The 254,739-nt window shown below is 46.8% G+C and overlaps 13 protein-coding genes and 1 long non-coding RNA gene across 22 annotated transcripts in view; 8 read left to right on the forward strand and 6 right to left on the reverse strand.

Annotated features, from left to right (window-relative positions):
* Positions 1–1,596: 1,596 nt before the first annotated feature.
* wnt10b (wingless-type MMTV integration site family, member 10b) lies at positions 1,597–8,845 on the reverse strand. Its single transcript, XM_035381107.1, has 4 exons — positions 8,496–8,845; positions 4,878–5,140; positions 3,169–3,650; positions 1,597–2,116 (listed from the first exon to the last, which is right to left on the reverse strand). The coding sequence occupies exons 1-4, from the start codon at positions 8,567–8,569 to the stop codon at positions 1,598–1,600; spliced, it is 1,338 nt and encodes a 445-aa protein (XP_035236998.1). The 5' UTR covers positions 8,570–8,845; the 3' UTR covers position 1,597.
* A 3,197-nt stretch (positions 8,846–12,042) lies between these two features.
* On the forward strand, positions 12,043–21,261 carry wnt1 (wingless-type MMTV integration site family, member 1). The gene is made up of 4 exons (XM_035381108.1): positions 12,043–13,394; positions 15,853–16,106; positions 16,326–16,591; positions 17,933–21,261. The coding sequence occupies exons 1-4, from the start codon at positions 13,294–13,296 to the stop codon at positions 18,422–18,424; spliced, it is 1,113 nt and encodes a 370-aa protein (XP_035236999.1). The 5' UTR covers positions 12,043–13,293; the 3' UTR covers positions 18,425–21,261.
* Positions 21,262–32,909: 11,648 nt separating this feature from the next.
* On the forward strand, positions 32,910–39,675 carry fkbp11 (FKBP prolyl isomerase 11). The gene is made up of 6 exons (XM_035380521.1): positions 32,910–33,247; positions 33,530–33,592; positions 35,801–35,888; positions 37,465–37,498; positions 38,667–38,737; positions 39,442–39,675. The coding sequence occupies exons 1-6, from the start codon at positions 33,059–33,061 to the stop codon at positions 39,651–39,653; spliced, it is 657 nt and encodes a 218-aa protein (XP_035236412.1). The 5' UTR covers positions 32,910–33,058; the 3' UTR covers positions 39,654–39,675.
* A 1,702-nt stretch (positions 39,676–41,377) lies between these two features.
* On the forward strand, positions 41,378–44,330 carry rps26 (ribosomal protein S26). The gene is made up of 4 exons (XM_035380522.1): positions 41,378–41,457; positions 42,111–42,288; positions 43,758–43,888; positions 44,227–44,330. The coding sequence occupies exons 1-4, from the start codon at positions 41,455–41,457 to the stop codon at positions 44,260–44,262; spliced, it is 348 nt and encodes a 115-aa protein (XP_035236413.1). The 5' UTR covers positions 41,378–41,454; the 3' UTR covers positions 44,263–44,330.
* Positions 44,331–47,727: 3,397 nt separating this feature from the next.
* Positions 47,728–59,854, reverse strand: LOC118208246 (zinc finger protein Eos-like). Of its 3 annotated transcripts, none has more exons than XM_035382733.1 (9): positions 59,559–59,854; positions 56,323–58,592; positions 56,033–56,087; positions 55,584–55,688; positions 54,976–55,260; positions 53,278–53,445; positions 51,348–51,488; positions 50,174–50,281; positions 47,728–49,695 (listed from the first exon to the last, which is right to left on the reverse strand). In XM_035382733.1, the coding sequence occupies exons 2-9, from the start codon at positions 56,344–56,346 to the stop codon at positions 48,815–48,817; spliced, it is 1,767 nt and encodes a 588-aa protein (XP_035238624.1). In that variant the 5' UTR covers positions 56,347–58,592; positions 59,559–59,854; the 3' UTR covers positions 47,728–48,814. The 3 variants fall into 3 exon arrangements, with proteins under 3 accessions (XP_035238624.1, XP_035238625.1, XP_035238626.1); XM_035382734.1 differs by lacking the exon at positions 59,559–59,854 and adding an exon at positions 58,977–59,458; XM_035382735.1 differs by lacking the exon at positions 56,323–58,592.
* Positions 59,855–60,902: 1,048 nt separating this feature from the next.
* dnajc22 (DnaJ (Hsp40) homolog, subfamily C, member 22) lies at positions 60,903–67,424 on the reverse strand. 2 transcript variants are annotated; one of them, XM_035382737.1, is made up of 4 exons: positions 67,112–67,424; positions 65,171–65,819; positions 62,831–63,123; positions 60,903–61,840 (listed from the first exon to the last, which is right to left on the reverse strand). In XM_035382737.1, the coding sequence occupies exons 2-4, from the start codon at positions 65,721–65,723 to the stop codon at positions 61,658–61,660; spliced, it is 1,029 nt and encodes a 342-aa protein (XP_035238628.1). In that variant the 5' UTR covers positions 65,724–65,819; positions 67,112–67,424; the 3' UTR covers positions 60,903–61,657. The 2 variants fall into 2 exon arrangements, with proteins under 2 accessions (XP_035238628.1, XP_035238627.1); XM_035382736.1 differs by lacking the exon at positions 67,112–67,424 and adding an exon at positions 66,618–66,808.
* Positions 67,425–67,698: 274 nt separating this feature from the next.
* Positions 67,699–89,195, forward strand: lmbr1l (limb development membrane protein 1-like). Its single transcript, XM_035382047.1, has 17 exons — positions 67,699–68,013; positions 76,167–76,251; positions 78,640–78,673; positions 79,164–79,303; positions 79,888–79,991; positions 80,292–80,415; positions 80,817–80,885; positions 81,002–81,066; positions 81,285–81,357; positions 81,584–81,667; positions 81,793–81,869; positions 82,091–82,168; positions 82,386–82,459; positions 82,597–82,687; positions 82,793–82,859; positions 83,953–84,114; positions 86,641–89,195. Exons 1-17 carry the CDS (start codon positions 67,951–67,953, stop codon positions 86,724–86,726), a joined length of 1,476 nt encoding a protein of 491 aa, XP_035237938.1. The 5' UTR covers positions 67,699–67,950; the 3' UTR covers positions 86,727–89,195.
* A 6,059-nt stretch (positions 89,196–95,254) lies between these two features.
* On the forward strand, positions 95,255–105,254 carry dhh (desert hedgehog signaling molecule). Its single transcript, XM_035382048.1, has 3 exons — positions 95,255–96,451; positions 103,070–103,331; positions 103,659–105,254. The coding sequence occupies exons 1-3, from the start codon at positions 96,140–96,142 to the stop codon at positions 104,456–104,458; spliced, it is 1,374 nt and encodes a 457-aa protein (XP_035237939.1). The 5' UTR covers positions 95,255–96,139; the 3' UTR covers positions 104,459–105,254.
* A 2,400-nt stretch (positions 105,255–107,654) lies between these two features.
* On the forward strand, positions 107,655–108,948 carry LOC118208374. Its single transcript, XR_004761554.1, has 2 exons — positions 107,655–107,910; positions 108,518–108,948. It is a non-coding gene; the product is annotated as an uncharacterized LOC118208374 (long non-coding RNA).
* A 6,191-nt stretch (positions 108,949–115,139) lies between these two features.
* Positions 115,140–162,108, forward strand: kmt2d (lysine (K)-specific methyltransferase 2D). 2 transcript variants are annotated; one of them, XM_035380631.1, is made up of 55 exons: positions 115,140–116,175; positions 120,437–120,521; positions 121,292–121,385; positions 122,169–122,371; positions 122,826–122,935; positions 123,159–123,321; positions 123,413–123,584; positions 123,902–124,016; positions 124,303–124,481; positions 125,309–125,481; positions 125,636–126,220; positions 126,801–127,603; positions 127,869–127,979; positions 128,333–128,446; positions 128,872–128,976; positions 129,340–129,521; positions 130,022–130,186; positions 130,477–130,586; positions 130,905–130,946; positions 131,485–131,655; positions 132,634–132,798; positions 133,066–133,185; positions 133,395–133,525; positions 134,483–134,636; positions 135,695–135,799; positions 135,946–136,032; positions 136,143–136,316; positions 136,725–136,794; positions 137,491–137,729; positions 138,597–138,670; positions 139,101–139,151; positions 139,447–141,030; positions 141,130–141,297; positions 141,926–142,062; positions 142,573–144,395; positions 144,815–144,938; positions 145,452–145,539; positions 146,230–146,296; positions 147,026–147,258; positions 147,458–150,154; positions 150,621–150,767; positions 151,149–151,313; positions 152,150–152,303; positions 152,681–152,762; positions 152,974–153,149; positions 153,743–153,885; positions 154,220–154,358; positions 154,628–154,761; positions 154,906–156,193; positions 156,424–156,560; positions 156,864–156,994; positions 157,339–157,624; positions 157,961–158,034; positions 158,125–158,233; positions 158,822–162,108. In XM_035380631.1, exons 2-55 carry the CDS (start codon positions 120,473–120,475, stop codon positions 158,912–158,914), a joined length of 15,195 nt encoding a protein of 5,064 aa, XP_035236522.1. In that variant the 5' UTR covers positions 115,140–116,175; positions 120,437–120,472; the 3' UTR covers positions 158,915–162,108. The 2 variants fall into 2 exon arrangements, with proteins under 2 accessions (XP_035236522.1, XP_035236524.1); XM_035380633.1 differs by lacking the exon at positions 115,140–116,175 and adding an exon at positions 119,300–119,968.
* Positions 162,109–163,758: 1,650 nt separating this feature from the next.
* acvr1ba (activin A receptor type 1Ba) lies at positions 163,759–193,185 on the reverse strand. Its single transcript, XM_035382395.1, has 9 exons — positions 192,990–193,185; positions 172,030–172,272; positions 171,287–171,556; positions 170,656–170,886; positions 170,198–170,365; positions 169,791–169,947; positions 168,990–169,114; positions 168,668–168,798; positions 163,759–168,343 (listed from the first exon to the last, which is right to left on the reverse strand). Exons 1-9 carry the CDS (start codon positions 193,078–193,080, stop codon positions 168,218–168,220), a joined length of 1,542 nt encoding a protein of 513 aa, XP_035238286.1. The 5' UTR covers positions 193,081–193,185; the 3' UTR covers positions 163,759–168,217.
* A 4,664-nt stretch (positions 193,186–197,849) lies between these two features.
* On the reverse strand, positions 197,850–217,896 carry acvrl1 (activin A receptor like type 1). Of its 4 annotated transcripts, none has more exons than XM_035382177.1 (11): positions 217,082–217,896; positions 207,340–207,411; positions 206,519–206,548; positions 206,092–206,328; positions 205,002–205,201; positions 204,259–204,358; positions 203,609–203,755; positions 202,787–203,062; positions 202,292–202,489; positions 200,215–200,345; positions 197,850–199,205 (listed from the first exon to the last, which is right to left on the reverse strand). In XM_035382177.1, exons 2-11 carry the CDS (start codon positions 207,407–207,409, stop codon positions 199,059–199,061), a joined length of 1,536 nt encoding a protein of 511 aa, XP_035238068.1. In that variant the 5' UTR covers positions 207,410–207,411; positions 217,082–217,896; the 3' UTR covers positions 197,850–199,058. The 4 variants fall into 4 exon arrangements, with proteins under 4 accessions (XP_035238068.1, XP_035238067.1, XP_035238070.1 ...); XM_035382176.1 differs by having other exon boundaries at positions 206,092–206,331; positions 217,082–217,895; XM_035382179.1 differs by lacking the exon at positions 206,519–206,548 and having other exon boundaries at positions 217,082–217,895.
* Positions 217,897–220,163: 2,267 nt separating this feature from the next.
* On the reverse strand, positions 220,164–235,342 carry ankrd33aa (ankyrin repeat domain 33Aa). 2 transcript variants are annotated; one of them, XM_035380533.1, is made up of 5 exons: positions 234,968–235,342; positions 227,342–227,689; positions 226,432–226,561; positions 225,852–225,992; positions 220,164–223,460 (listed from the first exon to the last, which is right to left on the reverse strand). In XM_035380533.1, the coding sequence occupies exons 2-5, from the start codon at positions 227,603–227,605 to the stop codon at positions 222,622–222,624; spliced, it is 1,374 nt and encodes a 457-aa protein (XP_035236424.1). In that variant the 5' UTR covers positions 227,606–227,689; positions 234,968–235,342; the 3' UTR covers positions 220,164–222,621. The 2 variants fall into 2 exon arrangements, with proteins under 2 accessions (XP_035236424.1, XP_035236425.1); XM_035380534.1 differs by having other exon boundaries at positions 234,898–235,342.
* Positions 235,343–245,302: 9,960 nt separating this feature from the next.
* arhgef25a (Rho guanine nucleotide exchange factor (GEF) 25a) overlaps positions 245,303–254,739 on the forward strand; it is a 65,974-nt gene continuing 56,537 nt past the window's right edge. The window contains exons 1-2 of the mRNA XM_035382306.1: positions 245,303–245,675; positions 249,016–249,154. Coding sequence (XP_035238197.1) covers positions 245,571–245,675; positions 249,016–249,154 — 244 coding nt within the window. The 5' untranslated portion in view covers positions 245,303–245,570. The remainder of the gene's footprint in view (positions 245,676–249,015; positions 249,155–254,739) is intronic.

Below are 254,739 nucleotides of genomic sequence, written 5' to 3' on the forward strand. Positions count from 1 at the left end.
AACATCTCAATAAGCACATGATAACTCATTTTTCTTCACTGGGTAAAATAAGCCAGGCATTTTTTAAAAAGCATTTATTATACCAATCCATTGTATGGCATATTATTAAATTGCGCAAAAGAAGAACTTGAAGCACACAAAAAATACAACTTTGTGTAACTCGATGATGATCAGTGCTATACTGCAGAAATTTAAAATACAAAGTTCTGCCCCCTCCCAGAATCAAATGTTGCCTTTCCGTAGCTGCAGTAGAGTCTGTGGAGCACTGAGAAGCTGTGAGGCGCACACAAGTCCCCTCAGTGCCTCTTACAGGCTGACCCATGGGTGAATATTCTTCCCTGAGGGGCTAATCCAATGGTGGCAGAGACAGTTCTCCAAAGAGACCAAAGAGACTGTAATCCAGCACAGAAGCTTTAATCCAAGTTTACACAAGTGCCGCAGGTGAGCCTTTCACTCTTGTCCACTGAGATGCTTCTAGAATGAGGTCGGACAGAGACAGCCAGCGATCGACTGGGGGGGAGGGGCAGGGGAGAGATCTCGCTGTACCTTCAAATTGACCATGGTCTCAAATGTGTTCCCCTCAGTGATTAACAAACTTGCTTTAGTAGAGACAACAAGGCGCTTTATAATGTTCATATGAATGTTCTTCGATAGCACTGTTCTTCTGTCCTACATGTCAAATGTTTTCAGATCATGAGAGAAGAGATTGGACTACATTCAATAACTTCAGTTTAGGAATAAAGACTGATGGACATTTTTTACTCAAACTAACATGCGGGGTATCTGTCACTTCATCTACGATTGACTTGGGAGCTCACCAATCAGCCCACAGATCGCACGTCCCGCCTCACCTATCCTGAGCTCCAGAGGATGGTAAAGAGAGTTGTATCAGTTCACAGTGGGTAGCTAAAGCAGTGGCACTGTTTATTCTTCTCTTGAAAAAAAATTAAAATGTCCACACTAAAATGAAAAAGGAGAGGAGTGACAAAAAATTGGTCTGGAAATGTGCGCAAAAAACGACTCAACAGGTTCTAAGCTATCTGTCCCTGGTGTTCTTTCAGTTTAGTGTTTTTGGGGGAAATGTAGAAAACGGAGGAGGCTGTGGGCAGCATCTTCATGGCTGAAGAGACCAGATCCAGACAAAGAAAGGGGGGAACACGAAACCAAAAAAGAGAGGAATGACATGAGTCACCTCATTCCCCGTCTCTCTCCTCGCTGGGCATTTATGGAAATAACAACGGCAACAGAGGGAAAATGGGTCCCAGATGAGTGGGACGAGATGAAAAGGAAGCAGGGATAAACAGATAATATGGGGGGGGGGTAAGGAAGGGGTGGAGTGTGCGTTCTTGATTGTACCCGCTCTGTGAGTAAAATAAGAGGGGTGGGGGCGTGCAGCACGAACATTCCGTGGGTGACATTCCGTACGCTGTCCGAGACGGATCCAGGCCGGGCGGCCGGGAAAGCAGCCAAGCCGAGACGAGACTGCCCCCCCCCCCCCCCCGCCTTACCCCCCCCCCCCCCCCCCCCATCCCCTCACCCTCCCTCGCCCCACCCCGCCCCCTCGCCCCACCCCGCCCCCTCGCCCTCCCCGCCCCTCTCACTTGCAGACGTTGACCCACTCTGTGACGCGGCACTCCTCGCACAGCACGTAGCAGCACCAGTGGAAGCGGCAGTGGCAGCGCTCGCTGCGGGTCTGCCGCAGCACGTTGTGGCCGCGGCCGCAGCACAGCGAGCCGCAGCCGTCCATGCGCGTGCTGGTCTTGTTGCAGACGCGGCCCCGCGTGCCGGGCGAGTCCACCTCCGGCTCCCGCTCGCAGAAGTCCGGCGACTTCTCGAAGTAGACCAGCTCCCGCGACACGCTGCGGCGGCGGCCCCTGGCGCCCGCCACCGCCGCCGGGGACGCCTGCTGCCCCGCCCCCGCCCCGCCCCTGGCGCGGGAGTTGAAGACACCGCTGTTCTTGTTCTGCGAGTTGATGAAGATGGCCGAGAGGAACTTCTCGCGCAGCAGGGACCCCACCAGCCGGAACTCGGGGGACACGTACCAGCAGGTCTTGAACTGGCAGCTCCCCGACGTGCCGTGACACTTGCACTTCCTCTTCATGTTGTCCGTCACCACCTGCACAAAGAAAAGCAAAGGCTCAGCTCCAGTTGGGCAAGTACGGGATATAGATAAATACCATCATCCAAATAGCTTGTGTCCTGGTCCATTTGGCCATTTCATTTTCTTTACACACATTCACATAATACGCCATGTACTACAGCATAAATGTAATTCACCTACCAAAAAGAAACCAAAGCAAAATGCCTTTTATTTCTTCATTTTGTTTCTTTACCCTGCAGTTTACCCCAAAAGCAGCTGTATTCCCATCCAATCACTGCAACAGCCAGCATCAGTTCAAGAGAGTGAGGTCACAGCGTGTGTCTTCTGAGTCGTGCGCAGCCAGCTGCAGCTTCCTGCCAACCTGCTGTCCCCCAGCTGCCCCCCCAGCTGCAGTCACTGCGCAGCCGGAGCAGGCAGACGCCGGTCACCTGCCCCAGTAACCCGCGACCTGCGCACACCATTCACACCTGCACCTCTCACAGCTGCTGGAAAGTGCATCTCAGGGGAAGGCTAATTACCCCATCCTGAGCCGGCAGTTTATCAGCAGTGGAAAACGTGCAAAAAGGTGATGAGGTTTAAATAATTGAGGCAAATTAAGAGCAGAGATTGGAGATAATTCCCCCGCCTGCACAGCAGGACGTCTGCGAAATGAGATTTACAGCCGTGGACTGAAGAGCTGCTCAGAGATAAAGAGAGGTCGTATTCTCACGCCTTTAACCACCTTTAAAACCCCCTATCCCACCTGTTGAAGTCAAGGGCGGATCTAACAAATTTTACTTGGTAGACAACTGCTTACATCTTTGAAAATACTGACTGATTGTGTATGCTCGTATAGAGCATCATATCATTAACTGTAAGGCTTTAGAAATCATGACTGAATTCATGAATTTGTTGAACAGGGAATTCCTTGTCCGATTTCGTTCTGCTTTCCTGCCATTGGAGGTGCCAGACTGAGGCTAAACCACATTAATCCCTGTAACCCGGAACTACAGAACTGATCGGGGCGTTCGTTGCTTAGGGAACACAGACACGACCTGCAGAAGGAGAGCATTCTGGGAGCCGCTCACCTGCCGGCCCACGCGGTTGTTGTGGATCCTCATGCGGGCGTGGATGTCGCGCGGGGGGGACTCGCGGGAGTCCAGCCAATCGCGGGAGAAGCGCTCGCCGAAGCGGGCGTCGTGGCTGCACCCCCCCCACTCCCAGGTGTCCTGCGGCGTCGGGGGCGGGTCGTCCTCCGGGAGCGCGCTCAGCGGGGCGGAGGGGTGGTGGGCGAGGTGCGCGTCGGAGGAGAGCTCCGCGGGGTGGGGGGCCAGCTTGACGGCGGGCCCGGGGGCGGGGGCGGGGGCGCCGTGGACCCCCCGGACCCCGGCCCCCCGCTGCAGGGTCTGCAGCTGCAGCTGCGACAGCTTGAGGCGGATCTTGTCCTCGTCCAGGCGGCGCTTGGCCTCGCACCCGCAGCCGCGCAGCTTCCCCAGGCTGCAGGCCGACGCCACCGAGTGCGCCACGCCCGCCGCCAGCAGCGACAGGGAGAAGGCGCTCTCACGGAACCCTGAGGGAGGGGCGGGGGGACGTGATGTTCCCAATCAATCTATCATAATTCTGGCTAGGGCAAGGCTTTTAAAGTGACTGCAATGCTAACAAACTTACTCAGACAGAAGAGACTCACTTAACTGAAGTTTAAATATACAGGATTGCATTTTCACTCCTCTCCCATCCCTACACCCAGGCACCCAAGCTTTATGCAAATAATTCCATTTCAGTCAGGATCACTGTCATCAAAGTAAGATCTTTATTGACAACAAAGGCAATATAGTTATGTTTGGCGGTATGGCTCTGTTCTGGAAGCCCTCCCGCCAACCGCACAGCAAGCGTGGATAGGGCTGGGAGGCCAGCAGCCAAACCCCCCTAGAGGGGTACACACAGAACAGATCCAACAGCAATGCAAATTTTTAACACATAGGGATGGAGCTGGGGTGGTGGAGGGGATTTACAAAGCAACGTGTAGCAAGCTTGCATGCAGGAGGAGCAGCCGAATGAGTAGAGGGGGGCTGTTTAAGTAGACCGCCCTGTTATGTGAATGTACTGTGATAGGTGAACATCACTCAGCTGAGCCATCAGCTGATTCAGCCGGAGCAGCTTGACTCTCGTGGCCTGCCAGAACTACGCAATGCTCCATTTGTGACATTTTTTATTGTTTCATCTCTTTATGTCAGGCTACATATAATTATCTGTCTGTATTCATGAGTTGTATTTTGGCTCTAGGTAAGTTTATTTTACCTAAGTACAGTTTAAGTGCTTTAGCAATGTTGCATATAGACTTCTGGCATGAGCGTGTTCATTCAGGTGTTCTCTTGCATTGTACGTCACCCTGGATAAAAGTGTCTCATAAATTAATGCAATGTAATTTTATGTAACGTGATGTAAGAGTTTTTGCTGTGTGGACAGGTTATAGTATGCACAAACACATACACCCCATGCACATATAAAACACACAGTCACACACACACACAAAACACATAATTGTGCCAACCATTCAGCACAAATTTAATTTTTAATCATGACTGTATTATGGACACCCAAAGAAGGCCTTCAGATCTAACCCCAAGCAAGGCTGGCCACTGCCAGACTGCTGCCATGGCGACTGCCAGTCCCACACCACCCTCCCCCAAACCCAATCCCAACTGTCACCCCGCCCCCGGCCCCGCCCCACGGGCCCAGCCCCCATCCCCATCCCCGCCCCACGGGCCCCGCCCCCATCCCCGCCCCTGGTGCTCACCGCGGTTGAGGATGGCGCTGTGCAGGGGCAGCTTGCCGTGGCTCTCCAGGGAGGAGCAGTTCCAGCGCTGGTCCCACAGCTGGTGCTGGCACTCGTGCAGCGCCACCTGGATGCCCTGCAGGGCGGAGGCCGTCACGTCGGGGCTGCGCACGCACAGACGCATCTGCCGCTTGCTCAGGCCCGCCAGCCGCAGGCACACCGTGTGCGGCGTCAGCACCGGGTCGCCCGCCACCTTCAGGCCCAGGATGTCGTTGCACAGCACTCTGGGAAAGAGGAGGTCAGAGGCTCATTTTCAAAGACGACGGATCAGCCCACGCTCAAACCTCATGTGATCCCCCCCCCCCCTTGCGAGGGTGGGGGTTTGATGTCCTGCCATGGTACTTTCTCAGCTGTGAACCCTTCTTTGTCACCCTCTCCATGTTCTACCAGTATAAAGTAAAAAGAATCGAAGGAGGGAGTCCTGTCCTGCTCTCCTTTTTAAAAAGTGTTCTATTTTTTAATACTACACTTTCAGCGGCCAGCTGCCTTCATCGCCACTTGTTCCACACTGCAGCGCTCCCTCCATAAGCTGAGCAGAGTGTCCTCCAGATATCAGCCGGCCGCCGCTCATCACCACACTGTGGTCCGGCTGAGCTGCGCAGTCGCTCTGTCAGCGGGGAGGACGTCACGCACAGCTGCCGCCGGCGGACCGGCCTCCTCCAGCTCTCAGGTGATGGACCAAAGGTTTACTTGCCCAAGTAAGAAAGGGGGAATTTGTGGGTCAATGTCAGCCAGCATTGGCTAACTTCGGCCTTGTTGAGCAAGCTCCAGGTCTCATTTGTGAACCCCCAGGGGCCCCTGGACCCCCAGTTCCCCTGCACTAAAGGGATCAGCCCTCCAGTGCACACAGCATACTCCTCTTTTGCTATTCTGATATTTAAACAGTTGTCCTGTATGCCATATTGAACTTCACATCCATCAAGATCAGTTTATTAGGGGGTATGTGGCAGCCAAGTCAGGTGCTTGCAAAGCACTATCTATTATTTTTAATGCTAACTTAAATTTGGTTAATGATTACGAGAAAAAACCCAAAAAAATACTAAGAACATATTGAACTGAATTGAATGAGTCAGCAAATCATCCCTGCTGATCTCTGTTGATGATAACTTTGCAACTGTAGTGTTTTTTAAGATGACCTGATTGCAAGATATTCCTCTTGAAAGTGCCACCTTCCTGCCTGTGATTGATTATATTGGCATGGACATATGTGCATGCCTCCAGCACTACTATGCAGGTCATTGACACGGTGTATCACAATGCTTTGCATGTTATCATATGTTAAAAGTCTCTCACTCACCATCCTCACCTGTACAAGATGGCAGACTTCCCCTCTTCAGGTCACCAGATGGACCAATGGGAACATTCTTAAACAATTACAAGAAAACTTCCCTGGCAGTCTTGCCTGGAATTCACACAACTACAACCTCTGCTTTAATGATCTGTTGATTTTTTATAGTGGCTCACCCTTCCCCTGAATTTGGGAAGATGGGTTGTGGTTGCTATGCTCTCATGTGTTGGAATTTGCTCCAGGGACAAGCTCAGCTTCAGGGTTTCCTCTATTCGGTTGTTTTTAAGAGTTTGTTACAGACCATAAACGCTAACGTGGGTTTTTGCTGTAACATACAAGGTGCTTTAAGGTGCTGATCATTAAGGCTCCCTCGGTTTTATGGCTGTTGGTTTGTTTTGTGCTGTATGCTGTTTTACGCTGTGTGTGGAAACCACTTGGCTAAGACTCCTCTGACTCTCTTTCTATCTCTCAGGGACCCACCTGTGTAAATCAATGACAAATGTAATTATCTTATTTTTAATTAAAGTCTTTATTTCATGTATTGTAGAGCTTATTATTTAATGCATCATGGTATGTGCAGACAAACTAAAATATTTTCTAAAATGTTGATTTGATTCAGATTTCATAAGAACTGATAATTCAGCATGGGCCAAGGTGGCAGTGGACAACAGTCAAAGAACTGGCTCACCTGCGTAGTCTACATGTGGATAGTAATTTTTGGCTGGACCGCAACAGCGGGGCCAGCCCTATGAACGCGAATGTCTGTGACTGAGTGATGAAGTTACACCATTGGTCGGACGGTTCGGTCCAGCCATATACTAGGTTTTGACCTGGTATTTTTTCATGGAGAATGCCATCGAGACGTAGTGCCAAAAATCCATACTAGCATGTGTATAAAGAGTTAACGATCTGACTGAATTAGCCTTTATCAAAATAATAATGGGAACATATCCGAGTAATTATAAAAGTACAATGTGACGCTCTCTCATTTTTTAACAAAAATTTGGCTCCTGAAATTCAAGCACACGCATGAAGGTTTCCCACTTGCTGGTCTTTAAGTAGCCAAATAGAATAGCAACTCCACGCTCAGCGCGCGGCCGTCCGACAGATTAGCTCAGTCACACACGCCCACACATCGATCCGGTTCTGCAGCGTATTTCTACATAACACGGACAATACGCTTATGGAAATTTTGTGCATGAGTCCAAGTCTTAATTGCTTGCATGTTTCTCGTGTATTGTTCTTTTCTGCTACGGATTTTGCTGGTCTCCATCACTTCATCATCGACTCTAGCATTCTCTCGGGGCACTCTTAGCAGTTTAAGCTACTGTTTCCTGTCCTGGACGTGAAGTCTTACATTTCTAGAAGGTTTCGTACGAGATTGTTATTTGTATAGATGGATTTGGCTTCTTAAATCATCATTTTAAATATTTGACTCTGTACTATAGCCTATATAACGTATTTTGTGGGGTTTCGCAGGGTGATGCCAAATGTATAAACCCTCCCTAAAAGATAAGAAGTGTCCATTTAATATTTTTTTATCAATCAACAGAATCGTTAACCATCCTATGGCCGTCAGTCCTCATATTTTGCGGAAGTCTATATCGAGTGGATTAAAGTTTTCTCTTTGAATTTGGTGATTTACATTAGTTGAGTCCATAAAACTGGACTTCATCAATATTGGGGATACTGGTTAAGTCCACTTTTCAAACAGTTTTACAGTTTGATAGAAAAAAACCACTGCGGTTTAAAGAACAGTAATCACACATTCTTCATTCCGTGAACGGTTTCAATGCAATTGAACTAGTCTGCGTCTTTAGTCATGCTGTCTCGCGACAGATCCAAAGCCGGTGGTTTTCATTAGCGCCTTGTGTGTGAGTAGAGTGTGCGTGTGTGCGTGGGATCTTCTTAGACACTGACTTCAGAATAACCATTGTTGTTAGTATTGTTACTAGCAGCCGTCGTAATAATAATAATAATAATAATAATAATGGTGAACATGACCATACTATCCTCGTTCTTCCTTTATAAAACAGTACTGCACCTCTTATTATTTAACAGAAATATCCTCGTTCATACGTCAGTGCACACAAAACATGTAGACTATTATGCCACTGAAATGCAGGACAGACAATTTTTGGGAATCACCTCAGTATCTTCTCAGGATGACTGACTGCATCTCTACCCCTATTCTTTCCGCGTATCCACCTTTATCTCGTTCCGTAAAACGCAAAGACACCCAACATGGTCTTGTGCTCTCTCTCTCGCTCTCTCTCTCTCACTTTACTTACGTGAACGCAGGTGACATCAACGCTGTGGCCAAAATCAAGAAGTGATCCCAACGGCGCTTGTGTGATATTTCCATTTCGGTAAGCGTATGTCCTGTGGTGACATGAAAACGCTTGAGTAATATTTTTTATTCTGACCAGAAATCAGTACTGCAGACGAGTCAGGTTTTTTTTTTTCTTCTTAAAAGTTGCGATTGTCGAGGTTTCAGGGCAGCGGTAGGGGAGAGAAATAAAAGCAAAACTGCGTGGGATGGGACGGAGTAGGAGAGACTGTCAGGGGAGGGGGAGCAGACTATGGGAGGGGAGAGACCACTACGGGCGGTTGTTTCTGAAGTTGTAAAGAAAAACCAAAAATATATTTGGCCATATCAGATAACGGATTCTGATGATTAAACAGTCAGATAAATTGCCACTCCAACATTATCATGTCCTTCGGCGATTCGATAATATAGCGAGTGCATGACCAGCAGGGCCAGTGCAGCATGGCTCATTATCATCATCGTTATCATCATAATCATCAACACCATACTGCTGTATTTTACGAGATTTTGGCATACAAGTAACTTTTAGAGAGCGAAACTTCATTTCAGAATCAAAAGCTTTAAAAAAATGTAATAGGCCTATTGATGAAAAATGAACAGGCATCATCAATTTAAGCTGCAAAATAAATACTCTTGACGACAAAAAGGTGAAATTAAATGGACGGAGAGTGGAACGTAAGACGATCTATAAAATTATGTTTTATAAGAGAGGGGTTGAACATCGGAATAAAAGAAGAAAAGAAAAAAGCATGAAAGTTCCAGTCGACGACAGGGAGGCAGCAGCAGGCAGGCGCGCGGTTGTCCTCGCGGCGCTGGAACAATACCCAGTCTGGGCTCGCGGTCATCTGTTCCTACTCCCCCCTCCTCCTTGCCCAATCAGCGCGTTTGCTTATCATTACTATAATATTTTGCAAATTTTGGTCTAGATAATTTTACATTCAACGGCTTAAAACGTAAAAGAGTTGGAATAAATATTAACTATTTTTATTTCAATTTACAATAAAAAAATAATAATTTACGCAGTAAAATGTGCCGTGTTAATTCCCTTCTAACACTGTTAATTCAAGTCCAACAGACTACATTTGGTCCCCATTAGGAATGAATGTTATCTGTTAAAAGTCGAATTAACACACTCGCACACAAAATAAAATAAAATGAGCGAGGAAGAGAATAAGCCGCGCTGGTACAGGGACGTGATCATTGGTTATTGAGGTTGAAGGATGTTAGAGTGCTGGTCTGGAATACTGAGATTGCTAATCATATTTTTTCCCCACAATTTCTTATGGATTTACCGAACAACGTCAAACCGTAGCCTACCAAGTACCTATTAGCCAACATCAGCCGGCGCCGTTTCAGTTGAGCCACAGTTAAAACACGACTGACGTTATAGCCTAGATTTTCTTCTCTATTCTTTGACTACCCGCGCCAGCACAACATTTTCACGTATTGTTTTAGCATCCTGTTTAGGGCGGAAATAACGAACCCCACTCTCTGAGCAATACATTTTCCAGAAGGACTGCGCGCTGCCAAGAAAGCCACTGTCCCCGTCAAGTGTCCGAAAGTGGTTCCCGTCGGGTCAAGATGGGCCTTAACTCTTAACCCATGGTGAAACATGGCGGACCAGTTTTCGAGTGGACTAATCGAGGATATGCCTACACGACTCGCTACGAAGGTAGCTACCCCGCATCAAGAAAAATATTTGAGTTCAAGTACCTTGTTTAATAGATGAATGTGCTACATACATTCTAACTTTTAAAATCCTTCGTTATTCCCCTGTCTGATCTCTAGGTCAGAGCAGTTTGTGCCTGTTTCCACTCCTCAGCAGATCAGCTAGAGTCTGCTAAACTGTCAGCAGTCCATATCTTCTTACCAGAAATGTAAAAGATACAGATGAAGAGAAATAGGCACACCAACCTGAACAGTAATGATGCAGTTTAATAAAATTAAGTTAAAACCCCTCATAACCGCCGCTCACACACTGACAAGTAATTCCTCCTCTAATCTCCATCTAATTCTTTCAGAGCTCTGGAAATGAAAAGTGCATTAGCATTCTGCTTTGGCGTATATATATAAGTGGCTTAAAAAGTGATTTGAAGTTGATTTGTATATAAAAGGCGGCATTTTAACCGGATTGCCATTCTAATCTGCTTCGTGCCGCGTGATTGACCCAGGACGCCCATTTGCGCGCTTTCAGGAGACGAGGAATAAGCAATGGACAGCAGTCATTAAAGATCACGGACAAAGGTGCACTTCCTTCTCTCGGCAACGAATGTTAAGCTTCATAGGGCACATACAGTGGGTGCGTATAGGGAACTTGTAACTCCACAGAAAAGTCATGTAGTATGTCTTTTCTTTGTTTTATTTTATAATCCGTCAAAAGCTGTATGATGAATTTGTACGTTGGCTAAAACAAAGGGGATTCGCGATTAATGAAAGTCGAAAATGTCCTGTGAATCTTAAACGCATACAGATATGAATGAATGGATAAATTGAGAGAGAGAGAGAGAGAGAGAGAGAGTACTTCCGGGGAGGCCGATAGTCCAGATGTGAAATGTGTTTATTCTGATTAATTTGCTCTTTTCTGTAAGAGTAACACATCTCCAACAGTTACATCCCTGTACAAAAAAAACAAAAAAAAAAAAAAAACACGAAAAAGGGTGGTGTGCATGTATCTGATTGCCCCCAGTGAACATTTTTGTGTTGAACAGTCGGTGAAACGCAGGCTTGGCTTTCAGTTGAAAACCCGACTTGAAAAAGTTGAAAAGGTAAAGTTTTCTAGCCGATTAGGACCGGATTAGGACATAGCCAGGCTATATCCGGGTAAAAACTGAGTTATATTGGGATTGACCGAGCTCATTTATGTCAAAATGTCTCTCAACCTGGATTTCCACCCCTCTAGACATCTAGATTCTGGTGTTTGCACACTTGGTAGTATCTTTATCTAACTGTAGCATCGGTACCGGTAGCACACATTAAAATGAAATCGTTCTAATTTGTGTCCCGGGTATTCTGTGCAAATAGTAATGTGAAATTAAAAATACTCGGAGATAGCTTCTCTGTACTGCTCTGTGCATGTTTATATGCGGTTTACACACACTGTAGGCTACCACAATAGTCGCATCTGGTAGTAGAACCTGGTTGTGCATATCACATTTCAGCATCTAAACACATCTGTGAGAGGCGGAGAACATTTGATGAATAAGTATACATAGGACGGTGCCCATTACTTAACGGCGTTACAAATACCAACAATGTTTTTCTTTTTTTTCTTTTTTTGGTTCTTTCAACTTTGCAGCTGTGCTAAGTTATATGAAAGGCGTTGGAGCAAAGTGCTTACATTGTGCTTATGATTTGTCCTCAGCCTGCCGGGACATAAGTATTTCACGCACATCTGTGTGCGCACGTGTGGATATGCGCGCGCGCGGATTTGTGGTTGCCCGCATGCGTGCGTAAGGTAGAGAAAAAGAAACAGCAAGAAAGAAAGAAGGAAAATCTGACAGAGAGAAAAGGGGAATGAAGGAAATAAGTAGGCAGAGGCGGTTGTGGGAGTTAACTCAACCACTTTGGGGTGAAAAAGGGGCAGATTAGATGGTTCAGATTCCCAGCGCCTGCTACTGTACTGTGTCCATACTCCGGGCGGTGCTGAAGGACCGAGTCCAGGAACAGGGTATGAGTGTGCAAGACGGATAGAAGGGAATACGGTTTTTCATACAGTGAAATAATACAAAGAGGGGCAAAAGGAATCGATCCGTATAGCTTCGCCCTCTATGTATTGAATGATGCGCTCATCTCGCAGAGAAGATTCCTGTGCTCTTTCTTTTTTCCCCTCTTCTTTCTCTCCTGATATTGTCCCTTTCCTTGCGCTCTATGAGGGGAATTAATTTATCCTTCCATCCAATCCCATTCAAAAGGGGGACAGAAGAAAAAGCAGAGGGAGATGAGAGCTGCAAATCCCTTTTTTATTCCTCTTGTTGCGCTCAATAAGTGAAGAATGTGTCGCCTATCAGTCATCGAGGGGATCAAGTCTGCGGGACTGTCCCACGCGCTCAATGGGCTCCGCAGAGCATCACTTGTACAGACAGGAGTGAGGAGGACAGCAGTAGCAACTTCCCTGTGAGGACACCGCAGCATCCGCACGAGACTCAAGATTGCTTTATCTTTCTTCAGCGGCTTTTAAAAAAACATTTTTTATATGCAATTCGAAATTTTCGTCCGTGCTTTTGATGATTCGTTTCATTCTGTTTTTAATTGGGAATTTGGCGTTGAGGCTGCGCGGGGGGCTACCTGTTCGAGAATTATGTGTTTATAGGACGCGGAGGAAACTGTTTATGGATGTGTATTTATTATTTCATACATTCTGCCAGACAAGAGATGTTGGCACACTGAAGTGAGAGGGAAGTTAAAAAAAAAACGAAACAGGAGCTGGACGAAGCACTTGCTTGCTTGTTAGACCCGGACTGCTATAGAAAAAATGTGTCCGCAAATATATTAATACAAACAAGAATATAAAAAGAACCCGAATCGAAGGGGAAACATCACTTGAGAAGAAAACAATATAAAATACATTACAAACTTGCTCATCTACGGGTATTAAGCTACCGCATGCATCCGTTTTGTTAGTTTGTTTATTTGTTTTTTTGTTTTTGTTTTGTGTATTAGACCTCGAAAGAACAGTAATTTAATTCACATTTTTGTTATCCAAAAGAATATTTAAAAGGCGGAGCTCAATTTTATTTTTCTGATTCAACCCCGGACACACAATGCGGATCCTTGTACTGCTTGTGTGGGTGAAAGCCGCGTGCGTCCTGCTGGTATCCTCGCTCTCCGGCACTGGGGCAGTGAACAATAGCGGCCGATGGTGGTGAGTTCAGTTCACGTGATAAATATTCGTTCCAAAATAATACCGTAGTACATTCTAGATAGTGACAGAAGCCTGTTGGATTCTAACTACTGTTATGGTAGGCCTATTGGTGGAGCACGCTGACAGTTATTGGTCAAGATCACGTCTACATCACTGTCACTTTACTTCAAAGTTAGCTACTGTAACGCATTTAAACAGAAATATTAGTCTGACTGTCGTGAATTATCCTCCGAAATTAGTGGCTATCATATTGGCGATGTTGACAATGCGATTCATATATCAACCCAGCAGCATATTTATCGATATTGACACTGGCAACATCAATGAAATTTGTCTGTGCAACTATCGCAAGTATGTCTGGAGTGCCTGACACTTTTGACGGTGTTAAGATGCCGTTAATTGGTCAAGAAATGACCGCTCATGTCGTTTAAACCGTTCTAGTTAGTTGACAGAAATGTTAATTAATAGGCTGTCTAAATTCAGCGTAATCGTTTTATGTTGTCGATGACGATAGGAATCGTATAAAACATCTGCCAGAAAACTTGATGGATATCCACAAGGCGGCTGTAAGCGCTCTGAAATGCACGCGATTTTGAAGACAAAAAATGAAGTGTGGTCACAATTCCTGTACAGGTGATACTGTCGCCAGTGAACGTATTTTTCGCTTTATTATAGACTACCCCTTTAACCAAAAAGCACATCTCCATCGAACATCCTACTCATATTACCAGACCAGAACCAAAAAGTAATACTTCCAAGTCGTATCTTAGCAATTTAAACTTTATTTTACATGTGCTCGTTTATTTAATGACAGATGTGCAATTCTTCCTTAAATATTCCACCCTCTCTCTCTCTCTCTCTCTCTCTCTCTCTGTCTCTCTCTCTCTCTCTTTTCATTTTTGCATTTTTGACAGTGTGGCTTGAACACGGGACAAGATTTTTCAGCCCAATATGGGACAAATTAAAAGTGGATTTATTTTATGGCTGAAAGCAATTCCATTCTAGGTCGCATTCAGGGTTATTCGCGTAATACACAGAACACTCCAAAGAAGATTAAGTTATATTGCATGCAAGGAAACTGATTTTATTTATGAATTGAATTCAATAAATTGGCGATCTATACATCGCAACCCAATCACACTCCAGATTAATAAAAATAACTTCGTAGATGAGTCCCACGACCGTAAGGTTTAACATGGTTATAAATAACATTGGCTGGATTCCACGACCCTTCCTGTTCGTGATATAAATAGTATTGTAAACAGATATATAAAATGTAATTTTACACAAACCGGAATTTTAACGCAAAAGTCGAACACCTGGATGTTCCGCGGTAGGTCAGCAGTTCAGCATCCCTTGAGAGGTTTCCAAAGTGACGTGGTCCACCGCCGTTTTTGGCAGCACCCACTTTGATTCACTGCTCCACTTGATTCTCGGTCTGGACATACCATACTCATTTACAGCACTGATACATGCCAAGAAAATAAACAGAAAAATACAGAGAAAGAATAAAACTGGATTGGATTAAGTATCCGAAGAGCAGATAGTTATTAATGTTCCAGCTGCGTCAACCACGGTAGCCGATGGGGTCAGTCTGCAAAATAAGCAATTTTTGGAATTCGGATAGCCGAGAGGGCCCACCGAAACATGAGACAAAAAAACTAAACATAAGCATTTTTATAAGATTAATAGCATACATCAGATTAATAAGTGCACAGATGCAGGCAGCTCGTCTACGCTGGAGAATGGAACGACGTTACAGCCTAACTGCCGCGGGGTATGGCACCACCGATCTGACACAATTGGCACTCAAAATTTATTACGGTCACGTTCCAAACTGCTCCTTTATTTTAAGATTATGCCACTAAAATCTCTTTTCCGCCCTGTTATGTGTCGAGATTTTTATTCGCTTCAAATCCGCAGATATTTCCTTCTTGTGGAATGTTGTTATTGTTTTTCTCATATTTAAAACGTGCTGAGTTAGTATATCAGGTAGCCTATACAATATTTAATCCAAACTGTAGACATATGTGCGTTGTCCTATTTTTCAGGATACATCCCTCGTCCTTGCCAGCTTGTCTTGCAATTATGTAATTATGATAGTTTAACAGCTCTGAGGTCAAAGTTAATAGGAAGATTTTTCCGTTTTTATGTGATTTTGTGGTCAGCCAAGAAACACAGCTAACGCAATTTTGATTATTTTGTTTCACTCAAACATTTTCTAAAAGTAATCATTTTGTTTGGAATATTTGCTTACAGCTGTTCCATGCAGAAATATTCCGTAATTCACTCAGTGATCTAAGGGACACTAATGGGAATTCTTCACATTTTTCAAGGCTAAATAAAAAGCGCATAGACAAATAATGTAAACAATGTACTTTTACGTTAATTCGATTACATAATCACAGTATGGAAGATGCTTCAAGCTCTCCAACACTGATTTATCCGTTCCTTACAGGGGGATCGTGAATGTAGCTTCCTCTGCCAACCTCCTCACCAACTCAAAGAGCGTGCAGTTGGTCCTGGATCCAAGCCTGGCGTTACTGAGCCGCCGCCAGCGGCGCCTGATCCGCCAGAACCCCGGGATTCTGCACGCTATCGCTGCCGGCTTGCACGCTGCCATCAAGGAGTGCAAGTGGCAGTTCCGCAACCGGCGGTGGAACTGTCCAACCACGCACAGTCCGGCAGTCTTCGGCAAAATCGTCAACCGCGGTGAGTCTTTCCCTCGAGTCATAATGGAGCCATTTCCATTACGTGTTAATTTGGGCGACGTGTTACCTTGGAAATTCCTTATTAGACTTAGAGGAAATTGGTGTAAAAATGAGACATATCCTGCCGTGGAAACAATGGCCGCATATACGTGGATCGCTCGGGGGCAAGCTCAAACTCTATCCTTCCGTCCGTGACCTGTCGCCGCTATTTGATGCGCAGGTTGCAGAGAAACCGCATTTGTGTTCGCAATCACAAGCGCGGGGGTCACCCACGCCGTGGCCCGGTCCTGTTCTGAAGGAGCGATCGAGTCCTGCACCTGTGACTACCGGCGCAGGGGGCCTGGGGGTCCGGACTGGCACTGGGGAGGCTGCAGCGACAACGTGGACTTCGGCAGGGTGTTCGGCCGGGAGTTCGTGGACTCCAGTGAGAGGGGACGAGATCTCCGCTACCTCACCAATCTGCACAACAACGAGGCGGGGAGAATGGTGAGCATGAGCACTAACGCACAGGAAAGCTTCCGCCCAGGGCTCGTTCTAGGCATAGATGACAAGGATGGTCACCCAGGGGGGGCGCCAGAGAAAGGGTGGTCTGCAATCATTCCCACCCCGGCCACTTCAATCTCCTGGTAGAAAGGCTACAGCCGCACCTGTTTCTGTCACACTTTATGACCAAGTGGCCATACATTTATCTGTATAATTACACAGGTTGCGGTTAGTACATTAGTACAGGACTACTACTGCAATGTGGAGAAAGGCCACTGGTCTGATCACAGCATTCACGCAGAATCTCAGAGCAGAAATGTGTGTGTGTGTGTGTGTCAGGCAGTCAGTCAGGCACTGAGTGTGTGAGTGAATGAGTCAGTACGTGAATCAGTCCGTGAGAGTTAGCTCAGAAGTTGGCCGGTCAGTCAAGGTGTGGGTTTTGGAAATGTAAGGACTTTCTTCTTTTTTTACTGTTTCCTGGAGTCAGTTGCTCATTTCCCATAAAGCATTCCTGTTCTTTAAGCCTGTGTTTAAGGGTTTTGTGTCCTCCCCAATAATTTATTATTACTTCATCTTATCCCACAGTGACATGTCTTCCACTGCCCTCATTGACAGCACACTCCCAACGTGTCAACATTTTAATGTTGGGGAGCATTATAGATCAACTCCCATTTGGTTGTGAGTTAATGCTATAATGGGAACATTCACCAAAACAGTATTATAACATATTTATTGTTCAAACAAGTTATGGCAAGGTAGCATACATATGTCACATACAATTTTCATTTTCAATTTTAATATTTCAAAAATGGTAGTAACATCTTGAAAAGGAACATTCAATGAACACATACAACATTCTAATTGTTTTTTTTATTTTTAAAAACTGGAATAAAAAAACCAAATAGCATTTTTAGCAGTTCCTCCAATGTTCCTTGTGACTTCAGTAATAGAGTGCAACCGACATTCAAAAAACCAGACAAATTCTCTTGGAACCCTTTTCCGTAACTTTCTTGGGAATGTTCTGGCACAGATTCTATAGACCATTAGATACACAGCTCAGTACTCTTAACAGTGAAAGCTTCGTCTACCTACTGCTGAAGCCAAAACATTCCAACTTATTGCATTCCGAAAACACATTAAGGGGGCTGACCAAGAGTGGTACTGTGGCAACGTATGTTCTTTACTACAATATCGCCAAGGAAACTGTTACCGGGCAGAATCTCCAGTAGCTAAGAGAGGACAGACGGAATGCAGGAGCTGAATATCTGGTGAGTCTAAAGAATCTGTGCCCCCGGGCTAGCCTGGCTGACGTCTCCCCGCGTGTCCCCCCCCCCCCCCCCCCAGACGGTGTCGTCGGAGATGCGCCAGGAGTGCAAGTGCCACGGCATGTCGGGGTCCTGCACGGTCCGCACCTGCTGGATGCGGCTGCCCAGCCTGCGGGCGGTGGGCGACTTCCTGAAGGACCGCTTCGACGGGGCCTCCAGGGTGGTGTACGCCAACAAGGGCAGCAACCGGGCCTCGCACCGCGCCGACCCGCGCCACCTGGAGCCCGAGAACCCGGCGCACAAGCCGCCCTCGCCGCGCGACCTGGTCTACTTCGAGAAGTCGCCCAACTTCTGCTCCTACAGCGGCAAGATGGGCACGCAGGGCACGTCCGGGCGCAGCTGCAACAGCTCGTCGCCGGGGCTGGACGGGTGCGAGCTGCTCTGCTGCGGCCGCGGGCACCGCACCCGCACCGAGAGGGTGACCGAGCGCTGCCACTGCACCTTCCACTGGTGCTGCCACGTCAGCTGCCTCAACTGCACCAGCACCCAGATACTGCACCAGTGCCTCTAAGCACCAGCACCCAGATACTGCACCAGTGCCTCTGAGCACCAGTGTCTCTGAGCACCAGCACCCAGATACTGCACCAGTGTCTCTGAGCACCAGCACCCAGATACTGCACCAGTGCCTCTGAGCACCAGCACCCAGATACTGCACCAGTGCCTCTGAGCACCAGTGCCTCTGAGCACCAGCACCCAGATACTGCACTAGTGCCTCTGAGCACCAGCACCCAGATACTGCACCAGTGCCCCTGAGCACCAGTACCCAGATACTGCACCAGTGCCTCTGAGCACCAGCACCCAGATACTGCACCAGTGCCTCTGAGCACCAGTGCCTCTGAGCACCAGCACCCAGATACTGCACCAGTGCCTCTGAGCACCAGCACCCAGATACTGCACCAGTGCCCCTGAGCACCAGCACCCAGATACTGCACCAGTGCCCCTGAGCACCAGTACCCAGATACTGCACCAGTGCCCCTGAGCACTGCGATGTAGTCTCTGAGTAGAAGAGCTGGACGATTCTGAGCGGAGTGAGGGAGAGAAACCACTACAGGGAAGCAGAAAAGAGAAGATGAATCTATGAAGAGGGTAGAGAGGCTTTTTACTTTTTTATTATTCAGTCAGTTCAGAGCTGTGATCAATAATTTCTCTATATCATCTTGAAGCAGTCATATCTGGCTTACAGAGAGAGAACGAGAGATGGGAGGCTGAGAGGAATAGGGGGAATGAGAGAGGGAAGTACTGCAGGAATGAGAGAAGGGGAAAGAGGGCATTGTGGGAATGAGGGAGAGAGAAAGGGAGAGAGGAGAGTGTACGTGTGAAGAAAGGGTGACGGGTGGCTTTGGGCACTGGGACCAAGTGCTTGGCTTCACATCACTGGTCAGAGGAGAGGGGGTGTAGGAAAGAGAGGGGGGGAGAGAGAGGGAGGGGGCGTTTACAGTTACACAGGCGATTGTGGCGGGAAACAGGACGGAGGAAGAGGGAGAGAGCGGTTTAAATAAAGGAGAACTAGGCCAAGGAATGGTGTCTGGGCCACAGAGCAACAGTAAAGAGGTGGAAAATGAGAGCGTGAGCGTGAGCGTGAGACGGAGAGAGAGAGATGAGGACCAAGGTCTCCTTATTCCAAGAACCTGTTCCCACTCAATTAGAAAACAATTAGAAGGCTACTACGTATTAATTACACATGACTTCCACTTACCTGCATATCATTTTGTAGGGAAGCTACAGCACTAAATTTTAACTGCCAATTTTAAGATCCTGAATTTAACTGCCAATAACAAATCTCAACACTCAAGAGGTTAAAAAAAAAAAAAAAAAAGGTAAAGATATTGTGGGACACACACCAAAGCTTTTACTTTCTTTCTTTCTCTCTGACTCTCATTATTTCTGTCTCTTTTTCTATCCCTCACTTGTAGATTACATCCATTCATTTTTCTGTATTTCCACCCTCTTCTCTCCAAAAGCCTGACAGTTTGGGAAGGAAAGAAACTGAGTACGTTGTCCTGACAGATGGTTGCGTGGCCACGGAACCACAAGCATGCTCTCTCATAAAAAAAGGAAAAAATAGAGGTCCAAAACCCCCTTACGACAGAGTGGTTATTTCAAATGTCTGTGTTTTGTTTCTGTCGCAGTTTTGTATTTTTTCTCACACAAGACATGCGAAAGTGGGGCATCACCGGGGATTTACGACACCCCACCCCCCCCCACCAACTGCCCCCTTAAACCTCTGGATCTCACCCCAGCCTCTTCAGACTTCCTCTTATAATTCCCCACACTTCCTGCCCTGATTTGAGTTTCGCTGTAATCTCCTGCACCTCCACCATGATTTACCACCACACGCCTTACCGCATTATGGCAGCGCTATAAAATGACTGGTTTTGACTGCAAACCATTCCGCTTCAAAAAAAGCACATAAAGTTTTGGCATGTACAAAAGTAGTACAAAAAAGTAGTGAGTAAACACTGAAGTTAAAAAAAAAATTGGGTTTATTTTTGCTCTCTTTACTTGTGTAGGGGCTGCAACGTGATTGAATATGGAGGTAATGTCTGCTGAAGATGGGCACCCTCCAAATCGAAATGCGTACATGCATTTGGGACACCATAACCACTAAATGAGCCTGCTGCTCACTAATGACTCTGGGGACCGAGCGAGCGGGCCTCCATTTTGGCTCTACTTCCAGCAGTCGGTAGAAGCAGCACATTTGTGTTGCATTAGGACACAGACAGTAGCGCATTCTGGCAAACCTCGGCTCCAGCACTCTGAGGGCAAACATAAGCTAATCCCAAGTTTTCTGCGGGTGAAAGGTTCTGAAAGGAGGACGTTCGCTCCCAATACAGACAGACCGCTGCTCTTCCATAGCAACAGGAAAGCTAATTACACTGTATTTCAGCAGGCAGAACCAAAATGTTGTAAATATATAATTTATGCTGACGTTGTATACAGCTAAAATGAGTAACACCCTTGCCCCTCCCCCCCTCCCAAAAGAAGAGCGTCCAATGGCAGGCTGAGGGCATGGCAAACCCTGAGGAGCTTGTCAATCACTGGACCGGGTTTGGGGGATGTTATCTCTCAGCTGAGCTTTTATGCATTGGGTTGGGTGGGTCATGGGGAGAGGAACTGGTGATGTAATGTGTTTTGTGCGGGACTTTCGGGAAAAGGAACCGGAATGGCGTCACCGTGGGCCTGGTCAGGGCCCCTCTGTCCTGCCAGCGTCTCACCAGCACTGAAAATGACTGCCCCATTTTCTGTAAATACATAAAAAATATTTATTAAGAAGGTTTATACTGTACTAGAGAAGAGCAGTGAAACTAAAGTATTTTAGGAGATGTTTATTCTTTTCCTGTTTAAAGTTTTAGTGCAAAGTGTTTTTTTTATATTTCTTTTAGTCTTATAGATTAATAAAAATATATTTTCAATTAAGATGTCTTTCCTTGTCGTCATTTGGTTAATTTACTGCAATGTTTTTTCTCTCTCTGAATTTCTTCCTCATAATGGCTTATCCTTCTTTCCCTTGACTCTTTCGTTTTCCTTACTTTTTCCTTTCGCCTTTGTTTCAAGTCTTTAAATTTAAACGTCAACCTCTGTTTTTATCTTTACCAGATTATTTTATCACTTATTCTGCTGGTTTGTTGTTTCCAGTTTCCTCCAACTCTTCATTTTCTCTTCAGTCTCTTGTGTTCTCCTTTTCTCCTCATTCAGCAAATGATTCACACATATTCCCCACAGCTGCTCACTGTAACTGCTGGGGTAATGAAGCAGGCATTACTGTTTGAGATACTGTTCCCATAAGACACTGTGAGTACAGTGTCTCAGCAGTCACAGTAGTTAAAGAAAAATCTGAATTGAATAATCAAACAATAATTGCTGGCTATGAGTTCCTAATTTAATATGATTTAATATCAAGGCCAAATGGGCGAATGGAGATTAGACTGAATGTCCTCAGCCAATACCAAGGACACTCCAGTAGTCTGTCTGTGCCGCCCCCTCACCCCCACTGACTGGTTCCAGGCATAGGCCACAAAGGTGGGTTCCTAGGGCTCCAACCAAGTGGGGGGCACCACATGAAGGGGGGGAAAAGCCACCCCAAATACCCCCCCCCCCCCCCACACTCCAACCTCGGTCTGCAATCATTTCCACCCCCGCCAACTCAACCTCTCTGTAGAAAGGCTACAGTCGTACCGGTCCAAAATTGTTATTTTAATCCCAAGTCCACGATCACTTACTGTACCCACGCCCACCCCAATTCACAATCACTATCATCACCCCCTGTTCTCTATTCTCTAGGTGTGCCCCCCCACCCCCCACCACACCACAAAAGCCAGGGACCCTGCCTGCCAGGACCCAAAACCAACAGTGGAACCCTGGGCTCCAATATGCAAAGCATCCATTATGCAGATTGCTACAGCGCTGAGCGCTTCGCTTCATTTACTTAATGTCGGAAAAAATTAAAGAAATAATAAATGAAATAATAAGAGCCAGCACCCCCCCCCTCCACCCCACACACACACACCCCTCCCTGGCAGACAGCTCAGACCGCAGCAGTTTGGACACAGCTGCACTGGGCTGCAGTGCAACACAGAGGCACGGGGGTCAGCCAATCAGAGCACAGCACACCCACAACTCCACACTACTGCAGAGAGGGAAAGAGAGAGAGACGGAGGGAGAGAGAGAGAGAAAGCACAGCCTGGCCACTGAAAAAGGCCGACATTGGCAAACGTGGCTTCCCAAGGAGAAAAGGCTGTGCAAGAACTGCCATCTCAACGAAGACAGAGCTGCATTTTATAACAAAATATGAAAAGTACATTGAAAATAGAAATAAATATAACAAAATAAATCAGAGATGCCCTCAATTAAAAAACCTACCAGACATCCAAACAGTCCCCATCCCCGCAGGAGAGGAGAGGAAGTGCCATGAGCTGGTGGCACAATACACAGCTGCCTGCCACCATCTTAGAGACAGAGACAGACATGGATCCCATGCTCACTCATAATACACGCATAACTCATATGTAAGCTGTATTTATTTATTTAATGTACTTTATTATGCACTGTTGTATGATTACATTTGTCAGTATCGGCAACATCATAATCATTATCAGCATTACTAATTAATTTTGTATTATGTACCTTATCTATTTTTCCCATTCTTATTTCTCAATCCCCGATCAGAGAAAAGTTCTTGTTTTCAGGTGTGGTTACTGTTTATTTGTTTCTGGTCTTTGATGTATATGTGTTAGTCATAGTTCGATAGTATGTTTTCTTTAATATTGTATGCTTCGGCAATACAAAATGTAGTGTTTTTTTATTCCAATAAAGCAAATTGAATTTAACTGAGCTGAGAGAGACAGAGAGAGAGAGCGAGCAAGCGAGAGGGGGTGAGAGAGAGAGAGAGAGAAGAGGAGAGAGCAAGAGAGAGCATGGAGGAGAGCGAGATAGAAAGCGAAAGAGGATTGGGGAGAGAGAGAGAGGGCAGGGGGAGAGAAGAGGTGGATACAGAGAGATGGAGGGAGAGGAAGAAATAGCGAGAAGGAAAAAAGGGATGAGAGGACAGGGTGGATGATGAGGACAGAGGGAGGGAGAGGTCGAGAAGAGAAACGTTCCACCAGAAGAGAAGAGAAAAGAACCACAAGAAAAGAAAACAATCTAAACGAAACGAAGGCGTGCCGAGTATGAAGGGAGTGGAAAAACCATGAGAGATGGAGAGATTCAAAAGAAAGAGTCACGAGAGTAATGACAGATTTCTCTCACCCTCTCAAATTAAATCTGTGCGCCAAGCTAACGGTATATCTGCTGGCTCTGGGAGACGTGTCATTACGCTAATTGCTCTGTTGACAGAAAGAAAGGCGGGGCAGGGAGGGGCAGCAGCACTGACCGGGCGAGTTAGTGAGAGAGCACTCAAACAGGACATCACAGGACACGGCCAAAAACGCACAACATATAGATGGATACGAGGGGAGACGGAGGGAGGGGGGGGGGGGGCGTGCCATATAGAGGAGAGGAAAGAAAGAATGCATACTGGGGAGGGAGAGAGAGAATGAGGAAAGGTGGAGAGAGGGAATGAGCGAGAGTAAGGAAACGGGGAGAGGGAAGGAGGGAGAAAAAATGGGGAGAAAGGGAAAGAAAGAAGGGGCAAGGGCGTGAGGGAAAGATGAAGAGAAGGACAGAGAGAAGAGGTAGAGAGGAGGGTGAGGAGGTGGAGAGAAGGGACGAGAGAGTAAAAAGATGTGAGGAGGAAAGAGAGACACAGTGAGAAAGCAGGGAGATCTAGAGAGAGAGAGAGAGAGAGAGAGAGAGAGAGAGAGAGAGAGAGACAGTGCCAAGGTTCAGTTCCCAGGCAAGACTAGGGCCAAGGAGAAGGTGGAGGGGGTGGAGGGGGTGGTGCAGCGGGAGGAGGAGGAGGAGGAGGAGGAGGAGGAGGGGGTGGGCGTAGATCTGTCAGTGTGGGAGTGCTAAGGAGTCAGTGATAATTAGCTCAATTAGTGACAAAGGCTGTGTAATAAATACCGACTTAGTGTCTGGGCCCCCGCTGGCCGACCCCTGGACGAGCGGCGGAGCGCCCCGGGCCTGACGGACAATTCATTAAAGCGACAAAATGCCCCACCGCCCGGGCGTGACGCCGCGAGTTAGCCCCCCGCCGGCCCGCCCCATTGTTCTAATTGTCTGAGCTGGAGTCAGTTTCAGCCCTCCTCTGCTTTACTCCCCCCCTCCTCCCTCTTTTCCCTCTCCCATTCTCTCCTTTCAAAAAAAGAAAAAAAAAACTTAAAGAGGCTAATGGCGCTACCTAACTCTGTAAGTAGGTGATCGGCAGGTTGGAAAAGAATGCAGAGGGTTTTTTCCTTTTTTTGTTGTGGGGGGTGGGGGGGTATGGGTGTGTGAGGAGGGAGGCGGGAGAGTTTTGGGGGGCAGGGGGGGATGGGGGGGGGGGTAGTGGGATTAGGGAACAGGGGTTGCCTGGGAGTGCTCGCACCAACCTGGATCGGAATGTAGTGGGAGATGGATCTAGGAGCCAGGATGCGAGACAAAGCAGGAGTTAATTAGGAATGAGTGAAGGGGACGGCGACAATAGGCCGCCACCCCGGTCGAGATGAAATTGCTTCCGCGGATTATTGGGGAGAGGGGTGTGTGAGTCGGGGGGCCGGGGCCGGTTTTGGGGGACCGCTGCGGCGTTGGGGTGGGGTGGGGGGCGCTGGATTGATGGCAGGCCCTCTGGTCGAGGCGCAGGGGAGCCGGAGGGAGGCTGACCGGCTGTTCCCACAGTCTGTCCCCCAGCGGCCACCTCTGACACGCAGGGCTGCCAGGCGGCCAGCCCACAGCCAGGGTGGGAAAGGGAAAACAACAACAAAACCACTAAATATATATTCATCATCTCTCCCAAAACCAGAACCCAGAGAGAGGGGGGGAGGGGGGGAGGGACAGGGAGAGAGAGAGGGAGAGAGGGAGAGAGAGAGAGAGAGGGAGGGAGAGTGAGAAGGGAGAGAGAGAGAGAGAGAGAGAGAGAGAGGGAGACAGAGAAAGGGAGAGTGAGGGACAGAGGGAGGGAGGGAGAGAGAGAAAGAGTGAGGGACAGAGGGAGGGAGGGAGGGAGGGAGGGAGAGAGAAAGAGAGAGTTAGGGACAGAGGGAGAGAGAGAAAGAGAAAAGAGAAAAGGGTGGGGTAAAAGAGAGAGAAGTGTCAGGAAAAGAAACAGAAACAGAGGAAAGAATCAACTTTTGCTCCCTGTTCCCAAAATTGGAGAGTGAAATCAGAGGCGTGATGCTGAGCTAATCCTCTGAGCAGAGGAGCAGCGGGCAAGAGGACAGCAGAGAGCTCATCTTTACCTGCTCATCCTCCTCACCCCTCCCCTAACTGCCCTGCACAGCCAGCCAGCCAGCGTGAATATGCATAATCCCTCTCTCTATCCAGAGTGAGTCATACAACCTCCAGGCTTTGCTTAAAAATGTATTACAGGTACGCCAAAAAAGAAAAAATGTGAAGTGAATACAAAAAGCTTTTCTCTGATTTCTTCATAATAACCAAAATCGGTTTTCTGTTGTTATGATTCAATGTGATATGCACAAAGGTCTCCAGTGAAGAAAAACCAGCCAATTTCTGATTGGTCCGGGAAACTAGCTAACTTAAATAAAAAGAGGTTTAGGCCAGTTAAAAAGTTTCACTAATTTAGGAACAATAATGGAGGAACAATCGATGGAAAAGCCATGAAGAGACGGTCTTCTCATCCCTCGTTCGATTTCCTCATCCCTCCTCAGTGGGTCAGGCACCTGAATGAGCACCTGCAGGCTGCAGAGTCAACTTAACACTCCAAGCCTAACGTACTCCGAGTCTGCCAACCTACATAAACACTAGGTAGAAACATGGCTTATGGAAAATATGGAAATATGGAAGTATTTGCCTATTAGAAACTGAATGTTTTTAGATCATTGCTGGATGCTGTCTGGCCAATACCGATCTTCGCTGCCAATGTGTGAAGGAATGTCAAATTCAGTCACTTTATTTATTGTGCAATCCTTGACAGTTACGCCAAGATGTAAATTTGAGATTGCCTTACTCTTATTGTCGAATAAACTAAACAAAAAACCCTGCTGCGCTGTCATGACTGATTCCATCTGTGCTTTATCAACAATTTAAACTCCGCCCCCATCACCTGTCCAGGTAGCCGTAGTGGAGCCAGGTGCCCCAAACAGCTTCATTAAACACGTTTCAGTGAATGTCATTTCAGATTTTTCGTGACCAGACTGAATCAGTTTCTGAAAGCCTTATTCGTAGACTTCGTTAATGAAACATTCAGGGAAGTAAAGAAGTGATGACACCGAACAAACTCAACACCTGCAGACCCGGTGTTAACAGCGTAATTAACACAATCGCACACTCTATCGGTTCCATTCTTAAATATCATTTTACTGCGCTTTTCATCATGTAGCTCAATAAGTATGTGTAGCCAATCACGCGTTTTAGGGTTAGGGTAAGCGTGCAGCTAATTAATAAGCCTAATATCAATTAGGTCCCTTCAGTGACTGTTCGGAAGGAAGCCATCTTGGTTTACAGACAGTCATCCACAGACTGTCACACTGTTACCAGTGACACTTCCCCCCTCAGCAAAAAAAAAAAAAAGGTTCCCAAACAGGGCAGACTCACGAGATGTGCGAGGGCAAGCCCTTCCCAGCAGCCCGAGGGGCAGGGTAAACAACCGCCGTGGCCGCCGGTACTGCCGCTCTTCCTCGCGAGGAAGATAATATACAGCGCAAGAAACGAACCGCAGCGAGGGGTCAGGGCTTTAAAAATCCGGCAAAATTGCATAAGATTGTTTTCCTTACAGAGGGTGTGGGGCCTGTGGAGGGCCAGATCTTTTTTAGGGGGGAGGGGGGTGGGGGGTTGGGTTTGGGGTGGGGTGGGGTTGCAGTGGGGGGAGAATGTATATGTATTTTGGGTCACCGCACTGAGGAAAATGCTGACCGACCCTAGCTGCAGAGAGGCAGAGAGGCAGAGAGGGAGAGTGCTGGGATACTCAGATATATCAGTATGAGAGGAGCACATTCCGGAAGGACCAGAGAGATGAGCGGGTGAGAGGGGTTTCTGTTGCCCAGCACAATCTGGCATCCGCACATGATCTGGAATAGTCTGAGTGTGTTTACAAGTGTATGGACAATAGTGTGTGTGTGTGTGTGTGTGTGTGTGAGTGTGAGGGGTGTGTGTGTGTGTGTGTGTGTGTGTGCGTGTGAGTGTGAGGGGTGTGTGTGTGTGTGTGTGTGTGTGCGTATGAGTGTGAGGGGTGTGTGTGTGTGTGTGTGTGTGTGTGTGTGTGTGATTGTGAGGGGTGTGTGTGTGTGTGTGCAGGACAGTGTGTAGAGGCAGCAGCTGCTAAGCAGGCAGTCAGGGCAGAGCTAACCTCCATCAGCAGAGCCCTTTCAGCAGAGGCCTGCACCCCCAGAATAAGAATTTATCTCCACACTGACATCTTCATCTTCATCTCCATCCTCATCTTCATCTCCACCTCATCAACAGTGCTGCAACACCACAGAGAAAATGACCTCACTCTCTGCTATCTGGCTTTAAGTAAAAAAATCATAAATTCAAAACTCACATCCTATTTTCCAGCCAAAACCTATTTTCACGTCGCAGTGCGACAGTTATGCTTTTTACAGCATTCTAGAATGAGACAGTTCACGAACAATCCAACCTCACTCTCTCTCTCTCTATCACTCTTTCTCTCCTTCAGCTCCTGCCATCTGAATGATGAGAAAACATGTGGCCATGTCTCACAGGGGGAGGGTGAAGGGGGGGGAGGCATTCAATCTAACTGTGATTTGGCTTCGTCCTTTACTTTGAGTCATGATCTTCTGCTGCCATTAAATTTTTTTTTGCCCCCCCATACTTCACGAATGTCATCGCAAGTTCAGCGATCTCTGAAGTTAACAGAAAATGATTGCTCTCGAAATCAGAGAAATTCCTGGTTCCTGCTTACATTTGTCACACACGTGTATGTGTGGCCTGCCAACGAAGTGCACTGCGAAATTACAAATATCAGCACAATAGAGGGAGGGAAGGAGGGATGGGGCACAGTAAAGGTGGGGGAAGTGACAAAGAGAGCGAGGAAAGAGAAAGATTTAATGAGCGGTGAATCTAACAGAGAAAGACTGAGAGTCTAATGAGGGTGAGAAAGGGATACAGATGGAAGGAATGATGAAGGGGAAGACTCGCAGAGAGAGAGAGAGAGAGAGAGAGAAGGTGAAGGAGAGGGGGGTTTACTCTCATCCTTGCCCACAGAACTCCAGACACCGCCCGGCGTTCCTGAGGATCTGAATTCTGAGGGGGGTGACTCAAGATCCGGAATGCGGACAGCCCGGTGGGTCGCTGTGAGCAATGGGCAGGATGCCTGTGGGGTGTGTGTCTGCGTGGGGTGACACACTAGGGGTAGGTGGGAGGGCGGAGAATAATTTACGCCCCACTATTCGACCCCCCATGAGTTGTGAGCATCTTCCCGATTACCTCTGATTGCTGGGGAGGGACGGTGCTCTCAGAAGGGCAGTATTTCATGCAGAGAAGATGGGGGGGGGGGGGTTAGAAATCATCTTCAACAGTGTTATGGTGCAAACAAAGCGCTCAATGGCTAGTGATCGGCCAGCGGTCACATCCGTGCACTTCTGGTGTCTGTGGAGAGAAGCCGGCAGAGAATTAGGGGTCAGTTCGTTTAGTTCAAGAACAAAACAAAGACTGGTTACACGCTTAAAGCTGGCTGCAGTGCAGGCCTCTGCTTCAGGTTCTGGAATCCACACACGGAGATGAGGACGGTTCTGTTCCTGCGCTCTTTGGGGAAAATAAGAATGACCGCGTGAGAACTCCAGCTTTGGCTCCGGGCTCCTGCGCACTGACAGCCCCAGTGATTTAGACCTCCTTTCCCACCTCATCCCATATCTCAAACGGCCTGGCTTTAATTGTAGCTAAGTGCTTGCGTATGGCTGAAATAAATGATTCATGCATATCGCATTTTGTCTGTCATTGTACGATACGCGCCTGTTTCTGATTGCGTCCCCCCTCTGTCTCGGCCTGTCTCCCCGGCCCCACGCCACCATGTCTGTGTGTCTGTCCACAGGGGAGTGCACCTACCTGCCTGCGCCTACAGGCTCCTGATCCGTCCGTGTGTCTGTCCGCCCATCTTTGAGACTCAGTTCATTTAAAAAATGCATTTTTGTTCTTGTTTTTGTAGATGGGAGTGGAGGGTGGGACTGGCCACAATGTCCCCAATGTTAATGGCGCACCATCTCAACGGTCTCCCTGTGAAATATGGGGGAGGGAGGGGGGGAGGGGGGGGAAGAGGCAGCGGGGTTTTTGGTTTTAATTACTGCCTGTTTTTACAGCGACGGCAGGCTGGGGCTCAGCGCTGACACACGGGGAGAGGAATGTTTATGCGCCGCAGTTTGGGAGCCGAGCGGCTAACAGGAAGACCAGCGCATTCCTCCGTCCCGCGTACGCACGGACGCGCGCTCGGGCACGCGTGCGGCCTCTCGTACGCTCGCTCGCGTGTGCGTGCTCTCCTGCTCTCCTATTCGCCCACGCACTCTCGTACATGTGCGCGCGCGACCGCGTTCTCATACTCACACTCACATACGCGTGCTCTCGTATGTTCGTACACACACGTGTGCTCTGGTGTGCACTCACATAATCGCACGCTCACGCAATCGCGCTCTCACAAGCTTGCTCACATGCGCACACTCACACGCATTCTCACACGTGTGCTCTCACTCTCTCGTACACGCGGCCTAATACTCTCATTCACACATGAGCTCTCGTGTGCGCTCACACTGACGGGCCTGGGTCCACGCACACAAACCCCACAGCCAATGACAGCACCCTATTTATTTATTCAGAATTTACATCATGTCATTCACCTGCCACGCAGGGCTTTGATTGGTTAAAGTAGGCCCTGACAGTACGGCCATGTCGTGGTGAAAGCGCAGTGCGTGTAGACTGCAGAGGCTCCAGGACAGCACTGACTCAGTTAAATCCCCATAATATGGCTGCACAGGGCAAAGGGGGAGGGGGGGGGCGTGCCTTAACCGCAGCTATGCGTAACTGTGCGTATGTATATTCATGCGCGGGTGGGAGTCTGATTGCCAGCACCTTTTCGTCAGCTTTGTCCCGAAACCGGGCCCATCTGGCGCTCGGCGGCATCTGCCTGCCGTGAAGACCGGGGCGCGGGGAAGACATTCCGCGCTGGCTGTTACTTCCCCCTCTGCGGCGACACTGAGGACAGCACACCACAAGAGCCGCACGTCCCCCGCCCACCCCCACCCCACCCCCGCCACCACCAGCCTGCCTGCATGCTGTGAGGAAGGCTTGCATAACAGGACCACCCCCCACCCCCCACATCCACCCACCCAGCACACCCAACGCCTTAATTGTTTCCAGAACAGAAGTGCAGTCTCCCAACTGAAGAATGTGTCGTTAGGCCTCCGAACCTCCCTCCTCCCTCTCTCTCTTTTCTCTGGCTCGCTCCGTCACGCAGCCCCCCCCCCATAACCACCGTGGGGTTAGAAAAGGTGACGAGACGCTACGTTACCCAGAGAGGAGCGCGCTTCTGTTGGTCACTGACCGCTGCTGACGGCACACCTACAGGCAGTCTGTACGGACTGGCCGCACGCCACGGTGCCCAAACACGGCAGCTCCTCATGGTGAGGTTTAAGACCGTGCCTGCCTCACACATACTCATGGCACACGTGCACAAGGGTGCCTTATATGTTCGATACACAAGAGAAACACACACACCTTTTCTGCAATCTGGGCCATCAAGTCGTGGTTTAAATTAAGCTGGTTTGACCTCTGTCCAGTACTGTTGTCCAACAGGATGTGTTTATATGTGACCTCGAGAAACTAGAACGCTCAGACGGTGATTGGCATATGGTTATTCTCTGATGTAGATGTATTGTTTGGAAAGAAAACAAGAAATGAAGCTGAATTATTGGGTCTCAAAAATGTTCATAGTAATGGGATGTAAGTAACTGTCCATGTGATAATGAGCAGAGGACTTTAATGTAAATAGTAAAGAAAGAGACACTTAAGAATACTAGGGGGGAAATAGCAGTATTTGGTTGCAGGCGCCAGAGATGCACAAATGTAAATAAAAAATTAACTCTGCAACACTGCTTACCTTGCAAACTGTGCACTTCATGAATTGTAGCTATTAATAAAGCCACCAACTAGCAAGATGTGCAGTGTTCCAGCATTTCATTTTCTTATAAAGGAAAGAAACACTGAAATCTAGACTTACACACTTAATTTTAAGGGTTATTGGGGGATTCTTTAAAGTAGGCTGAAACTCATTACATTACATTACAGGCATGTGGCAGATGCTCTTATCCAGAGCGACATACAACTAAGTGTATAACCATAACCAGGATAGCACTCGAAGTGCTATCTAGCCTGACTGTCAAGTGGCTTTCCCAGCTCAAGCAGGAGGCTCAGTGAAGTGATGGCTCTATGGTCTCACACTGAATCTGGACTGTGCCAGGTCCAGCTGTGGCCAGAAGCACTGTAAGGCAATGAATAATTACGCGTGTGGTTGTCCACGGAGGAAAGGATTCGGAACTGTCTGTGCTTCATTGCATAAGAGCGACGACTCCGGTCAGTCAGTGCCTGCAGTCAGGCTGCGTCTGCTGCACACGGAGAGCGATTCTGCAATGCAGGCGACTGAGAGTGCTTCTGAAATGCAGCGAAAGCGCTGCACGTGGTGGGCTGTGAACTGAAAGGTGGCGGCTGCTAAAAACACGCGCTTTGGAAGAGAACTTGTGCTTGACTGTGCTCTCACAAACTGAAGACAACACTGACATTTAGCGGATTGTTGACCTACATATACAATTGGGAGAAAACAGAGAATAAAAAATTGGGTGAGCAGGGACTGATTTAGCGGGGCTCAGGTGTGATCACACGAATTCAATCCACCATGTGGGCTTTCTATTAAAGTGCATGCATCAGACCACTGTGATGACGATAAGAATTGCCATTAAACGAGTATGATGCATAGACTGTAGGTATGATAACGTTTTGCTGACATCTAGTGGGTGAAGGGAGAACTTCAACACAAGTAAAAGTGTACGAAGGATAAACGTGTCACTCTTCGAGCAGCAACAACTTTCCTGCATCGTAATCCGTTCAACAGATCTCCGCCATAATGCTTTTGCGGAGTCATGTACTCGCAATATGTGCCCCGATATAGTTTTTTCTTCTTTCTATTAAACGGACATAAATTAAAACAAAGGAATTGGAGTAACTGCAAATACTACACAGGCTACATAGAATTCGGTGTAAAACGGTTTCCACGGAATCCACCATGTAGGTAGGACAATGTATAGCTTACCAAAACTAGCACTCAGGAGCCGGTAAATCGTGAGTGACTATATTTAAAAAAAAGAAATTTTTAGTAGCAGAAGTAGAAACATATGGTCCTTTCCCTCGAATGTCACAGAGAGGGGAATCGAGGTAAAAACCAAAAATGTCATGACCGGGAGGGGCTTATGGGATGCTGGCGGTCTTTCGAGGCGGGGATTCTAGATATCCAGGTGTTGGGACAGAAGTTCGTGTGGTGGCTGCTCCGTTATCTCCGCGTTGAACACATCAGCATAAACCAGCGTGTGGCTGTCTGGGTTGGCTTGCATTTATGAGCGCTTGTAAAAAAATCCTTGTATATTTATCTGGAACTAATTTATTGGAGTGTTACAGTATAAGAAAAATGAAAGTTCAGGCTGGGGTCATCCTGGTCGTTTTGTTCGCCGTTTTCGGGTCTGGAGCCGTAGAAGAGACTGACCAAGAGCAAAATGCGCTGGAAGAATTGTTGGTAGAAACCTTGGTAAGTTTCCCTAAGTTTTTAAAAGCAGAAAATTAAGCTGGTAGGCTAGTGGCTGTCGCGTAGGCTATTGCAGTCGTGCAGACACGTAGCAAGCAAGTTCTGAAAACACCGGAAAGCAAGATCGTTTTGATGGCAGTTTCAATCATGCAGTTCTTAAGATGTGCTGAAAAATGGTTATTTTTCGATCGTATTCATTTTGATTTGACTGGTATTCGGTTGGGGTTTTTTGTTTTAAACTTATTTTTCCTTGCATTTTGCACTTCTTTCACTCCCCCGTACAAGATGAAACCTGAATCCTGCATTGAAACGTCAGAAATTGGAGACACCCTACAAATCCACTATACGGTAAGTAGCTACAGCGACACGAGATAGAATAATGCAAAAACGCTCGTGTATTTTTATTTTAAATGTAACGCCCTGGCACCGCCCAGTGGAAATACATAGCATATGAGCAGCCGAGAAGAGCTGAGTGAGTTTCACTTTATACACGTTGTCTCACCAGTGAGCTGTGTCGGGGCTTACCCCGCTAAACGTGCCAAGCTGTCACTTTGAAACACAATGGCTTGTGACAAAAGGTGCGATTACGGACAGTTTAAGAGGGTCTGCCTCCACAGTTACACTCTCTGACTTCAGCTCGCCCCGTTAGCTATACTCTGCAGGCGTCCAGTCGGCTGTTATTTCAAAGGTGGAGCAACACGTCAGCACTCTCCATGCGAAGGCGAAAGGTTGTGTTCTTGAGGACCTGTGGACGTTTTGCTTGTAGAATATCTACCATTGTACTACTAGTCAGTAGCAAAAAATATATAATTGGTTCATGAACACTGAACATGTTATTATTCATTGCTTTTAATAATAAAAAACGTGCGCTGTAGCTGTAGTTTTCAAAGTTGGACTTTCACCTTTGCAATACTGGAGATTAGAAAGATGTTTACCATAAGTTACACTTTATTGGTGCCTTCGTACTTGACTGGGAAACCAATGTAACTCAGCTGAACGAAATTAAACCAGATTTCAAATGCAATGAAGTTATAAAAAAAGTAAACTGTAGAGATAGACTTAACTTTTTTTAAAATAAACTGATCTGCTGTCTTCTCTGCTTTTGCCCTGTATGCTGACACAGTGAAAACAGAGGAGATAACAGATAGAGGAAAGACCACAGTGCAGAAAGACCTATGGCAGGGCATCGAACCCTCAACCACATGGGGGTTCCAGCATGGCTTGAGTGTCAACCACACTGCAGACTGCACCACATGTCAAGCCTATTATTAATAACTCTGTGTGCATTACTGCTTGGTTGATAGCAAGTTTGGAATAGACTAATAAAGGAATCCATGTACATCACTGATTACAGCAAACAAGCAAGGAGAACTGAGCTATTACATTGGTCAAGGCAGCAAATTCATAGGCTAAACATTACTATACAGGCCATACACATACACTATACAAACCAATTTCGAGTTCACTGACTTGACAAGTTTATTAAGTTTTGTTATCGGCAGTCATTGGAATGTAATTAAATCATTTGCAACGGAGCATCAATATTAACAAGGATCACAGTTAAAATGTGGGCAGCATGTGTCGTGCCTAGAGTGCTGTATGCCATGTTGGGAAGGTCATGAATTCAGATCTCAGGGAGACACTGCCATTATGCCCTTGAAAAGGGCAGTTTGCTTTAATTCACCCAGCATACATTCTGGCTGAATAAACAGTTTGGGGACTTCATTCACAATTCAGATAAGGATATCTGTATCACAGGTGTTTACCCCACAAATAAACCAGCAATAGCCATGTTTTAATCACAGGCTGCTAGTCAGCTTTTGAAATTCACAGGACAGGTTGAGTGAAGTGCTGAACGTTAGACTGACAGATACGATGACGGACAGTTGTGTTGGGTGGGTGAGATTTCAGAATGGGTCAAGCTACAATGATCTGTTAATGGCTGACTTGTTTGAACCAATCAATCAATCAATCAATCAAGACACTTTGCTCTCCACGGTAAAAGGCAATGATTGGTTGTTATCAGTGTGAGCATATCGTAGCTCCACCCAATCTGGGTCTCATGAAGCCCAGCTCCCACACTGCCTCTGAAACATGACCTGGGAATGAAGACACCACCCCTGCACTTAGAACTGGAATGCGATTAGAATGTCGTGTAGCACAATTAGAATGCTCCCAATGCTGTTTAATGATTGGTTCAGATCAGGGAGGCGCTGATTGGGGCTAATAGTGCAACCCATTTTTGGCTTCTTGAAGCCTTGTTCTCATGTGCCTAGCACTGGACAGGGCAGTTAATTTAATCTGCTGTAAAAGAGGCAGTCCGACCCTAAGGAACTGCTGGCAGGAGACTGATCACCTCTGTATGCTTCACTCAGACGTTGCCAAGAGTAATTGTTGGCAGCAGCAATACTAGCGATTTTGTCACATCTTGACTATGACAATAGTAGCAGTAATACTAAGTGGTTTTAGTGCAGGTGTGGTTTATTACACAGTTTCTATCATCATCACACCTAACTGGACCACAATAAAATGTAATAATATCGCTCTCCTTTCCAGGGAAAGCTGCTGGATGGCAAAGTCATAGACTCCTCTCTTTCTCGGGATCCTCTGGTTGTAGAGTTGGGGAAGAGGACCGTTATTCCAGGTGATATCACAGAGGCCCCACCCACTTAACTGTCTGATGGTAGAATGGGACTTTATGAACATCATTATGAGTGGAGATGCAGTAAGCTGTCAATCCAAGCCAATGCTTGTTAGAACCAATCGAAATAATTTGGTCTTCACACCAAACAAAATGATTGGTGTGACAAAGCTAGCCATTGACTTTAAAATATCTGAGATAGGGAGTATGGCAAAATGGCAAAATGGTATTTATTTTTAAATATGCAAGGGGAAAACAACATTTTTCACAAAACAGACCTCAGCCCTTCTTACCGAACAGCCTCCTTTCTGTTGGTTACACACCTGCTTTTAAGACCTGGAGGTCGTCCTACTCGCTTATTTTATCCATCCTTGTCTCCTCAGTCCTTGCTGACCCAGAAATCGACCGAGGTCAGCCATATTTAAGGACATTCCAACCTGTTAAATGCTCCTGAAGGAGCTAGGAGGCTCCCGAAGGATGCTTGAGTAAGGAAACACCAGTGCATCCTTTGCGGAACTTTTTTTAGAATGTGAGACGTATAAATGATCCACCTGTGGATCCACCTCTCCCATCTGCCATGTATGTAATTGACGTGGCTTCTAACTGATGCTTGACTAAACAAGGACATTCCGTTTGCCTAGTACACGTTTTCTTGATTCAGCTGTCCTTGCATCCTTTCCTAAAGACCTTTCTTTGTGTCCTTTGTTGGGCTGAGCTAAGGAAGCAAGGAAAGGATGCAGGGAAAGGATGCAAGAAGGTAAAATAAGAGATTGGAAAGAGCCCATGTTCATTGCAGACACCAACAGAGGTGCGTTCAAGTTCAGTGAACAGAGGCGAATGTTCGTGGCGAACATGTTTTCTTTGAACACTTCAATTTGAACGGCTTTTTACGAACATTCCAAATTGTTTGCATTAAACATAAACAGACATGGCGACGAGAGTGTTTGTACTCACAGCCGCTTCTGTGATCATCGATGATTAAAAAAAAATAGCTAGCTAGCAAACAATAATAACATTGGCTAGCGTTAGCAATAACATTATTGAGAAAACGGATCACACTGCGGCATCTTCAATTGAAATACCCAACTGGGAACATTTCCCTCAGTCCAGCGTCCATTTTTGTTCGCCAAAACTACCTTCTCAGACCGTTCGCTTATGTTTGCAAACGTTCACGGCGAACACAAAGCTAACGGAAAAAAGTTTGAAATAGTTTGCAAACGTTCGCCTTGTTCGCTGAACTTGAACGCACCTCTGGTGTGCAGCTGGCCTTAATCAGTCACAGATTCTGTGACTCTTGTTAGCAGTTTAAGGTAGACTGAATTTATAGCAGTGTCAAACAGAAGACATGTTTTAAAAACATTCCAATCATTAAATAAATCCAGTCTTCAGCTTGACAATTGGTTCATCTCTTTCAAACAGATAGTCCACTGATTTGCATGAATCATTGAGTCAGACAGTCTATGTAGAATTTTTCCTTTAGTTTTGCAGTAGAAAATGTTTGGTAATATGGTTACTTAGTAACCTCTACTATTCTTCCTTCCTGCCTATTGATGGGATGATTCTGTCTTCTCTTTAACAGGGCTGGAGCAAAGCTTGCTGGGAGTATGTCTAGGGTAAGTGGTCAAAGGAGGATAACACAAGTCACACGACAGATTTGCCACAGAAAATGATGATACTGAAAATGAACTAGTTGCATGCGCCTCAGTGTGATGCCTTCTTTAGCAGCTGTGATATAGCATATAGATAAACCTTCTTGGATGGTGAATGATGTGACCGTTAGTCTATGGATACAGAATGTTCACGTCAGATTACGTGGAGAGTGCACATGAAGATCGGGCCTTTCATTCGCTGCTTTAGAACTACAAAGTGTACTGCCTGTGCATTCTTTGGGAAACATGGGAATAAATGCTTCATGTATGTTTCTTAAAGGAGTACCATGGTGGTTGAACATGACACTTCCCAGTTGTCTTTAGGCAACAACAAAACAAATGTGTATAATTTTTTTATTCTTCAGTCATTTCAATGTACTTTAAAACGTATTTTTCTAAGCCTAAATTTCCCACTATAAAAATTCACCCGAACCGTCTGGGCGTGGTAATGAGAACTGTCAGTTAGCTATGACTGACAGACCGTGCCCGTTACCATAGCTACCCCCATGATACGCTCTCTTTGGGAGACTGAATTTTCACAAGCTAGCTAGCTTAGTAGTATATCAAGTATCGATAGATAGCTAAGGTAAGGACGTTGACTTATATCCAATTATAATTTTTGCTATCTAGCTAGCCAAGTTAAGATAAAAGCACAACTATAACGTTCTCATAAAAGCAAACCAGCAAGCTAACGTTATCGATAACATTGCCTTATGAAAGCAAACCTCCTAGCTAGCTAACCTTAGCTAGATAGCGAAATGAATAGAACCAGAAATAATCTAAAGGCACTCTAATTTAAGTGAACCTAACGTTAGTCAAATATTTGCATTGTCTGAACAGCAGGACGGTGTGTCGTCAGATTTCTTTACGGGGCGTGGAAATGGGAGTGGTTACTGTATTCGTGACGCAGCAAAATTACAACTTTCTCAACCGGTTGAAAATAGGACGATGAATTTAAAACGCATATTTCTCCAAAAATACAGAACGGACATATTTAATACTTTGCTCATTGTGTTTCTTCAATGCCTCTTGTGCAAATAGCACATAAAACCGAGAAAGTGTGAAAATCACCATGGTACTCCTTTAAAGTATTTGGCCGTAACTTTTTTTCTCCCCCTGATCGGTCTCCCAGGCAAAAAATCAAGGCCACCATCCCGTCTCACCTGGCTTACGGAAAGCGCGGCTACCCTCCGACCATCCCAGGTAACCTGGGGTCACGCTGGGGCTCCGAGCGGGCTGACCGTTCAGGAACGCCGGGCCGTGGAATTCGCCACCTCTGCCACGGGCCATGACTGACCGCAACGGCACGGGGGGGAAGGGGGGGTCGGTCAGGCGCACGCGACCCAGGCTGGCGAACCACGAAGCGGCTGCTTTTAAATAATGCATAGCTAAATGGGGTCGCTGAAAGAGGCGGCAGGCATTGTGACAGGCGCCCAGTTTGTATGCGGTGCACACAATAGGTGTGAATAGGGCCCAGCGGAGGCTGCCCGTGGGCTAAGCCTGGCACGTTTGTGGAACTGAGCTGAGGTACAGAAAGGGGCGGGGGCCAAATACAATGCAGTGTTTATGTACTTCCACCCTACAAACTGTCGGCTGTGTGCACTCTTTCACAGCACTTTTTTCCCCATGTAGATTTGAATCATGAGAAAAGATTTGCTCATTAGAAGTTTTACAGATACGTTGGTAATGGTAACTTATCTAATAAAATGCATTGTCAGCTTGAGGACTGCATAGAGCCAACACACCTGGGTGTGCAAGCTTAGCCAGATCTGACCATTCACATGCACACACAGCACATTTTATCATGTGGCTGATACAGGACAGATGCTGTCATTCTAAATGCCTGGGCTTGATGTGTAGATTCACTTGAGCAAATGAGCACGCTCCTGCCCCCCACTCATCCCCAGGTGACTCCGCGCTGGAGTTCGAGGTGGAGGTGGTGTCCCTCACCAAGCAGACGCCCTGGCAGAAGCTGGTGAACGACGTCTTGCCCCTGGTTTGCCTGGCCCTGGTGCCCACCCTGTTGGGTCTGGTGGGGCTCTACCTCTACAACAAGGCCAGCGCCCAGCGGTCCAACAAACGAGCAAAGGACAAGAAGAGCAAGTTAAAGAAGAAATAAAATATAGATTTTTAAAAAACAAGGTGCCTGTCCCGTGTAGGTAATTGTGTGTGCACGTGTGTGGGTGTGTATGCGTTTGCTCTCTAGTAAATAATGTGAAAAAAGAAAATATCAAAGTGACTCTCAGAAGTGCGGCATGGCAGTCCAGCTTCAAGAGGGTTGCCATGACGACAGGGCATGGCGCGGGGGGAGGCGTGGGGGTCATGGGGTATCAGAGCAGGGTAAGGACGGCTATGCGGGGGAAGCACAATGAACCAACAAGTTTCGTCTCCAGTGCAGATGGCATCCAATGGCACCTGTGTGACTGCGTTGTTTTTAAAAAATTAAAATTAAAATTAAAAAAAAAAAAAAACTTAGACGATAAGGAACACAATGGAGTGGCAGAACCAGCTCTCTTTCATTGTTATTTTTTAATGGACTTATCTGCAATGACTTCTAAGACCAGCCGAGTTTGGGTGGCTGGCAGAAACAGGTGAGTAACAACTGGGTTGGAAATTGTTTTTTTTATTTTTTATTTTTATTTATTTATTTATTTTTATTTTTTAAGCAGAAAACAGTGGAAATAAGCATCTTGACATCAAAAAGATAGCCTACCTTCAAACAGGCTGCAAAATACAGAAAGATCTGCTACGAGCGCAATTTATTTTAAACCTCTAAAGTAAAGGTGTGTACTAGATTCTTCAGCATATAATCTATGCCATATGAAATGCTTTGAGCTCCTGACATGCATTAGATTCTTCTTGGATACAATGATTACATCTTGGAAACAGGTCCCAGTAAAACCTTTTAATGGAACCAAAAAGAAAAAGTTGAATAGCTGCAAATTGCCTGAGACTTGTTTATGATTAAATTATTTCTGAAGAGTCACCAGTAGGCCTGTTGCTTGCATGACCTAATGCCCATCCCTGAAAAATATGAGCCTACAACTATCATATCTCCTTCCTGCTGGTTTGAGGTTCACAGCTGCACTGGTGATTCTCCACAGTGTCTACTTGGGGCAGCAGCCTGCTGCAACACCAGTGTGTCAAGCATGCTCAGTGTTACGGAGTCATCACTTCCTTGTGTGGAATTTGTGGTGGTCCTGTTTTAAGCAAGTGCCTCTATTTAGGAACCACCACTTAATTTCCTTTGCTGTTCTAATAGTATTCAGGTACAAATGCACACAGAAACTAGAAAACCCACCCACAGACACACACAATTGTCCCTGTGCCTCATTTGGGAATGTGAATAGCACTAAAAAAAAAAAAAAAGCACAGATTATGTTTAGGTTTAACTGTCTTCCGAAGTAGAATTCTATGGCGATCTGAGAAGTCAAAGGCGCACAGCGCCACCTACTGTTTTGGGATGGGCGGCGTTCAATTCTACATTATGCACAATGTAAGCAGTACTGATTTGTCCCTGCCCCGTGTCGTTCCGAGATGGACTAGTTCCACAACTTGACTTTCGAAGGAAAGTCCATTTGAATGTACTACATGCGTTTACTTCCACAGTAGTCTGGCATGCAAATGAGCCAGTAGTGAACTGACAGTAATGCATGCCCAGGACAATAAAACACCCGCAACAATGGCTGGGAACGTGATTTCATAGAAATGAATGCATAATCTTATAAATATGAGTATATTATGTGCAATTATATCCAACTGTATTAGTTACAAGAGGAAAAACCACAAAATCACACTTAAGAAATAATTTCATTTACCAAGCTTTTATTTTGAAATCCTCATACCAGCTTCACGAAGCTAGTGCTAGCGATTTTGGAGCGCGACAATTTCCGTTCTTTCTTGCAGCCGGAGTAGCCAAAATGGTGAGTGCGAGTTTGATTCGCACGTGGGTCTCATGTACATTTCCCACATTCATGAACATACTGTTAAACCACTCGTTATACAGACACGCGTGCCCACATTTCCACTTTCCACAAATTGAATGTGTAATAGAAGAATAACGCGGTAATTGGTAAAGTATGAATTCCGCGAATACATGAGCCTGGAGTGGTATCGATGCATACCAGACCCGTACCATATCTTTTAGCTAGGTTGCCAAATAAGTGGCGTATACGCAAGTAGCATGTCTGGTGATCTTAAAGTGATAATCGTTATTAAATTGGTCCTATCCTGATGGCAAATCTCATGTTTTCTTATCGTAGCCATCAACGTTAGTTCACATTCTTGTAATAACCATCATATCTATCGTAGATGCCCCGGAATGGTAACATTGCCTCGTAAAAAGTGTTGGTAGTTCGTGTAATTTAGCCAATTTCGGTAATTGACATGAAGTTATATGTAAAGTTGTATAATGGTTTTGGTTGATATTTTAAAATTGTTTATGGATGCGTCGGTAGTTCGCGGCAATCAAGTTTACCTTCTATGTTTACCTTCTCCAAGTGGTTACTGACTCCACAGTTTGTTGGCCAGCCATCTCGTCGTGTTCATTGTTAGTAATGTTCGCCTGTCTCCGCAGACAATGAAGAGGAGGAACCACGGGCGTGCCAAGAAGGGACGAGGACGCGTCCAGGCCATTCGCTGTACAAACTGCGCCCGCTGTGTTCCCAAGGACAAGGCGATCAAGAAATTCGTCATCCGGAACATCGTGGAGGCGGCTGCAGTCAGGGATATCTCCGAAGCCAGCGTCTTTGATTGTGAGTAGCAGCAGCAAAGATGCCTTCCTGTCTTCTCTTGTGTATTGTGACTAACCATGAAATGCATCACAACTTGTTTATTTTTATGATTGGCTTTAATTATGCCCAGGGTGTGAAATTGTTTTTATGTGCGACCAACCTTGGTGCTAGTCTTTCCAGTCTGTGTTCTATATTTTAGAGTGCCTCCGTCCCTTATTCAGGCCCGAACATAGGCACAAAATTGACCCAAAGGTGCACATTGTCAAGCAATAAAGCCCCAATAAGCTCCACCTGCAGGATTAAGACATGCACGCAGACTCCACAAAGCAAGGGAATGTAACATTACTTTAACACAGATCTGGAGCAGAGGAGCAGCAGCCTCTAGATTAGTGGTCTCCAACCCTGGTCCTGGAGAGCTACAGGGTCTGCTGGTTTTTGTTTTCATTTTAAAATCAGGACCCAGTTGAGACCCAAGACACCAGGTGAGTTGAGTTAACTGTGTAATCAACTACTCTTATTGATTCATGATGTGTAGAGTCACTATGAAAACCAGCAGACCCTGCAGCTCTCCAGGACCAGGGTTGGAGACCACTGCTCTAGGCAAACTGCATAGGCTTTGCTGAATTTTGCTAAGAAAGGCCTTTCCCATACTGTGCACTTGACCTCTGTTTATATACCAAACATTAATTGGTGCCTTGTTCCTACAGCTAACTGTTTTCACTTAGCTGTCAAGTCAACTTGAAACTTCACATATGGGTGACCAGTAAAATATTTATTGTATTTGTTTTAAACTTGAACACAAGCCAATTTTATATTGTAAAGTGATTTCTATTTGGTCACAGGCATTAAATACATTTAAGCACTTCCTGATTCCTTCAATAGCTTGTGAGCTCATCTGTCTCTTTGAGATAGATGCTTGCGTTAAGCTTTTATTATAATTAGATAAACTACCTGGCCAAAAGTATGTGGACACCTGACATCCAACATCTCATCAAAAATTATGGGCATTAATATGGAGTTGGTCCACCCTTTGCTGCTATAACAACCTGCACTCTTCTGAGAATGCTTTATACTCAATGTTGGAGCATTGCTGCAGGTATTTTCTTCCATTCAGCCAGAAGAGCATTAGTGAGGTTGGGCACTGATTGGGTGATTAGGCCTGGCTCGCTGTTGGCTTTCCAGTCGATCCCAAAGGTGTTGGATGGGGTTGTGGTCAGGGCTTTGTGCAGGCCAGTCAAGTTCTTGCCCACCGTTCTCAACAAAACCATTTCTATATGGACATTGCTGAGTGCCCGGGGGCATTGTCATGCTGAAACAGGAAAGGGCCTTCCCAAACTGTTGGGGAAGCACAGAATCGTCTAGAATGTGATTGTATGCCATAGCATAAAGATTTTTCTTCACTGAAACCAAGGGGCCTAGCCCCAGACCAAGGGGTGTGCGGATACTTTTAGTCATATAGTGTGTCTCTTTCCCTCCCTCTCTGTGCGCAGCGTACGTTCTGCCCAAGCTCTACGTGAAGCTGCATTACTGCGTCAGCTGTGCCATCCACAGCAAGGTGGTGAGGAACCGCTCCCGGGAGGCGCGCAAGGACCGCGCCCCGCCCCCCCGCTTCAGGCCCAGCGTGAGTCCCCCCCACCGCGCGTGTGGTAGTGAGCAGATGCTGAGTGTCTTCTCAGGCAGCCGTGAGGACAGTGTGGGACTCCTGAGCCTCGCCTTGTATTGCCAAGGGGGGACAAGAGATTTTGGCGAGGGGGATAAAATACCCACTCAATTCAACTAGAATGCAGTTGAATTGAGTTCTTGAAATGACTTATTTTATTTAATTATAAACGGATGTGTGAGCTAATGAAGCTAGAACCAGGTTGGGTGTTTGTGAATAAACTATGCTTTATCACAATGATGCGTTGCCCAAAAAAAATGTTTATTTTCTTTTTCTTCCTTTTTTTTGTTTTGTAACAGGGTGCTGCCCCGAGAGCTCCCCCAAAACCCATGTGATGTGGACCACCCAGGAGGATGTGTACATTTGTTATGCTATACGAAAAATAAAAACGATTTTGGATATATCTTGCTGTGCTGTGTCGTTTGTGGCTGCAAGCAGACCAGTTATCCATGTGGTCGGTTGTCAGATTTACTGCTAAACACTAGGGGGAGAAAAGGGGGAGACTTGTGGGTTATGAGATAAATGAACCCCTAGAGCTATGTAAAAATGTAAACAGCCCAATAAGAATGGCCACCATGTCACTTCCACCTTAAAGTAAAATGGCTAGCTGTTATCTTTGTCCAACACTCAGGAGAGGCAGCCATGTTATGGCTGTCCGACATACTTGTACATGGAAGCATGTCTGAAATATGACTGTAAACCAAGCATTTACTGGAAGTTTTTATGTGGAAGGCCAATACATGTCATTTTTAAAAACATAAATAAAATAAAAATCTCTTGCTTGGGAGACCTTAGGACCCTGCAGGTGCTATTTCGGTAACCCCAGGCCTATCGTATAATTAAGTTATGAAAGGCCAGAGTTTACTAACATTAAAGGAAATTACATTATGAAAGTTAAGGTGCTATACATTTGTTGATTCATGAATTATCCTTCTACAAGCCTGACTTTTAACTGTTGAAATAAAACTATAAATTGACAGTGTATAAATTGTATAAATATTCAGTGTATTCCTACAAAAGAAACAAGGTGTTTGTGCATGAACACAATTGAGTTCCTGGCAATTACTCAGATTATAGGTGTAAATGGGATTAATGTGTTTACAGTATGCTAGAAAAGACACCGTAACAATGAGGGAAAATATGAATATGCAAAAATGCGTATGTATAATGCTGTGACTGAATTATTGTCTTGTGTAAAGTCTGTTAGCTTAAAATACAGCACTTTTTTCATACTGTTTTTAATACGGTTTGACCATTTTCTGCATCAGCACATCACTCTGGGATATCTTTTAACATTTAGGTCTGATCAGACAACTGAGAGTTACCATATAATTATGAGTGAAAAAACCTTTACCATACTCCTGCCAACTCAAAAAAAAATTGTCTGTTTTTTACAACAAATATTACTTTATTCAATTTTTTATAAGACATGAAAAACTATGTGAACGGACAACTGGGATATGCTTCTCCTTAAGAACAAAAGGAAATGACACCTTCCAGGAACCACGCCTCTTTTCCAAAAAACTTGAGGCAGTTGTAGACGTATTACAAATCTGAGGTAAAAGACTTCTTTCTCCGTCATATAATTTGTGTTTTCACGCAGAATAATAAAAGGTGTGGAGCTTGTGATAAATCCCGGCAACGCCAGTGACGTTCGACTCCCCGCCTTCCCGTTCGTGAGCAGCGTCTGGGACTCGGCTCACAGTTCATATAAAACTCTTTTTATACATCTGTGCGATTTGAATACATTCCAAATCCAATATACAACAACGAAAAAAGCACACAAACAAACCAAAGGAAAAGAGAAAGAAGCACAGAACACAGGCTGGGGTTAACGGGTTATCTGCTGCCAGAACGAAGCCAACCCCGCCCCCCCGCCCCCACTGTCCACCGGCGCGAACCAGGTCAGTCTCCTCAAGTCTTCCACACGCGTGTACACGTGCACATGCACACGTGCACATGCACACGCACGCGCACATACGGCTGGGTTAATCTCCTACTCATTCTTTGTTATATCAGCCATCTAAGTGCATTTGTATTTAATATAACTATACTCATCATTAACTTACACACACACACACACATTGCATACATATTGCAGATGTGTGTATGTATTTGTGTATATATATTTATACCCACCCTTCGACTCTGCTGATTCGACAGCAGATGTGCCCAGCATATTTGGTCACTCGACCATTCCTAATCAAACAAATATATTGTACATTTTCTAAAAACATTTTTAAAAGGACCTTCGAAGTTCAAAATGCATCTTTTGTTTAAAAAAGGAACAACAGCTTGTTTAGTATATAAATTACTGCACTGGTATCGCAAGGAAAAGGTGTTTTACATTCACCAAGGCAGACTGAGACAGATAAACAGATGCGCGCGCACACACACACACTCACACACACACTCACACACACACTCACACACACACACACACTCACACACACATTCTCTCATTACCATCATTTTGCTTCACAGCTGGTAGCACACTAGCCTAGTAGCCTTAAAAATCTTTGTGATATTCTTTTAGTGCTTATGAATTCCTTCCTCTACGTGATTATTATTTTACATTTGAAAGGATATCCTTTTGCAATTAAAGTGCTACTGCAGCGTTTTCCATCAAACATTATATGTGCCAAAAATGCCCTCCACTACACAAAATATGCCATTTCCCCTTTTGATAAAATCACATTTTAAAGCCATAAGAACATACATTAAAAAAGAGGGGCTTATGTAGGCACAGACTGTAACAGTAGAACTTCAAAAATTACATTACCCACAAGTCCTCAGCAAATAATTGTTTCTGCATCATGTGTGAAACAACTCTGTTGTAACTGTGGGCTAAGAACTCTTGCAAAGGAGAAGAGGAGGAGGTTAAAATGGCCAGTAACACAGTCGCACATCCAAGGCTCGGCTCTTGCGCCAGGACTCAGAAGTGCAGTACTTGAGTGCAGAAGGTAAACAAACCCATTTTAACAGCAAAACAAGCGCACAGGTACCCAAACAGCCATCCGCCCACTTCTCTGCTCTGTTGCTGTAGCAACCATGCAGTGCTTTGCAGCGGAAAGCAGCCGAGGGTTTTTCTATTTTTTTGACCTTTCAAAACCCACCTGCTGCTCCTCGCCTCTGTACTCTCTGCTTGTTTTAAATTGAGTTTATTTTGTATTTCATCTCAATAGCAACTTGTCATAAATCAGTGCAAAAGGGATAAAATGGGTTCTGCCTATGCCCCTTCCAAAAAAAGCCCTCTAACCCTAAAGCGTTTCAATATTAAGATACACCACCCCCGCCCCACCCCCCCAAATAATAATTAAAAAAAACAAATAAAAAAACAATGAGGAACATTAGAAAGTGCAATCCTCCACAGAGGTCATCCCTCTACCCCCACCCCCCAAAAATGCCCCAGTCTGTTGAGATGAGTCTGTGATCTGATCTGCACCAGTGCTTTAAAGCTACCCATTGACCTGCATTGTCACGCAATGGACCATGTTACTGTCTACAGGAAAATCACAGCCCAGGCCCCCCAACGAGGCCAACCCCAACATGGCCGACCCCAACGAGGCCGACCCCAACGAGGCCAACCCCAACATGGCCGACGCCAACGAGGCCGACCCCAACATGGCCGACCCCAACATGGCCGACCCCAACGAGGCCGACCCCAACGAGGCCGACCCCAACATGGCCGACCGCAACAAAGCCGACCGCTGGTTTCAATGTCCACCATGACCACGCGGGACCACAGGCTGCAAGTGATCATTAAAGTGACGCACACACACGTCACAAAATCAACCCTGCCAAACTCACCCAGTGGAAAACAACGGAAAGCCTAAAATATTGTCAAAATGACACGATTGGATGTAAGAAACAGCAGAAACAACATATTCTAAATATTACTACTATTAGGGCCCAAAGAGTAGAAACTGCATTTATATTTTGGTATTTGCGTAATGTGAGCTCAATCAATATTCTGCAACTCCTTTTAAGGCAATGGGTGTCTGCTCCTCTCCAACAAGAGATTCTTGCTAGTATCAAAATGATTAGCTCCTACTACCTTTATACTTCATAAATATGAAGGCACTGGTCCTTGACCACACCCCCTACATAAATATTCATAAACGTATCAAATTGGAATGTTTCAGATTCAAAGATAGAGAAACAGAGCTTTCGCTGCGAAGAGCACAGAAATAACTAGATTAGACTAGAATCTGTGCTTCCACCCGGCCAGTGCATAGTTCATGTAGTTCATAACCCCGCAACCCTGACCCCCCAGGCCTAAAAAAACCCAGCCCTCAGACCGAAGCCCCTTAAACCTCCCAGCCAATCCCCTGACAATGATTCTCCATCAGCAGCACTATTTATACAATCTTTCCACAACTTTAAAGGCCAAAGGTCAACCACACAGGAGAAAGGCACTTCTGAGGCGAAATAGTTGTGCTTTACCAAAACAAAATAGTTTGGGGGGAGGGGGGTTGTGATGGGGTGTGCCTCCATCAGCAAAAAGCTGGAGGTGAGGTTTGACAGCCCCACCTGTATGTGCATTGGTACCCCTCCCTCAGTTAGCCTCTGCAAAAGTCAACAGTCAACACTTAAAAGTCAACAGCACAACTCCTAACGCCCATCTACCTCACTCACTCTGGTGCAGATCAAACCCACTCGTCTCTAGGTTCTTAAAGCAGGGTTACGACAGACTGAGACATATATATGTATATAACTAAGCGGCTCCATTTTACTCACAAGCCATTTACTTCCCCGTTTGGACCCATTAGTACGCGGATATACAGTCGCGGTCTGTCTTAACCCTATTTTAGTAACCTAGGACTCATCCTTATCTCAAACAAACACAGGCTTCTCTACGTGCGTAGCCCCGCCCTCGCCCCGCCCTCAGCCCAGCGTGTGCTCGCCGCGCACGATGTGGGAGGAGAACTCGTAGCGGTCGGCGCTGCGGTGGCCGCAGATGTTGCACTCGAAGGGCTGGCGGAAGCCGTGGCAGCCCATGTGGATGGTGAACATGACGTGGTCCAGGAAGAGGATGCGGCAGTGCTCGCAGCGGTAGCACCGCACCGGCTGGCCCTCGCCATCCAGGAGCCGCAACGGCCCCCAAGAGCCCGGCGAGCCCGGGGGGGCCGCCGCAGGGTGGGCCTCGTCCCGCTCCGGCTCCCCCCAGTCCCTCTCTTTGGCGAGGGCGGGGCTGCGCCTGTCCCGACCGCGTGGCTGCTGCTGCGGGGGTGGGGGAGGAGGGGGAGGAGGAGGAGGGGCGGGCGGGTAGTGTGGGTGGTGGTGGTGGTTGGAGTTGCCAACGGCGATGCCACACTGGTCCCCTGCCATGCTCTCACTGTCCGTGGAGCCCTGGCAACTGTTGCCAGGAGACTGGGCATGGCTATGGCCCAGGTGGGGCAGGTCCTCGTGGCCCTCTCCCACCTCCCGCCCACCTAACCCCGAGACCACGCCTCCCAAGCCGGCCCCGCCCCCGGCGCAGTCTCCCCGCGGTCCCAGGGACCCCAGCTGGCCGTAGATGGAGCTGATGACGGGGGTGAGTTCGGACAGGCAGGTGACCACGTGGGGGTGGGGTAACCGCAGCGACCGACGGGGTTCTGGGCCCCCACTGCCACCGCTTTGTCCACTGAGGTACTCCCCTCCGACCCCTGCAAAGTGGGCGGAGTCCACCCCCTGGTGCTGGGGGCCAAGTGCGTCTCCCACCTTGTCGAGGGTGGGATTCAGCTCATAAGGGGTGTCGGCCATGTTGAGATGCATGTGCTTTTCTCCTTTGCAAAGAACACAAACACACACTACTGATTACTGACCAACTCAACACATGGAAAAGGGCATGTCTGCCTTTTAAACACAGTATACAGTATACAGGGGTCTTAATCTCATTTCCTCGCTGTGTCTCTTGGACACTGCATCCCTCTAGGAACTGAATCTGAGATCTCTGTAGTAGAACCTTAAAACATTCCTAATGGAGGTCATACAGAACATTTTTGAAACAAGTAAACACCAATATTTAGAGTCTTAATCCTTCAATGATCAGAACGTTATTTTGTAACTGTATCCTAATTCTGAAAATAGGCATATCTCATTCTGAAACTGTGCGTATACATGTAGTTTCATACCCATTCAGCAGACCAGTCAGTCTCTGAGGTTTGTATCTGAGGTTCTGCTCTACCCACAGTGTTCAGATTCGGCTGGTGCTGCACAACGCATTTTCCTCCGAAGCAGAGCCATGCACACGCGCACACTCACCCACAAACTTCTGGGGTGTGGTCCTCTTGCGTTTGGTGATGCTGTTGGCCAGCCTGTCGATGAAGGGTGACTGTATCAGAGGGTCTTGCATCAGCTCCAAGTCCTCGCCTGTACAGGACAGAGCCAGCCTTCATTACTGTTCAAGTATTACCCTGGGCGTGTGACTGTATGTACAAACTGCCAAAAAATTAAACATGTGAGGTATACAAGTATACTGATAAAGCAGGTGCTTCCACTCCGATGTGGTGCCTGAGTGCAATTAACATCCCAGTATGCTTATGGTTGTGTATGAAAACGTTGGGCAGGCTCAGCTTCCCATTTTCTTTGCTAGAAGGGAAGATCTCAGTGACTCTGAAAGAGGAGCGGTTGTTCAGGCATGTCTGGCAGGAGCTTCAGCAGCTAAGACTGTTGAGCATGCTGACATTTCATATGGAGCAGTGGCTAAGGTGATGTTGGCATGGACGTTTGAGGAAAAGACATCCACAAAAGCACACAGTCGAAAGTGCACAGTCCTCAACCGTGATGTCCGTTTCTAAGTTCAAGATACAAGGCCAAAAGGATGAGCAACTCGGAATCAGGTGACTGGAAATATCAAACTAGGCCACGAGCAAGCAGTTCCATCAACAGTCTGTCGAGAACAAAGAGAGATACCATGGTTGTCTCCTTTATTTTGGCAGTTACTGTACCTGTAGGTGTGCGTTACCCTTTACGTATGTGTGTTTGTGCCTGTGAGTGTGTATGTGTGTTGCCTTGCGCGTGTGTGTCTTACCCTGTGCGTGTGTGTGTGCGCACACATATATTACCCTGTGTATCCTGTGTGTCTGTGTATGTGTGTGTGTGTATTATCCTGCGTGTGTGAGTGCGTGTGTGTGTATTACCCTGTGTGTGTGTGAGTGCATTACTCTGTGTGTGAGTGTGTGTGTGTATTACTCTGTGTGAGAGTGTGTGTGTGTGTGAGAGTGTGTGTGTGTGAGTGAGTGCGTGTGTGTGCATTACTCTGTGTGAGTGTGTGTGTGTGTATTACCCTGTATGTGTGTGAGTGAGTGCGTGTGTGTGCATTACTCTGTGTGAGTGTGTGTGTGTGTGTGTATTACTCTGTGTGAGAGTGTGTGTGTGTGTGTGTATTACTCTGTGTGAGAGTGTGTGTGTGTGTGTGTGTGTGTGTGTGTGTTACCCTGCGTATGGCTGCTCTGGGACTCCAGGCTCTGTTGGTAGCTGTGGCAGCGCTCTCTGTGCTCCTCCAGTGAGCTCTGCTGCTTGTAGTTGCGGCCGCAGTAACTGCACTTATACGGCTTTCCCACGATGGGGGACGCCACTGAGGGAAAGAGGGGGAGAGGGAGCAGGCGACAGGGAGACGGAGAGAGAGAGAGAGGGGGTGTAACAAACACATATCATACAGCAGTACATACACATACACACATATATATGTAAATGCACCACCAAAGATGCAATACAAAGTATACCTTTACTTTTACTGCACACAGAGTGTTCATTTTACATTATGTTCCCATTATAAAACCCATTATGTTTCAATAAAAAACAAGATAAATTGACATCTGTCAATAAAATAAATAAATAAGTCGAGAGCCAAACACACAGGGTGAAGTTAAAAAACCCTATGATTCCGGGATTTCCGGAGGAGATCTAGTTCGGAAGACACTCCGTCATCTTTTCTTCTCTCTCCGTTTTCCATCGAAAAGCTAGGTTTCGCCTCTCGTCACGATTCCCCGAAACGGCCGCTCGGAACTCGCCTGTGACGTTCACCGGCGCCCTTCCTGCGTAACTCTAACCCGCTGCCAGGAAGGCGCCCCCCCGGAGAGACAGCCCCGCCCCTCCGTCATTCCGCCCAAAAATCCGCACCTCTCTTTCTGAGAACTGGTGCATTTCTGGTTTACACCGGTGGCGCGGGGCCCAATCCGGGCCCCGTGCAGCAGGCAGGCCGCAGTCACGCCCGGCGCCTGTGAAATCTTCATTAATTTTCAAAACATCAACAGGATTTCCTGTTTTGAACATATTTAAATGTCATTCATATGTGGTGCAGCACTGTGGCCTGTGAACCTGCACTCTGCTACCTGTGAGAGACCCAGCCGGGCCGATCCACTTCTCCATCCGCCACGCTGTCGAGCCCTCGGACAAACATGGCCACTATATTCCGACCCAACTCGACCAACACCCCCAATTCCTGCCTAGTCCCCCCTTTCAGTCAGTCAAATCTGATATTTACTGCACAGTTTATCCAGGGGAGCACCGAGAGCAGCTGAAAACAAGAAGATTCACTGAAACAAGGCATACATTCGGCCTGCGGGCCAGAATCTGCAATTGTCAGCCACCTGGAATGTATGCAACCACCTCGTGTGTCTGATTGAATGGTTCTCTAACCCAGAGTCCTGGTGATCCACCGCCTAGTTTGTTTTCTATGTCACTGTAATTCACTTGTGTCTGAAGGGGCTCAGCACCTGTTCGCCATCAAAGATTAAAACAGTGGCCTGTTTATGAGAGCTAAAGCAGCCAGGTGTTCATGAGGCCATTTTCTGAATGAGGGTATGCTGCTCGCCCATTTGCACACAGCATATATACCTGTCAACATTATTTCAGTTTGGAGCTGAACAGGAGGAAACAAGGGGTATAATGAGCCAGCCTGGTCCAGCTCTATACCGTCAGACTGATGGGGTCTCACTACAAAGCTGGGTGCTAATTAGCTGTGGCCTCAGATGTTTGGTTCTTAGGTGGGCAGCACATATTTTGCACTGAGCAGTTTTTTCATTGAGCTTTTCAGAATCATTCGACATAGCACGCTGGCCATCTTTTCAACTGACAGTAAAGTGAATGAGAACAAGCCCCGCCTCTCCCTCTATCACCCTTTTAGAGCAGTAGCCTCGGTAACACTTGCTGATCTTTCGTTCTGTCTTTACTAACGGTTTTAAGATTTTAAAAAGAAAAAAAGATTTTCGATTATTTAAATAGTGGACATGCATGCTTGCGAGTGACAAATGACGACTCGGCAAATTATTCACATCCCTAACAATGAGCTAGGTGTATACTGGTGCCTGCACCTCTCCATCGCTCCCCGCCCCCCCAGCGCCCCACGGCGGTCGCGCTCTCACTGGAGTGGGTGCGGAGGTGTCCGGTCAGGGCGTCCCGGCGGCGGCAGGCGTAGGAGCAGTACGGGCACTTGAAGGGCTTCTCCCCAGAGTGCAGCTTAATGTGCCGCAGCAGGTTCCCCTTCTGAGTGAAGGAGGCTCCACACTGGTTACACTTGAAGGGCCGTTCACCTGCCAGCACAGGCACACACAGACACACACACACGCGTGCACACACACGCACACACATGCACACACATGCACACACATGCACACACACCAGCATACACACACGCACGCACACGCAATTAGGAAAAACAATCACAGCTCCCCTACAGGAACAGAGTTTGATGCTTCTGATGTACATTGACACAAGCTTTGGAAGCCACCCCAGACTTTTGAAAACTTTCCAGGGAAAGTTTCATGACTATCATGGGTCAGACGTTCAGTGAAATCTGGGAATTTTCCACGTTGTAGCCAGATATAAACTGAAAATTTGTTTTCCCATAAAATACCGTCTTGCTGTAAACTTCTACTGAACTTGGGTTCAGGTGGAATGGGCACTGTTCGTACAGAACTAAATCAAAGTGAAAATATCTCTCTCTCTACACTGAATAAGACAAAGGCAGACAGTGAAATCTGATACAGAAAATATTATTTTAAACAATCTCAAGTCATCTTTCTTCAAAATGATTATGTTTAAGTAAGCTGATGATACTAAAAATGTAATTACTCTTGGATTTAGGTTTGTGGTACACATGCCAATATTGGAGCCATTCTTATATCTCAGGTAATGATTGACAGCAGTGGTAGTGAGGGAACTGTATCAAAAAAGTTGCAGACTCAAACACCCGTTTGGACACGTCAACTGTGCTTTTCTGCACTCCTTCAGCGAAAATCTGGCACTGTGAACTGGCACTGTGAAAGACGTGGCACAATGAAAGATCTGTGCAAAAGCTTGTGGAGGTTTGTATGCCGGGGGGCTACCTGTATGCCTGACTAATTAATTGCAATCTAGTTAGTGAAGGGTTACTTCTGCGTCAGAACAAGCGCTTTTGCCCGTCTTTCCTAACATAACATTACACAGTATTTTGGCGGCACCACAATTCGGCCCCAGAAGAGCTCAAAGCCCCACGTTTCCTCAGTGCATAAGCTATGACAAGTAAAACCCCCATGGGTAACTGCGTGTACCGTAAGCTAACCAACAATGATTCATATCGCATGATCCAGGCTCAGGGCACTGCTACAGTCCAGGCAGGGGTGACAGGTTCTGACAAAGGGGCATTTTCAACCACCGTGTATCCCAGAATTCTCCTTTAAAACTTTAGAGAACGTAACATTTACATACACCTTATTTTAACAAAGAGATTCAAATTCAAGTCAAAATATCCGCTAACCCAGAAAATGATCTTAAATTACATTCATTTACCAGAAGACACTCTTATCCAGACTGGCTTGCAAATGCAAGAGAAGCGACTTCCAAATAAAAAAGAACCCTCTTTATACTGCCATTTATAACGCTCCATATAACATTTTTATTCACTTTTACTGGAATGACAAATCAATTTCAGCTCTCCAGATTACGTTGTTACTTACAATGGCTTGATTTGTTTCTGTTAAGATTAAGAAAATGTATTCCTTAATGAATGGATAGTTAAGTCCAAGTCTCTCCAAACCAGCTCCCCTTCCCCACACCCAAATCCCCGTTCCCCGTGCCCCCACCTGTGTGGCTGCGCTTGTGCACCATCAGCACGTTGGGTCCGATGCAGATCATCCCGCACACGTCGCATTTGAGCTTCCCGTTCGGCAGGCGGATCGGCCCCGGGGAGGACGTCTTGGGGCTGGCCCCCTCTCCTCCTGCCTCCTCCTGGCCCTCCTCCTCCTCTCCCTCCATCTTCTCCTCTCTCTCCTCCTTCCATCCCTCCTCCCTCTCCCCCCCTCTCCCCTGCGGTCGCAACGCGGAGCCTGGGTCATCATCGCTGTACAGCTCCACCTTGATGGAGTTTGCTGGACAGACAGAGACAGAGAGAAAAGTAAAGAGAAAGAGGGAGACAGACAGACAGCCAGTGCATTACTTTATACTGTTCATTTTCTCATTAGATGCTCAGCAGAGAATGCCTTTTATAGTTTATGTTTCACCTCAGTGATTATATTACATGGATTATGACCGAATCAGCATGCTTAATTCTAAATACCATGACACAGTTCCGAGTAAACGGATTAATCGGTACGTCTTAAAGCAACAGTAAATATAAATATACAATAATTAACAGTCTGCGTGTGTGTGTTTGTGTATCTGTGTGTGTGTGTGTGTTCGCGTGTGTACTGACCACTGAGGGAGCGGCTTGGGGAGGAATGCTGGCTGTTCAGAGTGCTCATTGTCGGCCCCCCCAGTCCCCCTGAGAACTCCCTCTCCATCGACGAGTCTCCACTGCCTGCAAACACACACACACACGCACACACACACACACACACACACACACACGCACACACACGCACACACACACACGCACACACGCACACACACACACACACATGCGCGCACACGCACACAGTTACTGAACCATAATGTGAAATTACGCGCATACATAGCAAACACTCACAGTTAACACACGCTGTGCGTCTCATAACACATCGGCAACAAGTATTTTACCTAGTTACCTTCTTGTGATCAGTTACGTATCACATGCACTCACGAACACACACAGAATAAATGGACCGTAGTATCTGGAATTAGACACACGCAGATACACACACTTCAGTTGATTGTTGTTCTTACCTGACACATAAGAACGGCCATTGCAGTTGTCAGCATTCATTCTCACACCAGCTGACTAAGGGACAGACAAACAGAGATGGACAGAGGGATCAGAGAGGTCATGTAGAATCAGAGGTCATGTGACCACTTTCTCTATTGTCTAAAAGCTTCTTTTTTTTTTTTTGCTCCACCAGAGTTACCTATATCCTCACCTTCGGAATCTTCCTATGCTGTACTGCAAGGCCATTAACACAGTGAAAGCCACTACCAGCCAAAAACCCCACTATCAAAGCCAGCCTGATGATACTCACGTCGCCAAAATGACTGCGGTTCATGGCTGATGGTACTGGTTCTTCTTAAACCTAAACCCTTTTGCCTCTGCTCTCTCAGTGAGTCAGCGAACCTTTGGCTCTCTTTTTAGTTGTTCTGTCGCGATCTTTTGTTCAAATTGTTCTTCGATTTTGCCTTTGTGTCCGTTTGTCTGCCTCAGGTTTTTGTCTCTTTTTTTTGCTGTTTATTTTATTTTTTGTAACTGACTATGTCTTCGTCTCTGTGAAATCACTGCCTGGTGAGCTGGCGCACAGGTGAACGCGCCACGCGCCACTTATAGGGGCAAGAGGAGGCACACGCACACCCCTGCGGCCCTCTCTCCTCCTCCCTCTCTCAAACCCACAACCAGGAAATACTGAGAACAAGGGGGCGCGAAGACAGAGAAACCGCCTCGTTCTGATATGAGCATAGACGTTCGTCAAAAACTGGGGGGAAAAGTGCGAAAAGCAAGAAATGAGGGGAATTGGGTTTGCGAGAACAGCAGAACAAACAGAAAAGAGAAAGATGAATGAAAGGTAGGGAGGTAAAGAGCATTGAAGCAATACAAAAACAAAATAAAACATTTTTTTATTGTATAGTTATACAGCCATGTTTTGTTATTATTCACATTTTTACTTGTTATTTGTTTTTTCAGCATAAGCTTTGGAAATACAGATGTATTGGCAAATCAACAAAGCCAAATGAAGTGAACTTAAATTAACTGAATGGAACTGAACTGAAACACAGAGAGAGAGAGAGAATGTGAGTGAGAGTGAGGGTGAAACAAACAGCAAATAAATAAAACAGAAAGACTTAGCGGAAAGGCAGACCTATCACCCTAATGCCTACCAAGCTGATTTAAGGTTTATGACAGCGCTCTCTCCTAGACAAATTGGCACCCGGCGAGTTAGCCAAGTGGGCTGCTGTCTGCTGGAAACGTTGTGGAAACTTAACCTTTGAAACCCCCAGACAGTAACAGACAAGGCATTTTCCAGAAGAACCTCGCCCGCCCTCGTGGAAATCTCACAAAGTCACACACACTTCCAAATTCACGCATGCCCAAACACACGTACACACACACAAAAACTCCACTCATCTCTCCTCTCGTGGTCATTATCAGGACGTGCATTTCCGGGTTCTTAAAACTATGGATGTGAACCCAAAAAGGGTTCTCATCCATCGTTTTAGGTAACACTGCACAGGGGAAATGAGGAGATTACAGTACATAAAGTAGACATTGATTGCCTGAGTGGTTACTATTACCAGCATGCCCTGGCACCAACAAAATATAGACTACTGGCCCAAATAATACCAGAATAAGAAAATAATATTAATAATTTACCAGACTGCAAAAATGTAATGTAATAACCACTAAACTGAATTACAATAACTTAATTTAGAGATGACTCTTATCCAGAGCAACGAAGTACATGAAGTACATAAGCGCAGCAGTAGCAGTAACAGAAAAGGGTACTTCTCAGAATCAGTAACTGTGTAGCCAGAAGTGTGAGTATAAGAACAGTTAGTCAGGAGCAAAATAAGTTCCTGTATTTGCAAACAGATTCCTTAGCTCACTAAAACTTTTACTAACCAATACACCAAATGTACAGTACTGAGCAAAATTCTGAGACCACCCTTTCAATTATTCTATTTCCAGTTCAATCAGCCATTTAGTGCAAAATATTTTTTCAATGTCAGACAATAATGCAGGAAACGTCTATATAACAGGAAATTACAGGAAAGCCTCCACCGCTACATATATTTTCAAATCTATCATTATTTGAACACAGTATATTATTTTGTGTACCCTACTACCACTTTAAGCCTTTCACCCTTCCAATAAACAAATGAGTTACAACCATGTCCCCCCACCTGATGTTGTCAATAAAAGTGTCCAATGATGCTATGTTAGAAGCTTTTGCCTTTAAAAGTAACTATAACATTTAAACAAACAACTACCAAAACACACTGTAGCTGCCTTGCAGATTTCTTTGTCATGTACATCTAAATGGCTAAATGTGATATGTCTGATGAGATTACATATATGAAAATTCAACTGAATAAGCAACGTGAAAGTCAAAGGAAAATAAGCGAAAAAAACAAAAGTTTCAAAAACTGAAGTTCAAACAATTTTACAGATGAATGGAACTCCTAACAACAGTGCAAGAACTGGTAGACCGGGGGGGGGTAAAAAAAAATCAAGCTGCACTCTTGCTTCAGATCTGAAGAAATCCACAGGTGTTTCTGTCAATCCTTCCTCAATGCTATGGGTCTGAAAAGATGTGAAGCTGTCAAAAAAACTGAAACATATGATATTGTACATAGTTGTAGAGGCTTCCTGTAAGTTTGTTAAATATACATTTACTGTATTATTTTCTGACATTGTGAAAAATACATCACTTGAAAGGGTGGTCTCTGTCTTTTGCAATGTACTTTAGTTCCAATCGTGCAACCTGAAAGACCACTTAAATTAAAAAGAGGGACGTAACTTCACTGGCAGAAGGAACGCTATATGAAAAATGTCCTCACCCAGTTGCATAACCGTTAACCTGGTCAGCTAGAACGTGAGCCATGAATTAATAAACCAACAAGATGTCTAACTAGCTAATATTATGTAACCCAGTCAAGTCAACATGTGAAAATCTGTCAAATCTACCTGACATAGCCATCTGACTGGCTACTGCAACTTCCAACTTCAACAGGAAACTTGACTAAGCCAGACAGTTGGTAATTATAGTCAATGAACACGACGAAACATATTTTTGAATAGAATTGACCATGAAAGTAACATCAGCTATTATCTCATTGTCTATTTAGCGATTTAATTGGCGAGGTGGTAGCAAGCTCTCAAGAAATTACGACAGGCTGCCTAATTCGTCTCGAGCTGCCGAACCACCGAACCTGTCACGCGAGCTACAGTAACGATAGCCAGCAAACAACCTGGCAGTTTTTACGCATGGAGTTAATCACAAGTAGCGATTAAAGTCATATTGAATTTCGATTGACAGGTTTTGTCACTCCCTTGCCGCAGTAGCAAACGAGCTATAGCTATAATTAATTGCATTGTCTGCGAAAAGCTGTGGATAATGTTTCTTTTGCGCCGTTGCTATGGCACCCACCGCTAGACCGATGCAAGTTAGCTCAGCAGCTAGCCTTATTATTGTTAGCTAGTACCGATTTACAGCACTCTCGTTCCTCTTAAACATATAAGCTTCATTCTGCGTTCCCTTTGCCTTACCTGGCGATGGACTCCGATTGACGGATTTATGTGTCTGGGTCTCAGTTTGTTTTCTCTGGAGAGGGCAGCATCTCCGGGAGCTTTTACCTGGAACACCAAACAACTTCCGGTCCCACACCGGGATACAGCCCCTAACAATCCATAATTCCACTGTAGTATCCCCGATCGCCAATGATTGTCGAATACATCGATGTTGGACAGAAGTGGAGAACGACTGCAGTTGCGTCGTGCTTCAAGTAGAACTGCGAACAGTATGAAAGTTGACGAGCGACAATCGGGGTGATACTTTTGTGACCCTCTTGAGCTCTATGTTATGCAACAAGTTTTTTTTTTAAAACCTTCATTTTAAATGTAGATACATGTGCTGTGTCGCAGTATCCGCTGCATAGCTTCAATAAAAAAGTCATTCAATTAGGAAGCGACATGTACGAGTTAGATAGTTTTTCCGTTAATAAAACAGCGCTCATTACAAAATATTTGACATTCTGTTTAGTGAGGTGTTGAGGTGAAAAACGTCAGTATATATTAAAATGCATTTTAAATGAAAATATGAAAGCCTCTTATTTTTTAGACTAAGACAAAACCAAGGACAAGAAAGAAGGGAGATTCTGTTGCTGTTAGCTTTCTTCAGTTAATCGTTAAACACTTTAACTGAACGAGGTAGCAAGCTTGCCACGTTAGTGGGCTACCGCATCAAAGCGAGCGAGCGTTGATCATTAGCTGACGGCTGGCTGTCGTTACTGTGTCCATTTATATTACTCTGTATGCACGCCTACCGTAGGGCCCATGTCAAGTGCAATTAAAGTAAGGATTTTGAACACATTTCAAGTAAAAACAACATAGTGCCAAGCAGAAATAATTTGAGTGTAATTTGCAAGACACCATTTGGCCATGGCGCAAACTCTTTTTCTAGGTGTCCGCCGTGGTCCAGGTTTCAGTTCAAATGGGTAATTACGTAGGCGGCCAGTGAATGGCAACTGTCTAGCTACTTGTGAAACTTAAATTCTTCACGTGGTATTGGCATATCGAGGGATTGGCAATTCCATTCAGGTGGTTGTTTGGCAACCCCTCTAGCCTTTCATTTTTAAGCCAGGGATCCAATGTGTTTTCATTGTGTTAATAGTGCTTGTTAATCAGTATGTTGTGAGTTTTGTTCAGTCCTCGCCTTGTGCTGAAGTCATTCTTGGTAAAAAATCATGTGAGTCTTCAGAAGAATTTGTAGTAATACAGGAACCTGCCATCACATCTGGTCTGGTTTAATATCTTCTTACAATTGTGACTAACCTACCCACTCCTAAATATTTTCCATCTGGCCAATCAATGTGGCAAAAAAACAACTTTAAATTATTTATAAATTTACATTTTTATTTATTACAACTTGATGCAATCTTGAGAAGACATTCAACAGCAACATGACTTTCCCCCCCTACAGATATCTATGCTGTTGCATATTCACAGTGAAAGGCTTTGATTCTGCACTGGATTTCTCATTTCTATTATCTTTATGTGGTTTGTTTTAAAATAGTCATTTGACCTCTGATCAAACAGCACACTATTGAAATGCTCTCTCTGAATTGAAGTCAATACATCTTTTAGTAATACCTTTTCAATGCAAGGCCAATCAGGTGCCTGCGGTCTGCCTATGGCAGCTGCAAAAGTGGTGCAGTCCTCCAGGTTGACCGTGTAGCTCTGCTGATAGATTTTAGACAATAAAAACAAGCAATGGTTGGCTGGCTGCATATAGTATTCTAGTTAGGTCACACCATCCCATTCTATTGGAGGGTGTCGGAGTGATGGGACGAGTGCAGTCAATGACCCTCAGGGGTGTTCAAGTCCAGGTGAAATTCAGTGCTGGATACTCTCTAGTTTATGCGTAAACAGCAGCCGTAAATGGGCTGAATAGCTTGTGTTATTATGCGTTCCTGTGTGTTCTAACACCTACGACTGGCCATTCCAAATTGGAAACTAAAGGAAAAACAGGTATAAAAAGTAGTCTAAAAATGTAAATGATTATAATTATACAATATATGCTTAAAACAGCCAGAAGCCCACATACTACATTTAAGAGTCCAATCAGGTCTGTTTGTGGGGAAATTGGGCTACTTCCGGTGGAAGGCCCTGTGGCGTCGCAGCAGGGTCTCGTAAGCCTCCTGGATCTGGATGAACATCTGCTGGGCCTCCTCGGCCCGGTCGTGGTTGCGGTCCGGGTGCCACACTTTAACCAGCTCCCTGTAGCTGTGTGTTATTTCCTCCAGAGAGGCCTCCTCGCTGACCAAAAGCACCTGAAGCACAACATGACGCACAACCTCTCATGCAAGACAAAAGGACTGACGGACACAGAACAAACTAAGAGCATTGCCCCGCCACAGGTAAGAGTCTTTAGAAATTCATAAAATCACTTCACCCACATCCATCTCGCAGCTACAAAATCTAAACTCTGGTAGCACTTGATTTGGAGACCACCTAAAATTGTAAGAAAACAACTGAAGAAGTGCTGATTGTCCTGTAGAGGGCGTTCTTTCCCTATACTCAAAGTCAATGCCCAGGGTTGCAGGGAAAGTTTTTGGAGTTGCCCTCTTAAGGAAGAAGAGTTAATAATTCCAGTTTAATTGTCTGTACAATATAATGCTTTCCCCACCACTGCAGCTGATTTTAGATCATACCTGCAGATATTGGGCTTTCCCATTCTATAGATAGTGCTTTGTGATCATAATAATACAATTTTATCATGACGTGTTATTTTACATATATTGTCACAAATCACTTCATATAACCGTATATTGCAAAATGCATATTATTACATATCACATATCATTTCATATCATATATATGATTATATCATGTGTAACATTACATGTCACACACAGACACGGGAATAAACATGTGAATACACAACAGGCAGTGAGGTACAATACAGACAAGCCTCTCTCGACACACACACGGATAAAAACAATCCGCAGATGCACACACACAAACACAATCCACAGACGTATGCATAGACACATGTAAGACCACATACATACAAACAATAACAATCCACAGAAGCACAGACGCACACAAAAACAGTCCACAGACAAGTTCACACACGCAAACAAAAACAATCCCAAATACACACACAAATAAAAATAATCTGCAGACGCGCATTCACACGGATGTACACACAAACAAAACATGCTTGCACACACACAAAACCAACAAAAATCCACACACACACACAGCTGACACACACACACACATTCACATACACACACACATGCACACTCCCTGCTCACCTTCAGCGCCTCCTTCTCTTTCTGGCTGTACTCCCGGAGCAGGATCTCCAGCACCATCCTCCAGGACTCCTCCGCTATGCCCCCCCCGGTGAAAGCACACAGGATCCTGTACGGCAGCAGGAGGAGGTACTCCAGAGCTCCGCCCAGCCAGGGGAAGAACCACAGCGCGTCCAGGACAGCCGCCACGCAGTCCGACAGGTAGTACAGGGTGGCGGTGGTGTTGTGGAAAACGCAGTACCCCAGAGGGGCGGAGAAGGCCAGCCAGGCCAGGCCCAGGCGGTACAGACGGGAGCCTGAGGAAAACGGGGGGGGGGGGGGGGGGACAACGACAGACAAAGAATTTGAGGAAGGATGTGCAGACCTCAGAAATCAACTGTAGAAAATAGGATGAGCAGGAAGGATGGGGAGGGGTACTAAGTGAAACAATTTCCTTTCAGTATGGCATAGGTTTGCAGCAGAACCGTTTCTTTTTCCATGTTAATGAAATTCAGATACATACAAACAACTCAATGTATGTAATATGTTGCAAGTCATTTGGAATTAGAGTTTGCTACTAAGTGGCACATTTATACAATTACTAAATGTCATTTTTTACTTTAAAAATCATCATGGTGACTACATACATTCTCAAGTGTAGTCATCAAGAAACTATAATGGGAAAAATAAACACTGTAAGGCATATGCATATTCACACACCACTCCTTTCCAGAATTCTGCCAGATCTCCTAACCTTGGGAACCTCCTCTGCATGGCTTAACCCATAGAGGCTTTGGTGAAATGAAGAGGATTTTAACACAGTCATTTCTCCCCATAATGCACACGATTTACAGGATTGCCATTTCAGTCATGCTATACAAGTTGTTAAGAAAAAGTCAACCAATAAAGCTAAAAAAATCTACCATATACTGTTTTATCATATATACTGCATCTATCTAAGAGAACTGATTTATGTTTGCATTTCTTCTTAACAAGTGGACTTTTTAGTTTTTGTGTGAAATCTGAATGTATTCCCCAACTGAACAGTCTTAACATGGATGTTTTACAGGGAATTTGTGTTTTCTGACCTGCATAGAGAAATAAGACGGCAGACAAAATTCACTTGGATAACGCTAAAACATTTCCAGATGGGCATATTTGCAGAGGACTTCAGTAAACAAAGTGAGTACAAAGAAAATACATAATTTGCCACCTCTGGAAATGTAATGTAGTGTGAAGGCACTTCCACAGAGATAGAGGAAGGGGCAGAGAGGGTCACTGTTAGAGAGAAACTCTCAACTGAGACAAATGAGGAACTGAGACAGCTAAAAACAAAGGCACTTCAAGAGATTCAGACAAGTAAAGATGAATTATAGCACATATATGATGGTGCTCTAATTCATCTAATTCAAAAAAAGAAGCTGTTTCTGGTGTAACAGAATATTGTTGTGTAGAAGACTTCACTTCTTAAGGCCAGTTTACAGTTAGGTAATGTATGATCGTTACCACCAGAGATTGTCACATGGTCTTCCCCATGATGGTCAGTCACGATCACTTTTAGTTTATACGAGAGCAATGGACAATTTGCCGTCGTCACTATCATTACATTATATTACATTTATTTGGTAGACGCTTTTATCCAAAGTGACGTACAATAAGTGCACGCGCACGCTTTTATCCAAAGTGACATACAATCATCGTTGTACCCATCACTGAGACTTAAATTGTGTTGAACTTTGACCCCAACACTGACTAAGTTGTCATGACAATATTATAATAGAACTTTATCATCTCCTGTAATTATCTTTAGGGAAGTATAAAGTCATCAACTAGCCTACGTGTTTATACGTTTCATGAACGACAGCATTCTATATCAAAGTTGAGCGATGATGGAATGTTGGACACTAGCGGTAGCGACCTCCATTAGCCAATCATTGGTCACCTAATTGTAAATTGGCCTTTACACTGTTGGCTCAAACAGTTCACAGGCGCCCAATTGACCAGAAGAGTCTATTGTGTAATGATGCATCTGATACCTTACAGACAGAAACCCTCCCTCCTTCAACTTCTGTGGCTAATAATGCACTACCCTCTGGTATTAGTAGATTGTTTCCAGCCCATGGGGAAGTGCATAGATACGCCTACTAAGAGGCCCTGACAATTTGGGCTGGTTTCCCAGACATGGATTAAGTCTAGTTGTAGACAAAAAACTTTTTTCAGTGGAGATCTTCATTTACTTGTATTGTAGTCTAGGATTAGGCTTAGTCCGTGTCTAGGAAACTAGCCACTTAAGTTTAAACCGCTGCTAGAGTTCTTGCTAACCGGCCCCCAGAGTCTCGCAGACTCAGTCCCAGACAGTCTCACCCAGTGGTTTGGGCGGGGCACCGGCGGGCCGGGGCTGTTTGTACTGCCGGTGCTGGGCGGCGGTGACGCTGGCCGCCAGGCTGATGGGCAGGGGTGACAGAGCGCTGCCGTAGAAGATGGGGGAGGTGATGAGGCAGGCGGTCAGTGTCTTCTGCAGGTTGGAGGTTTCGTGGCCGGCGACGCTGACCAGGTGGACACCCGCGCCCACGCACAGCGGCAGCACCATCAGGTAGAAGAAGCTGAGCGAGTTCAGGCCGATCAGCGCCACCGTGCCGAAGTAGATCCCCACGCAGATCTGCCCGGCGAAGCGGGCCAGGCTCATGGGCGGGGGCCTGGCCTGGGGGTGCTGCGGGGTCCCTCTGGACGCCTCCCGGTTGGCCTCGCCAACATATGACGGGATGCGGAAGAACTCCCGGGCCCAGCCCACCCCAAACCCCCCCAGGGTGAGGAGCCACAGCAGGGCGTGGCTGTCCCTCCCCAGGTACAGGTGGTGCAGGCCCAGTGGACCTCCAAGCGCCCAAAGGGCATATGCCGTCACCACTCTCTTAGCCATGGAGGAATGCCTGGGTCATTGGCTTTACAGGACACCTTTCATTCTGCCCTGTGATCCAACTTTATTCTCAGCCTTTGGAACCCAACCACAAACCCCCTACAGGAATAAAGCACAGGCAGGAAATGCTCAGTGATTCATGTCCTTACTTCACAGTAAAATGCTCAGTATTGTCTTGAACAGTTTATGAGTCACAGAAGGATCAAATTTACAGTTGATTTAACATTGAACATTCTACTGTGCCTCATGGTAGCAGATGCCATAATGTTTCTTAATGGAAGTTAACTTAAAAATGCATCTGAAAAATCTTAAAGATAATCAGTTTATTTGGAGTGCAATATAACTCAATAACAATGACCAGCCTAACTTAAGAGCTGTTTCCTTTGAGTCTATTACAAATAAAAAATACCTTTATTCATGATAAGATCTATATTAACCTATTGTCAGTATACTTATTAGGTCGGTATTGCATTTCCTAAATGTTTACAGTAGTTGGGAAATGATGACATTTAGCGTCATTAAAATCGACAACATAAAATTGGAAACGATTAATGTTAAGTCTAGAAATCAATGCCTGCCGTTTGGAAATTCCGTAAATCGTCTAAACTCCCTTAACGAAAAGGCGTTCTGCAGCAATCAACTGGCTCTCTTGAGATTTCATTAAGCTATTCTCCCCTTCTGATGATTAAATCACACCGCAGTATTCAAGTTAAAAGATATTCGATCAGTTAGACAAACTATCTCTCGCGGGGGTTAGAAATGAACCACAACAATATCAACTTCTCGCTACCAGAGAAATATTCAATTAAGTCTGGAGACCGAATTATTTAAGTTACAGTTGTTTAAATATGACTACAAAGGAGTAAAGGATACATCCGTTAATAATTTCGTACTCACGTGACACGTCCCCTTTCAAACGGAAAGACGGAGGAGTGGGGAAGCTTGACTATGTATAGATCTGAGATTTATAACTCAAGATAAATTATTTTTAAGCTTACTAACTGTATAATTTTCTCGTTTAGGCCTACGCCATTTCTGTCTGTGTCAGCTCCACGTGGACTTTGGATTATAACTATCAAATGGGCACCGAGCATACCTCACCTGATCAAATGATACAGACAGAAGAAACAGCGGCTGGCCAAACGAAATCTATGAATTCATTACGTCAAAAGACTGCATAATCGGTTTGCCTATTTATATTTCAGCATGGTGAAATATTTTACAATTTAAAACTCTCCTAATTGTATTGTACTTCACATAGTCTAGGGCTAGGCCTATATACACCATTAAACCCGCAAATAGTCTAAATAGCCGGATTGCTGAAAACTGAAATGCAATGATGGCACAATTTCAAGGCATAGACAAGGCTACATCCTACAAGGTATTCTTACTTCAAACGGACAAAACTCGCTTTCACGCAGAAGTTGCAGAACCCTTAGTTTCTTCCAACCAGCCATTTATTTTGCAGTGGAAATTTATATATGGGTTTTATTTATGTGTTCATAATTAACGTTATTTCAGTCTACCCGGAGGACTGGGTCTTTACTGACGGTCCATAGATCTTAATCATTTTTAAACTTGTATAATCTAGTATCCAGAAAGAAAAATTCAGCACATTTAGAAACATTACTGCGCTCACTGCCGTATTATAATAGTATCAGGTAGGTTACCGTTGAACTCTCATAAGCAAGAGTAACTTATATTTAAATACATTATATTAGCTTAACTATACAGACAGAATAAAGGAATCTGCACAGGACGCGCGCAAGCCCTGCGGCTGAGCTGAATTGGTTCCCGTGAAAAAAGTCTTCCTCAACCAATCAGCTTTAAGAATAGAGTATTTAAATTGTAATCTTTTAATGGTGGGCGTTCCTATTGTTCTTATTATCCTCCCATTCGCATTTGACGGTACAGCTTCACTTCGGTGAATCAATCAATCAGTCAGGCTTAGTTACACCCCCAAGTCGCTAGCTCCACCCCAGCCTTGTCCTGTACAAACCGAGTGAAGTTTGCACGCTGCTGGTAGTCTTTCACCGGTGTATCCAGCGCATATGCTGCAACCACAGAAACAAGGAACGGTTGCCGACTGGATGAAAATAGCACTGTCCACCGGGACTATCCAAAGAGAGCAGTGGCAGCATTATGTCTCTGGAGAAAATTAGTTTATAAGCTATTTGTTTTAACATTTAGGTGGCAACGAGCGCGTAGTTCACGATATGGTTAGCGGAGAATGGAAGCGGACGACGTGTCGGTTAGAGAGCAGATATTCCACGACCGAGTTCGGGAGATCATAGTAAGTGCCTGGTCTTCTCTAAATAATAATTATCAAGCAGTCTGTCCTTTAATGTGGTGCAGATAGTTAGCAAGTTGTTTAAATGGCAACACAATAGAAGTTATTGTCGTCTTTCAAACCAAGCACCTGCCCAAATTCTAAATGTACGACGGTGCAGCGGAAGTGAGTTTTTGTGTAACGTTAGCTGGCTAGCTAACAAAGACTAAATTACTCTTGTCACACTATTTGCTAGATAACTAACGTTACTGAATTTTGGTGAATTGACAATCTCATCACGTATTATCTGTGCTAGCTATGATGACTTGCACAGTGTCTTAGCCTATAGCTTGAACACAGCATGTTTTCTGCAGTTTCGGCTGAACCTTAAGCTTTCTGCTGGTTCGTCCTCATGCAGATGTCAGGTCTTATAGTCCTTACATTTACAGTAGCTGGAGACAGATATGTTAGTTTTTGCGGGTTTTCTCGGAGGGCAACCAAGGACCCTTGAAGAACAGCTGTCCATAGCAATATGGCTCCACTAGACACACAAGGCTAACCCTGAAGAAGGGGGGGCGGGGGTTGGGTGGAGGGTGATCCACACCTGGGGTCTGGACATTAATTGACCAGCTGGTCCTTTTAACATGGGGGTTGTGGGGTGTGCTGTGTATGACATTTTAACAATGAAAGCAATGAAGATCTTCTGTGTAAGCACAGTAGTTCTTGTCATTGCTATAAGCTCAGGGGAGAAAACTCAGGATTACATTACATTTTACAAGTGCTTAAAGGTATTTATTTTCTTTGAAAACTCATTTTTCTCTATACTTACATTTCTCATACAATACAAATGCAAACTGGTTACATGAACATTCTGTTTTATAAAGAAGACCCATCTCCCCATTCTCCGCCTTATTTCGGTCTGAGAACAGTTTTCAATCTTAACATAATTCCTGAACAACTTACAATGCTTGGAGAAACATGAGCGCAATAACCAGATTGATATGTGCATATACGTATATGTGCATGTGCAATATTAATAGGGTTAGACTTGGCTGAAAACGTCCCCAGGCCAGTGATGATAGATGCAACATCACCAAAGCACCAGTGCAAGTTTACTGTGCCAACCAGGAACCGAAATACAAATTCTGAATACAGATTATGTCCATGACAAGAGACATGTAAGACCATAAAAATCACATTCAGCTCTCTTTGGCTGCATTTTGCTGCACTTGCTGTGCTGCACTTGGCTTTGTGCTGTGCGTCGTGTGTGTGTGTGTGTGAGTGAGAGTGTGTGAGAGTGTGTGTGTGTGTGTGCCACGACCAGTGACGTGGCAGGCACTGTGCATCTCTTACTGAACTTCAGCCCTGCGAAAGTTACAACACAGCACTGTGGCAGTCACCTATGACCTCGCAAAGCACAGCACTTCTCGCACACACGTCCACAGCCTCTTACACTGATGTATGTCCACCATCATACCGGGCTGCCTGTGTCCTTTGGTTACATAACAAACAAAAAAGAAAAAGAGAAGAGAATGTCAGAATATAAGAATGTGTGGGGTTCTGAAGCACTTCAGTGTTCTGTATTGATGTCATGTCAGAGCAAACATATGACACTGTTCATTTTGTTCTTGTAATTCATTGATTAAATCATATGATTGTGCTCTGTTATTGCAGTTTGTTGGTTTCTCTAGGGATTCAGGACAGATTAATAACTAACTGGCATGTGACATGCACCATTTGGATATCAGTTTTTGACAGTTCTTGGATTTGATGTAGGCTAGGTTTTAATCCAGGGCTTATGTTTCTAGCTTGAATATTTAGGCCTGTATAAGAAAATTAATTGGTTATATTGTTATTCCGTGCATTGGGATTTTGGCTACTTAAATTGTTTTGTATTGGCTGTCTTTGGTTCTCAAACTTTTCCCCTCATAGACAGAGTAATAGGTTGACTATTACAAGATGAAGTCCTGTGTATTGCAAGAACATGTTTTCTCTTTCTGAAAGAGTGTTAAGGTGTCTTGTGCAACCCTCTCCGAAAGGCAATAATATTTCACGCTTTGTATGTTGAATGTTTAGCGTTTACTAGTTTCTCTTCCACCTTTAAATGTAAAACGCACCGCTACAATGTGCTGTTTGTGCTTTTTTCATGTGAATAATCATGATTAGTGACACAGGGGTGGGAAATTGAGTGGGATTCCATTTAAGAGTGCTGGATAACCTACTCAGAGCAGTTATGTAAGGAGCAATCACTGAAAGGCACAAACAGATAAAGACCAGATAGGCTATACAAAGTACTAAGACTTGGGCATGCTCATTTTCTGCATCCAGAGGTCGGGGATGGGTACAAACAGAACAAAGAGTTAGGATAGTTTGGGCGCACAGTCTGTTGATGAGCTCTGCCCATGACCTGTTTATATCCAGGCTGGGGCAAAATAGATTATGGGACTCTCGTTTTTTGTGCTAGCGTCCTCCTGGTTGGACTGTGCATACATAGATAAGTAAATGGGTAAACGTGGAGAAAGCGCTTGGAGCCATTAACGGATGGGAGGCCCTACGCTGGCAGTGAGAGTGCAAAGGTGCCATTAGACACTAGGTTCAGTCCGCGTTCGTCCTTAACCTCTCTTGTTGAGAGTCCGATGAAAGACCCCCCAGTGAAATTCTTGCGTAAATGGCGTTGCTTTTTCATAGCAAGCTCACTTTTTTCATACATTTCAGTGATTCCTGGAACTGGCAAAGTTGTGTTAATGAAGACACACTATTGGCCCATAAGGGGATATTGCTCATTTCACCTTAGGCAAGGGTTTTTGATCCTCTTGAACAAGTGTTTTAATCAAGTTATTTTTTAAATTCCCAGTCGAAACAATACAAAACCACATACACATTTGGCCTGAGGCAAACCTCTTAACCTTAATGCTGCCTCCCAACCAATCTGACGATTTATAGAATGGCTAATTGCCATTAGCCTAATTATTTTATTTAAATAGCGCATGGCTACTGGCTTTCATGGTGATGAAGTTCAGTTACCCCAACTCCTCACCATGCAGTAAACGGTGTGTAATGAAACCCAGCACCCGGAGAGCGAGTTCTTTTGCTTGCGTCAGGAGAGCGGTGGAACGAGAGAAGGATGGGATAAGCAGACGGATTAGTCGGGCGCTTGCTGCTGGTTGTGTCAGCGTCGCAGCCAGATAGCTGTGTCACCCGGGTTTGTGTCGGTCAGCACTACGCGTGCGGCTGTTCATGAACCCTATCTGTCTCCCACGTGTGTTGGGCACGGCTGCCCATGTTGTGCTGTCCCCACAAACCCAAGGCCAGAAAGGCTTGTGACACTTGCATTAGTGTGTATTCATTTCACATACAACTGTCTAAAGTGACTTGGAAGGCCATTATAGGCTATGCTTATTAATAGAGCAATACAAATGACCTGTGCCAACAAATGAACATAGAGGACTGTAAACACTGAAGTGCAAAGGCAGTACAATTCAGCTGCTGTCTAAGTGAATGACATATTTGAAGTTTCTTTATTAAGTGCTCAAGGTCTTGAATTGACACAGTGGGCATATTGCTAATTAATGTTGCAATAAAACAGTAGGCGCTTAAATAGAATGGATTAAGTTCTATGGTTGTATCTGTAATTGTAAATGATTTCCAAGGCTGCTATGGATGGGTCTGAATTGGGACCTTCCAGGTTAGGAACGAGGCTGTAGAAGTGGGTTTTTGGCCTATGCCCAAAGTTAGATTATGCCTCTGCCAAACAGTTCTGGTGACAGCTCAGTGTAGCTCTGTTGCCTCCTGACAACTTTTGCATGGCTTTTCACTCACACCAGTCCCACACACATCGGACAGCCTAAAACACTGTTCTGTAGAGTTGAGGGAGCTGTGTGCGCCGTTTATTTTTCCTCTGAATTGTACAGTGATGTCTCTGGTGTTGCGTAACATTTGGGCCCCTTTGTCAGCAGTGCTGATGCGCTGTTATTTCTGTGCATTCCTGGCTCATGCCGGACTTCGCTGTTCTGCGCTCTCTGTTTCTCCCCTGAGTGCTGCATTCTGCCTGCAGGCAGACACACTCACACACATACTCACTCACAGACACACTATCATACACACACTCTGACACTCACTCACTCTCTCTTTCTCACATACATACGCACACACGGACATGCAGGCAGACACACTCACACACACACTCACTCACAGACACACTATCATACACACTCTGACACTCACTCACTCTCTCTTTCTCCCATACATACACACACACACACACACACACACACACACTGTCATACGCACACACGCACATGCAGGCAGACACACTCACACACACACACTATCATACACACTCTGACACTCACTCACTCTCTCTCTCACATACATACACACACACACTCTCTCTCTCTCACACGCACACACACACACATTTGTGAAACCTCATTTACATATTAGTGAAACTGTTTAGATATTTGTGGCTTTTGCTACAAAAATACCTCCATAACACTATCATTCACACTCACACACACACACTCACACAAGCACCCTCACACACTCACACACCAGTGGTTTTTCTATCTCAGGGTCATATTGCCGGTGGTTGGTTCGCATTGTGTCGCCGGCAGCAGAAAATTGGGGCTTCACGTTTGGCATGTAAGCTGGTTGGGCTTCTGCACCCCCCAGCAGGCATAAGAACCCCCTCTAACCCCCAGTCATTGCATTATGTGTCTCTCGCCAGCCCTTTGTTTGGGGCCAGTCTCTGTGCTTTGGCCACTATCAACCTAGACCCACCCCCTTGCCCTTTGACCTCTTGTTTTTTTATGCCTCAGACATGTTTCACAACTGCTTTGGCTGAAAGCATAACTAAATTTAAAAATTAAGCATAAACACCCATTTGGGTGTTGGTTGTGCACAGTAATTGAGCTGTGCTTTACAATTGGTGACCCTAGATGGGCTGAATGGCTCCTGTCAATCAATCACGCTCACGTGATTATTTTTGTGTTCATTCGGGCGCGCTGAATGACTTTTTTTCAGCAGTGAGCAGCTCTGGTTTGTCAGTGCAGCAGACCGGGCCAGCTGGGCACTGCAGATGTGAGCATGGCGCTTCTCAGCTGGGCGGCAGTATCAGTTTACATAAACAGGACTGATATAGAAACAGAGCTGAGCGCTACAGCCGCGGCTGCAAGTCGCCTCCCTCAGCAATAATGGTAACGTCTAGCAGGTTTGCATCATCAGCAGTGACCCCCAGCCTGAATTTCAATGACTGAGTCGTGAGTCTAGGAAAAGAATCCATTTTTTTCATGTCTGGTTTGTTTCCAGGCGATTTGGCCCCATCGAGGTTAGCTGGCTAAGAAAGTAAACCTGAGACCTGCAGGTGGGTGGGGGGGTGGGTAGGTGGGGGGGTGGGGGGGTGGGGGGGTGGGGGGTGGGGGGGGCAAACTGGCTGACGGCTGTTAAAGATCCAGTTAAGTGTCCGTGTCCTCCTGTGAACGCCATTCTAAATGGGTTCGGCAGACCCTTGCCACGCGCTTGTTTACCACCCCTATCACGCACGTGCTGCTGTATATTTCATTAGAGCTAGAGCTGGGCCTTCATCCTGTCAAAACAGACCTGAACATGAAAACAACAAGCCAAAGCTGGCATGGGGTGGGGTGGAGTGGAGTTGGGGTGGCTCCATTTCAACCCTGCTTTCTGCCCAGAGACGGCCAGGCAACCAGGGTGTGCTGTTCAGTGTCCTGACAGGGCGGGGGCAGCTCTCTCTCCCTCTTCTTGGTGCCATCCACTAGGTCTTATTTCGGCAGTTATTCAGATAATATTTCTAGTAATTCTGTAAGAAAGCCGGAATTGTGTACAGCAATAGTGCACAAGATCAACGCATGGTTGAAGCGGCATGAGTGAAATGCTTGTCATCAAAATGGCAGGCACTAAAAGAAGCTTTCTGCATTCAGAAGCTGCATTCAGCTCAAACACTCCCATGTGTGACTTCAACGTGAGACTTGTTTTTGGTTCACTGACAGGGCTGTGTTTACTTGGGTTTGGAGGAAGCAGGAATCCGTTCAGGACGGCCTTCCCTGTGCCTCTCAGATCTATTGTTCCCTGAAGTTATTTTAACGGCAGGAGGTGAATTCCCCAGCCCCCCTTGACTGAGAGGATGCATACTGTTCTCTACACTGTTTTTGTATCAGGGACCTTTGAAATGTGCCGCTTGGCCAGGATATACCACTCTTTACAGGGCGAGCCCTTTGGTGCAGCTCGCTCTTTAAATGTTTCACAATTTCAGTGAAATGTTCAGCTCTGAACATGCTACATTAGCATTAAATGAAAATGACCGGTCACAGCTGGTCATTTACAGACATCGCCTTATGAACTGTGGGAACCCCATACTCCTGTTGGCACCTCCCCTGATTGAGCTCTGCCTGGTTTCACCAGCGGCCCATGAGCTGGGGTTTTTCTTAGAAAGCTGGTCTCAGTTTGGCTTCTCTCGTGGAACCTGGGTGTTCACGGTTATTGGCGCCGTCCTTCCTCCCTCGTTTGTGCCCTTGCTGTGAATTTGGGCGCAGACGGCTGCGGACGTTGGCCGGTCTTGCGGCTCGCAGGCGTACCCGTGGCCTGCGCGTATGTCGGCCGTCGGCAGTAACGCCGTTGAGTTCGGCGGATTGGGGTCAGCACCACCCAAAAAAAAAAAGGGGTCGCGCTGGACTGGTTTGTGGGTCGAGTCCTGTGTTGCGTCACCACGGCGATAGCGCACAGGCAGCAGTTGGGCTCCGCGCTCTCCGCGGTGTGATAACGGGCGACGGACTGATTGTGCGGAGCGACTTTGGACCCCCCCCCCCCCGCTGATATGAGCGCTGATTCGGCTCCTCTGGGGAGGAAGAGTGAGGGGGGGGGGATGCAAACGCAAAGTGGTTTTACAGGAACACACAATCTGATTCCCTTATCGCTGTTCTTGGGCCAATCTACAGACCCAGATGTATTCAGATGTTCTAACAGTACAGAAACTCCTGTACCTGCTATCATACTATAGGACCTACTGTTACTGTCTATTTTGTCTCTTGCTGACAATGTATTCTCCAATCTAGTCTTCTTATTCTTATTTGTATAATTTATTTTATGAATTATTTAAATTATTTATTTATATTATTATTATTATTATTATTATTATTATTAATACTCATTTACTTTGCAGACGTCCTGATCCGGAGTCACTATCACTTTTTAACCCATAATCTAAAGATACAAATCGGGCGCACTGCCTCTCGAGGCGAGTGCCCCACATTGGATGTGAACCCAGAACCCCCCTGCCCCTGACCTCTGCCCGGTTGTGCGGTTGCTCCCGCCCGTCTTTGTCCTGCGATGCTCTGAGCTGCGCTGGGTTTCACAGCTGCAGTCAGAAGAGATAAAGATAAAGGCAGCCAGAGCGGCGGTAACCTGCTCTGGTTTTTCTGCCGTCTGACAGCGAGTCAAATATGCAGCCCAAGGGTGTGGAGTATTTGTGCAGTGTTTGAAGGGACATACTTCATGATTACTTGTATCTGAAAACATAGAAAATATGTTCCTGTCCTTTGCACCTTGAACCCCACTGTCTAAAGGTGTCAGATTTGTTTTTTAGGTGGGGGTTCCTCAGCCATATAGGATGGTTTTTTTGGGAATTGGTGACATATACATTGCTGACTTGAGTCTGGGCTAAAGCTGTGCTAAGCCAATAAATTCACTGGACAGAAAACATTACTGTTTTGGCATCTTCCTGAATTATGCAACATTTCCCAATCAGGAAATGTATTGCATGCCTTCACAAAGTGTCCATAGTTGGTAGTACAAGTGCACAAGTCCTCCACATTAACATGTTGAATGTTATTGCACTGGTCAATTCCATTTAGAAAATTAGTTTCATTCCTGTTTTTATATTTTCCTTTTTATACACTTATTAATAACCGGTATGTGAAATGTTCCTGTTTTGTTGTGTCCCCCTGTATGGGTTTCATAGTCACTTTGTAAGTTTTTTTATTTATTTCTGAGACTCATTAACAGCCCTGCCATGGAGTGGTTTTATGGACTAGTCTGGGCAGATGTTATCTGCTACTTAGATTTAGAAAATATTTTACTACAGTTGGGTAGTTTTCCTTTGATAAATTGGTGCAACAGAAATTATGTTTGGTAAAAATGTGTGTTTGTCTTTTTCCTTTCTACAGATTTGCGTCCTGCTCTTCATCTGTCTTTACATCCTCTCCTACTTCATCATCACTCACTTCAAAAAAAATGCAGAGTTTATGTCAGGTAAGTGGAAAAAGACATTTATCAACTGTCACACAACTGGTTTTGTCAGATCACATTGGGAGTACTGTGTTCAGTCCAATCCCCACCCCACTGTATGAATATTACAAAAGCCAAAATAGTGCAGAGAAGGGCAACAAGACTGGTCCCTGCAGTCAAACATACAAGCTCTAATGAGAGGCATGATGCAAGCATGCCCACAGTGAGTCAGAACCTGAGCATAACACCTTGCATTAAAGCTGGGACCTCTTGCAGCACGATGTCCCCGCCCCTTTGGATTATTTTTGTCAAAAAAGTCAGACTGACCCCCTCGGGCAGACCCAGGAGGTCTCCCATCCAAGCTTCAGTTGTTCAACACAAGGAGATGACAGAGTTGAAAGGCTGCTTGTTGAAATTGTTGAGAGTTTCAAATGTCAAAGTAATTGTCACTGTACCAGTCCAACTGCACCCAAAGACACGAGATGTGCCGAAGAAATGCTGCCTCACAACCAGAATCCTTTATTGCTTTACTCACCATCAGTCCCCCTGGGCCTTATGTCTGTGAAAAGCTTGTGTGACGGGTTTTGCAATAGTGCAAAACATCTGTCATCTTAAACAATTTGACACAATATTGATTTTTGTCAGTTTTCTTTAGTGTGTGAGTTTGTGACTCTCACCTGATAGATTGGGAACCTCACTTTGTCCAGAATTCTTATCCTTGGCCCCGAAATGACCTGCCCTAAACCTGTTGTGCTCAGAAGACATTTTAGAAACGCAAACATTGGCTGTCAGATTGGCGGGGGTAGGGGACTGAGTGAGCACTGCTCCTGGGAGATATTTATGTTCCCTCAGTCACGGAGGTTGCTGCTTGGAAACCCTTCTGTATTTTGGAAACCACAGACATGCCTAGCACTGTACATACTGTACACAAAATCTAGGATTGGGTATTTATATATAATAGCTTTGAATAGCCAGAACCCCTTTTAAGATGCTCAATTCCAATGTGTCTGTTGTCTTTGTTCTAATTCATGCCTCAGTACATAAGCTGTGTTCTGAACACGAAGGCTGTGTGAAATTAGAAGTCATTTCCTAGCTTTTCTCGCTTCCTCATTTTCATTTTTGCTTTGCCTTTTCCGCGAAATTTTTTACGAAACTCGGAAGAGCCTTTGGCCTACAGATGACAACACGCGTGACGCGAATCCTGCGGTGTTGCCTCACACCTGCAAATGTGCGCTTTACTCGTGCAAAGCCGTTGCCAACATGTTTAAAAACTTTTAAAAAGTGCAACGGTACACATAAGCAGGACGTGCACACAAACAGTCTGTTGTGTAACCGTGGGAATAAATAGCCGTGAATTAGAAGCAGCTGCGGCAGCTCCAGGCAACGCTGTTCCTGGAGGTATTGCGTGATGGGGACAGCGAGAGTTCTGGTGACGCTATCGCCAGTGTTGTGGTTTGGCTTAAGTTTATCCGGCTGATTTTGTTCTCTTTTGTTCAACAGTTATTTTAATGATCTGCGATACGTTAGTGCGGCATGTGCTTACTGTCTGTGACTAATGTTTTTTGCTACCCAGAGGAGCTTTTCTGCTTTGGAGATTAATTGAATTGTCCAACAGCATCATTCCCGTTCTAAAAGATTTTCATTGTACAAGATGTACATGGAAATTTCTAGAAAAGTAGATTCATGTAATTGTACCTGTCATTGTAAAGCAGGCAGGTTACTAGAAACTTCTGTAAATGTCTAACATATCCTTCTTTCCATGCAAAAAATGTCCAGGTCAATCAAATACATACAACATTTACATACCAGTTGAAAAGGGAAATAATATTTTTTTTAAACCCCCAGAAAGTGCGCTTAAAGGTAAAGTCACACAGGATCACACAAATAATGAAGTTTTGGCTGCAATAATTACAAATATATTAAACTGCAATATGGAGTCACATGGTGCATTTGGATATCATGAATAAATATTACACCAACTAAGATTAGTACACGATTTGCTCTTCAGCAAGTGTCGCCCGCCATCACCCAACCTAAGCAACTTCCGACTTCGTGCTTACCCTCAAAATGAACACTCCCCTAACTCTTTTTCTTTCCCTTAAAAAACAACTTTCTGAAATTTGTGTGGACAGTACTTATTTGTCTTGAGTGTTTTGCCTGCAAAATCCATTGATGCAAAGCTGTCCTGTACTGTAATTCAATGTACTTTTGTAAATGGGCATCTGCTAAGTGATGTAACTGTAAAACATTTTGGGTCTTTAGTGTCATTTGTGTGAAATTTTTAGCTTTTGTCCACTTCACTTGTGTGTATTCATTGAAGCCGTTGTTTTAATGTTCGGGCTCCTGCCCTGGCTAACTAAGGCAGTGATTGGCTGGGCAGGACTAACATGTCAATGTTTCCTCTTATTTTAGACGACGACGAGGAAGCTACTGTCAACAGAATTGCGTAAGTAATGCAGAGTATTGTGTTACCTGTATTACCCATAACTGTGCTGTGATTTATCTCTGCTTTCTGGCATGTGAATGTCATTTTGACCTTCTGTGTGTGTGTGTGTGTGTGTGTGTCTGGGTCTCTCTGCTCTTTGTACCTCCACGCTGGTGCTGTTCTTCCCTAGTTGGAATGGTGTCACTTGGCATCTCTGCCAACAGGTCTGGGAACACACCCTGGGACAAACCTTGCTCTAAAGTGAGATAATGTGCAAAGTCAAGAAGGTCGATGTGCCCGCTCATTTACACAGTAGATGGTATTATTAACACCTACAAAGCAAAGAAAGCCAATGCGTTTTTATCTCCTTCAGCTGGGCAGCTGACACCAGGGGCTGGCTGAATAAGTAACTAGGCCAGGCATGCGGATTTGTGAGGCAAGCCATCAGTAACACCTCTCCCCCTCTCTCTCTCCCCTCGTTCCCCTATCCCTCTCTGGTTTCCTCCCTCAGGTTATGGCTCTGCACCTTCACTCTGTCTGTGTCTGTGGGGGCGGTCCTACTCCTCCCCCTCTCCATCCTGTCCAATGAGGTGCTGCTCTCCTTCCCACACAGCTACTACATGCAGTGGCTCAATGGCTCCCTCATCCACGGTATGACCCCGCCCTGCCCCACCTCATAACCGTACGCGCACACACCCACCCCATCACTATCACAAACATGTACGCACTCCCGTTCATACAGTGCCAGGTCACACTCTCCTTTTAAAGATGTGTTTGGAGAATATCTTGTTCTGGTCAGTTATCAGGTTTGGCATGCAAACAGGACTCATTGGCTGGGCATACTGGTGTCAATAGCCTCAAGTGTCTGCTTGTTGTGTGAAGCAGTTCTAGTCCTGTGTTTTGTGTTGAACTCAGACCACACTTTTCAATAGGCTCACCCACATTCTCACAGCCTTTCCCAAGGAGAAGAACCTGAATTATGGAGCCCAGCAGCTAGATTTGGAGAAACTGTATAGTGTAAATGCGCTAAACTAATTCACCTGGAGAGAGCTGGAATGCTGGCAACCCCTGGTGGTTGACAGAGGAACTGCGGTGTGTAAACACTGAGTTCAGCCTGAGGGCAACATTGATTGAATCGACTGGCTGTCAGGGGCTTGGAGGTCTTGACCTCCCTCGCAGAAACCCTGTCGGACTGGTCTGTTATATTTATTTTTGCATCTCCTCTTTCTCCTCAGGCCTTTGGAACCTGGTCTTCCTTTTCTCCAACCTCTCCCTCTTCTTCCTCATGCCGTTCGCATACTTCTTCACCGAGTCTGAGGGATTTGTCGGCTCCAAAAAGGTACCAGCTCGTTCGTGACACTTCCCATATGCTCCTTGCAATATTTTTCTTAGTTGCTCATGGGCTAAAAGTTCTGCTGGATGTGTGGACCGCTCACTTTACTCGCTGTACTGTAATGGAATAGTGATAACATTCTCTTAATGAAGTTTAAACTGGGCACCCTCTCTTGTAATCAAGTCTGACTGAAGCAGGATCCATTATGTGCCTTCCCTGTGCTTCTCGCTGCGGTTGTTGTGATGCTCAGTGCGTGCAGTGTGTACCGTGTTCCTCGCGTGTAACAGTGTCCCGTGTCGTGCTCAGGGCCTGATGGGCCGCCTGTACGAGACGACGGTGGTGCTGCTTCTCCTCACCCTGCTGGTGCTCGGCATCGTGTGGGTGGCCTCCGCCCTCCTCCACCACGACTCCGCCCAGGAGAGCCTCTACGGTGAGCTCGGGCCTGCGTCAGACAAGATTCTCAGATCAGTTTAGCCAGAGTCTGTCTCCGACGAGTTTAGTCAGATTTAACTGTCTCACATGAGTTTAGCCAGATTTTGTCAGTCTCAGATGAGATTAGCCAGATTCTCTGTGTCTCAGATGACTTTAGTCAGAATCTGTCCATGTCATATGAGTTTAGCCAGATTTTGTCTGTCTCAGACATGTTTGGTCAGTTCTGTCCATCTCTGTAAGAAGAGCCCATTCTAATCCTGTCTTTCTCTCTGAGGAGTTAAGTCTGCTCTTGTGGTCAGTGCCCTTCTGGTGTAAAGCAGAGGACCTCCGAATTAGGCTAGCCAGTAATGTGCCTGTTTAAATTTTTTCTATATGCTGATGAATCTCTCTCTCTCTCAGATATGTGGGAGTATTACCTGCCCTACCTGTACTCCTGCATCTCACTGTTTGGGGTCCTGCTGCTCCTGTGTGAGTATCACTCGTCCCTCCCTCCGTGATTGGTGGTTTCTGTGGGTGTGGTGTGTTTGGGGGCGTGGCCTGCAGCGTGCGCTCTGTGACGCGTGTCTCCCGTGTCCGTCCCGCAGTGTGCACGCCCTTCGGACTGTCCCGCATGTTCAGCATCACGGGGAGCCTGCTGGTCAAGCCTCGGGTGAGCCCCCCGCCGGGGAAGAGGGGCGTCGGGGTCGTTTTGCATTCGCCGCTGCCGCCTAGAGGTCGTTCTCTGTCTAATCTCTCTTTCTGTCTCCCCTTCCTCTCTCCCTCCTCTGCTCTTTCTGAATTACCCCCCCCCCTTATTTCCCTGCCAACCCCCCCCTCTCCCTTGCTCTCTGTCTGTTTCTCTGCGCTCTTTTTTCCTCCCCCTCTCAGCTGTTGGAGGATGTAGAGGAGACCGTCAGCTGTGCGTTGTTTGAAGAGGCCTCTCTCTCCAGAAAACTGACCGGTGAGTGTGAAGGGTGTGTGTTTCTGTGAGTATGTGCGTGCGTGTTTATGTGCCTGAGTGTGTTTATACGAATGTGTACAGCATGGACACTGGTGTGCAGACTGGTTTCTGATTCTGTCTATCTCTCTGTCACTCACACACACTCTTTCTCTCGCTCTCTCTCTCTCTCTCTCCTTCCCTCTCTCTCTCTCTCTCTCCCCTTCTCTCTCTCTCTCTCTCTCTGTAGATGGGACTTCCTGCTGGCTCAGCTTAAACCTGGAGGTGGTGAAGAGGCAGCTCCTCAGCGTTCAGGCCCGACGGATCACCCTGGGTAAGACTGAGCCGCGAGAGCCGCCTTTACAGGCACCGCCCACCAGAGGGGGCTCCAGCACTGAGTGTGTGAACAGGCCTGCCTTCTCAGAGGTGTAATCCCGTTTCCCTTCTGCTTTCCCTTAGAGATGAGGAGGAGGGCGTCGCCGTGGCAGCGCAACCTTGGTTACCCACTGGCCATGCTCCTGCTGTTGGCCCTAACGGTAAGGAGGGACTTCCTCAGACACACTCTCACACACGGGGGTGCAGCACAAAATTCTGGGTCCTGTGCAAATGTGGCTTCTGTGGGCCCCCCTCCCCTACAAGCGCACGCACATAATAAAACAAGGACACACACACACAAGACTCAAAGACACACTTTTCCCCTCACAGTGTGGGTAGAATTAGGGGTCTGATCTGTGGGCTTGGGTCTCCCCCTGGTCAGGTGGTGTCGGTGCTGATGGTGTGTTTCCACGTGCTGGAGCTGCTCATCGATGACAGGGCCATGCCCAGAGGAATGGAGGTGAGGGCGCTATATCAGCATCCGGTCTGATCCAATACAGAGCGCCGCCCTCTGCGGTCTTTCTGCAGTCTGTCTGAAGCTGAGGTTTCCTCTGAGCCACTCGCTGGGGTACACATCTCTGTGAATGCGCTGTACTGGGGAACTGAGCCTGAGACCTGGTTCTGAGCGCCGCTCTGCTGGGGCCCCTCTCTGACGCTGCTCCTCTGCCCCCCTGTAGGACGCCCGTCTGGGCGCCGCCTCCTTCTCCATGTTTGGCTCTCTGGGAGCGGCGGTGCAGGTCGTGATCATCCTGTATCCTTTCACACGCTCTGAGGGGTGTGTGTGTGTGTGTGTGTGTGCGTGCGCCCACGTGTGCGTGCGCGTCTGTTGTTTTGGCCTGTGTGTTCAGTCCTGAGTGCAGTGTTGGGGCCTTAACTCTCAGTGTTCAGGTACCTGATGGTGTCCTCTGTGGTTGGGTTCTACAGCTCTCGCTTTTTCACAGGCTTGCTGCCTCGTTCCCAGGACACCACCCTGACGCAGGTATGTCCTCTGGTCTCCTGGTCTCCCGCTGCATCTGTGTGTCTGTCTGCACAGAGACCCAGCCGTCCGCTCCAATCCTAACGCTGAGCTCCCCCTCCTCCACAGATCATTGGAAACTGCGTCTCTCTGCTGGTTTTGAGCTCGGCCCTGCCCGTCTTCTCCCGGACTCTGGGTAGGTTCTGGTCCTGGTTTCGGTTCAGGGTTCTATGCTGCAACGTCTCTGTGTCGGTCTGGCTGCTTTTGAACAAAAAGGACAGAAAACGAACCGTGTGAAGCAGTGATGGTGGAGCGAGGCTTCATGAACCCCGAAGTTGATGGAGCCGGTGTGTGCTGTCACTGACTTGCTGATTTGGACCAATCATGGTGTCTCACTGTGCAGACCAAAGCTTCTTCATTGGTTCACAGAAGTCAGAGATCGACAGTACCCATGGTTGTACCCTGCTGTTGGTCTAATGAAACCTCAGTGTCCACAGCTGGATGGGTATCTGCAAGGCTGTAATACCATTTTTGGCCATAGGAGGGGAATACTGAGATATGGTACAGCTTGACCTAATATCAGGGCTGTGCCATTGTTCAAGGGAGTGTTGCCATTGTTACAAAACAAGCCAAATGCCTATGAGAACTAGCAAAATTCGTTATTGAATCCACCCCAAATGTAGGTGTTGTCAAAGGGGAGTGTATATGTTATCAGAACGGTTTCCCTGTGCATAAAAGCCGTACAATGATTTAGAAGTTACCCAAAACTTGCCAACTCGCATTATTTTTTCCATGACTTCATTTTTAAAGCGATAGGTCACATCATGGTGCTTTTTTGAAGCTTCTGTTTTAGTGTGTGTGCCAGCTTTACAATGGCAGGTTGGAAATATGTTTCAAGTAACTCCAGAAAGCAGTTTGTACATCAGTGTTATGTTTCATGAGGGGTCAGAGGATGTACATATGAACAGATTAATTTGACAGCATTCATTCACAATAGTAAACGTGCATACATGTTCTTATCTGTTCAGTAGTTTGGTTGCTTGCACCATAAGCATAAGAACCAACAGAAATTATGATTAAGCGCTATTTTTGAAGAATAATCAAATAATCCAGCAAGTGAAGTGTCACTTTAAAACCAGTGCAGCTTGGCATTTCTACAGCAGACCTGGGAGCAATGGGTCTCTAATCCAAGTGGGTAACAATTTAGGGGAGAAATCTTGTTTTAATTACTTTTATTTTTTTATTCCCCCCCCCATGTATATTATTTATATATTTTATCTCTCCCTTAGGGATCACAAGGTTTGACTTGCTGGGAGACTTTGGGAGGTACAACTGGCTAGGGAACTTCTACATCGTGTTCCTGTACAACCTTGTGTTCGCTGGGCTGACGTCTGCCTGCCTCATCAACACCGTCACCTGGGCCCTGCAGAGAGAGCTGATACGAGCCTTCGGTCAGTCCCCGCCCTGCGCGAGTGTGTGAGTGTGTGTGAGTGTGAGTGTGAGAGAGTGTGTGTGAGAGTGTGTGTGTGTGTGATTGTGTGAGAGAAAGTGTGTGTGTGTGTGTGTGATTGTGTGTGTGTGAGAGAAAGTGTGTGTGTGTGTGTGTGTGATTGTGTGTGTGTGCGTGTGAGAGAGAGTGTGTGTGTGTGTGAGAGTGTGTGTGCGTGTGTGAGTGTGTGTGTGTGTGTGAGAGTGAGTGTGTGTGATAGTGTATTTTGCGAGTGTGCCTCTGACAGTGTCTATGAATGTATGTGTTTGTGTGAAGGTGTGCGTGGCTTGTGTGTGTGTTGTATGTGTTCTAACCCACACAGGAGGGTTAGATGAGGGCGCACGTATATGCATACGCTTCATTTGGAGGCGGGGTGTGTGTCAGTGAGGCCCTTCATTTTCATATCAAAAGAATCACGTGACTGGCATCACACACGGCCTTTGAGCGCATTTCATTTTCCATATTCAGCGTTGGCACATCCGCGAACATTCGCGCTCAAATGTTTACTGACCGGCCCTAAAAGAACAGATGCATTGCGCTGGCATGCCAATAAGAACAAACACCTTCATTGTAGTGCCTGCAGGGTTTGTGTGTGTCCCGCCTGAACCAGCCTTCGGGCCCCGGGCAGTCCACCGAGGTCACAGGGCCCATGGAAGTACGAAATGTCAAACAGAGACATAAAATGTGAGCTGGGGAAAAAAATTCAACCGGAATTTGGCAGTCAGGATATTGAACACAAGCCTGGCCTCTCTCTCCACTTGACTGTGTTGCTGTACCTTATTGGCTTTCGCTGAAAGCCAGTGAGATTTCTTGTTGTTGCTGTTTGGTATTCCAGCTTGGGTGAGAAGGCAAAAGTGTTAAATTTAAAGACGTAGGGGAAAAAAAAAAAAAAAAACCCCGAGTACAGTAAGAAACATGTAGGTTTGGGTGGCTGAATTGTATTATGAGGCTCATTTTTGTGTCAGTTTAAGAACTGTGTAAAATAAAATTTTATTTCCAGGTCATATTCTCCCCACTTCTATCTATAAGTTACAAAAAGTGCCTTTTATAACATTCCGTTTTTCTCAGCCAAACCAGTGTCCCATTGGCATACAGTTCCCATCAGGCATTTCATGAGCAGCTCATTACAGACTTTCCAATGAACTATGGGAGCCTGAGGCGAGGGAAACATGGAAGTAGCTGTGTGCACCTTCGAGATAAAGTTTAAAAGATAAAAATGTTGTATTTGACATACCACATTGCTTGCTTGTCAGAGAGCAGGTCCAGCACATGTATAGATGATTGATTTTGAAGTGGCTAAGAGCATGGCTGGTGGTGATGCATACATTTTGTACTAAACAACAGGAGAGTCCTTCTCACCCATATCCTCAGGATCAGTTAAATATCTTGTCAAATAGAGTATTATACGTATCATGGCCTGAATTGTATTATCATCTGCAGGAGGTACAAATTCCTTTATATTTGGTTGACGGTTCTGAGAATTACCAATGGATGTTTGCATTCTGCCCTTGGGGATTACAGACTGTTTTGTGTGCTGGAGAGCATAGCCCAGATAAAGGCTTAAAGGCTAGTGTCTGAAGTGCATGAGCCTGTCAGTTTAGTCTTTAGCTCCTGGCTCCCAAATATTCAACCAACAGATGAATATTATCTGTCAGGCCAGTTTGAATGAATAGGGATCAGGAGAATGGGTGTATGTTGTGTGTATACTCCTATCTGTGTGGATGTGTGCGTATGTACGTATGAGTGACGTGGGCAAGTGTGTGTGTGTGTGTGTGTATATGTTTGTGCATTTGCATGTGTATGCATGTGTTTGAGTACAGTGTGTGTTTGTTTGCAACTGTATGTAATAGTGTGTATGTGTGTGTTGGGCTCTGTGTCTTGTGCATGTAATAGTGTGTGTGTGTGTGTGTGTGTGTATGTAATAGAGTGTGTGTGTATGTGTGTGTTCTGGCGATAGGTGTTCCCAGCTCTGTCCCGGTTTCCCTGTGGGCTGGTCTTTCCTCAGATAGAAAGAGCACAATCCTCTCAGGAAGGTGCCGTGGGACAGCGGGGGAGTCGGGGGGGGGGTGGCCAGGGGCCCCCTGGGGGACTGCAGGCCCAGCTATTGAGCCCCTCCAAAACACACACCCTCTGCCCTCCACCCAATACAAACATCACAGCCCAACACGACAGCTAAACCCAGAGCCCTGGGCATGCCAGTGCAACCACACAGACCTCACTGGGTGTGTGAGATAGCATCGTATACACACCCACACACACACGCACACGCACACAGTGGCTTTCTTACATGACCTTCGCCCCATGCACCTCCCCTCCCTACCCAAGAATGTTCCTTCACTTTATTTTTCTTGAACAAACTTGGATGAATCCACTTCTCTCCTTCCATGTGTACCACTACATTTTGTAATGTTTGAGCCTGTTTTTCTTTTTGTTAGCCATCTTCTTCCTCCTCCTCCTCCTCAATGAGCCTCTTTTCCCCTCTGTTTAGGTCTTCACAAACTCCCTCTGAAGATGTCCCGCTCCACAATCCCACTCAAGCTCCTCCTGGCCAGTGGACTCTCCAAGATTCAGTGATGTCTCGCCAACCTCTGGTTCCTTGCTCCTCCAACCTCCAAAGGTGCAGAACCTTCCGGAATAATGAATGCAAGACTCCCTGTTGGACCTCAGGACACTACTGCACCTTGTCTGCTGAGCCAATTGGAGCACAGAAGCCTGTCGGCCAATCGATTGGAGGAGGTGTGCTGTCAAAGCACGCTGAAAGAGACATTGGCTGTAGGAACTGGAAGAGAAATTTAGTCTGGTCAATGACTTACCTTTGGGACCAAATGTGTTTGTTTTTTTGTTTACCGAGGCCACCGCCTGAATTGTACTGCAGGGGGAAAATGTGATTCTTTGCCAAAAGGGCATTAAGTGCTTAGTTAAGCACAGAATAGGAAGTGCTGGGCTGTGTGACCTTTCACCCTGTTCCCTACACCAGTGCCTTGTGGGACATTAACAATGGCAATATTTAGTAGATGGGATTTGACACCTGTCCAAACCTAGGTCTGCAGACCTTTTTTCGAACATGACGTCATGGCTGTGACATCATTTCCTCTTCCTGCCCAGTCTATGGAGTGTATTGCTTTGGCAGGAAGTTTAACACGGGGCATTTCCTATCTGTGCAGACCTCCCCCCCGCAATTACCCCCCACGCCTTCCCCCTTTTACCGAACTATTTCTGTTGCCTCAGTCACTCCTCTTTACCTTACTCTTCTAGTCAAATGCCATTTCCTTTTTTTGTTGTGTCTTTTTCTCCGTGATGTAGCTGAGACCTAATCAGCAGTGTGAAGAACGTGAGGAGAAAGGGAGATGGTGTTCGGTTTGACAGTGGTGCAGACAGGAGGCCTTCTCTGAAAGCCCTCGCTGTCTTAACGCTTCGGCATGAAGGGACGAGGAGGCGGGGCCTGAGCGGAAGGGAAGAGAGTGGGGTTAAGGATGGAAAACTTAGCGCTCGTCCCGAGACCTTTTATATCATAAACAACGGTGCCTGTGGTGTTAGAGGGTTTGGTTATTATTTCTTTTAAGAATAATTGTCAACTTTTTAGGAATTGTGAAAGTGGTTGCCTATCCTCATTGCTCGGGCCAGATTGGATATTTACTTGTGGACCGCAACCTAAAACTATAATGTTTACACTGCTAGTGCGTGTGTGTGTTGTGTGCATGTTGTGTGTGTGTGTGTGTGTGTGGTGTGCATGTTGTGTGTGTGTGTGTGTGCGTGTGTGTATAAACTAAAGTGCAATACAAAACATGGGATGGTCAGGCTTGGTTTTGAAGGATAGTGTGTGTGCATGTGTGTCTTGTTTCTGTTTCTTGTAACCACGTGCTTATTGTGACACACGGTAGTTGAGATGTATGCTTCTCTGCCAGTGTTTATGTAGCTCTGTTGCCTTGTTTGTCTGTGTGTGCCTTTGATTTTGCAACATCATCTCATTGTAATGAAATCTGTGGGCTGCTGCTGTGGAATCGAACGGGCAGTGGGGTAGCCAGGAATTCCCGGGGTGAAATTCCGAACCGAACTGTCATACTTCAGCCATTTGGGGGGTCCGGTGCTGTAGGCACATTGACTGAAGGGGAGAGGGGGCTCTAGCTCAAAACCTACAACTCCCTCAGCTATACCTATGCAAACTGGAGTCTCTAGACTAGACTCTGCTTCAGGGGACACTGGTCATTGAGAAGCCTTGTCTAGCTGGTAAATGCATGGGGGAAAACTCAGAACCACTACGTTCTTTGTGTTTAGTATTTTAAGTTCTGTTAAAGAGAAAAGAAATGATCAAGCAGAAAGACACTTCTGCTGGAGCTGGGCTGTAGTGCTGTACAACTTTTAAATTCACTGAGCAGTTATTTTAATGCTAGTGAATTCTGTTATCTCTTAATAGGTTTGAAAAAATTCGTTGTTATCCAAATATGTGTATCCTTTTTTTAAAAGTGTAATTTGCCCCTCCCACCAATTGTTTTACCCCCCAAATTCCCCATCCTCAAATCTACAGTCGCCTCAGACAGAGTTGTTGCCTGAGTCAGCGAGCCTGCTATGTGGACTGACAGGGTGAGGGGGAGCCAGCGAGCGGGATGAGCGGGAACAGCAGTGCAGTCCCTGTGTGTGCTGCAGCTTCATGCCCGTGTGCTTCTCTGCGCTGATCACCCTTACCTGCGGCCAGGCGTACGACGGCCCTTACATTTAACACACACGTGTCATCACTGTCCTGCGGCAGTTTCTTTTGAGAAGTGCAGTAACTGTAGTTTGACAGGGGTGGACAGGTGCAGATCATGTGACTCAGATTTACATTTAAGGAGAGGAGAAAAGAATATCTGTGAAATTTCATTGGCTTTCAAGCCATAAAAAAATTCTACTGAATGTTTTATTTTTAATTACTTTTTTATTTCCAAAACTCCGAGGTTATCAAAAGTAGGTATGTGGGATTATTTTAACATGGCATGGATTTGCTACAATTTACTATTGTTTTCATTGATTAAAAAGACAATAAATGTATTTATCAGTTTTCTATAAGTTGTGTTTGTGCTTATTTTGTTCATGGATGTGTGTATCTGTATATTTAATCATGGAATGTCTCAGATCTTTTTGAACTGGGCCTTGTGCATTTGCCTACTCGTACTATCACCAGTCATTTTGGATACTGTATGTTCGCGGGAATCTGCATATGCGAATACTTCGGATCCTTTCTCTGTTTGAGGAGCAAACGGGAGCGCGCGCCAGCATACATATCGGCGTATGTCAATCAGCGTGTGAGTGTTCCAGTGCATTCCCATACGAGCGTGTCACTATCTCTGTTTAGCTTTAGCTTTGTGCGTGTGTGTCTGTCGGTGCATCTCTCACCGGTGTCCCCTCCGCCCTTTGTCGCTCTGCTTTAATCAAGGAGGGGGGACGGTTTATTTTACCTCGTCTGTCAGCGGGCTGCAGCAGGGACGCCGCTCCCGCTCGAACCCATGTTTCCCGCCCGCTCTCGGATGTCCTTGTCAGATTAACCGAAAATCAGACCGTTTCTCCTGTTCCGCTCTGTTCCCTCTCCCGCATATTATTCATTTCCTGTAGCGTTTTGAAGTCTGGGGGAGAAAACTGTGTCTTGATTAATTTCAGCCTCTTGATTGTGTTTTTGTTTTTCTTTTTTTGTTCTTGCTTTGTTTAACTGGGTGTTTTAATTGAATGAATTTTATTTCTTCTTCTCCAGTCTTGTTTTGTTTTCCTGTGGCGGCTTGTTTCGTGTCGGTCTTTCCTCTGCCGGCAGGGAGTTTTCCCGAAAAGCTGAGTATCACAGACTGTTTTTTTCCCCTCGCAGACCGATACATATCAACATTCGCTCAGAGCGAACTGTGGAAGAAAAACATCTTTCGCTTACTAAAAATTAGCAAAGCATCCATATTTACTATAATAAACGCAAGTTACTTATAAGTACGATATAGTACATTGATATTTCAAAAATTATCATTTTGTCCACAGCAGAGAGAGAGGGGACAGAATTAGTGTTGCACACCAATATTTTATTTTTTGCATTCTTGGTAAAACATTATTACCATCGAAATGCCAGTAAATTACAAAATAATGTAGGAAATAAATGTATTTTTTTGGCATTTCTCAAATATGGAAAACATAATTGGTATTTATAATTAGTTCAGGTGATGGCTCAGCCACCAAGGTTAACCAGTTTGTTTCATTTCTAATCTCAAGGCACTATAAAATCACCCTGTGAGTGAGGAACCTCACATAAAATAAAAGGTCACTTTTTTACACCAACTATATGTGGTTTTGGTAAAATATAAATATGCAACAACTTACAATGATTGTAATATAACTAAGAATGTGCAAACTTAGCTCATTTGTTGTAAAAGTCAGACATGTATGATCCATTTTCTTGTGGCCCCTGTAAACTCTTTCCTTGGCCCCAGAGTTGCCCAATCTGGGATCCCCTAGGCTAATCTATTTGAAATACCTTGTTGATTTCTGTATATTGGGCTCTAAACATGGAATGTACTGATTGTGATTCTAAGTGAATGGTATCCTCCCAGTAGATTAACTTCATGTACCCACATTAGTAACTGGAAATTATGTCTGGAAGATATAAATATGAGAGATTAAACAGCCTGTCCTTTAACATCATAGAAGCACAAATGTCCCTGCAATCAAAAGGCTGTAAAAATAAATAGAAAATCCTGTTGGGGCGACGCTGACCATTTAACCAGTGATAGAATTCTTTCTGCAAGTTCTGAGACAAAGCTGGAGACGGGCAGCGTGTAGCTGGATGAGATAGGCTATCTTTATTGTCAAAACACAAGAATGAAGGGGGGAAAAAGACACAGATTAGCCTTCCTGACAGTCGGGTGTTTGAAGCGTGTGCCAAAGTGCATTAGGCTGTTATTCCCGCCGCTAAGTGCTGGCAAATAGAAATCCCTGTGCACAGGAAAAGGCGAGACTTTTCTTTTTAATCAGCTGATAATGGGCCGCACTGTTCGTTTGCCCCCGTGCGCCCCTCCCTGCTCGCACGTTCACGGCACACTCGCCCAACGCACTCCACCCGGATGTGCACACGCACACACAAGTTTACCCGCGCGTTTAATGATGCCCATTGTGGCACTCTGTGCACAGACTGAATCACACAGACACGTCATTTAATGGACAGGAAGGGACATAGACATCCAGGGAGGATTTTAAAATAAAAAGATTATGAAACACACATATCCCTGCTTGACACAGAGCCACCAGCACAAACACACAATCATTTTCATGTTCGAGACACACTTACACTGCCGTACTCTTATTCAATACTCTTGCACACACTCGCACATGGTTACCGTTTAGAATCACTCTCACACTCACTTAAAAACACAATGCAGTCATTCACACACTCCTGCTGAACACACTCCACACACAAACGCGCACACGCACACACACACACACACACACACACACACACACACTACCAAAACCCCCACAGCTGCAGATTTTGGCCCGTTGGAAGCAGGGCCAGCACCTTATCTGATGCTTTCACCTTTGACCTCTGATCTGGCCATTTCAGGACAGGAAGTCCCACCCTGGCCCGCCATTGTCTCGTCTTCTGCAGCATCAGTACAGACAGGTCAAGAACAAATGAAAAGAGACCCTCCATACAAATGTACATATGTGGAGTTTCCTGTGAATGCGGGACGTTTATCTGTACATTAGAGAAGGATCACGGTCATATTTCATTGGCTCCCTCCCACTATATTGTTTTAGGCACAGACTGGAGTATTTTGGGAAAAGGGTAACTCTGTGTAACATTATGTCAAGCCTCAAATAAGGTCTCAAGCCACATAATAGAATATGCTCACACACACACACACACACACACACACACACGCACACACACACACACACACATACACACACACACACACACACACACACGCACACAGCTACCACCACCCTTCTTCTTCCTGGATTGATAACAGGGTGAGAGACAGTAGAAAGGAGGGTGGGGGGCTGGGGGGGCGGTAGTCAGCTTTCCCTTTCTTCCTTTGCTACACCGCCCCCAACACCCCCCCCCCCCCCACCCCCATCCCCACTACAGGAAGCAGGTTTTTCTCAGCTGCTGGAGATGAAGTCTGTGGAAGTCAACAGACACTTTCTCAAAAGCCCAGTCTGGCTTTGCGTGAAACCATTTCTATGTCACATCAAACCAGAAAGAAATAAAAATAAGACCTAAAACCAATTAAATGAAGTCAATACTTTATTTTACAAGTTATAAAAGACATTTCTACAAGGTAAAAGCCCCACGGGAGAAAGCTTTGAATTAGACCTTTACGTCTCAATACCTGTTTGCTTCTGACAAAAGGATGAGGAAGGCATTTACTCTGGCCAGACGTACTGATTTTGGCGAAATTTCCACAGGGAGCAGCCGGGGGCTGAACTCAGGTGAATGGGGAACTGGGCTGAGGGGGGCACACTAACCCGGACAGGAAAGATCTCGTTTTCTGCGGTGTGGCTCAGCAGGAAACGCTGCTATTCACAGCACTGTACTCCCATCCTGAAGAGAGAAAGAGGGTGGGGAGGGGTGGAAGGGGGCAGGGAGGGGTGGTGGATGTGGTGGTTGGGGAGGGTGGTGGGGGGGGGGTACATAAATGAAAACTAATAATGATTACATCAAATCAATTTCAAACACACAGAAGTTTTTTCCCCTTCCCTTGTTTTTTTTTTTTTTTAATTTTTAAATTTATTTTAAAAGGCCTAATTAAATATTTTGAATTTGTGCTCTCAGGAAAAGCCCATCAGTGGCACCCTGACTGTACCAGTGAAAGCATTCTTCTCTGATCTCTGTTGGTTGTGTTTTTCCTCTCAATGAGCTATCCTTGATCTCTGCCACTGGTAGGGTTGAGCCCAGCTCTCACCCTCCTCTGTGTCTTCCCTGCAGACAGGACTACGCAGCTCGCTGACTCCTGCCTCAAACACTCATTTTACACAGCCCATTTTGGGATGTGTAACATGTCTTCCCCCCCAGGATCTGAACACGGGTGTCCATGACTGATGCTTGATGCTCTCGTAAATACAGCACCGACTGAAAGAGGGTATATTGAGGACTATGAGAAGAAAAAGTCGCTACCACCCCATTCAGGACCGGCCTGTGGCATAAACACTCTATGCGGTTGATTAGGGCCAGAACCGCTAGGGGGGGCCACATGACCACGAGGGGGGGCCACACGATCCAATGTTTATCTAAGGTTAATAACGTTATTTTCATATTTCGTTATTCACCGGAACTATACCCCCCCACAGCACGCACCCCGCTCATCAGAATCTAACAGCACCACCCCCACCCCGCTTGACAGAATCCAGCAACACCACCCCACCACCCCACTCCCACTGCACCCCTGGTCGACAGACTTGTTTAGGGCCACCAAAATCCTAGGGCCAGCCCTGACCCCATTAACATCTTGTTTAAAGGGGATCTCAAGTGCTATGTGCTTCTTTGCTCAGCTAGGATCCATCCATATAAATATAATGATATTGCGTTTGGGTGTGTTTATATGCCTCTGTCTACATGGATAGTTCATGTGCTTGGGAATACGCTAATGAGATTAAATAAAATTTTGTCACTGTTTGAGGGGTGGGATGTGTGCACATGGGCGCATTATGTATCAGTGTGTACATAGTACGGGACACATAAAAACCCTAATGAGGAGAATGGGCCCTTCGGTCCAACTTGACGGGTTGTCATTTTCCCAACTGTCTAGTCTGCATTAAACACTGTGTCAGGGAGTGGTAATGAACACCCAAGTGGTCTTTGCTTATACTACATGACCTGGTAAGCTATTCCACTCAGTAAAAACATGGTGGCTCCTTGAATGGACAGGCGCACGGAGAAGGTGCACAATGCATGACCAGGCTCAAAAACAGACTTACTTCAGAGCATAATTCCTGGTCTGGGATGCTGGTCACATTCATCCTGGGGACAAGATGCTTGGAGACTGAGTAAACCAGGTCCCATGTAAGGTAGAAACCTTGATCTCTTGCTCTACCTATATGATAGGATAAACAGATGGACACCTATTGATACTACTGTAGTTTAATGTGTAAGTACTGATCTGTGTGTGTGTGTGTTTGGGGTGTGGGTCTTTCCGGGAAATTACAGAAGTTAATGGCCTCAGCATAACATCTTGTCCTTTGCCCTCTCATTGCTGATTTATGGTGATGTAAATGTCTGAGTTGTCAGAAACCTGGAAATACGATTTTATTTGGAGGAAATCATTCTGATATTATTCTGTTCTTTTTTATTTCCCCCTTCACTCTCACATTGAGCCCTGAATCGTGTCGTTATCTCTCTAGGCATTCTCTGACTTAAAAAAAATCCACACCATTGTTCTTTGGGGAGGTTTAAAAATAATACGCTGATAGAGCTCGTGCAGGGTGTTTCCAGCTTTAAGAGTTCTTCAGTGCACGGAGGTCAGGGGCTTAGTGTCCTCTGGTCCAGCGGCGAACAAAGGGAGGGGAGCTTACGAATGTCAGCGTGAGTCTGTGCCAGGGCTGTGGTGTCTCTTCTGCAGGAAGCCGCGGCAGAGAACGTGGGCTCAGTGTCAGGGGCCCTCACCTTTAATCTGAGCTAATTATAGACGGCAAATGTAACTGCAACACAAAAAAGAAAAAAGAAAACGAATGTGCCGTGGCGCTATGAACATGCAAGTGCAGGGAGGCTTGGAAAAGCGAAAAACCCCTAAAGAACGTTTACTTTCATCTGTCGGTTCTTTATTGCGCACTTTCTGGGTAGCCTATACATGATTTCATAAAAACTTAAAGTAACATTATATAGCCTAAATGTTTGTCAAACGACTACTTCTATAATTATGATCGTTCACCTTGGCGGTGAATACCGTTACATAAATTAAGGGCTAATTATATACTTTTGAATGATCCATGGATTTGAAAAAACTTGATTATTAGCCATGCAAGTCATCTTTTTTGTCGCGGGCGCGCGCGATACATAGTACTGGTGGACAGAAAAGGAGGCGTGTGCGCCGCTGTCGGTTTTTTGCGCGCGCGCAGGAAGGGAGGGCAATCTCGTCCGGACACTAATAAGACCAATGGCTGGAGTGAAACGGTCAGGTTCGCACGGAGCCTCGACAGGAGACAGCAAGCAGGCGAAACTTCAGTGCTGCAGTGAACACTATGAGCTGGATAAACGAACTAATGGGATGACATTATTATTAGATGGAACGCGTAGAGGGATTTCCTCAGAGGAGTACAATAGCATAAGGTGGTCTGGAGGACTGCGCAGTGAACTAGTTCAAACCGTAAGAGAGCATGACCTGGTCGATTGCTGGATGTCTGTGACACACCTGCTAATCCCTATAGAATCGTGCGGCGCACAATTTTGCCGGTATCAGAAGTTCAGTTTTGACATTATTGGTAGATTAAAGTGTGTTTCATTTGTGAGATTTCATCTGAAATGTAATCATGTGTGCCTTCAATTGTTTGTTGTTTGATTCATTTTATGCGATAAGTTAAACGTTTAAGTTAAACTAAAATTATAGTTGAATGGTTTTATCATTCTTGCCTGTGTTTTGATATAAATTAGCCTAGTACTGTAAATTGGCCTAATTTAAGACAGATTAAGACGTAGGCTACTTACAAATTCACGTGCTACATGGGTGCAAAGTAACATTTAAATTTATTCATTAACCATTAATACGCCTATCTGATGTACTGAATTAACAATTACACAAAACAGCACTTGCCTTGCTGTTTAGAAATATAAGTATTCTGCGCAGCATTTACAACTTAATCCTAAAAATACTACTGCTGTTACAATACAGAAATACACTTATTTGTTGCTTTGATACGAGCGACGTGAGCTGGACGTGGAAAGCCTTTGTGGCTCTACTTATTCAGATGGCCACAGGTGCCCCAGACGGAGCTCGCGCTGCGGGCTAACCAGGTGGCTTGTCCCTTGGCACACAAAGCTAGCGCCAATGCCGCTGCCGAATTGGCTCAGCCTGGCACGGCTCGGTCTATTATCAATGTGCACATGGACATGGTTGTTGGCTGGTGCATGCGGGCCGGGCCCTGGCACTGGCATTCGACCAAAGATGCGAAAGCTGACCCCGATGCCTTACAAGCACTTCGTCCCTAATTTTTCGGAGAACAATCTTGGCGCCAGTGGCAGAGCAGAAGGCAAAATCACACGAAACTCGGAACGATTCAACGAACTAGTTTGCAACTACAACCCGGACATCATATTCAAAGACGAGGAGAACACTAAGGCCGATAGATTCATGACAAAGGTAAGACAGAAGCAGTAGAATCTCATATAAATAATGTTTTCTTCCCTCCGTCGTAATTAATATCTCAATTTCTCATTGTAACGATATTAGAAATTGCAGTCAATGATTCACAGCTGTACGGTATATTACAAAGATTAACGCGTTCCTTTTGACCCGTTAACAAAATAATTTTATGTAAGTGATTGTTGTAGACATTGTCCATTAATTTGTATTAAACGAATCAGTTATAAAGTTTCCTACTAATGCAAACATTCTGCAATGGGTCTCTGTTTTTGGAGTAGGCCTAAACGTTTCTTGGTGTTCACAATTTTTTCATCGTTGGGGTTGAGGTCCGAAACAACGAGTTATTCATTTGCCAAAATGTCTTGATTTTTTTTGTTTGTTTTGTATCAAATATTAAAAGTTATAGACCCACGTTTTGCCTTCTTCAACGTTTGTTTTTCTTATCAGTGTCTCAAGACATTCCGTTAACTGTACAAGGACGTAGGCTTCCTGTGAAAGCATCACCTCTTCGGTTACCCACTCCCTCTTGTTGGAAGTTCCCATGATATCTCACTGGGTTCAGCCAAGTTTAATTCCACTGTAATGTTATTAATTAACGATGGAAGTGGGTCGCACGTGCTAAATTTGCTATTTTTGTAGGTAACACATTAGCACCAAAATACAATTATCTCGACTTTTTTTCCAATGCAGAGATAAACCCACACTCTCCTGAGTTGTTATTTTAATTCACAGGCTTTCCGACTATGATTCTCAGTTTGATGGAAATAGCATAATTTCATCCAATGCACACTCTCTTGGATATTGTAGGCTATTAAAAAAAAAAAATTATCGCCTGGAGCGTTGTATCCTCGCCACACAGTTTAACGCTATTTTTCAGGAGAAATTCCCCCTTGATCGCTCCCTTTTAATCGTTAACCGAAGTCTTTGTAGTAGGGCAATAAAACGATTCCGGCACTGTAGTTCCACTTTCATGGTCTGTGTAGTTAATGGGTGGAACTTGGTAGGCGAGTCAAACAGACTCCAACGTCCATAGGTAAAGCCGTGCATACCTGGACCTTATCTGTCTTGAGCAACGCGGAGACCTCTTATGATGAAGTTGTAAAAGGAGCAATTTACATTGACAAAGCATGCACTTGTTATTCTTAGTGTTTGTATTTTTTACTGGTCTCTTCATCAGAATAGAATTGTGAAACTCAAACAGACCTCATGGAACGTTTCTCGCGATAGGACCTCTGTCAAGATAGAAATATATGCATCCCAATAGGGTGGGCATAACCAGGTTCCTAACTATCGTCTCCTATGAGATATTAAGCACATTAACTCACATACATGTCATTTTAATAGCTCCTTGTGCAACCATGCTTAATAGTGTATTTTGACAAATTAGCTCTGTAATTAGTATTTTGATAGAAACAGAATGACACTGTGGCACTGACTCAGGTACAGTTACATATAATTGCAGGTGCTTTATTGTATGTCAGTTGTAGGTTCATTCAAAGGACATTAATTTCATAAAAATATAAATTCACACTACATTTACCCAGCCCTGAGGAAATCCTTAGTGTTTTACTTTTTGAAGTTGCGAAAACCCATTCTCAGAATGTTCACAATCAGCTGAAATGTGTACTCTGTTGGACTGTTAGATTTAATTTAATACAAATAATTGTGTTGTGTACAAAGCAACAAATGTTCTGTTTGTTCTCGGACAGCTGAAGAGGGTGCTGGACATTTACATTAATTCATTTAGAACCTGTACCATGAGCGTATACAATAAGATCAGATGAACGCCAGCAGCATAACTCGCCAAAATGGACTGTAACACAATAAAATACTAGTAAAAACATGTTATAAGGTTAATGAATATTAATACAAATAATAATAATATAATTATAATTATTATTATTATTATTAATAATAATAATAATAATAATAATAATAATAATAATAATAATAATAATAATAATAATGAATTGTGAATTGATGTTTATAGACCCACAGCAGATTGCTTAATGAACAGGGCTTCATCACAAAACTGGGTCAGTCGAGCTGCTGCAGTGCACCTGAATGGAAAGGGGCTTCTGGTGAAGTGAGCAGTGAAGCTGCTCTCTGCAGTCTGCTCACCTGGGTTTCAGCCTGTCTGTGTGCCGGGGGGACGGGGGCCAGGGTCACATAAGGTGACGTCTGATGCGCCCGGGATTAGAGGGAGGCGTGTTTTCTGTTGGAAATAACTCGGTTATTATTAGTTATTCTCTTAGCGTCTGCCCTTGTCCGGGGGCGAATGGCGTATGACATAGCTGATGGCCCACGTTATCCGTGCGCTTTTCGGCCGAGGCCATTCGAGCCGGTCTCGGGGGCACAGCTGCTTCGGCTCTACCTGAGATACGAACCGGCAACCCCACCTCCCCACCGGCAGCGAGTCCAGCCTGCTCGGTGTTGCCGTAGGGACCAGTGCGAGGTGTGAGAGCGGTTTGAGACTAAGCCCCGTGATTGGCGTTATTTACGAGCAGGGAGCCCGGGCTCACGGTGGCAACACGAGCTATTCCCAGAAGATCGGGCAAGCAGCCGAGTGGACCTGTCACGTGACGTTGTGCAACTTTCCGGGACGTCCTTTCCGTGCCGATAATGCTGGCTTGCGATACATATGTATCGCATCTGTACGGGTGCGAGCGGGGTTTTTTTTAACGCGCCCGGTCCGAGGTGGGGTGTGTGTGTGCGTGCTGGTTTGAAAGGGGTCCTTTGTGGATCTGTCGTAGGCTCCTGCGGGGTCGCCTGTCCGAAATTCCCGCTTGCTGAAGTAATGGCACCGTCGGAAAAGCCCCCTATTGTAGTTGTGACAATGAAACGCCTCTGCGCCCTTCGGCGCGAGAGAAAAAGTCGCGGGGTTTGTTTTCGCTCCCTCCTTCTCTCTTTCTCGCTCCTGCTGTCACATTCCCCTCTGCCTGCCCGGACATTCCTTCCCTCTGCCCTCTCACTTCGCCCGGGGATGGCCTTTCCCCCAGCCTTTTCTCTCTCTCCCTCTTTCTCACCACTCTCTCTCCTCGCTGTCCCTCTCCCTCTCTCTCACATCCCTGTCTTTCCCTCTCTCTCTCCTCCCTCTGTTTCCCTCCCTCTCTCCCTCTGTCCCTCCTCCCAGTATTTGTCTTTATTGCTGAACGTTCTGTCCTATCAGCAGTCAAATAGAGCAAAGCTGTTGATGTGTGTGCTTATGACATACCTGAGCCCTCGGACTCTGGTTGCCACATTTAGGGTCTGAAAAATCAGTTTCAGAATTAATCAGGAATAGCAGGAGAAATCATTCCCTGATATCTCCCTGGGTCTCTCCAGTTTTCCGTCTGCCACCCCCCCCCCCCCCCCCCGCCCAGGGTCCATTTGCACCTCCTCCAAACCTTACAGCTGATATGGAAAAATACGGGAGGGTATTTAATGGTATAGTTCTGTTTTGGGGGGGCAGACTTGGGCGTGATGCCGATGAAGAGAGGATGCATGGAGCATCGTGAGAACAGCGGCACAGCGTCAGGAATTTCATCACAGCGAGTTTAGCGAAACATGCAAACCAGCAACCCGCTGCTGGAAAGCGGTCCTGATGCGGGGTGAAGCAGGATGTGGCTGCTAAAGCTGCCAACCAATCAGAACCCCCCCCTCCCCCCCCTCGGTTACAGTGTGGGGGTGAGGCAGAAACATCTGAACGCGCCGTACAGAAAACCCACAAGCCACGTGAAAGACAAGAAAAAAAAAGGGCAGTTAACCAAGCAGAGTTTATGTGAGTTTATGTGAGAGAGCATAATTGACTCTATCAGCAGCTCATTGTGGCTTGATGAACTGTCAGAAATTGTCCTGCCGAACAGCGCCGCTAACCGGCTATAGAGGCTCTGGGCTTAAGCTGCGATTGTTTTTTATGGGCTCTGAATGAACGGGGAAAGAACGCTCAGTGATGTCACAGTGGAGGAAGCGGCAGGAGTCAGAAATACGTCGGGTGCAGAGGTCAGATTCCATTTTGCACACGCCTCTGCCATTCGCCAGAGGTGGGGCGGCATTCGCGGAACCTGGCTTGACTGAGAGCGTAGTGACAGGTCTGAGGGCGTGGGGTAAGCTGACTGGAGAGGACAGGCGGGGTCCGCGTCTCTGCTCCCTCAGACCATGGCCTGCACACACCGCGTATGTTCACCGGCTCCTTTGTGTTCGTCGAGCCTGCTGGGTCATCCCCGTCCACATACAGTGAAGATCAGAGGATCTGGATGGAGTCTTTGCTACTCTTGCTCCAGAAGACCTCACTTCCTGTCATCTCAGCTCTGTCCAGCAGTTCTCCACTTTCAGGTAGCGACTGGTTACGGTTGTGGTAGAAGCAGGGCTGTTCAGGTGACTCTCTCAGGGCAGTGATGTGGCCCGTGGTTCGGTATGGAATGCTGACCGTGCCAGTGACCCTGTGGCTGGCCGCCTTGCAGAGTGGCGCACGCTTGCCCATAGTGTCACCCATAGAGGGAGGGGTTCAGTTCCCCCTGCTGCAGAAGTGACTCCTCTGGTTGTTCAGGCTTCTGCAGGTCTACCTGTGGTAGCTGCGTTAGCAGCGTAGTCCTCCACTGCTCAGTCTGCAGAGTGAAGAGGCACAGTGTTCAGCACACTAGTCTACTCCTTCAGCACACTGATCTCCTCGTACAGCACATTAGTGTACTCATTCAGCACACTGATCTACTCCTTCAGCATACTAGCCTACTCATTCAGCACACTAGTCTACTTATTCAGCACACTAGTCTACTCATTCAGCACAATAATATACTCATTCAGCACACTAATCTCCTCATACAGCACACAAATCTACTTATTCAGCACACCTAGTGTACTCATTCAGCACACTGATCTACTCCGTCAGCATACTAGTCTACTCATTCAGCACACTAGTCTACTTATTCAGCACACTAGTCTACTCATTCAGCACACTAGTGTACTCATTCAGCACACTAATTTGGATACTATGAATAATGGAATTGGGATTCCATTTTAATAACCACAACCCTTTGCTGGAGAATACAGTGGATTCTTTTTTAACAAGAATCCAGCACATTCTCCCGTCTACTGTTGCAGATGGGGGATAGTCTTATTGTTATGTTCTTCTGTTGATGTATTCTAGTTCATTTCTTTATTAATTACTTTATTACTTTATCCTAATTCTGTTTGATGTTATATCGATCGATCGCCACTTAGGTTCACAACAATGCAAATAAAAAAGGAAGAAACGACTGCTGAAAGAATTATTGGACTCATATTGTTAATGCTATTTATATGCATTACGCTACTGTAGTACATGTGTAAAACATACATGTTCCTTTTCCCTCATCAGTGACAAGCCCACCAACTTTTACATCCTCTTACAAATCATAATCAGCACGAAAAACCGGCCGTGTGCCATAGATTAATGTTTAAGGTGATTGCTGCATATCAGGCGTCTGCACAGTGTGTCACAGTGATGAAGGAACTGGGAAGTCTGTAACTGAGAGGTCATGGAGTTCAGTCTGGGGCCAGCAGTGCAGTGCCTTTCAGCAGAAAGCTTAACCTGAATTGCTTTAGTAGCACCATTTGTGTTAAATATCCAGCGTTTAAAACATGACCTGTGGACAGTTACCCTGGAAAAAGGTTGTAATCATAATGCAATAGTAACAAAAGTTTCTACCTTGATCATGTGATTATTGGCTCAAGTCACGTGACCGCGCTCACTCATGTGACTGTAAAATAAAATACTGTAGTCCTTTTGTGGAGCACATGTTGGAATACCCACATGCGGTTGATTTCCTCTTTACTAAGTCCTGTCCATTGATTAGGTGTCACACCACAAAATACATTTCATATGAAATCATTTTAATAATGGCACCAACATGCCTTATATGAAATCACTGCCATTATCTCAAAGAGATTGGTTGTAATTTTAAACGATAACAAAACTGGTTTAGTGTGGAAGACAGAGTGAGTTGTAGGCTGTACGCTGCCTGACAAGTGGCATAAAGGTACAAAGCAGACGGAGAGGAAACAGGTGAAACAAAGATTACTCTGTACAAATGGCACTGGGCACGATGGAACGCACAAGCACGCACTCCAACCAATGCTGTCATTTATGCTCAGCGTTGTTCAGTAAGTAGGAGATGCCATCGATTGCTTGTTTGTAGTCTGGCCGTTTGGAGCGAAAGAGGAGTCTGCCTGTTGGCGGTGGGTCATCAGTGTTTGGGTGATCACTGGGCACGATGTTAAGTGCAGGCTTAAGTGTGCAGAACATGTGAATGGCCTTCTTGTGGCTGAAAGTGACATCTGTGCCTCCCCAGGTTTCGGAGCTTGTCGCCTCCCCTCCTGCAGGTGCACCTGCTCTAATGTGGGTGTGGCTCTGATGTGGGTGTGGCTCTGGTGTGGGTGTGGCTTTGGGGGCTGCTGGCCGCCTCCTCCTGCTAAACCGCAGCTCTAGTATGCGGCTGCACCCTGCGGTCCTGTAGGGGATCCGTGGGATGGGCTTACGGACACAGCCTCCGTATTGGACTGAAATGAGAATGTTTTGGGTTCTGAATCTGTAAAAAAAAGAAATGAAATGGGTGAAATGGGTATGACGTCATACAGTGTTCCCCTCCCCTGCCTCAGCGTTGTAAGGACTGCCTGAACAGACTGGCCATCGCGGTGATGAACCAGTGGCCGGGGGTTCGACTGCGGGTGACCGAGGCGTGGGACGAGGACGGCCACCACCCCCCGAACTCCCTGCACTACGAGGGCCGCGCCGTCGACATCACCACCTCCGACCGCGACGCCAACAAGTACGGGCTCCTGGCCCAGATGGCGGTGGAGGCCGGGTTCGACTGGGTGCACTACGAGTCAAAATCCCACGTGCACTGCTCCGTCAAGGCTGGTGAGTGTCATGCTGTCCCGTCCCGTCTCAGGCTGAGAACGTATGTGTACCACCTGTGTGTGTGTGTGTGTGTGCGTGTGTGCGTGTGTGTGTGTTTGAATGTGTGTGTGTTTGAGTGTGTGTGTGTGTGTGCGTGTGTGTTTGAGTGTGCATGTGTGTCTGTGCGTGCGTGCATGTTTTATTTTGACACATTTAGATGGCAGTTTTGTTATTTAATGCAATAAAAAAATTTTCTAATTGTAAAATTTGAATTTGATGTAAATTTGATCAAATTTTAATTCCTATCTCTCCTTCCTGCCCTCTCTCTCCACCCCCCCACCCCCCCAGATCACTCGGTTACCGTGGAGAAGGGGGGCTGTTTCCCGGGGTGGGTGCGGGTGAGCACGGTGGACGGGGAGCAGAGGACCATGTCCTCCCTGCGGCCCGGCGAGGAGGTCCTGGCGCTGTCCGAATCCGGGCAGGTGGTGCCCAGTCGCGTGCTGCTCTTCCTGCACCGGGACCCTGGCCTCCGCGCCCGCTTCCTCACCGTGGAAACCGAGGGCGGCGGGCGGCTCTCGCTCACGCCTTCCCACCTGCTCTTCCTGGCGCCGAACCGCACGCTGGACCGCGCCCGGTACCAGGCCCAGTTCGCCAGCCGGGCGCGGCCGGGCCACTACGTGCTGGTGCGGGGGAAGGGCGGCGGGGTGCGGCCGTCCCGGATCGTCTCGGTGGCCCGGACGGAAGGGAGGGGCGTGTACGCCCCGTTGACGGTGCACGGCACCCTCTTTGTGGGCGGAGTTCTGGCCTCCAGCTACGCCTTAGTGGAGGACCATTGGCTGGCGCACTGGGCCTTTTCCCCGCTCAGGCTGCTGATGCCCCTCCCACAGCCGGGAGGGAGGGGCAAAAGCCACGCCCCCTATCCGACTGACCGCACCGTATGGGGCGACTGGGCGAACCAGACCCCCGCTGGCCCAGGGTCACACGGGGGTTCCTACAGCCCGGGAAGTTGGGCGGTTCCTCTGCGGCAGGGTGGGGGCGGGGCTAGCGGTGACCGTGTGCCAGACACCAGCCGGGCGGTGCACTGGTACGCCAGCCTGCTCCACGCCCTGGGGCGCCTCCTTCTGGACCCCGAGAGCTTCCACTCTTAAAGCCCCCGCCAAGCCCCCTGCACCGGTGACTCGCTGAAGCTCATGAAACATGACCAGAACTTTCCCAGAGCTCTGAGATTTAGCCCCACCCAGCGGTTGACAATGTTCACTCTCTCCTTCACCGTGCTAACCCCCCCCCATTAAATACAGGATACAGGAAGTTCATACTCAAAATTCTGTTCCTTTTCTTTGCTGTATCTTTTCTGTACCCACGTGCACATTGTATTTGCATAGCCTTGCAAAGATACACAGAGTTGGCACATCTGAGCTTGAATCAAAGTCTCAAACAGCGCCTGGGGAAGAAACATTATCATACTGATGGTTAAACTGTACAGACACTGCATAAAACTAGTCACTCAAGCTCCAGTTTTCAGCCTGTGGCCCTGGAAGGCAATAGTGATCACACTAATCACACTGACATTAATTAGTTTCATATTTCAAAAACAGGTCTTCCATTTCTCACTTTATCTATTGACCAAATAATATTGTGCCTTATTATTAACATAAAACAGTAAGTGCCTTATACATGTATTTATTTGACACTATAAACTAAAACAATGAAATGGTATGACATTTAAAATCTGCTTTTTAAAAAGAAATGTTCTAAAGAGATGAGGAAAATGAATTATGGGCTAGTACCACAAATGCTTTATTTTTGTACCTTTGGAATCATAATATATAAATATTAAATGTATCAATTTATATTAATTATTCTGTTTAATGATGGCCTTACATGTTATGTGTCATATCAGTGCTCTTTAAGGTGTCATTAAAACAAACAATAATAATAATTTAATTGTTTTTGTAAAGAAACTCCTGTTGTGTTCATCTGTGATTGGTCAATTTTTGTTTTGATTGGGTTGATTTGAGGAGTTTGCGCTGTTTCAGGTACTGCTTGGTAGTGCGTGGTATCATTGCAAGGATATTGTTAAAAAATATTGTAAAGGTCACCTTGCTAGAACAGGGTGGTGCAGTGGGTAGCGCTGTTTCCTCAGTGCTACCTCACAGCAGGTAAGTCCTTGGTTCCAGTTCAGGCCGGGGCCTGAGTTTGGAGTTTGCATGTTCTCCCCGTGTCCGCGTGGGTTTCGTCCATTACTCCGGTTACCTCCCGCAGTCCAAAGACATGCAGGTTAGAGTTGAGAGTTGAGTCTAAATTGCCACTAGGTATGAGTGTGTGAGTGAATGGTGTGTGTGTTCTGCAATGGACTGGCGAACTGTCCAGGGTATATTCCTGCCTCTCGCCCAATGCATTCTGGGATAGAAAAAGTATGTGTGTTGCCTCCTTTCCCATCAATATATTTGGGGGGAGGGGCTTCAGCCAATAACTGCTCGGTATCCAATATTCATATAATGTCAGCCCCAAATTATGTTCGATGCCTTGTGGAACAGTCTGTAAGAATGCACTGAAGTCAGGGAATCACAGTATCATAGAATAACTAGAGTTATGTGGCATGAGATACGCTTGGTTACTGTCTCCGATTACGGTGATCACATCCATTCAGCTCGAATGCACTCTGCAAAACTGTAGCAATGTAGGCTCCTGGCTCTGTAGCAATGTGGAACTTATGAATTCTTCTCTCAAAATTTGCTTCACATTCAAGGTCTCCTCAAGGACATTGTGGATGTCCAAAGAGGCTCCACGGTGTTTGGGAGAGTGTACTAGTGCATGTGTTGTGTGTGTTTGTGTGTGTGTGTGTGTGTGAGAGAGAGAATTTGAATATCAGTGTACATGATCCTGTCCCTGAGAGAAATTTAATTTCATTTATCTTTTTTCTTTGTGCAGCAGGCTCCCACACACATCTGTTTTTTTAAGGGGGGGGGGTCATGGTCTCTGATATACATTTTTACATCCGGCCCATTAGCACAACTGGATATTTAACAAAGATATGCCTTTCTTTACTTTGCTCAAGGCTACCATGGAGAATAGAAAAGAATAGAACCGTACCGCCCCTATTCTACACTATTACTTTCATTGCTGTGCCTTGGAATTATGGTGAAGTCTTCAGGTACTGGAGCTCTAAGTAGAAGGTTCAGGGTTTGAATCCTGTGCAGAGCAGGGCCTTGGTATCCTTGAACAGCAACAGAACACAAAATATCATTTTCAACATGGTTTTACTGCACACCAGTCCTGCTGCTTTTGTAACGTCTCAAGATGCATTTTCTCTGTTGTGGATTGTAGATCATCTGTGATGGGGCAGGTGGAAAGTGTGTGTGTGTGCATGTGCGTGTGTGTGTTGTTGGGGGGGGGGGGGGGGGGGTTAAGTATCACAGGAACTAACTGGACCAAACTTCAGCTGTCCCATAAATATTTTGGCACAGGAGGGCATACTTTGTGCTATGTCACATGCTTATGCCAAGAGTCAAAATAAAATATATAACCAATCATTTCCTGTTTAACTAAATAGCTGCAATAAGGGGGAATTTCAATCCACAGGTTCCTGAAGTTTTGTTGAATGAGCAGTCACAGGTTTGGGCCAGTTTCAGTGTTTCTGTGTGAAGCCACTGGCTGTGCAGGCAGACGGCATGGCGAGGGTTAATCTGCTCGGGGAAATGCAGCTGAAAAAGTGGTTAATGAGAAACCAGGATCAGCCATTACCGTTTCATTCACTGCCTCATCCCGCCCCCTCCTCCTCCCTCTTTAGCTTAAATGTGGCTTTAGCCTAGTCTTGAAATGTATGGCCAGTACACCTGAACTTCATTTTTTAAATATTTTTAAAAAATCTTGACATTAACACTAATTTAGCTAATCTACTTCCAGTAATTTGCATGCATTGTTCACAGTGCTGCTTTCTAGTTTTGGTTTCTGAACCAAACCAAGCCTGGCACAGTGGTGCAGTGGGTAGCACTGTCGCCTCACAGTGCTGGGCTGGGTTTGAATCCCGGCCTGGGCTGTGTGGAGTTCGCATGTACTCCCTGTGTCTGTGTGGGTTTGCAGGTAGGCCAATTGGAGACTCTAAATTGCCCATAGGTTTTGAGTGTGTGAGTGAATGGTAAGTGTGTGTCCTGTGATAGATTGGTGACCTGTCCAGGGTGTATTCCTGCCTCTTTCCCAATGCACGCAGGGATAGGCTCCCCCCCTGACCCTCACCAGGGTAAGTGGATATATAATATATGGATGGGTAAATGACAGGATATGTCTAGATATCGACTGGCTATCTTCTACTTCCCCCTAGTGGAAGGCCCACGTATGGTCACAACAGACGTTCTGACGCACAGAACTGCTTTAACCATCTGCTCGCACTCTGATAAGCATTGACACGAAAGTTAATTTCGCATCGTTTCCAACTTACAGCGTATGAAGCGCTCGATTGCATCTGATGCGTCCGGGAAACTGAGCAACAGCAATTTTGAAAACTCGAGAGACATGATTTGGCGAAAACGTTTGTTTTTGTCACGTCACGTGAGACAGATGGCTGGTGCCACAGGAACATTTCTGTGAGCCTCACGGTTAGGTGAGTTTCTTATCTAGCTATAGCCTATATCCTAGCTACTCTCCGATAGCCCGCGCATTGACTATAGAATCGCGAATAGCACATGAATGTTTGTTGTAAATGCTGATTACTTAAGCAGTTTATCAGTAGCCTTGTAGACAATCCCGTGGGACGCCCTCTAGTCGCCGGCATTACCACTCCCAACGTAGTAGTTTACGCTAAGTAGCCTACGGTATCCATAAATCGCGTGCACTAGCCTATTCCTACTTTTAAATCCTGAAATGGAAAGGAAATATGACAGCCGCTGCCATCATAAGTAATGGTCGCTGGCAAACTTTGATTTTGGAGACCCGTTAAGTAGAAGTAGTGGAGGGAAGGTCGCGTGTTTTATCTTCCTAGTCAGGTGTACGAGTTAAAAAACACGTAATGGTGTCATTACCAAAAGAAAGTGATCCATTTGTATGATTATCTCGTTGGCTTCCACAGTTCGGTTGAAACCAAACGGGCAGTTGGGGATTTCAAAGCCATTTGCGGAACACAGCCCTGAGTCTTCGCATTAGTCTCCCTTTGTCAGTGTAAATAATGAACAAGACTGTGTCCTCTCTCTCTCCCCCTTTTCAAACCTGAGGAAGGGAAGAACCTGGTCAAATCCAATGGGGTCAGTTTCACAGATTTCTCCAGGGAGGACCAGCAGGTAACAAACTCTTTCCAGGATGGAAGATGGGCTGTGGCGACAGAAAACAGAGCCACCTATCTGTGATGAATGCAAATGCAAAGGGAGAACCAATGGCCATTTGTTTTTGTAATAATAATCACCTCATCATAATGGAAGACGGTCTTATACAGATTGGTGTACAAGGCTTCTATGATAAGGCTAATATAATGTATGACATATCATAAGCGTTGCTAGAACAAGTTCATGTGCACAGAGAAGCAAGTAATATATCTGTCTGAAAAACAGTCGTAAGATACATGCAGCCAAAGTTGTCATAATGATACAGGTAAGATTGCGTATCGTTATCCATAAAATCTGTGAAAAAATAAAATAAACATTACTTTCTAATAGGATAAATTTCCTACAGCTAAGTAACTTCATGTTTGAATTAAAACAAATTACAGACTTCGCCATTCAGGATTGGAATTTAACCAGCATGACTAAGTATAGAAAATTCGATTCCCTCCAATTCCATTTCCTTTGATTGAATTACGCTGCTACATACGTCTGAGCATCTTTTTTACCTAACGCTGTAACCGAGTCTTATCTCTGACCCGAACGTGTCTTCATCTTCTAAGCAGCTTCGTTACTATGAATAAATCATTTATAAGCCTGTTCTCGACTTTTTAAAAATGTTTTAACACTTTGTTGCACTTTCTCATTACATTACATTACAGGCATTTGGCAGACGCTTTTATCCAGAGCGACGTACAACAAAGTGTATAATCATAACCAGGAACAAGTATGTCGAAAACCCTAGAGAGAAGTACCGTTCCTAGTGCAGGGAACAACCGCTTAGTTCAACTTGGACTGATTAACATTAACACAAACGAGAACAGTAACAACGCAGTCTATGCAAAAATACAAGCAGTAGTTAAGACAAGTACGTTAACTAAGTCACCTACGAAACAGCTACCTAGTTACAACCCTAAGCTTAGTCAATTAAGAGATTACAGGGAGGTAGGGAGGGATGGGGAGAGGTGCAGCCTGAAGAGGTGAGTCTTCAGTCGTCGCTTGAAGTGGGTCAGTGTCTCAGCTGTTCTGACCTCCACGGGGAGGTCATTCCATCATCGTGGGGCCAGAACAGACAGGAGATGTGTTCGGGAAGCGCAGGTGCGAAGAGGGGGAGGTGCCAGGCGTCCTGAGGTAACAGAACGGAGGGGTCTGGCTGGCATGTAGGGTTTGAAGATCTTGTGGAGGTATGCTGGGGCTGATCCCTTGACTGCCTGGTATGCTAGGACCAATGTTTTAAATTTGATGCGAGCTATAACAGGCAGCCAGTGGAGGGTAGTGAGCAGGGGAGTGACGTGGGAGTGTCTGGGGAGGTTGAAGACCAGACGAGCTGTAGCATTCTGAATGAGTTGCAGGGGTCTGATGGCAGATGCCGGTAGTCCAGCCAGAAGAGAGTTGCAGTAGTCCAGGCGGGATAGTACCATTGCTTGGACCAGGAGCTGGGTTGAGTAGGTGGTGAGAAAGGGGCGGATTCTCCGGATGTTATACAGGAAAAATCTGCACGCCCGGGTTACTGCTGCTGATGTTCAGCAACATTTTAGCTGTATTTTGCGTCATTTATGAGACAACCTGACACATAGCAGTTTTTTGTACTCTAAATGACATTATACTATAATTCTATATTACTGGAGTTTATTTTGGTCAATCTAATGTATAGCCTACAATGCATTATAAACACAGCAGTGTTTAATCAAACGTGACATCGTCTATTAACTATCATAAAGTGCCTCCTTCGCCCACGTCCCCAAAATTATGCTGTGACCCCATTTCCTCCGAATATGTGAGCGGGACAGAGTCTGATAGTTATGTGTAATGTGTAAAGGAAGAGTTAAAATACGCGGAGTGATACATCATCGGGTTTACGCTGGACAGTGTACTAACGACAGATCCAACTTAGTCCTAAGGAATGGACATTGAACCACTTAAAGTTGCAGTTTTAATTGGTCCTCGCAATGAAATCGCTGGCTTTTAATTGGTCACTATTATCATAAGGCGGAAGTTGGGAATTATTTCAGTTTTTCTTGTGCTCCTTCCTGATAGAGATAATGACGGTAGTGTACCTTAATGTAAGTTGTTTTATTATGTAGCAACAAGCAAAGCATGTTCAGTGTTCTATTTCATATTTATTTTGGATTTGACGACTTCGTAAACGAAACGCACGTCCAATATTACCATTTGTTTTATCCCAGTGCCTATTCTATCAGTATCTTATGCTCGTGTACGCAAAGAAATGCCTCGACTACAGGCACCATAGAATAAGCGTGGCAATTGGGACACGTTATGATGTTTGGTATGTGTAAATGTGACAGCAATATTATTTTTTCGGTTACTTGGCAATGTAATGAGTTGGTATTGTTGGTATGAATTGATACAAGAGAGAAATATATATTAATATTAACATGCATGAATTATTCCTACAATTTATCTGCGTCATTACGCCAGACACAGAGTTCAGCTATGTATATTGCCTACTGCCTATGTCCATGACTGAGCTTTTGAATTATTCATACACATTTATGAATATTCATTAGTGCTTGGTCGCTCAGATCACAGGTCACAGTCCTCTTCTGGTGCGGGGAGAATACCGAATGTTTTGGCCTAATTGAATATTAACTTATTCTCTAGGTGCCCAAGAGAGTAACTGGAGGCATATTGCATCCTTTTCCGTTCGTTCTGTCGTCATTTAATTTCGACGATTTTTCTGAACTTCAGACATTGTTATATTACAGGTAATTTGTGATACCCCACTTAATGGCTTCGAAATAAATTTGATTCTGGTTGATTATGTGTTTGTTTTAATGTGTTTTTTTTTTTTTTGTGACGTGTCTAGTTCGACCAAAACAATACAGCAAGAAATGCAGTGTCAACGTTTTCTAACAAAGATTTAAATATTTCAGAATGCCTACAATATGATAACAAGGTAATACACACACTGTAAACACAGAGATGAAAAATAAATATGAAAATAATCTTTTTCTTCATTATAAACTTATGTATCATTAAAAATACATTAAAAGTAATAAAGACAAATTTAGGATATGAAAGGGTGTTGTAGAAATGTGGAACTTAATACCAACCCCTTCCATCATTTGTAATAGTTGCTGGAAATTGCCCAGCCCTATGCTACACCTTACTAGCAGTGTTTAATTTGTCATCTTTTGGATGAGAGGTGAAACCAAGGTCCTAACTTGCTGTGGTGATTAAAGATACAGATAAAGGCATTTATCGAAGGGGTAGCTTTTCCCGGTGCCAAAACCAAATTCGCTGTCTGGCCACTAAATCATCCTTAAGTTTAATTGTTGTATTAATACCTCCTGGGGGATCCTGCCCTTCACCTTGACTTTAGTGGGGTGAGCGTTCTGGTGTAAAATGGCTGCTGTACATCACCCAGGTAGGTTCAACATAATGCTGTTCATTGAGGTGGGGGTCCTGCCCTTCACTGTAAAGTGTTCATGAGATCATGAGATGAAGTGTGCTATATAAATCCAATCCATATATTATATAATCCAGCATACATTCAAAGGGTAATTGGCTGCAACACCAAGAATGTGATATACATGTTTTAATGTGCATGCAGTCCATCCCATGTGGGTACAACTGTGAGACAATTAGAAAATGAGACTTAGTGAGCCCTGTGGTAATAATAGAACCAATGCCATTAGAATGGTTGCCATTAGAAGCCCAGCCACAGTCCATTTTATGAAGACCAATCATAGTGTCTCTCTGATCTGCAACTTCCCCAGACTCGTTACTCCCTTTATCATCTCCCTCCACTGGCTACCCATATTGGATCACATTTAAGCAGCGAAATGGACAGCTCTGTAATATCTTTAAAATATTATAAGTATGTACACACCAACCAGACCTATCCATTCAGCTCCCTCTGCACCTCTAGGAGCCCCCAACAACACCCCCCCCCCCCCCACTTGTACTTCCAGGTCACGTCTCCTATCTCTTTTTGGTACACAGCAGAATTCATAGTTCCTTCAATAATGGCAAGTTGTCCAGGTCCTGAGGCAGCAAAGCATCCCCTCATCATTACACTACCACCATGTTTGACTGTTGGTATGATGTTCTTACTGTGAAATGCTGTATTTGTTCTATGCTAGACATAATGGGAACTGTGTTTTTTTTTTAAATGTTCCACTTTTGCCTCATCTGTCCATAGAACATTCAATGTAAAGGGTTATTGTTCTATGGACATCCAGGTGCTTTTTTGCAAATGTGAGACGAACATTGATGGTTAGCAGTGGTTTCTGCCTTGCTACTCTCCCATGAATCCCATTTGTGCCCAGTCTTTTTCTTATTGTGGAGTCATGAACACTGACCTTAGCCGAGGATACAAAGGCCTTCAGTTCTTTGGATTTTCTTCTGGGATCTTTTGTGACTTACTGGATGAGTTATTGCTGTGTCTTTAGAGAAAATTAGGCAGGCTGGCCACTGCTGGGAAGATTCACCACTGTTCCAAGTGTTCTCCATTTGGAGATAATGCTCTAACTGTGGTTCGGTGGAGTCTCAGAGCCTTAAAAATGGCTTTATAACCCTTTCCAGACTGATAAATTTCACCAACTTTTTTTCTCATCTCCTCTGAAATTTACTTTGATCGTGGCATAGTGTGCTTGTAGAAACTTTGTGGTGACTACTTTGATGGTGAGGTATTACTTGTACACATAGGTGATATGGGTGTTTAATTACGGGGTGTAGCACAGTGGGTAAGGAACTGGGCTTGTAACCAAAAGGTCGCAGGTTCGATTCCCGGGTAAGGACACTGCCGTTGTACCCTTGAGCAAGGTACTTAACCGGAATTGCTTCAGTGTATATCCAGCTGTATAAATGGATACAATGTAAAATGCTGTGTAAAAGTTGTGTAAGTCGCTCTGGATAAGAGCGTCTGCTAAATGCCTGTAATGTAATTACTTTTCCATTGAATAAATTAAATTTAAAAAAAAATGTTTTGTGTTTACTGTTTTCCTTTCTCTAATATTACATCTTGTCTAAGATCTGAAACCATTCAGGGTAACAATTATTTAATCATAGATGAAAGGAAGGACAGTGGCAAATAATTTTTCAAGGCACTGTAGGTTATCTGTCTAGTGGTACTTTCTTTAGTTACAATAAAACAAAAGTGTGATTTGTTGGTTTAACATAACACATATTGATTATGAATACCCTCTGTGCCTTCTTGGTGGTACCACATTTTTGTAGTCCTGACAGTTACACTGATGTTCTCCACTTAGGTATGCCACTCTGGATAAGAGCATTTGCTAAGTGATTGCAATGTACTGTTTTGATGTCTAGCCAAGGGCAAGGGCACTATGGTATTGAAAAAGTCAGTGCACCTTGTATGGGAGGAAACATTGGTGCTTTGCTCCTTAGTAGTGAGACCTTTTAGATATATTTGTGCAAACCATGGGTCTCAATAAACGCAAGCCATATCTGTGACATTTGGAGATTTGGTCTAATGTCTGTATAAGAAAATTCCATATGTAATTGATAGGAGACTCAACTATCATGCATATCCAGTCTCATATTACTCTCATTTTTCAGACTGTGTTTGCCAGGGTATCTATGATATCTCATGAAAGCTATTTTAGGATTTATTCCAACATGAGAAATCAGGAAACCAATTTCATCACAAATTGCTTCAATTCTTAATTACCTTGCTCAGAATGTTAAACAGCACTTATGTATGCATGGACTAAAATTGGTTTGTTTGCATGTGTGTGGGTGCACGCGCGCACACACACCCACACATACACATACACACACACAAATGGTGTAATTAACAAATACATAGTAAATTCGCTTGACTAAAGCCGTGGGTGCGAATGAAATGTTTTTCACGTTTACCTATTGTATAAAAAAATGGCAGTATCCACTGACAAAAAATTAATTCGAAATCATATTTTGTTCTGTGGTTTGACAAAGATATTTTATAAAATAATTTCAAACAATAAAAACTGTTAATGTGTCATTTTGTTGTTAAGGCTGTGGTGTGGGGGTGCCTATAGGGGGTCTTTTAATTTTTTTTTTATTAACCATTGCAGCACATTTGTTTTATGGTTTCATCTAGATATCTAATTACCTTCAAAACCACAATCTGAAATAATAAAATCCTCCTCTGAAGAAAATCTCTGAAAATCTGTTAGTGTTTTTCAGTGGTGGTGGGACTTCTTGGTTTTCAACCTCTATGGAGTGCAGTTATGGTGGCTTTTCTTTTTATATTATTAGATTATTATACGGTCCTCATTGACAGCATTTCAGCCACGATTATACGGGCAAATTTATGCACATCAACTCGCTATACCATCGACAGGTCACTCAAAATTGCTACGAGAAAAGCTCCTTTAAAGCTTCAACAGGGCGAGCGAACATAGACAAATCAAAGTATACGCCCAGAGTCCCGCCTCAATCTTGGCGGGAGCAATGAAATCACAGATCTGCGTTATGCGACCAATGATATCGCGAGTTTTTGGTAGTTCCTGTGTTCCCATTCTGGGACCAGAACATGGATCATAAGCTCAACATCTTGGTGTATGTATTCTTCCTCGAGTTTCACAACATTCAGTACGGTTTCCCGAACGAAAAAAGAACTAACGGAATTAGTAAATTGACATGAAATATTTGTGAACTTGAGAAGTGGATTCGTATGACTTAGATACGGTTTGCATTCTTTGTTTGCTGTTCAGATTAGAGAATTATTTTTTGTTGTGATGAGAGCGTGTGTTCGAATAAAAAAGTGGCGCCCATGGGAGTTAATTTCTCCGTGGTTGAAAATGGCTTCCCTTACCTACCTTCTCTCCCTCTTCATTGCTCCAATCCCCACACTTCTGTTCAAATTACATTTGTAGGAAACTACACAGACAGTGTTGGTTAGACAACTTTATACTTTTTGCAGTATAGACCAGTAAGACCATTTTCCTGCAACAATATCTGGAAAGCTAACATTTGCTAACTAACGTTAGCTCACACCACAGTTTTCGTTGCCAACGCGTTAGCAAGCTTGCTAACTAGAAGGAGCAAGTCTCACTCGTGGATGAGTTCAGAATGGAAGTCATCTAGTGTGTGACCAGAGCATAAATAAAGTTGGTAACATCAAGACCCGGAATATTGTTTAATACAATCTGTCGCCTGTGATCTCATTGGAATCTACCGCGGATGAGTACTTTACTCTGGACTAACAAAAAAAAAGTATCGGACGCAACGTTTGTGTAACGTTAGCGTAAACCACAACTGCTCTTGAAAACCTGCCGGACATAGCTGCAGCTAGGAACCTATCTGGGACATCGAGATCAGAGATTGCGGCGCTCTAAGCCCTGTTCGGATTGTAACGTTACCATGTAAAGGATTTACGTCTGGGACATTATACTTATTAATGAGTTGTTGGCTAAATGCTTAGCTAGCTAGCCACCCACTGAGCACTTACCTGCTCATCATACATATTTTAGCTGGCTCGGTAGCAAGCTGTAGCTACACAAATGAAAGTCGTAACGTTACAAGAAATTTGTTTCAGGAGGATTGCTCTGATGTACGAAAACATTTGGATCGCACTCTGAGAGGTGAGTTAAACAAAAAAAATTGTATCTGCGACAGTTTATCTTGGTGCGTCGTTGCTGTTCGTACTGGATAACCCAAATGAGCAATGCACTTGAGTTTAAAATATGAGCTTGCTAGAATTTAAAGTGCGTGTATATTCCGACTAGCTTGAAGCTAACGTTAGCTAACCTGATTCAAAAGAGCTGTGTAAACAAAAATGTGTTGTAAAGGTGGGTGAAAAGTGTTACAAAGTGTAGTTTTCAAAGTAGCTAACTTACTACATTGCCATGAATTGGTTTATTTATGGGCACGGTTCTGTTTGTCATGGCCGGGAAGGTGGCTTACCTAGCTAGCCAACATTAGTAGCTAGCTAAATTGGCTTAACGTTAGCTACAATTTAGCTTGCCTTGTAGCTAGCTTCCACAAGCTAGCTGTGACAGCTGTGACCAACTTTTAAACATCATCGGTGTTTGTATTATGCGGCAAGTTCGGTTGCAAACTTCAGATGTCCGACAAGATACTGTTTTAGCTCGGCTTGTTATTTGGGCTAGCTGGCGTTTAAACCTAAACCCCGTCTGATGCGTTTTAATAATTCGCAACTAGTCGTTGATTCATAAGCTACGCTAGCGAGCATTATAGCTTGGCTAAGTTGTGTTGTTAATATGAACTCACTGACCATAACCTTGACCACAAAGATCCCCTCCCACGCTTTGGTTATTTAGCTAGCCAGCCAAGTCGATAAACTAGTTAACCGATTTGCAATTACTTTGTTTTCTAGCTAGTCTACGTGACAAGTTTAAGTTATGCTGAAATGAAAACAACATTTGGTTCAGAGAATTGGCGTTCATCTAAGTTTATTAGTTGAGTAGCTACACAGCTTTGGTTAACTTAACATGAATTGCTCTCACCTTGATGGACTGCAGGTAACATTAGAGTAATGTTGGGTTGCTACTGTTAAAACATCACCTTTCCATTTTAAGCTATCTCGTTGAACTAGCTAAATCTTTTGGTCTCACCTTAAGCTTGTTAATCAACATCTAAACTAGCTAGTCGGCAATTTTTAGTTGATTGGAAACAATATTGTAGCTTCCTGGAAAGATAGTTTGTATCGTCCTAACAGATTCAGATTGCAGCCTTTGGCTACAGGAGTATTACCAACTAGTCTAACGCTAGCTTGATGGCCAAGTAAGTAAGCTGGTTAACTGACGTAAGCTAAATGTGGAGTAGTAGAATGTGGTGTTCTAGCTGTTAGATAAGCTAGAATCTAACGTTAGACTAGATATGTTGCCATTAATAATTGTAACTTGGCTAACGTCATTTGTACTCGACATTTTATTCATGGTTAATGCTAGTGGCAGGCCGGTGTGAACATTCATTATGTTAGTATTTCGCCAACTTGGCTAGGTAACTGTCAGTTTGGGAACATATCAGTCATTTGCCCACAATGCTTCTATTTTCTAGTTATGTTTACATGGTTCGTAATAAAACAATCGTTAAGAATTCAAATAAAACATTAAACGGAGTGAATATTAAATGTGTGTTAACGATAGTATTAATCGACGTGGACCCGATCAAAGAAGGCCAGGAGCTTTTTTGGCAAGCATGGCCGCATTTCAGGCGACGCCACTGTCGTGGCTGCCGTCATTTCGCATCAAAGTTTATTCACTCCACTGTGAGTGCGGCGGATCCGTCGTTTTTATACAAAAATACAATGTGAACTGCTTGCTTATTTTAGTTGTGAAGGCCAGGACAACTCTACCAGAATATGTCAAAATAAAACCTGCTCCTATTAGAAGCTGCGCCTTATATCGCAGTAGACTATCAATGTGAACAAACCATGCAATATTGTATGACTAGATAACTTCCTAGCTAATCGCATCCGACAACTTGAATGCTTGTGTGAATATTTGGACTGTTGTTGGTGTAAGGGATAAATCGCAATCAGCATCAAATAAGCAATGGAACACAACTAATACTAATACCGGTACTAATCTAGGGCATACGAGGACATCACCTTCGCATAAACATTATGTGTCAGCCTATTAGTGAAGGTTAACATAAGGTAGCGGTGACGAAAGTTAGGCAAAATTAAGTTTTCAAGTGTCAGCTTCAAATGACTGTGTCCCTTTAAGCTTTTATAGAAAACCTGAAAAAGGGAGGTAATCAAAGAACTGCAGTACACAGTAGTTCTGTACGGGGTACATTGTTTTAGTCTGAACGTGCCACTTGTTAGCAATGCGCATTGGTGTAATGCTGTATGTGTGGCGAGTTTGGTAACCAAATTTGTTCACAAGGTCATTACTACGGTGCGTAACCCACTAAAAGGCCACTTAAACGTACAGAGATCAGCTATTGGTAAACCTTGTTGCATTTTAAGTTACACAGGGTATAGGCTGTGACTCTACCCGAAAACTAGAGCGGTGGTATAAATGCATACGTCTTCAGACTGTTCGACGCGTGTGCGTGTGTGAGGAATGTAATGCCAACCGCCCAGCTAAACGTCTCGTTAAGGTTCAGTTGATTTAGCGCCACAGTGGCTTCAAATTCACTTCCCCTGGTAAAACGGCCTCTTGCAACTGGAGGAAGTGTGGCACTAAAGCGAGGACATGGAGGCAGTTAAGGCTGTGGGATGTGTATGTGTGCGGTGGGCATTTGCTGATTAATTTCCAACCGCGTTTCCTTGATCAGGACTGAAAGTCCCGATAAGACTTGTGGCAAAACCCGAGAGTGTCGTGGGAGCGCTGTTGCCTTATGTTTTTGACGTTGATCTGTAACCACAATGCTTTAATGTCACTACAGTCAACCAGCCATTTGGAAAGTGATTTTTCCCCCAATGTAACATGCTTTAAAATGGTTACAAAAATCCAAAGGTAACTAGACCCACCACTGTTATATCGCCTTATTACTGTTTCGGTTTCATGAACAGTGTCAGCACTTTGTGGCATCGTAAAATATAGGCGTAGTGTGTGATAGCCTTTATTTCACTCATTTTGTTTGTAATTATTGATTCCGTTTACGTTTCGTTTAATTTCCACCTGTTTGTTCTTCAGGGGAAAAATAATTACTTTTACTGTAAATATTTGTCATGTTTGCTTTCTATTGTGATTTCATCGTTTGATATTTCCCTTAGTATGTATCAATGTAAGGCTATTCATTAGATGTACGCACCGATGATGTAAGCAACCCTGTCGCATTAGGTTGAGAATTTTATATTTGAATGTTTACAGTATTTTTGGTTTTGGATCACCTGCATCGGAACTATTGCCTGAGATCTCTGGGTTGCAGCACGACGTACAGGAAGTGAAGCACACGGAAGCTGTAATTTCTTTGTGTATCTGGCTTGGGGGTAGTTTTATTTACAGAAAACAATATTTATAGTCGATGTTATGTGCACCTTCTTAGAAATTTGTCCTCCTGCTTGAAATTATGTTTTGATTTCTAGGTAATATTTAATCGGAATATCCATACAATGCTCAGTGACTATTTGGCAATTATTTGCAAAGAGTTGGCAAGCATTAACAGGCTAGCTAGGTGGCAAGCTAGCCATATATTCCATCTCTCTACGAGTTTTAGAAATGAGCTATGCAGCCATATTTAGTTGTATTTTATCATAGATCTGTGAAGACGGGTCTGGTTATTAACTGAAAGTGCGACTATACGATGTATTCTTGACTTCAGTTGGTTGAGGTTTGTGCTTAAAATGGTTATCAGTGGTTACATTTGCGTATTCAGCTAGGAGGCTATGAAGGTGAAAATAATCGGGGAATAGTGAAACCGTTGTCTTGCTCACATGCCCAGATGACTACATGACTACAGGTAATTACATTTTGTCTGCTGCGATGGAGCCAACTAAAACGATATGTAGCTAGATGTCTGTCTAGTTAGCTTGATGTAAGCTGGTGCAGTATACAAACGCAGAAAGTCTGTTCAGTCACGGTATATTTAGCAAAATGAGGGAAATTGTTAAACGACACTTTTCGTTTAAAAAACGGGACGCTTGTAACATTGTTCTTTGTCCAAAAAATAGGCGTTGTGCTGATGAATGGAACCCACTAGCCTTACCTGTATATGAATTAGTCGCGCACGAGATATGGGAACTTGACATTTCGGCCGTAGAACTACTTGCGTGTCCTGCAGTGTTTTGCGCCAAATCCTGCCATTGAGTGGTCAATGCAATAAGAAGGGACACTAAACAGTGCACAGGCATTATGTGACCACCTCATAAATGACGAAATTGCACTTGTTTGGAATCTCGCATGTGACTGTCCCTGTGCTGCGTTGCAGGTCTCTCTTTGAGGGAGATCACAAGCGGAGGAAGGGATGGATGAGCAGAAATCAAACTGCGAGGAGAATGACTCTGAAACGGCAGGTAAGCGTCCATGGAGAGACCGGAAAGCTTTAGAAGAACAGCTTGCATTCTGGGTTGATTATGTGTGAACAGGTCATCCTCAGGGCAGTGTCGGGGCGTTTCTTATAACAGGCTATTTGGCGCATATTTAAAGCATTATTCAGGAGGTTTTGTCTGTACTGGATATCTCACAGCTCATGTCGTGTTGTGCAAGAGCCATTTACTAAATTGAGTTATAGAACATCTGCAAAATATCAGTGATAATCGTAGTAACTAATTTTGTCCCTATTTAAATAATAACGTTAATGTTGCTGTTGTTGTCATTGTTGTTGTTATTATTAATAAGCCAAAAGTGAGCTTGTGATGGGGGTACTGTTGCTGTATAGGATGCCAGATCTAGTTCTGTTAGCAGTTTACTGATGGTGCATGTTAAACATATTTCAGGAATTGGTAGAAAGGAAAGGAGGCACGAAACTGGAGGGTGCATGGCATGTGGAGGGGTGGAGGGAGGGAGGGTGGGGTGTAGGGAGAGAGATGTGTGAAATGTGCAGAATCAGGTGGGATGGTAGAGACTTGCTCAACTGTAGCCTATGCAGAGATGAAAATGGCACTCCCGGTGCGTAGCACTTTGAGCCGTGCCGGGTCTTACTGGAAGCAGATTACCAGCTGCCGGCCACACTAACCTGCTTTTCTAAAACATGGAATTGCTCAAACCGCTGTGCATTCAGCCTGCTCTGAACGCGAAGGGCGTGTTTTCCGCTTCGCTCACGCACGCGCCTGTTTCCCTGCAGCTGATGACGGCGCCTCCTCGACGCAGCCGGACCCGCCCCATGCTGCGGAGGCACTCCCGGTGACCACGCCCGTGCACACGCCCAGCGTGCCCGCGTAAGTCTCCGCCCTGTCCAGAGACCGGGCGACCGCTCTTTCCCCCGGCTCCAGGGGATAACATTGTTGATATTTCACTGACTGTCATGAAAACCTTTGTGCTCAGGTTTAAAAAAATATTTTATGTCCAAAATAGTTAGGGGTTTGGAGTTGTATTGAGAGACCTGGTCCTGGAACAGCCTTCATTTTCTGGGTTATTGAGGCCATTCTTATATTGCTTTATTATTTCTCTGCTACACTTGTGATGTAGCTTACTGCACAGTTTTTATGAACTCCTTGAATTTGAGAGAATGTGACTTTCAAAAGGACTTTGAAAGTTCTTCAGTTTCTGGAATAGGTCAGCAGGGGAACCCCTTTTAACTGTTCCGCTAGCATAAAACTTGTTTTAAGAATGACTGCAACAGAATTTATTTTCCTTGTAAGAGTTCACTATCTTGTTTTTGTAGATAATCTTTGTTCTGGGTGTGACCTATACTGTGTGAGCTTTGCAAGTTAATGATCTTGATTCTTTTTTTTTTTTATTGTGCTGTGATATTTTTTATGCCTTATGATAAGAATGAACATATTGGGCTGCAATGTTAATTGTGTAATATTGACATAAATATTATCTACAAAGCTAGAATGTTTCTAATTGCAGTTGACCTAGATTTGTCAAAGCTATGAGCTTGCCTTTTTGTGATGGGAGGTTTCGTGGATCTGAACTCCTCTGTTATGCATGTAACGTCTGGCTCTGCCTGAAGATGGCGCTGTGGTTAATCTCGTGCCTGCGCTCTGTCTGCGCAGGGAGAGCGGTCGGGTTTGTGCACTCTGCAACTGTGCCGAGCCCAGCCTGCATGGCCAGCGGGAGCTCCGGCGATTTGGCCCGTCCCCCAGCCGCCCCGCCCCGGACCCCCCCTCCGCCCCGCCTCCGCCCCCCGGGAGCGACGACCTGTCCTCCATCGGCTTCCCCGACTCCACCTCCGCTGCCTCGCTCTTCGACGACACAGGTGTGCTTGGAGGGGCGGAGGGAGACCACTTTGGAGTACATTTTGGGTCATTTTAGAACGCCGTTAGTGTTTCGAGCATTTCAGCCATCTTTGTCCCAATAGTTGTTTTGTGCATTATGCAATCATCAGAATTATTAATGTTAAAAAATTGTCAACAGTCAGTTAAATTTGGGTGAACTGATTTGATTCTCACACAAACAATGTCTGGAGAAAAATGTTGAATATCCTTATTTTTGTGTAGTGCACATGTTGCACATATCACACATCGCGCGGACCAGTGCATGCGTTTGCACATGTGCACCTCCCTGCGTGTGCACGCGTGACTGCGTAGCGGCGCTGACCCCGCTGCGAGGTTGAGTCACGGCGCTAATGGACACCGGGAATAGTTTAGCCGCGCCTGCGCGGTGGCGCTAACGCTGTTGTGTGAAATCGTTTTCACTCCGCTGTCGCGCAGGGCACTGTTGGGTCCACCACTGGTGTGCTGTCTGGTCCGAGGGCGTTGAACATGGCGACGACCAGGAGCCGCAAGGCGTGGATAACGCCGTCATCTCAGGGATACAACAGGTCAGCCCCAAGCCCCCAGCCAGCCTCACGTTATCTCAGCACTGTTGGTTAATGCTAATCAACTTCACTGAGTGTCTGTGGTCCCTTTGGAATAGATGTGAGACAGCAATGCTAACTTAATTTAGAGCTTAATCTTTGACTGCCTCGTTGCATAGACAATCTCTATGAGCTATGAGTTTGATTGACGTGTTTGTGTCCCCCCCCCCCCCCCCCCCCCCCACAGCGGTGCGAATACTGTAAAAGGCTGGGAGCAACCATTCGGTGCCAGGCAGAGGGGTGCTCACGGACCTACCACTTCCCCTGTTCGGCTGCCAGTGGTTCCTTCCAGTCCATGAAGCAGCTGGCCCTCCTGTGTCCGGAGCACATAGAGAAGGCCATGGAGCTCGGTACTGTGACATCACAATGGAGTAGTCTGTAAAGGTTCCCGATTGGCTGTGGAGCCGAAGCCTGACTGCCCCGTCTCCCCCTTGTGTTTAGCGAACGAGGAGGCGCGGTGTTCCGTGTGCGATTCGGCGGGCGAGCTGGCGGACCTGGTGTTCTGCACGGGGTGCGGGCAGCACTACCACGCGGCGTGTCTGGAGATCAGCGCCACGCCCCTGCAGAGGTCCGGCTGGCAGTGCCCTGAGTGCAAGGTCTGCTTGACCTGCAGGTGAGGAGGCGCGATGTTTGCTGCTGGCTCCTGTGAGAATTTGCCTGGGCGTGTCTGCGTGCACGTCAGGGTTTTTACAGTCCAGTCCAGTCCTGAAGGGCCCTGGCTTTTTGCTGCTTTTTAGCGCTTAAGCTTTTCATTTAAAGGCATACTATGCAGGATTGTTAGCCTTGTTGTGACCCTCTGCGATTCTCTTTAATCCTGACCGCTCACCTCTGTTGTTATATTTTGCGTTTGTGTGCTTTTTGCGTGTGTGAGTATTTGTGTTGCATTGTGGGAGCTCAGGGTTAACCGTGCGGTGTTGCGTTGGTTCACAGGCAGCCTGGCGAGGACTCCATGATGCTGGTGTGTGACGCCTGTGATAAGGGCTGCCACACCTTCTGCCTGCAGCCTGCCATGCACTCCCTGCCCTCTGAGCCCTGGAAGTGCAGGGTGAGAGACGGCCTCCGTATACCTGACACGCATACTCACACACACACGCGCACACACACACACACGCACACGCACACGCACACGCACACGCACACGCACACACACAAACACACGCACACCCCCCTCACTACAGCAGCAAGTGCATCAAAGGCATCAACAATGACCAAAAAACTCCCATTCTCCCTTTCTTAATCTCACCCTTCCCTTTTAACTCTATCTCCCCCTCCCTTTCTCCCTCTCTCTCCCCCCCTCCCTCCCTCTCTCTCCCTCCCCCTCTCTTTTGCAGAGGTGTCGCGTGTGCAGCGAGTGCGGGGCGTGTGGCTCCGCCCTCCAGGACTCTGCTCATTGGTTTGAGAACTACACTGTCTGCGAGAGCTGCCAACAGCAGCGCGCCTCCATCTGCGCAGTCTGCAGCAAGGGCCCCGCCCCCGAGGCCTCCCTGTGCCCCTGCCACACCTGCCACAGGTGGGTCATTCGGCTGCAGGACCCTTTACCCAGGGCTCAGTCTTACCTGCCACAGGTGGGTCATTCGGCTGCAGGACCCTTTACCCAGGGCTCAGTCTTACCTGCCACAGGTGGGTCATTCGCCTGCAGGACCCTTTAACCAGGGCTCAGTCTTACCTGCCACAGGTGGGTCATTCGCCTGCAGGACCCATTAACCAGGGCTCAGTCTTACCTGCCACAGGTGGGTCATTCGGCTGCAGGACCCTTTAACCAGGGCTTGGTCTTAGCTGCGGTTCGTAGCAGGATCTCAGCCTTCAGCGTGACTGACCCTGTCTTCCTGTGTAAAAGCGGTGAATATTGGTGACTAGGGCGCCTGCAGTCTGCCTGCGCCAGCAAGTGCCAGCCGCAGCGGCTGGGGACAAGAATTTTGGGAGAACGTGTGCTAGTCCACGCTCCCTTTAAACTTTGTCCTCCATCGTACCGTTGACAGACCCTTGAATACAGTTGGAGAATGGATGCGGCTGACTACGGATTTGAACCTGCAAAATGTGGGTCCCATGTCAGAAAAAATTCTGAATAATTCAGAATTATTTTATTGGGTGTCGGTTTTTGCAGAGTGATTTGTGGAGTTGTTTTTGGCTTCACCGTGAGGCGTCTCGGGGTACTGCAGTTTTATACATGGTTGGCATGTTTGCAGCAAGTCTGTCAAAAGATTTCTTGACACTGGAATATAATGAAGAGTACATTGATTGGCGGGGGTGACCCTTGTGTTGATGGGTATTGTAGTCCTTCGTATGCCCGCTCTGCTCTGCCCTGACTTCCACTCCTTTTGGTTCTGCCCCTTCCAGGCTGGTTCACAGTGAATGTGCCTCTCTGCTGGACTCCGAAGAGGGCAAGTACACCTGCTCCCTCTGCCAAACACCACCACAGGCAGAGGGCGCCGTGGAGCCTGGCGAGACCGTGACCCAGATGGAGCAAGAGGAAGAAGTTGAGCCCGAGAGGGAAACACCCATGGAGTTGGGTAAGACGGGTGTGGCCACAGACCCAGTGAGGTTGGGGGAAGGGGGTGTCATAACTTAGAAGTATTTTATCCATTTAAAAAAATGTCTTAGTTCTATCTGAAGGGTGAGACCATTTGTAGTCAGGTTTGTTGTCAATGTGTGTGTTTGGCGCAGATGGGGAGGCGGAGGCAGTGGACATGGTGAAGGTCCCGGACAACACCGTAGAAGAGGTCCCGCCCCCACACACCACTGAAGCTCCGCCCTCACACAACACAGAGGCTCCGCCCCCAGAGTCATCTGACACCACACCTCTGGAGACGATGGATGCCCCACCTCCGGAGATGGTGGAAGCCGTCCCGCCGGAGACGATAGAGGCCCCGCCTCCAGAGACGATAGAGGCCCCGCCTCCAGAGACAATAGAGGCCCCGCCTCCGGAGACGATAGAGGCCCCGCCTCCAGAGACAATAGAGGCCCCGCCTCCGGAGACGACGGACACCTTGACTCTGGAGACGATTGATGCTCCGGCCCAGGAGACGACGGACGCCCCGCCCCAGGAGATGATGGACGTCTCGTCTCTGGATACGACCGATGCTCCGCCCCCAGACACGATTGACACGACGCCCCCGGGGACGACGCCCGCCCCGCCCGCAGAGATGACGGACGCCCTGCCCTTAGAGACCAAAGGGGCTCCACCCCAGGAGTTGACGGACATCACACCTCCGGAAACGACTGACCTTCCCCAAGAACCGCCCCCCTCAGGTGAAAGGGGGGTCTTGCCCATGATTCTCATTGCTCGGTTTATCATGCAGCTAATCGTTATGATCAGTTCATATTGAACTGCCCCGACCCTTTTATATGCTCAAGGAGCAGAATATCACATTCACTTCCCTGTGCCTTTATTTATGGAGCCTTCTGTTAACCCTTTGAGGTGTCTGAGTGGTGTGATTAGAATGCTTGTATTGTTTAATTACTCACAATGTAGGGGATATATAGAATTGTTCTTTGCTTGAGCGCCTCCTGCTGGCTGTCCGGGCGCTTGTGACCAGCTCTCGCTGCACACTGCTCTGCACGTGTGCGGCTTGCGGTGTGAAATGAAGCAGCTGGCTGGCTAGCGTGTGTTTGGGGCTAGCGTGGGTTGCCTTCACTCTCCTGAGCCGGCAGCAGGGGCCGTGTATCAGCTGCTTGTGTATGGGTTGCGTTTTGGACGTATTGCTCTTTGTTATTGTTATAATTGTTATTCTCAGTTCAGGTGGGATTGGAGATGCCAAATTAAAAAAATGAATTAATAAAAAGAACCCTATGAAATTTAATAGATTTTTTTGTGTCTTTGCTTGAGCAGAAGTAGGCGGAGCCTCAGGACCCAGCCAATCGGAAACCTGCCCGGCCCCTGCTGTTGGTGATGAGGGAGAGGCTGTGGGTGGGACCGATCTGCAGACCCAGCACAGCCCCTCCCCTGAAGTGAAGGAAGAGCCCCAGACTGACGTACAGGAAATGGAAACGGAGGGAGCCGCCGCACGGGGAGGGGCCAGCAGCCCCACGCCAGAGGAGAGGGAGGAGTCTAGCACCGATACTCCGACTCCGCCTCCATGCAGCCCCTTAACCCCGCCCACCATTCCCCTGGAACAGGAGCATGTTTCCATGGAGGGGGAGGTGTCCGAACCTCAGGAGCCAACGGAGGCGGAGCCGAGGACTAGCCCTGCCCCTTCGGCGCCGGCTCTGCCCGCCGTCGACATGGAGACGGGAACCGGCCAATCCGAAGAGGAGGAGGATGAGGAGGAAGAGGAGGAGCCTGCAGCGGAGGCGGCCGGTGGAGACGGCACACTGGCCGTGCGCGTGAAGGTGGAGCCTGGGACCCAGGAGGAGGAGGAGGAGGAGGAGGGGCCTAAAGCGGAGCTCCTCCTGGACGACGCCTCCAACATGAGCCACGGCGACGGCGACGGCAGCAGCAGCGGCTTCCTGGGCTCTCCCGCCGAGCCCGACGGCCAGTCCGTCTCCATGGAGCTCAGCCTGGTCCCCGCCGGGCGGTCCCGGTCCGACTCGCTGCTCACCGAGACCGACGACTCGCTGCCCTTTGACCCCCTGAAGCCCGACGGGGACAAGGTCAAGCGCAGGGGCTCCCCCGGCCGCTCGCGCATGAAACAGGTGCCCCAGAATCTGCGACTCAGTCATACGAGTAACACTGCTCTTTCTGTGTTGATCTAGTGCGAGCCCACCCTGTAGCACTGCTGCTCCTTGCCCTAATTGAGCGCACGCTCTTATCCGGCTTGAGTGGGTTGTTTTGCTGTACGATGAAAGAGCTTAGCTTGCTGAAGTGGTAGTTAAACCAGAAGAGGGTTTGAAATGTGTGTGCATTGCCGTGCTTCACTCCGCTTCTTCAGCGTGCTTTTCCCTCCTCCTGGATTTTTAGGGACGGAGCAGCGGTTTCCCAGGGAAACGGCGGCCCCGCGGCGGTGGCAGCGGGAGGGGGCGTGGCCGATCGCGCCTCAAAGCCATGGCGTCCTGCATCGATGCGTTTTTGGTGAGTAAGAGCAAAATGCACACGTCTTTCACTTGCGCGTGCACACACACACACTCAAACACGCACAAACTCACACAGACACACATGCACTTACACACAGACACTCACACACAGACACTCACACAGACACAGACTGAACGTACTGAACTGATCTGTTAGCCAGTTCCTGTTGTGTTTATCGTTATGTGTGGACAGCATCATTCTGTGATCATTACAGATACGGTTTCTGTAGTGGATGGGCTTATCCAGCTGCGTCAGCACACGGGCAGTGTGACCGTCACGGTGCAGACAGCCTCGTGACCGCTCTTATGAAACGGCACATTCGTTGAGCATGTTGTTCCCTCCCCCTGCAGCTCAGCATGACGGCGGACACCGGACTGACCAAAGAGGAGGAAGAGGAGGAGGACGACACCATGCAGAACACCGTGGTGCTCTTCTCCAACACCGATAAATTTGTCCTGCTGCAGGTGCGGCCGTCGCCTCGAACCCGATTCCCACACTGCCGAAAATCCTCCTCAGATTTTACAGAAGTAGAAAGTTGAAGGCCCTTGAAAATGAGCTCATTCCGGAGTCGCTTTCGAGCGCTCACCGTTTTTTGAGAAATTTTGGTTGTGTTGGAAAGTCTGTATTCTATATAACCCACTCAGCTTGAAAGATCTGATCTTGTGCTTTAATTCTCAGGGATATAGACAGTTTCTATATTGATTTCTTGCCAGTCTGTAACACTGGTGGTACAACCTTACTTGGCATCCTTTAATGAAGGGATCTTCAGAGTTGGTGATAAACCAGGGAGGGCGTGGTCCTCAGCCCCGCCCCGCCCTGCTCCATGGGGCGGTGCTGTGACTGTGAAGGCCCTGACCCTGCTGCTCTCTCTCTCTCTCTCTCCCTGCAGGACATGTGCGTGGTGTGCGGCAGTTTTGGGCAGGGTGTGGAGGGGCAGCTGCTGGCCTGCGCGCAGTGTGCTCAGTGCTACCACCCGTACTGCGTCAACAGCAAGGTGAGCCCTTTCCACTGTCTGCCCCCCCCCCCCCATCCCGCTAACTTCCTCTTCCTGCTCTTACGGGTCACATGCGCTGTTGGCTTTCTTGTTGCTCCGCTCTTAATTGGACAGTCGAAGCGGATGATGATGCTTTGAGAGCAGGCTGCTGCTCTCTCCAGGTCCAGGGCTGGGACTCCTGCTCTTGTCGAACAACCCTACTTCATATTTAATTTAATAATCACATTTAATAGGAGCTTTATTTGGGTATATTTTTGTCATGTTATGACACTTGATGTCACTTCTCTCAAATCGAAGCCAAATGCGGCTCAGATTCGGTGAGTGATTGAGAGCCCCTGACGGTCTCTCTGCTGCCCCCTGCAGATCACTAAGATGATGCTGCGGAAGGGCTGGCGGTGTTTGGAGTGCATCGTGTGCGAGGTGTGCGGCAAGGCCTCGGACCCCGCCCGCCTGCTGCTCTGTGACGACTGCGACGTCAGCTACCACACCTACTGCCTGGACCCGCCCCTCCACACCGTGCCCAAGGGCGGCTGGAAGTGCAAGTGGTGCGTGCCCGCCCCCTCCACCGGAGTGGGAGGAGCCTACAGGATCTCCCCTAGTGATTGGAAAAGCAGTACAGTCACACCAAAAATGGGCAGAGCTATAGTTAGCAGTAAATCACTCACTCAAGAACATTTTGGTCTTCACAACTAAATCAGAGTTCAGATCAGTGTATTACAGGGAGTATATTGGAGCGCCACCCTAATGTGGACTTTGAAGCTCAGTGTTGAGGGGTCCTGATGAGCTCCGTCAGTCTGGCCTGGCTGGTGCTCTTATGTTTGATTAGCATGAGGTGTGAGGATTAGGCTGTTTGCACTGTTATATTTCACCACTTTGTTGAAAATGCCTTGTGTTTCTGGGTTAATTGTTCTTGATTAAAAACACGATGAATACAGTAGATAGAAGAGGAGAGAAACCAGTACCAACCAGTTACTTTACAGATGAAATCAAAAACAGACAACTATTTTATTTATTCAGTTTTCTCTCTCTCTCTCTGTCTGTGCAGGTGTGTGTGCTGCATGCAGTGTGGCTCCAGCTCGCCTGGTTTCCACTGCGAGTGGCAGAATAACTACACGCACTGCGGGCCCTGTGCCAGCCTGGTCACCTGTCCCGTCTGCCGCCAGAGCTTCATGGAGGAGGAGCTGCTGCTGCAGTGCCAGCACTGCGACCGGTGGGTACCGCCCCCTGCCGGGCGGGGACTCAGTGAGGGCGGAGTCTGATTTAAAGCGTTTGGACTCTAGCTCTGCTGCTCTGCTGGAAACCTTTAAATATTCACCACACCAGTTTTTTATGCTTTTCTCCCTGGCGCCATTGTGGCGAATATCGGCTAAGCAACTAAAGATGCGCGTTGCGTGTAAAAACATGTGGTCGCAAAGGACCACGGGCGCGCCCTCGTGTGATTGGTGCGTGAGCGGAGGGGAGGGGCGTGGCCGGGTGAACATGTGGGCGTGTCTCCGGCAGGTGGGTGCACGCGGTCTGCGAGAGCCTGTACACGGAGGACGAGGTGGAGGAGGCGTCTGACGAGGGCTTCGCCTGCTCCGCCTGTACACCCTACGTCCCCAAACGCATCGGTACGCCGCCCGCCGCCCGCCGTGGCCCCCAGGGCCCCTGCCAAACATTTCACTTCCTGTCTAGAGAAACCTCCGCAGTATATCCTTTTATTGTCCAGAAAAAAATGCTAGGAACAATGCGTTGTTAAGATGTCCGTTTTCCTACTGCATTTCCAGCATTACCTCGCGGCGGTGCGTTTCTGTGCTGAAATAAGGAACCTGTCCGGTCTGCTGTTTGTGCTGTAGGGAGATTTGGCCCCACTGTGTGTGTGTCTGTGATGGCAGAGCGTTTAGTCTCCCTGTGCGCTGCTAATCCTGTCTGTGTTTCTGTGCTCGTAGTGGAGCCCCCTGTATCTGCGGTGGTGAAAGTGAAGGAACCAGGTATGTGTGCCTTTATATGGGGGGGTCTGCACACGAGCACATCCTCCCATCCCTCTGTCTCTCACTCTCCGTCTCACTGACACTCTCAGTTCCATTCAATAATGATTTATTGACATGAATTCATATAAACAATATTGCCAAAATAATTTACAATGAAACAATTAATAATGACACATTAAACGTGTAATTAATACACATAAGTAAAATATAAATAAAAAAACTTATTTATAAATAAATAATTTACAGCCAAGCCAAACCCACAGACAACCTTTCCATCCATTCCTCCCTCTCCCCCTCTCTTATGTTGGCTGAATCCCTCTCTCCCTCTCTCTCCCTCTCTCCCCCTCTCTCTCTCCCTCCCTCTCTCTTGCTCTCTCTCTCCCTCTCTCTCCCTCTCTCCCCCACTCTCCTCTCTCCTCTCTCCCTCTCTCTCCCTCTCTCTCCCTCTCTCTCCCTCTCTCTCCCTCTCTCTCTCTCTGTCTCTCTCCCTGTCTCTCTCCCCCCTCCCTCTCTCTCTCTCTCTCCCTCTCTCTCTCAGAGCCGCAGTTTTACCGGCTGGAGGGGGTGTGGCTGACGGAGACGGGCATGTCTCTCCTGCGCAGCATCTCCATCTCGCCGCTGCAGAAGCGCCGCCCCCGCCGCTCCCGCCTCAGCACCATCGACGGCCTGGAGCTGAAGGAGGGCGAGCTGGAGGGGGAGGAGGGCAAAGGTGAGGGGGAGGGGTCAGCTCTCGCAGGGGAGGGGTCAGCTCTCACAGGGGAGGGGTCAGCTCTCACAGGGGAGGGGTCCGCTCTCGCGGAGGGGAGGGGTCAGCTCTGGCAGGGGAGGAGTCAGCTCTGGCAGGGGAGGGGTCAGCTCTCGGGAGGGGAGGGGTCTGCTCTCGCAGGGGAGGGGTCAGCTCTCACAGGGGAGGGGTCAGCTCTCGTAGGGGAGGGGTCAGCTCTCGGGAGGGGAGGGGTCAGCTCTGGCAGGGGAGGGGTCAGCTCTGGCAGGGGAGGGGTCAGCTCTGGCAGGGGAGGGGTCAGCTATCGCAGGGGAGGGGTCAGCTCTCGCAGGGGAGGGGTCAGCTCTCGCAGGGGAGGGGTCTGCTCTCGTAGGGGAGGGGTCAGCTCTCGTAGGGGAGGGGTCAGCTCTCGTAGGGGAGGGGTCAGCTCTCGTAGGGGAGGGGTCAGCTCTCGTAGGGGAGGGGTCAGCTCTCACAGGGGAGGGGTCCGCTCTCGCAGGGGAGGGGTCAGCTCTCGTAGGGGAGGGGTCAGCTCTCGGGAGGGGAGGGGTCCGCTCTCACAGGGGGAGGGGTCAGCTCTCGGGAGGGTCCAGTGTTGACAGGAGCTAGTTGTTTAGGTTCCATGTGAGACCGGAGTGTTCCTTTTTTGGTCCTGCCCTGGCTGCACATTTAAGTTCAGAACCGGCTTGCGTGTGCCGTATCCTCTGTGCTGTTTAGACATGACATCATTACATTACATCACAGGCATTTAGCAGACGCTCTTATCCAGAGCAACTTACACAACTTTTATATACATTTGTACATTTATGCAGCTGGATATATACTGAGGCAATGCAGGTTAAGTACCGTGCTCAAGGGTACAACAGGAGTGTCCTACTTGGTAATAGAGCCCGTGACTTTTAGTTCACAAGACCAGTTCCATCATAAAATTCTTTCATTCACTGGCTCATTCTCTCTTTGCAGTAGAATCTATGGAGTGTGAGACCAAACTGGAGGCCCCCGGGAGCCCTGAGAGGGACGCGGGGCCCGACGGGGCCGCGGAGGGGGGCGTCGACGGCGACGGGATGAAAGCGGGGGCGGAGGAGACGGAGGATGGGAAGAAGAGGAAGAGGAAGCCGTACAGGCCAGGTCAGAACGGAACGTGGAAAACGCACTTTACGCCTCATTCGCATGCAGCCGAACGCCCCTCATAGCGCGTCTGCATGCGCGTGTGCTCACGCGTTTCTGAATCGTGTATGTAAAAGCGTCTTTATGGCAGTTCTCTGTAAAAAGCGCTATAAAGATAAAATCGATTTGCTGTGTGTGAGCATGCCTGTTTGCGTGCGTCTGAGAGAGAGTGAGAGTGTGTGTGCAAGTGTAGCTCTGCCCATACTGACTTCTGTTCCTGTGCCTTAGGGATTGGTGGATTCATGGTGCGACAGAGGAAATGCCACACCCGGACGAAAAAGGGGCGGAGCCTTTCAGTGTCTGCAGAGGGCGTGGCTGAGGGGCCTGTTCCAGAGAAGACCGAGGAAGGCAAGTTAAACTGCCACCAGCAGCTCGGCTAGCGCCTTAAAGCTCGAAGCTTCATTACATGCAGTGATTTTCATGACCTCAGGGCTATTTGGTTCTCTTCAGAAGAGTGTGCATGTTTTAAAACGAGTTCTAGGAAAGTTTAAGTTCACCCAAGGCAGTCCAACCAGCAAGTCTCAAAAAAAACGCTTCCATGTTGTGTTTTTGTTCAGGCGCGACCCCGGACACCCCTCTGGAAGGCCCCCCGGAGCTGAAGGCCCCCGAGGCGGAGGGGGAGCAGGCCAAGAAGCGGCGCGGCCGGAAGAAGAGCAAGCTGGAGGACATGTTTCCGGCCTACCTGCAGGTTAGGACCTCACCTGAGCCGTGCGGGGCCGCCGTTTACCTCTCCAAACCAGCCGGCCTGACTGCGCGGGGCCGCCGTTTACCTGTCCAAACCAGCCGGCCTGACCGCGCGGGGCCCGGACGCCCCCCCCCCCCCCCCCCCCCCCCCCCCCCGCAGAACCGGCGGAAACGAAGCGCGGCCGCGGCGGTGTTCGCTCAGCCGCAGCCCTTACCTGGAGCGGCTTCCCGCTGTCCTCGCGCCGCCGTCTGTTTGCACAGCTGGACGGTCGTGGTGGAGAGTGGAGATGTGTTTGCGTTTGGGTTGAACAGCGGTGTCTGAGATTTGAGCCTGATTTTGAGGGCTGAAAGGAGCGGTACAGACTAAATCTGTTCGTGCAAACAAGCGTGTGTATTTTTAGCGCCGTCCTGGCACGAGCTTGAAATGCTTTTGACAAAGGCAGTATGTCGAAACGCGCCATTTTGTAACAAAGTGAGCACATTGGAAGGTGGAATGTTGCAGTCCATTCTTGGGAGTTGTTCTCTTTACTAAGCAGGTGCAGCGTGTTCTGTACTGACCTGGGTCAAATGCATATTTGTTTTTTTTTATTCAAATACTTTTCTACGCTTTACTGAGCTTGACTGGCGTATTGGAAACAATTAAATAGTCTCAAAAGGTGATAGCCCCACCTTCTGGAAGGCTCGCTTGCACCAGGCAAAATCAGTAGAGCACAGAAAATATTTGAATCCAAAACAAATTTGTATTTGACGCAGGTCTGTTTATATGAAGTATATGGTTATGTGTGTGTGTGTGTTTATCAGAGATGGTTTGTCCGTGCTCACGAGTCTAGAAAAACAACTAAACTAACTAATACTGCTGAATGACTGTGAGGCAGAGAGAGTGGAAGCTGCTGTTCCTCCAGTGTAGCCCTCTGAAAGCAGGTTTTTGGGACTGTGCTGACCCCCTCCTCTCCCTGTGCAGGAGGCTTTTTTTGGGAAGACCCTTTTGGACCTCAGCAAAAAGGCGCTCCTGGCGCCCCCGGTCCAGCGCCACGCCCAGGGTGTCCCGCGACCCCAGCACCCGCCGGTGCCCGCCGCACAGGGCCCGGGACCTCGCCCCACCGCACCGGAACCGGGTGAGGCAGCCCGTTAGAGCTCACAGCACAAGCTGAAATTCGGGCTTTGGGGATGGAACCAATACCCGTCGCTCCTGTGATTCATGGTTGTGTGTGTGTCTGTGTGTGTGTGTTCGTGTGTGTCTGTGTGTGTGTGTTCGTGTGTGTGTCTGCGTGTGTGTGTGTGTCTGCGTGTGTGTGTTCGTGTGTGTGTCTGCGTGTGTGTTCGTGTGTGTGTGACTGTGTGTGTCTGCGTGTGTATGTTCGTGTGTGTGTCTGCGTGTGTGTGTTCGTGTGTGTGTCTGCGTGTGTGTGTTCGTGTGTGTGTGTCTGCGCGTGTGTGTTTGTGTGTGTGTCTGCGTGTGTGTGTTCGTGTGTGTTTGTGTGTGTCTGCGTGTGTGTGTTCGTGTGTGTGTGTCTGCGTGTGTGTGTTCGTGTGTGTGTCTGCGTGTGTGTGTTCGTGTGTGTGTGTCTGCGCGTGTGTGTGTCTGCGTGTGTGTGTTCGTGTGTGTGTGTCTGCGTGTGTGTGTGTGTCTGCGTGTGTGTGTTCGTGTGTGTGTCTGCGTGTGTGTTCGTGTGTGTGTGACTGTGTGTGTCTGCGTGTGTATGTTCGTGTGTGTGTCTGCGTGTGTGTGTTCGTGTGTGTGTCTGCGTGTGTGTGTTCGTGTGTGTGTCTGCGTGTGTGTGTTCGTGTGTGTGTGTCTGCGCGTGTGTGTTTGTGTGTGTGTCTGCGTGTGTGTGTTCGTGTGTGTTCGTGTGTGTCTGCGTGTGTGTGTTCGTGTGTGTGTGTCTGCGTGTGTGTGTTCGTGTGTGTGTCTGCGTGTGTGTGTTCGTGTGTGTGTGTCTGCGCGTGTGTGTGTCTGCGTGTGTGCTTGTGTATGTGTCTGCGTGTGTGTGTTCGTGTGTGTGTGTGTTCGTGTGTGTGTCTGCGTGTGTGTGTCTGCGTGTGTGTGTTCGTGTGTGTGCTTGTGTATGTGTCTGCGTGTGTGTGTTCGTGTGTGTCTGCGGGTGTGTGTCTGTGTGTGTGTGTCTGCGTGTGTGTCTGCTTGTGCGCGTGTTTGCGTTTCTGTGTGTCTAAGGTCCCACTGCTGAGGCCAAGGAGGGAGAGCCGGTAGGCGGCCTGCAGCTGAAGCAGGAGGGTAGCGAATCGGGCATTCGATCGGACCCTGTTGGGGCAGTGACAGGTGGGTCCCACCGCTGGGATGGTCCGTTTCCCTTTGGGGGCGGGTGGGGGGCTGATAGATGCGTGTTTCCTTTGGAGAGAAACTGCGGCGGTTATGGTGTAATATTTCCACGGCGAAGGTTAAAATCTCTGTCTGACTCTCCACAGACGATGCGGGAGCAGCGAGTCAGCCGGCTGGCTCCAGTGAGCAGGCTCCGTCCGCCTCACAGGGCCCAAACGCGCACCAGGCTGAAGGTGCGGCCCCCTCAGTGCCCTCTCCAGCCAGTGGTGGAAGTGCATTTACGTTTGTTCACACGGGGCCTGTCTTTACTGATTTGTGTGTCGTTCCCCTGCTGTGCGCCCAGGGCTTCCTCAGGGTGTGGAGAGCCAGGACTCGGCAGAGTTCTTCCGGAAGGTTCTGGGAGTGGCGGAGGGCGCGTCTCTGGGCGGGACCCTGCAGTCCAGCATGAAGCCGCTCCTGGAGCCGGGGAAGGGGGAGCAGAGCCGCGGTGGCCTGCCCCAGAGGAGCTTCCTCCCAGGTGGGCGGAGTCAGGGGCGCAGAAGGGGGCGGGGTCAGGGGCGGAGAAGGGGGTGGGGTCAGGGGGCAGGGTCAGGGGTGGAGAAGGGGGTGGGGTCAGGGGCGGATAAGGGGGCGGGGCTGCTAGGGTCTGGAAAGATGGGCATGGTGTGGTGATAAAGGATGGGCTGGTGATGGGAATATGTTTATAATAATTCATAATTTATTATTAATTAACCGTAAGAATACTTTTTTTAAAAAGTGAAAAAGTACCCAGGGTGCTGTATATGGTATAGAGGAGAGGGTGTACAACCATTTGTTAAATGGAGCTGTACTTTCTTCTCTGTATGTGTGTGTGTGTGTGTGTGTGTGTGTGTGTGTGTGTGTGTGTGCTCTTGCTTGTGCGTGTGTGTGTGCGTGTGCGTCACAGGTGGCTCCCTCTCAGCGGGTGTGATGGACTCCTTCCCTGGCCTGTCCCAGTCTCCTTTCTTTGACATGCGGTGAGGTTCCCTGCTCTGCAGCACAGTTCACTCAGCACCGTCCTCATTTGCATCTTTATTTGCGTAGCAGAAGCCCTCACCTGTGACCATTTGCATAGCTCACCTTTTTACATGCAGCCTGTCTATCCAGATGGGTTTTTACTGAAGTAATTGGAACTCAGTACCTCTGAAGAATACAATGGCAGTGGCCCACCCAGTGACCCACCCAGTGGCCCACCCAGTGACCCACCCAGTGGCCCACCCAGTGGCCCACCCAGTGACCCACCCAGTGACCCACCCAGTGGCCCACCCAGTGGCCCACCCAGTGGCCCACCCAGTGACCCACCCAGTGACCCAGCCAGTGTTCTGCACTGCCACCACTGGCTTGCATATGCAGGGTCCTTTTGTGTTGTTTTCTCTCTTTATACGGTTCAGTGACCTGGTCACAGTGGAAATGTTGGTTATTGATTTGCCCAGAGTATCCCGCTGATGATATCAGCAAAAACTTTACAGGCGACTGAAATTTACACTCACGCGGGACTGAAGTGAGGCTCAAGTTCAGCGTGTGTTTCCTGGGGAAAAAGAAGTCCTTATCTTCACATGTGAACACTCCACAGATATGGGTCTGTTTTAATAAGGCCAGAGATGTTTGACAGTTTTCTGTATTTAGTGCTTCCATTGATTATTACTCTTTTTCTTTTTCTCTATTTCCTGCAGCGAGCGGGCGGGGCTGTTCAGCCCAGACCAGAGTGAGGACAGTCCGTGGGCGACGCCCTCCACCCCGGCCACGCCCTCCACACCCCCCACGCCCACGGAGCCGGAGGGGGACGGCCTGTCCTACAACCAGCGCAGCCTGCAGCGGTGGGAGAAGGACGAGGAGCTGGGGGAGCTGTCCACCATCTCTCCCGTCCTCTACGCCAACATCAACTTCCCCAGCCTCAGGCAGGACTACCCAGGTCAGTGTGCGTCTAACCTGGGTCAGTGTGTCTCTATCCTGGGTCAGTGTGCGTCTATCCTGGGTCAGTGTGCGTCTAACCTGGGTCAGTGTGTCTCTATCCTGGGTCAGTGTGCGTCTAACCTGGGTCTGTGTGTGTTTAACCCAGGTCAGTGTGCGTCTAACCTGGGTCAGTGTGCGTCTGACCTGGGTCTGTGTGTCTCTATCCTGTGTCAGTGTGTCTCTGACCTGGGTCAGTGTGTGTTTAACCCGGGTCAGTGTGCGTCTAACCTGGGTCAGTGTGCGTCTAACCTGGGTCTGTGTGTCTCTATCCTGTGTCAGTGTGTCTCTGACCTGGGTCAGTGTGTGTTTAACCCGGGTCAGTGTGCGTCTAACCTGGGTCTGTGTGTGTTTAACCCAGGTCAGTGTGCGTCTAACCTGGGTCAGTGTGTCTCTAACCTGGGTCAGTGTGCGTCTAACCTGGGTCAGTGTGTGTTTTGCCCAGGTCAGTGTGTGTTTAACCCGGGTCAGTGTGTGTTTAACCCGGGTCAGTGTGTGTTTAACCCGGGTCAGTGTGTGTTTAACCTGGGTCAGTGTGCGTCTAACCTGGGTCAGTGTGTCTCTAACCTGGGTCAGTGTGCGTCTAACCTGGGTCAGTGTGTCTCTATCCTGGGTCAGTGTGCGTCTAACCTGGGTCAGTGTGTCTCTAACCTGGGTCAGTGTGTGTTTAACCCGGGTCAGTGTGTGTTTAACCCGGGTCAGTGTGTGTTTAACCCGGGTCAGTGTGTGTTTAACCCGGGTCAGTGTGTGTTTAACCCGGGTCAGTGTGTGTTTAACCCGGGTCAGTGTGTGTTTAACCTAACTCAGTGTGTTTTATTCCTCCTGACAGACTGGTCCAGCCGTTGCAAACAGATCATGAAGATCTGGAGGAAGGTCTCTGCAGCCGACAAGGTTCCCTTTCTGGTGAGAACTCGCTGCATGCCTCTGTTACTGGTGTGTGTAATGCATACCTGTTACACATGTACAAAATTAACCCTGTTACTGGTGTGTGTAATGCATACCTGTTACACATGTACAAAATTAACCCTGTTACTGGTGTGTGTAATGTATACCTGTTACACATGTACAAAATTAACCCTGTTACTGGTGTGTGTAATGTATACCTGTTACACATGTACAAAATTAACCCTGTTACTGGTGTGTGTAATGTATACCTGTTACACATGTACAAAGTTAACCCTGTGTAACATTATGTACATTATTACGTAGGGTTAATTTAGTACCTGTGTAACAGGTGTGCGCAATATTACTAAATTAACCCTGTGTAACAGGTGCATGTTAATATTACACAGAGTTCATTTTTAATTAATATTTTTAATCTGTTATTTATTAGCAAAAGGCCAAAGACAACAGAGCTGCTCAGCGTATCACCAAGGCACAGAAGGTAAATGTGCGTGTGTGTCCGATTGCGTATCCGTCTGTTTGTGCTTGTGTCCGCCTGTGTGCTTGTTTGGGTGTGTGTGTATATGTGTCTGTGCAGTGCAGTGTGTGTGTGTGTGTGTGTGTATATGTGTCTGTGCAGTGCAGTGCAGTGTGTGTGTGTGTGTGTGTGTGTGTGTGTGTGTGTGTGTGTGTGTGTGTGTGTGTGTGTGTGTGTGTGTGTGTGTGTGTGTGTGTGTGTGTGTGTGTGTGTGTGTGTGTGTGTGTGGTGGAACTCACAGTTCTGTCCCCCCCCACAGCAGGCGGAGAGCCAGATGTGTCGCCCCATTAAGACGGAAGGGTCGCCCCGCGCGAAGGGGGAGCGCCCCAGCCTGCACCTCCAGATCCCTCCTCCCTCCTGCGCCTCCCTCTCCACCCCGTCCCAGCCCAGCTCTGCCGAGAGCCCCTTCCCGCTGCCCCCCGACTCCGCCTCCTCGTCCTCGGCCGCCGCCTTCTTCCCCGACGGGCCCCTCCGGACCCCGGGCTCGGCGGACGCGCGGCAGGACCCCTTCTCCAGGCTGCCCCCGCAGTCCCCGCACCCCTGTCCCGGGCCCTCCTCCAGCCCCCTGCAGGCGTCCGGCTCGGGCTGCCCCCCCTCCGGGCACCCGGGGGCCCCTCAGGGCCGCTCGCCCAGCATGGGCTCCATGGACCTGCAGCCAGGGGCCCCTGGGACGCCCCGTCGGGCCCCGCAGGGGGACCCCTTCATCAGGCCACAGCAGCACCTCCAGGAGCCCCCGGGTCCCCCTTTTGAGGCCCGCGGAGGGGGGCTGGTGGAGTCCCCTCTGCTCCCCCCGCCCCACGGCTCTCATTTCGGCGACCTCGTCCGTGCCCAGCAGCCCATGGGCTCCGCCCCCTCGCCCTCCGCGGCCTCGTCCTCCCCGCTGGGTGCGGGGCAGCACCGGGGGGATTTCGTGGGCCTGCCCTCGCCCCGCTCCTCAGCGGGCCGGCAGGACCCGGGCTCGGGGTCCCCCGCGGGCGGGCTGGATTTGGGGGACGGGCTGTTCAAGGCGCCCATGACGCCCCGCGTCCACCAGGGCGACTCCGGGAACGGGACGGGGTACCACCACCCCGGCGCCTCCCCCAACCACCCCTCGGACAGCTACAGGCAGTCCCCCTCCGCCCCCTTCTCGGACCCGTACGCCCAGCCCCCTCTGACCCCCCGCCCCCTGTCCCGGGACGGCTGCTCCCCCCTCCCCCAGCAGCGGCCCCCCCAGCAGGACCCCTACTCGCGCGTGCCCTCCAGCCCTCAGTCCCAGGGCAGCTGCCAGTCCCCCCTCACGCCCGGCGGCCTCTCCAACGACGGCTACTCCGTGCAGTCGCCGGCCACGCCTCGTTTCCAGTCCCCGGACCCCTACTCCCGCCCGCCGTCCCGCCCCCAATCCCGGGACCCCTTCGCCACCCTGCACAAGCCCCCCCGCCCGGCCTCTGCCGCCCCCGATGGCAGCCCCACCTTCAGGGGCCCCGGTCCCCTGGGCCAGCCGGCCCCTGCGTCCGGCCCCTCCCCGGCCCTGGGGGACCCCCTCTCGGGGAAGCCTCCGGGATCTCCCGCGTTCAGCCGCAGCCCCGGGGCGGGCGTTGGTATGTTCCCCATGGCACAGTCCCCGCAGCATCCCCAAACCCAGACCCAGCCCGCCCCGCAGGCTCCGCCCCTGGGCCTGAACATCGATGGCTTCCCCACCCGCGTACAGTTGCCCCAGGGTCCCCAGGGGTCCGATCCCCTGAGGCCACAGGAGGCGTCCCACACTCCCATGGTGCCCGGCGCGCAAGAGCTCCCCGAACTCCCGGCGGCCCAGGACCCAGCACTCATGGGCCTCAGCCAATCAGAGCTGGAGAAGCACAAACAAGTATGTTCTGTTTTAGGTTTTATGCTTTTCTGGTAAATGAGGGCGAGTTTCTGGCATAAAGGTGTTCTGCATGTTCCTAATGTCCCGCCCTTTTTGTAGAGACTGAGATTGAGGGAACTGCTAATCCGGCAACAAATGCAGAGGAACTCGCTACGGCAGGAGAAAGAGGCTGCTGCTGCAAACAGTGCTGCCACCAACTGGCCTGGAGGAGACATGGCACCTTACCAACAAGATAAAAGCCAGCGTGCACCCCCTCCTTATCCACAGGTATAGCACAGGCATGCGCTGTCATAGGAGTGAATAATGAATGGCAAAGTGAATGAAATATTGGAAAAAGGAAGTGGTGTCTGCACGCTGCAGGCACTGCTTCCTAAATCAGAGATGTTAAAAAACGTTTTGACCCGAATGGGGTGTCTTTGTCAGTGGTCTGGTGATCTCGTTGGAATGATTTTTTGTATGTCCTATAACATCTTTAGTGTATTTCCACATTGCTTTTTGGTCCTTCACCTGCATAATTGGATATTTGTGTCTTCGATTACCGTCTTTCGTTAATTATGAATGACATATTAAAATGATTATCAGAACTGTGGTTGTGCCACAGGATTTGTATTAGGAGGGCTCAACAGCTCAAGTGTTTTTTGATTTCATAAGTGTGTCAAAACAACATGTGAAAATCTCTCTGTTGAATGCCAATTGAATGCTCAAATTTTTAAAATAATCTCTAGTTACACAATTTTTTTTTACAGTTGGACATATTATTTCTATCATCTTGATCAGTTGCACCCATAAATATCGTGGACCAGACTCCATATTCTCCTGTAAAATGGGGTGGGATTGCACTCGTGGGAAGTTGGGAACCCTGTTCTCAGTCCTGCTTTCCCCTCCCTCTGTTCAGGACAGGGGGGCTGCTGCTGCTGGGGGTGCCGCCGCCTTGGCAGGCAAGCTGGTTCCCCCCATGGGCATGGGGGACGACAAGATGGCCCGCCCACCCCCGCCAGGGACGCCCGGCATGATCGACCCCAATATGCTCAGGTACTCCTGTTTAAAATCTGTTGGGATGCTTGACTGTATCAGGCCATTCAGCCCAACTGCGCCGGTCCGTTAGCCTACAGGCTAGGCAGCGTCCAGCGCTGTGCCACGCCCACAGTACCCACATCCGCTCTCGGTTTCTTCCGCTCGTCTTGTGAGGGAAGGTATTTCTGTGTGAAAGAAAGGTGTTCGCCAGAAAGGGTTGTATCCAGGGACACACAAATATATGCCAGAGGGTTATAAAATCCTGACTGCGGTTTTTGTACCCACAAAGAACCATTATTGAATTATTTTGAGCTGGAAATATGTGGGAAGGTAGACTGCTGTTATTATGGAGATGAAATGAAATGGCATTGCTTAGATATAAATGTGAAATATGGTGAAGGCTGATATTTTGGCAGCAGGTATGTTGGCAGGTCCGTTTCCCCTGTTCCTCATGGAGCACCCTGACCGTGTTTGTTCTGGATGGAGCGCTGTTCATATTAGTTTTCTTTCTCTCTTTTTTGTGCAAAGGCATGTGGCCCCCAGTGCGCCCCAGGGGATGCCCCAGCGCCCCCCGTTCCCGGTGCAGTGGGCTGGTCAGGCCGCTGGCCTCCGCCGATTCCCCCAGCCCGGCGCCATGGACACGGGGGCCCCCAGGCAGCACCTGGGTGGCCCCCCCATGCCCAACCCGCTCAGCATCCAGGGGATGGCCGGGATGCCCAACCCCCGCGCGGGGGGGCTCGGAGAGGCCGTACCCCCGCCCCAGTTCATCGAGCTGCGGCACAACGCCCAGAGGATGCCCCTGGGGCCCCAGTTCCTGCCGCGCGGCCCCCACCCCCCTCGGACACGCCTCTACATGCCACAGCAGGACATGAGCGCCGCCTTCTCCCAGCACCCCTTGCCCCCTCCACCGGCCCCACCCCTCCCCCCCACCCTGGCTTCTCAGGGAGAGGGGGTGCGGGACCCCAGAATGAGGGTGCCGCAGGGGCCCCTAGGGCTACTGCCCCAACAGCCCCAGCTGGGCGTCGCCCCTTCACCCCAACACCAGCTGCACCCCCAGGCGTCCGTCCCGCAGCCCAGCGGCCCCGGTGCTCTCCCACACCCCGGCTCCCAGCACCAGCTCCCGCAGGCGGGCTCGGAGACGCAGCCCCCCGCCATGGACGCCCTGGCCCCCCGACCCTGCCGCCTCGACCTGCCCGAGCCCGACCTGGAGGACCCCTTCGTCCCCAAAGGGCTGGGCGCGGCGGGCGGGGACGTGGGGGAGGAGGAGGAGGACGACCTGGCCACCCTGGACCTGGACCCTGACAAGGGGGACGATGACCTGGGGAACCTGGACAGCCTGGAGACCACGGACAAGCACCTGGTGGACCTGCTGGAGTGCGAGGAGTTCGACCTGCTGGCGTACGCCGACCCCGAGCTGGACCAAGGGGAGCCCAAGGGCGCCTTCCCCGACCAGCTGCGGCTGGTGGAGGCCGAGAGCGAGGCGCCTGGCCCCGCCCACTCCTCCGCCGCCGCCCCTGGCGTTCCTGACATCAAGGTTGAGGACAAATCCAATCAAAGCGCTGGTCCCCCCCAGCAGGGCTCCGAGCTGCCCGCTGTGAAGCTTGAGGCCGAAGCCCCGGCCTCCCACCTCCAGGGGGCGCTAGAGTCTAGGCCCCAGCAAACCGTGGTGAAGGACGAGATGGGCGAGGCCGTCTCCATGCTGACCGCTGGCCTCCCCACCCAGCAGACCAATCCCTCTGCCTCTCTGAGCTCGGTCCGTTTAGGGGGGCTCTCCTACTCCCTCCCCGGGCAGGCCGACCCCCTGTCTTTTCCCCTGGCCGCCTCGCACTCTGACCTAGACGAGGACCCCCTGGGGCTGCCGGACGGCGGGGGCCAGCACTCCCCCGCGGTGGACCTGGACAAGGTGGAGAGCTCTCTGGAGGCCAGCGAGCTTCCGCTGCTCATCCAGGATCTTCTGGAGCACGAGAAGAAGGAGCTGCAGAAACAGCAGCAGCAGCAGCAGCTGAGTTCTCTCCACCAGGGGGCGATGAACGCACACCACCACAGCCTCCCTCCCCAGCCCCAGCCCCAAACCCAGGGCGCCAACCCCATGTTGCTTCCCCAGCACCACCGCCCGCCTCCCCAGGGCATCATGGGACAGCCCGGGATGATGCCCAGGCCACCGCCCATGATGAACCCTCAGCAGCAACAGCAGCAAAAGCTTATGGGAGCTGGCATGACCCCTCCCCCTATGATGGGCATGGGTCAGCAGCAGGGGATGATACGGGCGGGGCAGCCAGTCCTGAACCCTCAGCAGCAGCAGCAAGCGGTGAAACCACAGCCGCTGCCAAACAACTTCTGCCCAGACAAAGGTAAAGGAGCCTTTGTAAGATCCCTCCTGTCAGTCCGTCAGTGACGTCTTCTCACAGGTTTTCCCAAAGACCGTTGACACATGCCTCGAGTCTCCTTGATTTCTGAATTTATTTGTTGTAAATAAGTGTGCTGCAGTGGAAGAGTGCATAGTATGAGCCGGTCCTTGTCATTTGTGGGGGCCTTACTTTCCATTTTAGTATAAAGCAGTGTAAGCCTGTTTTAGGTTATTTTTTATATTCAGTGCCATAATGTCCATAATTCATTTACACACAAAGCCTATGAAACCCGTGAAAGTTTTCCTTGAAATGTGAATTTGGAATATTGGGGGGAAACCCCAGTTTTTTTGCAGGGTTTTTCCCTCCTTGAAATTTCTCTTGGTCTCTGTGCCTATTTTAAATAATTCTTGTTTTGTATACAGAGGTGGACAAGTTTGAAGCAGATGACATCATGGACCCCATCGCCAAGGCGAAGATGCAGGCGCTGAAGGGCATCAAGCGGGTGATGGCGCAGGGCCCCATCGGCGTGCCGCCCAGCATGAACAGGTGCGTGCCGCGCACACGTCAGCCTAGCAAGGTTGTGTGAGGCGCGCGCGGTCTGCGGGAGTACGGGGGCGTTGGGCCCAATCAGACCGGTCCTTTGACCTGCAGTATCAGGGCATCCAGTCCCTGATCAGACCCAGAACCGCTGCGTCTGGCCTCTGTTTCTGAGACGTGCGGTCTCAACAGTACACTGTGTAATACATCATTGCGTACTTATGTAAAACTATCCAAATATCCAGAGACTTCTTTGGAATTCAGGAAAAATTGATGTGCTGACTGACCACACAGGCGTCATACTTTTTTTTTAGAACTATTTTTTTTGTAGAACTGATTCTCAGTACTCCTAGTTTTATGGTCAGAATCGCGTAGGCGAGCTCCATTTACGTGACGTGGTAACTGAATCTTTTTATTTAATAGAATAGAGAAGGGGTGAGGATTGACGCAGGTGGGTGAGGATTGACGCGGGTGGCGGAGAGTGTAGCAGCCGCTGATTTCTCTTCCTCTGGACTCTCACAGGCAGCAGGTGTCCCTCCTGGCTCAGAGGCTTGCCCCAGGCCCAGGGACCAGCGACCCTCAGGCCAGGGTCCTCACAGCTCCTGGCAAGGTGAGCGTCATTCGGGGTTAGCCATCTTTAGCAGGTGTCACATCAGTGGTGTCTTCTGCACCGTTAGCATCACTAGCATTAATAGTATCTTTAGATTTGGAAATCCATTTGCCATCGTGATTACTGCTAGCTTTGTAGCACATTTACCATCATTATTACCGATAGCTTTTTAGCAGCTGTACCTAATTACTACTGTTAGCATTTTAGTGTCTTGACCATCACTGCACTATTAGTAAACCAACCCAAAGTCCCCTGCCAACTGTTCATTAACTTTTTTTTCCCCTTAAAACTGTTCCTAATATTAGAAATGCTGCATTAATTTTGCATAAATAACAAACCTGTTGGTGTGTACGTGAAGGCAGGTCATTACCCAGCAGTGGAGTATTAGGCCCAGCAGACCTCGCTTTCTGCAGCTAGCCAGCTGCTAGTTGTCCCCTGTGCTATTCCTAGCTATTGCCTCTACTTTAAACAGCATGATTGTGAACTAGGGAATTACAGGCCTTGAGATATGAGCCAGATGCTGCTTCTGCACCAATGACCCAGGCAGGTTCTCCATGATAGATTTGATTGCTAGCTGTATAAGTAGGCCATGTTATTTAACGTGTGTAAAGTGTGATGGCGGTAGGTAGACAGTGGACCCATGTCATGTGTCAAGCTTCACAGTGCGGTTTCTCTCCGTTTCGTTCTCAGGAAGGGGAGAACAGCGACCCCACGCAGAACAGACCCAACCCGCCCCAGTTTGTGCAGGGCATCATCAGTAAGTGTCCTCCAGGCAGTGGTTTTAGGATGTCTGACGCCAGCGAAGACTTCGGCCCTGAAAGCCGGCGTTCACCAGAACGGCTGGTGTGGATGTGATGACCTCCTCATTAGTCAAGCGGGTTTAAGGAGTTCACTTTTTAAAAACATTTTAATATGAAGAATAGCATTTTACATGTACCCATACAGTCTCAACAAATGGAACCGAAGCTGAACTTCTTAACCTCTGTACAGCTAATATTATGAAGTTTAAACAGATTATTTGAACGGTTCAGTCAAGATGGTTAGTCAGCTAGATAAGTGTAATTGTACAGGAACAGTGTGTCATGCTAAATGGATGGTAAATGGACTGCATTTATATAGCGCTTTTATCCAAAGCTCTTTACAACTGATGCCTCTCATTCACCCATTCACACACACACTCACACCAACGGTGAAAGCCTGCCATGCAAGGTACCAATCAGCTCGTTGGGAGCATTTAGGGGTTAGGTGTCTTGCCCTGGGACACTTCGACACGCCCAGGGCGGGGGATCGAACCGGCAACCCTCCGACTGCCAGACAACCGCTTTTACCTCCTGAGCTATGTCGTGCTCTTGTGAGGTGCAGAATTGTAAATTAGCGGTTTATTATTGGAGGCAAATGAGTACTGTTAATTGCTTTGTCTCCTGCCCCCTCCTCCTTTTTCCTTCTCCACCCATCTCTCTCTCCCCCCCCCTCCCCCCCGCTGCAGACGACGCGGAGCAGAAGCAGTACGAGGAGTGGCTCCTGCACACGCAGCAGCTGCTGCAGATGCAGCTCAAGTTCCTGGAGGAGCAGATCGGCGTGCACCGCAAGTCGCGCAAGGCGCTGTGCGCCAAGCAGCGCACCGCCAAGAAGGCCGGCCGCGAGTTCGCCGAGGCCGACGTGGAGAAGCTCAAGCTGGTCACCGAGCAGCAGAGCAAGATCCAGAAGCAGCTGGACCAGGTACGCCGCGGGGCTCGGGCGGCGGCACGGCGGGGGGGGCGGGCGCTGCCTTGTGGGCGGGCGCCTCGAAGGGGCCACGAATGAGGGAAGAGTTTAAAGGCTGATGTTGAGGTTAATGTGAGGTAGATGAGGGTGTGTCAGGGTGTTTTCTGTGATGATGTAAGGCGATGGAGGGCTTATGGGGTTTTGTGTGTCTCAGGTACGCAAACAGCAGAAGGAGCACACCAACCTGATGGCGGAGTATCGCAGCAAACAGCAGCAGCACCAGCAGGGCTCTGGTATCCTGGCCCCCGGCCCCTCGGCCCAGGGGCCCCGCCTGCTCTCCAAGCTCCCCGGGCAGGTGATGATGGGCCAGCAGGGGGCGCCCATGATGGGGCAGCAGTGCATGCCGCAGGGGGCGATGCCGGTCAGAATGCCCCAGGGCCAGCCTTTCATGGGCGGGGCCCAGCCTGGGCACCCCGGGGCGGTGGGAGGCGTGGCCCCGGGGCCCTCTGGCGGGTACTTTCCCCCGGGCGCGGGGCCCCAGGGGCCGGATGCCAGACTCCTGCAGGAACGGCAGATGCAGCTGCAGCACAGGATGCAGATGGTCCAGAAGATGCAGCAGCAAGGCATGATGGGTAACCAGCAACCCATGCCGCACCAGGCGCCGCAGCCAGGTATGATGGGACAGCAGCCTGGTGCCATGGTCGGGCAGCCGCCACAGGGCATGATGGGTAACCCACTCTTAGCCCAGCAGCAGCAGCAGCAGGCAGCGATGCATCAAGGCATGATGGGAAACCAGCAGGCTCAGCAGGGCATGATGGGAGACCAGGGCGTGGCCCAGCCGCAGCAGAGCCTCGTGGCAGGGCAGCCGATGGCCCAGGCCCAGGGCATGATGGGAAGCCAGCAAGGGATGATGGGAAACCAGCAGATGTTGCAGCAGCAGCAGCGCCAGCAGGCCCTGATGGGGGTCCACCAGGGTGCAGCAGGGGCCCAGCAGCAGGCCCTCAGGGGCCCGCAAGCCCAGCTCACGCCGCAGCAGCAGAACGTCCTGGCCCAGCGCATGCTGCTCTCCCAGCAGCAGCTTCAGCAGCCGCCCGGCTTCCTGCCCGGCCCGCAGCCAGGGGACCCTCCGATGGCCCCCGAGGCCCCTGCCCGGGACGGGGCGCAGATGCCGGGGGTCCCCGAGGGCTTGCAGCAGCAGACGGGGGTGTCCGGCTTCCCGCAGGACGTCCCGAACGCGGGACTCAAAGAGGGCAGGGTGCTCAGCCCGACGACCCCGCCTCAGCAGCCGGGCCCCGTCGGCGACCAGCAGGGGGCGCAGACTTTCATGAATCAGCAGCAGCAGCAGCAGCAGCAGCTATCGGAGCTTCAGCCGCAGCACGGTTACCTGGGCAACCAGACGCTGCCCTTGCAGAACTCCATGGGCGGGGAGAAGGTCATGGTCAAGCAGGAAGGACAGCAGATGTGCTATATAGCACAGCAGCAACAACGACAACAACAACAACTGCAGCAACAGGGAGCGATGGCGGGCCAACAGCAAGACAGCATGGCGCAGCTGCAAAGCATGATGGGACAGGCCGGCCCCGCTCCAGCTCAGCTGAGCGCGATGGTCCACCCGAACCAGCAGCAGCAACAGCAGGCCCTCTTGGCTCAGCAGCAGAAGCAAGGCATGCTGGGACAGATGGGCGGAGTCATGAGGGCACAGCAGCAGGGCATGATGGGCCAGAGGCCCGGCACTCCTGTGGGGCCCTTCCGGGGCCCGGTCAACCTGCAGGCCATCATCGCCCAGAACCCCCAGCTCCGGCACCTTCCGCCCAACCAGCAGATCCAGCACATCCAGGCCATGCTGGCCCAGAGGCAGCTGCAGCAGGGGCAGATGCTCCGGATGTCCACGGGACAGGGGCAGGTCCGGCCCCAGGGGCCCCGGATGCAGGGCCCCGAGGGGCAGCAGCTCCACCATGGGGCCCCGGGCCCCCCGCAGCAGCAGGGCATGATGGGGCAGCCCTCAGGCATGGGTCCTCAGTCGCAGCAGGGCATGATGGTCCAGGCGCCAGGTCAGCCGCGTCAGGTGGGCCAGCAGGGGGTGTTCCCCCAGTATGACCTTGCCGTCGCCCAGCAACAGCAGATGGCCCGGGCCCAGCCGGGTTTGGCACCAGGACAGGTGCGTGTTACGCCCCAGGGCCGCATGATCAGGCCCATGTCACCCCGTCAGGCGTTTGGACAGACCTCCCCCGGCGACCCCGCCTTTGCCCAGCAGCCTTTGCAGCAGCGGCACGGCCTGGCGCACCCCGGCGGCGCCCACCAGCCCTCTCCAACGCAGTCGCAGCCGCACACGCCGGCGGGCTCCAGCCCGTTCCAGGCCTCCCACACCCCCGTGGGGTCCCCCGCTGGACTGGCCCGGCCGGGCTCCTCCGACTCCTCCGGGCTCTTCCCTCCCGCCATCCAGAAGAGGGAGCAGGGCGCCAGCCCCTGCTCGAGGGCCGGCCCGGGGACGCCCACTCTGTCCACTGCGTCCCCCTCCAAAAGCGTGAGCGGGAGCCCGGGGGGCCTCAAGGCCGAACTCCAGGCCCTCGGCCAGGCCAACGGGGCGCCGGCGCAGCAGCAGCAGGAGGGGGAGGGGCCGTGCAGGATCACCCTGCAGAACATCAAGCAGGAGCCGCGGGAGGAGCAGTGCGGCGGCGGGGGCGGGGACGAGGCGCGGCCGGGCGCCGTCAAGCGCGAGGGCGAGGGAGCGCCCCACGGGCCCCGCCCCGAGACGGGCCAGCAGCTGCTGCAGAAGCTCCTCCGCACCAAAAACCTGCAGCTGGCCGCCCAGAGGCCCTCGGACGGCGTCCACAGCGAGATCAACGGCCACATCAACAGCAAGCTGGCCCTGCTGGAGCAGAAGCTGCAGGGCACCCCGCGCAACATGGAGGTGAGACGCGGCCACAGCAGATACCCTCAGCCACCTGTAGGGGGACACCGTGCTTAAGCGCAACGCTGTATTCACTCCCCAGTGAAACATAGAATGTCAAGTTCCCACTGAGATGCATTAAAATATACAGTAGATGAATTATACAAAGGATGAATTAAGTAATGATATCAATGTGCAGTGGACTAATATACCGCTTCTTGGCACCTTGTGTTGAAATAAACTCTGGGCTTTCTGGGAGATGCCCCCTTTGGGGAAGGTGAAACCTGCTGCACTCTCTTTTCACTACTTCCTGTATTGTCTGTTCCTGTCTTCCTGGTTGGATAAATGTGAGAAGCAGTATTGGGAGTTTATTACTCTTCCTCTTTTGGTTTCAGGGTCTGTCAAAGTGGCATATTACATTTAATCTATTTTCAGCCTTTTTATGAAAATGATTTGAATGTGGTCTCACACACACAACCTACCACAGGACCTGCAGTCCATCACCAAGAAGCCTCCGGTGGTGAAGGCCAAGCGCGCCCCCAAAGTGGGGGGCGGGGTGTCCAACTCCCGAAAGAAGGGCAAGAAGGAGGAGCCGGGGAAGAGCACGGAGGCCCTGATGAAGCAGCTGAAACAGGTGAGCAGACGCCCAGTGGACGGAGCGCACCGCCACCTCCAAAAAAACACATTTCGCCCCACCCATTACAGGGTGTAGTGCTGCATGTTAGCCTCTGACAGCGGCTGGGTATGCAGTTAGAAACCCATTCATAAACCTCCTCTGCCCACACCCTAAGAAAGTCGGCGTAAACAGAAAAATATATTTTAGCGTGTATATATTTGAAAGTGTATGCGCAATCCGATAACTCCTTCCCCAACGGGCGGGTGCCTTGAGTTGTAGATGAATGGCGTGTTTGTCCTGCAATTTTGTTCGCTGAGTTAGCGTCGGTTTGTGACGCTTCGTGGCACGGGTCTTTGTTTCCGTGGTAACGCTGGTATTTGGGGCCGGTTTCCCTCGCAGGAGCTGGCGCTCCTCCCCCTCATGGAGCCCTCCATCACGGCCAGCCTGGACCTCTTCACCCCGTTCGGCAGCAGCCCCGCCGACAGCGAGGCCCAGCTGAAGGGCTCCTTCGGGAACGCCGTGCTCGACAACATCCCCGACTACTACTCCCAGCTGCTCACCAAGGTAACCCACGCCGGGGCTGCCCCTCTGGAGGAGTTTAGCATGGGGGTGCGTATGTGGGGACCGAGGGTACGGAACACCGTCACATTAGCCGTGTGCTTCTGCCTTCTGACAAGACGGGATTCCTTGCTACCTTACTAGGATTGGTGTCTGCTGTTGGTCCAGAATCGACTGTGATGCATCACTGCTTTTTATTTTTAAGAAGTAGTGCAGACTACAGTAGAAACAAAGAAGTGTTGGAAATTCCAGACAAAAACTACAAATCTAAGCTAAATTACCAGCGAACCTAGGTTAATTTGTGTACTGAACATTTTTTTTTTTGATCAAACAGATTTCATTGGCTATTTTATCATAATAATCTGTATTTTAGGTTCACAGATACAGGTTACCAGTGTGTTAATTGTACACGATTGAATGCATTTCTCCATCCACATCACCATTCACTAGCCCTATTTGTGTGTCCTATTCGATTTCCCTCACTTCTATATAAATTAAGTCATGCACAGTAGCATTTTGAAAACCCTTGTGTGTTTCAAAGGACTGTCATGGCATAGGTCAGGCAAGAGCAGCCTGCTGTTCTTTTTCCCCCTTTTTCCACTGCTTTATTGGCAGCTCCAGCTCTTCCACGTAATGTAAATCTGCCGTTGCCTAAAATGGATGCCGTGAGTGCCATTGTGTGTTCAGTGACTCACTGTTAGCATTTTGCTGTGGAGCAAAACATTTTATTTTGGTTAAAGTCAAACCAGTTGGTGATTGGCAGTGCCACTGTGGGCTTCAGGACGCCTGGCTGTCTAAGCGAATCAGCTGACACACCCCATCATGCCTTGTGTGGTTTCCAGAGCAACCTGAGCAACCCGCCGACCCCGCCCTCCTCTCTGCCGCCCACCCCGCCCCCCTCGGTGCAGCACAAGCTTCTGAACGGGCTGACGGCCGTGGAGGAGCTTCCGGAAGGGCAGAAGGAGAGAGAGAGGGAGTCTGCCGAGGAGCCCATGGGTAAGAGTGTGTGTGTGTGTCTGCCTGTCTGCCTGTCTGCCTGTCTGTCTGTCTGTCTGTCTGCTTGTCTGCCCGTCTGTCTGTCTGTCTGCCTGTCTCTGCCTGCCTGTCTGTGCCTGTCTGCCTGTCTGTGCCTGTCTGTCTGTCTGCCTGTCTGCCTGTCTGTCTGTGCCTGTCTGCCTGTCTGTGCCTGTCTGTCTGTCTGCCTGTCTGCCTGTCTGTCTGTGTCTGTCTGCCTGTCTGTGCCTGTCTGCCTGTCTGCCTGTCTGCCTGCCTGTCTGCCTGTTTGTCTGTCTGTGCGTGTGCTTGTGTATTTCTCCTGGCCGTGTGAGTTGTGACGCGTGTTTTGCGGTCCTCCTTGTGTCTCGTGCTAACAGAAACCTCGGCTGAAGAGGTGAAGAGCGTGGACCTGCTGGCAGCCCTCCCCACCCCGCCACACAACCAGAACGAGGACATCAGGTGCGCTGCCGCGACGAGGCCTGGCCTCACTCACACACCTGGTGTGGGGAAACTCTGCCTGCTATTGGCTGAGAGCGTAGGAACTGAGAACACAGTGACTGGTTGTGGCTGCCCTGTGGTTGTAGGTCTAGCTGACCCGGGCAATGATGGAGTTGGGCGTGAGGTGGGCGATGGGGTGGGCGTGGTTAAAGCCGGGTGTGGTTTTTTTCAGGATGGAGAGCGACGAGGACAGCGACGCCCCGGACAGCATCGTTCCCGCCTCCTCCCCCGAGAGCGTTCTGGGGGACGAGGCGCCCCGCTTCCCCCTCCTGGGGGTGGTGAAGCAGGAGCAGGCCGAGAGAGCCATCTCCCCCGTCATTCCCATCATCCCCTGCTCCTCCATCCCCGGTACGTCTGCAGCGGCGTTCGCTTCTCTAACCCTCATGACGCAACGGCAGAACAGTCAACGCCTGATAATGTTAAACTGCTCAGTGAAATAATAGCATCACTGTCTCTTAACTGTGCTCTACTTTGTTCATTTGGAAGTCTGACATTTCACCAAATTGCCAAAGGGCACAAAAAGGTATTAAGATATGTGAGCTATAATAAAAATAAAATGGAAAATATCCCTCAGTACTGGGTGTGTAATCCGAAACTCTGGTTGCAAGCCAAGTGTCGGATTTGGATTACACATCCTGTACTCTGGGTTTGGTTTCAAAATCGTTGCCTCCTTAGTCACTGTAGTAAACCACGCCTTGTACAAAAATTTCCCGAAATATCTATTAACAACCACATGTATTTATAGCTGAAAGTCTTCTGTCCTTTGTGGTATCTCTTGCCCTGGCAGTGGCTTGTTTTGATGTTCCCCGAGTCTCTTCCTCGAGTGCTCAATAGAATCTAAATTTAGAGCACTCTTATCTGGAGGACGGCTTAATTTAGGGCATGGTTTGACTCCATTTTATTTAACCGTTTGTTTTCAAATTCCTTTTTTTACACACCAGTTTTTCCAGAGAGCAAGCCGTTTGAAGGACTGAGTTCATTCCCAGAGCATTCTGGGAAAATGGCGTCCAGGTCCAGCCCCTGGGACAAAGCCAAGAGCAGCGAGGTGTCCGTCACCTTCACCTTATCGGCCGCTGCAGCCAAGGTACCGAGTCTGACAGTGCAGCGGAGTTAACCGCCCCCCTCCGCCTGCCATGCCCGCTCCCCTTTACTGTTCCCCAATAACTCCTCCCCTTACTGTGACCCCTCACTCTTACTGCGCCCTATAGCCGAAATTAACATTTGAAATTATAAACACCTCTTATTTAAATGAACAGTGCCATATGAGTAAACCTGGAGTAAACCAATAAACAGTCAGAGAAGAACCCGGAAGTTTCATTGCAGGTCTTATGACCACTCCCTCACTAGCCCCTCCCTCTACTGTGACTCTTCCTGGCTGTGCCCGGCTAACCCTTCCCCGTCTCTCTCCCTCTGAGCAGAATCTGAACACCGTAATGGTGGCGGTGGCCCAGCTGCTGCAGGTTCGGATGCCCGGGTCCTACGAGGTGACGTTCCCTCCGAGCCCTGGGAGAGGAGGGGGAGCGGAGCCCGGAAAAGCCCCTGACACAGCGGCCCCAGGTAACTCCCCCGTCTCTGCTGTTACCCCAGGCAACTCCCCGGTCTCTGCTGTTACCCCTGGTAACTCCCCCGTCTCTGCTGTTACCCCTGGTAACTCCCCCGTCTCTGCTGTTACCCCTGGCAACTCTCATTAGGCCAGCATATCGTGTCAGGTATTCTCTCAGAACAGGAGCGTTTCATCGTGAGCAGGTACCGTTATCACAATGCAGGCAGAACGCAGATGGATGCTTTAGGAGAGCATGACTAAACCCCTCCCTCCACCTCGTTAGGCACCCTGTGTTTGAAGGCGGGCCCAGCAGAGGGCTCGGACCAGGACTCTGCTGATTGGCTGAAGAAGTTTGACGTGTCCCTGCCGGGCTGCACCCTGAAGAAGCAGGTGGACATCCTGTCCCTTATCAAGCAGGTGGGTAGCACCTAACATTAAGTTCGCTGCATTCACCTAACTTCTCAAAACTGTGCCTTTTATCTGTGGCCTGTGTTGGAAGCAGCACAGTAACCAGGGATAAAGGGATATGAAAAGATGTTTTTTTTTAACGTTTTGTGTCAGGAGTGTCCAGAGCCGGAGGACAGGGCGGTCCAGCACTGTTACATCACCAACGTGTCGGACCTGGACGTGCGGCAGCTTCCCATCTACCCCGTGGAGGCGTCGCCTCCCCAGTCTCCCTCCCCGCCCCCTCCGCCCCCACCCCCTCCGCCGCCTCCTCAGCCCGCTCTGCCTCCAGCTCAGCCCCAAACTCAGGCCGCCTCCCCCACCCCCGCCCCCTCCAGCCCTGCGACCATCCAAATCAAAACCGAACCGGAGCCAGAATTTGGGCTCCCCGCTCCTCCTCCCTCTCTGCCCGCCCCTTCCTCCCCTCCTCCCCCCGCCGTGGACTCTGCCCCCCCGGCCCCAGCCCCCCCAGTCCCGCCCCCGGAGGCCCCGCCCAAGCCCTGCAAGCAGCGCAGCCGGCCCCCGTCGGAGGACGAGGAGGAGGCGCGGCCCAAGCCCAAGCGGTGGAAGGGGCTGCGCTGGAAGCGGCTGCAGCTGGTGCTGAGCCTCCGGCGGGGCGGCTCGCGGCGGGAGAGCGGGCGCGAGGTGTCCGAGCTGATGGAGCGCCTGCGCATCACGCTGCGGCCCGACCGGCTGCCGCGCGACCGCCGCAAGTGCTGCTTCTGCCACGAGGAGGGCGACGGCGCCACCGACGGCCCCGCCCGCCTGCTCAACATCGACGTGGACCTGTGGGTGCACCTCAACTGCGCCCTGTGGTCCACCGAGGTGTACGAGACGCAGGGCGGCGCGCTCATCAACGTGGAGGTGGCGCTGCGGCGGGGCCTGCGCACGCGCTGCGCCTGCTGCCAGCGCACGGGCGCCACCAACAGCTGCAACCGCCTGCGCTGCCCCAACGTGTACCACTTCGCCTGCGCCGTGCGCGCCCGCTGCATGTTCTTCAAGGACAAGACCATGCTGTGCACGCAGCACAAGCTCAAGGGCCCCAGCGAGGACGAGCTCAGCAGCTTCGCCGTGTTCCGCCGCGTCTACATCGAGCGCGACGAGGTCAAGCAGATCGCCAGCATCCTGCAGCGCGGCGACCGCGTGCACCTGTTCCGCGTGGGCGGCCTCATCTTCCACGCCGTGGGCCAGCTGCTGCCCTCGCAGATGGCCGCCTTCCACTCGGCCACCGCCATCTTCCCCGTGGGCTACGAGGCCACGCGCATCTACTGGAGCGCCCGCGTGCCCAACCGCCGCTGCCGCTACCGCTGCCGCGTCAGCGAGGCCGAGGGCCGGCCGCTCTTCGAGGTGCGCGTGCTGGAGCCGGGCCAGGAGGACCTGCAGTACCGGGACGCCACGCCCGACGGTACGCCCCGCACCCCCCACCGCCCGCCTTTTCTCCCCAATCAGTGCCTGCCTCTAAGGGCCTCTCTCTCTCTTTCTCTCTCTGTCTCTCGCTCTGTCTCTCTCTCTCTCTCTCTGTCTCTCTTTCTGTCTCTCTCTCTCTTTTTGGCTAAGTAGGGGCCATTGCTCATGTTTTAATGTTCTTTTACTGCTCTCGTTTATTTTCTCTCTCTGTCTGTCTGGGCCGTGCAGGGATCTGGAGCCGGGTGGTGGAGCAGGTGGCCAAGCTGCGCGAGGAGGCGGCCATGTTGAAGCTGTTCACCGATCACGTGAAGGGGGAGGAGATGTACGGGCTCACCCTCCACGCCGTCCTGCGCATCACGGAGTCGGTACGTCCCTTAACCCCACCCCCGCCCCTGCCTGAACACCACAGACCGTGCTATCAATTCCTGTAGGCATCCCTTCACTCGTGGTCTGACTTGGGTGTCTGTGGCTGAGGTGCCGGTGCTGTCTGCCATTAGGATTGCACTACTCAACATCAGCAAGATTTGAGAGTTCCTACATTTATCCCTTGCAGTCGTGCCATTTCGTTTTTGGGTTCGGCCCAAACAGAGAAATTTAAAATGCAAATTTTGATGTGCGATGGTCGTTTTGCAAACGCGTTTGACGATGGTCTCTGTCCTCTCTGTTAGCTGCCCGGGGTGGAAAACTGCCAGAACTACACCTTCCGCTACGGCCGCCACCCCCTGATGGAGCTCCCGCTCATGATCAACCCCACGGGCTGCGCCCGCTCCGAGCCCAAGGTCCTCACACACTGCAAGAGGTGCGGGAAGTGTGTGGTCTCCTGGAGTCTGTGTCTAGAAAAGCCCTCCATATAAAAAGCATCATAATGACTCTCCCTGTCCTCTTTCACTTCATTCATTCTCTCTTGCTCTTTCTCCCTGCACACACCTTTTCTTTCTCTGCCTCTTCCCATCTTCCCTTCTTTATCCTTCAACCCCATTTGCCCCCCTTCCTCCCTCTCTCCTTTCCCTCCTCCACTCCCTTGCTCCTTACTTCTCCCTCCTCTACTCCCTCGCTCCTTGCTTCTCCCTCCTCCACTCCCTCGCTCCATGCCTCTCTCCCTCTCGCTCACTCACTCTCTCTCTCTCTCTCTCTCTCCGTCAGGCCCCACACGTTGAACAGCACCAGCATGTCCAAGGCCTACCAGAGCACGTTCACGGGCGAGACCAACACCCCGTACAGCAAGCAGTTTGTGCACTCCAAGTCCTCGCAGTACCGGCGGCTGAAGACGGAGTGGAAGAACAACGTGTACCTGGCGCGCTCGCGCATCCAGGGCCTGGGCCTGTACGCCGCCAAGGACCTGGAGAAGCACACCATGGTCATCGAGTACATCGGCACCATCATCCGCAACGAGGTGGCCAACCGGCGCGAGAAGGGCTACGAGGAGCAGGTGGGTTCCCCCCTCGGAGGAAAACGGAAGCAAAGAATGTCTCCTGTAAAAAAAATAAATAAATAGAACATTTTAAAAAGCCATTGTTTCAGTTAAGTCTACAGCTAAACTAGGAACCTTCTAGATGCCAACCCAGTTCGTTAAGTGCTTTGTCACTCTACCACTGACTGTTTTAACAATTGACCACCATGGTTTTGTCGGTTTGTTTAAAAATATGTATGTATTTTTGGTATTCCTGCATCCCAAGTCTATATTTTGAGCAGTAGATCTGATAGAAAACCTGCTTTGTACATAAAAGGGTGTTTTTTAAGCTGCTGTCCTTTGTTGGGGTTTCAGAACCGCGGAATCTACATGTTCAGGATCAACAACGAGCATGTGATCGACGCCACTCTGACCGGCGGCCCGGCCCGGTGAGTGCCCCCCCTCCCCCACCCCCCCGAGCCTGTCTGGGTCCTCTCGGCGACCCCCCTCTGATTGCGTCCCTTCACATCCCCCTGCAGCTACGTCAACCACTCGTGTGCACCCAACTGTGTGGCGGAGGTGGTGACTTTCGACAAGGAGGACAAGATCATCATCATCTCCAGCCGCAGGATCCCCAAAGGAGAGGAGGTGAGGGTTAGGAGAGGGAGGAGTTGGACATTTGTTCCCACCCCTCCCCCCCCAACTAAAATAAATTTAATGGTCAGAAATAATGAAAAGCAGACTCTGGTAAACTTTTCAATGACCCTACAATTTCACATTATGCTACTTTTGTCCCTTCACTGGAAAATGGAAGAAAGGAGTAAATTAAAGAGTGAAAAACTATTCCATACACCTCTACAGAATGATTTGCTGACAGTTTATCACTTGGAATCTTCAGAAAATGTTTTATTTTTGATCAATGTAAGGCATTCCATCGTCTTTTAAAATTCAACTAAGGAGTTGAATTCTGGTCACTTCGTGCATGTTTTCTGTCATGTACCCTGCAGTTGATTTTCATATAATTGCATGTAAGGTGATCACGCTCTGTTTTATTGCACAGCTGGTCTCATCTGCAATCTCACCGGCTTAAATGACTTCTGTTATATGTGTTCTCCAGCTAACTGCGCATTAACCAAAAAGTATCACAGATAAGCTGTTATCAGTGCTGTGGCTCTAGTAGGTTGCGGTCATTTTATTTTTTTTTACGCCCCCTCTTGTCTTCTGTGTCCATTTCAGCTGACGTACGACTATCAGTTTGACTTTGAGGACGATCAGCACAAGATCCCCTGCCACTGCGGGGCGTGGAACTGCCGGAAGTGGATGAACTGAGAGAGGAAGATGGATGCCAGACGAGCCCCTTCCCTCTGCTGGGTCCAGAGAAACCAGCGACTCCCACGCTGCAGCCCAGCGAACCCAACGACCCTACGACCCTACGACCCAACTCCCGTAGGCTGTTTCAGGGCAGGGGGGAGTGGCGGGCTTTCTGTGACTGACGGTCGAAGACGAGACCTCTCTCGCACCCGGAGCCAAAGTTTATTGGAGGAGGGCGATCTCAAGGTTCTTACGCAAATTTTTATTTTGTTTTATTTTCTATTGTGGGACAATCTCTTGATTTTGGGACTACTGAGAAAATATTTTTTTTTGAAAAAGAGTCCTCTGCCAAAATTTTATCCTCTCTTCCTTTGTCCTGCTGACTTAAAACTAAAAACAAAAGGGTGAATTTTTGTTCAGAAGCTCCTCAAGATGATGTGGGATTGACTGGTAGTCCTGTGGAGCAGGGTACACTCTAGAACACTGAAGAAAAGCCATTATGTACCTAAATTAACTCGCACATTTTAACAATGGACCTATTATTTACTGCCCCCACTCACGTACGCCCCCCCCCCCCACCCCCCCCTTAAATGAAACAATCTCTCCCGTGAATGGAGGAATAGAGATCGACAATGTGGATTTTGGCAAGACAATCCTTAAGTGGCACCTCATGGAAGCGCATGGGGGGTGGCGGAAGACCCGAGACACTGTAAGATTGTCCCAAGTGAAGCTGACCTTGACCCCGGGACCCCTCAGTAAGGGCGACAGGGGGTGTCAGTTGAAATGTTGTTGAAGGTGGGTTAGTTGGATTCTGTCTACCTCATTTGAGTCTGTGGGATTGTGTAGAACTGCTACTGTGGACGTGGGGGGAAAATGATTTAGGGGTGTTTTTGTGGCAAATGCTTTTTCTCGGACAAGCAGGGAAACTTAGCAGCAGGTTTGCTGTTCTATTTAGATTAAAGCTGATGATTTAAAAATAAAAAAACTATCCCAATATATATTAATGCTATTATGTATACAGATTAAATGACTAGTTTGGACATGATTATGCATTTTTAAGAGTCTGTCAGAAATCTATACATGCCACCAGTTCTGTTCAACTGAGAATTGTGGGAAATGGTTTCATATGAGAAAATCCTTGTTTTTTTTTTGTTTAATTTCCTCCTGTCTGTATATATGACATTAGATGTTAATATTTTACACGTTGAACGCACAACAGAATGGAGACTCTCTAACTAGCTCTGGGGCTATGGAGGTGGGGTTTAGCGTAGAAAGAAGTAACTGTTTCCACAACTTGAAAAAAAAAAAGCCAAGGATGATCATGGGTGAAAATGTAGACTTTCAAATTTTTGATTTATTGAATATTTTTTGGGTTTATCCACACAGCAAAAATTCTATTGGCCCTCAGCTGGGGAAGCGCTGAGGGTGCGATCAGTTCCTCAGTTTATGCATTGAGGTCGCCGTGAATGATCCCAGGATGCAAGACTACTGTGGCGTTTCGGTGCATTCCCCCATTTTGTAAACCCCCCAGTGCCCCCTCGTTTGCATCGACTCTCCCCTTTCTGTTCTGGCGACTCCAGAAGCGTGCTCCCCTGGTGTTCCTTTCAGCATCATGTAAAAAGTAAAAAAAAACAAACGTGTTCTGCGTGCGGACTGCGGAGTCGTCGCAAACCTTACTGTAGTGTCTTTCTCTGCCGGACTGCTGCCAACGTGTGTTCTCTTTTCCCCCTGTATTGAGGTTGGAGGTGCTATCTTTTAGAGGCTTGATGCAATGGCAGAGAAAGATTTTTTGTAATTAATTTAAAAAAAGGGCATTTGTTTACTTTTAAATTTATTGGGGAAAGAGTTGCTGAAAAAGGGAGCTGTAGTCTCCGAAATTCCAATACTACTTCCTTCCCTCGTACCTTGACCTACAAGTATGACCTCACTTGTTTTGAAGAAAAAGTAAAAGAGAGATGCAAAAGTGTACAAACTGTATATAACCAACAGGGGGTGTGAAACACTTGTTCCAAACCCCTTTTTAATCAATTATAGTGAAATAATGAAATAAAGATAAACAACCACTAGATATCATTTTATTAGACGAAAATAAATTATATATAAATATATATTAAAAACCACAAACTTAAGTGATGTATATGAACCAGAGTTTTTTTTCTTTTCTATTAGCAGATTTTGCAATAAGCTTGTAAAGATAGCGCAACGCTTGGTAAGACCGCTACAATATTCGGACATGCCGATGATTGGGACGAGGTGCTTGGGTAATGAGACTGGACCTCTCGTGAGAGGGGTTTCCCAAGAAGTCTTCTTGATTATTAAAATAAAAAATAAAAAAAAAAGGAAAAAAAAAAGTTTTTAAAAAATACATTAATTATAAATCCTGTTTTTGCAAAAAAAGAACTGTCGCGTGATGGTGTGGGATGTTAGTGTACTTAGCTACATAAAATTATTCACGCGTTAATATTTATGCTACTGCTCCTTGATGACCATGTCTGTCCTTTGATTGGTCACAGTTGGATTAGTACACTCAATGGAAAAATCTTGAAGCTCTTTATCCCCCTCCCCCTTGAATTTTTAATCTTTTTAGAATTGTTTTATGATCTTTGTTTCTTACTTACGGAAGTGTGTTTGTGTTGGAATAGTCTGTGTGTGAAATGACTTAGGACAGTCCATTCTGTGTTATGATTTGATTTCCAGCAACACCCATTGCTTATGAGAAAGAATAGTCCTCTTAATGTTTGTGGAGTACTAACCAAAAAAGGGTAGACTATCACAAGATATTGGAAGTGGTTTCGTTTTCCTTTCTTGTTAAGGTTTAAGACTATAACAAAACATAGTGAAGCTCACTGGATTTTTGCCTGAATAAACAGTTTTTTCTTTAGTTTGAATCTCCTAATTTAAGTTCTCAGCATATCTTTTAATTTAAAAGAAAAAGGATTGCTAAAGTTTTTTTAAAGCATTATATCTACTTTTTAAAAAGGAGTTGCATTCTGTACAGCAGAGCTACTTTTAGGGAAGATGAATAAATGAAACTCATTTTTATTGTATGTGGCATGTTTTGTATGAATATAATTTTGAATTGTATATATTTTTTTTGACAATGCCAGAGGTTGTATCTTTCTCTTTCGATACCCCCCTTTCCTGCCCTTCCCTTCTCCTTTTATGTCTGCTTTATTTCTTGTAAAGAAAAATTAAAATGCATTTTAAATATACACACAATTGTCTCTGCTGTTCTATCTGGATAAATGTTTTTGATTGTATGTTGATTTTGAGGGAATGTTGGTTGGACGGGATGTGTAGTCAGTAGTGTTCGGGACCCTATTCCGATTTTTGCTTTTTGGACAGTAAATCTGGCCTTGTCTTTCTTGTTTGCCTTCCGGGATCTAAATGATTTTACACTTTGTTTTCTTAAGAGCTGGCAGCAGCCAAAGCCATATTGTAGGCTTGTGTAAGAACATGGGAGCTAAGCCTGGGCGGACCACAGCAGTGCCTGTAGATGAGAACCAGGAAGTGCCTCATCCCCGCGATCAAACAAGTATAGCACTAAAACGGGGACACTGTGCTGTAGGTGGTCTTTCATAAGTAACCAAAATGTTACCATTCTTGTTTTAAAAAAATTAATTTAAAAAATCATGCATGTCAGGTTCTGGGTGTGCACTGTGCAAGCAAATTCCTTGATTTATTTTTAATTTATAGATGTAATTATGAAAGAATAGAAATATCCCTTTAATATGTCAGTGTCTGACTAGGAGTTCGTTAAGACTTAACTAAGACTCATTAAAACATAAACGGACACAAATCAGTTTCTGATCAATAGAATTAAGAGTTTTTTGGGTTCATGAGAACTCCCAGCCACTAGAGATGAATTACCGTATTACAAATTGTACCCAACGATTGGTGCAGAGCTACAGTGGCAACATTTCCTGTTTCATCAGTTTTCCACGCTCCTGAATCTGACCCTGACTGTCCCCAGTGCCAGCTGTGGCTGAAAACACTGCTTGGTTCTGGGAAACGTACAATTTTCTGTTGTGTTTCTCTTGTCCACCAGCCCTGCTCCAAGTGACTGGGCACCTGCAGACTGTTTACCTGCATCTTACCTGCATCAGCTGAACAGGAAGTGTCCTCTGAAGCAATAACTGCGGGAGAGCCATCGATTGTTGGGAATAAGGCAGTGTTGTGCAACGCACGTTTTGTAGGATGTGTGTGCTTGTCTGCACCCTCCCAAATTGACAGGATGCTGTATTAACATTCACTAATGTGCCCAGGAAGTATTTATTTATTCCTTTCTAGACATCATTGCGTGGAACACATGACCAGGTGATCTAATCAAGGCAGGGACCCTTGAAGCACTCCTGGATACTCTGGTCTGTAGGTAAATGGGAAGATAAACTGGCTGAATGGTCTGTTCTCTTTATGTTCTGCCTGTAGTACTGAGAGTACTCCGCCCCCACCCATAGATACATTCACTGTAACATTCTGAAGGAACTGTGACTTGTGACACCGATTTGTACCAGGTACAGCTGGTTCTTGTGGGGAGTGCAAGGGCTTGTTTTGTTCAAATGACTGACAAGTGCAGCTGACGTCAATTTCTATTAACATTGCTTCTCCACCGTTGCTTTTAACTATTGCTGAAGGTGCACTTAAAATGAAAGCATTTGAATTGGCTGCGTTTGCATTTTAGCAATAGCACAAAGATGTATGAGAGCGAGAACATTCCATTCATCACTGTAACACTATAGATACCTGTATGTGTGTGTGTCAGTGTATGTGTAAGTAGATACAAACAATATGACACAGTATCATACCCTTATCCAAGCAAACTGAACAAAAAGTGCAAAATAATGAGCCACAAACAAGAGAAGTAGAAAAAGAACTATTTATTACTATATATTACCTATATACATGTTTGCAAACTACTCCTGAAAAGATTTGTTTTTAACATGGTTTTAAAACAATTTTTGAAGGTGTGTGGACAGACAGGCCGTGGAGATCCACAGATTTTGTTTCTCGATAGAGGTGCAGGGTTAAAGGCTAAACATGGCTGCCCGTTGGGTGAAATGCATTTTCCGGCTTTTCAAAATACTCAGATTCAAAAGCAAACTGTAACTGTGTCGTTACACTGAACTTTTGATACTCCTAAAATCCTGCCGGACCCTTTTTAACAGGACCCTCCCACACCCTTTATTCCTAAGAACACAGTTAATGCTTCGCACCTCCCAAACTGGCCTGTCGGGCACACACCCTTCTCCAGGTTAGCAGCAACACTTTAAGGAAATTATGTACACGCAACCTTCCCCTTGACAGTCCCACACTGAGGCCAAAGGGAAAAATACAAGCAAAGATCAAAGAGAATATAAAAGAAAACTGATGGGGGGGGAAAAATAAATCATTCTCCTTCCTCGTCCTGTGGATCAGTTGCTGACTGCCGTTTAAGAAGCTGTCTTGTGGTATAATTGAGCCCCTGATGTTTCATGCTACAGATGTGATGGCGAAGCACCGTTTTTTTTCAGACCACCGAGTCGTGCACACCCCTACTTCCCGAGGTTGATAAAGCTTCCGCTTGTTCATTTTGTGAAAAACCCTGACAGGTTTGAGTTCACTTTTGGATCGAACACAAAATGATGATGGAAAGCAGCATGCGTTAAAGATGCGAATGTCCAGTTTGCTAAACCACCTAACCTGTAAGGACATCGCCGCCACTAAAAAGCAACTCTTATTGCGCAGAAGATCAAAAACAAGCGTGGATCTTCCCCAACCTAACCAAATACTGCAGGTTAACGAGTGCATTCTGCACTTGCTGCTCAGGTTTGTACAAGAAATATCCACCCTTCCACTTTTGGCTTTTGCCTCAGAGTTTTTTCCCCCTCTCACTTTCACGATCAAAGAACAATGCATTTCTCCTACTCACGCGTACAAGTGGACATTGAGGTAGGCTACGCTTTAACTTGGAGATGACAGGGATGGATGGATGGATTCTGAGGATTCTCAGAGCGCGGAGATTCAAATGACTGTCTGGCTTCTTCAGGCTGGTTATTTGAGGCCGCTATGAACCCTCAGGTGTACATAAATACCCCCTGAAAACTCGCCAAGATATGAACCGAGGATGTTGGCAGGACCAGGACTGACAAGAAACCAAGATGCTAGAACAGGCGAACATACTGGAACTCTGAGCTATAATGCAAAACCTGTAACAGCAGCCACTCTCCCATGAGATTTGACATGACTGAAACATACAATAGGGGATCCACAGAATCATCAGTTACCCTGTGTGGAAACACAGTTCTTTCAGGCTAGAAATCTGAAGCATATTTTCAATAGTAATATTCCCCTTTAATTTTATTGAACCATCTGGTCTGTCAATCATTTTTGTTTGTTGCCCCTTTTTTACTGAATGGCAGGATTTCTCCATTGCACTTTAACATAAACCTGGTGTCTTGTGTTGGCTGACCAAAGGCCAGCAGGAGTGCTTTGATACTGTGTGTGTGTGTGTGTGTGTGTGTGTGTGTGTGTGAGTGTATGTTCTGTTCTGGCAGAATCAACATACGATACACATTTAAGTCAAATCATCTTAGTTCAAACAGCACCCTCATGATCAACAGAACGGAAACACTGACAAAACACCAATCAGAAGCCTTAAGTAGCCATCCAATCAGGACATCTGTTCTGAAACCCATCTTGCAGTAGCGCAAAAACATTGGACTCTGAAGGTTTCTGTTAAAATTCAGCTTCGAAAACAAGTTTATACAAAAAAAGGTACATCAACTGAAATGTTCCAATATGACACGGTTCATTTGAACAATAGTTATTACATACACATCACTAAACACATTCCCATCCTACCTTACATAATTTCATAGCATGAACTCAACGGCACATTTTTTTGCTTCAAGTTTCTGAATATATACGTCATTGAGATGGTTTCTCATTGGAGTGGTTAACAGTCATTACTTGATATCCATTTCAGGAATCGGACAAAATTCGGTGCATCTTCAGGGTCGTGTAGGCTAGACCAAATTTATATTGTGTTTACATCCGCTTTATTACACGCACCCGTGTTGATCAGATTTTATTCTAGCTGTTATACAAGTCGCAAATTTTGCACTGCATGCTCCAGTGTTTACTGGGTTCCATTGCGGAACTGTAATACCGCTCAGCTCTACTGTTCAGTGAAGTCTGGATTAGGAAATTAACGGCTATACCCTACAGACCGCAGGTCTAAACATAAACATATAGGGCGTTTGTAGGGACGATTTTGAGTTTCGAGCTCCAAGACCCCCTTGGCCTAAAAACAGTGGTATTAAACTTAACCCACCTATATGGAGACAAAACGAAACAAGAAAAAGTAAACGCAGCCAGCCTATATATTTACAGGGATGTCTTGCTGGACAAGCCATACAGTACTGCTAGCAATGAACCTGCAGGGTTTAAGGAGTACATCAAAAACCGCACTCAGTGCGCCTAGTCTCAGCTCTCAGAACGATCGACATAAAATGCAGTTAAAATACAGGCTACAGATCCGTTTGTTTCGAAAAATCAGAAACAAAAAAGTGTGTAGTCAAAATGATCATTGGGAAACGAAACAAAACGCAGTAGCCTAATTTATACATCCTATTTACAATTTGCATATTTGCAGGAAAATGCCGACATAAAACAGAAATATCCTAAAACATATCTATTACATCTATTACAAAAATCGTGTTCAGTGTGATAGGACAGTTCGGCAGAAGCCTAACACGTATAGAAGCCCAAGTTTTAATAACTTAAGGACATTACGTGATACCACACCATAATCCAATAAATTAATGAAACCTATCCATTAATAAATTGCCTACAGCTCAACTTGATTTACTGGTGGGAATTATCGTACCTTATACTGGCCCAGGAGAAGATAAATTAAAATGGAAATAAAAAAGATGTCCGTTAAACAATCATGTATGATTTAGTAGTTCCATGACCGAAGTGAAGATGACAAAGAATGTCTGTATGCAAAATACATTGACATATTTTCCCAAAAAGCAAATAGTAGGCAATCGATTTTAATTACCAAGTACGTAGGCCTATGTTTATTTATCCGTCCAGCTGGACACCACACTTACCCTATATTTTGTGTGAAACGAAGATCGAAAACTTAAGCGGCGGCTTGAGCCTGAGTTTGTCCAGTTCTATCCTCACGCAGTTGAACGCTATTCTAAGTTACTTACAGCCACTGCTAAGGAACCCAGCACCAGCTCGACAACGTAGATCGTACAATAGTTAAGCGGACGGCCAATACTTTTGTCATAAGTGCCACGGCCTAGGGTCTCATAGCGAGGTGAGCTCCACAACCTGGCGAAACAATTACCATAAAAGGACGTTCTACCACGAACGAATCAAATCCTGCATGAAGCTCGTATACGTCCGAAATTTAAACTCGAAAAGGTACAGTTAAAGTCTGAGCCTACACAGGTCCTGGTTTTTAGGAGTGACCAGTTACAGTTTGGCATGTCTAGCGGAATACTGGAACCATAACAGAGCGGGTCTAATGGTATTTATGAACACTGCTGCACTCTACAGACGCCCTTGTAAGGGACCTTGCGACAAAAATTCCAGAAATGAGGCTACTATTTCACATTTTCCCTCAAAACAGCAACAACAGCCTGGGCAAGTAAGGAAAATAAAAAATAATAAAAACAGCATTATTACCTCAAAGCACACCTTCTGATGGCATGCGACACCCGTACAAAATAAAAGGAGAGATGGCATGAAATTCATCTTCAGGGCTCATGTAAGTACATTAAAGAAAAACAGATGTACACATATTTTTAATTAAACACTGTACAGATTTCCTGCCTTTAAAAACAACTCTTAAAAACAAAGGGGCAGTAGTATTACTTGTAGTAGTAGTAGTAATAATAGTAATAGTAGTAGCACTAGTAATAATAGTAGTAGTAGTAAGTACATGGAGTTGTATTAGCAGTATGTGGCCCGTTTTAGTAGGGACAGAGAGGAGTGTGGGTAGGAGGCTTTTTGAGGGGGGTTGACATTGGCTAGACTAGGTGGGAGGAAGGGAACTGGGTCATTTTACTCAGTAGTTTTGGCTGAAAAGGTGAGGTAGGCCTTGTCGCAACTTGGACGGTGGCTTTAAAACTGGCAGGTTTGTTATACTTTTTATCCTTTTAAAAGTTTCTGTTGTCGTTTTTAATTCTATTTTTTTCCGCCCCCGGGGGTTTTCTTTTGTTGTGCGTCTCCGGAAAAAAAAAAGTACAATTAAAACAGAAATAAAAAAAATAAATAGAAAGGAACCCCGACGGAGGCCCTGTGGTGGAGTGGGGCCGGGCCTGCTCAGATCTTGACGTCCTCCTGCACGCTGAGCTGAGACAGCGTCTTCTTTATGCGCAGGGCGGTGAGCCGCGCCGCGCCATTACAGTACCAGCACTCCCGCATGATCTTCCCCATCACGCGCATGGCCTGCGGGGGGCGGGAGAGAGTAGGAGAATAAACGCATGGTGAAAGAACAGGGTAGGAGGAGAAGGACGAGAGAATTTTCTCAAACGCATTTCTCCTGCTCACGGTCTAATCTGGAATCGCCAGTTGTGCCTCTCAAATTGAGTTTGAGAAGTCTGGTGTGTGTGTGTGTGTGTGTGGTGAGCAGTGTATATGTATAGTGTGTGGGATGGAGAGTGTGTGTGTGTGTGTGTGTGTGTGTGGAATGGAGTGTTTGTGCTAAGTGTGCACGGTGTTGTGAGGCATGTATGGAGTGTGTGGGGTGGGTAATGTGGGGCGTGTCCTCACTTCGTAGCTCTGCCACCAGTTGGGGACGTTGGGCCGGAGCCTCTGGTCACACACCACCTTCCGCATCTCCTCAATGGAGGGGTCAGAGGGCACCAGGTCATAGTAGGGCAGCTGGTACTCCTCATGGACACCTGGAGAGAGACGGCCGTTACACACCCCGCCCAACACAGACGTCTGCGCAGAACAATGGCACACAGGCCCCACTTCAGTAGGCGAATAAAGCATACACACCTCCCAGGGTCACTAAAGCCAGGCCCACTCTCACAGACCAGCACGCTCCTCTTAAACCTGCCCTCTCATCCCCCCCGGGGGCCCCTCTCACCCCCAGCGTTGCAGCGGCGTGCGATCTCCCAGTACACCAGGCCCAGGGCGTAGATGTCTGCGCATTTGAAGGAGTCAAAGTGCTTCATGTTGATGGTCTCATCCAGAACCTCAGGGGCCATGTACCTGAAACAGAGCGGATCAGTCACTCGTCTGAACTCTGCAGCGATCGGACCACAGTGTTTCTGATGGTCTGTGTGGGGAAACGTGTGTGTGTGTGTGGGTGGGCTGGCTGCAGTCAAGTCTGTGGGTACCTCTTGGTACCGACGCGCTGGTTGGGGGCGATGTCGATGGTGTTAGTGTGTGTGAGTGTGTGTGTGTGTAAGTGCGAGTGTGTGTATGTGTGAGTGTGAGTGTGTGTGTGTGTGTGTGGGGGGGGATAGGGGAACAGTGGGTGAGCGGGTACCTCTTGGTACCGACGCGCTGGTTGGGGGCGATGTCGATGGTGTCAGTGTGTGTGAGTGTGTGTGTGTAAGTGCGAGTGTGTGTATGTGTGAGTGTGTGGGGGGGGATAGGGGAACAGTGGGTGAGCGGGTACCTCTTGGTATCGACGCGCTGGTTGGGGGCGATGTCGATGGTGTCAGTGTGTGTGAGTGTGTGTGTGTAAGTGCGAGTGTGTGTATGTGTGAGTGTGTGGGGGGGGATAGGGGAACAGTGGGTGAGCGGGTACCTCTTGGTACCGACGCGCTGGTTGGGGGCGATGTCGATGGTGTCAGTGTGTGTGAGTATGTGTGTGTAAGTGTGAGTGTGTGTATGTGTGAGTGTGTGGGGGGGGATAGGAGAACAGTGGGTGAGTGGGTACCTCTTGGTACCGACGCGCTGGTTGGGGGCGATGTCGATGGTGTCAGTGCCAGACTCGTGGCGCACGGCCAGGCCCAGGTCGGCGATGGCGCACGTTCCGTTCTTCTTTACCAGAATGTTCTTAGACTTGAGGTCACGGTGAGCAATGCCTGGCTTACCTGCAGAGAGAGATTTCTTTTTACAAGAACGCTCACTACACATTCATTGTATGGGGTGAAGGCGAGGGGAATACTCAGCCAATTAAAAGAGAGGCGGTTTAGGATGCCAGATTGAGAGAACTGGACTGGCAATCCACCTGTACTCTGGGGGGAACCCCCTACACTGTGTTAAATGCCATGTTTTTTACTGACCGCACAATGTAATGACTGTGGTTGCGGTGTTTTTAAGAGCGTGACTCAGTCTTCCCACCTTGTGTCCCCAGGATCTCCATGTGCAGGTGGGCCAGGCCGCTGGCGGCTGACAGCGCCAGCTTGATCATGCCCTCGATGGTGACGGAGTAGCGGTTAAGGTAGTCAAAGAGGGAGCCGTGCTCGTGGTAGTCTGAGACCAACCACAGCTGCGTCCAGGTGCCGTTATCTGAGAGAGAGAGAGAGAGTCAGCATGAGACCATAAAATGATAAGAAAAATGTACAACATAAAAACAGCCAATTGTACAATATGGGAATGAGGTGTCACACCAACTTGTCCAACAACATTTAAAATGGGTTTAAAACCCATTTGAAGCCCTGCTTACTGAATTATATAAAAAAACACACTAAGTCAATGCAAACACATTGAACAATGCATGTAGGACAGAATTATTCCCACTCCTTTAGTGCTTATCAGCATTAAAAAAGAGCACTTAAACTTGCTGTTTGTTCACTTACCCTTGTTGTCGGCGGCGATGAAGCCCAGGATGTTCTCGTGGCGGAGCATTATGGTCTGGTAGATCTCGGCCTCGCGGAACCAGGACCGCTCCTCGCGGGAGGAGAAGATCTTTACCGCCACGTCGCCCCCGCGCCACTTCCCCCGCCACACCTCGCCGAAACGCCCCTTCCCGATGATCTCCTGCAGGACGATGGTCCGCGCCACCGTCCGCTGCACAAACAGCGGCAGGCCTGTAGGGGGCGACATGCGTTTGACAACCTGTTAGCAAACCCTTTATGTCACGTTTCATTTGGGGTTTAATCAGTCATACTAAAATATATTTTAAAATATACCATGCCCCCTCCCCCGCTTCCACAGCTGTGACTATGTGTACAGTTCACGTTTTCAGGTTGAGGCAAATCACAGAAAATGGACTTGCTCATTAAGAGTTGTCCTGTGTTTGGAAAGCTTGGGGCTGTATCCCAGCAAAACCCCAGAGCTTCTGGGGGGGTTACAGAACCCCAGCGGCTCTCTGCTAAGCTAAGTAACAACTGCAATGGCTGCCCATATCTCTCAGGACCAGCAGCAGCCAACCCAGTGGCCTGCTGCCCCAGTGAGTGAAGGTGAGGGTCAGGGGTCAGGGGGAGGTACCGGAGCCGGAGCCAGACGTGGACAGGTCGAAGATGAGGTCCTGCAGCGTCTTGTCCTTGGCCAGGTACAGGTGGTCGCAGGAGGGGTCCTCCACCTCCAGGCGCTGCCGGTGGCTGTAGGTGCGCTGGTGGTGCTGGAACAGGAACACGCCCACGATCAGGACCAGGCAGAGGAGGAACACGGGCCCCACGATCACAGCCACCAGCTCCACCGGCCCCCAGCTGGATCCGGCCCCCGGCCAGCCCAGCTCGCCTGGCTTCCCCGGGACTCCTGGGAGGGGAAAAGAAAACGGAGAAACGGTGACTGCACAGCGCCGCCTGCGAGCTCTTACCTGTACTGCTCTAAGGGAGTGTTTCAGGGGCAGGAACTAGAAAGAAAACTCCTCTCGGTGGCTTTAAAGGGGGAGTTTTCAGACATTATGGAAGACAACCAGCTAATCTGCCTTCCTGTAACCTCACCCCTCACCCCTACCCCCCAAACAAAACTGCTCCACGCAAACGCAGATTAATATACTCAATCGATGGCTATGGACGTTAGGGCCTTTGTTGATCTTTTATTTTATTACCCTTTATTAATTCAGCAAAATGAAGAGGGTGGGACAAATCTGAGGAAATCAGGGAATAGCAGAGGAAAAGAAAATGGAGAAGAGAGGAAAAAGGTAAGGACTAGGAAAGGCATATGAGAGAGAAAGACAGAGTAGAACACACAGAACAGGAGAGTAAGGCCTCAGCCGCGGCTCTCACCGATGGGGACTTTGAGGTTGACGCTGTTGCAGTAGTCGGTGTAGCAGCAGTGCGTGTTGAGCAGCCCCTCTGCGCTCAGGCAGTAGAAGGGCTGGCCCGGGGGGACCAGCCTGTCCCGGGCGATGCAGATGCGGATGTGGCGCTCCTGGCCGTGGATGTAGGAGGTGGAGGCCATGCAGGCGCCTCCGTCAGTCTCGCACACATAGCCTGTCTTCTCACATTCAGTACAGTTGCACTTCAGAGCTGTGGGGAAGGGGGGAAAAGCAGGAAAGAGGACAGAAGGAAGAGGCAAAAAGAAAGAAAGAGAGAGAGAGAGAGAGAGAGAGAGGGAGAGAGATGGTCCAGATATTTATATGGATTTAGAAAGACAAACCAAACACAATAATGATGTTGTAACAATGAACACAGCTTATACAGCATATTAACACTGGATGTTGCTATATGCTGTAGAATTACAGGCAACACCCTTTTTAAGAGCCATCCACTAAGAATGAGAATACTTTTGAACTCCAAACGCATTGCGATACTTAATATCGCCACCAGAGGGCGTAAATGGTAAACGCATAAAGGCCACGGTCAACATAAGCAGAGCCCTGTGTGCGTGCTTGCGTGTGTGTGTGTGTGTGAGGTCTCTGCATCGCATGTAATCAGATACTACACTGCAGATGAACAACCACCCCCCCCCCCCCCCCAACCGGGCGGAGATGAAGCAGACAGGTTGAAACAGCACCAGCGAGGGAGCACCAATGCGCCTGCAACGGGCAGATTTAACACTGTTCCGGTTTTGAAACCAAATTAGACACCATATATGGACAAAAATTTGGCAAAGTAGTACTTTATTTTATAAGTAAATGTAATTTAAATGAAACTGCAAAACATCCAATGTGAAACCGTCGCAAACTAAACCCTTTGCCACCTGTTCTGACATGCACTTTTCTATTGCTTGTCAAATAACATCCGCAAAAAATGGGAGAGAGAGAGAGAGTTGAGGTTCCATGTCCTCAATTTGAAATCAGAGACTGTAAAAAATAGTTTGAAATGCAACAGTAACAAAATGATTTCATTCTGCCTGCTGGTTTTTACACCTGGGGTAGTGAGAAGATTTGTCTTCAGGGCAGCATTTCAAACTCAGAGCCATGACTGTCATGTAGCAACAGTACCATCATATTATGTTTTCTTTCTATGTTTTATTTATTTTGTTCATTTATTCTTTATTTTGTAAATGTATTAGTTTGGCAACGTTAATCCTAATAAATACCTTTCAAAAATATTTGTACTTTTGAGCATTTTGTGCAATTAAAATAATCTATTGGGGTCAGCAGAAGAAAAGAAAAAACAGTGGATTTGAATAGTAGTTACATTTTGGTATGCCTTCTGCATTTTGTACATTTGCTTCCCTTGAAAATCCAAGAACGTAGCAATGCCCCTTTTAAATATACATCGGCCTCCGCCACGTGAGAGACGGAAGATGGCACTATACTAGCAGAGTCGGTTTCTGTAGACCATAGTCAAGTCGCTCTGTCAGCGGCTAACGTTAAATAGCCATATCTTCAAAAAGCTATGTTCACATTTCTTGGAGCCAGAGGAGATTTTTAGCTAATGAAGTGACCTTCTTGTCTGTTCTGGGTGTTCAAAACTTTGTCGAATTTGATTTGAGGAAACCTGTGGTGAGTTGATGCTGTTGTAGGCCCACGTTTACCTCATAGAAACGGCGACTTGTTAAAAGTAGCCTTGGTAGCTGCTTGGGTTAGAGATAACCGTTACAATTTTACCTGGTGACATTTGCTACCTTGATAACTGACACGCGTTGCCCATGTTTATTGCATTAACTGATTAACTGACATTAAATAGCTAGCTCGCATTATTGGTAAAATAATTGAGAACGTGCTAGTTAGCGAGCTCATGAAACAAACGTCACCTATCTGGTTAATCGTCCTCGTGTTAGTTGTAAAGAGATGATGGCTAGCATTTTCCCACGGAGTGGGTTTTTAATGTTAGTTATTCATATTTTAGGAATAAACCTCTTCCTTCCTCGGCTTCTTGTGAGTAGTATGTAGTGTTGCGGGACTTAAGTTAACATTTAGCAGCTAAATATCAACGTTGTCCCGCAACACTTCATACTCACAGCTAGCTTAGGCTGGAAGGGTTCAATTCCCAAAATATGAAATTTATCCCTCGTCAAGGCCACAATGTGAAAACCAGCTTCTACTCAAGTTCACTTTTAAAAATACAATCTATATTTAAGTGTCACTGTTCAAGAATTTGACCAATTTGATCTTTGTTGTTTTTTTTATTTTCAGTGTCCAGACATTCCAAACTTCATTAAAACCATAATTAGCACATGGTTACTTAAATGTGGTAGGGCACCACAGTCAAAGCCATTTTTGTCATAGATTCAGTTACAAACATAACTTGTCAATGAAGCCTGGATAATTAATTAGAGCCATGATAACAGTAACACAACATTATATCAATGTTATATGGAAAATAGGAACAGGTAGGCCTTTAGTAGGTGAATAATAGGCTAACTGTATTGCGTAACCCCAAAACTTATTTCCATTTAGTTTTAAGTTCAAAATTTTATATGAAACCTCAATAGACATGATTGTCAACAGATATCATTTGTCACAGTAACAGATTTGTGCTTTTATATAAAGTGACATGATTGCAAGCTATGAGACGAAAAGTGTGGAAACCGTTTAAGGTTTAAGGTTGAGGTGGTAGGGGTGAAATGAGCAGGCCTACTTTTGACAAATTCAGTCAGATACTTTTATACTTTAACTCGAATGGTACTTCACTGGGCGACCGTGTTTTATGTGAGTAATTTAAAAATATCTTTACTGTAGTGAAAGTACAACTTTAGGGAAATTCTTTCAGCTGATAATGAGCTCGCCTGCATCCAGCCCTATTGTGGGAAGGAGGTACAATGTGCCTGCCTTTTGGGAATTGATAGAGGATGTTGCAATGATAGAACAGGCTTAGAAGTGTGACTGGGCATTCAAAATTGGAGTCATAAAAAATTGAAAGAAAATGGAATGGAAAGTCTGAGACTGAATTAAAGGAGTCAACTGAAAATGAAAATGACTGGCTGTAGTGTAACAGTGGGGTTTCCATTCTGTACATTCAAATGCACAGATAGTTTGGTTCAGACTAGACCTAAGAGCATGGTTCCGCTTCAGCATTTCAGCACTGCGAAAAGATGACAGTAAAAAAGCAGGATGTCATGTCTGAATGTAAAATGCAGCCCATATGAATAAGCTTTCCCAACAGAAAATGAATGTCATATTAAAGGCAGTTGAAATTTAAAATGCTTGCAACGGTATACTCTATGCTACTTTATTAAAGAGAAAATAAGGCAAATATGCATGAAATTTCTCTCCGAAAAATAGGGATATGTGGAAACTAATTTTCAATTCTAATAATCATTTGTATTGCAATAACAGCATTTTATGGGTATTTAATGGTAGGTCAGTTGAAATTAATTCAAAATGTCATTTTGGTTGTTGAAATTAATTTGTGACGTAAAAAAAATAATTTACTTCAACAGTTGAGGAGTTAAAGTAAACCAACTGGAATGAATGAAGAAAATATCTGTACATTTCCCAGAAATTGCCATTCAAATCACCTAAAAGGTAGGCCCTTTACATTTCTGAGGAAATTTTTCAGACAAAGGACTAATAACCCAGCTGGGCTGTCATGGGCAATTACAGCAACAATCAGTTAAAAATAAAAGAATAAAAACTTAAAATAGTAAAGTTATTTACTTTATGGTTACTGGTGATTGGCTAGTGGAATAATCATCAAAATTTGTCCAAGTCTGGTGAACAGACCTCTGCCATTGCACAGTTATTGAACCTGAACATGAGAGGCAGGACCTTGGCCAATGGGAGAGAGGAACTAACAGGAAGTACACGAGTACATAATGCAGCTTTTGGGGCATCTCAAATAGCGGTGGGCAATTTATTATTTATGCCAAACATACCAGTATGATTCTATGTATAACATGTTGTGGGTGGGCAATATACTGTATTGTATCATATACACCATTATGATTATGTGTGATTCTACAACATGATTTAAGTCATCAGGCATATGGTTGTGTTTTTAAATCAGGGTTTTCAGTGCTGCTTGCATTAGCAGTAATATGCTCAAAGCACTTTTTTGTTCAACCCTGGACTAAACTGTTATAAAATTGGTGACCCATTATATAAATTTGGCCAGACAATACTGCTATTTCACATGATGGGATGATGCAATACATGATAGAGATCGTTCTTCTGAATGCGCGCATTATTGATGTCCAAGTCACCCTGCTTTTGTTCATAGAACAGGAGTACAGTTTAGATAAGTAAAATGAGTGGAAATAGTGAGATGGTCAACAGAAGTGTAGGTTCCATTGGTACAGATAAGAGAAAAGCTATGACAGAATGTAATTTGTCAGGTTGATTTTCAAGAAATGTATACTTTTCTAAAAACACAATTACAATTATTGGAACACCTAAACAATTTTTCAGAAGAAAATATAATAGTATATTGTCATTTGTATCTAACTGTGTTAAATTCATTTGAGCCTTTAGTAACTCTTATGTGCTCATCAAGATGACACATGTGCCAAGATCCCTTTAGTCATCCATCAATATGCAGAAGGTCAGACAACACACACATTAAATAAGGCAAAACGTTGTTGACCTTCATAAATAAGGCAATGGCTATAAAAAAATAGCTAACGCTGAAAATATCCATCTCCACTCTTAGGGCAATAATTAAGAAGTTAGAAGAAGAAATACCCGGAGCTGTGGTGAACCTGTCCGGAAGAGGACGCAGGTTCATTTTGCCCCCACACACAGTGAGGAGGATGGCTCGAGAACCAAATTCCCCAAGGATCACACTTGGAGGACCGCAGAAGCTGATTTCATCTTGGGGTAACCGAGTCTTTAAATCTACAGTTAGACAACCCTCAGAAGACCCTTGCTCGAATGAAGCCTGTATTGTCATCAAACCGCACACGTAAGTGCACAGTTTGCTAAACGTCACTAGTTCTGGGTTATGCAGAAGAGAACCTTATGATCACTGTGAAATAAGGTTTTCTGCAGCAGCAGTGAGGGGACTGGGGGGGTGGGAGGCTGTAATAGCTTTGCCTAACGTGACTCCCAAGCACCACTTAAAACTGATAAGCTACAAGTGCGATTACTCCAGTGAACATTTTGGTGTTGAGCCCTATCTGGACAAGATTAGTCTTACTGGGGAAGGAGGAATAATGCAGTCTTTAAAGGAGCGAGTGAGGCCTTTCAGTCCCAAATACATGGACTGCACACACCCAATTCCAGTGCCTTTCACCTTTAATCATTAAGAGCCTTGTGAATATTGACCCCAGGTTATTAGTCCAGTCCACATCGGAATCCGGGTTATGGGCATATTCTCTGGCACATCAAAAAATGAGTTGGAGATTAATGTTTCAATGTGATCTGGCTTTTTGTGATAGTTCAAACACATGATTCTAAACGGCAAGCTGTATATGGTTAGGTAGGTTGCATTTTTCATTTATTTGTTATCTAAAGCAACAATAAACCTTGAGACATGACGCACTAGCACCACTCAAGAATTAGCTGGCTAGCTTCACTGATTACCTGCCGTCTAGCATTAGTTTCCTCGTCATCCCTTTACCAGCCCCTCTCTCCTTTGAGAAGTATTTTAACAAACTTATCTGAAAATTAAATTTAAAAAAATAGTGTTTCAATATAATTACCAGATATGTAACATTAGCTAGACTAGACAGATTGACTTGCATTAAGCATTAAACTTAAGTTAATTTAGGTAAGCGATCAGTGTTACAGTAGGACAGCTAACTAAATTACAAAAGTAGTTTAAGTGTAGGACAGCAATTGTGAATTGTGTTCATGAATGTAACTAGCTCCCATACTTTCTCCTTGTTGTCTCATTTGATCAATCTCTGGAGTCGACAATGGCTATCAGTCACCTCATGTACCAAATGCTCCCACCTCAGGAAATGATGCATTTGTTTTAAGAGGGGCGCAATGGTGCCTGACGTTTGTTTTGCTTAATTCTGAACTCCCCCTCAATTCCTCCATCCCTCTATTCCACCCCCCCCCCCCCACACACCCCTGAGTCAATTCCTCCAGTGTTTGCACTCACTTTTCACTGGAAAGCAATCTTGAGAGCATAGCTGCCCAAGTCAACCCCTCCTTCCACCTCCCCCAGCTAGTCTGCTTTTCATTTCCACTCCCTAAAACTCTCACTGACACACAAATGCACATTCTCTTTTTTCCCTCCTCCACTCCTGTCCGCAACGCCATCTCCTCTTAGCCTTTGATATCTCCAACTTTCTCTCTCGGTCTCTGACTGGCTAATGACAGACTATTACCCAAACTTTCACACACCTACTCTGACCCCCTTTGCCCTTAAGCTTAGGGGGTTGAAAAACAGATTCTTTACCGGCAGAGTAACTGGAACATGCTGCTGGGTAATTCTCGTCAGTGCGTGAGATCATAAAATGCCAGAAACAGCCAGTGGAGCATGTCCAAGTGTACGCGCCAGAGGAAATTCCTGGTGGCTACAGGGGTGACTAGGCCCTGATACCAAACACAAAAAAGCAAATGCAACGACTCTGTTTTTGGAGCAACTCCTCAAGAAACACAGAACACACAATACAACTGCACTCCAGAACATGCATATCTAAACCCGATTGCAATACAAACTTTACTTTCATTGCCCTCCTGGCAAAAAGGTCAGATGATGCTTTTTTTCCTTAAATGAAAAACATGACCTTATAGCCTACAGTTACTTCAGATTGTAAGGATTAATGTTAGACTGTAAGCCTCATGTTTGTATGCTCTTTCTCCCAAAACAAATACATTTTTTTCATGGATGTTAAATATCCTATATATGTCTGTTTCCCAGACAGAAGTGAGTCTGTGTGTGGGTCTGTGTCTAGTGCGTCTGTGTTTGTGTGCTCAAATTAGCGAATATGACAAAATTAATGTGGCATCGCCTTTCATTAAGATACACAAGTTACTCATGCGTCCCACACACCCCCCAATCCCGGTTTACCTCGTCAGCAGAGGGTAAGAACAATTCAAACCTTAAGGCATTTACTTAAAGGTGCGGTATGTAAGTTTGTTTTAGAACACGGTTCTACATATTTGGTATAATTTTCTTCACATCCCAACAGATATCAATAAATTGAAAGCTCCAAGAACAAAATCTGGTCTCTCTGACTGTCCCAGGCTCTGAAATCAGAGACTCCAAATTTCACCACGCCTGAATATTAACAATTAATCTCTGCAGGGAAGGTTCTCTACCTGCCTGTCAATCCTGCTGCACATTCACAGCTCTGCCAGAGCAGGCAGGGCGGAGCAACACAGATAAGAGCTGAGATGGTGCCAACGCTAGCCAGCTAGTAGAAAATGCTATGTTCAGATATCTGATGCAAACAGAAATAAATCGTCTAGTAGCTAGGTAGCTACTTGCTAGGCGACTTAGTTACATGCAGCTGCTTTGTCGACAAATTAAATGTATATTTACTACCACAAAATATTTACCTTGAAATAAAGGTTGGCTGTGCAGTATTGCTCATTTTTATTTTTAGCTTAGTTACCGCAGCCAAATAAGGTTAACTCTACTACTACCTAGCCAGTAATACTGCATCAAACTCAATCGTTTTCACCAATGATGTCATGCTGCAATGGCCCATAACTGTAAATAAAAACTATAGCCATGTTCTTTGTTTACGGTCATTATACTGACGTTGTGCGTTTTCTGCCTGTGAATGAGACGATGCATTGCACGCTTCTCCGTACTTTTCAATGCTATGTCCTCTCTCCAATACTCAGATGTCAGGCAGTGCATGTGCACGTGTTCAGAGGGAGGGGCTTTGGAGGGAGAGCTGAGGCCAGGGGGTGGGAGGTGGTGGAACATTTTCTTCCAAAATCTAGCGCTCTTGCTCATTTCTCCAAATTTACATGCTGTACCTTTATCTTAAGCCATGGGAGAACACTATCCATGTAGGAGGGACAGATTTAAGCAATCCCAGATCTGATCAATGCAGACATCTTACTTGAGTCAGAATTTTACACTGCTTGGCTGGACGTAACAAGGGCCTATTTCTACATCAGCGAAATCATTAAGAACGCCCTCACCCAAAAAGATTGGCTGCAGGTCAATGAAGCGTAAGCGCTTTAACTAGAATGAAGGAGAGAAAAGGCCGTTTTCTTGTGCGCCTTCTTTAAAGCCCCTTGAACGGAACCAGCGGAGTCCCACGCGGCTGAGCAGCTGGCGCGTCTTGCAGCCTCGCTGAAGCGAACGCGGCTTCAGAGCTGACGCGAGCAAAGCAACCAGGAGAGCCCAGTGAAAAGCGCTCTGACCCAGACCAAAGAGCTTCAGCTTGTGTTCCCGACACACACGCCATGGCCAGCTCTCCTGGGCTTGGAGCGCAAAAGCAGACGTGAGGCCGGGGACTGCGGACAGTGGCTTTGTTTCCGCAGACTGCAGCTTCAGTGGCCTGGCGGCCTGAGGAATCTGCAGGAGCCTTTTGGGGGGGGGGGGGGTGTGCAGAGGTGGCCTGGGGTACTTATTGTAATTAGGTAGGGGCCAGCTATGTGACCAGCTGTGACCATCCATCATTAAACCCAGTCTAGACTTGTCTTAAAAAAGAAAAAGAACAGAGGAAAAAAGAAAGAGGGAGGAAAGTGGACTGCAGCAGTGCGGCCATGCAGTTTTGCTACCAGGACGCAGTTCCTTTTGTTGTTGTTCTTTTCTTGAGACAGGAAGCACACTGCCCGCTAAAAGAAGAAATTAATAAAACTCTGTTGCTGCTGTATGCAGCCTTAGTGCCCTAAATTGGTCCTAGTGGCACCAAGGAGTTGATGTGGGAAAGTGCAAAACCACAAATAGGTCTAGATTATATGAAGAAAAAAAATAAACGTCTGGATGTACCAACTGCACATTTTAACGGCTGATCTAAAGAGGCCTGTGCCCAGCCCAGATGTCACAGAACCGGTGTGATTTTCACTGCTCACATTTGACTCATTTTCCATTTATAAAACTGGATATGCTTTACAAGCAATTAAATAAGAATGCTTTTTCCCCATTTATCCCTCCCCAGTTTGGAATATCCAATTATACTCATATTTCAGTGCTCTTCACAACCTCTGTTGATATGGGAGAGTGCAGACAAGCATGTGTTTTCCTCCAAAGAACATTATGTAGGCTGCTGCTTGTGGGCTTGCACAGACATGAGTTGGAGGAGGACACTTTGTGGGCTGCCGGCCACATGATTTGATACCAGACTGCGGGGCCACAGTGAACTGGAGGCGCCACCCAGCAGCTCTTGCACAAGCAATAGTGGTGGATTACCTGCCTACCCATAACCTTTGGTTTACAAGCCCAGTTTTACTGCCCAGCCTTTGGCTCTTACGCTGGCCATCTAGCACAGCTCTCTCTCTGCATGTTTTGTGACTCAGTGTTTTCGGGGCCAGCACATTTAATATTTGCTGTTAAATTACCGTTGTTTTTGCATCTGTGGCTCACAAAATTTAAATAGGACTGAACACAATGAACTGACCAATCAAAGAACAGATTGGCGTGGCTTTGAGAGCCAATAAAAGATGGCTCCAATTCAACTGGGGGATTGAAACAATATGGAAGCGAACACAGATTTTCAGCTTGCCAGCTAGCCAATGAGAAGGTGTAGTTAGTTACATGCACACATTTATTGTTAGCTCTGTTTGTTTAGTCTGGCTTGGTCAGGAGGGAACAAACTGCCTTTAGCTCTCGGTAACCCTTCATAAAAACAACACAATTCGTTGCTTACCATAGAAATGCTCAGCTCTCTCATCTACACATTAATCTTTAATCCAGGGATTTATTTTGTTATCATCCCGTTTACCCCACTTTTCCATGACAATTTACACCGCATCGTTGCGGGGAAGAGAGAGCGGGGGAGGCATGAAGAATGAAGATGGGTGTTTGTGCAGAGTGACTGGAACAGGCGGGCCTGCGCGGGTGCAGCGGCTCATTCAGATCTGAGGAGCTATATTAGAGCAGCTTTCTGAAGTGAGCACTTGGTGTGCGTTTGAGTGCCGTTATCAAAGATGTGGGACGAAACCAGATCCATACACAGGCCAGACAGGGAGCTAATTGAGACATGCAGACGCCACTGGACAGAAACACAAACACTCCCCCCGCCACATCCCAACTGACGCACGCACATGCACACTCACACGCACGCACGCGCACACACACGCGCACACACACACACACACCGCTCTTCTAACCTAGATGCTGGAATTCATGCCTTATTTCTCTCTCATGCTAAAACACAATTTCTCGCTCTTCATACGCATTTGTCACTCACTTGTCCATCATGCTCGTTTCCCCCCAGTAAAATTCAGACTGCAGTGAGAAGTAATAACAGCAGAAACAGCAGACACAGCGTTTGGCTGGCAGGGCCAGAAAGGTATGGACTGTGCCGTTGTAATTTAGCCTCAGGTTATGACTGTTCTCAGGGTATATATCACGGATCGGAGCCTGGTGTTCAGGCCGGTATCAGACCCTCCAGTTGCTGCTCTCTGACACAGCTCGCTACTTCATGAACACCAGCCTGCGTGCCAAATTGCCCTAAGTATCCTGCTAATTCCCAATCAGTGTATTCCGTAGGGCAGCTCATGATCACATGCATTTAATAACGCCAATGTCTCAACATACGTGCACACGCTCCACCTCAACTTAAGACACTTGCTTTAGGTACTTTCTAGACTCCCGTTTCTGTGCATTTAATCATCCCCCAGTAGATCTGCTTATATGACACCCTCCCTCTCCCCCTGGCTTATTTGTGGTGAATGTCAAAATGGCTTCCATGCAGCACTCTACATTGCCCGCCCCCCCAGCAATGCACTTTGAGATCTGTGAAGGGTGCTGTACAAGTGATCATATTATTAAAGGGATTAACAGCAATAAAAGTTGAGCTTCAAGCTCATTTATCCACAGTTATTTTGTAGCAATTATTTTGCTCATTGTGTTTGCTACCGTCTTCAGTTTTGGTAAGTTTGTTACAACCCAATCAAAGACTTCTGCTAAATGATTTATGACGAGCAGGCATCAATAATTTACCCTTAGAATGTCTGATATTCACTTTAGAGTAGACTAAGCATTTTGGTTTGAACAACAGCAACATGAGGACAACAGGGTAGCAAAATAAACAAGAAATTAGGGGTAAATATGGAGGCATCACTTTCCCTCTAATATAATTAGAATTCCCTGCACGGGTCATTCAAAGGCCAGCCTGTCTCCCCCTGCAATTAGGCGGCTTTGCATCCCTGGCGACGAGGGTCTTAATGGGGCGTAGCCGCCCTCTTCTCCTCGCAGTCATGGCCTGAAGTTCCCCCGCCCCTACCGCCCCCCCCCCCCCCCACCTCCGGTAAACGCACTGGCAGCACTGTGGACCCGCTGGCCCCACCTTGACCTTGGCTTTGACCTGAGCGGTCCGATCGCAGCGCTCCCCCGAGACACACAGACGAGTCTCGACTCCTAGACGCTGCAGCGTCTGGAAGGGGAAGCTAGTTTGCGAGATGGTTCTAGCATCTTTCAGCCAGTGTTGCGTTACAGTTTAATGGTCCAGTTGGCCAGGATTGCCACCTCCAATTAGAGCCACACCTACACAAGATCATGGCGTGCCAGCAGTCACTCACCATTGCTTAATTAGCAAAGCATATGCCTAGGAGGTGGCTGGAAGTGTCACACAGCACAGGCAGGGTCTGGCACATATGAAGTACCTTAAGATCTGAAATGTGGGGCTATGCACAGGCAGACACATGCCCACATACACTTCATTGTGTATTTTAATTGCAGAAGCAAATTTGACAAGTTGATAGACATATGCATTCATAGTCTTTATCATAATAACTTTATTATTATTACCAGTCATTACTGGAACATTTTTTAAAAATTGTATTACCACAACCGTGCAATTTATTCAGTTAAGTTGGGACCATATTAAGCCGTTTGTCCCGGCCGTGGCAGTGTAATTTGTACGTAATAAGAGCCGTCTTTGTGCTAAGGTGGCATTATAGGATATGAACTTATCTGCTGGCACTGGCTGGCATTGCAATTTCCTGTTTGGCAATCAATATTTTTCCTATTCCATGAGCAGAGCCCTTCATTTGCCTGCTGCTTCCCAAGGCAGTTCCAGTCCACTGAACACCAGTAAAATTGGGTCGCCCTTTTTTTATTTTTCATTGCACAATTTTAATGCACCATTTTAATGAGAGCATGCAGACTCGTTTAAATTGGATCAATTCGAAGCGGATTGGCTGTTGGACATTTTGTGCAGTTCTTTGTTGCACTGATGTACGGAAACGGAAATGAATACGACGCTGTTTTTCTGAGCGCAGCTGCTGCCAAGTTAATATTTGCCTTAAGAGTTACTGTGTAATTTCAATGTCATACATAAAGGCAAAGAAATATCACCTCAAAAGGGATTTAACATAAAAAATGATCCATTACAGTGAGTATTCAAAGCTGGAATTTTTCGTTTATTTCAGTGGTAAAGTATGATGATACCACATCTATTTGTAATGTTTTATCGAGAAGTGATCCTTTTAATTTTTCCCCACTGCCACATCCGTCCAGCTATCCATTATCTGTACCCGCTTATCCTGGTCAAGGTCGCAGGGGATGCTGGACCCTATCCCAGCGTGCAGTGGGCGAGAGGCATTGTGATGTAGCCATTTAGCAACAACACATACAGTTACTATCCAAACTTTTAAAATATGTGAGCATTTCATTGTATATTTTCAGTGCCTATTGTCATAAAGTGGTGCATAACGTAGGTTACAGTAGCTGTTCAGTTTCATGACCCTAATCTGGTGTTTACTTTGAATGAAATCCTTTCAGTGAACACACTATTGAAAACACCGTGAAAACAATTCACAGGATACAAATGTACCCCAAACTGGCAGCAATGAAAACGCCTGGTCCTGTACCCGAGACCAAGCGGGGATTTTCTGGTGACTTCTGAACAAACGGAGCTCTGAGCCCGTTTTCACATTTGTGCACCTCGCACACAAGACAGACAGACAAGCCCAGCCATGTTTGAGGAGGAACGGGACGAGGGCGGGAATGAGGAAAGAATGGATAGCATCTTGCAGCTGTAAAAAAAGAACATACACAGGCACTTTCACAGATAAAACACGATAGATACAAGACCCTGGCTTTAAAACATTGGTGGAACACTAGATTTAAACATTTGCAGTCGTTTGCTTAAATGGATACCTCGTCCTTCTGCGTGTCACATTCAACATGTGTCGTAAACCGTTGAATGCCGCTGAACAAAATGTAGCTTCCTCTCTCAAAAAAGTAGTTCTGGTGGAATATTCAAGGTGTCTTGCACAAGTGCGGCACAACGTGTAGTGCAGACCAGGCAGACCTGTGCGTGGAAGAGTACAGCAATGCTGTAGCCCAGGGTATCGGGCAGGAAGGCTGCACAGTGCTGGTATTGTTCAGCCAGGCAGCTTGTGCAGGTCCGATAGGGAGGGGGGGCCAGGGGGGTATGGAGGGGGTTGGAGGATTGAAAACGCCGGGCGCACCCTGCCTCATGGCACTGCTTGGCTAGAGCACCCCCATCACGGCCATTCTGTTCCGCACCCCATCACACAGCCATTCTGTTCCTCGCCCCCATCACACAGCCATTCTGTTCCTCGCCCCCATCACACAGCCATTCTGTTCCTCACCCCATCACACAGCCATTCTGTTCCTCGCCCCCATCACACAGCCATTCTGTTCCTCACCCCCATCACACAGCCATTCTGTTCCGCACCCCCATCACACAGCCATTCTGTTCTTCACCCCATCACACAGCCATTCTGTTCCTCACCCCATCACACAGCCATTCTGTTCCGCACCCCCATCACACAGCCATTCTGTTCCTCACCCCCATCACACAGCCATTCTGTTCCGCACCCCATCACACAGCCATTCTGTTCCGCACCCCCATCACACAGCCATTCTGTTCTTCACCCCATCACACAGCCATTCTGTTCCTCACAACACAGCATGCACTGTCACCAATGGCATAGATGTAGTCTGTCAGGAGGTGTCATGTTCTGAGGGGTAAGCAGGGTAAACCAGTGGCCAAATTCAGATGGCCATGGTCCACACCAGGCCACTTGCTTACAAAACCAGCACCCAGCTGGACAAACTTTCTTTCAGACCGCATGATTAGAGATTACAAGTGGTGTGGGGAGAGCAAGATTACTTGAGTAACAGCCAAAAGTGAAATTGAAATAAAATCATCTCACAGTGGCTCAGTCAAATTGTTATCCTCCAACCAAGTGCTACAATTATTAATTGGCTAAAATTTATGATGGAGTGGTGGGGGGTGGATATATCCAGATTCCTGGAAAACAGTAAGAGTCACCCTTCATTTAGGACAAGCGACCGTAGCCGAAACGGCAGCATTTATTCAGAGGGGGTTAATGTTGTCTATCTCTGCCACACACCTCCACCGTGCAGCAAGCCTGGACAAGGAAATCCCTCTCTTGGAGACAGCGCACACAGCAAAAGACTGGCCCATTATGTTAAAGCTCCTTCTTGAAACCAGCATCCCCTGTCAGGGAAACTTGGTCAGACCCAATTGATCCGAGCTCTTCCTGGATGCTGACTACTTCACAGACACACAACGAGCAGCACAGACTTAGCGTGCGGGCAGCTGTAGTAGCCCATCTCATAAATAAATTAAACCCAGAGCACAAAGTGCGCTGTGCTGTGGGTCAAGCAGTACGCGAAAGCGGGGAACGGATTAAACAGGAGCGCCAACTGCTCGGCTAGGCTACGCCATGGAAAAGCAATGCATTGTGGGAGGCATCTGCATTTTGTTCCGGTCTACAAATGGCACATTGTTTCCTTCATTTCACGCACATACCGGTGGCTGAACTGGATTACCAGCCGGCTGTCTGAGAGGACTGGGACCACTTTCGTTTTCTTAAATCCACCACCTCTGATTAGCCTCGGCCAGCCGTATCACAGCCATGCCAATGCAGCCTATGCAGGCAGGGCATATATTCTGCAATTCACTCCTTTCGCCCCTGTGCCAAACTATAGATAACCTCCTCAGGGGAAGGTTTTCTTTTAACAAAGGGCTTTGACCATAGCTGTAAAACAAAGTGTAAAACAAATATTTGAAGAATAGCGGATGCCAGACAAAGACATTTAGTGGACACTGCTACTTGCATTTTCATCTTGTACTGTAAAGCACCGTAAATACCAAAGTGGCTGAACTGATTTTTTTCCCCTCCCACCACACCCAACTCTTCATCCACATGTTGTTTCCTGTTCTTTTGTTCCAACAGTTGTGGGATTAGAGCTACATAACTTTCATTTCAACGTCCAAAGATATGCCCTCTAATCAAACGGAGCATGCCTCCTTGCTTCATTCATTCTGTTCGTTAACCACCCAGCTAGTGAGCAGTAAAATGGCTAAAATGGTTATGCAATTAAAAAGTCAGTGAGCCAAGAGGCAACTGATCACAAGCTTGTAGCTGAAGGCCAATTCAGTAGGCCATGATATGAGAATTACAGGGTGCCAAGTGAAATTTTTGAGGAAAATGAGTTAGGCCTAAATAAATTCTGTATTTTCTAACAATGCTATATAACATACTTTACATGTGTGGTGTTACTAAATTTTAATTTAAAAAAGTTCTGGTTGTAATTCCAGTTTTTAGGAAGTTGTAAGTGATAAAACCAAAGAGTTGACAAGAACTTTAAAGCTCAATATCTCAGAACTGTAGAAATGGCAAACCTAGCTGCCTGAGAATTACAGGGTTCTATCTGAGGATGCCTGGGTTGGGTCTGTTGTAAAATTAAGACAAACCTTTTTTGTCCATGGGTGCAACACCCTGCTAGCGGGGCCCTACAGATACCTGGATTAAGTCAGGTGTGGGGCCAAGGTGTTATGGTTGGGGTTTTTGGTTGGGGTCAGATTTGCTGGTCTGGATTCGGGCTACTGTACCAAAAGTTATGGTTAGGGTTGTTGTGGTTTTGGCTGCTGTCCGTGTTTTGGGTTGCGGTCAGAGTTAGAGATGGAGTCTAGGTTATGGTCATCAGAATTAGGATTGGGGCTTTGGTATTAGAAGCCACTTTTTTTTTTTTTGGAAGGATCTGCAGCTCAGGCCCTTCTGACCCAGGCAGAACTTCAGAAGCTGCCTGTCAAAACAGATGAGTTTAACCGGACGAATCATTACCGCTAATAAATGAGCTTTACTGGGAAATGAAGCCATAGGTTGCATGTAGCCTAAATTATGTGAAGAGGTAAAGTACACAAAGTCACATACTGAAAGATCACAATCTCATACAGTCTGCGCAGTTAGAATGCTGTTATTTGCAGCTAATATAACCCTTGATAAGTATGTGCAAAACTGCACACAACGAAAAGGTAGCAGTGTTTTTATTATACAAGTTCCCCAGTAGGAATGCAATGGCATATATGAGGATGGGCATAAAGATTTCTTTCCTTTCTGTTTACCCACAGGCAGAAAGTCCTGTGGGGCAATTATTAGGCTTGTAAAAAAATGTAAAAAGAAAAAAAAAGAAGGGGGGGTGTGAGGCTTTCCCTATTTTGGCTGCATTCCCAGCTAGCTTGAGCTAAGCAAACCTGAGCCAGGCTCAGCCCTACCTGTCCTGCTGCACCCAGGAGGGCCTGTTCCTGTGCACCTGGGTCGTGCTGGTTCCCTTACAGGAAACCAGCTGTCAGAGACTGCTGAAAACAAGGATTCCCAAAAGAAAGAAGAGTTGTTTTTTTGGATCACCAATCGGTTACACGCTCAGCCACGATGCCGTGCATGTCACGCATCGTTAGACTCCTGGAAAATGCTGTTTCCTTTGTGAACCGGCGCCGGCCGCTGGCATAAACATGCTGCAGTCGTTTAGGGCCACAGTCGTCCCTGGGCCACACAATTTAAGTTTTTTTTTTTGGGGGGGGAACCCATTTTAATTGTACAGTATTCACCCTCCAAACATGCTTGTTCCACACAGCAGGCTTTGTTGTCAACCTTTCCCAATAACCGCTCTTGAGCAGTTTTACCCAGGAACTGGCTATTACGAGACCTGAGTTATGCAGTTTCTCTTAAGCCCTGCCCATTTCCCTGTTCGTCAGTTTTCAGACATTCAGACATTCTTCTGCACATTCCATCATTTTTTGGCTCGGTTGCAGTTTTCCCTCCCACACTGGCTCAAATTGATTTTTGCTGTCATTAAAAAAAAGTAACAGCAATAATAATAATAGAGAGAAATAAAGAGAGAAAGAAAGAGGCCTATTCCCTCTTGAATACATTGACTCACATTGAAGCACAGTGTACCAATTGGATTGTAAATGACACTATACAAAATAAAGACCAACTGACTTGTGCTACTGAAATATTTACCCCAATGCTCTACAGAAAGGAATTATACAAGAGGGGAAATTAACCTTTGTATATGGGATATTTTTTGTATGAGATATTTTGCATGCTTGCAATTTGCAAAAATGGGTATGTCATGATTTTGCGACTTCACACACTATTCCCACAATCCAGCCTAGACAGTAAGCCAGACCCATGGCGTTTTTGTGTCAGGTGCTTTTTTTTTTTTTTGGGAGAGATAATTTTGTGAATTGCCTCTCAAAGATTTATAGAGCCAGTGATCTTAAGTCTCATCGGCCAGCACAAGAAAAGCGCCTTGTTTAACTGCAGGAGGGTGACCCACGCGGGAGACGTACCGCTTCATGCATTATGTGAAAGAAGCACACTAAGAACTGTATGGCTCATCTCGGGGGTGTAGGAGGGGCCGTTGTCCTCATTTCCATCACTAAAGTCTCAGACATGACCTTCGACCCTGTCTGGACTGGCTGAATTCATCTGCTGCAGACCCACTCCTGACGAACGGTTCAGGCAGATTGCAGGCAGGTGGTCACAAAGCCCCGTTCCTCATTTACATGCACCTCATCAACCACCCCAACCAGTGAGACTTCTCAATCTGAGTCTATATGTGAATACTGCGCTTTAATGTCCCTAGCTTGATAGTGTTGTTGTGAACTGTGAACCGATTAGTAAGACATTATGTACTTTAAATCGGCAGTAATATTTTGTGGGCAAAACAAAGGAAAAATGTAAAACAGCTTAGCTGAAATTCAGTGTGATTAGATGACACCCAGGAATTGCTCGTATACCCATTTAAGTAAACACATCAGAAGGGACTCCTGGAACCGGCTGGCATAGTAAAAACATTTAGATGTAGTGTAGTGTATAACTCAGGAAAGCATTAAAATACTCAGCACAAACCCATAAAACCAGTCAACAGCAAAACAGTATGAAAGGAAGCAAAGGACTGGCAGTATATGCATTTCAGAGGAAGTGCATGCCAGTCAGTGCGACGGGCTCATTATTATGACTGGCCATTCCAAATGAGAAAATATAGAAAACACTAATAAAAAGAGGCTTTAAAAACGTGTGTGCATGCTCGTGTGCGAGTGAGAGAGATAAAGACAAAATATAGGCAAAAAATACAATATGAAATCTGATGTCACAACTCAGGAACCCAAAACAGAATAATCAATTGGGATATTCAAACACGCGCAGGTACGGACACGCACACACACACACAAAAGCTTGGTCTCTCAGACACAGGTTATAGGCCTAGTATCGCAGTCCACGCAAAGGGTATTTTGAAGTAATGATTTCATTAGCCGTCTGTTGAGTATTCACTTAAGTTGTGGCAATTTTGAGCATATCAGCGTGCACATCTAAAAAACAGACAGACCTGCACTTTACACTAATTTGCAGGAAAAAGGGTTACTTCTGCAAAATAAACATACAATGCATTTGAATCTAACTAAATTAACCAAATTGGATGTTTATTCTGGAAATAGTAAATAAATGAGCTAAATGCACTATTCTTTCGCACTCCTTAATGGGTAGGTAGATGTTTTGGCTGCTGTATCGCTGCTCCGCTGTCAGGTGTTTCCCTTGGCTAGTAGAGGAGGCGCATTAAACATCAGCATCATTAGGTGGGCTAGGCAGCTTGTACTCTGTACACAGGGACTACCTGATTAAACCATTCAGTAGCATTGTGCTGTGCCACAGCAGTACTGCCCTGCCAATAAAAGACCTACATAGCATATGAGCAGTTTCAATACAAACTGTCACTCATGAGCAGTAGTTTGCTAACTCCCCAAGAGTTAGTAGGACAGTACTTCCTTTTTGTCAGTAGATTTCAGTAGTAGCAATATATAATGCAGACTGCACCCCAAAGATCTTGAAAGACCAAACACGAGTTAAGAATTATAGATTTTTTTTTGGTTCTTGGAGATTAAAACATGAGAGCACTTAACACCCTTTAATACATGAACACTGCAACCACAAAAATCACAAAGAACAATATAGCAGAAGCAGTTTTTCCAAGGGTCTACTGCCATGCTCCAGGTGGGTCAACAACTCATTTCCATTGGAATATCCAAAAAGTGTTACATTTGTGTTAGCTATACTGAAGGGAAAAAACGCTGGTGAGTTGAGAATGCACCACCCAAAGTCACAGCTCTGGCATTACTGCCCCAGGGTGGACTTTGGTTTGGTGCACTAGACTGAACCTTACGCCTCACAGTCAGTTAAAGTTAGTGTTAGAAACACTGGCATAAAAAAAAGGAAACACTGGCATTTAGCAGGTGCTAGGGCATAAATTAGGTCTGCTTGATAAACTGGAGTCAAATTGAAGGCCTACCTACATTAACCTCATTAGCACCTCTTCCCCTCATGCCAGTCAAATTATTTTCACACACGTGAAGATAAAATGGATAACACTTAGGTCAACAGTCCTACATCAAAGTTCTGCTGAATCACTAAAATTAGATTGAGGGCTAGCTGCAATAATTAGCTAGCTAACTGGATTATTTATTTACTCAGCTGGCTGCTTTGAGTTTCCCTTACCATGTGACATAACATCACGGAGTACTGACCATGCACCAAATGAACACTATGCCCCACCAGGGGTTCTAACTCACAGCTCTCATACCGGTACTCAGGGTAAAATGTCTTGCTCCAACCATTACACTACACGCAGTATTTATACAACCCATGAACAAAATTCTTACTTCGAAGGCGAACTGCAAATACAACCGACGGCTCTCTCACACTTGATAGTTAATCAAATATCACCCCGAGATGAAAACGCCATACATTTTCTGGAGAATTTGGATTATACCGTCAGACAGAATTAGAATAGTTATCGGTTTATAAAACCCACAGCATGCAAATTTAAACAATTCGCTAGCCAAAATGAAGTAATACAGAAATGATGTTAGCGATCACATTTCTAGCAATTTAAATTTGTATTAGCACTGTTATTCACGCAGACCTGTTAGCTACACTAGAATGGAGTCAAATTATCCACCATACTACCTTAAAAACAGCAGCCGGCTATAGTCTCTCAGATTTACTACACAGTAGCCATTATCAACCTTGCTAGTTTATGGCGATTGGCGAAAAAAAATAGCTAGATTCAATAAGCAGTACTGCTGACCACATAACAAACAACCCCATTCTCAATTTCTCATGTGGTGCTCAGTGTTTGCAGCTAACATTAGCCCGCTAGATAATAAGTTGATAGCTGACTGAGGAAAGCTGCACGGATAGGCGGCTAATGGACAAATGATACTGAAAACGGACATTCTTCCTAACGATTAATCCATAAACAGAGGACAGTGTCAAGTATAATAACGAGCCATCGGTCATCAGGTTTGCTAGGTAGTCAACATTTAATCAGTCCAACCGCGACGCCCGATAAATCCCATGCAGCGCCATGTTGAGCGATCTTAGGAAATGCCTCGTAATCCAACCCTGGTCGCTCACACACCACCATCAAATAAATAAACAACGCGAAACAAAAGATAGCCGGCAAATAAACAGTCGCATTTCACTTACCATCACAGACCCACAGAAACCCAAACAGCACCAGCAACGTTAAAGCGGTTCGTCTTTTGGCCATGTCTGCAAGATTCCCATTGCTTTGCATTAATACATTCAAAGTGTGATATTGACAAGGGAGTCAGACCTGAAACACAACTACACAACACACATACACCGCCAGCCAGGCAGACAGACACTGACGCGTTTAAAGGAGCGTGCTGAGCTTAAAGGGGAGGACCGGACTCGGTGCTCCAATCCTTTTGTTGTGGGTTGACGTTGTTTTTCTATGGGACAAATACTGGAAACCAAGGGGTGGTTTGAGGGGAGTGGGGAGTATGCGAGGACAAATACACACAGACAACATTAAATTGCAGTCAAGACGTTTCTTGTATTTGAGCTAAAAACAAACAAACAAAAACAGTTACCTTGTTTACTGTGCGGATTCTGGATCGTAGGTGCATCAGACTGCTTATTATTTTTTCAACGTTTGCCATGCAGATTTACTACCAAAATACACAACCACGTGCAATTTATCTGAAAATATTCAGATCAAAAGTACATATACTTCATCAACGCTCATCAAAGTAAAAATAAATATAGTCTAGTTACAACATTGCCAGATCTTTGCCTTTTTATGGCGAGGACCATATCTGCAGTCTATCGCCAGATTTATATGTACAATTATGTAATCTTCAAATGGTGGGCCACTAATTGTCAGTATCATTTTCTAGACAACATATGGCAAAGTTAAGGTGATACTGTAACATGGACCAGTGGTACTCAACACTGGTCCTGGGGGCTCACTGTCTCTGCTGGTTTTCATTCCAACCACAATTGCAATGCCTGAATTTTAACAAGCTGTTAATTTTTCTTAATTAGGTGCTTTTCATGTTATGAGGAATTTTTTACCCTCTTAAGCCACACTGTGTCAGATATGCATGCCACAAAGAATAAAATTCCCATTGTGCTGTAGTTCAAACAATTGTATAAAAAGTGACAAATAATTTTTAACTGATCAAATCAAAGACTCCTATTTGGTTGCTGAACACATGTGTTTAAGTGCTTTCATAATTTGTCCCTCAAACTTATCATTTTCTTTGTCTTATAATTTTTTAATTATCTACCAGATGGTTAGTTCTAGAGGCCAGGTGTCCTCACTTTCACCAATTAGGAGCCTGTTGATTCGCCTCAGTCTTTAATTTGATTAGTAAAGAAGTTTTTTTGGGCTTTATTGTTCATGGCATGCATAGCTATTTCTGACATAATGGGGCTTAAGAGGGTAAATGATTCCTCTGCCATGAGGAAAAATGAACAGCTTGTTAAAATTCTGGGATTGAAATTGTGGTTGGAACAAAAACCAGCATACGCAGTAGATCCCCTGAACCAATGATGAGAACCACTGACCTAGACAATAGTTCATCAACTGCTTATTTACTATAAATATAAAAATAAATATTGTCTAGGTTATAACAACCCCTGAAATTTCCCTATGTATACACAGGACCATGTCTACAGTCTTCAATTACAGATTTATATTTATAGTGTCTTATAATATTTATAAAATAATATTAACAGTCTAATATAGTAACAATATAGTCTTGAAAATAATATTGACAATTAGGGCCTACCATTTGAGGTTTATAAAGTTGTTCATGTAGATATGTCAATGTAGACTTTTAACTTATTGTTTCTATGTCATTTGAACATGGGGAGAAGATTGCATATAAAGAAGACATTTAATCATCCTGTGATTAGTTCATTTAAAAAGTTCAATTTCCATATCATTTTCATCCGTACTAGTGAAGCCATTTCACTTTGTAATTTTGTAGGCTTAAATAAACACGCACTACAGACTCCTTGAGAATTGTCTGAGTGCTGAGAATAATCAGTGCCTCTTCATTTAGGCTACTCTCCTTAAACACACACCTGAAAAGAGGTGACACTAGCCACTTGAATACGACAGTGCCTAACATCATGAACAATACACCAATCATGATAAAAACGATAGCATGTAGCGCAACACAACAGTGCAATGCAGATATGGGATAAAACACATCTGGTGGATGTACACTGATAATGTAGAATGCGTTGTCCAGCGTCCGAAAGACACGGACTGTAGACCTTACCCAAATAAGAAAATGCATATTTACACTCTTTGAGTTTGGATGAAGTTGGACATTCAGTTACCCACCACATGTTGGGGACTGAAATGGCTTTCATTGGGTGTAAATAATTGAATAGACTTGTGTACGAACACTGTGAGGCTGAGGACTATGACTGGAGTGTTAGCAGTGCTGTACAAATCAACAGCTCACAGACACCCAAAGCGTGACTAAACCTTTCATCAATGAAACTTCACAGATGACTCAAAATTACAAGGACGTACACACACACACACACACACACACACACTCCATGCATGCGCCCAGCTTTCACCTTGAGAGAACTTGGCTGGCTGCTTTGGTGGGAGAGAGGTTTGTGGGGATCTTGATCGTCAGCAGCACAACGAGCCTCAAAAGCTCTTTGCGGGGGGTGAGAGGGGAGATCCATGCCAAGGCAGCAGACAGATGGGGTCAGTCTGAGCTCCTGGAATGGGAGAGGACACCAGCAGCTCTTTCTCAGACTAGGAATGCTGTCTAGCAGCTGATGTTTCAGTGCTGCCTCACTCCCTTCATCTCTTTCCAGAGGCAATTTCTGTTTTTTGGCTCCATCTGTGAGAGACTGAGCCTCTGGATGGATGGATGGGTGGATGGATGGATGGAGGGGGAGGGGGGTAACAGAGAAAGGACTTGAATAAAAATTCCCTTATTTTAGCACACTTCTTGTTTTTAGGAATTCCCTTTCAAGATCACAAAGCAGCTCCCACAGTACAGAGCAGTAGCTGTGGAGTGTAGCACTTTTAGTCACAAGGTCGCAGGTTCAATTCCCAGGTTGGGGCATTGCCATTGCACTCCTTGGGGAAAGTACTTAACCTTATTACTTCAAGGCGTAAGTCCACAATTATGTGATGAGAATATTCTTAACACTAGTGCTGATGTAAACAACAATCACTACTGGTAACTGACAGCAACAGAGTTCTAGAAAACTGACTTAGAAAAACACAATTTTGAAAAAAAAAAAACATTTGAAAAAACCTACTCTTTTAAGGGTAAAATATTAAACACGAAAAAATATTAAGTATATGGATTTAGTCATTTATGGGCTATCTTTCCCTGCATATAATAATGAGGCACAGGAAACGGCAAAAAAGTGCAGGTTTTTTTGGACATTGTTGAAAAAAAAGGGCAATTACAGCCAGATTAAATGGAGCCATGCTTATTCTATTAGTGGGAGCGAGCATGCTAATGCCCCACGTGTGGTATGTCAGCGCTCTTGGCAGACGCAAGCTCTCAGGATGTCTGCTATGTGAGAAAAACAGAATCTCCAGGGGAACTTGTGATTCTAATCATGGGCATGAAAAAGGCACTTTATTTCACTCCTTTCCCATCATTACTCATGCGGTTTTAATGTCCCCATGACTTGCAGAGGGAAGAAAAAAAGAAATTCCCTTCACATCGATTTATTTTGGCCAGATATGCCAGATTTTCAGATTTTTGCCCAGTGACGGATGCTTTCCGCATTTTCTCTGTGTAAATGAACTCTGGGCATTCCACGCGCTGCTCCCAGCAGGCTGATTGCGATATCTGACTCTGGCTCTTTGTCTGGCTCTCCCTCTCTGCTTTTCCCCAAAGACCGCCCGTCTGCGTTCAACACCCCCCTCCCTGCCAGGGCAGGGCAGAGAAATGGCAAGTTTTATCTCGCTGCTATCAAGCTGACCAGTTTATCTGTAAGCTTTCACACAATAGACTGTGTCTGCCTGTTCAGATATACATTTGGAGGGTAATAACATTTAGTTTGGCCCAATAAAATAAAATAAAATAAGTGACATATAAGAGGAAGCTTTTCAACGAGGCTCCGTGCTTTGAACAGGAACTGGGCTACGACCCCTCTGCATCCCAGTCCAACGCCCCCACACCCCTCGCCCTCCCCCGCCATTTTAAAAATAGCCCCCCTCTCCAGCCTGTCTGACCGGACAGACAGGGGCTTTGAAGGAAGCATTATCTGTCTGAGGCCCATTCCCTCCCACACACACAGATATATATTTATACACCCCGGCACATATGAGCAATGATTTAGGGAAGTACAGACACAAATACATTTGCTGTAGTTCTGAAAACACGCACACCCGTGTTAGAAGCTGCACAGCGAAACACCCATTACTGACACAGACTACAATAAAAGTGTGTGTGTATGTGGGCCTGTTTGTGTCAGTGGTGGGAGGAGCAGGGCGGGGTCACCTGTGTTCCCATGGAAATGATATCCGTGATGTCTCTTTGCATTGGAAATATAGGTCTGCATGAAATACGATCACAGACAGTGGGCTGAATGTTATTTAAACTCCAGCATTGTGTTCCAAAGCCCTGCTCTGCAGTGTGTGGGGGTTTCTGTGGATGGATGTTCAGAGGGATTTAGTTACACAGAGTTTTTATTTCATTTCTCAACTGCAGAAAAGCTCTTAAGCTCTTTAATAACTTAAAGTGTTAATTGAATAGCGTGTTACTCCAAAGCCAGAACAATGCTGCACGTATCTACGTGACAGGACTGGAGTGCGCTGAAATTAACGCTAGGAGTTTGTGTTTAGTCGGGCGCTAATGTAACAGGGCCAGAGCAAACCTCTGGCGCCCTCTAGTAGGAAAATTACAGTATTGCAATTAAATTTGCCGCAAACCTCAAATCCCACTTCCTTTGAGAATAACAAGCTCAGGAACGCATGGCACAACATGGAAACGCCGGAAACTCACAGATGAAGTCACAACAAACCGCACCTCACACTGCTCAAGTGGAGGGGAGAAACTTGTATTTATTGTTTATTTCCCTTTAACATTCTGTATATGTTCTCAGCCTGGGATGAAGTCAAGTGATTATAATTAGCCTTTCTCTTAATATATTACCAATATCGTTTTGTGAATAAAATATTGCATATTATATTTTAATTAAGACATTAGGTTTAAAATCAATCAGCATCACAAATAACAAATGAATAAAAAAGAACACCGGGAAAACCAACACAGTTCAAAGTATATGCCCTTATCAAGGCCTAGATATAAAGATAGTTTATTAGCTTAGAGCAACTCTTACAGAGAGAGTGTTTATTGGCAAATAGCAATGGCAGTGTGAAATACTCTGTCATCCATATATCCGTATAAATGAAATGAGTGCAAGGGTAATTACAGGGGGTTTAAGTGTTTTTAGTAAGACCAAGCTGGTGAACAGAACGGAAAGATGTTAATATTCCAGGTTCCCTTCGGCAGACTGCAGCAGTGGAATCCGTATAGAATTACAGCAAATGCCCATTCAGAAGAGGTTCCAGCGTTCCTGTTTTAGCACCGATCTGCGCAGAGCCTCGCGCCACGCACTGTTTCTGCGCAGATACCTCAGAGAGTCACATGCTTGCTCCTGCCCAGGTCGTCCTCGCTTCACGTCGATGGTGACAGACATTTCATCACAACTCTCATCACACGGAGACTTTTAACAAATCGTGTCGATCTACAGTAAATATCACACAGCGCTGACACTGTGGATTCACCGTAGCGGAAATGGCGTGAACCCTGGAAACAGAATGTCTTTCTGAAGTAAAGGAATGGGAGCAGGGGAAGAGCAGCAGCCGGGCCGCAGTCTAGAGACGCTGTGTGTTGGTGCCAGTGCAGACTTACACCACCCCACACAGACTCCTGTGCTCCTGGACCGCCTTCCAAGGGTGGCAGAGGCTCGCTGGGCAGGGCAGGGGAGTCCTCAAACCCCCTCTGTCTTCGCTGGCCACTCCAAGGGCTTCCGCCAAAGTGCCATGCCCTTTAGAATGATGCCACGCCCAAAAAGCCAGGGAATGCCAGGAGCAGTAAAATATAAATATCCTTCATCAGGCTGCATATCAGGTACTGTGAAGTGTGCTGTAGGGGTCAGCTGAAGGCCACGCGGGTGGTTTGGTGGCAGGTGAGGGCGGGGCAGTTTTGGTCTTTTGGGGATAGGACTGTGAGCCTGGCGGGTCTAGAGGTCCAGCTTGAGCTTGTTGGGGCTGTAGTCGTGGTCCTGGTCCAGTTTGGAGAGGGTCTTGCTCACGCGAAGGGCAGTGAGGCGGGCCGGAGGGTTCTGGAACCAGCACTCCTTCATGATTTTGGCGATGGCGGAGAGGATCTGGGCAACGAGGAAAGGTCATTGGTTCAATGGTCACATGGTTTAGGTCAATGGAGCATTTCTGTCCTAGGGCTAAATTCTTGGAACCAACACAAAGTGCCATTGAAACAAAGTCACATGCCAAACCACAGCATGTGGTACACAGAGGTACAGGGGGAGTGCTCATATTAGAATGACTTTGTAATTTTATGGTTGGTTATGAGGATGTGTTTGAGGGACTAGTGGTTGTTTGACTCAGTAAAGTTTAATTAAAAGTCATTATTTCTATTGTGTGCATATGTGTGAGTGTGTATTGCAGTTTCTGATCCAACAGATGTGGTTAGCTAGCTGAGATGGATACCCAGGTCCCTTACAGAGAAAACCCAGCACTCCAACACTAGGGGGAAGTGTTGCTCATGTGCTTATTCTGCTTGGCTTCAGCCATGCAAAAGGTGCTGTGTATATGTGGGTACGTAATGTAAATTCTGATTGTGTGCATGCATGTTTATAATACTGGATTCTTTTTCTGTATCGGTGAGAGAGATGATGGTTTTCCAACTGTGTGTGTACCATGGTGGCCTGTTATTGTGTATTGGTGATAGAGATGTTGGTTTCTGATTATGAGGGTGTTCTGTTTATATTTTTCTGCAGTGGCAGTTTATTATTGACTGACAGATTGTGGTGGTTTTCCAGTTGCATGAAAGGAGAGTGTTTCCAATTGAATGACTGACTGGGTGCGATTGTGGGTGTATGTGTGTGCACATGTGGTGATTTATAATTGTTTTGGAGTGTGTAGTGGTGGCTTCCTTTTTGGCTGTCTCTGATTGGCTGGCTGTGTGTGTGATTGAGCACATAATGGAGATTTATTACAGTGGTACAGTGGTTAGCACTCTGGCCTTGCAAGGAGATTCTGGGTCCCAGGCCACAGCCAGATCCTCTCTCTGTGGAGTCTGCATGCACGTGTGTATATAATGGATGATGGTTGTGTGTGTGTGCGTGGTTCTCTGTGGTTCTCTCTCAGCTGGCTCACCGGGTGCGAGTGGAGCCGGTTGTGCAGGCTAGGTCTGTACTGGTCCACACAGACCACCTTCTTCATCTCCTCAAAGCTGGGGTCTGAGGGCACCACGTCAAAGAAGGGGGGACGATACTCCTCCACAATCCCTGAGGACACATCGGAGAAAACAGCACGACATGCTTAAGGACACAATCACATCCCAACACGTCTCTCCGCCAGAGAGTCTTGCGGTCTAAGCCCGTCCCATACACAAACCCAGAGCCTACAGTCCAGGGCTGTCCGACCTAATCCGAAAAGCGCCAGTGTGGGTGCAGGTTATTTAGCCCAGCATTAAGGCACATGATTCTACTTACTAAGGTCTTAATTTGTTTTCAGATAAGATTGGACACCCCTGATCTGCAGTACATACCCAGAGTGCACAATTCTGCACCCAGACCAGGCCTGGGTGGCTTCAGGATCTGCTGGGGGTTGTTCTCACCTTAAAATCAGCAACAATTAAAAAAATCCTGCTGAGTTGAGTTAACTGCATTAAACTACTCTAAGTGCAGAGCAACAACTAAAAGACGCACACCCTGGGGACTCCAGGACTGAGATTTAGGGAACCTTGGCTTACAGACTACAGTTGACCACATTACCACAGTGTTGTTTAAACCCTGCAGATTACATGTAACCTTTGAGCGAACTCTGGAACATCATACCGGATGCTCTTACATCCATGTTGAAAATGTTGCATTATCTCTGTGGAGTAGATAAATAAATAAATCGAGAGCTCTCTGGTGAAAGGAGGGCCTGGCCAGTTCTAAAAACACCGGCCTGCCAAGAAAATGAGGAAAACTGCCAGAGCTCCCGATAAAAAGGTAGAAAAAAGAAACAGAGCAGAGGAGAGGTGGAGAGACAGAGGGGAAAACTGTAAGTCTCAGCCCAGATGACGAGACGACCAAAATTACAAATGACATTCACATGCACTCATTCAGAGCGGTTAATTACAGTGCAAATAATGCATAATAAAGGCCTCCTCCCCCTTTAAGCGTATCTGGGACAGGGCCTGCGGCAGTTCTGCGAACGCTGGGGCAATGAATCGCTGGAGGCAGGAGTTAAGACGGGCAGGGGAGCGGAGCAGATGCAGCGGGAGCCGGGCGGAGGGAGCCGCAGATACGAGTGCGTCCCTGGAGCTCGGCGAGGCCCGTCTGGAGCGTGCGAGCGCGCACCGCCATCTGGGCTGTGTGAGCCCGAGTGCTGACACCAGATAAGACTGTTTATAATTACCGAGCAGCTAATCAGGCAGCGGGATAGGACACGGAGAGAGGGGGAGAGAGAGAGGGGAGAGTGCGCAGGGAGAGAGGGGGAGAGAGAGAGGGGAGAGTGCGCAGGGAGAGAGGGCGGGGAGAGAGAGGGGAGAGTGCGCAGGGAGAGAGGGCGGGGAGAGAGAGCGCGGGGGACTGCAGGGGAGAGAAAGCGGGGAGAGGGAGAGCAGGATAGGACATAGGGAGAGAGAGAGAGCGGGGAGAGAGAGCAGGGAGAGGGAGAGAGCAAGGAGAGAGCGAGCGGGGGACTGCAGGGGAGAAAGGGAGAGAGACGCGGAGGGAGAAAATAATCACGGAAATGGATGGCATGGGGAGGGCAAAGAAAATGGGGATTTTGTTGGGGGAGGTTGTTAATATCTTCGCTGCATTTGTTACTTTACCAACACAATTTGACTCACCACACAAATAAAGAATGCTTCACTTTTTAATAAAGACAGAGAGAGAGGAGAGAGAGAGAGAGAGAGAGAGAGAAAAGATAGAGAAGAGAATGATACAGAGAGGGAGAAACAAAATGAGAATGGGAGAGAGTGAGAAAGAGAGAGTGAGGGTGAAAAGGGAGGTCTGGGTGATGACAGAAGTCAGTCTGTCTCACAGTGTGCCTGTCTCTTAATAAAAAATCCCAGGTGGTACTTTCTGACCATTCTGGCCTGTGGCCCTGAGAGGCGGCGCATAATTGGCCATAGGGAGGGAGGGAGGGTTTCAGTCTGCTGGGTTTCTCCCAGGCTGGTCACAGGACAGCGACCCCTCTGGTCACTGTGCGGCATAGCAGCCCAAGCTGCGGCACTCACCGTTAACCAGTGTCCTGCGGGTTATCTCCCACAGCACCAGCCCCAGGGCCCAGATGTCCGTCTGCTTGAAGGACTCGAACACGTCCATCCGTATGGTCTCATCCAGAACTTCAGGCGCCATGTAGCGCTTGGTTCCCACCCGTGGGTTGTTCCCCATGTCCAGGTAGTCGTTGGTTTGGGAGTGCATGACGGCCAGGCCTGTGCGTGTAGGAGGGGGGTCAGAGGTCAGATGTCAGAGGTTGTGCACTGAACACCGGGCGTGTGTACAGTATGATGCAGGTGTGATGGTACATTTTCCTGGAGTTTCCCACGTACCAACTATGACCCGCCCCTTCCCTGAATCATTCATCCCCCCTTTCATTTCTGTCTTTCCTCAATCTCCGCCATACCATCCTCCCACCTAATTTTTTATCCAGTTTAGCCCCAACCACCCCCTTTCCCGCCAACGCCTTAATTTTAACCCCAAAACGCTCCACATGTCCCAGCCTGGCGTACCAAGGTCAGCGATGCAGCACTGGCCGTTCCTCTTCACCAGGATGTTGCGGCTCTTGAGGTCGCGGTGGGCGATGGCGGGTTTGCCCTGCGTGCAGAGGATCTCTGTGTGCAGGTGCACCAGGCCGCAGGCCACCGACAGGCACATCCGCAGGCAGCCCTCGGGGTCCAGCGTGCTGTACTGCAGGAAGTCGTACAGGGAGCCCAGCTCGTGGAAGTGCGTCACAAGCCACAGCTGCGTGCTCGAGTTCTTGGACGTCATGTCAGACGCGATGAAGCCTGCGGCGAGGGGGAGGAGCATTGGGAGCATGCACAACACGTCAGCAACATGGTAACAACATATTGCCAGTGTGGTAACAACCCATTATGAACCAATAACCAATACAGTAACAGCATTATGACCTGGTTTTGGAGAGAAGGGGGAAGTATAGATTTGGTGTTAAGGGAAGATTTGGAATTGGGTAGTTGTGTGACTGACAAAATTGACCTGCAGTCTTGTTGCCAGAACCTTGAACCAGCATTTTGTAGCAAATACTACCATGTAGTAGTTTGATATCACATACAGCATGACATCGAGCAGGAAAGTGAGGAAAGTAACAAATGCATATTCAAATGTGCAATCACAGAGTGCAAGAGTGTGAGACATAGTTCCGGCATGCAAGACTTGATGTCCGAGACTCAGCAATGTGTGAGATTTCAGGACTCTGTTCTCAAGCCATTCATAGTTAATGGATTACTCCAGGAAAGAAATAAATGTTTTTTGGTTTTGGAGCTTCTCTCTGCCGCTCATTAGTAACAGCGCCCCCTGTGGATGGGAGGTCTCACCCAGAATGTTTTCGTGGCGCAGCTGCACCGTGTTGTAGATCTCAGTCTCGCGGAACCAGGACTGCTCGTCACGGGACGAGAAGATCTTTACCGCCACACGCTCCCCCATCCATGTGCCCCGCCACACCTCGCCGTAGCGTCCCTTACCTGGGAGGACAGACAGATACGCGCACCTGATCACAGACTGAACGTTAGCCACAAGGGCAGACAGGGACAAACACAAAGGCAGAGAAAAAGACACTGTGTCATGATGGAAAACAATCCAGGTTTGAAAACTAAAAATTTGTCTGATCCACATGTGTGTCTAACTCTATAGCTACCTGTGGAGTAACCCTAGCCAGACCGGTCAGAACCAGTTTCTCCATGTCTGAGATAAAGGCCATTTGTCCTTAACTCACACAAATGCCAGTCTTAGTTTGTATTTCTGTACTGGCACAGTGCGGAAAATTTGGTTTATCACCTTAATGAACTTGCCCAAACTGTTTGTGTGACACCTTCAATTTACGCCATTTCGTCAATCAAAGAGAAGGAGGAATATTTTCCAGGCGCATTTTGCAGGGGAATGCAGTACATTACAGCGCTGTCATTACGGGAGGCTGTGGGTGAGAGTGTGGGAGAAGGACTGCGTGCTGCGAGCGTGTGCTTCTCACCGACGCACTCAGCCAGGGTGATCTGTCGGGCCATGGTCCTCTGCACCAGGTAAGGCAGGCCTGTCCCACTGCCCGATGTGCAGAACTCATCAAAGATATCCTGCAGACAGCACAGAACTCATCACATGCGTACTGCAGAGCGCACGACCACGTACTGACATCACACAGCTCATCCAGGTACTGACGTTACTGGACATGCCCTGATACTGATGTAACCAAATGTGCTCACGTACTGAAAATCATCCAATAAGCTGACATACTGACATTCCCAGACACACCCACATACTGACATCATCCACATGCTGACATTACCAGGCACAGATAAGGCTGTCAACAGACACACCCACAAACTGATGCCAACATGCACCAACTTCAGCCTCACACAGGGCCTCTAACTAAACTGCTTACTCTGTGGGGACAGCTGGAGAGGATGGGCAGGATGAAGCTGCACCATCATCACCCTCACTGACCCCAAAAACACAGTAGAGATTTTTAGTAGATGAAGGGGGTGGGGTGGGGTGCGCTGGACCCTGTATAGTCTGAATGAAACATTTTCTCTGCCTTCTATAATTGCTTAAACCACCCCCTGCACCAGAAGGAACCACTTTTAACCAACAAATGAACCAACTAATTAATAAATCTTATTTGTATAGACTGCAATCAGGTTGTCATACAGTGCACAGCAGACTTTTTTTCTGAGGGCTCACATCGCCGTGGCGACCCCTCAGCACGGCGACACCTACCCCGTACGTGGGGTCTGGTCCTCCCGTCACCTTGAGCGCGGTGACGTCCTCGGTGAGGGCAGTGCGGGCGAACTGTCGCCGCGACCGCCTCCACCAGACGAGCCCGCACGCCGCCGCCGACAGAACGAGCAGGACCAGCAGCGGGATGCCCACCAGCAGCACCATGCTCTCCTCCACCTTATTCGGCTTAACTCCTGGATCTGCAGAGAGGGAATGGCGAAAGAGCTACCGGGTCAGAACACACGGGACAGTCTGGGTCTCTGGTCCCCACAAAGAATGTGACTCGTCAGAAGGCATGTTTGGATGGTGGGGGTCATGTTTTGGAGAGAAACTGAAATCTTTCTCCATCATCAGCCGATTGGCTAGCTCCAGGCCTGCATTTCAATGCCAGTGCAAAAAACCGTAGAAGTGATCTTTTCCACCCTTTCTACAACACAGCCATAGGCGACTCATCACCAAATGGAAGGCAGAGTCCAGCCCCCCCCCCCCCAGTCGCCTGGCAACTCAACATTAAGTCCTGCCGTTGGGGACAGCTGATTTTCTGCAGAACTGTGAATGCTCCAGCAGATTGTTCCAGGTGGGAATGAACATGCCTCAGTTCCAGAGCACATCAGGGGAGCCATAAGCCAAAGTCACCTGATATTTCCCACAATTTCCCACTTTAATATTAAACAATGGTGTGAACAGAGATCTTCAAAGATGCTGACTGGTCAGCTTTTGCTAAAGATTATGAATACTTGAGGAACACCGGTTTGATTTTCTGTGATAATGAGGAAGAAGTCCTCATAGGAATATCACATGCATGCAGTGCCATCACTGGACACATGGTGGCAGCACTGACCGGTACTCTGTCCTCATTGGAGACAATATGGAGAAATATTGGTGGAGCGGCACTGGCAGGGCCGTTAAATCCTGTCAAGATTGCCAGCTCACTTTTTAAAAACTGGTGGCAAAGATATCTACAAGAGTCCTCAAAGTCCCAAATGAATTAGTAAAACTTTGATGGCTAATACAAAACGCTCTTAAAAGACACACTGAATAAAATGCTGTTTTGCCCTCTTGGCTTTTGTATTTGGTGCGATGCTCAGACCTGGGTCAGTGGGCACCAGGATGTTGGCGTTGCAGAGAGGGTAGTCGGAGCAGCATTCAGCGAAGAGGTCCGGGATTCCAGAGGCATAACACTGCTCCCTGTGGTCTCTCATCAAGCAGCCCCACTCCTTGTGACCAGCGACCTTGGTGAAGTAGCACACGTCACCCCAGCAGGTGCTGTTGCTGCAGATGTGCGAGTTCTCACACACACACTGCAGCTGGCCCCCGCCGGGCCTCACTGCTGGAACACACACACACACATACACACACACGCACACACAGAGGTACAGAGGAGACGGGTACAGAGAAGGCAGACAAAGAACAGAAATATGATCGCCCTTCTGGACATTAACAATGTAAATGAAATAATCCAAAGATTAAACACAGACACAAACATGCATGCACACTAGCACACACACAATATATACCTCCTGAAGATGAACCACCAGATCTTTGGTCTGCAGTGAAACAAGAGAAATATTTAAGGGTTTGATGGCATTTTATGATTATGTCTGAACATGCGACAGCCATTCTCTCCTGGACTGTGAAAGTGGGCTGTGCGGGTGAAAGTGGGTGCAGGGGGTAAAGCAGCTCTCTGCATGGAGGGAGGGGAGGGTGCGCTGGGGTGTGCGTGAGTGCGTTTAGAGAGAGCTCTCAGAGCTGTTCTGCAGGTCACCAGGAGCCCTCACTCTGGGCTGAGCAGGAAGAGCTGCTTCCTCTGAGTCCCATTGTTCCACAGCCAGAGGAACACATCTCTACATCTGCACCAATCACAGACACACACACAGCCACTGAGCGCACACGCACACGCACTCTCACACACACCTCCACATCTGCAGCAGCAAACACGTACACACACACACACACATATCTCTGGACCATCCATATACACACAGCCACTGAGCGCTAACACACACACACACACACACTCTCACGCACACGCACACTCACACATACACCTATATCGGCACCATCCATACACACACACACAAAGCCACTGAGCACTCACACATACTCACACACATTCATACACACACACCTCCACATCTACACCACACACACATAAATGTTTGAAATGAAACCTACAAATGTTAAACTGGTCCCTGGTGTCACTATAATGACATGCCAATATAATTGATCATATATTTATGAATTTTGTAAATCAGTTCTGATGGACGGTTAATATACAGTCAGTGGGAAACAAATGCAATATGAAAGCATATGATCTGCTGTGACAGTGTTGACTCACCTGCGAGAGCTGTAGAGGACCAAAGACTCCACCCAACTAACAGCACTTTATACAGAGCGGCTCGCCCCATCTCTGTCAGACAGAGAGAACAGAGATCTCACCATTTGCGTTATTTTATCGGCTTAGAAACTTACCTGCGAGGCTTCTCTAAGCACAGTTCTCAAGCCACAAAGAAATGTTAAATCACGAAATGCACAAGTTCTCACCCCTGTGTTTGTCGACAGCCATTTGCTGAAAATTGCCTTTTTATTTATTATTTGCACGTATTCAATGAAGTTACGCAAATCTTTGACAATCAAGTCAAGTCACCTGTACCAACTGTGGAAATGGTACCCACAACCTCCATCTGTCTTTATATCAGTCAAAGTCTGTCTGTCTGTCCATCTATCCATCTTTACAGATGGCTCCATCCCTGGTGATTTACTCAGCTTGCTTTTCTTTTCCCTGGCCACTTTGGAGGGGGGGGGGGGGGTCGCAGACCGGTAATGTATGTTGCCCCCCCCCGAAGTCTGCGCCCCCAGCTGAAGCTTCTCTTCACTGTGCAGCCGCCACCAGGCCTCCATTCACGTGCTGCCGGTGCGGACAAACCGCAGGGGGCTGATGACCAAAGGAGGCGCTGTTGAGCGATAAGCTGGAGAGTGCCTACCTAAACGAAGACCCTCCCTCCCCGGGCGACTTTACGGCGAAGCACGTTGTGGTTGGCGTGCCACACAGGTAAAGGTGAGCCATTCACAGGCCCTGTGCTAAGGTCTAATTTAACTCTGCAAAACTGACTAACATTTCACAGAACGTTTGTCGGAGGCTAACTCCTTATATCAGCAGTTAGTCTACTGTATGTCAGTCAGCCAGCACAGAGAGAACAGTGTGAGTTTGTTCTGGATATATTGTTATCGTAGGGTTAATTTTATACCTTGGATGCAGGGAAAAGACTTTCAAAAAGACTTAATCTCTCCCCTCTCACTGATGTTTATATCCTCTTGAATTACTTAAGCTAGGTTATATTACCTGACAAGTGGGACAGCTGCGATACATTAAACCTCACGCACTGCCTGCAACACATGCTGTCAGGTCAGAATTCTCAGCAAAGCGCTGCCCAGTCCTAATGATTAGACCGCGCAGCAACACATTCTTTTCAGCTTTTCCAAACTGATTCCTTTTAGTCCGGTCACTTACCACAAATGTTAATTTTATTTAAAATTAAAACCATTCTAAAGGAGACACTCTCCTCATGCATTTCTTCTTTATTCAAATGGGGGGAAAGCAGAAAGGGTTACAGACAGAGACGGTATCAGAGTGCAGAAAGTGCCTTTGCAGGGAATTGAACCCCCCGGGCCACGCGAGGAGATTCATATACGGGTTGCTCGTCAGCCTTGAATGCCACTTGCAACATCATTGCATTCGATAAAAACCAACTACACTCTATACTTGTGACATTCTCTGTTCTAGTGCGTTCTCTCTCTTTTTCTGTTTGTTGTTTCTCTCCTTGCTTTCCACTCCATCTGACATACCCCTCACAGTCACTTAGGCACCAAGCTCCCCGCCGCCCGCCCACCCGCCCCCAGAGATGTTTGTTCAGCTGCCTGACAGCATCTTTAGCTCAAAACCAGCGCTAGGAAGCAGCGTCTCTCCCGGTGCCCCCGGTCCGAAAACAGAGGAAGTTATGAACATAAAAACAACACGGACCGAGGATCCAGCCAGTCTGCCTGCCTTCTAATTGCACCACTTAGGAGTGGGTGGTGGGGATGGGCTGGGGTGGGGGGGTTTAAACAGCACTGTAGGACTCTGCCTGTGGGGAGGGGGGGGCAGCCTGTCCGCTCACTGTACAGAGTAAATATTGATGGCTTTACTTCCTGCTATTGAGGGTCCGCGCCCCGGCTAGCCAGCCTGGGTCTGCTCATTGTTTAGGTCTGCGCTGCCGTGGGTCACGCAACCCAGATGAGTGTGTTTGTGTGTGTGTGTGTGTGTTTGTGTTTGTGTGTGCATTCAGTGACTGTGTGTGTGTACATGTGTATGTGTGTGTGTGTGTGTGTGTGTGTTTGTGTGTGCATTCAGTGACTGTGTGTGTGTGTACGTGTGTATGTGTGTGTGTGTGTGTGTGTGTGCACCCAGTGGCTGTGTGTGTGTGTGTGTGTTTGTGTGTTCAGTCACTGTGTGTGTATGTGCGCATTTGTGAGAGCATTTGTGTGAGTGTGAGTGCTCCAGTGTGAAGTGTGCCCTTTTTAGGCAGATTTGGTTAGTGAAACCATTACATAACGCAACAGTCTATTTTCATACTCCTTTTCCCTGAGGTCACTGAATGTTGATAACCCACACATAGTTGAATAACATGGAGCATATACATTTTGAAAAATGAATAAAAATGTCACACATTGTGTGGATTATTAAGGAAGTTAAGGAATAAAAACTAACACAAGTAAAACAAATGACCCACAAAATGGGTTATCAACCTTCCTCCCTAAGCTGCCCACACCCAGGAAATCAAAGACTAAATGCCCCTCGTTAAAATGATTGTTTACTTCCACCATAGTAGAACAGTTAACAAAGAGCAGCCAAGATAACAAAATGCGGTTTCTGTTTTTCACGGCAGTCCGCATTTTCCACAGGAACTGTCTACACATGAGATTGTGCCAGTTGGTGGTATTTCGGCAATCATCGGCGGTGAGGTTTCGCATTTTGAAGGATCCGTTTGTAATGGCGCAGAAACCTTACCCATAAATCAAAACAAAAGATGCCACAGAAGAAGCCCGACATCTGTATTTGCCCTGACAGCCACGAATGGCTTCCTTACAGGACAGGAAAATGGTCATTATTTGGACTTCGGACTGCCGTCAGAATCGATGAGACTGCAGCTGTAAGACAGAACATCTCCCTTCTCGGCTTGGATCAATTTCAGATTTCTGTTTGTGAGAATCAGCCTTTCACAAACATCAGAGGGGAAAAAGGTGACCGAATGATACTAAGCTCATTGCAAAACACACGTAAAATATAACCAGAGACATTCCCTGGCTCCTATTAACTCTATTAACCCCTAAATGAACACCTGTGTTATAATCCTCAATGCTGTTAAGAAAACGAAACCACACAGACTGCATTACAGTACAATAACAGGCAAACTAACTTGAGACACCGTTTTGAGACTGTGTGCTCTTGACCGTGCCTCAGTTTGACTGACAATACCAAACAGCAGAAGCAAAATGGGAAGAACTGCCGTGGTCTGTATCACCACAGGCTATCGCCGTAGCCCGTATTACGTTGGCACCGCAACAGTAGTGCTCAAATCACGAACCCCCACCCCAAACCCCTCAACGGATTCCCTTTGTACTCGGCAGAGACGCCAATCTCACTTTGATCTCCTTCTGTGTAAACAGCTGACTGCGCCCCCACCCCCAACAGGGAACCCAAACCGCTCCATAGGTGCAGACAGGACCCGGCTGCCGTGGCGACCGCCGCCGCGCGCTCCGCCACACTTCCTCCCTCTGTTTCCCGCTCTCTGTTTGTGTATGAACCCAACCCTGCTAAATGGCCAGTGGGCCCCTGGGAAAAGCGACTCATTGTTGCTCACCGCCCCCCCCCTCTCAAGAATCAGATTTCTGCCCCTCCTATTGCCACACTGTGGGTGGTGTGTCATGGCATAGCAGTGTGGTTCACACAGGAGTCACCCTTCCCAGAGTGCACAGCGGCTCCCTGCTCTCTCTCCGCCCCGCGCTTCACTAGCACAGGGTTTCAAAGGTTTCAGACATGTTCACTGCCTTTCAGTTGGGTTTCCACCAATATGCTCCCTTTGAACCTGCTTTGGTCTGTCTACAAAAAAACAGCAACAACAACAAAATAAAAGACAGGAAACAAGATTGTCTATATGATCGCTCTTGGACTCTGGGCTGATGGATTGATGACTGATGTTCTGTCAGCAGCAGAACGTCAGAGACGAGTCAGCAGATTGAGAGGTTAAACTGTTCAAGTCTGTTAGTTCTATTTGCTGGCCTTGATTCTAAAATGCTGGTGAAGTCAGTTCAGTGCAAAAAAAGGGAAATGCCACATCAGTCATGTTCATTTCCCCAAATCCCCGCTCAAAAGCCATGGGCCCTGCTGCCCAAGATCCAATCGTGAACCCAAGGACAGTCATGTCCATTATCTATACCCGCTTATCCTGGGCAGGGTCCTGGGGGGACAGCCATGTGTCACATCCAGACCCGTAGGCAATATCCAGACATCACGGCCTGGTCTGCACTCAGCGCTTAGTAACCACTCTGCAGCTATGGGAAGACAAAAACACAACTACCGAGTCCTGATCTGGATCTTTGACCAGCCCAGTGGGATAGAGCCCCAACTCTGTGGGATTCCTCCTGGACACAAATTTAAAGGGTGGACACACGCAAAGGCTAATTTCATGAGCTTTAATAGAACAATTTTTTTTTATTCACTCAAAGAAGAAGTATATTTTCCACAACACTACACCACAGAAATGAGAAGGAATAGCCCACTTTCACCTGATCCATCATTTTCAGTTGAGCTACACCTCAGGTGAGACTGTTTGTCAATATAAAATTGATATTTATGTATGTGGCTTTTCTCTAGAAAGGCCACACACATAGATCAGGATTTTCCACAAGCTCAGGTGGGTCAGGATAACACAGGTGTTTTTGCCATGACAAATTCCAATACTGCACACTCCTTAGTAAGGTAGCATGGGTTTTTTAAAATAGCGCCAGCAGTTAAGGCTGGTGGTATGCAGCATGAACTAGATCTGGAAAGAAACCCCACCTTGTTTCCTCACAATCTGTATCCCAAGAGTCCTTCTCAGAATGAGAGCACTCAAAGCACAGCTGCCATCATTTATTTTCCAGACCGCTAAAGAGCAATAGCATTGAATTCTGCCAAAAAAATCTCAAACGTTCATTAAGAAAAGCATACACGTAGGCACAAGTGGTGGACCTCTCTTCTGAGGAATGTGAGCAAGAGGTTCTGGGAAACTGGTGCACTGCTTGGCTTCCACAGGAAACGCCATGCGTACCGCCAAATGTGGGATCAGCATAAAGGTCCCAGAAGCACCCTTGGCATGTGCTTACCACAGATGAAGATTGTTTTCTGGCCATAACCTGCACACAACCTTACAGTGCCATGAAAAAGTATTTGCCTATTTCCTGGATTCCTCTATTATTGCATATTTGTCACTCTGAATGGTTTCAGATCTTTAGACAAAATGTAATAATAGACCAAGGGAACCTGAATAAATGCAACAAAAAAACACATTTTTAAAATCATAATTTCATTTATATAATGAGAAAGGTAATCAAACATTCATATCACCAATGTGAAAAAGTAATTGCCCCCTTAAATGTAATAACTGGTTGCACCACCTTTAGCAGCAATAATTGCCACCAAACACTTCCTATAATTTAATATCTGTCTTCACTGTGGAGGAATTTAGCTCACTCATCTTTGCAGAACTGCTTTATTTCAGGCCCTGCCAAAGCATCTCTACTGGGTTCAAGTCAGGACTTTGACTAGGCCACTCATTTTGTTTCTTTTCAGCCATTCAGATGTGGACTTGCTTGTGTGCTCTGGATCATTGTCTTGCTGCATAGCCCAATTACACTTCAGCTCACGGATAGATGACCGGACATTCTCCTTAAGAATTTTGTGCTACTTCATGGTTCCTTCAATAATGGCAAGTTGTCCAGGTCAAGAGGCAGCAAAGCATCCCCATACCATCACACTACCACCACCCTGTTTGACGGTTGGTATGATGGTGAAATGCTGCATTTGCTTTATGCCTGATATAATGGGACCCCGTGTCATCCAAAAAGTTCCACTTCTGATTGATTCACCTGCCCACAGAACATTATCCCAGACGACTTGGGGATCATCCAGGTGCTTTCTTGCAAATGTGAGACGAGCATTGATGTTTCTCTTGGTTAGCAGTGGTTTCTGCCTTGCTGCTCTCCCATGAAATCCATTTTTGCCCAGTCTCCTTCTTACTGTAGAGTCATGAACACTGACCTTAGCTGAGGCTAGAGAGGCCTGCAGTTCTTTGGATGTTCTTCTGGGATCTTCTGCGACTTTCTGGATGAGTTGTTGCTGCGCTCTTGGATAAATTTTGGCAGGCTAGTCACTCCTGGGAAACTTCACCACTGTTCCAAGTGTTCTCTATTTGGAGATAATGGCTCTAACTGTGGGGTGGGTGGGTGATATGGTTGCGTGATAACATTTATCATGAAATAAATTAAATTTTTAAAATGTTTTTTGTTTCCTCAGTTTCCCTTTGTCTAATATTACATTATGTCTCAAGATCTGAAACCATTCAGTGTGTCAAATATGAAATAATAGAGGAAATCAGGAAAGGGGCAAATACTTTTTCATGGCACTGTATCTCCCCTGTGCAAATGCTTTAAAGCAGAGGTCATGTTTTTCTTTCGCTTCCCTGTACTCCTCTGCTCAATTTATCTCAGGATTTCCAGAAGTTACAGAATGCCTCTGTCACATTGGGTAATATTAGCCTAGATCTGATGCACTCAAGATGCCTCCTAATCCTGTTCCTAGGATGGGGCTTCAGACCTGCATTCTTACAGTCTCTCTTTTTCCTTCCGTGACCAAATAACTTCAGAACTGAAGAACTCATTAGCTCTACTTAAATACAGTTGGATAGCACATTAGCTTGGTATAACTGAAGCTTTGTACAGTTATACAAAATCAGGCTCTGGTACCCTGGCTTAGACCTGCACTAGAAACATTATTCCAAGTCTGTTTATACAGCTACGAAAGGAAACTTTGATTCATTATGTATTAGTATTTTTTATCTTCTACCATTTTACAGCACTTCAACCTCCCACTTTCAGATACCCATACACGCATTAATTATTTACTTAAAATCACAGTTAAATGTACAACAAAGAGCCCCACATTTTTAAATACCAGGGATCTCAGAACCTGTAACTACTCAGAGTCAGTGGTCATGCATTTCACGCAGATTGTAAAATTGATTAATCAGTTTGCACAGGTAGCACAAAAAAGTTTTTCATAGATAAAAAATGTAGAACTTTCTACAGATAGAGATGCTACCCAAGATGGCTGAAACCAAACAGTACCAAGCTAATTCCTTTGCTTTATTTTTGCAGAGGCCTGCAAAGGGCAATCCCTTTACAACTAGTATATGTGCATACCCTGGACTACAAAAAAATAATAATGATAAGTTGGAACATGCAGTCTTGATTGTCTGCTTATTTTCTTTACCAAAGATTGAATTTCAGCCTGAAAGCTGTTTTCAGTCTGATTCATTAGTAGGACCTTTCATCGATGGAGATCCAAAAACAGCAAAGCTCCAGCCAGTTGTCTCTCTGCCTGGTCCTCATTTCAGTTCAGTAAGCATGCTCAGTAAATGGGATAATGTGGCGGCAGTGTGAATCCACTCAAAGTTTGGAACACTCTGTCCTCCATTTGGTTTATATGCAAGATAATGTCAGGATTTGTTTGTGTATTTGAGCATGGCCACTTCCTCACTGTTTGTATGGTTTCATTGTTCAGTTAATGAAATATGGCCATGAAAACTGAACACCGGCAAACAAATGTTGAGCCTTAGCCAGTGCTACTTTACTGCCTCCAACTTCATAACCACAGGGAGGGGTGATCAATCAATTTAGTTGAGTCTTGTGAGTATTCCTTAGCAATCTCACCAACCGGCACCTTCCATTTACCTGTCATTTACCGGTGAAACTTGTCAGACTTTGACCTATCCAAGTGATTTCGTTCCTAATTGTTCCTTGTCTACAGGATATTTGGACATCGACTGCATCACCCCCTATGCAATTTGGAAATATAATATTAGGTTGGGCACACTGGCAAAGACCATTAAATAGATAGATTGATCACAAGTACAAAGTTCACAACGCTGAAGGGTAGACTGTCTTTTCACAGGGGAATTTGAACTGTGAGATGTTTTCCAAAGATTACTTCAATGAAGATATCTTTGAAGGCATCTTATTAAATCAATGTGTATCCAAGGTAAATGCATTTCCGTAAGTGCATTGATCATAACATCATGGGCTAATGGCCCAAAATCATCACAGAAGTTTAGAATTATAGTGTAAAATTTAGCTGACTAGTATTTAAAGTCTCTTCTGTGAATAAGAGCACCCTTCCGAGAAACGGCCGCCATCCTGTTCAATGAACAAACCATAAAGATCGATGTCAAAGCTTCATTCCACTGCTGCACCAGGGTTTCAGCATTCGGCCTCCTAGCCATCCACGCCATTGACTTTATTTCTAGGCAAGTCATTTAAAACACTTTCTACCTCTTCAGAAGTTAATTTAGTCACAGGGTAGCAGGGTACAAAGATTTCTCAGTAAAGCAGCATTGTTAATGGATCATCCAGTTGTTGTTTTGCCTTGTCACATAGTTAACATCACTATAAAGACAAACACTGTATTTACCTTCATTCAAAATAATTTGAATTACCTTGGTTTTTGGTGCTGCAAAATGGAAGCCAGTTTATTCTACGGCCTGGGGTTGGCCCTTGGTGACAGTTCTATTGTGTCCCATAACACATTTGAATCTTTGTCCAGTTGGTGAGGAAAACTGTGTTATTTCCACAGGGAAGGCCTGGGATGTTGAAATTTTTTTTCTGGCCCGTGTTCTATATATTTAGGTAATGGGGTTCCAAGGGTATTCCAGTGAGTTTAGTCGAGGAGACTCACTTGAAAAAAGCACCATTCAGAATAGCCACAAGCTCCTCACACCTTTAGACGGGACCAGGTGTCCCTTTTTGTCCAATTATTTGGTGTCTGGGCTTTTCCTGAAGGCTCTCTGTTTGATTTGAAAGCCAGACCAACCCTGCTGAGTCAGAGGTCAGACAAACTCTGAAAAACCTGTATGCAAGTGCTCTCAGCCCACACGGTGTTCCAGGGCTGGGTCAGGAGCATGCCATGGTTGAGTCCAAAACATCCTATAAACATTTTCTACATTAAAGGCTGCAGTTATGATGGGTCCAGTGATAAATCAACATGTTACTGTGTGGAACAGCAACACACGCACACACAGACACAGTTTCACCATACTCCTTACAATCCATTTTAATAATGATAGAACTGCAGTCAAATGTGAGGCCCATTTGAGAGGAAACTCTTTAAACCTGATACAGCAATCCTTTGTGCTCTGGTCCTGAAATCGGTGATATCAGTTACCAAGCAGTTATCAATACCAACCAACTCAGGAGGTTGTGAAAAGGAAATCTATTTTAGTTTGCAAATGGTTGATTACCTATAGTGAAGTGGTACAGTAGTCGTGATAATGGAACTCTGACAGGTCATCGAATACCATAACACATCTCAGCAGTACAGTACAGGAGGAAAGTAATCAAACAAGTTACGAGCTACACTTATACTTGTATTGTTTTGTCATTGATTACATTCTATTTACTAGTTCAGCCAATCAAATATCGATATTTATTCTCCTTTAAGGAGAGGAGTCCCCATGCACAGCTGTCTGCTCCCGGTCGGGATTTCGCACGTGCCAATAATTTAAGCGCAAATGTCTGGAAATAAAATCACTGGACCAAATGTAGGCTAATACAAAACTTGCCGAGCGACTAAAATCCATACGACGGTGGGTTGCGACACTTCCACATACTTAAATATTGAAACTACCTAGTAACACTGATAGGATCCATTTAGTTTTTATACGCATATCGTTACGCACACAGATACGGCTCTGGTTTGACCCTACTGAAAGAGGAATAACATTGTTTACCTGCAATTTTGGTCAATTTCCTCTGGCTTCAACAGAAAGTTGTACGTTCCTCTCGCTCACTTCACGAAGTCACCAAAGCGTCTTGCAGCTCCGAAATACGCCACACATGTCCCATGTTATAATGCGGCGTAAGTCCTAATGCTTTCCAGAAGTCAGGAACAACCAAACAAAACAAACCAACGAAAAACACGGACGAGCTAGAGTACTTTAATATATGAAAACTGCATATCTAATAATTTCCAGAGGACTGCAGCATTTCGTTTTCCTTTGCTTCCCCTTACGGAGTTGAGTAATTTTTACAACGCGACTCAGTTCACGAGTATGCTATCTGTTGATGTTGAAAAATGATTTTAAAAAATCACTGGCGCATTAAGTCGCTCGCTTCATTGGCATCTGCCGAAAAAACATTGAACCAAAAAAACGATTTGAACAGAAAGTACTGCCTCAAAATATGCCTGACACATAACGTCCGGTCACATCAGAAGCGCTGATGTGAATGTCATAAGTTCGAGATGTATCGCAGACTGAATCTATCGTTGATAAACCAAAAAGCACGAATGAGCCTTTCTGGAGCCGGACTAGACGCCTACCGCAGGGGGGAAAAACTAACAATCTTCTTCGGCGTCTCCGGGCTCCATCTGAGTTAGTTCCGACCTAAACTTGCTGTGTTCCTGATTTCAAAGTAAGATTACATATTTTAAGTGCACGATATTGTCCCTCCCCTCATTGTCTGACGGGGTCTACTTGGAATGTGTTCTTTGCGCTGTTTTCCTGTTGCTGACCGAGCCTTCATTTTCTGTCTGGCTCTTTCTTTCCCTTTAGCTTGGCGCCTATGAATAGTACATTGCATTTTCACTCAAAACCGCCTCTGTAACTTTACGAAAGCCTAGTCTCCGTTGTGTGAACCGAGGAAATATTGCAGCCCAGTTTGTGTGATATTCATATCCATTCGGAAAACTACAGTAAGTAGGTAATGTTTTTGGACCGCATCGCCATCCTGTTCGATTCCCCAGTTATCTTTCTGGTGCTACTTTTTTCAGTGTTCTGAAGGCATTATCTCGCTGTCATTTTTTTCCTACTGAAAGGGTGAATTTCTACCCTTGTGGATTGCTCTGTCTGTGTGTGTATAGATAGATACGCACGCACACACACACACACACACACAACCCCCCAGACTGTGAAAAGGTGCCGCAATCCCCTGCCAGGCTGACGGGTGGCACTTTGTACAGTTGGGTCAGCAGCAGGGCGGCCAGCAGTCTGGGCTTGAGGCATTGACTAATACACACACACACACACACACACACACACATATACACACACATGCATACACCATGACTTTATTTATATTTCGGAAGCTGAGATGTCCTGTTCAAGTTCTCTTGGTTTCTCACCAGGGCGCACAGTAGAACATGGACAGAATATTGAAGAAAAATAAGTGCATTCGCGCAATTAATATGAGCAGAAGTTCCAGACTGGGTTTTTGCTAACCAAGAACCAGAGGACAAATTCTGTACACAATGCACACCACATTTATAACTTAGAAGTCCTTAGAAGAAAAAATACAACCATCAAAATACAGCCTAAAACCCTGAGGTTGTGCAAAGCCCCGTAGAGCCCTGTCACTGGCGTCTTGAGTAGCCCCACATGAGAAAGCCGCAGCTCTCAGTCTGGGGTGAAAAGTTTCCCAATCTCACCCCCGTACTGGTTCTCATGCTTCCCGGTCTATCTCTTTGGCCCTTGACTCAGTGCACAGCTGGGAACCCTCAGATGAAGGGTCTTAAGTGAAAAGAACACATTTTTTTTCTCTGTGTAGTTTGATCTGACTCATGTTTTCGTTGTTTTCCATTAATATATGAGTTGTGGAGGCCCCCCCCTCTCGCTCAGTCTTTCCCCCTCTCTCTCTCTCTTGCTTTGCCTCACCCCCTCTTTCCTTCTACCTCCTTTCCCTTTCCTTATTTTCCTCTTTCCTTCTCTCTTTCCCTCTCTCCCTCCCTCATTCTCTTACCCGCTCTCTCCCTTACTTCTTTCCCTTTTTCTCATTCTTACTCTGCCTCACTCCCTTTCCCTCTCTCCCTCCTTCTTTCCCTCTCTCTCTCCTTCTTTCCCTTTCCTTCCTTTCCTCTCTTTTTCTCTTGCTTTCCCTCTCCCTCCCTTCATCATTCTCTTTGCCTCTTTCTTATTCCTTGCTTTCTTGGCAACAGTGTTCCTCAGCTTGCCTCCAGTCTGTTCCTCAACCCTTCATTTGTTGTGCATTTGCAAAACATAGTGGCTTGCACATTCTCATGCCACATAAATTACAGATACCTTCTATTACAGATAAGAAGCAGGGAAACTTCATCAGTTACAACGACACTAATTTAAATCACATTTGCAACTTTAGAAGTGCTTTAGCTATTTTTTCATGCCATAATAGACCTTGAATAAGATGTACTGATGCTTGAAATGTAACGGTGTTACAGGCTCCAGTTTTTCACGTCCATGTCTGCCTACCTCAGACCTTTATTGCAGATTTTGTGTAGTGAGGAAACTGCTGTTTATTTATAAATGCTCTAATGATAAAGGAACTTGGTGTTGAAAGGTCACTAGTTCTGTCTGCATGGTCAGTTGCTTGGCAACTTGGAACATTTTATGTGGTGTTGAGCTATTTTCATATTTTCAAGTTTATAATAATTTATGTGGGAAAAAATTGACTGGAAAATTTGATTATCTGTGTGAGTGTCGGTATCAGTGATGTAATTGGGACTGAATAAATAAACAATGGACTCCTCTCTCCCCTCACATTTAAACTGTAAAAACTGTAAAAAGTCAAACTGACTGAAAGCTCTGGCGTAGATTTTTGGGATTTAAAAAAATCAGGGTTAAAGCGTAAGGGTGATGTAAGTGTTGTGATAGACTGGATTAGCCACTCAGTGTAGTGATCCTATATACATAGTTTGCATCTTCCAAAATAGCCCCATTTAACCAACGCTTATGTTTGTGTACAACACTGGAAAAATCATCACCCTTTGGACTGATGTTTTAAAGGGGGGGGGGGGGGGGGCTATAAAGTGAAGAAAAGATTAATAAATAAGTTGACAAAGAATTTACTTTTATAAATTTTGTGTTTATTGGTAAATCCCTCAATGTCTAAAAAAACTAATGTCTATAACCGCTAGTACAGAGCCAGAAAGATTTTTAGAAAAATAACTTTTGCATATTTATTACAATACAAAGCAGTAAACCTCCAGCAAAGGCTTATCAGCAAACTCCATACCATATGCATAACTGGATATTCAGCTTCTTCTGTATTTTGCAATACACATACAACCATTAATTGGTATGTAGAACAATAATATCCGTATCAATCTTTTGAATAATTTCCACAGCGCTACATTTACACAACCTTGAAAGGCACCTAGGTCAGTTCTATGGGGAAACCCTGGGGGAACTGTTGGCTGGGCGTACAGAGTGGACATTTGGCCCTGTTGACCCTTAACTAACTTTGTGAGTGATTGGCAGTAATAGGAGAGTGAGGCTTTGTGAAGACAAAAATGGGCAGAGCACAGCATTGTTGTGTTTGTTGTGAACCAGTCATTTTGTTTTTTTTGCAAAGAGAAAATTGTCTTAATTGGCTCAAATAAGTTATAATATTGTAACTCCGCCCATGATTTGGTTAATGATACCTGACTCGCCTTTGACTAGCAATTGGTATCTCCAGCTGTACATTTTATCAGAAAGGCTCCTTATCAAATGTACATTTTAACTTCTAGAAAAAAAAACTTCTAATTTCAAGCTCCAGGTCGATACTGTATATATACTATAGTACAGTTTCCCTAATTCTGGTTTAGGGACCTCCAGGGGTCTATGAAAGAATCCCATAAGTGTCCACATTAAAACAGAAAAAAATATTTTACCTTTATATAATAATTATTACATGGTTCCATACTTAATGTATTTGCTTGTTAAATAGCGACTGCACTGCAGTTTACATTGGATGTTGAGTAAATAAACAATTTTTGTTGGGGCCTTCAGACGGATCTTAGTGGGGTCTTTGAAGCACGGTAACCCCCTGTGCTACCGTAAACTACAACTGGAAAGTGAATCATTTGTTCAGAGACAGCCCTAGGTGCCAGTTGAATAATACCAAAGCAAGTGAGTTGGGCAGTTGGTAAAAATGTATTAGCGGCACAAATTCTTGCAACCCCAGGACTCCATATACTCCTTCATTGGATTCCGGGTATGACAGTGATGAAACCTTCACTCTAAATCATAAGAGGAAATGTGGCTCATATTTTTTCCTTTCATTCCTGAGTTTGGCAGTTAGCTTGTTTTTAGTCAGTCCCTGAAATTCATTGTTTAGCAGCACACCCATCATTTTTACTTATTTTGGGGAGGAGAAAATGCACAATAACTTACTAGACAAATTAGGAAATGTAATTTCTTTTTCATTGTAATTTCCCCTTTCCCTGAGATATTCATAACACAAACAAACAAACATAATTTTCCTCTTCCCAGCTTGAGACAAACTGTTAAAAAAATATGTCTTCATAATGAGCACCTCCATTTTGTCAAAGCACCTGTGAGTGGGTTGTGTATTTTGATTTCATTAGTGATGAGTTCACACCATTGTATGTCAATGATGACCGAAGGGCTGGATGTTTTGGTACAACACACCAAAGGGAAGAAGTCTTGTTTACTTGTGTGACTCAGTTCCCAACCTCCTCATGTTACTAAGGGTCTCTGGGTATTTCCCTTTAAAAATGGCTTTTGTTGTTCGAGTGTGAAAACCCCATTAATGTTCTGGCTGATTAGATATGGTGATGCCGTTCTTTCTTCACGTTATCTCAGACAACCCTGCCCCCCCCCCCCCATCTCCCTTTTTTGTGTGCTTTCTTGCTAAACCGAGATAATCCTGAGCAGGAACGCTTGTAGCTAAAATTCCTGAGATCTGACAATGGATTAAGTCTATTCTGGTAAAAGACTTAAAAAAGCTGAGATTGGAAAGGAGTTTATTATTTTTGTTGTGCTGGTTTGACTGCATTGTTCCTCTGAGAACAGCCGTGTAGAGTGGGGACGTGCTGTGCTTGAACGGAACGTGACTGTGGCTCAGAGCTGGCTATGTACGGCTATTCCCGTAACGTTACCAAAAATATTTTTTTCTATTTAGATATTTGTCCTAAAGTACCATCATTATCCGTAATCATAGTTGTAATTGCGATCTATCACAAAAATGAAACAAAAAGAAAGTCTGTAGGAAATTCCAAAATAAAACATTGCATTCATCAAATGCATTTACTGCAAAAGCAGAATGTTGTTCCAACGATTCAATAAAAATACGTGCAGTTTAGTGATTGTTGGAGATTGACGTCTGAATTGCTCTCATTAGGATTTCCCCATGTCTCCTATTTTGCCTGCTGATGTCAACATAAATTTTGAAAAAAAAACGAGGGGGTGAAAAATAAGTTCTTATGTGAATTCATCCTCATGACAGTCCAGTAGCGAAGGGGAAGAAGTCCACAGTGACCTGGCAGAGGCGTTTTTTTGGTGGGTTGGATTTCTTCCTACTTTTTCTTCTTCTTTTCTTTCTTCTTCTTCTTTTTGTCCGACTTTTCTTTGGCGGCCATCTCCTCGGCTTTCTTCTTCTCCTTCTTCTTCTCCTCCTTGGCCTCCTTGTACTTCCACAGCGGCGGCTCCAGGTGGGCCTTGGACATCTTCCTCTTCTTCTCCTTCTTGGGCGTGGGCTCGCCGGAGCGGGTGACGCTGATCTGCGGGATGCAGCCGGCGGGGAAGACGCTGCTGCGGTGGGCCATGCCGCGGGGCAGGAAGCTGCGCACGGTGCTGGAGGCCGCCGACAGCACGCTGCTCCGCCGCTCCGCGTCCGTGCAGCAGGACGCCAGCGACACCGAGGAGGCGGAGCTCACCGAGGGCGCCGCCGAGCTCACCGACCCGTCGCTGTGCCGCACCGAGCGCCCCTCCAGGTCCGTGCCCGGGTTCTGCCGCGCCAGCTCGGGCACCGCCAGGCGCCGCTTGCCCACCTCGGGGGGGCTGGTGGGGCAGAGCGGGCGGCAGCCCGTGGCCACCAGGGGGCAGTGTACGCTGGTGGTCATGCGGACCATGTGGTCCAGCACGCCGTGGTCCCGGGGGTCGTGCGGGAGGGTGATGGTGAGGGCGGAGCGCAGGCGCTCCGTCAGACGCTGGCCGCGGGTCTTGGGGGCCGTGGCCTTGGTGACCAGCCCCCGCAGCTCGGGCCACTCGGCCACGTAGCTGTGGCAGAACTGCTCGGCGCGCGGCCGCAGCTGGAGCCGCCGCAGCCGGTACAGCGTGTCGTAGCGGCCCGTCTTCAGGGCCCAGTCCTTGGCCGACTTCCCCCGCGCCGTGTCCACGGCGTTCAGGTCCGCTCCTGAGGGAGAGAGGAGCCGCAGGAAGGAGAATACGCGAGTAGGCGGAAGGTAGGAGGGAGGGGAGAAGAGAAGGTGGGGGAAGAGAAAAAGCAGAATGAAGTCAGACAAGCTGGAAGAAAACTTTGTCTTTCATTTGAGGAAAAAAGGATGATGAATATGAAATTCTGCCTTCTTTCACCACCTAGTGGCCAAGTAAGTAAGTATGTAATGGGAAATCAGTGCCAGTATTGTCGTAGTTTCAAGTTTTCCCTTTCAGTACTTAGCAGAAGATTCCTAATGCACAATTTGCTGGCCAACATGAGAGCAGGTATTCATCTACTTAAAGGCCTTATAAACCTAGTAAACTGATAATGATATTTTGCTGAAATTACTATATATATTATGTTATAGGGCAATTATGTTGTTCAGTGAAGCATCATCATGACTTAAGCTTTTTTCATGTCATTGTATGTTTATTGTTGTTTTCTGTTTTTTGGAAAATGTACTGTGACGCAGTCTCAGTTGTTGAAAACTGGGTGAACCATGTTAAAAGCCCTGAGTAAGGAAGACCTGCGATTAGCGACTGACCTCTCTTGGTTGCCGTAGTGATGGCTATGTTTGGAGATTTTCCAGCGGGGTATAAATAGGGCCGCTAAGTCCACGCACGAGTAATCCTCAGCTCACGCAGAGAAGCGGGAGATTAGGGCCTAAATAAGACAACAGCGCAACCTCAGGTCCGTCCCTTAAACCCTCTGCCGTTTCTGCCACCGCCCTGTCCGTCAGTCACAGTTCTTGGCCGCTCACTGTGATGAATGGGGGTGTAAGTAGGCTTGAGAAGAAGGGTGTATTTCTACTGTAGCCTGTACAGTTGGCCTGTACTGTACCAGCGGTAAAGAGGTACATCATGCACCCTCACATTGCCATCTGGGGGGAAATAAGCTGGAAACATCGTCAAAATATACTGCCTATTTGTGATTTCATTACAGCACGACCGATTATTTGCAATTCTTGACAATAACAATAACACTAATAATAATAATGATTGCAATTGCAAAAAAAAAAAGTAAGCTTTTTTCTGTCCGGTCTCAGGAGGATGTGGAGGCATTTAAAGTGACTCTTTTAGCAGATCGATACCTAAGCAGGATCATGTAAGCTAAGCCACATAATGGCTAAACTACTGGTCCCTGTGAGGTCGTGATCCCTTTTGACAGAGTTATCTTTGCCATATTAACGTAGTTGGTTACGTTATGTCTACCCATAACACTCAATGAAGAATTAGAACTATGACACATCTACGGAATGTTCCACTCCAGGGCACCAATCCCGTGCCCTCTCACACCCATTAGTGCAGGGAAGGGACGGGCAGGATGTGAGTCAAACGGCCTTGGATTTTCTAAGACTGGTCTGAAAGCTGATGGTTTATTTTTAGATACAGTGCTCTCCTAAATTATTCACAGTTTTGATGACGATTTAAAAAAAAAAAAAAAAAAAAAAAAAAGGCTAATTGCAGCACTGAGCAATATTTTAATTCACATGCATGTGGAGAATATTCTACATTAATAATAATTCAATGGAATTATCAAAAATGAAACTTCTAGAATGATTTTGTGTTCTTTCTCCATAGTGACGCATGGAATTTGCATATGTATATGGGTTGTAAAGAATGACCTCATTTTTATCCCTCAGTGAAGGCAATAGTGTGGTTCCATGTGAATGAGACAAAGCTAGAAAAGTAGCATGTAAATGCAGATCTCCTTTTTTTAGATTTTACTGAACATAAATATATTTGGGGTGTGAATAATTTTTTGCAGTACATGATTTTATACCCAACCCTCAGCCAACTGTAGATTTAATACTTTTTTTAATGAAGGATTCTGAGGATTGATGGATTAATCAATCAAATGGAGAGAGTCAAACTGCATTGGCCTCGTATGATTGACGGTAGGCAGGAGGAAATGGGATATCTTTTGCAGTGAGTTTCCTTGCTCCAGTGTGTCACAGCGCCTCCTCTGGTTGATTGGGTGCCTGCAGTCTGCGCATAGACCAGCCTGTGCCTGGTGCACTGCGGAGTGGTAACGAGCGGCGGGGGACGGAGCGCGTTCTCTGGGGGGCGGTGGCTGGCGTAGGGGGGCGGAGCACGCTCTCTGGGGGGCGGTGGCTGGCGTAGGGGGGCGGAGCGCGCTCTCTGGGGGGCGGTGGTTGGCGTAGGGGGGCGGAGCGCGCTCTCTGGGGGGCGGTGGTTGGCGTAGGGGGGCGGAGCGCGCTCTCTGGGGGGCGGTGGCTGGCGTAGGGGGGCGGAGCGCGCTCTCTGGGGGGCGGTGGCTGGCGTAGGGGGGCGGAGCGCGCTCTCTGGGGGGCGGTGGCTGGCGTAGGGGGGCGGAGCGTGCTCTCTGGGGGGCGGTGGCACTCACCGGCCATGACCAGCGAGGAGACGCAGTCGTTGCGGCCCTGCATGGCGGCCTTGATGAGCGCCGTGAAGCCGCGCGAGTCCCGCACCTCCGTGTCCACCCCGCCGTAGTAGTTCAGCAGGTAGTTCAGAATGGTGACGTAGCCTGGAGAAACGGAGAGAGAGAGGGAGAGAGGAGAGGGAGAGAGAAGAGTAGAGAAAGGGTCCTCAAGAGAACACAGCACGATGATCAGCAGTGTTGATGACTTGGGCATTTGTTTGGATACATGTGAAAAATTATAAAAATATTGATATTAATTCCATATTTGATTAAACGGTGTTAGGCTACATTGTAATAAGGCCTGTGTTCGTTATGTATGTACTCACGTAGCCTGTTGTGGGCTCAGATTTTAAGGAAGAGCTGATATATATTGTGAAGCTACTGTCTGTGTGTGGGGATGGGTGATGTCCCGTTCCCTCTGCCTTAAATCCGCCTGGTCGTTTTTCAGTATGCCATTAGTACAGTTCAGCGAAAAGAAAACAGTGATCTGGTAACCTGATTATTCCCCTGTTTAATTGGTAGCGTAGCGGCGGTGTATACTGACCTGCTTGCGCCGCGATCATGAGGGCGGTGTTGCCGTCGTTGTCCTGATGATTGATGTCAATGAAGGGGCAGGGGTGGAGCCCGGCGACGATGTCCACAAAGCCCTTGTCGGCCGCCAGCATCAGCCCGTTCTGCCAGGGAAAATGCCGGAAAACAGTGCCGTGTGGGCGTCGGCCATGACATCATCTCCCACCCCCAGTGGCTGGGCTGTCACAGTCACGGGCCCAAGGCCAAGCTCTTAAAATCTCACAGTGGTCCACAGTGGCTCAGCCAGCAAAGGTGCTTGGCATGAGCATAGGCTCAGCCCTGTAGCCAAATTATTCACATTTTTGGTATTATATATCCATGACCAGAAGATGTGCCTCTTCTCCATTCTGTGCTAGCTCTCTCCTGAAGTACTCTGCTGACAGCAGGGTATTATTACTAGAGGTTTATTTCTTCAGGGTAGAACCCCTTGAGATGTACCATCTCGTTTTAGAGGGGGTCCTGACGGTCATTCTCCTAGATTCAGTCCAACGCACTTTGCCAGTAAGGACAGTAAAGGCATGCAGTTCAGTCAAACCACTTCTCAGATTCAATTCAATTAAACTTTAGCAACGACAAAGACCAAGAAACGGGAAATAGCATGGCCTGCTTGGTTTATAGAGCAATTTAGGAATAAAGCTATTAAGTAAAATAATAATTTCCTAATTGTGTTTCTAATATTTGGGGCATATTGTATGTAGAAAAGTATTTTATGTAATAGCGAAGAGGGAGGTGTACAAGTTGTTCAGAGAAAAAGTTATTTCGGCTGTTAACAGGAGAACATCAGTGCTCCCGGTGAGCTGGCGCGGGTACCGCAGTATCCTGAGAAACGGAGACTGCAGAAAGGAAGGGCAGCGGGGTAAAACAGAGAGACACGTGCCACTCACCCTGCCATTGACGTCCTGCTCCATGACCTCCTCCTGGGTCACGCCCCTCTCCAGCAGTCGCCTCAGGGTCTGGATGTCATTCTGGGCGCAGGCCTCCAGCAGCGTGTTGGCGTTCCCCGACCTCCGCTCGCGCTCGTAGATGGGGAGGACCGAGTCGTCGGAGAGTAAGCTCCCCGACTCCGATTCTCCTGCCAGAAACAGCTCTGATTCGTCCTCGTCAGGCCCCGCCCCCAGTTGGGGGTCCTCCTCCTGCTCGTGTGCCATTCCGCGCCACTACCCCCTCCCCCCTCCCCCCTTAGATCACGCACGGCTCAGGGGCCCCGCCACTTCCTGCATCCCCGATGACCCCTGAGGGAAGAGAGGAGTGAAGGGTCCAAGTTCAGGTCACTGTTCCAAGGCACCATTCTCACACATCCAGATTGAAATAAAGGCAGTTCAGATGGTGCAATAACGAAAATGCACCATGAATGGCTTTTACAGTCGCTGACAAGCAGCACCAAGTTCCCCTTTGCCTTTTATTTGAAGACATAGGCCTCCTGTTCATCCTTCCTTGTCACATGATTACCGCAGCCAGAGAGACCGTAAGTCATGCCCATTGCACTTCCCCTATTGCTGTACATTCACACAATTTTGCAGAAAGAGACTGAGCTCAGAAAACATTTCTACAAATATCCTTCTCATCTGATAAGAATATCAACATTCTTAGCCCATGTGAAAAAATTCAGCACACTTTTGAGTATGATTATTTAAACGAATTATACTTTAATTATGCTAAATGATAAAATCCAAATATTTCAGCCATGCTTTAGCATGTTACTTTCCCATGAGAAAATATGCACAAATTTAATTTCATACCAAATGCACAAATTCATCCAAAACTGAGAAATCTACCAACAATACAAAAACCTAGAGCCTGAAGGATGTAATGCCCTGCTTACAATATGCTAAAGGTTAGACAAATTTCATCCAATGACCTAATGAACTCCACTCTTTTTAATATTAATTTTATATCTACGTTGGCATTCCCGCTCTTGGTGACTTATTGGTGGTCATTATCTTTATGATTGCAAAGTCAATCATGTATGTATGTGTTGGTCCTTGTACTTGCCAGTTGAGCAATGCAGTAAATCAAATGTTGACATTCCTATCTTTTAAGCTTCATCTTAACATGGTTTAGGCGGATATTTCCAGTATTCCCCTGCTTCACGCTCCCACAGGAACATGGGGGCACAGGGGGTGTGTACTGGCTCTGGAAGACGCAGGAGCTGAAGATGGCAGCGGTCGAGGCCTGGCAGAGCAAACCCAGAAGGTCATGGATTTGATTCCCGGGTGGAGCTCTGAACTCGTTTCCATAACCAGAGCGGCGATTTCTCAGCTGTGAGATTACTCACTGCCAGCTTCACCAGCTAAGCCCCTGTGCATCACACAGTTCAGCTGGGGGAACACAGAGAATGCCTGCTGAAGGATCAGATCCCCTCTGACTCTCTCACTGCTACTCAGCAAAAGTAGAGCCCCAAATAACCTGAATCGACCAATGACCTTAAGGAGGGCTCTGTCATCATTCCGGAAATGTGTATTCAGTTAAAATGTTCCCATTAGGTGCTGCAGAATTGCTGTGGATTCAAATACCACTGAAATTTGGGGAAAGAGGCACAAAAAGAACATAGCAAAAAACTTAACGCTTGCAAATTTATCTTAGCATTTTAACTTGGTGTGTAGCCAAGGAAAATCATTAAAAAGAAAGAGAAATGTCTGCACCCGCCCCCCTCCCCCAAAAAACAAAAAAAAACATTGTTTCAAATAAAAAACCATTTATAGGAGTGTGGGTTTTTCTTATTTATATTAAGGACAAAATAATTTTTGATGGTGAGATCTGGCAATTTCTATGCCCATCTAATCTAGTTTTTTCTGCCTACCATAGAGCAATGGATTTCAGACTTGGTCCTGAGAACACACTGTCTGCTTGTTTTAGTCACAGCCACTGATGTTGAACGCATGTTTAAATTCTAAAGTAAATTTATACCTCAGTTTATTCCAACATAATGCTGACTTTGCTTACTGCAGTTGAACTCTTCATTTTTCACAAATAGTTTAGTTTCAGTGAGCAGGTGACAACATTTGCGGAAATTTGATCTGTCAGTCGATAATTGAGTTATAATTGCGTTGATTCAAGACTGAACTCTTTCTAAAGGAATCGTTTGTCAAACGGCACATTACAGTAAATGAAAGCATTAGTTGCTCTGTCTGATTAGGAGTTCTGGAATATTTATTCATCGTGGCACACACAGCTATTTCTGACATAACGTGACCTCAAGAGGGTAAGTCGTCCTTTAGCTGACATTAAGTCTAATCAAGAACAATTAACAACTCCTTACTGTTCAGAAACTTCGGTTCTTGGAGGAATGAAAACCAGCATGCACATTGGCCCCTGGTTTGAGTTTGAAAACTGCTACTGTGTAATGTGTCCTGCATTGCATCAGGCTTGATCTTCAGCACCTCGAGGGGTTTCTGCATGTGTCTGGGATGAGTCCAGTTGAGTGGAAAAGGTATGTCATAGTGTCAGTACGAAATATGATTGTAATTTCCACACATAGAAAATATTTTGAATGCGTCAAATGGTGCTTCCTGGGAAGACTGGACTGGAATGTGTTAGGCCGCCTTGACAGTAAACAACCTCAACGTGAACAACAGCTGTGTACCATTTCCTGACCTTGAGAAAACAATGTTTCCTCACAGGAGTATTCTTAAATAGTGCCTAATTAAAGAGAACAGCCACCAAGCCACTGGTATCAAGGGAAAAATGTTCACACGTGTAAAACCTAAAATGAACACTTCACAAAAATGTCTTTCCCGTGTTAACAAGGAGCAGACTGGCCAGTCACCTATTGTAATTGTCAGGACAAATGGGGAAAGTCACTCACTTGCTTGAACTCTGGTTTCCTTTTTTTTCAAATGAAAACACCAAAAGTGGAGTCTTTGTCAGGGCACAGTATTTGTTTTTCTGTGCGAAAAGATTTTGTCTTATTCAAATAGTAGGAAAGGGATGTCAATAGCCCAAACAATTACACGTGACAAGGGAATACATTCCATAATGAAACCACAGAATGTTGTGGTTCTCCAGCATGGAAAAATCGTATCATGGCACTCGTGGAAAGAAGTGAATTGAGAAATGTCTTCAGTTTAAATGCTAAGTTCACATGTAATCATTCCACTTTCAAATCTGTTTCCTCATTCAGTATTCACTAGCCATTCGCCCATATCAAAATCAACAGCAACTGCAGAATAATCCATTTTAAACTCCAAAAGACCTCACCAAGGAGTGTATACACAATATAAATTCCAGATTGAATTGTCCAGTTATGCAGCTCATTCAGAACACATTTATGAACGGCCTCTTTATCTCTTGCAGCTTTGGTAGCCTCACCTGGATCGTTCTTCAAAATATATTTTTTATTTAACCTGTATTTAACTAGGCAGGTCAATTAAGAACAAATTCTTATTTGGAATTATGGCCTGGCAGTCAATGATGATTTGCAATGATGGCATTATCAGTATGACACTCCTATGTGAGATGAGTTTCGCCAGATTTCAGAACTTTGCTAATAAACAAGTGAGTCAGCTACTTCTAATGAAACATGGCCTCATGTAGCTGGAGGCGGCGCCGCGGCGATTCAATCCAGCTCGTAAAATTACGTAAATGCCGGTTTAACGTTGACAGGACCAATCAGATCGCAGGAAAGTAATTTCACATTTGGTATAGTAGGTTATAGTTGATTTAAACTCTTTTCTCAGAAGTAAAAAAAAAAGTGCCGTGGTTTTATTACCGTAAATTGAACCCGTGCATGACTCAATACCGCTGCATTGGGTGCAGTAGCGTGTGTGCTTTGTAACTGCAATATGCCCAAGGCTTTGATGCAACATGCATCTATTATGAAAAAACCTCCCGTCGAACAAATCACTTCCCGTGTGCTCCGTGGTGCGTGAAAGGGGTACATTCTTCACGCCCGATGGAGCATCAGCGTTTACTCCTACGCCCCAGCCCAGCGTCTGTCTGGACGCATCAGCTCGTCGTATTGATGCGACTACGTTTGGATATCTTGAGGGCTGCAAGTGCAGAACTCTGGCCGCTCATTCGGGTTGGAGCGGTCTGCCCGCCAGGTCTGACAAAGTCCATGCCCAAACGTGAGAGTGGTGCAGGTCTGTGATCTTTCACAGGTTCAACTGACGGCAGGTAAGCTGAGACGGTCTCAAAGCTAATCCGCGGGAGGAGAGCGGATATCGCTCCTGTGTGCAACGTGCTACTTGCGCTACTGTTGCTACTATTACTGTAAGATAAGCTGAAATAGCTAACTAAGCTAAAAGCCCATCCAAACAAGCCATGCTCTACACAGGCCTAAGAATAGCAGCAGAGGGCTTTGCTAGGAGGCGACCAGGCTGATGAAATGCGGGTGGATACGAGCCTGTAGCCGGCAACATTGGCCCCGCGGGAATCACCCCCACCACAGCCTACTGTAAGGCTTTTTAATTTTTTTTGTTAGAGGTTCTTCATAGTTTTATTTATTTGTTTAAAATTTTTTTTTTAAAAGATGAACCAAAATTACATTTGCAGAGAACAAGAAAATCACGTGTAGAACTGTGAAAGATCCATCTCTTTTATTAAAAAATAATGTTGTTATTTCAATTAAATGTTGAATTTATTCAGAGAAAGTGAAGCTGAGTGGAGTTCTAGTTTGCAGGATTTCTAGGCCAGTTTCTCTTGTACTCCCAGAGCCAATCCAAGGGATGATGATGTCACCTGCTGACGCGGGTCCTACAGTTGTGAGGGCAGTATTAGTTCCTTTATCTTTTTAAGGAGTTAGCGCTGCAGTTGTGAGGTTACAAGTTACACAGAAGTAACATGTGAAAAACATGACAGAGCACCCCAGGAAGTATCAGTGAAGAAAGCTTCATGAAGTTATTCTGCAATAGCAAAAATAAGGAAGAAAAAACAAGAAATGGTTGGTGCTGCAGTGGTCAGCTTAAATGAGTCACAAAATCTCACATAGAGAGATAAAGCACCTGCTGTGTCACCCCAGGAGGTACGTGGGGTGAATGAATCACTGGAACCCCCCGACCCGACTGCAGCCTACCCTGCCCCTCTGGTCAGGCCAAGCCATCTCAATGGCACCAACTAATCATGAGATGGAAAGACAGAATGCGGTGGCACCCAGACGTGGGCCTCCGGAAGGCCACGGGCTGTGGCGTGCAGTCTTTACAGAGGCCATTTAGGTGCAAACAAAACAAAAACAAACCGAAAGAATCACAGCCATGTTCCAATGGGCGAACAGTTAGAGCCTCGCGATTAAGGAAAGCGTGCCGAACGAGTTGTGTTGCAGTCCTTATAGGGCAACTGGCTCTCTTGTCACACATGAATCCCTGTGTGATCTGGGGTTTGAACCGACCAAGGCACCTTTTTGTATCGATTTCCTTTTCTGTCTGTTACCCTCTCTGGTTTCCACCTTTCTGACTAAATTAAAAAAAAATACAAAAGGAAGGCAGGCTATCTTGCTGTCCTTCTTTTTTAAAAAAGACTACACTACAAAAAGTCTCTTTACACAAGTATTTTAGTCTTATAATGACACTTAAAATATTAGCTTGTTTTAAGTTATTTTGTGCTTGGAAAGTGAAATTGTTTTACCCCATTGGCAAATATAGAAATAAGTCAAACTGTCTCATCTTTTTGTCTTATTTAGCAATACAGTAATAAATAAGATTTTAAGTCCAAATATAAGACTAAAATACTTGTAAAGACTGACTTATTTTTTGTTTTTTTTTGTGGCATGAAACATGGAGCACTGCTTCCTTATGTACAACAGAAGGAATATTTTCTCCTTTGACATTCATCAGCTCCTATACATGCACATACGTGACAGTTCAGCCATGTAAACCTAAATCTGTAGCACAGGCACAGACGCACAGTCAGACACAGATAGAAGAATAGTCTACAGGTCTACTCCAAAACTTGCTGACATGAAATTACTGGCATGATATTAATGCTGATTGGCTGTTTCTATTCCAAGCTTAATGTGTGCTTATTTCAGCAGTAATACACACAGTATGTGTATGGGATTGGGTTACTCTAGTAAAATGCACAAATGACAGTTGGTGTTTGCAAAAGTTTGGAATAAGATGAGGTAATATTGTGCATGTGTGTGTGTGTGTTTGTGTGTGCCTGTGTGCTTGGGTGTGCATGCATCCCAATGGCCCTGCTGAATAACACAAGGCAGCCGTGAACATGCTTTAAATAACATGCGCGCATTTTTGAAAACATCATATTTTCGTTGTTTCCCATGACGTGAAATGGGTGAAGAAAATTGCTCAATCAAATGCAGAAAAAACAAACTTGCCCACACAAGCCGAACTGGATGGCTGAAGGAGAAAAAAATCCCAAAGCATTCTGTTCTTGTACTCAATGCCTTGCTCTCTGTTAGGTCGAACAGTTACCAACGGTCCCCACACTGTCCACTGCATTATAACGGTCTGAGATATCAGGCAGAAAAAGAATTGCTATTTTGCTCCAAGGACTTGCTATATTTAGTAGTCTTACCCAGTCACATACTGTGCTACTTTGCCTTTTTATACACTGACAGGAACGGACAGAGCATGAGCAGCTTAGAGGGAAGGATAGAAGGGGTTGGGGGTTGGAAGGAGGGGGGTGGGAATATGAAAACGGACTCTTTAAACAGAGACCACGCTGTTCGGTCCCAGGGGTACCGCGGGTTTACATTCCACTGCAGGACTGTGTCCCCTGTGCGTAGCAGGACATGGCCACCAGGATGGAGCTGCCGTATACCGCGCGGCGCACCACATCTGCAGCGTAGCCACGCTCTTTAGCGACAGAGATTCACCTGCTGCGAAAACCTATCCGCTCAGCATGTGCTAAAGTCTGCACTCTTTCTGAGCCCCCAGTATTCCTTCTCTCTGTCAGAAAGGAGTTCCTCTTTATACGCAGCAAGAGCTTTTTGACATTTCTGTTTCAACCTGTGAAGTATTTGCTCAACAATATCCTTCCCCAAATATCCATCAGTAAGGAGTATCTCTGACTTTGAGCTCAGTATTTAGTAGCTTAGCTAGCTTAGCAGGTTCTGTTTTTCAGTGGCTGCTTGCCCAGCTTACTTTGCAGGATTTTATGCTGCTGGAAATTATCTGAAGCAGCTGAGATCAAGTGCTTCAAGTCATCAAGTGATTTTGCTTAAGTGGCTGTGCTCCCTACCTGGGAATTGAACCTGCAACCTCCTGGTTACTAACATCTCTGCTCCTTATCCACCACACCAGTGCCTTCTAGAACAGTGGGTAAACCTCTAAACAACTCATCTTTACCTGTCTCTACCCCATCGATCAATACCTACCTCCGCCCCAAGTGTTCTGTGGCAACAACCCATCCCTTCCCTCCCCCTTCAAATTAAACACCTAAACCCTCCACCAGTTCTAATTTACCAGCGATGGGTTCTTTAATTCCTTCCAAATCAAACTGGTGTATCTATGCCTGCAACTTCCTTCTGATTACAGCATCTCACCATCAACTCATCTTTGTTGCATTGTGAAGGCTGTGCATCAGCAGTGACCTCTGCAGACTGTTCCACTTACTAGGGCGAGAATCCGGCAGGTCCACCCTGGCACCCCTGGCGCTCCTCTCCAGAAAACGTTTGATCTCTCTTCCCACCCGTACGCGTGTGTGTGCGCACGATTGGCTGCGTGTGTGTGAGCGAGCAGACTTCCTCTTTCCGCTGGGCTCGGGCTCATCTACAGCATCCTCCTCGCGGTGACTCCACTATGCTGCTCTTCTCGTTGAGCGCGGGGAAAAGACCAGACTCAGATGACGTTGCAGGGCACTCTCTTTCTTTCTTTCTTTCTTTCTTTCTCTCACTTTCTCTCTCTTTTTCTCTCTCTCTGTCTCAGGCTCGTGTCCTCCTTCTCCTCCTGCACTTTGCGGGTCCTCGCGCTGTCCAGCTGCTGAAGAATGCCGCCGTGTCTTCACGTACGCGGTCCCATACGTCAGGCAGCATGGCCTCCCTCATCCTCATTACAGGAGATTTGCGGAGCGGATTAAGAGGCAGGAACCGAAGGAGGCTTCCACTTCATTCAAACCACCATATGTTCTCCTGAGTTCTCTCTCTCTCTCTCTCTCTCTCTGTCGCTCACCCTCTTTCTCTCTCTCTCTACCATCCTCTCCCCTTTCTCCCTCTGCACCATCAGAACGTTTAGTAATTACGTAAAGACACAGAGAGGCGTATGATTTAATCACTGTCAGTAACTCAAGTTGTTTGCACTAGTTGTTTCGCAGCTAGATTTGGTCATGGAGAAGGCAGAGAGCAACGCCTGTGTTTAGACATTGTTGTTTTAATCCCACCCTCTTTTTTAAGGAAATCTTTTTATAGAAACAACAAAACTTCCTGCCGCTGAAACCCTGCATCTAAACTGCGAGAGAAGTCTCCAACGCGCAGGAGAAGGAAAATCGGGAGTCCAAACTGACTGGCGTGCGTTAACACACAGGCTCCGGTAGTTGCAGCTGTGTGCGCTGTGACACTGTGCCTCAGAGGGACCCGCTGACATGTTTGTTAGCTTCGGCGGTGCAAAGCACATGGGAGTCCGTGATGGGAACAGGGAGCGGCGAGACTCGATGCACACGCTAATGGTGAAGAGAGAGGATAGGATCACTGCAGGAGAGCAGGCATCGAAGGCCCTCTCAGGCCGTTTTCTATGACAAAATGAACCACACGGCGTGAACCACATGGTCATCATTTACCATATGGGTTCAGCTGAAGCTGAAAAGTGATTTAATATGAAAATAATAAGCCCTTGTGTGCTTGAATAATAAAACAGTGGGAAAACGGTATACCCAGCCAATAGCCCGTGCCAGTGTGTATCCCCAGAGTTTTCTTTTCTTGTTTCCAGGTTCCCACAGTGAAAAGCAGTGGCAATCGATGATAAAGATGGATGTTATGACCGAGTTCGCATATTAGGAAATATGAACAAACATAAAATTATGCCAGTTCCCTAAAAAGGCCTCTTTTGTTTTGGAACTCACTTTCAACACTCTCGCCCGATGAGGGGAGTAATTCCACAGGAAGTGGGAGAACCTAAACACTTCTATTTTTACCACGAATTATGTTATAGCTATGTAGGATCAAACTTGTGGCTTGTTTTTAACAACGTCAAACATTCACAGGATTTTACTCAAAAGAACAACAACACGTATTGGAATGAAAAAGCTCTGGGAAAACAAAAGCAACAGCGGTAGTTGCTGTTTAACTCTAGGGAGGGTCAGCTTCCTGAATTCTTCCTGCGGTGAAACTTTGGGAAGGGTGGATGTGCTGAATGTATGCTTCATCAGTGCACTAGTGCGTCAGTTCCAGCATTGGGGACAGAGCCACAGGTGCATTGGAAGAGCAGGTAACAGGTACCAGATACATTGTCTTAAGTCCTCACAAGAAATTTTATAGTGTGTGCACACAATATTACATTTGAGCATTTAGCAGATGGTCTTATCTTACACAGATTTACATACAGTCCAATTAATACAGCTGGCTATTTTACTGAAGCAATTCAAGTTAAATATCTTGCTCACAGGTGCAATGGCAGTGCCTTAGACGGGAATCAAACCCCCAACCTTTGAGTTATAAGGTCATTTCTCTAACCACTGTGGTGCAGTGCTACCCCTGCTGTACATTAGGATTTGATCCCAGATGCTGCACTGTATTGCAGGTGAAATAAGCAGATCTAGGCAGACTTTATTGTCCTTGGAGGCAAACAAGTTTTATTTCAGGCAATTAAAAGTGCAATTTTAGGAGGTAGTTCAGGGTGTCAATGTTTTCTTTGTGTAATTTTCTAACGCCATGCTTACATACAGGTGGATGAGTGCATGTTGATCATTTACTTCAGTGGTAACCTATACTTTTTCTCTAGATCTGCTATCCTGTAGGTTTTCATTTCAACCCTAATTTGGCACTCCTGAGTCTACTAATTTGCAGCTCAATTAAATCTCTAGCTTTTGAATGAGGTGTGCTTTGCTAGGGCTGGAGTAAAAACCTTCAGGTTTTTAGATCTCCTGGAATAGGGTTGGTTACCACTGATTTACCTCTACTTTAGGCTGTGTGGGTTGTGGTTGTTTGGTACTGAAAGTAGGAATCTGTAAGCCAGCTGTATGGAGCAGCTTTCAGGACTGTACCATTAAGGAATAAAATGGGGTTTTAAATTCAGAGTCAGTCTGCACTGTGCATAATGAGAGGGCAAAGTAGCAATGCTGAGGGGCCAAGAAGAGGGTGGGATGAGTCCCCCTCTTGGAAGGTAATTAAGATATTAGTCTTTCACTGGTAGAATATACATTAAGCAAATGAACCCTTGAGTTTTTAAAAAACTCTGTCTCTGTTTTCTCAGTTCAGAAGCATGGCGTTGCCAAAGGAAATATAATAGAGTCAGGGCCAGAGGGGTTTCCCGTGCATGGGTGACCTTTAATATGCTCTTTGGTGAGCAAATTTAATACAACTATTTGCAGAATGTGGAAAGTGCAAGTGCTTAGGTACACACACACACACACACACACACACACACACACACGCGTGTAAGCACTTACAGTATGTGCGTTTGGAAGAAAGTACACATGCACACACACTCATGCAGTGAGCTCCATAATGTTTGGGACAAGGACATATTTTTTCTTGATGTGGCTTTGTACTCCACAACTAAAAATTTGTAATCACACAATTCAATTCAATGTTGTTAAAGTGCAGATTCTCAGCTTTAAGCTAAAGGGTATTTTTAAAATACATTTTGGTTTCAAATTGCAGCACTTTTTATACATAGCCCCCCATTTCAGGGCACCATAATGTTTCGGACAGATGGCTTCATGTGTGTTTTTAATTAAATAAATATAAATACGTATGTTTGTCCCAAACATTATGGAGCTCACTGTATATATGCATGTACATGTAAGTATAAAAATCCCTTACATTAACTATTTTATATAATCTGGTGCTGAGTTACTGGGTCGTGACTGTATGACCCCCCCCCCCCCTCTGTATGATGGCAGTATTTGACCCTCCCCCACCTACCATTTCTTTTTTTTGTCAGCAGGCTGGAGGCACACTGATCCCCACATCCTCTTAGCGCCTAGCCTAAATAGCCACCATGAAAGCGCGCCACAGTCTACAGCTTCTAAATACTGACCTATGAAAATCACCCAGACCCAGTCCTCCCTCAGGTGGAGCAGTCACACAGGTCACATAGGTTATGCGTTTGAAACAGGGGAAGGGAGGAGTTGAGCCATGCAAAAGCTTATTCTCACATTAAGCTCCCTGTCTATTTGCAGGACAGTGTGAACCATGGAGGTAAGTCATGATCAAACAGTCACATATTTCTATAATTGCACTGCAGTATCTCATCACATTAAGTAAAATAAATGATAAAAAATACAGAGTAGTAGCACAGTACTGATAGTATTTATTTTAACAGTATTCATCAAGAAACACAAACTGGTTAACAGGAAAATACTAGTTTGTAATTCACTGTGAAGGCCGTTAAAAAACAGGAAGTTAGAGCAGTTTTGTCACTATCCATTCAGTAGTCTAAAATGCACTTAGAATTAAGCAGAAGGATGTCAGTGAACTAAAATTAAGAATTGGGACTTGATGTAATTGCAATATGGTAAATGGACTGCATTTATATAGCGCTTTTATCCAAAGCGCTTTACAATTGATGCCTCTCATTCGCCAGAGCAGTTAGTGGTTAGGAGTTAGGTGTCTTGCTCAAGGACACTTCGACACACCCATGGCGGGGTTTGAACCGGCAACCCTCCGACTGCCAGACAATCGGTCTTACGTCCTGAGCTATGTCGCCCCAATATTCAATTAGGACCAAAAATGTTATTTAAAACTACATGGTTAAAGAAACTGAACAAACAAAAATTAGGCAGCATTGCACCAATACTAGCTCTTTTGGAGTTTGGAGGGGTGAGAATGCAAGAAAATTACACAAAGGAGCCATAATTCAGGAGAGAACCAGCAAAGTGGTTATCCTGAGAGTGAAGACTTATGAAGCATTGTGGGCTGCTTGTTATGAGACCTGTATCACACCAGTAGGGGGCGGCAGTGTAAAGCCGTAGTTTATGCAATCACAAATTTTGAAGCGGTTTTGATTTACTACATTGAGGACTTCTTTGGTACCATAACAAAGGCTGGATGCCATTACAACTGACAGTTTTAAACAGCAGCAAATCGTTTTGACACACAGGAACATGCGCACACATGTACAAATGGGAAAAATGTCAAACATAGGATGGATTCACCCATTAAGCAAAGGGGAGCTATTGATCGAGAGGCAGAGATACACACATTGAGCAAATCTTCATATTGCCTGTTGAACAAATGTGAAAAATATTTATTGGCTTCTATTTCTAATAAAACATAAAGTCCTGAGTCTTTCATTAAGGGAGAATAGCTGCAGATATTAGTAGACAAAAATGATGGTGATAATGATTAGTTACCTGGTGGTGAAAGTAATAACAGATAGTGATACAAATAATTTCAAGAAAAGACAATAAACAGACAGTACACATTACAGCAGAATAAAAAACAGAGAGAGAGAGAGTGTGTGTGTGTGTCAGGGTATATGTGTTAGAATGTTTGAGAAGTTTAAGAAAGTAGGGAATCTGTTGGATGCCATGTTTGCTCAAATTGTTGCATTTGGGTGTTGGTAGAGGTAGATATATACACAGGGAGGAAGCCAGTCCTTTGCATAATACTTGTTTTTTCCTTGTTTTAGAGTGTAGGAGGATAGTCTTCCTGAGGATAGCTATAGCAATGAGAATGATTCTGGTGAAAAGGTTAGGTATGGTGGTTGTAGATAAGTCACCTGGTAAGCATAGGGAACGGGTATGTGGAATTCAGCAGTCCAAAATGAGGGATAGTTTATTGATCATTTCTTGCCAGAAGTATTGTGTGCGTACACAGTGCCTGGCTGCATGAAGATCGTCATCTATGGTGCTTGACGGCGTAGTGAACTAGTGTCATATTCTGAGAGGCCTATTTGGTGCATTTTTGCCCTTTGTGTTCTATGGGATATTGTATACTGAATGAGTTGTAGGTTAGTGTTGTTCGCCATGGAGAATGTGGTTTTATAGATTTGGGTCCATAAGTCGGCATTTGGCATTAGCAAAAAATATTTTTCCCATCTTTTTGTTTGGAGGGATATGATGGGGTCTACATAACTGAGTCCTTTGTATAGTTTAGAAATTATTTTTTTAGTTGCAGTTTTAAGAATTTCTTCAGCTAATGTAGGGCGTTGTAGATTGTTATGTGTTATGTTGATTTTTGATATGATAACAGATTTCAGTTCCAGATATTGCAGAAAGGATCCATAACTCTGCTTTACTTTTGGACCAGATCATTAAATAACATGTAAGTGGAATTTTGGATGGTGTGCTGAAGTTGTGTAATGCATTTGTGTTTCCAAGAGGTGAAGTTTAGTGTTTTTTTGTTGTTGTGCAGAAAGTCAGGGTTCCACTGTGGGGTATAATTTACAAGTTGAGTTTATAAGTATGTGGGCTTTCCACCAAGCTGTCAGTGTGGATGCAGTGGTGATGGTTTTGAAGCAGCTGTAGTGTTTGATGGTAGAGTCTATGAATGGCAGGTCTGAGATCTTAATTACGTTTTCATTGTGATTGAGAATATCCAGGAGTTGCACTGTTCAGTGCAGTGGATAAAACTGATTATAAACTGCAACTGATTGGCAAGAATGTAGTTATTAAATTTGTTGCTTCAGGGCCTTTGCCATTCTTATGTTTCTGTAGAGTTTCTGTAGATAGTTAAACCAAGGCAGGGGGTTGGTTGGTTTGGGTCCATTGCGAAGAGATAGTTTATCCATGGTAAACCATAATTTATGATTTTTAAAATGTATATTTCCACACCGTGCAGCAGCTATTTGTGCCGTGTCCTGTGATGTTTTCTTAGGACGCAGTGATGTCCTTCTGGGTCAGTGGTCTGACTGCCTGGCTGCCTGTCCCACGCTTTTCCAGAGGATCTCATGAACTGGCCTTCCCCATCAACCGCATTTCTGTTTCTCCCTTCCAAAAACCCCGTCCTGGTCTCCCATTACGAACAAAAACAACTTTATGGTTCATAAATGTGTCAGTTCGTCATGAATTGGTGATTTATATTTCTTCATTAAACCCCCCCGCCCCCCCCCCCCCCCCCTCGCCCCCCACAGAACTGAAAACAAGAGTTCCAGAACTCGGGGAAAACAACAATCCGAATCCTTATTGTCGCCAGCGACTTGACGGCTCCGGAGCGCCGTTTCGCTCCTGACGATCGATTGCGTAAGAGGCGGCGAACGTCTGAGGGACGAAAGGAGGGCCCATAATCTGGCAGCTCGCTCCGGCCGAGCAATCAGGCACAGGCTCCGCTCTGACAGCCCCCCACAGGTGGGGATGAGGTCATATTCTCTCTACACTTTGATTGTTAAGTTTTAAGATTAGGATTGTTAAGCTTTTCTGAGATCATTGGTGTCGAGCTGCATGGAACCTTTGATGTTTTACTCATTTTTTTAAAATGTCTGTTCTCTGTACACCGATGTAATGGACATGGCAACACAAAACGCTGATATGGCTCTTTGTATACTATTAGTCTCCCAGGGGGTGGAGTTTCAGTGTGTGTTTGTGTAGTCTACACGGTGCGAATTGTTCTGTATATAATTGATCAGACAGGAGTGTGCTGTGATGCCCTGGTTCCGGGTGAGTACCAAACGGCCTCTTACTTTAAACTCCTGTTTATGTTGAGGCTTATGGGTCCCACACTCTCGTCCTGGAGAACCATGAGTTTTACCGAGATTTGTTTTAACTGTAAATTAAGCAGCCAGTTGTAAAGTTGGTAATCAACAGCTTAAATCACTCAATTAAGTGCGAAGTAGTAAAAGAAACCAGAAGACCCCGTAACGAAAAGTTTGTAAAAAATGTGTTTCGCATGCCAGTGGTGATGTTCTTTTGCGGAGACTGGTAGACTGGTTTTCACGAGCAGATTTATTGCGTCCTGATTGAAAAGCACGCCGGCATGTATCCACTGCTCTATTTGGGAAACTTGCCTGATGATTCAAACTGAAGGTCAAATGGAGGAGCGGATAAATGCTGTAATGCCGTAAATAATTGTTACTGCTCAAACAACTTGGCTCTGTGCGGAGCCCTGGATTTAAGAATAAAATGTCTTCTCTAATAAAAACAATCGGCTCCTGGTGTCAGACTGCATCTGCAGCTTTGAGAATCAGCTGAGGCTGGAGAAGGTGAGGAGAGGGGGAGGGGAGATGGGCGGGGGTCAGCACAGCTAAGATTATCCGCAAAACCAGCTCTAATGAAAGCCATGTGCTTGGCTAATATTAGGTACTTGGCAGAATTTCCAGCACCAATCTTAGGGCTGTCTTAGTTCAGCTCAGAGGAGCTACAGCTAAATATATACAACTTTATTTTTATTTTAACCTACTCACACATACACAGGCACACGCATGCACGCACGCACGCACACACACACACAAATTCACCGAAATAAACACACTCACAGACACGGACAAATACACAGACGCACATACTTACACACATGTACACAAACACACACCTACAGTCTTAACCTGCAGTCATTCAAAAAAAAATGCACCCACAAACACACACACACACACGCACACACTCACAAGTGAACATACTTGCACGCACACATACGTACATTACACTTACAAACAACACATGTAGCACGCAGCTCTGTGTTCTGAAAGGGGCGGGCCAAAATAGGCACCAGCAGTGAAAACAACATCTCCAGCAGCCAGCCCTCCTGTGAGGGACACGGCCCTGATCTGAGAGCCTGGAGCTCAGGAGCGGCCGATTCTAGGCCAGGTAAAGCCCGAATTAGCGAATTAACACCTCCCTCCTCTGGCCCACTGCGCCCAGCCATGACATCACTCATGCAGGACCACATACATGCCACACCTGCATCCTGTCACTCGCATGGAGCACCCATGCATGCAGTGTGCTGTCACTCTACAGTATGGCACAGAGAGCCCCCATGCATGCAGTCTGCTGTCACTCAATACAGTATGGCACAGAGAGCCCCCATGCATGCAGTGTGCTGTCACTCAATACAGTATGGCACAGAGAGCCCCCATGCATGCAGTGTGCTGTCACTCAATACAGTATGGCACAGAGAGCCCCCATGCATGCAGTGTGCTTTCACTCAATACAGTATGGCACAGAGAGCCCCCATGCATGCAGTCTGCTGTCACTCAATACAGTATGGCACAGAGAGCCCCCATGCATGCAGTGTGCTGTCACTCAATACAGTATGGCACAGAGAGCCCCCATGCATGCAGTCTGCTGTCACTCAATACAGTATGGCACAGAGAGCCCCCATGCATGCAGTGTGCTGTCACTCAATACAGTATGGCACAGAGAGCCCCCATGCATGCAGTGTGCTGTCACTCAATACAGTATGGCACAGAGAGCCCCCATGCATGCAGTGTGCTGTCACTCAATACAGTATGGCACAGAGAGCCCCCATGCATGCAGTCTGCTGTCACTCAATACAGTATGGCACAGACGCATATATTCCCTCCCTCATCTCCGCTACAGACAGGCTGTGCTGGTGTCTCCGTTCCCTCCCCAGGATGACCCCAGACGAACGCAGCTAGCGTGCGTGAGGGAGCGGAAGGCTGCGTCCCTGGGGGGGAGGGGGGCAGGCGGGCCCTGGGGGGGGCAGACGGGCTCTGGCCTCTCAGACTGAACTTTCGACCTTTCAGTCGGGCCGGCTCACAGCTGCCACACCAGGTGAGGCGGCTCTGCGCTCAGGCAATCAACCCAATTAAGTAATTAAGCAATTAAAAGGTGAGGTCAACGAGGGGCGGACAACTGCTACATAAAAAAAAACAACTGCCCCCCTCAGGCACCGCAATGACCCACCCCTGATTCAGGTGGAACTTGGCCACGTGCACACCTGATTCAGTCCGAGCTATGGAACAAATTCAGACCCGCCCACCCCCCCATTCGCTCGTTCACTTAATGGTTTGAGAGAACAGCAGACCTCCCAAGACTGATTTAAGGCCCTGCTCAGTCTTTCTCTCTCTATCTCTGTCAATTTCTCTTTAAAATTCTTTATTGGTATAATATATTTTAAAACACATGTTGTGAAAGCAATTCACACTTAAACAAGATGTTATCCAAATGGAATGTATACAGTAGCAACACAAGGAACATGCTGGTGACTCCCTCTCCCTCCTCTCTCTCTCGCTCTCTCTCTCTTTCTCTCATCCTCCCTCTCCCTCTTTTTCTCTCTGGCCTCTTTGCATCTCTTTACACTTTGCAGCTGTTTTGCTGAAGGCTGCTCTGGTCATCTGACTGAACACAGACCATGCGGGACAGGCTGGGACAGGGGCAGGGCAGAGAGGGGGGGAGGAAGGAGGGATGGCAGAGGCATGTGGGAGGTGGATGGGGGCGGGATGGGAGGAGGAGGAGGGGGAGTGGGAGAGAGAAGTATGGGGGGGGGGGGGGGGGGGGGGTGGGGGGGCACACCAGGCGGTCAGAGCTGGAAGGCAGGCTTGGGTTGTTTGTCTTAAAATAACAACTCATCCCATAAAATTAGGAGGAGCATGAGGAAAGTCTGCCAGAATGGTTCCAAAGAGGTTGGGAACACGGTGAACTGGAAGCAGGCAGGTCCTGTAGGAGTTACAAGGACAGGAGGGAAAGAGGCGGAGATGGAGTGATGGGGGAGAAGAGTGAAGACCTCTGGGGAATACCCGCTGTGACCGAACGAAAGGTGGGAAAAGCCCAGGCCCTCTGAGCAGAGTACGCCAGCCAGCCGAGAGAGCGAGAGAGAGAGAGAGAGAGAGAGAGAGAGAGAGAGGAATGGGGAGTGTTTGAGTGAGAGGAGGAGAAGTAGGAGAAGAGAGTGGAGAGGGAGTGTACAGAGGAATGACAAAGTTAGGGGCAGGAGAGAAAAGGAGGAGAAGAGAGAGAGAACATGTTTCCTCTGCACGGGTAAATTATTGATGTGGATGAGCGTTCCTGAGTGTCAGACACACAGGAGCCCCTGCTGGGGCTGAGGATTCCAGCGAGAACACTCCAGAGCAGCCCATGAAGAGAGAGTGAAAGAGAGAGAGAGGGGAGAAGAAGAAGAAGAAAGCAAAGAGAGACGAGGAGGAGAAGGGCAAGGAGACCGAAATCAGGATGAGAGCTCTGCAGAAGACCCAGGGGCGCACGGACCAGGCGCTGGGCGCGATGGCGGACATGCTGACCTCCGTGACCCTGCCCCGGCAGCAGCAGCAGCAGTGGGTGAGTGACACAGCCCCCCGGCCCCACCCCTCCCCCGGTGATCCCCGCCAGGCTCCGCGTAGGCTCGGGGGGGGGGGGAGGCCGCGAGGCGCGTCCCAGGCCAGCGCTACACCAGCGAGTGCACCCCGAGATCTGCTGGAGCAGGGAGGGCGTAGCGTAGCGTAGCATAGCATTGGGGTTCCCAAATGGCATCTTTGAAGGTGTCCTGACTGGCTCTGCAAAATGGAAACAAATATATTTCATCTAAAGTACTTTTTTTTTTGTTTCTGATATTTAATAAATTTCATATGCCAAACCTTCATATACAATATGTCTCGTTTGGTGTCACATCCATGGTAATACTATGATCATTGCTGTTATAGAATACTTGTATGAACCTGAAGAGCTACATGTATACATGTACAGTAGGTTGGCGGAGGACAAAGGGAGACATGCCAATGTTGTCATATGAATTCATTGCTCGGCTAGTTAGTATAGTATAGTTGTGAGGCTGGACGTTTGACTACGCGGTGGTCTGGCAGTGTGTCTCCCCCAAAGCAGAAATCAGTTATGGCTACATGCCTTATATGTGTCCACTATGCTATGCCATACCACGGCTTGTGTGTGCAATGACTGAGAGTAGTGTGAAAGGTGTCTAACGAAAACCATTTCATTTTAGGGTGATGTTCAAGACTAATCTTACAGTAACTGCAGTCATGGCACAATGCTGTGCTCTGTTCTATCCCCCCCCAAACCCCACAACACCCCCATAGGGCAGCGGTAGCCCTGTCTTTGGGCTCCTGTAATCCTTCCAGACTGCTCTCCTGTATCATCGATTCACGTACTGTAAAGTGCATTTGCTGTCTCTGACTGCAATGTCGAGTCATAATGGGATCCTTGGGTTATTGATTAGCTTTAAAAACTGGGTGAAGGGGCATTAAAGGCTTGTGTTTTCACGGTCGGTTTCATACTGGGGGTGCCAGGGCCGTACCACAGGAATCATACGTGCCATCGCTGCCAAAAGGTGTCCCCGGGTCTCGATACCTGCTTCCAGGGCTTTAAAGATCTAAAATAGAGAGAAAACATGCTTGAGCAAACGATTGCTTTCCAGTGATTTATGTGAGGATTTTCTTGTGTGAATGTGTCTGGAATCTAGGCTTTAAAAAGCACAGCGAGCTGTACTTCTGAGGGGTGGGACCAAAATCTCAGTCCTGTGAGTAAGGGGATCAGCTCAGGGCACCGCTGACTGACTGCCTGCAGGGGGCGCTAATGTCACCAAAAAACACACATTCCACACACATGGACCAGACGGGGTCAAGTCCTCCGCAAGGAACTGAGGAGTGAGGAGGGAGAAAAGGAAGTAGAGAGAGGGGGTGTAGGGGTACAAGAAGTAGAGGGGGATCTGGAATGAAATTGATTGACAATAAGAGAGAGAGGGATGAGTCTGAGAGCATTGCTTTGTTGTGTTGCCTTGACATTAGATTATTACATTGCTGGCATTTAGTAAAGAGAGAGTGGAAAAAAGGGGGTGCTTTTACTTCCTATTTTCCATGATTAATTCTGGTGATTGATCTGCTTTGGAAACACAATGCATTTTGCTGGCTATGGCAATAAGGCTAATTGGATGAAAAATGTAGTTGACGCATAAATAAAGAGTGATAGAGGGAGACGGAGAAGGAGAGAAGCGTGGGGGCATGTGGGGGGCAGTGAGGGAATCGTGCCAATAAAGCACATTTGAATAAAAATGAAATCCAAAGAGAGAGATAGAGAGAGAGAGACTGAATGAGTGAGAGCAAGGGAAAGCGAGTGAGAACAAGTGAGAGAGAGAAAATAAGAGGAGGGAATTTACGGGGGGCACGTTTAGGCGCTCTGCTCTGTCCTGAGAGGGTGTGAGGAATGCTGGAGGGAGGGCGGCAGGAAGAAGCGGAGATGGCGCATTGTGAACAAACACGTAGCCCCACCCGCCACAACAGACCCCACCCACATTTAGCTCCACCACTCACAGTATACGCTGTCTGAACCCCTTTACCTGGATAACTTCATAATGTCTCGGTGTTACTTGAAACGCCGCTGGTTTCTAAGCAGTTTTGACAAACCTTTTTTTCCAATAAGCCACAGCATTTTTATTGGAGATCAAAGGTAATAACACAGTGGACTCTTTAACTGACCCAGTACCACTGCAAACTCCCAAAGCTTAGCGTGAGTCCGAACCTTTAATCTCATCATAAGCTTGGCACAAGTTAATATGTGCTGCCATTATAACATATTTCCGATGAGGAAAATGACTCAGTTGACGATAAACCATCTTGTTTGATTTTATAATTTGTCATTCGTTATTTAAAGATACATGCATTAAAACTCGTAAACAGGGAAACGTGTGTTTAGTCATTCACAGTCTTTGAAAATGTTCACATTCGTGCAGGCTGCACAATTATTCATTGACCCAGGATGACAAAAATAAAGTTACCGTTAGGAGCGCGCTCGGTGGCTGTTTGTGTTACCGTAAAGACCTCAGAGTGTTTGGGATTCGGACATTCCTGTCTGTCCGCCAAGTGCACAAACGCTGCTTCTCCTCTGAATCAGCTCTCGTCCTGCGTTCCTCACGACAAAGCCCACACTACAGCAGGAAAGTAAACGCGATGGTGTAATGGATCTCGCACTCACAGATGTGTATAGTACACATAGCGCGAGCATGCTGCTGTGGAAATGGCTTAATATGCATAGGAACAAGAGCCACATATTCTAAACTCTCAAGAAATCTCACTGACTGGGGGAGGTTTGGCTGTTACTGATCCCTGATACAGTACATTGTGGGACCCCATCCATGAGGCCCATCTCACTCCCATAAACTGCTCCAGCTTAGGTAAACTGCTGCTCTGCTGTTTTTGGCCTGGATGGGATTCCTCAGCGGTGAAAGACAGTACATGCGTGCTCCTGGTATATGAGAGCGGGAGAGTCCCTGAATGACTATGTTATTGACATTTGTTTGCTTTTTACTGGTACTTACAAACCGTAGAACTTTACTGAACAGCCAGGATCCAATTAAACGACACAACAGTAACAAAAATCTCATGCAACACACAGAAAGAGAGAGATGGAGAAATTGAGCCACTGGTTTCTCTCTGGTAGGTGAATGAGATTTATAAGATTGCTAAGTGTTACAATCGAGGAATAATAAACGGTAATGTGCAGGGCTGGGAGAACATACGTCTGTGCTGTCAACTGGGGATTTACCATCGACCCGTCTGCTTCCAGCCTGCATTACCCGCTGCAGACCAGACTAAATGAGTAACCTTACTGCCTTCAGGACTGCCAACAGTGACCTCTCCCCCTCCCCCTCTCTGTGGGGATGTGTAATCAGGTTTCAGAGGCCAGGAAAGAGCGCCTCCTGGTGGCCGAAGAGGCCCAGAATGCCGAGCAGGGGGACTGGGGTCCCGGGGCAGTGGGCTGGGAGCGGGGATCCTCAGACAGTCTGGAGAGCAGTGACAGACCCGGGGAAGGTAAGGAAGGGTTCATCTCACTTCTACGGTGGCCTGGAAGGCCAGTAAAGACGCTGAGTCATTGCATGATTGAATCGGTAGGATGTTTAACAAATTTGCTGTGTCCAGGGTTGCCGTTTCTTGTTGAATCAGCAGAGATTTCCTCCAAACTCCTATCTAACTGCCATACGCTCAAAATTCACTGTGTTTGTTGTGCTGTTCATCTGACACGTCACAGGACCAATCAAATTCACTACCCGGACTTCAGTGCAGTCACAGCATTAGAGTCTCATTGGCCGGGCAGTGTTGAAGTGCGTATTGATCCAAGATAGATGTGCTACTGCTAAATCAAGTAGGAACACTTTAAGATAATCAGCAGATGTCTTTATTAAACAGTTAGTGAAGATGTCCCCGCTTCATCCTCGCACTAATAAAGGGAGGCGGTCTCTTTTAATCAGTGACGGGATACTGAGGATCCCCATATTAGGCTGGGCTACTATTTACTGCTGCTGATTTGTTTAAACCAATCAAAAAGGAAAAAACAAAGCTTCTCCTGTACAAATGATGGTTCCAATCAGTGAGTCACTCGCTCTCTGCATTTTTAGGTTTGTGAAATTCATTCTACCATCACTGCAGTTGGTGTTTTTTTTCTTCCTTTTTTATTTTTAGTTTAAACAATTTTTTTCAAGTGTTATGGACACAACAAACATTTGGACAATTACCCAGAGACAACGAGTAAACAAACACATAACAAAAAGTGGAAACGGTGTTAAAAGCGTTCACGCAGGTCCGCTGGAGAAAGAGTTACCTGAAAAACGGGTGGCGTATCACCGACGTGTCCTCAGTGTTTTGAGTTAGCGCTAAACCGAGCGTCGGTGGGTCTGCTGCACAGCCGAACGCGCGTGCAGGCTGGGCAGGACGCTGTGTGCGGGAGTCGGCCGGTCTTATCGTGCCCGCTGCGCTAATGTTCCACAGGGGAAGCCGGATTAGCGACGCTCTGCGCAACCTGTTCCAGATGTGGAAACGGAACACGCTCCTTTTCGCTCATGTGTTTTCCCTCACATCAGGAGTCTGCTAACTTTGGTTTGCAATTACCCTGGATTGTCCCAGGAAGGCCTTGCGTGTGCAGTCCCATTTTCTTTTAACGCGATGGAATAAAGGCGGCTTTTCATCCCCGTCGAGGGTTCCGGGGTTTGGGCTTTGGTTGTGAACATGTGTGTGTGTGTGTGTGTGTGTGTGTGCGCCTTCAGGGTGGGGGGTGGGGGGTGAGTGTGTGTGTGTGTGTGTGTGTGTGCGTGCGCCTGCAGGGTGGGGGGTGGGGGGTGGGTGTGTGTGTGTGCATGCGTGCGTTTGCGTGTGTGTGGGGTGGGGGGTGAGTGTATGTGTGTGCGTGCATGTGAGTGTGAGTGTGCATGGGGATCGGGGTGGGGGTGGGTGTTTAGATTTGGGGTAAATTAAGTGTGTGTGTCATCTTTCGACCGTCTCATGCCCTTATCACTGTGTGACTGATATGCTCACCATCTGTTCTATGGTGGCTGGGGGGGGGGGGGGGGGGGCGGGCAGATCAGCCATCTGGTTTTGATAGAAACAGAGGCGCCTTCAGATTGGTGTAGCGGAGTCACATGACTGCATCTTCCTTTGCCTCCCTATTCTGTTACATTCCCCCAGGCCCTTCACACAGGAAGGATAACTATACCATTATATGTGTATGATTTCAATGGAAGTGTCTACACTAAAGGGATAACAATAAGAAAGAGCTTGAATGATAATGATCATTTGGATCACTCTCACAGTGATTTTTAACGCACACCTCCAGTGATGAAACGTGGTCAACCACCAATCACTGCACTGCCTGTAGCTGTGGCCTGTAGTGCATGTGCTGCAAAACGTTTGTGTACAGTCCTAGATAGACAGTTCTCTGCCATGGATGCTAGAGAATAGAGTAAGTTTGCTACTGGAGTTACAGTTGTCTTTTGTATTGGAAACCGAGCCTTCAGATCATCTTTCATTTTGCGTTGTCTCTCGCCCACTTTCCAATGGAATCTCAATTAAACTCCACCACCTTCCCAATGCGGTTTAACAGCACTAACAGACTGGGGTCTGAGCTGAGTCATTAATTCCAGAATGACTATTGGATAAAAGAACACAGCCATGGGTGACTATGCTCTTGGCAGGCGAGAGCAAGAGAGAGAGCATTTGCAAGCCTTTGCTTTACTTTAACTGGTAAAGAACAACAGGAAGTGATGATGACTCTGAAACCAGAAGTGTGTCTGTCTTTTTCCTATTCAACAGAGTCCGATCCAACATAACAAACCAGCGTAGTAACAAAACAGATGTGTGCGCATGCTTTATAAATTAACAGAGATAATTCAGCCCAGCGCAGTCAGAAGTGGCCTGTTTCCCTGTCTTTCACAGACTCGCGTCTCCTATAAACACAGTCTGCTTTATTAACTTCCAATAACCCAGTTAGCCAAGTGCTACTCGTTTCCTCTTTGTTATACTTCAACATTTTTTTCAGTAACAGCAACAATCTCAGAGCACAATATTTTGAGTACGTATTGAACATCGACTTAATTTGTTATTCAGAGGCAAGCATGATTCCAATTATTGTGTTATTTTTAGTCAATGCATTATAGTGAAGCATAAATATGTCTACAAAAATCAACAAAAACTAATTGAAACAGTCTTAGGTTATGTTTGTTTTTTAAACAATTTCTAATTCCTAATACAATAAAATGTCAGTAACAAACAAAATGAAATGAATATGATGACACACAACAGAATATATTTAAAATATATTGTGACATAACTGTGCAGCAGATTCTGATGTAATAAAGGGAAGGAGGGGTGGAGGTCTCATCACACACTCTGAATTCACTGCTAACGAGAAGCTCGTCAGTGCATCGACACAATTAGAACATCCAAAGACCGGCGGAAGGATGATTAATTGGAGAATGGAACCATGGGAAAGTTTTTGGATATGCACTACAACACAGTATAGTACATCACCATTGTATGATCTTGGTCTGTGTTTGTTAAATCCTATACCAAAATCTTTTCCTGAGATTAATTTTTCAGAAATGATCTTTCGCTGAGGACCGAACTGAGATTTCTGATCCTAGCAGAGGTTCTGACAGTTTCAGCTGGTCTTGGGAGAGGGCACAAGCTGTGAAGCACTCTGGCCAGTAGCTACAGTGGCTTGGTTTGTAGCTCTAAGTGTGACTTTGCGCATATCAGGGGGACTGGATGTGCCAATTTCTGAAATGTGCCTGCTGCTCCTTCTTTAAACTCTGCAGTGCACCTTTAGGAAAAAAAAAACAAAAATTAAAATGTCTTTTCAAGCTGTAATTTGGATCATTTCCCTCCTGACATTTTTGAGCAGGATGGACATGGGAAATGTGTGTGTTTTTTTTACCCCCCTTCAGTTCTGGCCCCCAAATCTTGCCCCACACTGGCTCGCGCTGTTAGCAGGCCAAACGTGGAACCCTCTGTAAAGCTGAACCTCTCACTGAGCTGTGGAGTTACAAAAAAAGGGGGGGGGGGGGGGGGGGCGAGGGGTGGTGGTGGGGGGAGGAACGCACCAGACTGCAGCCCCTGGGGACCCCGGGCCCGCGGCTGCTCTGACCTTATAAGGCCTGCGCGCGCCCATCCTGCGCTGTTCTTGGGCAGCGCTCGTGGGGCGGGGGCCCGTGGCATGCTGGGGGTTTGCCTCTATCGGGCAGTCGCACTGCCTGCAGGGCGGCGCTCTCATCACCTGGTGACTGATCCCTGAAGGCCCGGGGAGGGGGGCAGAGAGGATCGAGGGGGCATTGGTGATGTAATGTTTGCATTTAAAATGGAGCGGAAGTTTGGACTAATGACCCGAATGACAAATGTCTGTGTCAAACAAAATCTTCACCGGAAATCACTCTATTAGACAAAGGTAGAAAAATGAAAACAGAACTTTTTTGTGTCTATCTATATGTACAGCATTAAACAAAGAAAACAAAGAATTGTGGGTTGGCCTCACTCTGATTTTTTTTTTAAAAAGACTATAAATGCATCACACATACATTGCATTTTTTGTACTATTCTAAATAATATATTTTATGTACATGTAAATAATAACTATAATTGTAAATTGCTTCACATACAGGAACAGTGTTTGTGTGTGTGTGTGCGTGTGTGTTTGCGCATACATGAATGTGAGGATGCGCGCATGTGTGCCGATGTGTTTTCGCCTATGCGTGTGCGTGTGTGTGCGTGCGTGTGCGCGTGTATGCATGTGCGTTTTCATGTATACTGCACTCTCGGTGTATGTGATCCATTGTTCTGGGACTGCAGAGAAGGAGGCCCACAGGCTGTCTTCACAGTACTAAATTACACACAGGTTAAGGGATAATGCTATTAAATTACTAAAGTGCCTTCCCTTTACAATGTCTGACATGAAAGGCTAAAAGCTGCATCTCACGAACCAGAGCATTATCTCTGTCCAGACAGACGTATAATGAGTATCTAAAACCTTTAGATGTGGAGCCATCAATGTTCCTCCTCGGTGGGGTTCAGCACAGCCGTAACCAAACATTATTTTAAATATTTTGTCTTACTCAACAACAAAGCCAATTTATATAAGGGCTCAGGACAGGGAAAGATGTCTCATTATTCTTGACGTGCATTTGTGTGTTTTTTTCGGTTTTATTAAATGTATTTTTTGCATGTGGTACATTACGCACTGAGGTTCGGAATGGCGAAATGTAATTTACATATCCTCAGTGTAAACAATGACAAACTGCAAATTCCGAACGGACGGGGGGAAAAAAAGCGGTTTATGGCTTGGAATTGGCAAATTAAATTAACTGACAGGAAATTTCTGTGTTTCACAATAAACCACCATTTACTGACATCAGCTGTGTTGAGACTGGCAAGCAGGACAAAGTCTTCAACATAACAATCCTGTTGCTCCTGATGAATGGCGGTCATGTGACAAATTCAGTGTGTTTTTTCCCCATTATTATTATTATTTTATTTATTTTTTTTGGCATTTTAGCGATCACTTGACAAGCATGTGCCAAATGAACATTTTTATAACCCTTGCCTTTCAGATAATGCTCGAAACAAGGATAGTGATCTGAACTATAGCTAAGTTATGCCAGCCGCCTAACGTGCTTCTAAAGGAGTTAGAAAATGCGCTTAATGCTGTTAATTCAAACGTGAAAGTAGTTTGAAGTGTGTGGTTCCGTGTAATCGTCGCTAACAAAAGTCCACTTGATAAATCTAATCCGTCAATTCAGAACCCTGACCACGTGCTTTAATGGCTCTCCATTGTGATTAATCCTTTTGCGAATGTGTCTCTTGGGCACATAGTGTAAATGCACGCAGTTCTTCTGCGTAATTTTACCTGCCGTGGTTAAAAACGACTAATCAGCATTTCAATTTCGAGTATATCTCGGGGCAGTCGTGATTCCTGTAGCGGTGAGTCTTTATGAAGCTCGCTCTGCGTGGGTCCGTGCATGTGCATTTGTCTATACATGTACGAATGTGAACAGCCCATTTGTTCCCAAAAACATGTAGGAAATGTTCATATTTATTTATTTCATAAAGACTGACATTCCTGCTACATTTGCTTG

This window comes from Anguilla anguilla, chromosome 11, assembly GCF_013347855.1.
Source record: "Anguilla anguilla isolate fAngAng1 chromosome 11, fAngAng1.pri, whole genome shotgun sequence".
Classification (NCBI taxonomy): domain Eukaryota; kingdom Metazoa; phylum Chordata; class Actinopteri; order Anguilliformes; family Anguillidae; genus Anguilla; species Anguilla anguilla.

Bases quoted from the DNA above. Each gene is read 5' to 3' on its own strand.
- wnt10b (XM_035381107.1), bottom strand. From the start codon at position 8,569: ATGGAAATATCACACAAGCGCCGTTGGGATCACTTCTTGATTTTGGCC. The intron at 3,651-4,877 runs GTGAGCACCAGG...CCCCTCCCTCAG, and splicing joins CAGCGCCATCCTCAACCGCG to GGTTCCGTGAGAGCGCCTTC. The intron at 2,117-3,168 runs GTGAGCGGCTCC...TTCTTTGTGCAG, and splicing joins ACAACCGCGTGGGCCGGCAG to GTGGTGACGGACAACATGAA.
- wnt1 (XM_035381108.1), top strand. From the start codon at position 13,294: ATGCGGATCCTTGTACTGCTTGTGTGGGTGAAAGCCGCGTGCGTCCTG. The intron at 16,107-16,325 runs GTGAGTCTTTCC...TTTGATGCGCAG, and splicing joins CGGCAAAATCGTCAACCGCG to GTTGCAGAGAAACCGCATTT. The intron at 16,592-17,932 runs GTGAGCATGAGC...CCCCCCCCCCAG, and splicing joins ACAACGAGGCGGGGAGAATG to ACGGTGTCGTCGGAGATGCG.
- fkbp11 (XM_035380521.1), top strand. From the start codon at position 33,059: ATGAGCGCTTGTAAAAAAATCCTTGTATATTTATCTGGAACTAATTTA. The intron at 35,889-37,464 runs GTGATATCACAG...TCTCTTTAACAG, and splicing joins GAAGAGGACCGTTATTCCAG to GGCTGGAGCAAAGCTTGCTG. The intron at 38,738-39,441 runs GTAACCTGGGGT...ACTCATCCCCAG, and splicing joins CTACCCTCCGACCATCCCAG to GTGACTCCGCGCTGGAGTTC.
- rps26 (XM_035380522.1), top strand. The intron at 42,289-43,757 runs GTGAGTAGCAGC...CTCTGTGCGCAG, and splicing joins CGAAGCCAGCGTCTTTGATT to CGTACGTTCTGCCCAAGCTC. The intron at 43,889-44,226 runs GTGAGTCCCCCC...GTTTTGTAACAG, and splicing joins CCCCCCGCTTCAGGCCCAGC to GGTGCTGCCCCGAGAGCTCC.
- LOC118208246 (XM_035382733.1), bottom strand. From the start codon at position 56,346: ATGAACCGCAGTCATTTTGGCGAC. The intron at 56,088-56,322 runs GTGAGTATCATC...TCTGTCCCTTAG, and splicing joins ACCGCAGTCATTTTGGCGAC to TCAGCTGGTGTGAGAATGAA. The intron at 53,446-54,975 runs GTGGGGGCACGG...CTGTGCTGGCAG, and splicing joins GCACAAGCGCAGCCACACAG to GTGAACGGCCCTTCAAGTGT.
- dnajc22 (XM_035382737.1), bottom strand. From the start codon at position 65,723: ATGGCTAAGAGAGTGGTGACGGCATATGCCCTTTGGGCGCTTGGAGGT. The intron at 63,124-65,170 runs GTGAGACTGTCT...CGTTTTCCTCAG, and splicing joins TGCCCCGCCCAAACCACTGG to GCTCCCGTCTGTACCGCCTG. The intron at 61,841-62,830 runs GTGAGCAGGGAG...GTTGTGCTTCAG, and splicing joins AAGAGAAGGAGGCGCTGAAG to GTGCTTTTGGTCAGCGAGGA.
- lmbr1l (XM_035382047.1), top strand. From the start codon at position 67,951: ATGGAAGCGGACGACGTGTCGGTTAGAGAGCAGATATTCCACGACCGA. The intron at 79,992-80,291 runs GTACCAGCTCGT...TGTCGTGCTCAG, and splicing joins GATTTGTCGGCTCCAAAAAG to GGCCTGATGGGCCGCCTGTA. The intron at 81,358-81,583 runs GTGAGTGTGAAG...CTCTCTCTGTAG, and splicing joins TCTCTCCAGAAAACTGACCG to ATGGGACTTCCTGCTGGCTC.
- dhh (XM_035382048.1), top strand. From the start codon at position 96,140: ATGCCGCTGCCGAATTGGCTCAGCCTGGCACGGCTCGGTCTATTATCA. The intron at 96,452-103,069 runs GTAAGACAGAAG...CCCCTGCCTCAG, and splicing joins CCGATAGATTCATGACAAAG to CGTTGTAAGGACTGCCTGAA. The intron at 103,332-103,658 runs GTGAGTGTCATG...CCACCCCCCCAG, and splicing joins GCACTGCTCCGTCAAGGCTG to ATCACTCGGTTACCGTGGAG.
- kmt2d (XM_035380631.1), top strand. From the start codon at position 120,473: ATGGATGAGCAGAAATCAAACTGCGAGGAGAATGACTCTGAAACGGCA. The intron at 124,017-124,302 runs GTGAGAGACGGC...TCTCTTTTGCAG, and splicing joins CTGAGCCCTGGAAGTGCAGG to AGGTGTCGCGTGTGCAGCGA. The intron at 142,063-142,572 runs GTACTCCTGTTT...TTTTGTGCAAAG, and splicing joins ATCGACCCCAATATGCTCAG to GCATGTGGCCCCCAGTGCGC.
- acvr1ba (XM_035382395.1), bottom strand. From the start codon at position 193,080: ATGCAAAGCAATGGGAATCTTGCAGACATGGCCAAAAGACGAACCGCT. The intron at 172,273-192,989 runs GTAAGTGAAATG...CCTTCCCCACAG, and splicing joins GTTTCTGTGGGTCTGTGATG to CTCTGAAGTGCAACTGTACT. The intron at 170,887-171,286 runs GTACCTCCCCCT...CGCCCCCTACAG, and splicing joins CACGTCTGGCTCCGGCTCCG to GCCTGCCGCTGTTTGTGCAG.
- acvrl1 (XM_035382176.1), bottom strand. From the start codon at position 207,409: ATGGGGCGAGCCGCTCTGTATAAAGTGCTGTTAGTTGGGTGGAGTCTT. The intron at 204,359-205,001 runs GTAGGTGTCGCC...TGCTGTCTGCAG, and splicing joins GACCAGACCCCACGTACGGG to GATATCTTTGATGAGTTCTG. The intron at 202,490-202,786 runs GTACGCCAGGCT...CTACACGCACAG, and splicing joins GTGCTGCATCGCTGACCTTG to GCCTGGCCGTCATGCACTCC.
- ankrd33aa (XM_035380533.1), bottom strand. From the start codon at position 227,605: ATGGCACACGAGCAGGAGGAGGACCCCCAACTGGGGGCGGGGCCTGAC. The intron at 226,562-227,341 runs GTGAGTGGCACG...TTTCCCTGGCAG, and splicing joins AGCAGGACGTCAATGGCAGG to AACGGGCTGATGCTGGCGGC. The intron at 225,993-226,431 runs GTCAGTATACAC...CCGTTTCTCCAG, and splicing joins CATGATCGCGGCGCAAGCAG to GCTACGTCACCATTCTGAAC.